At 38.6% G+C, this 288,358-nt stretch overlaps 2 protein-coding genes across 2 annotated transcripts; one reads left to right on the top strand and one right to left on the bottom strand.

Annotated features, from left to right (window-relative positions):
* The first annotated feature begins 16,661 nt into the window (after positions 1 to 16,661).
* LOC114649355 (photoreceptor cilium actin regulator-like) lies at positions 16,662 to 38,589 on the top strand. Its single transcript, XM_051924708.1, is given in 5 exon segments — positions 16,662 to 18,186; positions 18,189 to 18,970; positions 18,972 to 19,992; positions 20,139 to 20,439; positions 38,311 to 38,589. Coding segments are annotated over 5 exon segments (3,075 nt in total). The 5' UTR covers positions 16,662 to 17,345; the 3' UTR covers positions 38,441 to 38,589.
* A 21,618-nt stretch (positions 38,590 to 60,207) lies between these two features.
* On the bottom strand, positions 60,208 to 222,871 carry LOC127527241 (uncharacterized). The gene is made up of 22 exons (XM_051925326.1): positions 222,766 to 222,871; positions 175,843 to 175,953; positions 152,141 to 152,275; positions 150,366 to 150,596; positions 142,698 to 143,329; positions 139,670 to 139,830; positions 135,459 to 135,538; positions 134,418 to 134,500; positions 124,068 to 124,260; positions 117,469 to 117,581; positions 86,911 to 87,229; positions 86,670 to 86,819; positions 86,166 to 86,298; positions 78,103 to 78,208; positions 77,060 to 77,295; positions 76,633 to 76,791; positions 70,400 to 70,517; positions 70,212 to 70,315; positions 69,814 to 70,129; positions 69,244 to 69,460; positions 63,578 to 63,664; positions 60,208 to 60,563 (listed from the first exon to the last, which is right to left on the bottom strand). Exons 2-22 carry the CDS (start codon positions 175,865 to 175,867, stop codon positions 60,280 to 60,282), a joined length of 3,882 nt encoding a protein of 1,293 aa, XP_051781286.1. The 5' UTR covers positions 175,868 to 175,953; positions 222,766 to 222,871; the 3' UTR covers positions 60,208 to 60,279.
* Between the last annotated feature and the right edge of the window lie 65,487 nt (positions 222,872 to 288,358).

Raw genomic sequence — 288,358 nt, forward strand, 5'->3', positions numbered from 1 at the left:
TCTGCTAAGGGTGTAGAGCTAGTCCGCTGTTCCGCGACCAGGACGAAAACCACACTGTTCCTCCTGAATCTGAGGTTCGACTATCCAACGGACCCTCCTCTCCGGAACTCCCGAATAGACTTTTCCAGGGAGGCTGAGAAGTGTGATCCCTCTGTAGTTGGAACACACCCTCCGGTCCCCCTTCTTAAAGAGGGGGACCACCACCCCGGTCTGCCAATCCAGAGGCACTGTCCCTGATGTCCATGCGATGTTGCAGAGACGTGTCAACCAAGACAGCCCTACAACATCCAGAGCCTTGAGGAACTCCAAGCGTATCTCATCCACCCCCGGGGCCCTGCCAACAAGGAGTTTTTTGACCATCTCGGTGACCTCAGTCCCAGAGATGGGGGAGCCCACCTCCGAGTCCCCAGGCTCTGCTTCCTCATTGGAAGGCATGTTAGTGGGATTGAGGAGGTCTTCGAAGTACGCCCCCCACCAACCCACAACATCCCGATTCGAGGTCAGCAGCGCAGCATCCCCACCATATGCAGTGTTGACACTGCACTGCTTCCCCCTCCTGAGACGCCGGACGGTGGACCAGAATCTCCTCGAAGCCATCCGAAAGTCGTTCTCCATGGCCTCCCCAAACTCCTCCCAGCTGCCTCCAGAGTCCCACAGGACAAAAGGGACCGATAGGTCCACCAACGGATTTGAGGATTGCCGCCACGACAGGCACCGACCACCTTACGGCCACAGCTCCGGTCAGCCACCTCAACAATAGAGGCACGGAACATGGCCCATTCGGACTCAATGTCCCCCACCTCTCTCAGGACGTGGTCGAAGTTCTGCCGGATGTGGGAGTTGCAGCTGCTTCTGACAGGGGGCTCTGCCAGACGTTCCCAGCAGATCCTCACAACATGTTTGGGCCTACCAGGCCTGACAGGCATCCTCCCCCACCATCGAAGCCAACTCACCACCAGGTGGTGATCAGTTGACAGCTCTGCCCCTCTCTTCACCCGAGTGTCCAAGACATGTGGCTGCAAGTCCAACGACACGACCACAAAGTCGATCATCGAACTGAGGCCTAGGGTGTCCTGGTGCCAAGTGCACATATGAACACCCCTATGCTTGAACATGGTGTTTGTTATGGACAATCCGTGACGAGCACAGAAGTCCAATAACAAACCACCGCTCGGGTTCAGACTGGGGGGGCCATTCCTCCCAATCACGCCCTTCCAGGTCTCACTGTCATTGCCCACGTGAGCATTGAAGTCTCCCAGCAGTACGAGGGAGTCCCCAGAAGGTATGTCCTCTAGTAACCCCTCCAGGGACTCCAAAAAGGGTGGGTACTCCGAACTGCTGTTCGGTCCATACGTACAAACAACAGTTAGGACCTGTCCCCCCACCCGAAGGTGGAGGTAGGCTACCCTCTCATCCACTGGGGTAAACCCCAATGTACAGGCTCCAAGTCGGGGGGCAATAACTATGCCCACACCCGCTCAGCGCCTCTCACCGGGGGCAACTCTAGAGTGGTACAGAGTCCAGCCCCTCTCAAGGAGATTGGTTCCAGAGTCCAAGCTGTGCGTCGAGGTGAGCCCGACTATATCTAGCCAGAACCTCTCAACCTTGCGCACAAGCTCAGGCTCCTTCCCCTTCAGAGAGGTGACATTCCATGTCCCAAGAGCCAGCTTCTGTAGCCAAGGATCGGACCGCCAAGGTCCCCACCTTCGGCCACCACCCAACTTACACTGCACCCGACCTCCTTGGCCCCTCCCATAGGTGGTGAGCCCATGGGAAGGGGGACCCACGTTACCTCTTCGGACTGTGCCCGGCCGAGTCCCATGGGTGCAAGCCTGGCCACCAGGCTCTCGCCATCGAGCCCCACCTCCAGGCCTGGCTCCAGAGGGGAGCCCCGGTGACCCGCGTCCGGGCGAGAGAAAACGGCGTCCAAATTTTTTATTCATCATAGGAGGTTATGTTGAACTGCACTTTATCTCAACCCTCACCTAGGACCAGTTTGCCTTGGGTGGCCCTACCAGGGCATAAAGCCCCAGACAACAGAGCTCCTAGGATCATTGGGACACGCAAACCCCTCCACCACGATAAGGTGGCAGTTCGAGGAGGGTTATTGTTAAAGTTATTGTTACTATTATACAATAAGATTTGACATTGATTTGAGTCTGTAACAGCCAATTGTAAGAAAGGCGCTATATTGTGCATGACCCCACACTGATTGACATGGAGGCATGTATAAAATAGAACAAAAATATTTATTTTTCTTCACCTGTGAGGCACGTCTTCCCTGTGAACCTCACAGGCAATACACAGTCCCAAATAACAGCACACCAAGTGCAACACAAAGCACTTCTCTTTCTGGCACCGCCACTCCTCCCAGGGAACCTTGTCCTCCTCCACCCAACTCTGAATGGTGGCCACTGGCTCCTTTTATAGTCCACTCGGAAGTGCTCTAGGTGCTTGATCGCCGAGTTCCGGCTGCACTTCCTGGTGTGATAAATATGCTGCCCACACCGGCTCAGGAGTCCCAATTACAGCACCCACTGGCAGTGCCTGTGGGACCTAACATGGCTGAACCCACCTCCAATTCCCATGGAGCCCTGCGGGAAACAGAGGCACCACTCCAACCCAGGGGGGTGGCCATCTAGTGTCCAGGCGGAGGTATTGCACTGTCCAGGGCTGCTCCCCCTGAATATAGTGTGCAGGGCATCCCAGCTGGGCATGGACCCCGGCCGCCTTCCACACAGTGTAAATGTATTGTACTTGTAAAGGTTAGCGTTTTTTTTTTTTTTTGTATTCAGTTTTATTCTCTCCGTCACGTTCACTCTCCCCTTGATCTGACACTGCTATTTTCAAATAAAGACGTGCTATAACAAGGTAAACTCAGATGAGGATGAGGGTTCTACATTGGAGAAAGAGAACAAAAGCCCTCCCCTCCCCGCAAGAAATGTCCACTCACATATAAGGACACTGCAAAGTCCAGTTTGTGATTATGTTTTGTGATGGGCTTTATATAAAAACATTTATATGATACTTATATAAAAGCCAGATCGAATGTTATTTACCTTGATTATATTTACGTATCTTCCTACAGCATAAAGTCACAAGTAGACTGCAGAGCTTCCATTGTTTGATCGACACGGGCATGCTGACACAGTACATGTGTACTGAAGTGACTTTAGCTGCAAGTGGAAGCTCCTATCGCACCCTACACAACAGTATTTGATCTTATTCAGGAAAAGATCCCAGTTGCGCCATGGGAGAAAGACTTTCCGAGACTAAGGTCATAAAGCTTATGAAACCCATTTCTGGACAAAGGCAGAACTGTAACAACAGTTGCATGGAGCTTCAACCTGCAGCTGAAGTCACTTCCAAATCTTTACTTTCAAAATTATTTTTCATGGCAGTCCTTAAAAGATATTTTCTGTTTACCACTAAGCATTCAGAAACATTACATTTTGTACAATAGATTTTGAATGTGTGCTGAAATTTACCCATCTTCTCCTCCTATTGCAGTTGCCCCATAAAGGTTTATGTGTTTGTATGTTTGTTTTTTTTTTTGTGGTGTTTTAATTTTCTCTTGCTTTTGATGTCTGGAATAAATTAAGCACATACATACATTTTCATACCAGCTTCATTCAGTGCTGGGTTACAGCAGTGGGGAGAGTGCCTTTCCTGGCCACCCAGAACCTGTCACACTCACCACATTGTGAAGGACAGCCGGGTCCCATGCCCGGCAGGGACGCCCCTGCTGCATCTGTTCCGGGGGAGCCACCATGGGCAGCTCAGTACCTTCCCCGGGACGCTTGGTGGCAGCCTCCCTGGTGGACGATGATTCCCCAACCTGGCGCAAGGCTCCATGGGAGATGGAGTCCTCCACAGCCTGGTTGGGGGCTTGGATGGCCGCCAGGGGGAGCTGAATGGACTTTCCAGCCCAGCTGGTCGACTCGTCAGCCCCACCCGGAAGGTCAATTAGGGCCAGGTAATCAAGCACCTGGAACGCCTCCGGGTGGGGTATAAAAAAGGCCAGCCACCACCACTCGAGAGAGCCAGAGTCGGGAGGAGGAGGAGGACTAAGCCTGTGGAGGAGTGGTGGTGCTGAGGTGAAGAGAAGTGTGGTTTGTGAGTGTTCTGTATTTAAGTGCTTGTGGGACTGTGTTGGGCCTGTGGGACACGGGGAAGGCGTGCCCCACGGCTGAAGAGAAATAAAAAAGTATATATTTAAGTACGTGCCTCTGCCTGAGTCTGTGCCCAGTCGGGCGCTATATAGCACCTTTTACAACATACAAACATACATTCAGCTACTCTTTGGTCACAGGTGGGTCACAAGCACGAGACTTCTTCACAGGATATTATTTTATCCCATTCTATTTGCACTTGCTTCAAAATACCCCCTCCCCACCACAGACCATTCTTAGGGGGACTAGAGCCAGCACAATCAGACATGGGATAAAATATATCACATACAGCTGCCAATCCCTTCGATGAGGTGGGGATGGGAGGATTACAAAGCAAACAACTTATAAGATGAAAAGCCCTTTCTTCTCATGCGTATGTGACCCAGCAATGCGTGCAACATGATACAGTGACTTTTGATCCAGGGAGGTGGCCTCACATCAAACTTCCAAGAAACACAGGTACAACATAGCAGTACTCACTGGTACACCTAGAATCACTGCACACAGCCTACGTTGAAATTGAAAGAGCACTGCTCAGAAAACAAACATAGGGAGAACATGCAGCAGAGAGCGTCTGGATATATTAATTTAACCATTGTCACTTGAATTGTAAAACCGGGCAAATGCCACAATGCTTGATTGAAAGTTATATTACGAGCACTTCCAAATCAAGCCTAGAGTTGAATCCTTCCACAAACACATCATTCTCAATAGAAACAAAATAGTCTTCAGAATCTGACCCAAGCTTTGTTCATAAGTGTTTAAAGATGGGATGTCATACAAGCAATTTATTTCAAGTCTTTTATGCACTGCAGTGACATGAAATCCAAATGACCATTCATAGACAACTATACATTATTGGCAAGGTGTGAAACTCTGCTATCCAATGGTAATAAGCTGTATGTGGCTCGATGTAGGTGGGATCTTTGATCAAATCAGATTCATTCAGCTTTGATACACTGCTCACCTCAGCATGCACATGTGGAAATTGCATGTTTTAATAATGAAAGAGCACAGATGACATGTAAATGTATGATTGATTTGAAAGTAAACCCCCTTGGGTATGTAAAAATACCATCAATACTTGTGATTTACTTTAAACTTATGTTTATTGCAACATGCAGAAACAACTTTGAAATATGGTGTTGTACCACTGGTGGGACATGTCATGCATAAGTGACTACAGGAATACTCAACGAAAAATGATTTTTCATATGTTACTTATCCAATGTAGTTTGTAGCAGTGCTCAAGAAAAATATTTAATCTCATGATTTTGTGGAGAAGGGACATAGCAAAGTTTCTGATAGAATGGGACCTAATTCTGTGACTAATTCTGGACAACAACAAACAATATCAAAAACATTTTTAAAAATATCATATTTCTTGTGTCTAAAAATCCACATGGCAAGTCATCCAGTTAAATGTTCATAATGTGCAAAAACATGTAGATTTTACTAAAATATTGTTAAATAAATAAATGGAAAATGAAAGTAGTGCACAAACAGGAAGCCCTTCACACAGTGACATGCATTTGAATTGGCCTGTCCTCATTCCTTTGAGAATACTTATTTTTTTATCTGGAATTTTGAAAACTGTTCAGCTTCATTTCACTTTGTTTTTTTACTTTTGATTTGTTTCTTTGTGTTTTTTATTTGTTAAAAATAAATTTTCAACATAAATATTCCATTTATAATAATAATAATAATAATAACAGAATCATGTATTAGATCCAGCTGTTTTTAAGGTTTCTCTCCCTCTTTATTCAATTTAGTGTTTTTCCTGAAGATTATTAAGGATTATTTTGATGCTGATCTTTCCCATTTTTATGCATGTATAGGCCTGTGTGTTTACTTGCAATTTGGACAGGAAAGGTAATTTTTAATACTAGGCTTCAGTTAAGCCTCAGCTACATATGGGCCTAAGAGCCTTAGCTATAGGCCTCAGTTTGGTATTGTAATGTTGAAATTAACTACAATAATAAAAAAATACTAAATAATAAGTAAATACAATATGAAAGAAAATTATAACATTACACAAAGTAAAAACAAAACCAAAAATAGAATTCATAGCACGATTTACAAAATTATATTAAAAAAAATCAAATAGATGAAATACACAAAAAACAGACATTAGCCAGGGTAACAACCCTCCCAGTTATGACCTTTGCTTGTTTTCTCATTATGATCCATCTTCTAATCTTCATCTGATGTAGCCATGACATTGGTAAGTAACAGCAAACGATTTGAATCGTTCTTGTTTGCTCTTGATTTTGTTGTGGAAAATAGACAAAGAGACTTGAGCAATTATTAAATATGAACTCCAATATGGATGTGCTTTATTTGCACCAGCTGGTGGAGACCCTTACTTGCTTTACTTAATGCAACATGGTAGATTAAAGAAATCTAACAGTGCACTGTCTTTTCATTTACAGTAAGTGCATTTACACATTTTAATATATTTTCATTTTCACCAATCAGCATATAGATAAATGGTACAACCTTTATGTCATTAAACATTATGTAAAATCCCAAACTTGTTTAACATATTAAGAGTTGTGGATGGTTATTTGTTTAAAAGAAATAAGACTTTGTATGAGTTAACTGTTATCATAGAATAAAATAGAAAGTTAAATGTTATACATGATCTCATTTTCTAATTTGAATGTGCCAGTACAAATGTGAGGACGTCCTAGTTAAATAGGCAGGCAGTTTCAAGAACATGTTTCACTTACAATTCCTCCCATTTTTTCTCTCAGAACAACTAAGTTTTTACATCATCACCAGATATTTCCCAAGTCTTAGTTCAAAAACAGACATCATTAAATATAGTTCAGTCTTTTTTACATAAAGACAACCATAATAATGCCAATTGCTATTATAAGCACGTTCTGTTATCATCTAGAAATATAACTGTGATTAATGTAAAGAACTAATTTGATATCAAAGTCGTACCCTAGTCTGGAATTAGTTTTATATTTGGAGCAAGTCCCACACCACCGTTTATACAAACTTCGATAAACATTTTTTCTACAGGCAAGGCAAGTACCATTAAAGAGCAACTGGGGTTATGTGTAAAAGAAGTCCTTTTGGAGGCAGTTTTCTTGTAAAAAAGGTAACAGTGGTTTTCCATGTAGTTAAATTAATGTAGGATAACTAGTTTTTAAAGAAGTACCACTAACTGTGATACAAAGTTGACCTAATTTTCTATTTTAACCCTGTCTGCTTCAAATTATATAATCTTGAGTGTGATAATGTTATTTATTACATTTTCCCTTCTATGAATCTTAGAAATTGGTTCCATAATTTAAGTTCTAATTGTGTTGACTAAATATTGTCAACAACTACTTGACCAATGGCATGGCATATCTTGGGTATGAGTAATTGTTTCATTTCTCTCTTATCCAGTAAATGTTAGCAATGTCAGTTTTTCAAAAATATACAAACTGTTCAATAGTACCACTTGTAGTGACACAGACAACTGTAGTACTTATTTCAAAATCTTCAAATGTTACTAGTTTAGGTTGCCAATGACATATGCAAAACAATGACCAGAGATAGGGTCCTTATACAAATATCTATGCTCACATCCTTATGCTTGCATCCACAAAGTTGCCCTGATTTATATCCGGCTGCAGTTTATACTAGGTTCCCACCTTGTTTTCGACTAAAGATGGGTAGTATCCATTATGACAGTAGGTTTCAATCCTGTCTTTGGAAGATATGACCACTACTAGCCCTTTTAAGCTTCTTATCAATGTTAAAAATCTCCAGCCACTAGTCTGGGTCTTGGTTTGTATCTAGGTTTTCAATTCTGAAACTGCACACTCATAGCCGCAGTTTGCGTAAGACACTCCATCTCTACTGTGCCCAGTTTTTTTTTTTTTTGATATTTTGTATATTATTTTGTCCTAAGAATCAATAAATTTAACAATCTGTTCTGTATCGCCCCTCAACAGCTGTTCATTTAAACTATAACTCTGTCATATTAATGGAGTTACACATTTTGATATTATGTGTCCCTATTACCCAAACGTCTTATATGCCATCCCATAAACTTATTATCATTCCTCTTTGTTAACATATTTCCATTCTTATTAAAGCTTGTAATATACAATCAAACAACCAACAGTGCTTAAATTGGACTGATCTTAACTGATATATACTTCTCCTAGTGTTTTAAAATACTAATATTAAATGAAGGAGCTTCCTTCAATAATGTTTTAAGTGCTAATGTGGTGATCACTAATCTGGTGCTAAATGTAGCAGTTGTCATGTGCTGAATTTTGATTGACTATAGGAAGTGGGTAGTGGGCACAGTGCAGATTACACACATACTTTAATCCATGAGGGTAACATTATCATCCTCTCAGACCAAGTGTCAATAGGTCAACAGAATGAGGAAATTCTAAAAATATTTACTTTTACATATTAACATCTAAAACGCTTGATCTGATATGAAATAATTTTCCCTTTTTGGTCCTAGAAGGTTACCAACACCTAACACCTCAAACATTTAGTTGTCTTGCTTGCACTAGACGTCCATGATCTCTTTAACTGGAAACTGAGTGTACTGCAGGTTCATTTATCAAATAGTTGGTGGCTTGATCCAATGCTCAATCCCCTTCTGGAAATGGAACCTTTTATCAGTGAGATGCGTGGGACCAGTTTGGTCTCCCTTTGAGTTTCAGTACTCTAATAGTTAAAAGTACCTGGTATAACTTGTTTCTCTTTAGAGTCAGGCATTTCTTTGCTTATAGACCTTAACTATAGCCCATTTTCCGGATTTAAACTCCTGTGCTATTATCTCCAACGAGATAGGAACAGCAGCTTTTACCTGCAGATGTAATGACATGACAGTTTTATTCATTATTAGTCTGTATTGCAATATGTCATCTGTAATTGCTGAAAGTTACTAATGGATCCCATAAAGGAGAAGATACCTGGAGTGGTCCTCCTATTAATATCTCATGAGATGTTAGGCCTGTTTCATTGGAGTTACTCTTAATAACATTAACTCTAGCAGTATAACAGATGATTGTTTTAATCCAGTTTCTGCTTATATTTTAACCAATTTAATTTTTATTGGTCAATTTGAATTCAGCAGGTGGTAAGCACAATGTACAAGTTTCCTTTAATTTTGTATTCTTTTTGTAATCTTTAATATATATCCTTCAATAAAAACCTAACTACTAATGTTGTATCTATTTTGGCTATAGTTGTGGCCTCTACTGAATTGAAAAGCTTATCCATTACAAGAATATAATCATAGTATTACATGAAGTCAATCTGAATAAACACTAAGGGAAGAGGCATTTAGTTGGTTTTACAATATTCAAACTACTGGCACATAATCTTTACTCTTTAGAGAGTAATCTGGTAACCTAAAGTTCATTCACTTTAACAATATGTGAACCATTTCCACCTTTTTCACACCTATCTCAATTTTGCTAAATATTTACTACAGGGAGTGGGGAGCAAGGGAAAATCCCAAAACTACTCCCATTAATAAAACAACTGATAAGAGCCAAATGTTTTAACCCTTCTACAGATAACAAATGGGTCCAAGGGTGGGAAGCAAAATCAAGAATAAAAACAGAAAGCAGAAAGGTGTAAGGGTTATTTTTTTAAAGAGTCATGTTCAATGGAGGTTCCTGTAGAAATTAAGAAAACTCAAATCTATTATTCCAAAGTATAAATTTGTTTTTCTTTATATTCATTGTACACTTTAAGGATGAGGAGTCGTCAGTGTATGCAGGCAATGTAGTACCAGTGTCCTCCAGAGAACATCTCTCAGCACAGTATGCAGAAGTCAAAGAAGAAATCAAGTCTGAACTGATAAATCCTTGATTAGTTTTAGAAAAGAGAAATCAGCAAAAACAGGCTCCACATTTCTTGTTTCATGTTTCTAATTTTAGAATAGTGTTCAGGTATGTGCACATTTTTCTTTATATTTTAGTGTCAGATTTTTTAAATCGGGTGGCACGGTAGCGCAGTGGGTAGCGCTGCTGCCTCGCAGTTAGGGTCCTCCCTGTGTGGAGTTTGCATGTTCTCCCCATGTCTGCGTGGGTTTCCTCTGAGTACTCCGGTTTCCTCCCACAGTCCAAAGACATGCAGGTTAAGTGCACTGGTGATTCTAAATTGTCCCTAGTGCGTGCTTGGTGTGTGGGTGTGTGTGTGTGTGGGCGCCCTGCCCAGGGTTTGTTTCCTGCCTTGCACCCTGTGTTGGCTGGGATTGGCTCCAGGAGACCCCCGTGACCCTGTAGCTAGGATATAGCGGGTTGGATAATGGATGGATGGATGGGTGGATTTTTTAAATCATTTACAATAATGACATATAATTCACTATGTCTAAGGCTAACAGTAGTTCATACAAATTATATATCTTATCTTTTACTACATAAAGTCCTTTAACATATTTCAAAATCTATTTAGATGAGCAGAAATTATCTTGAAATATATCTGTTAAACATATCTCTTAAGGTTTTACTGTAAAGCTAAAATAGTTTCTTTATACAGTACATATTCCAGTTATGTTTCTTTAAGCTATCATTTTAACTACTATTCAAATTAACATAAACGTACATTTCTACCTTATGCTTTAGAATTTTAACAAAGTATTCAGAATATTTAATTGCAACTTCAAATTATAGGAAATAAAACTAAAACTTCAATCAGGTACAGTATGTAGTCATGCAAACATTATCATTCTATTCTATTTGACATTACAAATATACCAATTGCTTAAAACATAAGGAATGGATGGAAAAAAAATCTAAATACATAACATGCAATAAATCTATCCATGTTCTAAGATATTCATTTCAGCTCATAACTTCTTGTTAAGGCTAGTTTTTCATACATGCTTTATCATTGATATCATTGCATTTTTCAGTGTTGATTCTGTAGAATTTCATGGTCTACCCTTTATGTTGGTTAAAAATGTTCTCTTGTGTTGTTTATACGCTACTCCAATTGCTAGAGCATGTCTCCATTTGTAACAACACCTGGACAGGATGGCTGTCCATCACAGACTGACCACACAAACACACACATCAGAATCAATCTAGTACATGGAGAACCCACACAGTCACAGGAAGAGCATGCAAACTCTACACAAACAAAAAAAATTCAAACTTAAATTTTATTATTCAATTGCTGCGTACCTTGTTTCCTGGTCCAGCAGTTTCCGGCTGAGATACATGACCGGGTGTTCAACTCTGTCGACAACCTGCCTCAGTATGGCACCAAGGCCAGTGTCCACAGCATTGGTCTGGAGATGAAAGGGAAGAGAGGAATTAGCAAAAAGCAGTGTTGGACCTGACATAAGCACCGTTTTCAGGTCACCGAATGTGGTGTTCACTGTAGGGTTCCATGTCACCACTTTTGGGTGCCTTCTTCTTCACCAACTGCATGAAACATGCAGCTCTCCCAGAGAAGCAGGGAATGAACCATTGGTAGTACCTCACTAACCTGAGGAAAGCCTGTACCTTCCTATTGGTTCACTGCTGGGGCCAGCAACTTTACACCACTGGGGTTTGATATGTGCCCCGCCCACCAGTATTTAGCTTCGGTCAGCACAAAATAGCACTTCTGAGGGTTTATCCTGAGGCCAGCATTGCGAATGGCTCAGAGGACGTCCGAAATGTGGCATAAGCATTCTGTCCAGGTGCTGGAGTAGATGACAATGTTATCCAGATCGGTAGCACTATAAGCATTGTGGGGCTGGAGCAGTCCATCCACTAGATGTTGGAAGGTTGCTGGGGCCCCTTGCAGCCCAAAGATATGGCCATTGGCCACTCGGGGTGCTGAACATGATCTTTTCTTCGGCTGCATCCATCAAGGGGGTTTGCCAGTAGCCTTTCATCATATTGATGGTGGACAGGTACCGAACATTATCCAGACACTCCAGAATGTTATCCACTGGTGGCATAGGATAGGAATCAAAACGAGAGACCTAGTAACTGGCAGAAGTCATTGCAAAAGTACTAATTTTTTGTCCGGCTTTGGGACTAATACAATTGGACTGGACCACGGGCTGTGGCTGGTTTTGATCACCCCAAGCTCCAGCATCTGATGTTTCTCCAGCTCAGCTTCTGCCTTCTTTGCCTCTCGAAGGTGATAGGGTCGCTCGCAAACCACCACTCCCACATCAGTGACTATGTCATGGGCAGTCAGCTCAATGTAGCCTGGTTTAGAGTCTACTACCCCATTAACAGAGGTTATGATGACCCCCAGTTGTATTTTAGCTGTTTGGCTTCTGCTAGAAGCAACAGGGGGCATCCCATGTCACTCTGCATTGTAGTCAATGGTTTTTAGGTGGTTGATGTGGTATATGCATTCACTCTGATTCCAGTCGGGCTGGTAAACCAAGTAGTCTACCAGTCTAAACACATGGATGGATGGGACCAAGGAATTAGCCACATGCTAGATATTTCCAATGAGTAACACACACACACAGAGGAAGAATCCAAAGTGCAAGTCTTGGGGGTAAGCTACACAGGCATGAATCTCTGTGTGATGGTGCGGGTTGGCTCCATGCTCCATCTTTGTTCTTGGGAGCCTCTTGAACCCAACACTATCAATAATGTAACCGGGATGAGCAGAGCAGATGAAGACAAAGCACACCTGAAGCATGGAGAAGGTGCAAAGTGCTCAGTGCTTTTATTAAAAAAAAAAAAAAAGTGCCCCAAAGTGCAGTGCAAAGTTCTAAATAAATAATCCATAAAATGAAGGTGATCAGTGGAAGTTAAAATTAAAATAAATAAATCTATTAAAATGAGGTCTTTTTATCCAGTGTGCATTGATGTCCCTTTAAAAATCTGTCTCCTCTTCACCTTGCAGCCCAAGGAGAAGTCCCCTTGCAGGAATAAGACACATTTCTTCTCCTGGCCTGTTGTCCGCATTGCCAATCCTATGGCTTCTGCAGGGAGCCAACAAGCCCTGCTTCTGCGCCCACTGCTGCCTTTCTACTGTAGCGTGCTCTTTCTACTGACCACCCCTGATCCGTTGGCTCCTCACGCCGAGAGGATACTCCTGAGCCTTGTGGTTGCTCCTGCTTCTTGGAGTTCAGCAGGAGTAACACACTCCTTCCTTAGGCTCCGCACCCATCTGCCTGCTTCCTCTCATTACATCTGCTCACACTGTCTCGCCCTTCTGTCTCTCTTCTTCTATTCTTAATCCTCCGTCCTTTTCTCTGGTCATTCACTTCCTTTATCTCCTTCCCTTCCTACACTTGTGCTTCCCTTTTTAAAGCGGGGATGTGGCACAGCTACAGGAATCCGCAGCTCCCGCCATCAATTAGGGTCATGGGCAATTCTGTACCTATGCACTAAGTGCAGGGCTGTCCACTCCTGCATCATGCATGGGAACCATTCTTTCCCCACTACCATGCCCTGACCTGAAGACTCGAGTCTGGGGATTATTTATTTAAAAGGTGTCAATCAGCTGCGGACCACACTTTACCACACCCCGTTCATCTGTGGGCTTGACCCAGCCACTTCTTGTCTCTAAAAGCGCCAAGAGGGCCGTCTCTCTGTTTTGTTACATCCATTTCATTACATTATTTTTTATCTTTCTTTTACAACCCTGGGTTTGCTACAATCATCCCTTTTTACATCAAATTCAGTTGTGCCTTTTGGTTTAAAGTAACTTAATCCCACATCTCATGCTGTGTACTGGCCAAACCCAGGAGTTAGATTGAGGCTGTAAAGTAAGCCTTCTTTGCCTGCAGGGGCACTGAGCTAGAGTTCTCCTTGGCAACTGGGATCCCAGTATCATTGAGCCCTTAGTCACCCTTAAAATGCCAGTTCTCCAAGGCAGCTTATCTCTTAAAGTAACATCACAGTTCCATCTGCTGTCAATATGGTTAGGTTTAATGGCCTGTGTGTTTCTTATCTTCTGCCAGATTGCCATGTGCCCCACTCACCTAAAAGTAGCTACTCTGGTCTCTTTCTTGTTCCAGGATTATTATTACAAGATATATACAGAACCCTCAGTAATGTTTGGGACAAAGACATGTTTTTTCCTGATTTATCACTCTGCTCCACATTTTAAAATGACAAACAAATGTGATTAAAGTGCACATTGCAGGATATTTGCATACATTTCAGGCACACAACATTTTTTCTATAGTGGGGACTCCAGAATGTTTGAGACATAGCAATGGCACATCTAAATAGGACCACATACTCATTTTCCTTCATCCCTCAGTGGATTAGACAGTTTCTTAATATCTCTTAGTAGTAGTTAGTTTTTCTCTCAAAGTGGCCATAGTGGCAGGATTTTTGTTTTGGTGCATCCTTTGAATTTCGAGAAACAGCTCGCTGTTTTGTTCCTGGTTACCTGTTTTAGTTTGACATTACGGTTTTGACACTTGCTTGTCTCAGACATCATTTCAGTCTTCTTTTATCATTTCTTGGTATTTCAGTGCTCACAATAATTCTGAAGCATTTCAGCATGTCCTTAACACTTGTAATTTCTATATGTACTGTGTGACCAGTAGGGGAGTGTCACTGAGCTCCAAATCCCAGACACAACTACAGCACCACAACACTGAGTTGAAAAGAAAGTATCCTTTATTTACAAAAAAGTACCTTCACATGTTTTTGTCTTCCAGTATGCTCAATACCATTCAATATAACTCTTTTCCTTTCTTTCCAATCTTCCCAGTCAAGCTTTGTCCACCTCCTCCCAACTCCAATTCCTAGATCAAGGTGAGGCAGCTTCTTTCATGCTGGACTCTCTAGTACCACGAGAAAGTTCAATAAGACAGGGAGGTCTTCTCCCAGCAGTGTCATCTGGTGGCACCCAAGGATCCCAACAGGGTTGCTTGACCAAACTGCAGGTCCTCTGCAAGCCTGCAGATATTCAAACTGGAACTATGCCAGATGAGCATTGTCACTTTTAACACTGGGAGATGAACTGTTCCTTTTAGACAGCTTCCCCAGTCTGTCCATTATTTCTTCTCCCTAACTGGGAAGAAGAATTAGAACAATCCCAGCCAGGTTGTGCCTACATCCACGCTGTCCATCCTGGCCTGGTAAGGAATCGCTACATCCACTACTGCATTCACTATATATATGAATTTTTGTCTTTTTATTTTCTTTATATTTGCTTTCTTTGTTTAGAGCTTTGCATTAATTTAGTATATTGGGTTAAATGACAGCATTTTTAGATCATTGGCCTCTGATGGTGTAATTAGGCCAGGCTACAGTACCACAGGATCACAGTGTCTTTGCTGCCCGTTTAAATTGTGTTGTGCTATTTTGGAATTTTGAGTCATTTCAACAATTTAGCATTTGTTTATGGGGGTTTTTCCCAACTTTTTGCCATATGTTTTTGAATTTGAATTTTGGGGTGACTACAGTATATTGTTTTAGATTCTTGTTTGTATTTTAGTATCTTTTGGCCTTTTAAAGGAATACTCTATCCTAAAATGATACTTGTTTATATGTTACTTGCCCCATGTAACTTGTAGTGGTGTCAGAGAAAAATGTTTAATTTCATGTTTTCATGCAGAACAGAGATAAAAAAAAAAAATAACGATTTACTACAAGCCAATGATGACCAGTGTTTTACAGTGGCAAAATGATGTGAAAAATGTACATGGGGATAAACACTAAAATATTGTTAAACAGATACTTCTGGAAAAATCAGTGCACATTATGAACAGCAAGTGAAACGCAAGTCATATGGGATTGACGTTTTGAATTGATGATCTGCCTCTTCCCCTCTCATTCACTGGTCAAGAGTCTTATTCAAAACTCTTCTTCTGTGTTTTAGTTACTCGTTGAAATCTAGTAATATTTTTTGCATTTCATTGTATCGTTTCCTTTTTTGCATTACATTCAATAAAACCTTTTTGGTTTCTTTTGCTTGCAGTTATAGGATTTTATTTCTTAATTTATTTTTCATTAACCTGCACAATTTTATGAAGCATTAAAAAAAAACCAGGAACAGAAGACTAATGTAAAACCCATTTGGACAGGGGGAGAATGTGAGAGGCACAGTTGAACTGCAGAGCTGTGAGATACAAATATGGATTGTTGCACTACCTTAAGACTGTAAACATTTCTTATATGTACAAAATTATTTTTACAGTTTTAACTTCACACTCCATATATTACATCAATGTTTACCTCAGCAAGTTTTAAAATTTGTTTTGGAAGGCAATGGAAATTTTTCCCAAAATAAATAGATTCCAGCTTTACTAAATTAAAAACTTGACATACTTCAAGCTCTATTGAACTCCTGTAGGAATAATTGAGAGTTTCTATCCACGATGAAATCTTTTTTTGTACAAAATGTCATTTCATTCTGTTTGTATCAAGCTTTGGTAAACCTCAAGTACAGTACCTATAAAAAGCTACCCGATTAAGATGCAGCTGATTATCTTGACATACTTAAGATCTTAACTTCCTTGATGAATCTGTGTGCACAGTATATGTGTGTGTGTTGTATTTTCCTGGCCTTAAGTGTGACATCTGCAAATGCAGAAGAAAGAAAGTAAAGCTCTTTTAATCCTTTCTGCAGCAAGATCCAAGAAAGGTGAGACGGATTGCCGCAGGAGCTCCTGCAAGAAAACAGAGCAAACAGGGACTGATTAGATATTCTTTTGTCTTCAGTGTAGATTATCGCACCAAACAAGCAGCACCTTTAAACTGTGTGTCAAGGACTTTCTATTAAATGCATAAAAGAAATGGAACACTTGAAAATGACAAGGACAGCTGATGGCTAAGCAGTGTACTCCTATCAACTTTAATTGCCTGTTTGTTAGCTTTAGACGATTCTAACCTCTGCCTTGCTGGATATCTGTTAAACAAAGCAAACTGAAATGGGATGTACACCATCGCACAGCAGTAAACTACAAAATATTACCAAAAACAGTTTTGGATCATTTCGAAAAGGAAAAAAACATTAAACCATCAAACTGACAGGAGCGACAGCTTGACAGGAACTCAGTCTGAAGATGGAGGTGCTTCATCTAGCCACAGTGAAACAGACAGTGAAACATGGCAGAGAAAGAGTGGATGTTCACTGGTTGAAGGGGTAAGCCATCCTAGTCAGTCTAATTTATCTTTTGATGGGTCAGAATGCAAACCACTGTCTGCCGTCAGGGGTTCTTTGGAGCAGGTTTGTACAAATAAGGTTGGTGTACAAGAAATTAATATTAATATGACCCAGGAGAAGGAAGAGGATAAAATAAAATATGAAACACAAGCAGTGGAATCATGTGATGAGAAGAATGCAAAAAAAGTTTGTAGAAAACAAAAGAAAGTAAAATCTGGCAGAACTGGCAAGAAGGGCAAAGAGAGGTCATCTGTTCATGAGCAGAAAGTGGACTTCCCCGAACTCTTGGTTAAGGCTCACCAGTCTGCCTATGCCTACTTAAATCCTAGTATATCTAAATATGAGACCTTGTTGGACTTGCTGGACCAAGCAGCTCGTACCCATTTTCAGCTTCAGCAGATGGTCAGCTTCTTGGCCTTATGTTATGAACAGCTAAACCAAGTACTGGAGGAGATCACTGGTGACGGAGAGAAGCTGCTCAAAGAATATGGTGAACACTTGTCTTGGCCTATTGAAAAATGGGCCACCCAACAAAAGCATCCTCCTCCTGATCTGCTTCAGCAGCTGCTACAGTATACAATTCAACGAATGCAGTCTGTGGGCAAAGCTGTTGGGGAAGTCTCTGATTCTGCTCTAGCAGACATAACTGACTATTTTGAATCCGCATCTGACCTGATGGCTGAAAAGCTGAGAGTAAAGCGTATGCTGGAAGATCGATTGTGTAAAGTCTTGGTGTGGATTGATACATCAGCAATCCGAAAACCAGGGCCTGAAGACATGGCACTCTACTCTGAAGATAGTGGCATTGGAGTGGAGAGTGAGTCTTTGGGCGGTTCAGAGAAACCAACACAGCACAGAAACAGTTGTGAGTCTGCAAAGCTGAATTCATCTGAGACAACTCAAGAAGCAGGCAGCTTATCTTTACAAAAATCAAACCACCAAAAGGAAAGAAAATCCACAGTAGTGTTTCTTTAAACTCCTTGGACTCTAATGGCCATACTGCTAGTGTAGAAACAGAATCTCTGTTTAGTATGGCTTCAATGGATGAGGATGATGATAATTATGAAGATGATTTAGATGATGAAGATGGGCTGGATGAGAAAAATATAAAAGAATGCTCTCATTCCACACCAGCTAGTCCAAGCTTTTTATCTCGACCAGCCCAAAAATGGATAGAGAACCCTGAAAACGTAGAGATGACGCTAAAAATGAAACATGCCATCAGTGGCCGAATACGTTTCCTTCCAGAACAGAATCTTAGCAGTAGAAGTGTCATGGGAAGTAGATATACCACACAGTGGAAAGAAGAGGAGGAAGAAGAGGAAAAAACAAGAAGGCCACAAACAGCGTCAGCTTCAACAACAGGGAAAAAATCAAAGGCAACAAAACAGAGGCGCACAAGATCAGCTGAATCTCTACGTAGTCAGGAGGAGGATCCCACCCTCCTTGAACTCCAGAGAACACAGAAAGATCTGAGTCGTCGATTAGAAAAAATGTCAGAGGGTAAAACAGAACATGTAAAGTTGACTAAACCAAAGATGGGAAGAGAGCAGACTCTCTTAAATACAACTGCTAATAACCGTCTTCGATCCTCTCTAGCCAAAAACTTTAGTATACTACCTAGTCAAGACAAGCCCATCCTTCAAAAGGCAGGGTCAAAAGAAATGACTGAGCAAGAGAAGAGAAAAGAAAAGAAGCCAAGCAAGGGACCTTTTAAGGGCCACTCCACCAATTCCAGTGGCTTCTCAACATGGCAGACAGTCTGTGAAAAAACTAATTGATACTTTTAGTCAGGGAAAGGAAATGGGTAATAACTTAATTCCTTTAAAACCTCTTGCTCCTCTAAAGGGAATACGAAAATGTGGGGTTCTTGTTTTTCCTTCCGTGGGCTGCCATGAATTCTCTTCAATCAATAGAACAGAAAACAACAATAAACTAGTAACCATGAGAACAGATAGCAAGGCAGATGATGTGGACTTTGATAGCTTTCCTCCGCCTCCACCAGAAGTGTTGATGGACAATTCATTTCAAGTTTCTGAAGAGCTACAGAAGACTACAGATGGTTCTCCATCATCCTTAAGCAACTGTACCACTAGAAGAAACCTTCTCAATCAACAAAAGGCAACTTTCTCAGACAGGCTGAGGGCCTCCCTTACCTCTGTCAACGTTCTTCCAAGTAAGGGAACTCTTTGTAGAGGTTCTGTAAAAATTTCTCCACAGAAGTGTATGAACCAGGATTCAAGTTCAAGGCGCAGTTCTTTAGATTCTCAGGGTGATACTGAGCCTGAGACTGAAAATGAAGAAACGGCCTCTCTCTATAGACAAGCAAGGAAGATTATTCACTTGAGGCATTCTACTGAATCTCCTACTAATGTTCCTGACTCATCAGAACCTTCCAACAAAAAGGAAGAAGACACTCCCTTCTCTGGTAGTGAAAAACCCTTGATTTATCAAGACAACATCAGTACTGCTGCTACTGAAAAATTACCCAGACCACCTAGAGGCCCACCAGACAACATTATTCAATCTTCACTAGCCCAACAAAAGCACTCTTCTACTCCTTTGAGCCCTACAGCTGTACAACGAAAGCTTCCTAGTCCTCCAGTGATTCATCGTCAACCAGCTTCATCTTCAGCTAGTCCTCCTATGAGTCGAAAACTACCCAGCCCACCTACAACCAGAAAACTACCTAGTCCCCCACAGCAAAGGAAATTACCTCATACTCCATCCCAGTTAAGTAACCAGGGGAGCTGTGAAGACTAAATCTGCAAGCCCACCTACCATGAGAAGAGAAGTCAACCCATCTTCCTTCTGCAAAACCCCATCACCCCCTACCTCCCCAAGGGCTTCATGCAAAAAAGTTTATCAAGCTCGAAATATAAAGGATTTAGGGGGAAGACACTTCACGTGTTATTGGTAATGCTCACTCCATCTTTTGCCCTGTGACGTCGTCTATGTTTCAGGCCCAACCTCCTACCCAAGCCTCACAAGCCTGGTCCATCCCCAACACTAGTATTCTGCCCAGACCATGGGGAGATCAAGCTCGCAACAGAAATACTCTAGGAACAGTCACGCAAAGCCCCCAGCCTTTCATCCGACGCAGCTACTCTGATCGCAGGCCTGTTGTACAGCTCAAACTACCCCAGTACTCTGCTTCTTCAATCACCTCAGGTAGTGAGCCAACCATCAGCACTCAAGGGTGAGTAACAAATTCTTTTATTTTATTTTAAAGGGAACAGTACTTCTTTCTGTTTTTTTCAGAAACAGCAAAAAATGCACAATTGCTGTAGATGAGGTTCTCTTCATCTGTCAAAAGTCTTGTATTGAATTATTAAAGAAATAAATGTGAATAATGAATTTCCATTAAGATCAGCTGAGCAGCTGCATAGATGTGTTTAATGTGAAGGTAACATTTGTTTACTGAATTTAACCACTACTTCATGACAAACTTGATTGATTTTTTTTTTTAAACTTATGAGGCACAGAAGAAAAACTATATTTCACTGTCTGTAATAAAATCTATTCAAAAGGAATTGATGTTTTTGTCAGAATTACTCTGCTTCCTTCATTTCATACAAATGAATGTTATGTCTATCACATGAGTGGCAAATTTGTATGCATTTAGTTACCTTTCATTATCAGGTCTTCATTCAAAACTTAAAGCTGTTAAGTTTAATATTTAATGTGGTACTGTTGATCAGTAAATTTTGCTTGAATATTCTGAGCACTTAGTCATTGTTATGCAAAGATACAATGTTATTTTATTTTATTTTTCTACAAATAAATAACGTAATTCATTAGGTTCTGTACATTATTACTGCACACAAGTCAATATCTAAATGCAGTGCTTTACTATACAGTAGTCTAAAGTCATCACTACTCCATATATACTGTAGCATAAAGGTTAGAGTAAACATGGTTTGCCAAAATCCCAGGAAAGATGCATCTTTTTTGTAATACAAAAATATTCATTTGTGTAATCATTTGTTCCAACTTGTCTTAGGTTTACTTTTTTCCCTGATGGCTATATTTCTGAGCATACATAATTTATGGCTATGGTAAGACAGAGCCTAGCCTAACAGCATTTGGATGTTAAGACGTGGCTCACACATGCACATTTAGCCACCAATTAATCTAATTCCCATTTTTGAGCTTTGCAGGCAAAGAAAAATGCACACATACTGTGCATGGGGAAGAACATCTAATCTACATTTTGATCATTGAATGATGCAAACGCGAAAAGATTATTGTAGACTCGGATATTTTGTCTATAGTGTTTGTGGATTTCACTTTCACCAAGCAACAAATCTTTTAATTCTCGCGGATATGCCTCTTCCATTGGGAAGAAACACTACGTTTCCCTGATGGCAAACACGAATTAGACAATCTACAAGTCTCTGACTTAAACTTTAAAGCCTTACAATATCTACATACTTCTGTCATATAATAATAATCTATACTAATAAAAGGCAAAGCCCTCACTGACTCACTGACTGACTGACTGACTGACGGACTCATCACTAATTCTCCAACTTCCCGTGTAGGTGGAAGGCTGAAATTTGGCAGGCTCATTCCTTACAGCTTACTTACAAAAGTTAGGCAGGTTTCATTTTGAAATTCTACGCGTAATGGTCATAACTGGAACCTGTTTGACTGACTCACTCATCACTAATTCTCAACTTCCCGTGTAGGTAGAAGGCTGAAATTTGGCAGGCTCATTCCTTACAGCTTACTTACAAAAGTTAGGCAGGTTTCATTTCGAAATTCTACGCGTAATGGTCATAACTGGAACCTGTTTTTTGTCCATATACTCTAATGGAGGAGGCGTAGTCACGTATTGCGTCATCACGTATTACGCCTCCTACGTAATCACGTGAACTGAAAACGAGGAAGAGATTTACAGCACAAGTCAAACGCGGGAACGAAGGTAAATGACGTTAATTGTTGACTGTCTTTTAATACTGTGTAATTGTTGAGTGTCTTTTAATACTGTGTAAGCATACATATTAACACATGTGCAATTAAACGTGTGCATTTACGGGGTGATTTCTCAGGCTTAAAAGCTCGCCTTTTATTAAAAAGGTAAATGCAAACTCTTTTCATTCTGAAGGGCACAAACCACGTTAGATTTCAGCCGTTAAACGCGCAAAAATGTCAGTACCCCAGATAAATAAGCACAACATATTATGAGTTGTATTGTATGCTTACAATACATATAGAAATGTGTTAATCGTTAACTAATATTATGGGATGGTGTTTTTCGACTCGCGCCTTGATTTAAACGATTGCATGTCTTGGTGGGTTTGCGTAGCTTATTGTCAATATCTTTACACCTCTTTTTAAGACTTAATTTAAAAAGGTTTTCTTTTCTTCTTAATTAAAATTTAAAAGCAATACTTCACCGCTGCGAAGCCCCTCTAGTGCTGACATCCGAGGTTCGATTACCGTAAGCGAGTGCAGTGAGTGTGTACTCCTGATGAGCCAAGAATAAGGGGGAAAGACGTGTCACGTACTCTTTGCATTATTTGACAGTAAACTATTTTTATCCATTCTATGATCTGCTTCTCACAACTGAAGGCACCGTGGCTGATGTTACCTGACTTGCTGGCCAACCATAAGCGTTACCTGGTAGGTAACCACCCACTCACTTCATTCCCTTACGGGAATTGAACCTCGGACGTCAGCGCTAGAGGTGAAGCCCCTAAACTTATGCCACGGCGTGTGGTTCATTTATTTGACAGCATGTAGATCGGGGTAATTACATTCACGGCATTCGTAGTCTGATTCACAATCTGATTGTATGGGTGGTTACCTACCAGGTAACGCTTATGGTTAGCCAGCAAGTCAGCTCGAAGTGATCACTCGAGTGAAGGCAGCTTCACAAAAAAACAGATCCTTAACAAACTGTTATTGGTATATTTTTCCCTCAATTTTAAAAGGTTTTCTTTTCTTCTTAATAAAAATTAAAAAGCAGCACTTCGCCGGTGCGAAGCGCGGGGGATTTGAGCGACTGACGCATACAGACATATTCATGAGTGCAGGTACTTCAGAAAAAAAGCACCGTGTAAACCTAAACTTTAAATTAACTTCATAGACCTACAAAAGGTTGCCATTGATTTCAGGCAAGATTGCTTTTCTCATGTACAACTATACGTTGCATTCTTAAGAGTAAGCTTGCACAGCTTGGTCATATTACAACCTGAGTACTGAACTGACAATGTCGTATACAAACAGAACTATAACAATTGTAATAAACAAACAAAAAAAAAAAACGAAGAACCCTTGGATTTAATAAAAAGGCTTCTTCCTTGGTGAAGCAAGGAAAAAGGAAGACCTTATATGGCGTTCGTTTATAAAACAGCGGAAAAGCTGTGTTAAGGCTGCTTCACAAAAAAACAGATCCTTAACAAATGCTATTGGGATATTTTCCCTCAATTTAAAAAGCTTTTCTTCTTAATAAAAATTTTAAAGCAGTACTTCGCGGGGATTTACATATATATATAATATATATATATATATATATATATATATATATATATATATATATATATATATATATTATATAATATATATATTTATGTATATATAGATATAGATATATATTTAATATATAATATATTATATATATTATATATATATATATATATATATATAAATAATATATATATATATATATTATATATATATATATATATATATATATAGCTGTATATACAGATATAGATATATATAGATATACATATTTATAGATATAGATATATATCCTCTCGCTCTCTCTATCTGTCTGTATGTCTCTCTATCTATATATCTATCTATATATATATGTAAGCTTATAAGTACTGCTTTACTTCTCTTTAAGAAAGGAAGATGTATGATACTTGATTTAAACGATTCCATGTCTTGGTGGGTTTGCGTAGCTTATTGTCATATCTTTACACCTGTTTTTAAGACTTATTGACTGAAACGGGCTTTCACAAAAAAGTTAGTGCTTTGCGACAGGATACACCCTCCACAAGTTAAGCAAGTAAAAATAAAAGTGTATATTTCTGTTTTATTTAAACCTTTTAAGTTTGTATGCATGGCCCCATTTGGCTGTTTTAGTTTTTTTTTTTCTTTCTTCAGTAATATTTAATCTCCTTAAAGAAAAAGAACATATGCATTTTACTTTTTTTGTATCTCTTTAGTAATATTTTAGTGTAAAAGGATAACCAGTATTTAAACCTTTTATGTTACTTTATAAAGTTATTTTACACAATGTTGAAAAATTAATAAGAGAGCTACATATTTTGGCAGCTGCTGCTTTAATTTTCAATGAAATGAAAAAAGCTCTCCAAGAGAAAAACCTCAATGAAGAAGAAACAGTTTGCACTATCTAAAAGTGCAAACTTTTAATGAGAAAAAACAATGAGAAACCCTCATTTATAAAGGTTTGCTGCAGATGACTTGACTGAAAATAAATTAATACTTCCTATGTGTATAATACATATTTATCTATTTTACTTATGCCTTTATTCCAGCAACTTGCAACATCTGAGGTACAATTTGTTACATTACTTTTGTTTTTTGTAGCACAGGCAGGTGAAGTGACTTCCTCAGGGTCACACAGTGATGTCAGTACCAGGATTTGAACTGACAAGCGCGATATAGCGAGGGATTACTATATATGTATATGTAGATATGTGTATATGTAGATATGTATATATATGTATATATGTTTATGTATATATATATGTTTACATAACCTCTTTAACACACTACTTCTCCGCTGCGAAGCGCGAGTATTTTGCTAGTAATAATAATAATTCTTCACCTATGTCCATATATTCAATCACTTTTTGCTGTTGCATTATTTCACTGAGTAATAATTTCCGTTTCTTTGTGCTAATGCGATCTTTACTATCTTTTTTTGATGCTTTCGAATTTTACTACTTTCATATTTTGAACCTGTTCTGCATGTGTATCGCACCAACATTTTTGAACGTCTTTATTAGGCCTTTTATTTCTGACCCCGATGGGACCTACGATGTTTTCAATTCCAATTGGTCCGGGCTGATTATTACTTTCCTATTTTGAGAATTTGCACATAGATTATTATTGTTCTTTTTTGCCAAAAGGATTCCAACAACTGAGGGGTTAGATGTCTGTGATCTTGTTTTAAATTGGTTGTAAGTAGGGAGTGACGTGTAGGTAGTCCTGCAGGACTTAAAAGTGTCTTCCGAGAAGATCATGTCTTGACCCAAGATTTTTTTTATTATAATAGTAATGCTTGTGGTTGGTCTGCAAGTTGGCAAACAATCCGCCTGGTAGGTAACCACCCATACCATCAGATTGTGACTCAGACTACGAATGCTACATATATATATATATATATATATATAATATATATATATATATATATACTATATATATCTATATATATATATATAATCCATCCATTATCCAAACCCGCTATATCCCAACTACAGGGTCACGGGGTTCAGCTGGAGCCAGTCCCAGCCAACACAGGCGCAAGGCAGGAAACAAACCCCGGGCAGGGCACCAGCCCACCGCAGGGCGCACACACCACACACACACACCCACACACCAAGCACGCACTAGGGACAATTTACGATTGCCAATGCACCTAACCTGCATGTCTTTGGACTTTGGGAGGAAAACCAGAGTACCCAGAAGAAACTCACACAGACACAGGGAGAACATGCAAACTCCACACAGGGAGGGCCAGGGAAGCGAACCTACCCACTGCGCCACCGTGCATATATATATATATATATATATATATATACATACAGTGTATATGTATGTATATGTATGACAAGGTTTTTAAATTACATGTTTCTTGTTAGGACAGATCTTTGTTGTATCATAGTGAAAAGCAAAAAGAACCCAAATTAAGTGTGAACAGAGCTTTTCATGTATGACTCTCTGCAGCAGTGTAAATATTTGTGGTGTGCAATCTGTGGGAATGTATCAGCAGTCCATTTATTTTTTTAAAGGTAAAAATAAAAATTTTGCTTCTAGATTCCCACAGATGGCATACCACTTATGTTAGCACTGCTGCTGAGATTTCTGCATGTATACATGGCACAAAGAAAACATTAAGAAAAATTGACACTTGTCCTCAGTATATGATTAATGTATTACATTGTAAGGTAATTAATACTCTAGTTATTGTTATATATGTCAACATTCTTCCCACCTCTTGTAAAAAACAGCATAATAATTAGTATATCAGTTAAAAAAGGCACTTTTTGTAATTGTAGTTGTAATTTTAATTCCTGTAACAAAGAAATGCTTCTTGTTGTAACAATATATACACAATATATAATTTATTCACATTATTCACAAATAATTAAAACATAAGTGAGGAAAAAATGAAAACTAGTGGGATATGACAACCACAACTATGATGATAAATTATACATAAAAAAGCAATTGACTAAAATTCATGTACTGGATTTCCATTCATGTTTTAAATGACAATAGCAACGCAGCACGTCATATGTTTATCTACAATGCCATCAAAATCAAAACATCTTGTGACCAAGAGGCTCTGCTGCCTCTCATTAATGTGCTTATTCTCACAATATATCTGATCTCACATCTGAGTTCTTGCACACACATTAATATATTTGACAAGGTAAAGAGCAGTTGAACCATTCACCTTTTCATGATTTTTGATTTTTATAATAGAAGATAATAATGAAATATAAGAAATGGGGTAACATGATCATAAATAACTGCAGTAGAGTATATGCAAGAATATACAATATATGTATGAAAGATTAAAAAAAAAAGTTACCACCTTTTCACAGGTCTTTGAGCAACTGGAGCTCTAGTTAATAGGTGCATGGACTCTTATAAGAAATTAGCCTTGGCAGAGTTCCTTCTTTAGTGAGCACCTGAAAAGAACAGGCCCTACTTTCTTTGAGTGATTCTGTTTATAAGAGGATGGCTCATAAGAATGAAAATAACATGATATCCTTTAACTTCAAGCTTACTTGGCAGGATTTCCTTTCCGTTGGTTTCTGGTTCCATCCTGGAATGTCTGCTTCCTAATGTTTCCTGTGTCTGTCGTAAAAAAGAAGAAAAATATCCTGCTTTGAGACATCTAATGTCCTTTCCTCTTATCTGTGTTTTTCTCTGTGCTACCGTATTACTGTGGCAGTGCTGTCTATTTGCTGTTTTTATTTTAATTATTTTTTTAAAGCTTGGAATTATATGTACACATGTATTAAGCTAAGGCCAGCTAACAGTGGAGGAGAGAAAAGTAACCCAGTCATTGTGCTCATCGTCTTTAGAAAAATACAAATTAAACTCTGTCTTTATAAATTTTCACCTTTAGTCTAACTACAGCATATAATAAAATTGTTCAGTTGTATATCTTTGTGTTTATGATACAGTCAACATAATCATTTTTCCTAGCAGGGTTAAAGCTTCTTATTGTCTCCAGGCAAGTCCTACATGTCATTGATTTCTTCCTTACTACTTTTCAACCTCAGACATTGACCCCTTGTATTTAGATCTTTTTAAGAGTTGTTGTTTTCTTCATTAGCTCTGCTCCCTTTTTATTTCCTTTGCATCCTCCACAGAATCTGCCCTCTTTATTTGAAAATTCAGTGCTCTTGAATTGTTCAGCACTGCAATAAGTACATAATTGATTTAGTTTCCACAGTGAAGAAGGAAACATTGCAGAAAAATTGCACCTGCTCTATGTATGCATTTAGATTAAGACAGATTAAGACCATTGGCCATCTTTAAGGCAACAGCAGAGGTCATCTTCTTTAGGGTTAATTATCTTAATGCTGTCAGGCTGAAATATTATCCAGATGTTATACCAAAAAGCCAACAATTTGAATGTCCTTTAAAGAAAAGCACGTAATACACCCAATAAATGATAGAGGTTCTCCCTACAATATTTAAAATGTGATGTCATTAATTAATAAAATATTCTTGCATATTCTGTATTTTACTTGTCTGTTAAAAATAATAGCATAAAATTAATTTCCTAATCATATATAAGAATAATTACCACTTATATAAGTGATCCCAAAAATGTATGAACATTTTTGTATCCTTTTCCTTTTCTTTCCAGGAATATACAAATATGAAGGTGTACTGAGTATTAAACATAGTCTATTCCAAAAGGCTTTAAGCTAATAGCTGTGAATTGTGTTGCTGCATTCCAGCTGTTTAATCTGTTTCTCATCTAAAGTTTCTTCTCAGTCCAAAGCTAATATGACATTTTTGTCAATCTACTAAAATATTAATTTATAATTCAGATATAATATTTTTTTCCAGTGATCCTCAGGAACATGGATATTTGCTTCATCTTCATCAAAAGTAAGATTTGTATAGCCACATTTATATTTTCAGTTCAAGTGGTCTGTCAGGGCCTCACATTTCCAAGAGTAATTTGGTAAATCTAAATTGGCCCAGAATGAGTAGGTATGTGTTCTGCCAGTGAACTAGCAGATAAACATTTGAGCAAAACTGGGTGAAGCCCAATACGAGAGACAATAATAGTAGTCACGACAACTAGATTGTCAAAATCAAAAGTACACACAAGAAAAAAACAAAAAAATAAACTCTGAATATTTCATAGATTTGGTATCTGTAGATCAGATAAGGATTTGCACTCATAGCTATCCTTTTATCCCACTGAGTTGATTAAGCATGGGTCCTGACCTCAGGGGCCACACTCCTACCAATGCTGGAAGCTGGCCTAACAGCAGAAATAAACACTGTTGTCCTTTGAGGATCCAAAATCATATCACACAATGACAGTATGGGTGGAAGAGTATCTGAATTTGTACTGAGACACCGCCTGGGTTCATTTTCCTACCAATGTTATCCTTAATTGTAATACTGGTTTCAAAATATAAATGGCTTTAAATTGTTAAAATTCTGAAAGGGCTGTTTAATTGACATTGTAGGAAGATAATCCTATTAAAATGCACCCTAGAACACTAAAGACTGGAGGTCACAAATTATGTTTCAGACTAAAATAAATAAGAAATCATTAGTACATTATTTTGTAATTGTCTGAAATGAGGGAGAAAACCATGAAAAACCCTAGCAAGGAAACATTACTTAATGTATTAAATTAAAAAAATAACAAAAATGGACATTTTCAAAGAAAACGATACAAAAATACAAAATTTGACATTTAAAAGCAAAGTACACAAAATGTACAGTAGAAAATATGAGTTCAGTAAATCTATAATTAATAATTGAAACAAAAAGCAAAAACAGAAGATAATTAACTAAATTTATCAAAGCCCAAAAACCAAAATCCATACCCCTAAGTCCAAAATATGCTGTTGAAATTCAGAACCTAAAAAGTCAAATCAAAATGGTCAAAGGACTGCAAAACACTCCTATAGCCAAGTGAACAAAAGGGAGCTGTGAGCCCATCTAAAGCTAATCAAGGGCACTGAAAACATGTAGTGACTACCTAAAGCTTATTTAGTCTCTGAAACCTACTTAAAGCATCTGGTCTAGATATCTAATCAGGGGTCATGTTCCACTCCCATCAAACACCATAGAACCATAATAAACAAAACATAGACTGAGGATAATTATATTAACAGAAGGGACTAAAATTACATAATTAAAAACTACAAAACAAATGATAGAAATAAAACCTAAACAAAAAGAAACAATAAACAAAACATCATAGTGAAGCCCATGTGAAACTATTTGAGGCATCTCCCATTAAATTTTACTATAAGGCCACTGTCATTGTCATTGGGCAGGTGCTTTACAAGGTGCTCTCCACCTCTTCTTTCTCATCTTTAGTAAACACTGAACATGGAATGAAGAAAATATACATCCATATTTCTGTAAGAAACAACAGCACATTAAAATTGTTGACAAATTGTAAGACAAAACACATAAGATTCTCATAAAGGGTCTGGGGCACCCGAAGGCAAACTCCGTATATTGAAATATGCACAAAAGGCACAAAAAAAAATCGAGTCTGCCCCAAGATGGTGGTATCTTCAGCTATAATGGTTTTTGGGAGAAAGAGGCGGGTATAGTTGGTCTGCACCCAGAAGTGATGTCATGGATGTTGGCTCGTCAATGTTTCTTTCTACAGAGGGGAAAGAAGAATAGATACTGTTATAGCACTCTGCCCCCAAGTGGCCCAGGTTAATATTGTCATCAACTAAGCCTGTAAGCTGTTCCCAAAGCGCATGCGTGTGACAGTTCCAAAGCCCAGGTGGCCCAAGCTTTGAGGTCATAAACATGAGACAGAGCATTGGTGATGGCATGGAGAAGACCGCGGCCATTCAACCTAAACAGCTGGAGGTCTAGAAACCACCTGTTAACCCGCTGGTTGGAATCTCGATGCAGCGCCATCCACTGCAGAGGTGCATGGTCCGTCACCAGGGTAAACTCACGACCCAGAAGGTAGTACCTCGGTTGGTTAATAGCCCATTTGATCACCAGGGCCTCTCTTTCCACCACCACATACCTTGTCTCACGGCCCAATAATTTCTGACTCAGGTACATTACGGGGTGTTCAACACCGTTGATACTTTGGCCCTGCACAGCCTCCAGGCCTGTGTCCAAAGCATCAGTCTGTAAAATAAAAGGTAAAGAAAAATTTGAAGTTATCAAAATAGGTGTTGAAGTAAGGGCCTTTTTCAAATCATGAAATGCGTCCTCTGTTTTTTCATCTCATTCCACTGTGTTGGGAGGACACATCTTTGTTAAATCAGTTAAAGGTGCAGCCTTCTTGGAGAAACAAGGTACAAACCGGCAATAGTATCCAATAGCATCCAGTCCTAAGAAAGCTTGTACTTGCCATTTAGTTTTTGGATGGGGCCAGTTAACAATGGCAGCAACTTTGGAACACTGAGGATGTATGGTACCTCTGCCCACCAAATAGCCTAAATATTTGGGCTCAACTAACCCAAAGAAACATTTCTTTATATTAATTGTGAGGCCGGTTTCATTTAGTGTCAGAAGAACCACACACACTTGTTGTATATGATTCTCCCAGTTGTCAGAATAGATGATTATGTCATCAAGATAGGAAGCACTATAGGCCTGGTGGGGTCATAGTAATCTATCCATCAGACATTAAAAAGTTGTTGGTGCTCCGTGCAAGCTGAATTGAACTGTATGCTGCCAGTGACCACTTGGGGTACTAAACACTGTCTTTTCCTTTGTGAATGATGTTAAGGGAATTTGCAAATTCCCTTTGGTTATGTCAAGAGTGGTCAAATATTGAGCCCTCCCTAACCGCTCAAGGAGTTCATCCACGCATGCCATTGGGGAGGCATCAAACCGAGATATCTGATTGAGCTGTCAGAAGTCATTGCAAAATTGCAAACTTCAGTCTGGCTTAGAAACCAGAACAATGGGACTAGGCTAAGGACTATAACTATCCTTGATCATCTCCAAGTCCAAATATTCTTCTGATCTCTAATTCAACTTCGGCACGTTTGGCTTCTGGGAGGCAATAGGGGCGTTCTCCGATGACGACACCAGGGTTAGTAATAATGTCATGCTCAATCAAGGCAGTTGTTCCGGGCTTCTTGTTCACCACACTCGGGATGGACGAGATCACTTCTTCAAACTCTCGTCTTTGTTCGGGAGTTAAATCAGTATCAAATTTAAAGTAACTGACTGCACTGAAGGAGTGGCCTGAAGTGGAGTAAGGATCGGGGAACCCTTTCCTTCCAAGGTTTCAGGAGATTGACATGATATATCCTCTTGGCAGGTTGTCTATTAGGTTGTTTAACCAGACAGTCGACCAAGCCCTTCCTCTCTTTAATTTCATATGGTCACTGCCAATGAGCTAACAATTTGGAGTGGGATGTGGGAACAAGAACCATCACCCGGTCTCTTGGTCAGAACTCTCGTAAAGTTCTTTCTTGATCAAACATAATGAGCCTGCATTGCTTGAGCATGTTCCATGTTTTCTTTAAGTATGGGCCTGATTTTACCAAATCTATCACATAATTGGGCAATATATTCTAAAATATTTATGAAGGGATTGGCCTCCTCTTCCTGGTCCCCTTTTAATATGTCAAGGAGACCTTGAGGTTGTCATCCATATAATAACTCAAAAGGAGAGAAGCCTGTGGAGGTTTGAGGAACCTCCCGGTAAGCAAACAAGACAAGGGGAAGTAAGTGATCCCAGTTTTTCCCGTCTTCGCTGACCACCTAAGGAAACATCCGTTTGAGCATCTGATTAAACTGCTCAGTTAAGCCGTCCATCTGGGGGTGGTACACGGAGGTGTTTAAATGCTTTATAAGGAGTAGTTTGGCCACTTCCCTGAACGTTTGTGAGGTAAAAGGCGTCCCTTGATCCATAAGGATTTCTTTATGGATGGACCCCAACCAGTTCCCCTGCAGTATTTTTTATATTGGCTTCTGGGTAGTGTGTAGCATAATCCAAAATCACTGATCTATATTTGTGGCCTCATGCAGAGGGTTTTAGGGGTCAGACAATAACAACCCCTCATCACTTGAATGGAACGTCAGTGAGCGGGATAGGAACCAGAGGAGCATGGTCCTTCCAAGGAATCTCGCACAACTGGAAATGGAGGACTTGTACTACATAGCAAAAAACATTTTAATTTCGTTTTTTTTTCTTTTTTCAAAAAGCACAAACCAGGTTATGCTTTCAATAATTAGACACTTTATGAATTATTTCCATTTCACATTGCTATTTTTGTCTTCATTCAGAGTTTTTCCTTCAGCCATCATTTCAAAGTTGACTGTATGGTGTATTCATTTTACTATAAATATGTGTTGAGTTTATTTTAAGTTATCTTATGTAATGTATTGCTGATATGTACATTTTTCTTGTATGATTTACTGGCTCTTTCCTTTTATTTTGTTGTTACTATTCTGCAGTCATGTGGGGGCAAAGTGGAAGTACAGGCTGAGGATTGAACTCTAAAGCAATAAGTTGTTAATGAATCATTACTGTGTCAGTGCGCTTAGACAAAAGAGGCTGTGCCACATAGTCACCAATTTAAAGCCACCAATAAGTTAACAAAAAACAAAGAAAAAAATATTTATGGTTTTCAACCTTTATTTTGTTTGTTGGCTTTCACTGCGTAAATCACCACAAGGCTTGTTTCAAAGCAAGTATAAGCAAATAAGTGTTGATTGAGTTTATAATAACTGTTTATAGGAACTTAGACCATATAAGTATCTTGAAATTTTGAAAGCAAACTATGGTTTTTATGATTAATTCATATTCTTTATTCATTTAATATATATAAAATAAATTTAATGTGCACCATATCATGTACTTATGTTTTTATGATGAATTCATACTCTATATTCATTTAATATACATAAAATAAATGTAATGTCCACCGTATCATGTGCTTATAATATTTACTTATTGCTACTTGTAATATTACAAGATATACGATATTCCACTGGTTTTTGTTAGACAAAATTCACAGTCAAGATTCATCAGTAAGCACTAAATTTGTGTTATTTGTTGGGTTTTTTTATCCAAAGTAATAATAATTAGAATGGCAACTAAAATGTCGCAAACACAGTGAAAGCACATAGAACATATATGTGAATCGTATAGGAGCAAAATGGATTCCATCTCCAAGTATGACCAATTACTGCGGTTAAAGTCAGTCCAGTTCAATGGCTAATTCTGGATTACTACACAGGTATAAGCAATAACAAAAATATGTGAGACACCCTGAAAACAACAGGATAAAAGATGTTTTACTTAAGTTCTGAAAGAACAAATCATCTTCAGTTGAAAGGTTTTCATCAAGGTAGCCTTAACGTTTGACAAATATGAAAAAAGTCAGGAGAAATTTGGAAAATTATAGCATGTGGAGATTTTGCATTACATATTCCTCTTCATTTGGTGTTATTATCCAGATAATTAATGTATACTTCATATACTGATACAAACATCAACCTCGCAACAGCAAATGTCAGAAACCTGAAAAATGTATTTTATGATAAACCTGTTTTGAAAAAAAAGTGATTACAAAAGCAGCTTTAAATAGTATGTGCACATAAAAATATCCTGAATAATCTTCCTGTTCACAAATTTAAGTAGCACAGATATAAAATTTGAATTCTTACATTTTAGTATTTATTTGAAACACTATTCATTTTTTAGTTATACAACAGAAGGTTTAGTATGATCACATGGTAACATAAATTAAGTGGTTCATTATTGCATCATTCTTTATAAACTCTTTACTGAAACTGCCCCAAACCAGTGCCCCTCTTTTTCAACATTGTGTCATAAATGGAATTCCAGGCCTGACGTTCTGCTAGTTCTGCTGTTTGCTTTTACTGCATGAAGACTTGATTTTAAATTTTTGGAGGCGGTACCCACGTGTTGGAAACACAATCGGTCAGGCCATCCTCTTATGTAGAGGCCTGCTCCAAAATAATTTCTTGCCTTGCTCATGTTTATTACTACTTTTTGTTACTTCAGATATGGTACATAAATTGTAGGAACACAGCTTACGTGGCTCACCTTGTTTCATTTATTGTCATTGATGCATACTTAATCAAAGCATCCAGCAATTCTTGGTTTCTTCTTTAAACCTAATGAAGCTGAAATACTAAGCTTCAGCCCCTTCCACCCTAATTAGGAAATAAGGTATAGAATAGTAGAACAAATTATCCCTCAAAATAGAGCAATGTCATGACTCATAGCTATCATAATTGGTGATTCCCTTGTCTGTTATTAAATTGGGCTGCCAGAGGGAGTTTGAAGCCCTTTGGCAGGGATCATTGGGGACAGATGTATAAACGAGGATAAGTTCTTACAACACTTCAGCTTGGTTGGCTTCTAGTAAGCTGCTTCCCAGAAACAGGTAGCAACAAGCATCTGGATGAGATATTGGGACAGTTTAGCTATTAGCTAAACAAACAGGTATGATTGACTAAAGGGTCTCTTCTGATTTATCAACAATTAACAACAAAATCCACACTAGGTACAGGCAGGCACAAGACATAATGACATTAAGTGAATGTTGGAGAAGATGCTTCATTTCAGTCAGTCAGTGGCAAAATGTTGGTATTCTAAATGTTTACACACAGTAGTGTTGGGTAGCTTTAATTATTTACATATTACTGTAATTAGGATCGTGTTGTTGACTTTTACTACTTAAAGCACAATTTGGTGGCCAATAGTATTACTGACTTGGATTCTTTATTTCTAGTGTCATTTTTTTGTTCCTTTTCTGAACATGCAAGAATTCCACAAACAATTTGAAATCAATACTGTAGAAATAATCGAGCAGTACATTACAAGAAAATATAAATAAATATTGTTAAGCTATATAAATGTGTTCCTGAATGGGATGGAATATATTGTAAGAATGAACGCTGTATAGTGCCCAACCCCACACAGATTGGACACGGGAGGCACGTGTAAAATAAACAAACTTTTATTTTTCTTTGTCTGTGGGCTATGCCTTCCCCGTACCCACAGACACAACACAGTCCCAAGCACTTAAGCACACAAGCACTTATCCTTCTCTTTTCCACCACCACTCCTCCTCAGCAAGCTTTGTCCTCCTTCCACCCGACTCTGGCTGCTGAGTGGTGGTCGCTGGCTCCCTTTTATTGGGTACCCAGAAGTGCTCCAGGTGGTTGATTGCTGACATCTGGCTGCACTTCCAGGTAAGGTGAAACCAGTGCCCAAAAGGGGCCAGCAGCTCCTGTTGTAGCACCCCCTGGCGGTGCCTGCAGAACCCCACAGATCTGCACAGCACTCCAATCCCCATGATGATGCCTCCCTTCCGGATGAGCTGAACCACTTCTTCGCACAGTTTGAGGTGCAGAACAAAGAGCCTGCGAGAAAAGCAACACCTCCCTCCACTGACCAGGCACTCTGTCTTCCATAAATGACGTGAAGAGGACTCTATCCAGAGTCAATCCACGCAAGGCTGCAGGACCTGACAACATACCTGGTCGTGTGCTCAAAGAATGTGCCAGTCAACTGGCTGGTGTCTTCACAGACATCTTCAACACATCTCTGAGCCAGTCGTCAGTCCTAGCATGCTTCAAGTCGACCACGATCATACCAGTGCCGAAGAAGTCATCAGTGACATGCCTGAATGACTACCGACCAGTTGCACTCACGCCAATCATTATGAAGTGCTTCGAAAGGTTAGTCATGTCACACATAAAGACTAACCTCCCTCTCAATTTGCATACCGCTCAAACAGGTCAACTGAGGATGCCATATGCTCTGCCCTTCACCTCTCCCTGACACATCTGGATAAAAAAGACACATATGTCATGATGCTATTCATAGACTTTAGCTCTACCTTCAGCACAATCATCCCTCAAAAGCTGGTTGTAAAACTGAGCAGGTTGGGCCTGAACACCACCCTCTCCAATTGGATCCTGGACTTCTTGACAGAGAGGCCCCAGTCAGTTCAGATGGGCTGCAACACTTCCAGCATCATCACACTGAGCACTGGAGCACCGCAGGGCTGCGTGCTTAGTCCACTGCTGTTCACCCTGCTGACTCATGACTGCACAGCCACGCACAACACCAACCATATCATCAAGTTTTGCGGATGATACAACGGTGCTGGGACTGATAAGCAGGGATGATGAAACAGCATACAGAGATGAGGTGGAACAGCTGTCTGCATGGTGTGAAGACAACAATCTATCTCTCGATGTCAACAAGACAAAAGAAATAATCGTGGACTTCAGAAAATCACATCCTGCCCACATCCCACTCAGCATCAACGGTTTAGATGTGGAGACTGTTAGGAGTACCAAGTTCCTCGGTGTGCACATAAATCCTCATCACTAAACAAGAAAGCCCAGCAGAGACTACACTTCCTGAGGCGACTGAAGCGAGCAAGTCTTCCCCCTTCCATCCTCACCATGTTCTACAGAGGCACCATTGAGAGTGTTCTGACCAGCTGTATCACTGTCTGGTATGGCAACTGCAATATATCCGACTGCAAGCGCCTGCAAAGGATAGTGAAGACAGCAGAGAACATTATTGGTGTGCCTCTCCCTTCACTACAGGGCATATTTTACAAACACAGTGTACGCAAGGCCTGCAGCATTGTGCAGGACCCCTTACACCCCTCACATGGACTTTTCACACTTCTGCCATCCAAGAGAAGATACTGCAGCATCAAAACCAGATCTGCCAGGCTGCAGGAGAATTTTTACCCCCAAGCTGTTAGACTCCTTAACACCAGGCTGCCCCCTGGGACCTTCCACACGGCCTCAACCACCTCTAAAAACAGAACTTTTATGCATGTGAGCCACTGTCCTGCAAAGACAAGTGTGCATGGAGACAAGAGCTGAAAATCTCCTACTGACCTTTAAGTATTTTGACACTCTTGTTATCCTTCTGCTGTGAAACATTCTGACCTGTCATTGTTTACACATGTCTTAAACAACTATTATCATACACTGATAATTTCTGTATTATCTATATCTATTATTTATTATTTATTTATTATATTACATATCTTACACATCAATATTGCTGCTACTTCTTTGTCTTTGTCTTGTCTTTGCGCAATGTCTTGTCTTGTTTGTGTTTTAATTTTAATTTAAATTTTAATTCTATTTTTAAATTATTATTTGCACGTCATGTTGTTACACTGTGGACCCTTAGGTTCGCTGTTTCGTCTATCTGTATACTTGTATATGGTTGAGATGACAATAAAGTTCACTTTGACTTTGACTTTAACATGAAGCCCTCTGGGAGTCCGAGGCACCGCTGCAACCCAGGGAGGCTGCCATCTAGCGTCCAGGGGGAGATACTGGGCTTCCCACCCTTGTCCCACTGGCAGATGTGGTGAAGGGGTGTCCCGGCCAGGCATGGGCCCCGGCCATCCGTCACAATATATAAACTGTATTTTATATCAAATAATTGTTTATCTGTTTCCAATGTGATGCAAAATATTTGCTTACTAAATGCACTTCTTTACTTAAGGACTAATTGCAGCCATCTAATGAGTGAGTGGTTACCTGCTGCTGGCATTTCCACAGTTAACTTGCCCCAATTCCATTAATAAAGCTTCTTATCTTTAATCCGCCTTTGTGTCCTCTCCTCCTACAGGTCAATGGAGAGCTTAGCAAATGATGAGGAACCATGGGATGCTCAACACCTGTCTGAACTCCGGATGGCTAATCGGTCCGCCTCTCAACCTGAACTGTGTGTAGTGGGACAGTCTATCCAGAGGGAATGAAGCCTAAGACTCTAAATGTAAAATAACCACCAGACTCTTGGTTATGTTCTTTTTATACTTTTTGTTTAAACAGGTTTTTATGTATTTGTGCTCTTTTTATATAAGGATGATAGTTTATGGATTTTTATACTAAAGGGATTTACAGTTTTGTCATGTGTGTTTATTTATTTATTTATTTTTTCAAAGCCACTAACCTAGTCTTAAAATTCTCTGTTAAATCTCACTTCTGGTAACATTTTTCTCTAAAGTCAATCACTGAATGTGAAGGGTGTATTAATAAATACTTTGTCCAGAAAATCTCAAAGAAGGTAGCAGCATGCAATATCATTAACTGGAATAAACAAGATTGGTAAAATAAATACAGAAAATTGACTGCTTACAAAAAAATACTTTCCTTACTGTATTTGTATAACAAAAGACAGAGTACACCAAATACTTGGAATGAATTAAATTAAAATCACCATTTGAAAAATATGTAGACCCTACAAATAGATAACTGACAACAGAAATTCAATAAAGTTAACATAATGTGCTTTGAAACTTGTACTTTGATTAGTGAAAAGAGCACAATTGCAGTCAGTAGGTGTTCTGCACCTGTTTTTGTTTCCTTTCTTCTTGGCATCTATCTTGGTGGTACCTATCACCATTGGCTGCAACACCACTTCACTGTCTAATTTTCTTTATATTGGATACTATAAGTTTAAATTCTTTGGATTTCTTCTTGGCAATACCAATATGGTTATTAACATTCAGGCCTAGATTAAAAAGAAAGCCGAAAAAAGAACAGTACTTTTTTTAAAAAGCACATTATTAAGCCATCTTTATATGACTGAAGTTTCAGTTATGTGATGTGGCCAGATCTTTGACTTTATACTTAAACTACTTTCTCTGCCACCTCATGTTTTATGCGTTACAAGAGCAGAGCTATTGGACCTGAACGTCAAGTTTAGATAAAAATCATCACTGGGTAGTTGCTGTTCACTTGGAGGCTGAGGTCAGTACACAGCATTTTGAAATTAGGTAGAGTGAAGCTGTGAAAACCCTTTCCTGTTTATGATGAAGTGTCTACTGTTCATTGAGAAATGTGGCCTTATAAAAATGACAACCAGTGTTTACTCATCCTGATTTTTGCAGACCCACCACTGTAGCCTGAATTAGTACTACTGAAGGTTTGTAGTGTTATTAATTTCATTCTGTTAACCCTACATTAATTTTTAATGTTCTTCTAGGAATTAGACTCCTAGGTAAGTATAATTAATTGCACCTCCTTATGTTCGGCAGTAGTCTTTAGTAAAACTCTCATATTCATCTAACATGGTGGCTCTGAGGCTAGGGCTCTGCACCGGCAACTGGAAGGTTGCTGGTTCGAATCCTGTAAAATGCCAAAACGGGACTCTGCTCTGTTGGGCCCTTAAGCAAGGCCCTTAACCTGCAATTGCTGAGCGCTTTGAGTAGTGAGAAAAGTGCTTTATAAATGCAAAGAATTATTATGGTGACAGCTATTAATGGCAGAAAAATCAAGGATTTGTTAAAGTAAATGATAAAATAATCAAATAATACTGCAGCACTTTATTAAAAAACACATTTCCTCTTTAAAGCCTTGGGTATTTATTTCTATGTGTTAATACTGGATTCACTTGTTATCATATAATTTCATATATGCTCCAAGTAATAGGAAATTTTTATTTTTTTATTCTCATCTTGACCACTTGTAAATAATAAGAGGGCTTGATGCAATCTGATGGTTTTTGTGGGGTTAGCATGGGGAGGTCTGAAAACATGGGTCACTGACTTTCTGTTAGTTACACGATTCATTTATGTAATAATACATTTAAAAGTTGACATTTCAAAGGAACTGTGGTTAGCTTAGATGCTTCATGGTCTAGTGGATGGTTTGACACATTAATTGTCTTTTGCTTATCTGCTGTCCTTATGTCTTTTGTGGGTTTTCCATGCACATCAAGAAGGACATGTAGGTTAGGTTAATTGTAATCAGAACTGTCCCCATGTGGCTGTTAGCTGTGCATCAATGGGCCTTGTAGTGGACTTGTTCACTGTTCAACCTTGGACTTGATTGCACCTGACCCCATGACCTTGATGAGATTAAGCAGATTTGAGAATGTTATACTGTTTTATATTGTAATAAGTGACCTGGCAGGTAGACAAGTCAGGGAAGCCAAAAAGGTTTGTTACCCCCTTTTAAATATAAGCTGAAAAGTCAACAGATAACAGCTCAGACAAAAGGGATATTTCTTAACAGCAAACCTCATGCTTAGCAATAGGAGCTCTATCCTCAGGGTCAATCAGCATAGCATCTGATGTCACCTGCCAGGAACAAGCCAGCTTTATACATTGCACAAAAAAAATTAAGGAAACACTTAATCATTAAAGTTTAACATCAAGTCAACTAAGCTTCAGGGATATCAGTCTGTGCAGTTAGAAAGCAGTGCACTGGGGCCCCTACCTACACAACCAGTCACAAGAATAAAAATGTAAATGGTCGGTAAAATTAAACATATTTATTGTATTGGTACTTCCAACAAAATCAGCATTTAAACATTAAAAAACATACTGTACAGCAAAGATTATTCAACACAAATTTTGAACAATATATCATGAGCCTTGAAAACCACACAAATTTCAACATATAAATGATACTCAATTGGTAAACCATACAGCATGAGGACCCTATGCTCATGGGGCCCCTGGGCAACTGCCCAGCATCCCCATGCGTTAAGACGGCCCTGTAGCTAGCTTCAGGCAGCTAGGGATTGATGCAGTTTTATATGACTAGACTATAAAATACATAGCTAACAGTAATTACTGTGTATACTAAACAGCCTTTTTAAGTAATTTCATCTCCCATGCCCCATATTAGAATTCTTTTATCCTACAAAGCATTGTCTTACTTAGCAGCATCTACTGTCATCCATGATAAAATGTAGCAGTTCCTTTTCCCAACCACCATGGTAAGTAGTGGTTTTGTTCTAATAATTTCAGGAGGCCTAACAGCATTGCATGATTTATGAAGCCAATTCTGGCAGCACTGGTTCAAGGCAGAAACCAAGCTTAAATAAGGTGCATGTCCATGCCATGACACATCCTCTCACACACTCATACAGGACCTATGTAGGGTTCTTTATCAACCAAAAGAAAAATCAACAAAAAATAGAACAGTGCAACAGAAACCCGAAGAAACTGAATTCACCAACTAGACCACTGCATAACAATGTATCTGATTTCAGTTGTTAGAGAATCATACAACTAATTTATTGCTTGTTTTTTTTTATCAGTTGTGTTTACCACTTCATTTTCAAAATAATGACTGGAAGAGTTTATGTCAGTTAGCTTGCCTACTCCGTTGGACCCTTGATTGCCCTAACACTGTACAATGGCTAACCCTGCACTCTGACCTCCAAAGGTCATGTGATAAGACAGTTTCCCCTCAGGCTTAATAAAGTATTTCAAAATAAAAACAAATGAATATTTGAAGCATATGAAAAATTTTAAAGAACATTCTAAAAATGTTCAAATATTATGTTACACCATGTTCTCTCTTGAGGATGGCTTTGGTAGTGAAATCATAAATATAGAACATGTATCACAGAAAAATATGCAATCACTTCAGAGTAGAATGATGTATTATATTAAACATAAAAATTAGTGTAACAAAATATATATAATTAAAATTGTTATCATTTGCTATTATTGATCCACCTGTTTACTTTCCCTTCTTGTTTTAGTGTGTGATTCATAAAAATGAAGCTATACACTTTGGTACCTCTGAATGCAGTAGATAGATAGATAGATAGATAGATAGATAGATAGATAGATAGATAGATAGATAGATAGATAGATAGATAGATAGATAGATAGATAGATAGATAGATACTTTATTAATCCCAAGGGGAAATTCACATACTCCAGCAGCAGCATACTGATAAAGAAAATATTAAATTAAAGAGTGAAAACAATGCAGGTATACAGACAGTCAAAAACTTTGAATAATGTTAATGTTTACCCCCCGGGTGGAATTGAAGAGTCGCATAGTGTGGGGGAGGAACGATCTCCTCAGTCTGTCAGTGGAGCAGGACAGTGACAGCAGTCTCTCGCTGAAGCTGCTCCTCTGTCTGGAGATGATACTGTTTAGTGGATCCAGTGGATTCTCCATTATTGATAGGAGCCTGCTGAGCGCCCGTCGCTGTGCCACGGATGTCAAACTGTCCAGCTCCGTGCCTACAATAGAGCCTGCCTTCCTCAACAGTTTGTCCAGGCGTGACACGTCTCTCTTCTTTATGCTGCCTCCCCATCACACCACTGCGTAGAAGAGGGCGCTCGCCACAACCGCCTGATAGAACATCTGCAGCATCTTATTGCAGATGTTGAAGGACGCCAGCCTTCTAAGGAAGTATAGTCGGCTCTGTCCTTTCTTACACAGAGCATCAGTATTGGCAGTCCAGTCCAATTTATCATCCAGCTGCACTCCCAGGTATTTATAGGTTTACACCCTCTGCACACAGTCACCTCTGATGATCACGGGGTCCATGAGGGGCCTGGTCCTCCTAAAATCCACCACCAGCTCCTTGGTTTTGCTGGTGTTCAGTTGTAGGTGGTTTGAGTCGCACCATTTAACAAAGTCCTTGATGAGGTTCCTATACTCCTCCTCCTGCCCACTCCTGATGCAGCCCATGATAGCAGTGTCGTCAGCGAACTTTTGCATGTGGCAGGACTCCAAGTTGTATTGGAAAAATACAGAAAAAAGGTAAAAAGATAAAGTAATACATGGAGCTGCTGGAAAGGCTGCTACTCATGGCGGCGCCTGAGTCATTAATTAAATATCACTAGTGTCAACTTGAAATATCAAGACTGAAACTTCATTGTCTCCATGTCTGTTCAGCTTGGCATCAGGATGTCAGTTCAAATGTGCTGAAGTGTTAAATCTAGTAACTTTAATATTCTGAATTACAGGGATGCTAATAATGGAAACTTTACTTTCAGTATCAACATACAGTACATGTTGCTGAGTACTTATAGCGGTGTCCAAATTATTGCTCTCGATGTCAGGGAGGTCCAACTTTTAGAATGTTCTACCTCCACCTTATAGTAACGAACTTGAATTAGTGTATTAGTGCAACTTGAAATTGCAATGCATCAGTCTGTTGCATCCACATTATCTGTGGCAAGAAACTTGCCATCACAGAATGATGACAAGAAACTGGATGCATCAGTAAAAGCTGAAATGGCGGTGTTTCAGAGCAACAGCAAGCGCGGGCGTTGTTTAGAACAAGTGTATCAGTATCTGATGACTGTGCCGCCTACTTCAGTGAAGGCAGAGCATGCTTTCTCAGCAGCTGGCGTACTCTGCATGAAGGTATGCTCTCTCCTGGACGACCGCACACTGGACACGTTGTGCTTTCTACGCTCTTATTACCGCAACTAAAGATACATGTACTTATATGACAGCATGAACTGCATGTAGATAAGGTTAGTCTTTTATTTGTGTCAACATATTGCAGTAGTTTTATTAAAAATACGTGGCTGAGGTTCTAAAACCATTCACATGTGAGATGCCCATGCACTGTGTCATCCCAGGGAGCCCGGGATTCCCAGGAATGAAATGCGGGATTCCCGAATTTCTGGGAATGGATTTCCTAATTAGCACATTCAGTAATTTCTATGGCTAGATAGTAAATTTGCAACATAATGAGGCTAAGTACCTGTACTTGTATCGGGAAGGTTGCCAGTTCAAATCCTGTTACTTACCAGAAGGGATCTCCCTCTGTTGGGCCCATGAGCAAGGCCCTTAACTTGAAAATTTCTATACAATGGCTGACCCTATGCTGTGACCGCCAAAGGTTATCCAAAAAGACAGTTCCACCTTGGGGATGAATAAAATATGTTAACTCAAAAAAAAACAAAAAAAACAAATACTTGACTTTTGGTAGACTCAAACCAGGGTATCCAATATGACAGTAGGGAAGGTGAAAGTCGAAAGCTTACTAAGAAGAAAAAAGTTTCAGATTTCAAAAACACTAAATTACACATTTCCTAATTACTGAATATTCATGCAAAAAGTCTGTGCACAATGGCATTAATGACACACAGCAGGATGTATTGTTAATCCTTTAAAAACAGATAAAAACATATCTTATATAATATGCTACCGTGGCTGTTCGTTGGTCTGTCCAGGATTTTAAATCACCTGTAGCTCGCAAGCTGTTTGACTTACTGACCTGAAATTTGGTACACATATACTACGTGATGTCTACTATCTGCTTTCGGAGTGATGATTGACCTCCAAGGTTATTCCTCTTTTTATTTTTATTCTGTTTTATTGTAGAATCAACTCTCAGCAGCGGGCAGCAGGGAAGTTGTGCGGCACATGCATACAGGTGCTGTTCTCATCTCTACCACCTTCGCCGTCACTTCCCCCTACCTCTTCATGTCTTAAATCATTCTTGAGGCAGATTGAAGACTTAAGTGCCAGCTTAAGTGAAAAATTAAGGAAAACATACTAAGTAATTGCAACATAAACACTGACTTAATCAGTTTTAACGGGAAAAGATGCCGATGAAAGAAGAGAAGTGGGCTGCTAGGGTGGATAAAAGAAGAGCTGTTCAGGAAGCAGCAAGCGCATTAACCTCTGAGCAAACGAATGCTAAATGTACAGAGAAAGAGTATGAAAACTATGAATGCTCAAGTCAAGTGTGTTCACTGTACATTATTGTGCAGCGCCGTTACTGGTTAAAAATAATTAAAAGTATAATCCACTCCTAAAGTAATGTAGGTTTAAAATCTTTGTATTTTATAACGGAGTTACTCATTTATGCCTCAAGACATATTTTTGAGGAATTTAGCAGTCAGTGTTTGTTAAGTTGGCCTTTGAACATAATGTTTTTATTTATATGTTATATTGTACAGTATTGTATAAATAGATATATATATAGATCGAGTGGGAGAGTGAACAAAAGTACACATGTAGCAGGGTGCTAATGGCAGTACTTTGAATTCCTGACACACACATTTAAACCAGATTTTAATCCAGCATTATGGATTCAAATTCTGTACCAAAGCACAGTTTGTGCCTAGTTCAGCATTTCTCAACCTTTTTCCACGTCTAGCCCATTTTTTCATATTAGTTTTTGTGGCGCCCCCCTTAACATTTTTTTGCACATTTTCAGATTTTTGATTATATTGAGATCAACCCAACACCACTAAATTTGAATTTGGGATTGCACTATTGACAGAAGTGCTCAAGTCTGGATCAGACAGGGGCATCGCTAATATTTTTTTATCATCAAAATATACAGTCACACATGTGACACATTTAAAATTTTTCATTAAATTTACCTCCTTATCTTTTACCAATGGTGCAGCAATTTTAAAGATTACCATTTTAGAGATCAGTGTTTGCCTTCTGTTATTTCCTCACAATTTCTCCACACTTCTGGTATTCTACATCATTATGTCCCCTACGTGCAGAATGATTTTGCGGTCTAGTGATGGGAGGTTCAGCTCTTTTGGCTCAGCTCCCTTAGAAAAGTTTTACGGCTCCCAATGGCTCTTCATTTAGTATCACTCAGAGCCTTCTGTTTTAGCCTAATTTAGCAATTATGAATGGTGTGTGTGTTGGTAAGCAATTTTTTATTCAGTGTTTTCATAAAAGCCTTATTTTATGCATTTTTTTGTTACAAAAAATAGTTACTATTGTTTAACATTTTAATCAACTGAATACAGAGCCACAGCAACCACAGCAAACAAATCAAACAAATAAAGGCCAAAGTCTTAACATTATGACACTTTAGATAAAAGTCTTTAGTGCAGGTTGGCATTCAGAAATACCAAACGTCTCAGCTTGGATGGGCTGATGCGATTTCAGCTTCTCTGTGGCAAACTGTGCTTTTGTGGAAAAACTACAATAGCCTTCACCTTGTCCACTGTTGGTTTCACCACCCTCAGCACATCTTTAATCATCAGGTTTATTGTGTACAGAAGACATGGGTGGTGGGTCCACTGCAAAATTTTTATGGCTTTTGTTATGTTTACTGCATTATCAGTAACACAGTACACCACTTTGGCATCTATTTGCCACTCTTAGTAGCTCCTCTGCTAGGTTTTCTGCAGTATGCCGCTTGGGAACTCACAACAGTCAAGAAGGTAGTTTTCAATAAAGTGACAAGTGACGGACATTTATGAGCATGTCGTTCTAGATGTCCAGCAGTCAGTTGTCAGGCAAACTGCTGAAGCTTTTTTGACCCTATCTTGCCACAATGCACGCTCTGTGTTATATAATTGTGAAATAACTGTTTGGGACATGGTTTTTCTACTGGGGAGAACATACATGGGGTTTAAGGCCTGGACAAAAGTTTGTAATCCTTCGTCCTCCAGAATGGAAAATGGCTGAAAGTCACTGGCTATCATTTTAGCCTGCTCCTCATCAACACTTACCTGTTTGGCTCGGGTGATTTGTTTTTGAATAAATGGGCTTATTTTGGTTTGAGTTGCACAATAATGTGATATACCTACAGTTTTGGCAACACAGTGGATGTTGCAGCATAAGTACCTGGCTCAAAACAGGACACTTTTCCAGGGTCAGTGGGTGGCAGCTAGAGGAAAGAGGGTAAGCTCTCCTCCAGCTGCATGGACGGGTGAGCGGTTCTTAGATGTCTGTGCAGGTTTGTTGTTGACCCTGCTCTGATGGATATTTTCATTTTACAAATTCTGCACTCAGCTTTGCAGCCTCCAAAATATTGTAACGTGCAGGAAGTGCTTTCTAACTTTGTCTGATAGATAGATAGATAGATAGATAGATAGATAGATAGATAGATAGATAGATAGATAGATAGATAGATAGATAGATAACTTTACTAATCCCCAAGGGGAAATTCACATACTCCAGCAGCAGCATACTGATGAAAACAATATTAATTAAAGAGTGATAAAAATGCAGTGCAAGTTTTAAAATGCAAGGTGGGGATTACAAGGCCGGTGAATTGAATGGGAGGGCTGGAGGGGGAGGTTTCTAATTGTAAAGGGCGGTCACACGTCGGAGTTGATTTTTTTTTTTTTTTTAGAAGTGTGCTGGGTGAAGGATACCCAGAATTGCGGAGACAACGAGTGTGCTCCATTTTTGTTTAAGACCAAGTAAACAAAATAAAAGGCACTGGCAGGTGTGAGTGCCTCTGCTCTTATTTACCCGGATCGTCACAATATCAATGAAATGAAGCCAGATGATGCTTCTTTTGCGGTTTTCGCTCATTTCTACATTTTTTTCCTGACGCGCTTGAATTTAAATCCGGCTCCCCGTCTTTCTGTCGCTTTGTGTACCTGGCCTGTACCACTACACTCGCTGTCTTCGGAGAGTCTTCCCCTTCCTTCTTTCACATAATGGGATTATCCTAGTCCGTCTTTGCATGTGATTGGCCGCCTGGTGTGCCCATCAAAATAAAGTCCCGCCCACGCTGCACGGATTGTCTGCGGCTGTAGATTCGGCTCACCCCTACGGGAGTAAGGTCTTTTAGTTCACTACAAAGAATCCGCTGTTAGAGCCGGCTCGTTCACGAACAACACATCGCTTTTGCAATCATTTACACTAAAACCACAGAGCCGATAGTTGACATACTCTGTACATTTTTTCTACCATAAACAGTTGCAATAAACGAGTTTGTTTCAATAAATAGCCTCTACTTCGATTCCCATTTTTTTTTCGCGCCCCCCTGACAGGTTGGGAAACACTAGCCTAGTTAGGTTGTTCTCCCAGTGTCTGAATTGCTTTTTCTTGGGGGTACTCAAGTTTTAGTCCCACATTTCATTGATTTGCATATTAGGTTAAAAAGCTATTTTAAATTGGACCAATGAGGGTGTATTTATGCCCGGGATTTTTTCTAAACTTACAGCCTATTTAGGGGTTCTCCTGTCTTGTGCTTGATTCTACTAGGATAGGCTTTGGGTCCCTCTGATCCTCAGTTAATTTAGGCGGGTTTGGAAATTTTATATTATGCTATGTTTTTAAAATGTGTCTTTATGGGATTGGTTAATTCTGCGATAAAAAAAACTCCAAGAGCTATAAAAAGAGGGTGTAACTTAGGAAATAATTGGAAACTTGGCCAAAGGACAAACAACGAAACTCTACCTGATGCTCCAGTCCAATGGAAGGGAAACTGTGAAGACAATCTTCATTTTCTCTGGCTTCTTTCAGTCTTTCTTATAGAAATCAGTTAACTGTCAACATTAGAAAACAAAGAATGAAAAATCAAAAAATAGGTCTCCTAAATATCTTTTTGGTTTCTCCTAGACAATAGTTAAACCAGAAAAATAGAATTGGCATATTTTCTTTTGTCTCATACATGTTTAGATGTTTCTCCTTAGAACTGATTCCCTCACAAATGTCTCCCCTCAAGCTTAAGCAAAGATATCACCAAAGTTACACAATGGGGTGCATATTTTCTGTAGTGTCTTGACATTTTTTTTTTACATTTTGAAAGTATTTGCATTGTGTGCTCAGTAATGCTGTATATGAATACATGTATGGACAGTTGAATGTGGTAATAAAACACTTCACTATGATTACAAAACTGAAGAAAAACTAGGCAGTGTGGCATAGTGGCTAAGACTTTAGACTTCAAATCCTGAGATCGTAGGTTCAAATCCTGCGACTGACATACTGTAACTATGTGAATGTAACTTCATCTGTCTGTGTTCCAACTGGAAAAACAAAAGAAATGTAACTGATGCTATCTCAAATGTTGTAAGTCACCTTGGATAAAGGCATCAGTACAAGAATAATTAAAAAATATTAAGTCTTCACAAAATATACCATACTTTTTAAACTAAACTCTCAATTTTGATTCCTTTTATCTCAGTTGTATCTCCTTTTTTTCTAAAGCTATTTCTCCTAAGGAATTGTAGGAGAAATATCCATCCATCCATCCATTTTCCAACCCACTGAATCCGAACACAGGGTCACGGGGGTCTGCTGGAGCCAATCCCAGCCAACACAGGGCACAAGGCAGGAAACAATCCTGGGCAGGGTGCCAACCCACCACAGGACACACACAAACACACCCACACACCAAGCACACACTAGGGCCAATTTAGAATCGCCAATCTACCTAACCTGCATGTCTTTGGAATGTGGGAGGAAACCGGAGCGCCCGGAGGAAACCCACGTAGACACGGGGAGAACATGCAAACTCCATGCAGGGAGGACCCGGGAATCGAACCCAGGTCCCCAGATCTCCCAACTGCGAGGCAGCAGCGCTACCCACTGCGCCACCGTGCCGCCCAGGAGAAATATCTGTAACAAAATTGATTCTTAAAAGAAACATAAATGAGAAGCTCTTAAGTCTTAAAAGTCATCAAAAATAAACCTTTGAGCAATACAATTTTCTTATAGTGCATACAGCCGCTATCTTATCTACTGGCTTCTCCAAAGACATCATGGTTGGAACTTGAGACAGTAAGACTAGTGAATTATACAGTAAGTGTGCTGCTTTGACCTGTTTAATCTCCATTTCAGATTTATTACTTCACTCCAATTGGAGGTCAATGCCCCTGAGGTACTTGTGAAATTTCCTAAAATGCACAGGTATTATGAAGTTAGACCTTAGGAGTGTGTACAGAACAGTGAGGTTTTCAGATTGTGGCTATTTTCTTGTAACTCCCACCTTAGACAAATTGGTGGAAAAACTTTTAGGGCTTATCACATACCTTTAGAATTGAAATTGTCTTCATTTCAACTCCTCCATATTGGGGTCAAATTTGAAACTTGTCTGTCAGATGTACTCTACTCTGAACTGTACAGAAGATAGTCTTAATATTGGGAGATTACACAAGATCATCTAAGCACACAACACACAGTGTGACAGATATTGTTCAGGCTACCCTGCAACAGTTGTTCAGAGTGCTACACAATCAACATGCCATAATAACAATGTGCCACTATCCATGACCAACCAGCAAATTTCAGTTGCACCTGTCAAAAGCTACTGTAGACATCAAATGATGTGACAAAAAACGAGCGAGGATATACAATCTGGTGTTTTGTTAAATCAGATGCTGGAAGTCAATCTTTGGTTCAATCTGTGGAAGTCACATGGCTTCTCACTTTTTTTCTCACAGAAGCTCAATTAAAACTTGCCAACAAATCTATCATGCACATCATATAGAAGAAATACAGGCTAACAAATGAACCGAATGATTTTACTCTTTAGATCTTAGATGTATATTTTTGAATATAAGTAATTGAAGTGCGACCCAGTTTCCACAGAAACTGGAATGAGAATATGCAATGTCCAAATGTGACAAATTCACTTTAATATTTTTATGCATTTACATAATATTATAATAATTTCACTTGATATTGCATAAAGGTTTGTGCTTTCCCAGCTCAATCCTTTTGTGGACTAGATGCCACGGCTACTCGATTCCCATTGTGTGGTAGGAGTGCAATTTAACAAATGGATTTTGCTTAGTCAAGGTGCACCTTATTTAATTTTTATTCTGAAGTAATTCTTCATTTCACTTGATATACTTTACATATCACCATCACCCTTCAGATGATTGTGACTGTACAATTCAATTGTGAAACGGAGGAATTGCCCTTTTTTCTGCACAAGATAGCAGCATGTTGGTTCTATTACACCTAACCATTGATATGTTTGTAGTGAACATATCATTGGTTACAAATACAAATACCATGGACAGCAATAGGAAAGCCAGGGTCAGCATGTTCTGTATTGTTCATGGGAACCAATTGTTTCACAGAATAACATCAATACTTGAAGAAGTAGCAGCTAATTGAGTCTATGTTTGTCTTTGCTCCTGAAGCTGCAGTGTCCTGTGAGGTTCTGTGTGTATGATTATGTTTTACCTTATATTCTTCTTTTTCATCAATACTACTTTTTGTTGTATACCTTTCCTTGGTTTTGTTTATGTTTTGGTGTCTATAGGTTTACAAATTTATGACCTAACTGTGTGTGACACAAGTCAAATTAGTAGTTTGTAGACATCATTAGTACATGCTGGCATAATGTTATAGACACCATTTTGAGTAAAAGTAGAACTCAGCTAGAGCTGGCTTGTCAAGATTTTGAATAAGTAAGGAGAGCATTGTAGTAGTTTGTAGAAATCACAAAAAAAGCACCATAAAAGAATAAAAATGTAAACATGTATTAAACAGTCATAAATTTGTTCAAATGTTGCTCAGCATATCAGTGTTTATAGAGTATGTAGTTTTTAAAAAATTACATTAAATATTTCTTGGATATTAACATGCTTCATTTGTTTTGGGCGATGATTCCAGGTGTGGTAAAGAGAAACAACAATACATGAAATATAATGAATGACTGTTTCCCATTTTCCCAATTCATCTTTGGCTGTATTGCCCTTGTGACTCACACATTGAATAAGATCACAGTCCCACTTGCATGGGAAAGAATGTTAGTGCCTAGGAGGTCATCTGGACTCAAGAAATATTACTCCAATATCTCCTGTAATAGGAGGTACAAACCATGTATAGAGTATATAGCCTAAACTCCTTGGGGGCTCCCCATCTGATTAAGGAGGAGACTATTAGAAGTAAACTAGTTGAGAATTTGTTAGTAAGAGTGAGTGATGTTTCCCAAGTACCAGATGTGGGAAGGAATGAAGAATGCCTAGTTTAACACAATGAAAAAGTCTGTGAATCAGCTAAGGGGATTGCCAAGGATGTAAAGAGACATGCTATTGAGGAGATGCTGTAGGGAGTGACAGAATATGACAGAGAAAATTCACATGGTAATCAATAAGGAATCAAAGTGAAATAAAAAAGGCAGTTGTGAAAGAACAAGTAGTTAAGATGTGGGAGTCTGCAAGTGAGCTGCTGAAACAAAGAGATGAGATAAAGGACAGAATGAAGAACAGGGCCTATAGAAAGCATTCACCCTTTGGATATTTTCACAAATAGAACATTGAATCGCATTGGATTTAATATCGCTATTTTGACATTATCCATCCATCCATCATCCAACCCACTATATCCTAACTACAGGGTCATGGGGGTCTGCTGGAGCCAATCCCAGCCAACACAGGGCGCAAGGCAGGAAACACACCTCGGGCAGGGCGCCAGCCCACCGCAGGGCACACACACACACACACACACACACACCAAGGACAATTTAGAATTGCCAATGCATCTAACCTGCATGTTTTTGGACTGTGGGAGGAAACCAGAGCACCCAAAGGAAACCCACGCAGAAAAGTGGAGAACATGCAAACTCCACGCAGGGAGGACCCGGGAAGCAAACCCAGGTCTTCTAACTGCGAGACAGCAGCGCTACCCACTGCGCCACCGTGCCGCCCATTTTGACATTAATTAACAGAACAAGGCTCTTTAATGTCAAAGTGAAAAGAAGATAAGAATAGGTAAAGCAATGGATCCAATTGGACCGATATTGGAAATGTTAAAAAAAGAAGAAAGTCCTGGAGTTGCATGTATGACAGAACTTTATAACATTATTGTTAGTGAAGGGAGGAGTCCTTAAGACTAGAAAAAAGGTGTACTCTCTCCATTGGAATGTGGATTATTTTGAGTGACTTAAGAAAGACATCAGGTGAAAGTGAAATGTAGTTTGGTTTCATGCCTGGGAAGGGAACAACAGAAAAGAAATCTTTGTTGTTAGGTAAATGTAGGAAAGGCATCTAGAAAAGGGAAAGAAGCTTCATTATGCATATGTAGATCCAAAGAAGGCATTCGACATAGTGCCATGAGAGGTGGTGAGGTGGGCATTGAGAAAGTTAGGTGCAGGCGATGTGAATTTATGAGGAAGCATGAACAATGGTCAGTATTGCACATGGAAATACTGGAGCTGCCCTGAGGATACATTCTAAATCTGTTGCTTTTGTAATAGTAATGGAAGTGGAAATCAGAGAGGTTTTTGAAGGATTTTCATGGGAGCTCTTGTACACGAGTGATCTCGTATTAATGGAAACAAATGAAATGAGTTAGAACAATTAGGAAGATACTGAAATGGAAAGCTATTTTGGAAGTGAAATGCCTCAAGATAATGTAGGAATGACTAATGTGATGAGGATGGGAAGTGTGGAAGAAGTGGGTGCATGGCCGTGCAGGGTGTGCCACAGAGGTGTAAGGAGAAACACAATCCAAAGCATGGGCTGGCAGATAGCGCTGCATAAAAGATACTGGTATGCAGGATAGTGTGCATGTGCTGAGTGCGACAGAAGTGGCATATGCTGATAATGTAAATGTTTCTTTAGATATAATAATAATAATAATAATAATTCATTACATTTATATAGCGCTGATATCAGTAATGGAGTTATTTTTCAGACAATAGGGAACTTCCGTGCCATAGATGACTCACTGATTACAGATGGAGGAGCAGGCACCGGAGTGATAGCAAAGGAGGGAATGGGCAAGTACGAAATTCTAGGAGCTGTTCACTATTGTTGCTTGTTACGGAGTCTCTCTGGTATTGACAAGTAAAGTTTCTGAAATTTGTGTGAGGAGTAGTATGCTGCATAAGAGTGAGACATGGCCAAATAAGGCAGAACGTAAAATAAACTTGGGAAAACAGAGATAAGAATGATTATATAAATGTTTAGTTTTTCACATAGTGTGATGAACATGAATGTAATGTTGACAGAAAGTCCTGGGGCCTCATGTATAATGCCATGCGTAGAACTCACACTATAACATGGCGCAAGCACAAAAGCCGGAATGTGCGTACGCACAGAAAAATCAAGATGCAGGAATCTGTACGTACGCAAACTTCCACGTTCTTCCGCTACATAAATCCCAATCAGTGTGAAAAGTAACGCACATGCACGCGCCTTCTGTCCCGCCCCAACTCCTCCCAGAATTACGCCTCTTTGAATATGCAAATCAATATAAATAGCCTTCTGTGAAAAGACAATGGGAAAAGCATGGGGGAAAATATAAGAATTTCAGCGAATACCAAGTGGAGGCAAAGGAAAACGTACTATTTGTTGGTTTAAACAGTGGTATAATCAACAAAAGGAAGTTGATCGAGTGACAGAGTTTTGGAGAATCTCGAAAGCTCAAGTTCACAAAGTCGCACAGTGCCCAAAATAAAAAAGAAGTCACATATCAAAGTCGCCGTGAAAAGACGACTCGTAGCCCACCGTCTGAGTGTCATATGAAAGCTTATTAGGGTACAGACAAAAAAAAATAGGCACACTGGGAAAAAAGCACGAAATGTCAACTTTAATCTCGAAATTTCCACTTTAATCACGTAGTTTATTTTGCCATTAAAGTAGAACATCGTAAACTTCATCTTAAAATCGTTTAATTTACTAGTTTCTCAAATCCCATTGTAACTAAAGTAGCACGTTAAATGCTTTGTTCTGTATTTGATCTTCTATGTGTGTGAATCACTACCTGCTTCTTAAACGGGCTTTCTCTTTCTCTGACAGGACACATAATCCATTACATTCGTGATATTACAGCTCTCTGAATAATTAAAATACTGAGATGTATACGTGATATCTTTTTCATGATGATAGGAATGAAAGCATGTTATTAAACATAGGAACACGGTGGCGCAGTGATTGGTCGTGTCGTCGTGCACCATGCACGACCTTCGATGAAATAATTTATTACAGAAGTAATGTCTCTTTCAAATGTATTAACCTCCAATTCCTGTCCTTACTTTTCTTTCTCCAAATACCCAATCGCCACACAATCAGCTCTGTAATAGACGTGAAGCCATTTGTAAGCTTAGAACACCGATTCTTCAAAACTTTTAAGGAACATTGAAATATCTTTGTAGTATATGTTTAATTATTCTATCCGTCTATCCTTCCAGTGTCGCGTCAGCACCAGCAAGAATACAACGCAATGCAGAAACAATCCCTGAACTAGCTAGCGCTGCGGCACCGTGTCCTCACATGTCTAATTATTAACAATACAGATTATCTGTATTTATCTGTATAATATAATCAACATATTTTACTGCATTTCATCTTAAAAATGATATCGTCATCATATGTAAATACGCACTTTATGAAGTGGCGCAGGTTGTGCGATATTATAACTGTAGTGCAAGTTTACAGTGAGGTAATTGTACTTATAAGTACAAACAGTTCTACAAGGAGCACTTGATGGACTGATTGAGTGCGTTCTTGGGATGAAACTTTTTCTAAACCGCGAAGTCCGTACAGGAAAGTCTCTGAAGCGTTTTGCCGTGGCTGAGGCAGCGTTTGCTTCATGCTGTATACTGATAATTCTCTTTCCAATCAGCTGCTGCTGTGATTCCCCACTCAGATACAATGATATAAATACTCTGAGTGGTGCAGTGAGAGTAATATGGAAAAAGATGATCTGCTGTGGCAACCCTTAACAGGAGCAGCTGAAAGAAGAAGAAGATGCAGTGAGAGTAACAACGCTAAAGCAGTTATGGTATTTGAAATACTATGGCTATTCCGTGGACCATTATATTACTGCAGGTTAATTACAATCAGATACATTACACTAATAAACAATATGCAGTTAGTTTCAGTGTATTCATAAAGCCGCGTCAGGAATGTGGATCTAAGAAAGAAAGGGTGACCACACAGGAACAGTAGCACTGCTTTGACGCTGGGTGCCGCCAGTCTGCAAAACCGAGCAGAGAAATTGCGTACGCCAGGGTATGAGGTACCGTGGAAATGTGCGTAGCTTTTCGCCAAGTTTAGGTTTTATACATCGCGATTTGAGCGTGGAAAAATTCGTACGCAACATTTCTGTGCATACGCACCGTTTAAACATGAGGCCCCTGGTGTGGAGTTGTACTGAGAAAGAAAAAACTAAGATAGTTTGCACATGTGATGTGAAAGGCAGAGGATAAATGGGGTAAGAGATGCACCATGATGTAGAGGTAGGGCCTAAGGCCAATTGTGAAACAAAATTAAATGTAGTTGGAGTGGCGAAGGATAACACAAAAAGAATGAGTCTCACCCCAAAAGACTATAAGGAGCAGAGGAAAAAGACTGAGGATTGGGAAACTGGCTAACTTGAGTAAGCACAAAAAATGACTGTTAAACTGATGATGATGATGAAAGGTTATATCACTTCCTTCATCCATGTCAGCACTCCTAGACTATTGGAGCTTGTTGCTTCATTTTTAGATTCTAACACCACCTCTCTTTTCCTCACTGCACCCAATCCATAGCTCCATATTTATTAACCTTACTAAAAGACCTGTTTGACGGTCATGTCCATCATCCTATAAAAAGTCTCAATTAATATTATACTGCTGTCTCACAGTTCTCATAAACCTTCAAGAAGAAAGACAGTCTTAGAAGGATTTCTCACAGCTTTTGAGAGTTTTTTACAGTTTTTTTTTTGTTTGTTTCTTTTCTCAACAGAGATGCTCAAGATAATGTGAGAAGACAGTAGAGCAACACACATGACAAACTGAGTGAACCATTGCACATGAATGCAGAATTTACTGAGATGTCACTAGCCATAACACATGCACTTAAGAACACGTCATCCTCCTGAAGCTAAGCATGTTTGGGACTGTCCAGATTAGAGACCAACCAGGAAAAGCTTGTGTTACTGCTGGAAGAGGTGTTGGCGAAGCCAGCATGGGGTACTTACTCTGTGGTCTGAATGTATATCCCAATGCCCCAGTGCAGTGACAGAGACAATGTGCTGTAAAAATGGTGCCAGTCTTCTGATAAGATAAACCTGAGGTCCTGACTTAATGTGGGCATCCTTCATAAAGAGTACTGGTGTATCCCGATGTCCTAGCTAAAAAAGTTACCACGGCCTGGTTTTTCGCACCCTCTAATAATCCCCTGTGTCTGATTGGCTAACCATCTCTCACCCCTTCTCCACCTAACAGTTTATGTATGGTGAGCATACTGGTGCAAAAATGGCTTTTGTTGCATCATCCAGGTGAATGCTTCACTTTAGTGGCTCTTCAATTTTCCTCCCTCACTATGTAATGCTCTTTGACTAGTGAGAAAAGTGCTATAAAGAATTATTATTTTTAAACTCATGCTTCAGGCAGCACTGAGATGTACAGTACTTGGAATGACTGTGAAAATGATCTGGTGTTAACGCTGGAGGCCAAACCAGACTCGGTCTCTGTAACCTTGAAAATTCAGCTTCAATTTGGTTTGTAAGATGAAAAAGACTGTTAAATTGCTTTCTTCATATATGCAAATTTTCATAAAGCATTTTTTGTAATTTACTGACATCTCCATAATAGACATCTCCATAAATTGTCTTCTGAAAATGGCCAGATGCACAAACCTTCAGAGGTATTTTAATAACTAATTTATTGTACATAGCTTATACATTCCTTCCCTGTCTTTAAAGTCATATTTCCTATTTTGATTAACTTTAGTAGATTTTCGAATCATGTCAGTTTTCAGGGCTGTGGCACTGGTGGCTTAACCCCACTCAGAAAAAACATGAAAAGGAAATCATGATAACATCAAGTTACAAGTCCAGATATCATGATTGTGTAGGTGATTATGCAGGCATCTTAGTTCATGATGTATTTAAATCAAGAAGGTAACCAAAGTCCAAATGTATTTTACTGTAAGCGTACTATTTACTGTTTTATTTATTTATGATGTGAAAATATAAAATTACAAAATGTTCCATTCTTTCTTTTTTGCCAGTTTGGGTTCAAATGTCGTTCCTGGTGTAATAAGTACATAAGTTTAATATGTCACTGTGCTCTGTACAAAAATATTTTATAAATCTACTTGTTGTGACATGTACAGCTAACACAAGGCCAGATTTAGCACACAGGGGCTCATCATTTAGAACTGCTAGGCAAGCATTAGAAGACAAGAAAGGGACAACTACGAAAATGGGCATTGTACTATTTCTGTGTGACATTGGATCCTCTCTTTGCCTTGTTTGGAATGGCATGATTTACCTAAGTAAGGGCCTGCACATGGAGAAAGAGTATAAAGCCTTGGAACATTGCCCGGCATACCTTTGAAGCCAACAGAAGGATAGGAGATAACGTCATCCGATCCTGAAATGAAAATAAGACAGGTTATAGTTTTTGGTCCTGGGGGCACCAGTGGGTCTATTTCTACTTCTGCTCCTGTGGATTTGGGTCCTCTTGCACAATATGGTACGCCTGTTATTACAAATTTGGGTTTTAGGATAGATGAGGATTTTAGACTGGATGGTCAGATCAGTGCGGTGGTGAAATCTGTTTTTTTTCAGCTAAGACGTTTGGCGAAGATAAAAAACATTCTTTCCAAAGATCAATTTACAACAGTAATCCACGCCTTCATTACAACCCGGTTGGACTATTGTAATTCATTGTATGTTGGTGTTAGCCAGTCCACCCTGTCTCGGCTGCAGCTGGTGCAAAATGCTGCTGCACGCCTTTTAACTGGCACGCGAAAGAATGAGCACATTACACCTGTATTATCCTCATTGCACTGGCTGCCTGTTCAGTTTAGAGTTCATTTTAAGATTCTTTTATTTGTTTTTAAGTCCTTAAATGAGCTTGCTCCGCCCTACCTCGCTAGGCTGCTGCATATGCACTCTCCTTCCCGCTCACTCAGATCAGCTGGTCAGCTGTTTCTGGATGTGCCTAGGACTCAGCGAAAGCTCAGGGGGGATAGGGCGTTTTCCGTTGTGGCTCCAAGGTTCTGGAATTCACTGCCGATCCACATTAGACAAGCCTGCTCACTGCCCATTTTTAAGTCTGCTCTTAAGATTTACCTTTTTGGTTTGGCGTTTGATCCTGTGTGAGCAGTTGATTTTACTCTGTTTTAACTCTGTTTAGTTGTTTTTACTATGTTTTAATTAGTTTTATTTATTGTATTTTATTTACTTATTTATTATTTTGTTTTTGTTTAAAATTTATTTTAGTCTATGTTCAGCACTTTGGTCAGCGGCTGTTGTATGTAAAGTGCTTTATAAATAAAGTTGACTTGACTTGACTTGACTTGAAAATCCTTCCAGAGCAGCTACGAAAATGGCAGACTCTACACAATGGTCTTGTCATGGCTTCCCATCTGTTATGCTGCTTAAATCGTCATTAAAGAAAGCGAAGTTATTTTCTCTTATGTGATTTCTTACCACCGTATGACTAAGGGAGGGATATTGTCTCTTTATAATATATCTATTTAGGTTCGGGTTACTTAAAATGCCGCAATTACAAAAGAACTTATTCCAACCAGGGAGCTAGCGCCCCCTGCTGGATAGACCTGGTTGCTGTCAGTGTGAAGTTTTATGCCAGTTACTCTAGTTTTCTTCTCACATCCCAGAAGATGTACTGGTTAGGTTAACTGGTGATTGACTGAGTGGGATCTGTCATATAAAATAGACTTCAGCCGCCCATGACACTGAATTGGATTAGGCAGGTTATACTAAAACAAACTACTTTGTAAATTGTAAAAATGTATAGTATTGAGATTTAAAAAATAAATAGCTATTGCATTTATAAATAATGATTGCCTTTAACCCTCTACAATTATATTCAAAAAAGTTCACCATATGACTTTCCTGTGTAATCATAATATTCTCAAAGCTACTTAACCTAATGCAGGGTCACAAGGACAGGGCCCATTATGGCAGCACTGGGCACAAGGTAGGAAATAGAAGACAAAAACAAAATATTTCTAATTTCCAGAGAAACTATCAACAAACCATATACTGTATCTTGTGGAAACAAAACAAACTTAGCAATGTGCATTGTCATTTAAAGAAAATTTCAGAGGCAATGGACAAAGTAATACTGAAACAAACCAAAAGTTGTTAGAGGTTTTTATTATGAGGTGTTGCAGAAGGAGACCTTGAAAGTGAATAATCTCAAATTTCTGTCTTGGACTTCAGTTCATAGTGTTTAAAGGTCTTATGTCTCCACAGAAGAACACTGCTTCTCTGGTTTCTCAGCTTTCAGTAGTTCCTGCAGAGTAGCTTGAACATGTGCAGTCTGACTGGAAGCACTTTCTTGTAGACCTGAGCCCATCTGCTGGTGCAGACTGAGGACCATCTGTGAGACTACAGGTCGGATATTCCCACAGCCTCCTGGCAGAACACCATTTCCAGTCATGTTGGCCAATAGGTACCACAGAGCTGGCAGGACGTAGCGCTCTACTGCTTGAGGTTTACGAGCATATGAAGTGCCTGCAATGACTGAAAGTACAGATTAGGTTTTCTGTTAGAGAATGTAGAATAACAAGAGTGCTCAACATTAGTATACATTAGTCTTTTTTTCTTTGTTGTATATTATAATTTTCTTTCCCATGAAATATATTAGTGAAACAGTTTTAAAAGGCGCAGAAATATGAACCTGGGTTGCAGTGTTAAGCCGCTGATAAACCATGTTATATTAATTTTATTTGAAGCACTGTCCTCACAATTTGCAAATTATACATAAAAAACAGCATTAAGATTAAATCAACATCAAATGAAGTACATCAATTCAATACAAAAACCAAATAATACATAAACAGGACCTTCAGTTCTTATGTTCAATTTCATTGATTATAGACTCTTCTTTATTTCACTTTTTTTTAAAGTGTTATTGTAATAATTTGTGCTAGGCTTTGTAAAATATATTGAAATTGTATTAATATCATCAAAGAATTAACAACACGTAACACCAAAAAGTATCTAACTTCATAATAAATAAACCAAATAACATTTTTCAGCCATCTCGGACCAGTTACAAGGAGGAAGAGGAGATTAGGGGGATCGTAGAATCTATAAAGGCAAATCTGGGAACAACATTTATCTTCACAATGTCTAGGTGGGACTGAAAACATAAATAAAATTTTGATCACAACTGACATCTTGATATCTGCAAATGCAAAACAGAAGTTTGAAATGGCAATCCTCTGTATTGATGACGATCGGTTAATGACTGGATATTTCAGGCAGTTACTAAAATAGTTGGTTTATGTTGAAGCTAAAGGCCCCACTCCCTCGTGTTTTTTTTAAATTCTTTGTTTATGTCTTTTTTGTTCATGTTTTATCCTTTAAATATTATCATTTATGTTATTTATGTTTGTGTGGTATAATTATGTATGTATAATTATGAGAGCATGTTCTGCCTTGTTCCTTGTGTTTGTGGTGGATTACTAATAGGCATTGCCACCTATCAGTCTCTGTTGAAGGACTGCACCCAGCACTATAAAGGCTCAAGAGAACTGCATTTTCCTCTGTAGTTGTATGTGCCTGGTGGTTGGTAAGTGTTTCCTTTTTTAATAAGTATTTAGTATTTGTATTTACTGGGTTTTTAACTATTTTGCTTTTATTTATGGGATTCTGATTTCTGGATATTGTTTTGGGACTTGTTGCTTAGGATTGCTTTGTTGGTAACTTTTTTTTGCCTCTTTTTTGCTTTTTTGCTCTTTTGAGCACTTGAAATTTTTTTCTTATCTTTGTTTGCTTCTTCATCCACAAGATTATGGCCATCCTCCCTGGAGTGGGGTTTGGACTCTAATGAACTTTATTTATTTTGGAACTTTTGAAGCACAGAGTAGGCCAAAGCCCACCATTAGAGTGGAAGTCCAGACTGCCTTTGGATGCAGGCATGCAGGAATTTTGGCCTGCTTATCTGGATCTTTTTAGAGGTGTCACACCACTGCACCCATTTTGGGTGAGTAGATCACTAAAAATGGTAGCTGGGATAGTATTAGATTGAGTGGAAGGACTGAAGTAGGGAATATTTCAGACAAGTAATGCTGCTGCTCAACATGGTTTTGAAAAATATGAATACTGTATTTCTAATTGAGTGAGTAGTTTCATAGGAGCATTGTACAGTATATATAAAGAAGGATGGGATCAACATAGAGAAAGATTCTGCAGTTTGGATTATGCAGAAAAATGGAGTTGGTTAGCTTTGATTTTTGAATAGCTTCAGTCCGCAGTTCCAGTGATCAACAAACAGAGCGGAGAGAGAAACTTTGCCTAGATCCTTCCTTAATGAAGAACCAAGACAGGTCTGGATTCATCAGCATTCTTGTGTTTACAAATTCTACACTAAAACATATCGAGTTCAAACCCTGCCACAGGAATGACCAGTTCAATTGATCAAATACTTTTTCTCATGCAATTGTAACAGCACAGACACCTGTTGTGACACTTCACTGATCTTAGTATTATGTGAAAGCATATCGAGACAGGCCAATAGTAAATAGTATTCCCATGATAGACCTTTCTCCTTTCAAATCAGTTTCTTAATAAAATAATAATAGAATATAAACATATATTACAAGTAACACATTGAACCACAAATTGTTAGGATTGGGTTCTTTTGTCTGATATTTTTTATACATTTTTCTGTATAAATTTGGGTAATCTACACTTATTTTGTGTTTTTTTTTTTTGAGTCACTGATTCTGATTCTGACATCCAGTTAATAGCAATTCACCTTAATTTTGAAGGTTATTAATTTTTTGAACGATTCATCCCCCGTTTTATTTTTCTAACTCATCGTAACCCACAGATCTGCAGCTTCTTCCAAAACATGCAACAGAGTATGCCTTCTCAAGTCAACAAACCTTATGTAGATATGATAGGCAAATACCACTTAATTATCCATGGAATTACAAAGAGTGGCCGTTCATTGTCAATGTTGGAATCCACTTTATTCTTTCTAGATTTGAGGTTTAACCATTTTTGTAGTCTCTGGTTCTTTAGCTTGATCCCTCAGTAAATAAAAGTTCCTTGCATTACACTTTTCTAAAATGAAAACTGAAAAGTGTGTATTCTTCTCTCCAAGGTGCTTTCTTGAGGTTGTAAAATGCCTGAAATGTTCCATTTTATGTTAAATATTTCTTTTAAAAAATCACTTTTTCGCACTAATGGTTATGACAGGATAGTTTTGCAGGGAATAGCAAGCAAGACTCAGTAGAATGTTTTTCATAATTTGAGCTGTCATTGCAAAGTTAAAGATCATTTTTTTCTTTAAACAATGTGTATGAATGCATAATAATTTCACTATCATCAACAACTAACCACAATCTTGCTATTAGGACATCACATTCCCATTTGCTAGTTGAGTATTAATTTACCCAAAAATGTTGCCCAGATTAAAACAGAGGTTACATTTACAGTTAGATATTCACAACAGCAGATTGTTCTGAGGCCTTTGGTCATGTATTTCTGCTTATTTCTCTATATCAAAAACTTATTTCACTTACTTGCCAATCGCTGAACCACCTCCTGTATTGCTGGCCCACTGATGAACTGCACTTTGCTGGCTAGTGGCTGTAACAACAATGAATTATCTGCAGGGAAAAAGTGGCCGCTATTAGACACATGTAATTGTTTGGTTTATAAGACAACAGATTCTAAACTTCCATTTAAAGCTTAAGGGTGCATATCCTTTTTATAGCACAATATTTCTTCAGCTACTCTAGTTATACTTCTTTGTCCACTCAAAGTTTTTAGGAACTTCTAAAATGTATGAATTCAATATACTGTTATACATTTAGAGCACACTTTACAGAGGACTATTGAAAAAGATAAACCAAAACACCTTTCACTTTCTGCATGGACTCAGACAGACACATGCATAAATCTTCTCCTAGTACTTTAAAGTTGACCTCTGAAACCACAAGTGAAATGGCTTCTGTATTAATACCTAGTGTAGTAATGACAGGGACAGATGGAGTTCAATAAAGTGAGAAGTCCCTTGCCCATCTTTATTTCAGCTTAAAAATATTTCCTGTAAAACAGATAGCATCTGCTTTGATTACAGACATGTAGGTTGGAGTCCTGGGAAATTACAGGCATTAGCAGGAAAAGCTGTAGGCTGTGGGGTTAGCATTCAAGAGTCATTTTGACAGTTCAGAAAGAGCGCACAAGCTTTAAAACAGCAGCATTTCAGGTATTATTTGGCAAGAATAAAATTGCAATGTTGCCCAGGTACGGAGATTTCCATTCTCTCACAGAATGAATGCCTACTCTGTTTCATAGATCTTTATCAGAAACATATCTTAGAGGAACATTTTCTTTTACAGAACCCACAATAGTTCTAAGCCACATTTGAAATTTGAGAAGTTACTCTTGTACTTAATAAAGGAGTTCACTTTTAAAATGTACAGTAAAAGTGAAGTAGAATTTATTTTATTATAAAGGACATTTATCCCTATTCAATAATTATTTTAGTGACCTTTTTTTTCCAACCGCGGTAAGCACAGTTTATCCCTAACAGTCTCAAGTCAATAGACAAGGTGCTGGTCAAAGCAAAGGCACATTCACTCACTCACCAAAAATTCATACTAACTCAAATTAGAATAAACTAGAATCAGAAATTAACCTAGCATAGACATCTTTGGCGTGTTGGAGATTACAGGGGTACAAAGAGAAACCTCTTGCAGACACGAGAAGATTCAAAGATCCTCACAAGTACAGACACATCTCTGAATCAAACCTGATCCTTATAACCATAGGAATTAATGTGCTGATTCATGTTTAAATACTTTATAAATATGTATCTTTTAAAATACTGTATATATAGAGAGAGTATATAATATGTGATCAATGTTCAGCTTCTAATATTAGCTTTCAATCAGTACATTATTCATCTTTCATTGTCACAGGACAAACTGTGACCCAATGGCTTGAGCTTTTGGCACACAGTTCCAAAGGCTTACAATGGAAACTAGTCTGGTCACTATGTAGATAATACATAATGTGTCCAAATGGTCTTTCTTTATAAAAACCTAAGTTTCCTCTATCATCACAAATATAAATAACATAGGTAAATAGATAATTCTAAATTCCACCTTAATATGTTAGTGTGAATGTGTTTTCACATGTACTGTATGCATGCACTTGCATGGTGTTTGTTAATGGGCATAGGGGTGCACTCATTGATTCCGGTAGCAACATTTCTTTTGTTGCTTGCCAATATGTCCTTCCACAACAGTGGGAACCCAGGATGACCAGTCTAACCTGTATACACTTTGAAACTCAATGGTATAGGTCTAACTGTTGTATCACTACTTATAAGGACGACACTAAAAAGAACAGGGTAGCTCTTATGTGCAGTCTCCCTTTTCCAGTGATCCTTGGGTGGAAAGGCGAAATGACATCTAACACCTCTTCTAAAGCACTGGGCCTACTCATTGATGGTGAAACCCCATTACAAAGTGTTTTCATGCCGTGCTTGCAGTCAGTGGTTGAACAGAGTCACGTGGCAACTCAGGGAGATGAGAGTGTCGTCCCAGAGTGTCACACTGAGATTTCTACAGAGACGGAAGGCGAATCATCACAGAACGTTACTCCTACCTATGACATCACTATTGTTCCTCTCTCCACTTTGCATTTCCAATGCAGACAAGCTCCGGCTTCATTTAAAAGGGAACAGTGGAATAGCAAGTCCCTAAAGTTTGCCTTAAAACTGGTTGCTCTGAATTATGGAAACCAGAAATCCCATGCCACAGGGTCCCCACTTTGTGTTGAAAAGCAATTTATTTTATTGAGTGGCTAAAAATGAGGGTGAGGTGAGGTTGTTCTTGCTAGTTCTGTAAACATTCTGATGACAGGTTTGTGAATTAGCACATGCCAACATTTTAGGCTCCCATTTTTTTGCAGAAAACACACCCCAGAAAATTTCTATTGGCCTAGGATTAATGAGGAGGCCCATCAATTTTGTGTTTCATGTCCTAAATGCCATTTGAGACAGATTCCTTGGAAAGGCCATGCTCCTCTCATTCCTGTCCTGCTCATAGACATTCCTTTTGAGTGACTGGAGGTTGATAATGTAGGAGCCGTTGAACCCTCGGCCAGAGGACATAAATATATTCTTTTCATAGTGGATTATGCTACTCGTTATCCTGAAGCGATCTCTTTGCAAGTGGCTAATGCTACAACTATTGCACACAGACTTGTAAGGATCTTTGTGCGTGTTGGCATCCCTAAAGAAGTCCTAACGGAGCAAAGGTTGTCATTCACCACAGGTACATTTAAGGATGTTGCAAAGTTACTCCGAATTAAGCATTTTAAAACCTCAGTATACTACCATCAAACTAATGGTTTAGTGGAGCGTTTTAACTAGACCCTCAAAAAATATGTTACGTTAACGTGGTCAACGAGGATGGATGAAACTGGGATCAGGTTATCTACCTTGTGTTGTTTGCTTATCGGGAAGCACTGCAGGTCTCTACAGGCTTCTCTGCTTTTGAACCATAATATGGTCAACAACCCCGAGGACTATTGGACATTCGAAAAGAAGGTTGGGAAGAAGAGGCACTACCTTTCACCAACATTCTTAATTACACAATAGATTCACTAAAATTCAGCCCATCTTAAAAGAAATCAATGAATATGCGTAGTTAGCACAGGTTTGGTTCTATGACCGTGGCACGACACTCAGTGAATTCCATCCCTGAAACAATATTATGGTCCTTGTTACCACTTCCCATTCAAAATTATTGGCCCATTGGCAAGGCCCATATGAAATTAAGGAAAGGAAGGTTTTCTCAACTATTTGGTGAAAAAAACAGGCAGACAGCTGGTCAAGACGGAATATCATGTGAACTTGTTGAAACCCTGGAAGGATAGCAATCCTGATCCCCATTCTGCTCAAACTATCTCCTTCTTTGCTTAAAATAGCCTTAAATTCCAGAGCAGATTTGACATCTGACCAACTATGAGAACTGGAAGCAGACATCTAGTCTGTCCCAGGAGTGTTGGATGAATGGCTTGGAAGAGCCACACTAACATGACATTGTTACAGAACCCTGGGTTGTTGTCAGAGTGTGCCCTTATTGCTTCCCGGAAGCCAAACAAGCTGAAGTGGAACTTAAGATCAGACCCATGCTGGAGCTGGGTGTGATTGAGGAAAATTTTAATCCCTGGTCCAGCCCTATTGTTCTGTTCCCATAATCAGATGGAAGTTGATGCTTCTGCAATGACTTCTCTTGGTTGAATCAAGTTTCCTTAATGCCTACCCAATTATCTCGCGTGGACGAGCTCCTCAAGTGGCTTGGGAAGGTCCAGTACTTGACCACCTTGAACATGACAAAAGGGTACTGGCAAATACCTTTAACGGAATCCACAAAGAAAACACAGTGTTCAGTACCCTGAGTGGACACTGCAGTACAAGGTCCCCCCATTCTATTTGCACAGGGCCCCAGTGACAATCCAGAGTCTGGTGGATAGAGTGCTACATCCTCACCAAACCTATAGTTCCACCTACTTAGATGATGCAGTCATCTGTTCCAGGGCATGGGAGGATCACGTACGACATGTACTTCACGTACGACATGTGCTCCTGGCATTACGCGAAGCCGGGCTGAAAATAAATTGATAAAAATGTCATTTCTTATTCACTGAGGCTGAATATTTAGGTTACTTAGAGGATAGAGGTAACATACGTCCACAATGTTCTAAAGTTGAAGCCATTCCTAAATAGCTCCATCCAAAAACCAAGAGGCAGGTTTAAGCTTTCCTGGAACTAGAGGGGTATTTTTGCTGGTTCAAACCCTGTTTCTCCAAGAGGGCAGCACGTCTAACAGACTTGACAAAGAAGCAGGCCTTGACGTCAACACCTGTATTAATAACACTCTGTAATGTACTTGAGCAGGAAGCTATTGGATTGAGAGACCAGGTATCTGGCGGTGGACAGGGATGTCCTCGCGATCAAATGGGCTATGAACCAGCTGAGGTACTACTCCCTGGGATGTGAATTAACGCTGGTGAGAGACCATGCTCCTTTACAATGGATGGTGCTGCACAAGGAGTCAAATCCATGTATTACCAGATGGTTCTTGGATCATCAGCCTTTCTGGTTCAAAGTCCTATGTTGTCGAGGTGCTCGCCACACCAATGCTGATTCTTTGCCTCACTTCCATGACTTGAGTTGTCCAATCCAATGGATTTGGGTTAATTAGCATGGTTAATTAGGTTAATTAGCATGTGGATGGGTTACAGCTTGAAGGCTTGGGTGATAGTGTGGTGCTGACACATAAAAAGTTGTTTTCTGTTGTGTGTCTGGTTTGCTTGTGCTGGTTTAGGATAGGCCATAGAGCTTGCGATTGACAGCAGTGCCCCGGAAGGCAGAACATCCGGTTTCCTTTATCTGGTCGTGCAAACAAGAGGAGAACAGCCATCAAGGAAAAAACCTAAACTGATCAGCATCTGCCTGGGCTATAGGCTATGGGAAAAGGTTCTACAGCTCTCAAAGACTTGTCTATATAGGTGGAGGTCAGAGATTTGATCTAGGAATTTTGCATTTTATATATATATATATATATATATATATATCATTTAATGTTAACAAAATGTAGTAGAATTTGCTGTACAGAAATAACAATTTTGCTTTTTAGGCACCTATTGCAACATAATTGCAATGAAGGAGAATAATGTATACTGTATATATTTTATACAAGGTATGATTGATCCATTTCATATAATAAAATACCTACATTTTTATTGAGATATGTAAATCACATTACAGTATTAACAACACAGTTAAGTCATACTCAGTTAATCAGTTAATATTTGAACAATGCAGTGTTTGATGCATAATGTTATCCCATCTGGTATTATTACAAATAATGTTATTAAAGGATTGGGAGTAATTGTAAATGCAATCCAAAAATCTGACAAATTATGCAAATATTCTTTGCAAAATGATCTAGTTATAGGGTATTTTCAAAACATATGACATCCTGCAGCACTGTACTGCTAAACTCACAGTTTTATATGGAAAGAGTCATGTGCTGGATAAAATCAATCTTTAAAAACTGATAACATATCAAAATGTTATTTCAAGTCAACAATCAAAATATATAATTTTCTCTGCTACTAATGCTTACAAAATTCTTTTATTTTATACTGTAGACTTTATACCCACCAAGGTATATGATGAGGGCATCAAGAAGATTAGCCGCACCAAGGGAAATACCAGGATGCTTAGAGTTGAGATTATCAATGGTGGCAGTTGTGAAGCCCGAAAGAACAGGATTTAGACTGTCTGCAAGGAGGGGTACTAGTTCACTGGCAGTCTCCAATGCCAGCAGGTTCACTTTCTTATTTGAATCCTGTAGGCGAGGGACGAACCAGTCCAGGATCTATAAGGTACAGGGTCAGACTTTTCAGATGAGGTCATTTATTTATTTTAAAAATTGTAGTAATCATCATATTTTCTGACACAACACTTTGTACCTTTGCTGTTGGTCTTTCACACTCTTACGTCAGTGGGAAGAGTAGAACATCATTTACATTTTATTTAGAAGATATTTTCAACCAAAGTGACTTTAAATCACCAATACATGAAGACAAATATCAGGCCAACAAGTCTGCGAGTTAACTAGATGCTATCGATCACATACTACTATATATTTTGTCATAGTACAAGAATTAAATCAAGGATTTCAGTCAAATGGTACATCTGAGTCTGATCACAGTATATTAAGTTTGTTACCTTCTGGATATTGGCAGTAATGAGACCAGTATTATCAGTACTGATGCGAAGGAGAAGTGTGACCCCATGCATTCGGTCTTGGTATTCACGGGAAGTTAAAAGCCTTTGAAGCTCTTTCAGTTTCTCGGTACACTCCATGCTTCGTACCACCACCTGACGCAACAGATTTTGCTGAGGTATATCGTCCTGCTGCTTTCTAGCTGGAATCCCATTAGGACTGATAAGTGTGTCTGCATCAGTACGTCTCAAATCTGAGTTTGGTTTCAGTATAGATGAACGACGTCTCATTGATTTAATTGGAAGCTGTGGATCTTCACTGTGAAAACAAGGGTTTCAGGCTGACATCTTTTATGGGAATGAAAGTAAACAAAAAAAAAACAGAAACCATTACTACTGACCATCTTCCCAGCATGGTTGCTTCCAGTGTGCTAGCAGAGAAACTGGTTCGGAATGAATGTCGAACCTTAGCTGATGGAGGTTCAGATATACTGTCTCTTATTCCCTGGGAAAAAAGGTAGTACAACTTTCTGTTATACAGTATAAGAAAGTAACTAGTGATAAGTATGAAGATTTTTAAGTGTCTCACTTTTTGTTTGATAGAAGTCATGACAAAATGAAGGTCATGAGTGGACAGTGATCTCTGGATGATGCGGTCAAACTCAGGGTGAGCCATAAATGTAATGAGCATCCTGCGGCCATAGAACCTGTGAAGAAAATGAAGAGGTTGAGAAATTGGGAGCTGATTGGATTACAAAGTATACAATTAACTTATTAATCTAAATGATTAATTAATGAACTTATGGAAGGAGTAAATCTCTGAATCATCCAATTGGTTTTCCTCAGCTTTTAAAGCAAAAACAGACTTTATATTATATGTTAAAGCCTATAGCGATAACAGCTTTCAATGTAACATAATTGTAGTTTTAGTTTAATGTATAAGACAAAAGTACTATGGTTACTTTCATATAAGAGATACTAAAGATACACACATTAACAAATAAACAACAAGCACAAAGCAAAGATCTGAACTAAATATATACCTAAACCAATCCACAAGATAAGAATACATTTTGTTACAGTGCTTTTAATTAAATTTGTTTGTCACTGGTGTTAAACCATTGTAAGCAACTTGCTCAGAGTGACACAGTGAGTTAAAGGTGAGGATTAAACTGACATTGTGGTTTTAAGTGAAGTTATTCAACCACTTTACTGCACTGCCTGCCTAAACTTGATGTGTCAATATGGCCACACATGTAACCTAAGCAGAAACTAATTATAAATTCCTACAACAGCTTAAGCCAGTGGCACATTACACAGCTTCTAGTAAGAGAAGATGTCAAACATGTTGGCTGAGTTGCTGATATCAACACCTGAGTATGTCAAAGTAAACAATGAGAAATCTCAGGGCATGATAAATTACACAATTCTGTCACAACATTCTAGCGCAGATTCATTCTGTAGTTGCAAAGTATTGCAAGCTTATCCTGTTTCTGATAGCCAATAATGTGCTGTCTGATGGAGTGGGTGCCTGTTGCTGGGTATGTAAGACTACTCAACTAGTGTTTACGGAATTTCTCTACTCTCTAAGATTAGAACATTAGAAAGATTTATACAAGAACAGGCCATTTAACCCAATGGAGATTGCTAGTCCTATCCATTTAATTCCTCCAAAATAATATCAAGTTGAAGTTTTGAAGGTCCCTAAAGTCCTACTGTCTACCACACTACTTGGTAACTTATTCAATGTGTCTATTGTTCTCTGTGTAAGGAAAATTTTCCAAATAATTGTGCAAAATTTACCCTTAATTAATTACCAACTGTGTCACGGTCTTCTTGTTGAACTCATTTTAAAGTAACAGTCTCTATCCACTGTAGTCCATCCATCCATCCATCCATCCATTTTCCAACCCGCTGAATCCAAACAGGGTCACGGGGGTCTGCTGGAGCCAATCCCAGCCAACACAGGGCACAAGGCAGGGAACCAATCCTGGGCAGGGTGCCAACCCACCGCAGCACTGTAGTCCTTTCTTTCATATTTTTCAACACTTCAATCATGTCAATCTCCTTTTGCTTAAACTGAAAAGGCTCACCTGGTTTAATCTTTCCTCATAACTCATCCCCTGTAGCCCTGGTATCAGTCTAGTCACTCTTCTCTGGACTTTTTCCAGTGCTTGTATGTCTTTTTTGAAGCCTGGAGACCAAAACTGCACACCGTACTCCAGATGAGACCTTACCAGTATGTTATTCAGCTTGAACATAATCTAATTTGACTTGTACTCTACACATTGTACTATATACTTTATATAACCTAACATTCCGTTAGCCTTCTTAGTTGCTTCAGAACACTGTGTGGAAGTGATAGTTGATAGTGACAAGTCAATTACAACTCTTAAATCCATCTCCTAAGGTGTACTTTCAAACCTTCCATTATATTCAAATATCACATTTTTTCTTACTATGTGTAATACTTTACATTTAGTTACATTAAATTTCATCTCCCACAAATTTGCCCAACCCTGTATTCTGTCCATGTCCCTCTGCAATAATTCAATGGTTTATTTGCCAATCCTCCTAGCCTGGCATCATCTGTAAATGTAATCATCTGTATCTTGTTATTTGTATTTCTATCCAAATCATTTATATATATTAAAAATACTAGAAGGCCTAGTAGTGACCTCTGTGATACACCACTCTTAACTTCTCCCGATTCTGTTAAGGTTCCTCAGACCATCATCACCCTTGGCTTTCTGTGTTTTAGACACCTCTGCAACCATCTACACACTGCACCCTGTACTCCCTCTTCTTTTAGTTTGATGCCCAAACTTTCATGTGGTACTTTATCAAATGCTTTCTGAAAGTCAAGATAAATGGTATTGTATGCACCACTCATTTTGTTGATTCCTTATACAATTCCAGTATGCTAGCAAAACACAAACTCCCTCATTTGAACCCATGATTGCTGTTCAGCCATGTGTTGCTCAATCTTATCCTTAATAATTCCTTACATTAATTTACCTGTGATACATGTTAAGCTTACTGGCCTATAGTTGCTTTTATCTGGCTGATCACCTATTTTATATAACAGTACTGTAGATGTGGCCCCACAAGCACATTAGCGAAAATACTGACACAAAAATGACAGAATCAGTAGAAGCTGTGCAGAGAAGAACTACCAAGTGCATTCCAGGACCAAATGGCATTCCCTAATCTGAGAGGCTATGTGAATGAAGCCTCTTTAGTTTAAGCAGGATGTCTTAATCCAAATATTTAAAAAATCTCAAAGTCATTCAATAATATATTACATCAGAATTCTTTCGATTAAACACTGAACCTGGCACTCAAGAACACTGGTGAAAACAGGTAATACAGGATGTCAGGAACAGTTCTTCAGAATAAGAGTTTTCATTTTAAAGTATCTGAATAATAGATAAACAGAATAAAGAGATAATAGGAACACTATCTATTAGGTAACCAATCAAGCTTGATTGACTGAATGGTCATTGTTATGTCAGTTATTCTAGTGTAAAAATATATGTGTAAGACATAATAACATTACCCATTCATATCTTTCTGGAACACAGGTCCAGGGCCAGGCACTCTTACTGTCAGATAATTATCTCAGTTTCCATAACAAGACCAATTACAGACCAAGTAACACTCGGAGACAGATCATTGAGGCACCATCTGAACACCCACTTTTGAACAAAGAACTATAGTTCAATGACTGGCAAGATTATGGATAAAATTTTGCACCAGTTCTCAATCATAAAATGGGCTCATATGCACCAAAGAAATCAATGGAAAGATTAACCATACCTGCCTTTGAAAAACCCTTGCATACCCCAACTCATTGCTTCCTCTGTCAGCTTACTGCTGTCCACTTGGTGGTAATTTCTGCTTGATAGCAGATGCCCAGTGCTTATAGAATGTGACTAATTACAAAGACTAGAACAATTCCTTCTACTCCAAAGGGTAACTGGTGCAGGACTGGAAAAATGGAAGACCGTTTGTAAAAAGATTTAAAGATTTGAATGAGGGATGCCATAAGTCCAAACCTTGCTAAGATAACAAGTGGAACGCCGTACATGGAGTTATGTGTTCTCCTTGCTAGTTACAGGAGCTGACTGTTCACCATCTGACCCAGCAGGTGTAACTTTGATAGCAACTGAGGATACTGTGAGTTTGTATCTCAAAAAGAAAATTAAGTACTGCCTGAAACTAGATTGTGTGACCAAAGAAAAGAAGAAGACAAACTCCTGAAAAAAAAGAAAGAAAACCACGCTGAAGATCTTTCAATACTGTATGTCTGGAGAGAAATTACCAGGAAATGACCAAAGCATCACCTACACCAGATCATAAGTACACCTGCTTTAATTCTGAGAATTATTAATTATAACTTAATGTTCAAATCAATCCTGAGTCCACCAAACCGGACCCCTTCAACACCCTGGCTGCGCCTAGAAATTCTGTCCATAAAAGTTATGAACAGAATCGGTGACAAAGGACAGCCCTGGCAGAGTCCAACTCTCACTGGAAACGGGTTCGACTTACTGCCGGCAATGCGGACCAAGCTCTGACACCGGTTGTACAGGGACCGAACCGCCCTTATCAGGGGGTCCGGTACTCCATACTCCCAGAGCACCCCCCACAGGATCCCCCGAGGAACACGGTCGAACGCCTTTTCCAAGTCCACAAAACACATGTAGACTGGTTGGGCGAACTGTAGACTGGTTGGGCGCAGCCAGGGTGTTGAGGGGGTCCGGTTTGGTGGACTCAGGATTGGGTCACTGCTTTTTGCAGATGATGTTGTCCTGTTTGCTTCATCAGGCCGTGATCTTCAGCTCTCTCTGGATCGGTTCGCAGCTGAGTGTGAAGCGGCTGGGATGGGAATCAGCACCTCCAAATCCGAGACCATGGTTCTCAGCCGGAGAAGGGTGGAGTGCCCTCTCAGGGTTGGGAGCGAGATCCTGCCTCAAGTGGAGGAGTTCAAGTATCTCGGGGTCTTGTTCACGAGTGAGGGAAGAATGGAGCGTGAGATCGACAGGCGGATCGGTGCGGCGTCCGCAGTGATGCGGGCTCTGCATCGGTCTGTCGTGGTGAAAAGGAGCTGAGCCATAAAGCAAAGCTCTCAATTTACCGGTCGATCTATGTTCCTACCCTCACCTATGGTCATGAGCTATGGGTAGTGACCGAAAGAACGAGATCGCGAATACAAGCGGCTGAAATGAGTTTCCTCCGCAGGGTGTCTGGGCTCTCCCTTAAAGATAGGGTGAGAAGCTCAGTCATCCGGGAGGGGCTCAGAGTAGAGCCGCTGCTCCTCCGCATCGAGAGGAGTCAGATGAGGTGGCTCGGGCATCTGATCAGGATGCCTCCTGGACGCCTCCCTGGTGAGGTGTTCCGGGCACGTCCAACCGGGAGGAGGCCCCGGGGAAGACCCAGGACACGCTGGAGGGACTATGTCTCCCGGCTGGCCTGGGAACGCCTCGGGATTCTCCCGGAAGAGCTAGAAGAAGTGGCCGGGGAGAGGGAAGTCTGGGCATCTCTGCTCAAGCTGCTGCCCCCGCGACCCGACCTCGGATAAGCGGAAGAGAATGGATGGATGGATATTCAAATCAAAGCCAGCTAAAATATGATGTTATTGGTCTCAATGTAACTGAAAGGTAATAAACTTGTGAAGGATAAGTTCTACTTGTTACAAGTTTCTTTCTAAACCCATTAAGAAAATTCAGTGCAGCATCTCACACACAAGCACACACAGAAACTGTGTGTGGGGCGAGGTAAGAAAATGCAGACTAAATGTGAGTAAATGAGCACCATGGTACATAACAGAAGCTTAACAACTAGCTAAAGAACTTATCCAGTTTGACCACATGAGTTGAAAGATCAGAATTCATAGGATATATTCCTTTTTATATAGGAGAGAAAAATATCTGTCTAAGCCAAGAGATAGAATTCATAAGCTATGTGCAAAAAGGAGAAAAAAGTTCAACTAAGCTAGCCTAATTTTATTTTTTCTGTTGCTTGCTTTTGTCCTTTCCCACTTTTAATATATATATAAAATATATTATATACTGTATATATATATATATATATATATATATATATATATATATATATATATATATACACATATATATATATATATATATATATATATATATATATATATACACTCATTTAAATATATATGTATATGGTTGCATATATCAATTTTCTATTATCCATATGTTATATAACAAATTTCATTATTTTGTTTAGTAAACTAAACATATCTGTGTTTTTTGTGAAATATGTCAAAACACAACTGAGAAAGTGAAATTATTTATGTAGAATTTCACCCATTTATGTGTCTTCCTGGCTGGAAAGTGAAATAGAGATCTGGCACTCAACCTACATTGATTTGGCATTCCCTGGGTGGCGTCTTGTTAATTGTTTTAATTAGTTACTAGAATTGCCAAAGGCAAAACTGATAGTTAATTACTTGAGCAATCAATTCAACCCCATTCCTGCATATGTAAACAATTTTACATATCTGATATTTTACAATTCCCTAGATATAGTTGTCAGCCAAATATACAATAATAATAAAGTAATGATTTGCCTGTCATTGCCAACAAATAGCTGGTTAAAGCACTTAAATACTTAAATAGCTGTTTAAGAGTAAAAGAAGAAATTATATTTTCTGATTTGTAATAAGGAGGTGAAAATAGTAGTAACCATATTTTACTTCCAATTGAGAAACTGGCCTGAATAAAAAGCTCCACCATCAGTTTAAGACCCATAGTTTAAGTTTGTCTAGTGTGGACCTTGTGTTCTTACCTTGTGTCCTGATGTCCATCTTGAGCCAGCTTAACCATGGTCTGGAGGATAACGTCAGGGCCATCTCGGACTCCTGTCAGGAGTCGCTCGGGCCCAAGTGATTCCACAGTTGTTAGCATGTGTTCTGCAGCACAGCTTCGCACTATTGAATTGCGCTGACTTAAATTAGAGAAAACCAAAGCTAATATTAGACAATTCACAAATGCTGATATTTTTTTAATGAAAAAGACATTTTTAACAATGAAAATTCAGTTTATTTTCATAGACAGGTTTCTACTGTCTCTCTCAAATGCAAAAGGGTTTTTAAGTAAATAGAATTACACCTGATTTTGCTTACACTTAGCCATGGTCGTGTTATCTAGAAGAATTTGTTGCTAGTTTTCTTATGCATTGAAAGTTGCTTTGTCAGTTGAGCAAAATTACTTACGCAGCTCCTGTGGCAATAAGAGCAGACAGCATTCGTCCAGGACTGGCATTCTCAACCAACATGCTCATGGCTTTTTCTGCAGCATCACGTAGGAACTCACTGGTGTCTCCAGTTTTCAGAAGCAACACACGTGTCAGCTCCTCTACCTCAGGGTCAACATTACGCCCTACAGCTTTGAACACCTCTGAAAGGGTCCTCATAGCAGACCGTGCTACCTTTGATCTCAGGTTATTAACCTAATAGCAGACAGAAATATTTCTCAGCTATTAGCAACTATACAGTGCAAGATTGCTGATTTAAATTGAGATGTGCACATTACATTTAAAAATATATATAAATTAATAAATGTTTCAGTCTATTATGATTTTTATAGGTAATCTGCTGATCTGCTTATTACTCAGTGTTGAATTGATATATTTTGTACAAAGTATATAGTTTCAGCAGTTAGTCTTTACAGCTGGTGGCAAAGATACAAGATATTGTAGTGTGTCGTGAGACCTGGCTAGCGTGTTTTGGATGGTACCAAGACTAAAAGGTAGTAGGGTTCTGTTACAATAAAGAAAGCATGCCTGTTTATTATTTCAGTGTGGACTTTTGCATACTAGAACAAGAAGTCAGTTTTTATCCTTGTCATCTATGATCATGATCTCTGGGTATAACTGAAAGAATGAACTACTAATGGGTTCAGACAGCCAAACTGAAATTTCTTGGTTGCTGTGGTCATTCTCTATAAGAGATTAAAAAGCTTAGTGATATGTTAGGACCACAGGGAAAATTAACCTTCTCCAAATCAAGGGGAGTGAAATTGGGTGGTGTGAGTATGTAGTGAGGGCACCCAAAGGAGAAGATCTAGGGGGTACACTGGTAAAATTACATTGCTGGCTTGTAAATGCTTGGAAGCGGACACTAAATATAGTAGGGCCTGGTATGTGCAATTCACAGTATTGCCACAATTCTCTTAAAACAAACAAATATTTAAATGATAAAAATGTTAAGTTTTATAATCAAATCACTGTCAGCACGAATGTTTCTGTAAAACTCACCTCTTGAGTAACAGCTAGACAAATATCATGAAGTTGTGGCAATAATATGTTAGAGTGCCATGATGCCAGTTGCCTCAGTGTAAACAGACCTTTCCTCTTCAGCTCCCTGTTGAGTTAAAACCATGTTGTACTGAAACACAGTTTAAACAATTCATTTTACACTAATTAAGTCTAAATAAATGGTATTTTAAGAGTATTGGCAAAAATGAAAAATATGAAATATAAAATTCCAGAAATAGCTTAATTTGCATGTTAACATGTGCTTACTTGGTTGACACCTTTATTCAAGTTCACTTAAAACATTTATGGTACAACTGGTTACATTTCTTTTGGTTTTCCATTTGGAGCACAGGCAGGTCAGGTGACATGCTGATAGTCACACAGTGTCAGTACAGGATTTGAACCCATAGCCTCAGGGTTTGGAGTCCAAAGCTTTAACCACTACACCACACTCCCTGCTTTTTTTATTAAAGTATCCATCCATCCATCCTCTTCTGCTTATCCGAGGTCGGGTCGCTGGGGCAGCAGCTTGAGCAGAGATGCCCAGACTTCCCTCTCCCCGGCCACTTCTTCTAGCTCTTCTGGGAGAATCCCGAGGCATTCCCAGGCCAGCCGGGAGACATAGTCCCTCCAGCGTGTCCTGGGTCTTCCCGGGGCCTCCTCCCGGTTGGACGTGCCTGGAACACCTCACCAGGGAGGCGTCCAGGAGGCATCCTGATCAGACGCCCGAGCCACCTTATCTGACTCCTCTCGATGCGGACGGAGCAGCGGCTCTACTCTGAGCCCCTCCCGGATGACTGAGCTTCTCACCCTATCTTTAAGGGAGAGCCTTATTAAAGTATAGCATCATTCAAATGGAAATACAGAAATTTCAATTTCTGGAAATTGGTTCACACAATGCTTTATAGGATCACTGGACAAACTCTGAGGCAAAGAAAGCGTGCTACTTCACATCAGAGTGAAGTAAGTTTTGTTTCAAAACAGTCAAAATCATACATTTCAGAATTTTTCTACTATTATAGATGGAAAAAGTTTACCTATTTTACAATGTTAAACAATTCCTGGGCAAAGTGAACATCTAATATAGCCTTTTGTTTCCAGCCAGACTCAAAGTAATTGTGGACATTCAAGCCCAAATTTACAGCATCCCAGAGAATGCTGAAGTGCTGCATATAAAAACTTTGCGTAGATGATAAATAAGGAGCTAACAACATTTTTTAAATTACTTCATCAAAGAGTCACTTATCATATTTTAGCTGGTTATTTTTATAACAGTGAGTTACATTACAAAAGTACAGTGATAATAGAATGCAATTATATGTTTTAGTAGACTACGTTAAATACATAATTTTCATAATTTAAAATTTCATGTATTTAAAAGTGCTTCTTAAACTTGTTTGCGGTGGCTCTATGGCTTTCATAAACTGTAGATTCCAATTAAAGCAATGTAAAAACAAAATTGATTGATGTCTGTTGTTAGTTGTTGGTTATTAACGGTGTATGACTAATTGTAGTTCAGATTTTTAAAACATTAACATTTTTGAAAGACGTACCTGAAAAAGACTTAAAATCTCTTTTGAAATTTTCTGGTAAAATTGGTTGCCCCCGTGGACCATGATTGACAGCAGGTCTGGAACTTTACCAATAAATTATAATGTCAAAGAACCATTGAATCATTAGACTGTGAAGATAGTGCAGCCATGAGATTGTTTTAAGTGTAACACACTGTAAATACTGAGTAATATTGTATTTGTTTGCTCTATGCTTGCAGAGCATCATAATTACAAATTCAAAATTGCACCAGATTTGAGCTGGTGTACCTCGAGATTCTATGCATGTGTCTTGCCCAATGTTTAACTAAATTGAATTAGGGATCCATTTTGCCATTGCTAATAGAGGAAGATATCCAAAATAAACACATTAATGTGAACTCTCTCATGGTAAATTTAAGACAGTAAACTAATCCACAATTGAAGTCACACAGAATGTTTTTCTGTTCTAATATGGATGAGTTCAAAAACCTGCCAATGCCAATCTGCCAGGGGAGATTTTGAATTTCCAAAAATTTGCGCAGCATGCTGTATTTGAGATATCTCAACAAAGGTTAAACATTCTTTGCAGGATAAATGTGCCATAAAATATGACCACTGGGAGCTGAATAGTTTTATTTGGACAGAAAGACATGGTGGAGGCAGTAGGTGCTTTTCACATTGTCTGTGAATGCACCTAAAAAAAGAAGCTGCAAAGAAAAAAACAGCTAAATCAGGCATACAAGGCAAATAATTCTTATGAGGACATGTCAGCAATTAGTAAAACGGATATTAAGAAAGCTAAAAAGCAACTTGAAAGAAATTTTGTGGAAAAGGCAAAAGATGTCGAGGAGAAGGCAAATTCCATCAGGAACAATAAGAACAAACAAAATCATACAGTAAAACAGTAAATGCACTAAAACACACTGAAGATTACATTTGTGAAGAAGGCTATAACCTACCAACACTAATAGGGATTATCAATGAGGTATTTAATACAATATGCAGAGGGGGAAGTGCTGGTTTGATTAAATATGCTGAAATCTCTGAGACAAATTAACTTTTCCTAAAGTACTTAAAGGAGGTTAATGCGTACATACTGTATATAAATCAGTGATGCTTATTTTCAGAAAATTACTGCACACAGTGGAAATTCAAAAGTATTAGAAGCTAGCAAATATTATTCCTTTATATAAAAAAGTGACCAGGCTAATACAAGTAACAATAGGTCAGTAAGTTTAATATACATCATTGGTAAAGTGATGGAAGCCATTATTAAGTAAAGGATTAAGAATCATGTTACACAAACAGATGTATTGCTAAACAATCAGCATGGGTTCAGATGCTTATTTCTGTAAACCTTAGAGGAAGACACAAGATAGAGAGGGAAAATTATATAGTAATCCCTCCTCCATCGCGGGGGTTGTGTTCCAGAGCCACCCGCGAAAATAAGAAAATCCGCGAAGTAGAAACCATATGTTTATATGGTTATTTTTATATTGTCATGCTTGGGTCACAGATTTACGCAGAAACACAGGAGGTTGTAGAGAGACATGAACTTTATTCAAACACTGCAAACAAACATTTGTCTCTTTTTCAAAAGTTTAAACTGTGCTCCATGACAAGACAGAGATGACAGTTCCGTCTCACAATTAAAAGAATGCAAACATATCTTCCTCTTCAAAGGAGTGCTTGTCAGGAGCAGTGACTGTCACAGAAATAGAGAGAAAAGCAAACAGATCAATAGGGCTGTTTTTCTTTTAAGTATGTGAAGCACCGCGGCACAAAGCTGATGAAGGCGGCAGCTCACACCCCCTCCGTCAGGAGCAGACAAAGTGAGACAGAGTTTGTTTTTCAATCAAAAATCAATACGTGCCCTTCGAGCTTTTAAGTATGCGAAGCTCCGTGCAGCATGTCGTTTCAGGAAGCAGCTGCACAGAAGGTAGCCACGTGAAGATAATCTTTCAGCATTTTTAGACGAGCGTCCGTATCGTCTAGGTGTGTGAACAGCCCCCCTGCTCAATCCCCCTACGTCAGGATCAGAGAAAGTCAGCGCAAGAGAAAGAGAAATGTAAGCTGGGTAGCTTCTCAGCCATCTGCCAATAGCGTCCCTTGTATGAAATCAACTGGGCAAACCAACTGAGGAAGCATGTACCAGAAATTAAAAGACCCATTGTCCGCAGAAACCCGCGAAGCAGCGAAAAATCCGCGATATATATTTAAATATGCTTACATATAAAATCCGCGATGGAGTGAAGCTGCGAAAGGCGAAGCGCGATATAGCGAGGGATTACTGTATTACTTATTATGATTTTCAGAAACCTTTTGATAAGGTACCACATGAGAGGTTAGTCATTAAAGTCAATGAAGTGGGAATTCAAGGCACAGTGTGGAGATGGGTGCAAAACTGGCTTTAAAAAGTTATGGTAAGAGGAACTTTCTCAGTACAAGGTGATGTTAAAAGTGGTGTCCCTAAGCATGCAGTACTAGGGCAATTTCTCTTTTTATTATATATAAATTATCTGGATAGGAATATAAATAATTATAGCTGTTTAGGTTTGCCAATGATACCAAACTAGGTGGAATGACAAATAATCAAGAATCAGCTAAATCATTATAGAGGAAAAATTAAGTGAATAGGAGTGACAAGCTTTGTTAGGCTGAATAGCTAAACTGTTTGAATGTTCTAATGTTATACATGAATTTTTAAAATTTTACTTCCTTTGTTTGGAAACAAAACATTATAACAGAACATAACCCAATCAAACAAATGAAAATAACAAAGCAAGAACAATAGTATGTTTCAAAAACATGAAAGTCAGCATTAAACCCCAGGTTAACCAATTAATAAAGATACAGAACTAATGTAGGGCATATTTTAGGGCAGAGAGCTCTAATCTGCTGCCTCTATACATGATATTCACTTATTTCATCCTTTTTTAGCCTATGTAATATTCAATCTATGGAAGTCATTAGGTATTGAGACATTTGATCTCTTAATTGATAATATATTTATTCTCTGTGAACTATTAAACTCTAAATATAATCTTCCAGCAACACACCTTTTATTCTATATACGGTGCAAATTAGAATCTTTGTCAAAAGCAATCTGCCTCGCTTCCTTCATCTTTTAACTATATCTGTCCCTGTGATGATACTCAATAGTTTGGATGAAGATTGAGACAACATTTCCAGAAAATATCAATAAATTTCAAGACATTTTACCTCATGATGATCTTAAGGAAGCATGAGAAAAGGATATTTCAATCAACATTTTAGAAAAGTAATATAATCCAACGACTGAAAGCTACATTTTTGTGCAATATGCCCTATGCACACCGTAATTCAAGCAAAAAATGTTTATTGTTCATATATATGTAACATTGTCTAAAATCTATCCAAGGAAGATCCAAACTATAAGTGATACCACAACATGCCTGCATTGCTAGGTCATATGTTGAAGGAATATTTTACACACAAACAGTTATGGGCAAAAAAAGTCTATTTCTTAAATACCCTTTGATATAAAATGACTTATAGTGCTTGAACAACAATATGCTCAGTAATGCCAAATGAGATAAGACTGAATTATGAAAGATCTTTTGAGATATCCTGTGCAATACTATTTGAACAAAGTCTTATTTTACTGTGCTGGAAGAACACAGGGTTCCATATTTACTTTATGAGGATCTTTTAAAAAATCTTTTTCAAAATTTGACAAAAACTCATTAATGTAATTGTAAAGTATACATTCTGGGGATGTGCTGAACCTTTCTATTTTATTTTCCATTTTACTTTATATGAAGAACCGCTATACATATTTTGCAAATCCCTGTGAGTTAGGATGTGGTTGCATGCTGTGTTCTGTTTTATTGACTCTCTTCAATACATAATAGTATAATTCTTTAGAATTGTGGTATATACAAATTTGCCACATGAAATTGTAGTATAATCAGTTCAGTTCATATTTATTATTATTTGTACAATGTAAAATGTGTTATGCCAAGCAGGCATAAGACTTCAGTGGGTGACTGGAGGACAAGGATATTGTCATAAAACCCTAGTGAGAATCAGAAACAGGACAAAAAGTATCAATGACCTAAACCAAGAATGTCATATAATGTATTAAATTGTATTATTTCTTATCTTAATTTTGGTGTCACAAGCAACGATCAGAAATGTGCAAGTAGCATTTTCTTAATTAAAACCTTTACTTCTTCAAAGTGCATGTGTCCAGTCAGATACAAGGCTTTTTTTCTTCACATTGGGACCAAGGTACCCAGTAGCTCTATTACAGAATGCAAGAGTGGGATAGCTATTTTATTAAATTTATAAAACATGCTTCATTTTAGAATTAAATTTCATGTGGTAAATTAAATATATGCCATGATTGTGAAAAATAACTTTGACGACCTTGGCTTGTTTACACCAGTCTCTTTCTGTCTCCATATTCATATAATCAACTGCTGTGTTTTGCTGTTCAGTGCATTATTGTTCTATGGTAGTTCTGAAACCATTGATCCTCTTGTCCCAAGAAAGGTTTACTCTGACATAGATTAACATAACAACAAATTACAATAATTGTCATAAACACACAACAAAAATTGTAACAATCAGTACAAAAAAGACACAAAACTCTGTCTCAAACTAACATTCGGTATCTTTTCAGAATATTATGGAAGATGTCACCAAAAGCTGGCAACTTAATGGACAAACAAATGTTTATCTTACAACTAGAGCAATTAATTTTGACAAACCAAAATTTGATTACAGCACCTACAAAACTTTCCTAAATCCAATAAACTTAAATTAGGCCTTTCCCGCAGCTACAAAGAATAGAAATTCCTCATACACTGTATTTTAGTATAAATTTACAGTGACATTCTTTTCCGCTGGCAAGGATCATAATGCTACTATCCTTCACATCCAAATCACCTGTCTGTGCTTTCTATAGTAATTTCTGCATTCACATGTACAGTAACTATGGCTGCCTCCTGGGAAAAAGCTCTGTGCCGTGCTATTACAACAATTTTCGATTTAAATCAAAAGGCAAAAGCAACATGCAATACAATATTGACATTTAGCACATACAGTGGATTCAGAAAGTATTCAGACATTTTCACTTTTTGAACACTTTAATTATAATGGACAAATATGCCATTTTTGCCCTTCAATTATACTCAATAATCCCTAATGACAAAGTGGAAAAATGATTTTAAAAAGGTTTGAACATTTCTTAAAAATCAAAAATGGAAATCTCTCATTTATATAAGTATAAATTGCAAATTTGTAAAATTAAATTTACAACACAGAATGCGCAGAAAGTGAAGGATTCTGAACATTTTCTGAATCCACTGTACATACGGTATTCCATAGTTCTGTTAAATGCAGTTTTTGATACACACTGTTTCCGACAATATTAGAACTTTAGTATTAAGACCTTTGCTAATGTCAGCAAATACTTTTTGGTTTTTCCCAAAAATCAAGACCCCTTTGATCTCTAGTACTCTCTATTCAATCAATTCCATTCTTGTCCAACACAAAAACGTCAAACAGATGTTAAAGCATTTTGGGTCCTTCTTCTCAGCATCAATTTCCTCCTTAGATTTGGAACAGACATTTTTTAATACTGGGGAAGGGGTGAGCTATAAAACTGCGGTGTGAGGGCAGAAGGCATAAAAATGCTGATGGATGTTAATTTTCTTAAGGACAAGTATTAGAGCATATGTTAATGTTTTATTTTTGTAGAGTAAAGGTTTGCCACTGCATTTCACTGTTCTTCACCACCACAAAACATTCTTGAAGGAAGGGGAAAGAAACTATTGTGTTATGTAAGTTATATCCCTTGCTCAAGAGTCTTTTCTTTTATGTGTTATTTTTTGAACTTTAAATATAATTTTTTAAAATGTATTGTTTTTTTATTGATATATCATGTATTATCATGTATCATATCAATTATGTATTTCATAGTTATCTGTCTTATGTTTCATGTTGTCTGTATATTGAGCACAATGGAGTGGCCGGCCCCTCCAGTGCTGCATTTGGATTTAAGAGCTTGGTGTGCTGCAAGTCAGCTGCTAAGGCATTGTTTATGCTCATGTTTGTTCAGCTAATTTTAAATATTCACTTTTGGTTTGCTTTTTTTTTTTTGGATTTTGTAAGTGCTTGTGTTTTTTGATCATTCTGGTCCTTTGAGGAATAACTTTGATTTCTTACACACTAAATTTAGTTTTTTTAATATTTTTGTTATTAAAATTATTAATTATAAGAACTTTGATTCTATCATTTGATCCAGGTGCTTAAATGGTTCATCTCTATCTTTTGAATTTTTCAGCAATCTATTCAGTTTGACTTACAAGGCTGTTTGGGACCAGACTGATTTTATGTAAGTAGTGAGGCTAGCTTTTGAATTAAATTTTTTTGTTTGTTTTTTTTGAGTGTATTTCTACTGCTATTTACTCTTTGTATTTAGTATTTGAAAATACTCTAAATCAAACAGCTGCAATACAAATGTAATGAAATAAACTTGCTGACCAATCATTGTGTTTCAACAATGTGAGAGCTTCTGTTAAGCTTGACTCTGGATGAGTCAATGGTCTTGTTTCTTCACCCTCTGAATCTTCTTCTTCCTCTTCAGTGTCAGGGATCAAACTTGCTATAGGTAAAACTGCAGGCAACAAATAAAACAAGATCAACACACTCCATGGTATGCAGAGGTTCAACAAATAATGAATACATCTGGATGCATAATTAATTATACCTATTATGTCCAGAATTAGAGATCTTCACAACTAATCCAAAAATGTTAAAAAATAAAACTAACAGTGAAAAATATTTGAGGGTCTTCAATGAGAAAAATAATTGATCAGGATGTCTAGCAAATACAAAGAAAAGTCATTTCAGGAATGCCTTTACATTTTGTTAACATTACTAATAAACCTATTATCGAAAAAGCTCCTCATAATGATATTTAACTTGATAATTAGAAAATTAGATTTATTGAGTTGAGACAATACAATACTGTAGTGATACAAGTACCAGAAGAGTGTCTTCGCATGAGGTTAACAGAAGAAATGCTGGGTAGAGAAGAACGACTGACTCTCCTCCGGAGAACAGTTCCCATACTGGAACGCCGAAGTCGCAGCCCACTCGGTGGCAGAGATATGGGAATTGGGGAAATGTATTCATCTGGAAATAAATGAACATTAATTGTATTAATGCAACATAAGTTTGGAGAAGACACTGAGTAGTAAGAATCAGATAACATGATAAAAATTACTTTGATTCAACTCTGAACTCTCCTCTGTTTCTGGGTCAGGTAGTGGGTCTGACTGAAGGTTACTAGTTATTGCAGGGAGGTGCTGAGGTTGTGAGTCAACATTGGAATTTGCAGACAGTTTTCCAGATATCTGTGACTGAAGGTCAGTGGTAGGGTCTGAAGAAGACATGGATTGTGGATCATTAGGGTGGTTGGAATCCTGGTCATTAGTTAACTGCTCTGTGTTCCCTTTCTCTTTATCCTGCCATGGTTGTTCAAGTTCTCTCCTCCACCTTTGCCGAACCTTCTCCTGGGCAGACTTAGAGATGAGCATGTTAACCTAAAGAGAATTGGAAACTATTAATGTAAAAATCAATGAATCAATCATTAGTTAATTGTTCCATCAATTAATCACTTGCAATGGGCACATATAGAAATTAATTGTAAACTTTACTTTTATTTCTTTTCATCACTTACATGGATCCTTATTGAACAAAAAAGAATAAAAGTAGGATTTTATACACTACTGGAAAGTGATTTGAGGCAAAGATGAAGTCTTGACAGAATTTCTGCATTTTCTGGCCATTGTGATAATTCTGGGACTTAACCATAAATACAGCTCACACATCTGTTGCTATACAGTATTCTATCAAACAGTGAATTCAAAAAATAATTTTAAGAATAAAAATAACAAAGACAGAGTATATAGCTTGCAATGGACTAATGCATTTCTTTGAAACTGCAGAGATATGCATTGCCCTTGCAATCATAAAATCTGAATTAAACAGAATTGCAAAATGAATGACTGGAGAATAACTCTCAAGATATATACAACTTGTAAACTGATTTTACAATGCCTATCTATTCCTGTGTCAGTAGTATAAGCCAGGCACCTTCTGTCAAAATGTCAATCAAATTTGATTGATGACCTTAAGCCACACTCCTTTTCTCTGATTGGTGGATGTGGAGGTGGGTCCCGCCCCTCCACCTGATTGGTGGATTTGAAGGATGGTCCCGCCCCCTGGCGGTGGATTGGTGAAGGACCACCTGTCCCCACCTTAATCCCACCCTCCTACCTGATTGGTTCTCTTTCTGTCAAGAGCCGTTTGATGGATGTCTTGCCCCCATCCGCCCCCCGCCTTCATCCCAGCCCCCCTGCACCTGCCTGGTTCTCCTTTCTGTCAAGAGCAGACTTGATAGATGTCATTCTCACCCCCAGACCCTCAATCCAACCCCCCCCCTTCATCCCGGCCCCCCTTCACCTGCTTGGTTCTCCTTTGTGTCAAGAGCAGACTTGATGGATGTCTGTCACCCTCCTTCACCCCCAGCCCCCTCTCCCGAAGACAAGTCCAGGCCTGTTCCAGCCGGACCCTCGACATGTCTGTGCAAGTTCCTATCCAGGCCCTGCCGGCCACACCTGTTGGTGGCCCCACAACACCCTGCCTCCTTCTCCCGAAGACAAGTCCAGGCACGTTTCTATCCAGACCCTTGTCCCCAGGCATGAAGGACCTGCCTCCGTCCCCGTTCAGGCAGCCCCTGAAGACTGGCCCCTTCCACTTCCATGCCCACTTCTCCTGAGGATATACACACACATGTTCCAGCCAGGGCGATCTACCTTATAGCCGTTCCTGCCTATACTGCTTTGGGTAAGAAACCCTGTATCTATTATTTAAAATATCTATCTAACCTTTGCTTTATCACTTGTAAACCGCTTTTATTTTATCTAAGTCAAGCCGCCTTCCCCATCTCACAGAAAAAACAAATGACAGGTTTCCCCTGACAGGCTCTACGCTGAAAAAGCCTTTACCTCACACAGCTGGGTGCTCAAAGCCCACAGAAATACAAGTTGACAGGCTCTCTCTCTCTCTACACAGAGACTCTCGAAGCAGGCAGGCTCTGCGCGCCCTCAAGCCGGCCAGGGTTGAAGCTCTACGCGGACCTGAACAGTCACATGTCTACAAACTGTATGTGTCCCGGAGCGCAGATAGATCAGACAGTGCTCGCCACTGGAAACTGCTAGCCCCCCTGCTGCGTTTGTCCCTGCACGCATGCTTGTCAACAGCTGTGCGTAAGCCCCCTTCCTCCAAACCCATGAGGCTGGGGGGTGCGCAGCAACTTTTTTCCATGAGAGGTAAAAGATTTTAATGATAACGTGTAAAACACGAGATAACTAGTTCAATACAAGCCTTGTAAAAATCACACAGAGGTATGCAGCAGTTCCCTTTTAAATCACCTATAAAAAAATCTAACCTTGGATGTATAATTTATATAAAAAAGTATATCTAAAACAAGCTCTTTTTCCATCCAATACCTCCCATTTTAAATATAGTTTGATACAGTGCATCTGGAAAGTATTCACAGCGCATCACTTTTTCCACATTTTGTTATGTTACAGCCTTATTCCAAAATGGATTAAGTTTATTTTTTTCCTCAGAATTCTACACACAACACCCCATAATGACAACGTGAAAAAAGTTTACTTGAGGTTTTTGCAAATTTATTAAAAATAAAAAAATTGAGTAAGCACATGTACATAAGTATTCACAGCCTTTGCCGTGAAGCTCGAAATTGAGCTCAGGTGCACCCTGTTTCCCCTGATCATCCTCGAGATGTTTCTGCAGCTTAATTGGAATCCACCTGTGGTAAATTCAGTTGATTGGACATGATTTGGAAAGGCACACACCTGTCTATATAAGGTCCCACAGTTGACAGTTCATGTCAGAGCACAAACCAAGCATGAAGTCAAAGGAATTGTCTGTAGACCTCCGAGACAGGATTGTCTCGAGGCACATATCTGGGGAAGGTTACAGAAAAATTTCTGCTGCTTTGAAGGTCCCAATGAGCATAGTGGCCTCCATCATCCATAAATGGAAGAAGTTCGAAACCACCAGGACTCTTCCTAGAGCTGGCTGGCCATCTAAACTGAGCTATCGGCGGAGAAGGACCTTAGTCAGGGAGGTGACCAAGAACCCGATGGTCACTCTGTCAGAGCTCCAGAGGTCCTCTGTGGAGAGAGGAGAACCTTGCAGAAGGACAACCATCTCTGCAGCAATCAACCAATCCGGCCTGTATGGTAGAGTGGCCAGACGGAAGCCACTCCTTAGTAAAAGGCACATGGCAGCCCGCCTGTAGATTGCCAAAAGGCACCTGAAGGACTCTCAGACCATGAGAAAGAAAATTCTCTGGTCTGATGAGACAAAGATTGAACTCTCTGGTGTGAATGCCAGGCGTCACGTTTGGAGGAAACCTGGCACCATCCCTACAGTGAAGCATGGTGGTGGCAGTATCATGCTGTGGGGATGTTTTTCAGCGGCAGGAACTGGGAGACTAGTCAGGATAAAGGGAAAGATGACTGCAGCGATGTACAGAGACATCCTGGATAAAATCTGCTCCAGAGTGCTCTTGACCTCAGACTGGGGCGACGGTTCATCTTTCAGCAGGACATCGACCCTAAGCACACAGCCAAGATATCAAAGGAGTGGCTTCAGGACACCTCTGTGAATGTCCTTGAGTGGCCCAGCCAGAGCCCAGACTTGAATCCGATTGAACATCTCTGGAGAGATCTTAAAATGGCTGTGCACCAACGCTTCCCATCCAACCTGATGGAGCTTGAGAGGTGCTGCAAAGAGGAATGGGCGAAACTGGCCAAGGATAGGTGTGCCAAGCTTGTGGCATCATATTCAAAAAGACTTGAGGCTGTAATTGTTGCCAAAGGTGCATCGACAAAGTATTGAGCAAAGGCTGTGAATACTTATGTACATGTGAGTTCTCAGTTTTTTTATTTTTAATAAATTTGCAAAAACCTCAAGTAAACTTTTTTTCACGTTGTCATTATGGGGTGTTGTGTGCAGAATTCTGAGGAAAAAAATGAATTTAATCCATTTTGGAATAAGGCTGTAACATAACAAAATGTGGAAAAAGTGATGCGCTGTGAATACTTTCTGGATGCACTGTATAAGCCTTGTAAAAATCACATAGACGTATGCAGCAGTTCTCTTTTAAATTATGTATAAAAAGTATTTCCAATACAACCCACATTTTAAATAATCAGCTGCCCTAAGGAAACACATTGCGAAAGCATGGCGTTTAATTTTCAAAAAGTTAGACTGCCTTAAACAGATCGGACATCTGGGGATAGAGAAAAGCACTTTAAAACACTCTTTGGCAAGCCACTCTTTCCAAAGCACATCGCCACCAGCTCCAGCAGCCTGAAGCTAAGGGGGGTGGGGGTTCAGTGTCGATTCACACTTCAGCTGTTAGTCCGGCTCAATCCTTATGCTGACACAAAAGATGTTCACACATGATTACTTTAACATAAGTTCGTATCTTCCGGGGTCAGTTTAAAACGAGCTTAAAGTGAGGCCAGACATTTGCTAAAAGAAATCTACGCATGACAAAGGCTCCTTTTTAAAAAATACTGGACTTTTTGGTGTCTGACCAAAGGTTTAGATGTAAGTCACCAGTACAATGACCTATTAAAGACAAAATGGGGCGTCTTCTTTCTAATTTTAATGACATTCTATTCTCCAGCGAGTCCCAACAAACCATGATCATGGTAAGGCCTATTCATGATTATTATAAGCATTAAACGAGCATGTTTTAAAACGGAGGGATGAATCCTTGTATTTTATCCTTAATATTAATATTTCCAAGTTGATTCTCCGGTAACTCCCTTTTAAAAATGATATTTGTTTACAACGTGCAGGATTTAATTAACAGCATGATATGCATGAGCGCGCTGATGTGTGTATAAGTTTTAGCATTTTATATTTATATCTACCTATCTAGCTATCTATCTACCTATCTATCTACATGTACGACAATTAATGTACAAATTCATATGACTGAAGCAAACAATATTAGTTTTTTCTGTTACCGAAACGGCCTTTACAATCAAGTAGCTTTTGTCTCAGCGTCTGAAAATTCAAACAGAGCCTCTTCTCTGAGAATATTCAGGCCTGGTTTAAAAGCGCAGGCCGGGTGTGTAATAGCTCTGACATAAGACGTCAGTATTCTGAACTACGTGCAGAAGGGCCCGCTTGTGAAATGCGTACTCTTTCGAATCGGACTCCCGCTGTAACCGGTTGTTTTCTGTATGGAGCCGCCTGTTTTTTAAAAGTCTGAGATAACAAAACATTTTTGCTTTATAAACTCTCATTTGGACAGTTGGCTGGAGACAGCCTCCAGGGGTGAACAGGGAGCAGGAGCTTTATGGCAACTGTGTTTCCATTCATTTCGCTAAATGAAATATAATTATCGTTAATACAGACTAGTAGACTTAAAGTCCGGATGATTTTTAGACGTATCAAGTGTATTGTTGAATCACTGGGTAAATGATTATTATAAAATGTACCAGTATTTATGAGATTATATCTTAATACATAGGGGATCTGAGATCACGTTGTCTGATTTCATTTAAGTCTTTAGATTTTAAAAAGTTTGCTTGCGAGTGTATTCATATTTATACTCGCGATCCTATTAAACTAGTAATGAAAGGAATGGACGTGCTTAATAGGGCCCCGAGAAACCGTCCTTTCTGATTTAAAAGGGTTTTTTCTTTTTAATGGTAATTTTACCACTGAGTATTATAACGGCGCAACGCTGCTTCTTCAGCAGAGGTTTTTGAGTGTGTGTGTGTTTACAGGATCTGTTTTAAGCTACTTTACCAGGCATAGAGTATCCAATATATTAACACGGTTCTAGGCAGGGTCTATTGAGGATCAGGAGTTCACATTCTTTTTTCTCACCAATGCAATTGGGGTCTGCCTCTTTTTAGATTTAGTTTGTAGGGACAGCATTTCTCAACCTTTACGTATTTGCGACCCAAGTTTTCATAACAGTTTTAATCGTGCCCCCCTAGCGTTTTTTGAAAGGAGCCCCCTAATACCAATTTGTTCTTTTTTAATTAATGATATATAATAGATGCATATTTTATTATACCTACTTAACTTTTATCGACATTTATCTAACTCTATATTTTTCTAGTATCAGAATGTAGTTTGAGTTAATTCGTTTTGGTTTCAATAGATGTATTTTTCATATTTTCGATTCTTGTTTTCTTTTTTCACTTCTTCGCGCTCCCCTTTTTGTTACTTTGCGCCCCCCTAGGGGGCCAGCCCCACAGTTTGAGAACCACTGTGTAGGGGTTGATTTGTAAAACACTCTGCGTCACTTCAAGTTAAATTAGATTTGATCGGTTATTCAGCGGTCCAGCAGTGTTCCATTTTTGTTATAAATTGTATTTAGTATCTCTTTATTTACTAAACATTTTATATGTTGAATAGAAAACAGTTAATTTGTTCAGGCTTTAACTTAAAACAGTATTTTCATCAACAGGCTACGAACACTTTGGTACTTAGGGTGCTTTGTATAATTCAAAGTTTTAGAAATTCTGTTAATGCTTGGTAATAGCATTCCATTTTACCGCAGTTATAAGCCCCTGAAAAATAAGAATGATTATAGTACGTTATATAAGCCTATACACTACAGGGCTGATGATTAGGCTTATTTTGGACATGTTAGGCAAATCAGGAAGGAAAATGTTTTAGTGAATAGTTACATAATATCTATTACCAGTAACGGCGTACTGCACGATAATGTGCAGTGAATACACTTGACTCTGAATCCTCTTTCTCTGTATGTTTAGCATTCATTTGCTCAGAGGATGATGTGCTTGCTGCTTCCTGAGCAGCTCTTCTTTTCTCCACCTTAGTGGCCCGCTGCTTCTCTTTTATCTTTTCACGTTAAAACTGATTAAGTTAGTTTTTGTGTTGCAATTACTTAGTACGTTTTCTTTAATCTTTGACTTAATCTGGCACTTAAATCTTCAATCTGCTTCAAGAATGATTAGCAAAATTGGCAGGGAATGAGAACGGCGCCCTGTACGCATTCACTGCATGGCCGCCCTGCTGAGTGGTGCCGAGAGTTGATTCAACAATAAAATAAAATAAAAATAAAAAGAGTAATAAAATCATCACCCCGAAAGCGGATAGTAGACGTCACGTAGTATTGTGTACCAAATTTCAAGTTAATAGGTGAAATGGTTTGCGAGCTACAGGTGATTTAAAATCCTGGACAGACAAATGAACAGCCACAGTAGCGTATTATAGAAGAAGATATGTGTTAACACAAGGATTACAAGTTTACTAAAACTGTGAGGTTTATTCTTTCTTTTAGGTAGTTCAAGTTACATAGGACATCTATCATTGAAAACGGCTTTTCCCCTCTGTTTGTGCAAAAAAGCACCCTTTGTTTGAGTCGCATTCAGGCTGAAGGGGATGTAAGTTTGAACTGTGATTCCAAGAGTCAAGAAGTGGTTGCATTCTTCTTGATTATGAGTCAAAGGACCAGGGTTTGTGCTGTGATCATGGTCAAGGGCAGAGTTAAGCTAGACATTATTATTCCAAAATGAAACATTGACTTGCCCATATCCATATCAAGCAAGTATCACAAATATAAGACAGTAAAAAAAACCTAAATTTACAAACACTAAGTCGCAGAGGAAATTAAAAAACATATTAAGAACGGATGAACAAGGGATCACCCCAAGCTCACAGCACACTGCAACTGATCCTACGTGTTTTGCAGTATATTATTAGCTAAACGGTTATCTATTTAACCCGTTCCTCGGGATTGCAAAGAGTTGGGGAAAACATTATTTAACATCTGATAGTATTATGCTAATTAACATTAGCCTGCTATTGTTAGGACCTTATCTGGCACTAAATGTTGGGTTTGTGTTCCTCCAGATTCAGGAAGAACATGAACAAGTGGAGTTATAAAGGAGTTATTACAATTTGAAAAACTGCCATAATGTATAAAAAAACATTGACAGGGGACAAAACCAGCATGAAAATAAACCTTTTTGAAATAAATAATAAGCTTTTTTGACGTGTGCAGTCTAGAATAGTCAGAGTTAATCTTTAAATAAAGCTTGCAAAAGGCACATTAAAAATATTAAATATTAAAACTAAATAAAACATAGAAGTACCATTTAATGATATCAATTAGTGTTAAATATTATCAAGCACTGGGCTCTATTTATAAGGTTTATTTAATTTAGTTATAAGCAAAATGATTGGATGCATTTTTTTTTAAATTAACCATAGTTTGATACAGCTTTAAGAATGAGAAGGCAAGACAAACCTATGCACTTAATAACAAATGTTGCCGTTTCAATAGGGCTATCTTGGATCTCTGTTTTATTTTAACCTTTTGACAAGAAACCCCTGGTCAGCGAAATGTACCACATATATTGAAAATGAACCATGCCAACATGCTAACTAAATAGATATAAGATAAGATATTTTAGAATATGGACCTGGGCGCTGCCCAGATGATTCTGACAAACTAAGGGGTCTGCACTTAATTGTCAGACTTCCTGCGGGTACTATGGATCTTGTAATGAAGAATGCAAAAGATTCTATAATATTTATTCTTTAAAGGGCAATATGACGGAGATATAGCGCATGTGTTAACAGTGTTAAACACTCATAGTATATGATGTTCAAAATTCTCCTATGGTTTTTCAGAAGAGATAGGACAAGTGCGGCATGTGTGCTATATTCTCTTTTCTGTATTAACTATTCACAATGACCAGACTCCCAAGATCGTAGGGTTTTTTATGTAGAAGTACAATTCACAGACCTGAATAAGAGACAACCATCAAAATACTCTTGATCCAAAACAGGGCCAAGCAGGGGGGGGGGGGTGGGAGTCTAGGTGGGACCGACACCCCTCAAAATGCTCTTGACACAAAGGAGGGCCAATGAGGTGTGGAACTCTCTTTTCAAAGAGTCTTTGCCCCAGGCGGGCAGGATTTGCTGGGCTATAAAAAACTTTTTCAACAACCATCCATCCTCGACGGTGAAAGAAATTAGGGTTAGGGTTTAAACATCAAAGGGTATTTTATTGGTCATTTTTAAAAGCAATATTAAAATTCAGGGAGGTTTTACCAACCACTTCAAAATATATTACAACTGAACAGTCTGTTTAAAAGCCGACAAAAGCATGTTATATCACCGGTACATTCAGTTCAGACACTTCATCTGATTTTTCCAGGTCTTATACCCCGTAAAACCTTAAAGGTCCATCAGACCTATCCGGTACAGAAAAATGGCGTTTAGAGAAAGCATCGGCTATTTACCATAGTTTTGAGTAAGAGTCATCGTCCATGTTATGAAAGTCTTGTACAATCGACTCCTTAAGAGAATGTTCATTTTTCAGTTTGTCGGCAGCATTTTGTACAAAGGCGTGAATCTGGTGAAAAGGCCGAAAGATGTTGAAACAGTCCAGAGTCTTGATGACCAGGATCCTGAGCCACGATCTGTGGAAAACAGACAGCAGCTGCTGCTGAGCCGGTCAGTCTCGAACAGACACATAGGCTGTGTCTGGCCGGGTTGGTCTATTCAACATCCCTGACCGGTACTTTGTAGGTACCGATCCACTATTATATCCGGCAGAGCAGCTCTCCAACTCTTGAATAGCTTCAGAGCCTTTCGAAATGTCTCACTCAGGGTCCGTCAGTTTGGTCATGGGCCATGCACACATAATCCGCATCCTTGGGTAATATTTTCCAAGCGGCCGGAGCCTCTACCAGGTCGTCCACTGCCTCTTCTTGTTGCCTGGCATCTCCTCAGGCCCCTGCTAGGAACCCCGGAACATCATTAGCAGGTACAAAAATGTCAGGTACTGCGTGGTTCTCCAGGAAACTATCCGACCCAGACATATCACCAGGGGCAGGTAACGGAGGCTCAGGCTCCTAGATCTGGGCAGTTGAAGGCATAAGAAGGTCTGACCAAGAAGGCTGGTGTGGAGGCTAGCTGTTAGGCGCAGAGTCCTCGGAGTCGGGCACGATAGCCTCAGGTCAAAACAGGCCATCGTAGGGGGATGTCTGGTCCGTAGACCATCGTGCCTGATCAGAAGCATAGCCGGAGAGGTGCTGATTGTTAACCGCTCAAAACACATCGCTGAAAAAGTTTTTTATATGCCGGCAAATCCTGCCCGCTTGAGGCAAAGACTCTTTGAAAAGAGACTCCTACACCCCTCCACCTGATTGGCCCTCCTTTATGTCAAGAGTATTTTGAGGGGTGTCGGTCCCACCCAGACTCCCACCCCCACCCCCCTGCTTGGCCCTGTTTTGGATCAAGAGTATTTTGATGGTTGTCTCTTATTCAGGTATGTGAATTGTACTTCTACATAAAAAAGCCTAAGGTCTCGGGAGTCTGGTCATTGTGAATAGTTAATACAGAAAAGAGAATACAGCACACACGCCGCACTTGTCCTATCTCTTCTGAAAAACCATAGGTGAATTTTGAACATCATGCACTATGAGTATTTAACACTGTGGACACGTGCGCTATATCTCCGGTGAGCTGTGAAGCTGATCGCACCTCCAGAGAATACAGATGCTGCTGGGAAAACCCCTGAAAAATGTTAACAGACTACCTTCACATTCCTCCTTACCTTTCTGACGGCTCTGTCGCGTAATATACCTCTCGCACGGTACTCTGCTTACTTAAAAAGCTTGTACGGGCTTCTGTCAGTTTGGAATTGATTGTTTTTGCTTCTCCTTCTCTCTTGCTATCCTGTCAAGGAGGACGTTTAAAACCTTTTAAAGAGACAAATGTTTGTTTGCAGTGTTTGAATAAAGTGCCAGTCTCTTCAACTTCCTCTGTTTTCTGTGCAATTCTGTGACCCAAGCGTGACAAGTGGTACCAGGAGTGGTTGCACAGATGGATGCTGAGGATTCCGAGTACATATTTCAAATGGCTCAGAATGTTCGCTACCTTACAATCCAGAGGATGATGATCCGATCCCCCAACAGAATGTCCTGCCTCAACAGAATGTCCTGCCTCAAAATATTTGGCAAATCATTCCACTGCCTCCGCTACCAGACAATGCTAAGAATGTGCTGATGAAGATGGGTCCTTCTGATCACCCAGAGATGTTTCTTTTGGCTTTTGAGCAAGTGGCGACTTTATTGGGATGGGACAAACGACACTGGGCCATTACCGTCACCCCTTTTTTGTCTGGCAACGCTTTACTTTCCTTATGAAATGTACCTGATGATAAGCTTGGCAATTATTATTTCTTGAAGGAGCAAGTTCTTTTGCGTAAGACCACAACCTTTTTGTCTAAAGGCTTTGCACTTTTTGACTGGACACTGAATATGAACGGTCACATCCGAGTGCAAATACAAGATTTGATTCATAAAGTCCATTGCTGGTTTGAGGGTGACAAGATGGAACGAGTCGTAGAAAAGGTTGTCATGAATATAGTACTGGCCGGGATACCTGCACTTCTCCGAGATGAGTTTCTCCGTCATAATATTGAGTCACTGACGATTATATCTCAACGTTTAGAAGGTTCTCAAACCGCTTGGTGAAAAAGCGGTGGATCTGGTACCCCGTATGCTGCGTTTCAACCTCCGAGAGACTGCCCAGAGCATTCTCGTCACCTTGACCGTAGACCTGAACTTTGACAAACTTCAGGACCTGATCATCAGATGTCTTTGGGAAGACCTCCGGGGAACACGGTTGCTAATGAGATGCTCATTCCTGGAGACGCAGGAGGTGGCGTGGCCGAGGCCGTGGACGTCGCCGGGGATATTTTGGCAGTGGTGCTGAACGAAGAAGTTTCCGGTGTGATCAACCAGGTCACTTGGTAAAGGAATGTCGCCTGTCTCCAGCTCAATCGATGGAAGTTGGTTTGGCGGAGGTTTGTTGCTCGCATATTCCCGATTCATCACAAAAAAAAGATGGCTTATTGATATCAGTGAAGTTGGGGGGGCCGTGAGATATCAGCGTTGTTGGACTCGGGCAGTGACCTTTGTGTTGTCAGAAGGGACTGTCTTGACGACAGATATCTTAGTAACACTGAGACTGTAAAGATACGTTGTGTACATGGAGATGTTAAAGACTATCAGACATTACTTCTTCCTTTAACTTATAAGGGTCGTCACTTGGTCTGCTGTTTCAGACTCCTGCCCCTGGCCTTTACTGATAGGCAGAAGAAATGCCCTTTTTCCTAGACTAATTGCTGAATGTCGCGCACCGGTTATCGAGCCGCCTTTTGAACTTGGAGGGGGGGAAGAAGAAGAGGAACTAGTGGCGGTCGGAGATAATCTTGAGCCCCAATTAAACATTGTACCAGAACACCAATTAAATATCGAACCCGATTTCTCCAGCGAGACTGAGGGAGACACCCCCCACAATTTCCCAGGGTGGCAGGAAGGCCCTTCTACATCCTCCCAGATTGCAAATGCCTCAGAACTCAAACCGAGTACTAGTGAGCAGTTGGATTTTGTGCGCTTGCAGCATGCTGATAGTTCATTAGAATATGCATTTAAACAGGCTCGCACTGCTAGTGACTCCTATTACCAAGACCGTGATACTGGGGGCTTGAAAACTCCACACTTTCTAGAAAAAGACGGTTGTCTTTTCAGAGTGATTTCAGACCATTTAATGGGGGACTTTATTGAACAACTAGTTGTACCTGAAGTGCATAAGGAAATTCTTTTGCAGCTGGCCCACTCTCACATCTTGGGAGGGCACCTGGGGCTGATAAGACCAGAGATCACTTATCAAAACGATTTTATTGGCTGAATATGGGAAAAGATGTTGAACAGTTCTGTACTTCATGTCCTGACTGTCAGATCGTCTCCGCTTATAAGCCTCCTTGGCCTCCCCTGTGCCCTATGCCTATTTTAGAAATCCTGTTTCAGAGGTTGGGATTAGATATTGTAGGCCCTTTGCCTAAGACTAAAAGTGTGTATCAATATATGCTGGTGTTGGTTGACTATGCAACACGATATCCAGAGGTGGCTGCTTTGAAAAAGGCCAACTCCTCCTCTGTAGCCAAAGCTCTGTGCGGGATTTTTACTCGTGTTGGCATCCCTAGGGAAATTTTGACTGATCAAGGCACACCTTTTACTTCTCGCGGGATGAAACAATTGTGTGACAGCTTTGCTATTAAGAAATTGAGTACCACTGTTTACCATCCACAGACTAATGGTTTGACTGAACGGTTTAACAAGACTTTAAACAAATGATCAGACGAGTTGCTCATAATGATCCCACATCCTGGGACTCTGTCCTGCCTTTTGTTATGTGCGCGGTGCGGGAATCGCCGCAAGCGTCCACTGGCTTGAGTCCGTTCGAGCTGTTATTTGGCAGGCGTCCGAGAGGCATCCTGGATGTTGTACAGGAGGATTGGATAGGAAATGAGTCAACAGCTCTTGGGCTGAGCTTTGCAGATGAGGTAGTTTCATTACAAGATAGAATTTCTAAACTTTCTTCTATTGCTGTGGAGCATCAACAACGCAAACAGGAAACACAGAAGCATCTTTACGATAGGCGCAGTAAACTTCGCGAATTCAAACCTGGCAATCGTGTTTTGGTACTGGTTCCGTCTGACCCGCATAAATTCCTAGCTAAATGGCAGGGCCCTGCCATTATTGAGGAGCGTATGGGACCAGTAAATTACAAAGTTAGAATACCAGGCCGGCGCAAACCATTCCAGATTTTACACGTTAATCTCTTGAAGGAATGGTATGATCGGCAGGGTATTTACACTTCCTTAGCTGCTGTCTCTCAAACCGATGTTGCGAATTGGTAACGATTTGACTGGCTTACAAAAGACAGAATTATTAACTTTTGATTGAACGGAACACTGATGTCTTTTCAGACTTGCCAGGCGTCACTAACCTAGCAGAACATAAACTCACTACAGAACACGGTGTCCGGGTACAGATGCGGCCGTTTCGAATCCCGGAAGCACAGAGAAATATTGTGCGTGAAGAAGTCAAGAAGATGCTGGTATTAGGTGTAATTCGTGAAAGTAAAAGTGACTGGTGTAGTCCGGTCGTATCAGTCCCAAAGCAAGACGGTTCGGTTCGCTTCTGTATCGATTTTAGGCGCTTGAATAAGGTCTGTAAATTTGATGCTTATCCAATGCCCCGTGTTGACGAGCTGTTGGAAAAACTGGGTCAGGCGACCTATATCTCCACACTAGACCTCACAAAGGGCTATTGGCAGGTGCCTCTAGAGGCTGACAGTTGTGAGAAAACAGCATTTTCGACTCCTGATGGACTTTATGAATTTACGAGACTCCCGGCTGGCTTGACTGCTAACCCTAAGAAATGTAAACTGGGTATGTCTGAGACTCATTATTTAGGTTATTCAATGGGCAGAGGTTTACTTCGTCCACAGTTGAGAAAAGTGGAAGAGATGCTTGCTTACCCCCGGCCTAAAATGCAGAAAACAGGTATGCGCTTTTCTGGGGCTTGCGGGTTATTACAGAAGATTCATCCCTGACTTTGCACATAGGGCTGCCCCTTTTTCAGAGCTTACTAAAGGAGAAAAAAAAAGCACTATTTTATGGACAGAAATTTGCAAACGTTCTTTTTCAGATTTGAAAACCGCTTTGTCTTCTTATCCGGTTTTGCGGAATCCCGATTTCTCTAAGGATTTTGTACTACAGACAGACGCAAGTGCATTCGGTGTAGGTGCAGTCCTGTCCCAAGTTTTTGATGGAGATGAGCACCCTAACACTTACTTGAGTAGGAAATTGCTCCCCAGAGAATGCAATTATTCAACTATTGAGAAAGAATGTTTGGCGATTAAATGGGCTGTAGAAGCGCTATGTTATTACTTATGGGGACGAAATTTCACATTAGTAACTGATCATGCTCCACTTCAATGGTTATATCGTCAAAAAGATACAAACTCTCATCTAATGAGATGGTTCTTGGGCTTACAACCTTACAGTTTTACAGTCAGGCATCGACCTGGCTCTGAGCATGTCAATGCTGATGTCCAGTCACGTCTATTTGAACCTGGTCTGGAGAGTTGCTTGATTCGCGAAAACGTGAATAAAGCTGAGGGAGGGGGTGTGAGCTGCGGAGCTGATCGCACCTCCAGAGAATACAGACGCTGCTGGGAAAACCCCTGAAAAATGTTAACAGACTACCTTCACATTCCTCCTTACCTTTCTGATGGCTCTGTCGTGTAATATACCTCTCGCGCGGTACTCCACTTACTTAAAAAGCTTGTACGGGCTTCTGTCAGTTTGGAATTGATTGTTTTTGCTTCTCCTTCTCTCTTGCTATCCTGTCAAGAAGCACGTTTACAACCTTTTAAAGAGACAAATGTTTGTTTGCAGTGTTTGAATAAAGTGCCAGTCTCTTCAACCTCCTCTGTTTTCTGTGCAATTCTGTGACCCAAACGTGACACTCTGTCATATTGCCCTTTAAAAAATAAATATTATAGAATCTTTTGCACTCTTCATTACAAGATCCATAGTACCTGCAGGAAGTCTGACAATTAAGTGCAGACCCCTTAGTTTGTCAGAATCATTTGGGCAGCGCCCAGGTCCATATTCTAAAATATCTTATCTTATATCTATTTAGTTAGCACGGTTCATTTTCAATATATGTGGTATATTTCGCTGACCAGGGGTTTCTTGTCAAAAGGTTAAAATAAAACAGAGATCCAAGATTGCCCTATTGAAATGGCAACATTTGTTATTAAGTGCATAGGTTTGTCTTGCATTCTCATTCTTAAAGCTATATCAAACTATGGTTAATTTCAAAGAAAAATGCATTCAATCATTTTGCTTATAACTAAATTAAATAAACCTTATACTGTAAATAGAACCCAGTGCTTGATAATACTTAACACTAATTGATATCATTAAATGGAACTTCTGTGCTTTATTTAGTTTTAATATTTAATATTTTTAATATGTCTTTTGCAAGTTTTATTTAAAAATTAACTGTGACTATTCCAAACTGCACACGTCAAAAAAGCTTATTATTTATTTCAAAAAGGTTTCTTTTCATGCTGGTTTTGTCCCCTATCAATGTTTTTTTTATACATTATGGCAGTTTTTCAAATTGTAATAATTCCTTTATAACTCCACTTTTTCATGTTCTTCCTGAATCTGGAGGAACACAAACCCAACTTTTAGTGCTGGATAAGGTCCTAACAATAGCAGGCTAATGTTAATTAGCATAATGCTATCAGATGTTAAATAATGTTTTACCCAACTCTTTGCAACCCCGAGGAAAAGGTTAAATAGATCACCATTTAGCTAATAATATACTGCAAAAACACATAGGTTCAGTTGCTGTGTGCAGCGAGCTTGGGGTGATCCCTTGTTCATCCGTTCTTAATATGTTTTTTAATTTCCTCTGCGACTTAGTGTTTGTAAATTTAGTTTTTTTTACAGTCTTATATTTGTGATACTTGCTTGATATGGATATGGGCAAACTTACATCCCCTTCACCCTGAATGCGACTCAAACAAAGGGTGCTTTTTTTCACAAACAGAGGGGAAAAGCCGTTTTCAATGATAGATGTCCTATGTAACTTGAACTACCTAAAAGAAAGAATAAACCTCACAGTTTCAGTAAACTTGTAATCCTTGTGTTAACACATATCTTCTTCTATAATAGGCTACAGTGGCTGTTCGTTTGTCTGTCCAGGATTTTAAATCACCTGTAGCTCTCAAACCGTTTCACCTATTAACTTGAAATTTGGTACACAATACTACATGACGTCTACTATCCGCTTTCGGGGTGATGATTTTATTACTCTTTTTATACTTTTATTTTATTTTATTGTTGAATCAACTCTCGGCACCGCACAGCAGGGTGGCCGTGCGGTGCATGTGTACGGGGGCCGTTCTCATTCCCTACCACCTTCGATAATCATTCTTGAGGCAGATTGAAGATTTAAGTACCAGATTAAGTGAAATATTAAAGAAAACTTACTAAGTAATTGCAACACAAAAACTAACTTAATCAGTTTTAACGTGAAAAGATAAAAGAGAAGCAGCGGGCCACTAGGGTGGAGAAAAGAAGAGCTGCTCAGGAAGCAGCAAGCACATCATCCTCTGAGCAAAAGAATGCTAAATGTACAGAGAAAGAGGATGAATACTATGAATGCTCAAGTCAAGTGTATTCACTGCACGTTATTGTGCAGTACGCCGTTACTGGTAATAGATATTATGTAACTATTCACTAAAACATTTTCCTTCCTGATTTGCCTAACATGTCCAAAATAAGCCTAATCATCAGCCCTGTAGTGTATAGGCTTATATAACGTACTATAACCATTCTTATTTTTCAGGGGCGTATAACTGCGGTAAAGTGGAATGCTATTACCAAGCATTAACAGAATTTCTAAAACTTTGTATTATACAAAGCACCCTAAGTACCAAAGTGTTCATAGCCTGTTGATGAAAATGCTGTTTTAAGTTAAAGACTGAACAAGATAACTGTTTTCTATTCAACATATAAAATGTTTAGTAAATAAAGAGATAGTAAATACAATTTATAACAAAAATGGAACACCGCTGGACCGCTGAATAACCGATCAAATCTAATTTAACTTGAAGTGATGCAGAGTGTTTTACAAATCAACCCCTACACAGTGGTTCTCAAACTGTGGGGCTGGCCCCCTAGGGGGGCGCGAAGTAACAAAAAGGGGAGCGCAAAGAAGTGAAAAAAAGAAAACAAGAATCGAAAATATGAAAAATACATCTATTGAAACCAAAACAAATTAACTCAAACTACATTCTGATACTAAAAAAATAAATATAGAGTTAGATAAATGTCAATAAAGGTTAAGTAGGTATAATAAAATATGCATCTATGATATATCATTAATTAAAAAAGAACAAATTGGTATTTGGGGGCTCCTTTCAAAAAACGCTAAGGGGGCACGATTAAAACTGTTATGAAAACTTGGGTCGCAAATATGTAAAGGTTGATAAACGCTGTCCCTACAAACTAAATCTACAAAGAGGCAGATCCCAATTGCATTAGTGAGAAAAAAGAAAGTGAACTCCTGATCCTCAATAGACCCTGCCTAGTACCGTGTTAATATACAGTATTGGATACTCTGTGCCTGGTAAAGTAGCGAAATGAACGGAAACACAGTTGCCGTAAAGCTCCTGCTCCCTGTTCACCCCTGGAGGCTGTCTCAAGCCGGCTGTCCAAATGAGAGTTTATAAAGCAAAAATGTTTCGTTATCTCAGACTTTTAAAAAACGGGCAGCTCCGTACAGAAGACAACCGGTTACAGCGGGAGTCCACTTCGAAAGAGTACGCATTTCACAAGCGGGCCCTTCTGCACATAGTTCAGAATATTGACATCTTATGTCAGAGCTATTACACACCCGGCCTGCGCTTTTAAACCAGGCCTAAATATTCTCAGAGAAGAGGCTCTGTTTGAATTTTCAGACGCCGAGACAAACACTACTTGATTGTAAAGGCCGTTTCAGTAACAGAAAAAACTAATATTGTTTGCTTCAGTCATATGAATTTATACATTAATCGTCGTACACGTAGATAGATAGGTAGATAGTTAGCTAGATAGGTAGATATAAATATAAAATCCTAAAACTTATACACACACGAGCGTGCTCACGCATATCATGCTGTTAATTAAATCCTGCACATTGTAAACAAATATCATTTTTAAAAGTGAGTTACCGGAGAATCAACTTGGAAATATTAATATTAAGGATAAAATATAAGGATTCATCCCTCCATTTTAAAACATGCTCGTTTAACGCTTATAATAATCATGAATAGGCCTTACCGTGGTCCTGGTTTGTCGGGACTCGCTGGAGAAGAGAATGTATGGACAATAATTATATTTCATTTAGTTCTAGTCATTAAAATTAGAAAGAAGACGCCCCATTTTGTCTTTAATGGGTCAGTGTACTGGTGACTTACATCTAAACCTTTGGTCAGACACCGAAAAGTCCGGTATTTTTTAAAAAGGAGCCTTTGTCATGCGTAGATTTCTTTTAGCAAATGTCTGTCCTCACTTTAAGCTCGTTTTAAACTGACCCCGGAAGATACGAACTTATGTTAAAGTAATTATGTGTGAACATCTTTTGTGTCAGTGTTACCGACCTCAGGCCTAGGGGAACCTGGGCCAGGTACAAGCCACTGTTGCTACAGGGTGTAGCCACAGCAATATGGTGTAAAACATAAAAGAAACAGACAGCAGTCCCAAGTCTCAGACCATACTTCTCTGTTCTCTTCTACCTTTATTCTCCTTTTCCCAGAAATATATATATGCTTCAATTTCTGCATAGATGAACATGGTAATCAGTGAAAACAATGGTGCAAACCAATTTACTCTGTATAACAAATAGTGTAAACACATTTACTTTGAGTACTTGATTAGAAACCAATGTCCCCAGAACTCGTTAATTTTCCAAGGAAGCAGACAGTTCTGTATCTACACATTGTGTGTAGATAAGATACTACATCAAAGCAGTCTGACTATTCAAAGCAGGTGACTCTTTAGCAAGACAGGTAAATATTTGTGTCCTGTAGATAGCCATCAGCAATAACCTGTAGCAGAATTTTCCAGAAATTCTGCCTTTTCTTTAAAACACTGGTTTATAGCCCATTACACTCTCCCCTATTTTTTTTTAGATGTCTCCTGACATCTTGCTCCAAAGGCTCGGCCTTTAGTTCAGTGTCTATTGTGTTTCAACCATAATAATCAAATTCTGGGTATGCTGGATACATTATGGTGGGGCTTGGTAACAGATACCTAGGATTCTGTGTAACTGCATGGACACCAGGATTCCAAGGCTGGTATGATGGCTGCCCCAGTCTGTGGTATGTGAATACTTCTCTGGGTCTGACAGTGCGAGTCGATCTTCTTAAAGTGTCCCCTTCTCTGTCACTCTGGTGTTCTGTTGCTAGGTATTCTTGACCATTTGTGGGTTCTACGGCTTCATCAATATTCCCCACCTGGGGTTCAGCAACACTGGTCTCCATTTCCAGTCCTAATTCCCTTGATGTTCCTTGCAAAGGATTTCTGTCAGTTTCTCGTGGTTCTCGTGGTTCAGGGTAGTCCTCTTGGGCCTTGGCTCTGAGCCTGGAGCGTGACTCAGATTCTATGACCTCAGATCTGACATGTGCAGGAAAGCATGGCAAGCGACGGGGGCCATATGAGGTTTCTGCTTCCTCATCGGAGTGATCAGATGCTGAGTCTGGTGTCTCACTATTTGTTTTTGCTGGTCTTTGCATTTTCCTTTTCACTGTGTTCAATTTAGTGTCTTTTTCAAGAGGTAAGTCATTGACAGGGAGCAGGAGGTTGCGGTGCAGTATCCGGGGTGTTCTGCTACCAACTTCTGGCTGTACCTTGTACACTTGGCTGTCTTTAATTCTCTCCACAATACGACATACCTCTTTTTCCCAGTAGTCACGGAGTTTTCCTGAGCCTCCTCTCTCAGATAGGTTTCTGACTAAGACTCTGTCACCTGGTTGAAGAATAGCGCCCCTCACTGTACGGTCATAATACTGCTTACCCTTGGCCGATGCTTTCCGACTGTTATCTGCAGCAATCTGGTAAGCTTCTTTCATCTTGGTTGCCCATTTTTGCACAAAGTCCTGGCTGTCTGTTTCCTCATTGTCAGTTGTAAGATTAAACAACAAATCGATAGGTAATCTTGGAGCTCTGCCATACAAGAGGAAAAATGGTGAATAGCCAGTTGATTCGTGTCTTGTACAATTATATGCATGCACAATTTGTGGTAGGTAGTCTTTCCACTTTGACTTTTTCTCTTCTTCCAAGGTTCGGAGCATCTGAAGCAGAGTTCGATTTAATCGTTCTACTGGATTCCCCTGTGGATGATAGGGGGTGGTGCGGGAGTGAGTTATTCCAGATAGTTGTTGGAGCCTCTGAAATAAGTTATTTTCAAACTCACGCCCCTGGTCATGGTGCAGCTTTGCAGGGTAGCCAAAACGAGGGATAAAGTCTTGGAAAATCTTCTCAGCTGCGGTTTTTCCAGATTTGTTTTTGGTGGCATATGCTTGTGCAAAGCGAGTGAAGTGATCCATCAGAACCAGAACATATTCATAACCTCCTTTACTTGGCTCAAGATGCAGAAAGTCCACAGACAGCAGTTCAAAAGGTTCGCTTGTAGTAATAGAGCCCATAGGTGCTCTGTCTGGGTTACTAGGGTGCTTCTGCTTGATGCAGATGCATTGTCGAATTACATAATCTTCAATCTCTTGCTGCATGTAAGGCCAATAAAACCTTTCTCTGGCCAGATGAATCACCTTGTCAGATCCGATATGTCCCATATCATCATGGAGGCTTTTAAGGACAACTGGTTTCAGCTTATGTGGCAAGACAAGTTGCTTTCTTTTTCCTACTTGCCTGTACAGTACTCCCTTGTCAATGGTGAGTTTGTTCCATTCATGTATCAGTCTCTTTGTTTCAGTTCCCATTTGTTCCTTGTCCATCTTATTTGGACCCGATCCTCTGCTTTTGAGGTTAATCACTTCACTGATGGTAGCATCTTCTTGCTGTGCAACCCTAATATCATTTGGTGTGATTGTATCAGCACTTCCTGGCAACACATCGTTCTCCATTGAGGTGAACTGTAGAGCAGCCACCCATGGCACTTCTTTATCTTTAGCTGCTTTGTCCCCCTGCCAGACAGCTGAGACGACTTCTGGAGATATTGTTTCCTTATACTCAGTGATAGTGGCCTGTAAATCCACAGGGAAGCGGGACAGTGTATCAGCATCTGTATTTGCTTTCCCAGGGCGGTATTTGATGTCAAAGTTAAAGTCTGCTAATTCTCCAACCCAGCGATGACCCACTGCATTCAATTTTGCTGTACTCAGAACATATGTCAGAGGGTTATTGTCAGTATATACAGTGAAGGTGGGTGCATAATATAGATAGTCTCTAAATTTTTCACAGATTGCCCACTTCAGGGCCAAAAATTCTAACTTGCCAGAGTGGAGATGGTAATTTCTTTCAGCTGGGGTGAGTGTTCTCGATCCGTAGCCAATTACACGTAGTTTACCATCCTGCTGTTGGTAAAGTACTGCTCCTAGTCCTTCGTTTGATGCATCAGTGTGCAAAACAAAGGGCAATTCAAAATTTGGAAAAGCCAGTATGGGTGGAGTGGTGAGTATATCCACAAATTTAGAAATGACTGTACGATGTTCATTAGTCCATTGAACTGGTGTCCTTGAAGGTAGCTGTACATTGGATTTTATCCTCCCTCTTACTGTAGTCAACAAGCTAGATTTTCCAGTATTTCCAATAGTTCCATTTAAAAGTTCAAACAAAGGTTTTGCCAACCTGGAAAAGTCCTGTATGAAGGAGCGGTAATAACTAAGGAAGCCCAGCAATGATCTGACTTCTCCAACTGTTGTGGGTTCCTTTTCCACTAATTGTCGGACTGCTTCCAAATCCTTAGGGTCAATCTGTACCCCCTCTTCTGACACTAGACGACCTACGTACCGGATTTGTTGTCTGAATAACTCGCATTTCTCTGGTCGTAATTTTATTCCGTGCTCTCTCATTCGACACAGTACCCGTCTCAAGTCTTCCACATGGTCATGAAATGTTTTGGAAAAGCAAAGTACATCATCCAAATATGGAGTGCAACATTCATCTCTCAATTGTTCCAGTACCCCTTCCATGCATCTTTGAAATGCTGCAGGAGCGTTGCTCAAGCCAAAAGGAATGCGTACCCACTCATATAGCCCCCATGGGGTACTGAAAGCAGTGACAGATCTTGAGTCCTCATCCATGAAACCTTGATGATATGCACTTCCTTGATCCAGGATTGAAAACCATGAGTAGCCCCCAAGGTTATCCAGTAGGTCTTGAATGCGTGGCAGGGGGTGTCTGTCAGGGATGGTTTTACGGTTTAGCTCTCTAAAGTCCACACAAAGACGTAAACTTAAGTCCTTTTTCCTGACACAGACAACTGGAGAAGAGTAAGCCGAAGCGGACTTCTTTATCCAACCATTGTCCAAAAGGTTCTGGATGTATTCTTTCACCTCTTTGTATAAGGGCTTTGGAATAGCATTGTACCTTTTCTGCACAGGAGTATCATCTTTCAAGTGGATTTTTAGCTTCAAATCTGGAATGCAACCAATTTCACCATCTTCACATGAAAATACATCTGATTCTTCATATAACATGTGCTTGACTACCTCTTGTTCTTCCTCTTTTAAGTGGGACAAATCTACTGGTGGGTTCCATTTCTCCCTAGCAGTAACCTTGTATTTGTTGCTTCCCTGATTAACTCTACTGTACTCTGGGTGTGCAGCATTGACTTGGCCATCAACTAGCTGGCTGAGTATTACTGGGTCAGATGGTGGGGGAAGGACTGGCCAGATATCAATAATTTCTTCTAGAGTGCCTAATAATGTTCCACTAGGAAGGTAGAGATCATGTAAGGTGTAATTTTGGAGAGGTATGGTAATTAGTTTTGAAGTATCAGTTGGATTGTCAACAATGGCAGGGAGTAGTTCAATGCCCTCTGGGCAATGATTCTCTGCTAGTGGCTCAAAAGTCATTGTGCCTCGTCTAGGCAAAGCCCTAATTTTACATCTCACTTGACATATTTGACATGCTGGGATAACCAGCCCCTTTTTGCCCATCCTTACTGTAATACCTGGTGATATTGCTTCCCCAGGTTTTACTCCTACTGCAGAGATGATATTATCTGCTGTGTCACCTTTCAGGTTTAATGCCTCACTCAGCAGTGCGCTAAGACTGGTGGTATCGGTCTGGTCACAATTCTCTCGGATCAGTTCCTCTATAACATTGAAGCCTAACAGTGGACAGTTAACATGACTTTGACTTACTAACAAAGGAACATCAATGGCTACCTGCCCATGCCTGGAGCTCAGTATCTGAAGTGACACCTCAATCCACCCTTCAAATGGAATCTCAGTGCCATTTGCTGCAGTAATACAGAGTGCACTTCCTGTTAATAAACTCTCAAGTGACTGAATCTTAACATCAGGCAATGTCTTCCTTACCCACTCTCTCCCTACTATGCTAACCTGTGCTCCTGTGTCTAACAGCATTTGTGTTTGAATTCCATTGATTACACACGTGACCATGCAGCGACTCCCAATTAGTTGGGCAGCACGTTTTTCTTTAGGGGGCAGTAGATATGTGTTTTGCATTGTGGGAGCCTCAATCTGGGGGGATCTGTTACTCCTGTTGGTCACTGGTTGTCCCCTCTCCAGTGACCTTCCCCAGTTTCCCGATTCCCATCTCTTAGTACAGCCAACAGCTCTGTGTCCCATCAAACCACAGCGAAAGCAGTGAGTACACCATTCTTTTCCCTGCTGGGCACATTCTTGACATCTTCTTTTAGGACTATCTCTTGAGACCTGAGTGTTTAATTGTGGCAGTGCACAGACATCTGTCCGAGTACTGTTACCAGTATGCTTTGTGATCTTTTCAAAATTTTTTTTTAGCATAGACACTTGAGCTGCCAGCTGCTCAAGGGTAGTATTATGAGCTTGATGTCCACAAAGAACTTTCAAATTATCATTATCGTTATGGTTCACAATCTTGTCAAATTGTTTTGCTAGTTCGGACACTCGAGCAGTTAACTGCTTTATAGCTTCACTGTCAACTTGCATTCTATCGCTTGCTTGACTCAGTTCAGTCTGATCAGCCTGTGAACTGTCCTTTTGTTGTACTGAATTTACAGAGATTGACCTATGTTCACTCGGAGTGTGAAGACGCTTTATTCTCTCTGCTTCCTCCTTGGTAGATTTAGTTATCTTCTCTACAATTATATCATCAGTCACCTTCAAGTCAGTAAGAAATGGTTTTATGTCTTGTCTGATGTTGTTATTTTTTTCATTGAACCCTTGATAAAGGGTATGAAGAAATATGCCCTGAACTAATTTTCTGTCATAACTGAATTCAGCTCCATGCTGCTCTGATGCCTGCAGCATGCGTTGTCGAAGATCCATTATCCTATATACAAAATGTTCGGGTGTTTCCCTATCTTGTTGCTTTGTGTAGCTCAGTTCCTGAAACAGTTCTGTGCTGCTTTTATCCCTAATGTGTAACCTAAGAAATCGTTTGAGCTCATCTAATGTGAGATCATCTCTACTCATAAGAAACTTTTTGAAGATACCAGGTTTAACTACTTTTAGCACAGACTTAACAACTTCAAACTCAGTAAATCCCTCATGTAACCCTACATCTATTTGTTTGCAAAGGTTACTGTATGACATTTCAGAGCCCCCATCATAGATTTGCCCACCATGGACTTTGAACTCCCTACGAGGCAGAAAAGTAGCAATATCAGTGAGTCTTACCACTTGATCTGAAGTCATGTAAGGAAGACATCCTTTCTCCAAGTCCATAGAGTTCCTCCTAAAATTTCGGCCAAAATGTTTAGCTCGGCTCAAATGAATATCTTGATCCGGCCCTGCAGTGGTAGTACCTGTACAATCCATACTCCTAGCAGGGTTGAAATCCTTTTTGGTTAGGAGTTGTGAAATCATATCCTGGAAATGAAGTAAGTGTGACATGCCTTCGTCCTCGAAATTTCTCAACTTTTCACTCTTAATATAATCAAAAAGGAAATAATAAAGTTCTTGTTCACCTAGTTGTGAGAGTTCTACAGTTTCATCTCCTCCTTCATCTCCTATACTTGCAGCCAGAATGCTGAGTTGATTGTAATCCAGCAATATTAATTTCTTATGGATATCCCAGATCAGCATCTTGCGTGGTCCGGATGTTGCCATCTCTCTTCTGTACCTGAAGCTGGGCTCTCTGGATGACTCAATTACAGGAGTCGTCCCTGAAGTTTCACAACAGGAATTACCAGGTGTAGTGATGACTGTCTCCATGACAGGGTGCTGATCCCGGACGAGCCCCCAATTGTTACCGACCTCAGGCCTAGGGGAACCTGGGCCAGGTACAAGCCACTGTTGCTACAGGGTGTAGCCACAGCAATATGGTGTAAAACATAAAAGAAACAGACAGCAGTCCCAAGTCTCAGACCATACTTCTCTGTTCTCTTCTACCTTTATTCTCCTTTTCCCAGAAATATATATATGCTTCAATTTCTGCATAGATGAACATGGTAATCAGTGAAAACAATGGTGCAAACCAATTTACTCTGTATAACAAATAGTGTAAACACATTTACTTTGAGTACTTGATTAGAAACCAATGTCCCCAGAACTCGTTAATTTTCCAAGGAAGCAGACAGTTCTGTATCTACACATTGTGTGTAGATAAGATACTACATCAAAGCAGTCTGACTATTCAAAGCAGGTGACTCTTTAGCAAGACAGGTAAATATTTGTGTCCTGTAGATAGCCATCAGCAATAACCTGTAGCAGAATTTTCCAGAAATTCTGCCTTTTCTTTAAAACACTGGTTTATAGCCCATTACATCAGCATAAGGACTGAGCCGGACTAACAACTGAAATGTGAATCGACACTGAACCCCCACCCCCTTTAGTTTCAGGGTGCTGGAGCTGGTGGCGATGTGCTTTGGAAAGCGTGGCTTGCCAAAGAGTGTTTTAAAGCGCCTTTCTCTATCCCCAGAATGACTGCATGTTGAAGGCAATCTAACATTTAGAAAGTTGCATTTCTTCTACAATATGTTTCCTTAGGGCCAGCTGATATGTGTGTTGTATTGGATATCCTTTTTATACAAATTATACATCCAAGGTTAGATTTTTATATACGTAATTTAAAAGGGAACTGTTGCATACGTTTGTGTGATTTTTACAAGGTTTATATCGAACTAGTTATCTCGTGTTTTACACATTATCATTAAAATCTTTTACTTCTCATGGAAAAAAAAGTCGCTGCACGCCCCCAGCCTCATGGGTTTGGAGGAAGGGGGGCATATGCACAGCTGTTGACAAGAATGCACAGGGACGAACGCAGCAGGGGGTCTGTCAGTTTCCTGGCCTGTGGTGAGCCCTGGCTGATCTAGCTGCGCTCCAGGGCTTGTACAGTTTGTAGACACGTACCTGTTATTTCTAATGATATTAGGTATGCAAAGTAGAGTTCCAAATCCTTTCTTGAGTAGTTTCCATGTGTAATTAGCAATTATAGATGTTGTGGCACGCGGCTGAGGGTGGTACCCAGCCGGGACGCCCAGGAGGACCCCCTCCTCCAGACCATGAGGGGGCGACCGCCCTGGTTGCTTTGGGGACCAGGGGTAGAGATCTTTGAAGCTCAGTCTTCTAGGGGCCTGTGGTCACCGCCAGGGGGCACCCGATGCCTACAGAGCCCTGGACCTCAGCACTTCCACCACAGGGCACCCGGAGTGCCGGCGGAAGATTATCGAGAGGCACCTGGAGCACATCTGGGTGGCTATAAAAGGGGCCGCCTCCCTCCATTCGAGGGCTGGAGTCGGGTGAGGAGCAGGACAGAGCTTGGTGGAGAGGAGTGGAGGCAGTGAAGCAGGCAGAGTGAAAGAGGCCTGGACTTTGGGGAGTCTTGGGGGTTGTGTGGCACTTTAATTGTAAATATAGTTGTAAATAAATGTGTGGTGGTGCTTAAACATGTCTACCTGTCTGTGTCCGGGGCTCGTTCCACAATGTGTAGATATTTTTAGTAGGTATAATGAACCCAAATCTATTGATACAAACATTTTACCTCTGTCTTATAATGCAGTGTGGAAGCTGGCCCGGACACAGACAGGTGGACACCGATGGTTCAGGCAGCAACACACACGTTTATTATACATAATTATTTACAAAGTGCGCACACACAATTTCTCCGCTCGGTTTTGCAGACTGGCAGCACCCATCATCAAAGCAGTGCTACTGTTCCTGTGTGGTCACCCTTTCTTTCTTAGATCCACATTCCTGACGCAGCTTTATAAATACACTGAAACTAACTGCATATTGTTTATTAGTGTAATGCATCTGATTGTAATTAACCTGTAGCAATATAATGGTCCAGGGAATAGCCATAGTATTCCAAATACCATAACTACTTTAGCATTGTTACTCTCACTGCATCTTCTTCTTCTTTCAGCTGCTCCCGTTAAGGGTTGCCACAACAGATCATCTTTTTCCATATTACTCTCACTGCACCACTCAGAGTATTTATATCACTGTATCTGAGTGGGGAATCACAGCAGCAGCTGATTGGAAAGAGAATTATCGGTATACAGCATGAAGCAGACGCTGCCTCAGCCACGGCAAAATGCTTCAAAGCCTTTCCTGTATCAAGTCGCGGTTCAGAAAACGTTTCATCCCAAGAACTATAAACACACTCAATCAGTCCATCAAGCACTCCTTGTAGAACTGTTCGTACTTAAAAGTACAATTACCCCACTGTAAACTTGCACTACAGTTATAATATTGCACAACCTGAGCCACTTTATAAAACGCGTATTTACATATGATGACCATATCATGTTTAAGATGAAATGCAGCAAAATATGTTGATTATATTATACAGATAAAACTTTAACTTCATTTAAATAATTTGTATTGTTAATAATTAAACATGTGAGGACACGGTGCTGCAGCGCTAGCTAGTTCAGGGGTTGTTCCTGCATTGCGTTGTATTCTTGCTGGTGCTGACGCGACGCTGGAAGGATAGACGGATAGAATAATTAAACATGTACTATGAAGATATTTCAATGTTCCTTAAAAGTTTTGAAGAATCGGCGTTCAAAGCTTACAAATGGCTTCACGTCTATTACAGAGCTGATTGTGTGGCGATTGGGTATTTGGAGAAAGAAAAGTAAGGACAGGAATTGGAGGTTAGTACATTTGAAAGAGACAGTACTTCTGTAATAAATTATTTCATTGAAGGTCGCACATGGTGCAGCAAGCGTATTGCATGAGACATGAACAAGCACGGCGCCACCGTGTTCCCATGTTTAATAACATGCTTTCATTCCTATCATCATGTAAAAGATATCACGTATACATCTCAGTATTTTAATTATTCAGAGAGCTGTAATATCACGAATGCAATGGATTATGTGTCCTGTCGGAGAAAGAGAAAGCCCGTTTAAGAAGCAGGTAGTGATTCACACACAGTGCACAAAGAAAATCAAATACAGAACAAAGCATTTAACGTGCTACTTTAGTTACAATGGGATTTGAGAAACTAGTAAATTAAACGATTTTAAGATGAACTTTACAATGTTCTACTTTAATGGCAAAATAAACTACGTGATTAAAGTGGAAATTTCAAGATTAAAGTTGACATTTCGTGCTTTTTTTCCACTGTGTGGCTATTTTTTTTTTTGTCTGTACCCTAATAAGCTTTCATATGACACTCAGACGGTGGGCTACGACTCGCCTTTTCACGGTGATTTTGATATGTGACTTCTTTTTTTATTTCAGGCACTGTGCGACTTTGTGAACTTGAGCTTTCGAGTTTCTCCGACATTCTGTCACTTGATCAACTTCCTTTTGTTGTTTATATCACTGTTTAAACCAACAAATAGTACGTTTTTCCTTTGCCTCCACTTGGTATTTGCTGAAATTCTTATATTTTCCCCCGTGCTTTTCCCATTGTCTTTTCACAGAAGGCTGAGCTTAAGAGCTATTTATATTGATTTGCATATTCAAAGAGGCATAATTCTGGGAGGAGTTGGGGCGGGACAGAAGGCGCATGCACGTGCGTTACTTTTCACGCTGATCAGGATTTATGTAGCGGAAGAACGTGAAAGTTTGCGTACGTACAGATTCCTGCACCTGGATTTTTCTGTGTGTACACACATTCTTGCTTTTGTGCTTACGCCATGTTATAGTGTGAGTTCTACACACGGCGTTATACATGAGGCCCCAGGTGTTTCCAATGCCTCTCTCTCTTCTTGACCGCTTCCATTCCTCTCCTCCGAGCTCCATCCTCTTCCACCCGACTACAGCCATCGAATGGAGGGAGGCAGCCCCTTTTATGTTCACCCGGACGTGCTCCAGGTGGCTCCCAATGAGCATCTGCCGGCACTTCCTGATGTGGCGGAAGTGCCGGCTGTCCACCCGGTAGCACTCCGGGTGGCCCTGGTCTTCGTCCCCCCAGCACTTCTGGGGGTGGTGGAAATAGATAGATAGATAGAGAATGCTGAAGGCCAGGGCTCTTCAGGCATCTGGGCGCCCCCTGGCGGTGACCACGGGCCCCTATAGGGTTGAGCTTCCATGCTCCTATGGTCTCCATAGCCACCAGGGCGGTCACCCCCTTGTGGTCCGGAGGAGGTGTAATCCCTCCTTCGGTCCTTCCAGGCGTCCCGGCAGGGTACCACCCCCAGCCACTCGCCACAGCAGGTTGATTATATATAACAGGCTGATATTATATTCCAGGCTTAAATTACAGGTTGATGTATTGATTTTATATGTATGTTTATACAGTTTACAGTTATACAATACATACATTTGCCTATCTAGAGGAAGCAGATTTCCTGTACAGGAGACAGGGCCTTTAGCTATAGGAATGCCAAACTATGAAATTACTCACAAGCCTTTAAAGCGAGCCTGTAGACTCACTATTGTAGCACATATAAAGCAGTTTGTATATTTTGTGTTCTTATGGATTTCTTCCAGAATGTCTAGTTTCCTCCCACATTTCAAAGGTGCACATTTATCCCAGCAGTCATCTCTATTGTGGCTGACTAAATGTATAGTGTGTGTCAATGTGCTTGTGTTTACTGCATTCCCTTTATATGGACTTTAACAAGAAAAACAAAGTTAGAAATGATGATAGAATGATTGAACCTCAAATAAAATGTGTGCATTTTACTGACCATTACCTTATATATAAACACATTACCTCAGAATTATCCACTTCATTCTCATCAGAGTTGTGTTTCTGCATCTCTAGGATTTCTGGACAATCAGTTTGTTGTGCATATAATGCTGGACAGTCAAAATTCTCTTTACTTTCTGAAAGTAAATAGGTGAGTTTAGGTTACTTGTGATTTTTTTAAAAATTACCAGTATTAGAACAGAAATGGATCATAAATACAGTAAATGCATACATTTATACATCTTGCTTACTAGTCATTATGATAAAATGAGATACATATGGATTGAAATGTACTTAGGTTAAGAATTCTGGATGAGAATTTCATTTTATTTCTTGGAATACTGAGGTCTGCAGTATACTTGTGTATCTGACGTAGAATAAGGTTTAATGAAATTTATGAAAGGTGTAAATATTCATTCAGACAAAAATAAGTGGCCTTAAAAATGGGAAATGACAATTCTGAATGCTTGGAGAGAAAGAAAGAGCAAGGAATCTAACTTCATTTATGGAATCTAGCTTAACTTATTTAGGAACTTTCATGAAAGCATTTTTGGCATCTTGATATGAATGAAAATTTAAATGTGTTAATTTTGTAACAATAAACTGCTTGTTAAAAAATCAGTTCAAGTGTACCCATGCGTTCTTAAAAATGAAATTTGATTGTTCTTCAGTGCTGTGGTAAAGAACAATTTCACTTACTGTATAATGCTTACTTTCATTATTTTCCCCATTTCCTACAAAACAGTTTAGTTTCACTATGGACTCTGATTAAGATCAAATAAAAAACAGTAATTGTAGCCCATCCTCTGCAACTACCACTTAGCAGTCCTGATATAATAGCTAAAAAGGGAGGGGGTAACTGAATCATGTTGTAAAAACTGGCTTGATGTCAGGGAATTTTCCATTGGAAGGCTGAAATGTGGTACATTTCTAGATGTGTTTTAGGTGAAAAAAATGAATATGTCCGTTGCACAATTCTGTCGAGTTTGGGTGTTCTATAGCAGGGTGGCCTGGTGGAACTGTGTTAGAGCTTATGTCTTATGGCATAAAGGTCCTTTTGAGAGTCAAAGTACATTCACTGCTAATGTAAGGTCTGCATGTTTTCCATTATTCCTTGTGGGCTTAATCCAGATATACTAGGTTTTCTTTTGCATCTAAAATATGCACATGTTAAATTACTTGGTAACACTAAACCAGCCTGTCACAGTATATGCGTCAGTGTGTCCTCATATACATAGGTGTCCCATCCAGGTTACGTTCTCACTATTTATCAACTGCACTGTGGGTTAGATTAATGAGCTTTATGAATTAGGCATTGTCATTTTTATTTTGTAGCATTATACTGACTGCATTTTTAATTAGTGTTTTACATATTGAAATGTGGATTTAGTGTCAAAAACTCAGTAGATTAACCAGATTTATTTATTTATTTTTATCTATAATATGTCTCCTACCAGGAAATGTATTTACATATAAAAATGTAGTTGCTCTGATTCTTATGTATTTAACTCTGTATAGATTTGTCTGGCCTTTTTTCGGTATTTATGCCAAAAATAAAAAGTATTTGGTAACCTTTAAAGTTTGCTGCATCTGCCAGTTTAGTGTATGAATGAAGCATTAGTCTTTCCTACACATTAGCTAGATAATTTTGAATGAACCGTGCAACACTTTAGAATATCATCATTTTATTCCCGACTATGAAGTTCAACAATCACAATTTTAAAAAATATGCCACAGTCAGCCCACAAGCAGAGGTGATGATTAGACAACAAAATTTACTAAAATAAGAAGTAAACACTATGAATAGCCAAGGCTGAGTTTGGCAGCATAGGTGTAACAGAAAGTGGGATCAACTGAAGAGATTATTTTAATACATCAGTGGTTAATCATCATTTCTTGGGAGTTCATAATTTAAATATTTTAGAGTTCAATGGTAGATACCATAACAGTGAGGAAATCCTTCACAACAGCCTTCATGCTGGTATAACATGGCTGTCAGCATTAAGCTATTTATCTCTTATATCCAAAAAGAAAAAAAGAAAAAGATACCCTTGTGTCCCAGATACTATGTAATTGTCCTAACCCTGACTGTTATGTCTTAAAATCTCCATCCTATTTTCAGACATAACACCATACTAAAGTGACTTTTTTTTAATCCAGAATTATCCATTTACTGTTTTCATTACTCTGCTTCTTCCTGTATGGATTTTGACTGTCTTTTCAAACAATATATTTATTAGTATACTCTTCTTCAGCGTATGAGGTGGTATGATGGCACAGCTGCAGGTCTGCTGCCTTGCAAAAAAGGAGGCCTGGGTTCATGTTCCAGGTTCTCTCTGAGTGAAGTTTGCATGTTCACTCTATGTCTGTGTTTGTTTTCTCTGGGTACTTCAGTTTCTTCCCACAGTCCATAGAAATAAAGGTTAGGTTGATTGACAATGTTATAAGTGTGTATGTGCTTGTGTGTTCATTCTGTGATAGACTGGTGCTTGGTCCAGGGAATTTTCCAACTTTGTACCCTATGCTTCTTACTCTGGATAAAAGTGGGTTTGAGAGATGAATGGAAGAATGGATTCTTCAAGGCACAAGACAAGGAGGTGAACCTTGCATCACTTACAGATTAGGCCAAGAGGGCTAAGTGTATTTAATGAGATCAGTCCAAATATTGTTATTTTTAGTATGCCTATCAGCGCATGTGATGAACCAACCTCTTTCTCCACATTAACTTGAACTGGAGTAAGCATTTTGAGAATGATACAGAAACAAAAATACAAATAAATGAAAACAAAATCAGTGATACCACATTAATTTGTTTTTGCAATTTGTACAACAAATATATCTATTGTTCAAGAATGCCCCCTTTAATAAACACATTTAAACATAGGGCTTGGTAATCAAGAGTGTCTTTACAATTAGAGGATCATATTTAGATTGTTTAATCTAAAATCTCTTTAGTTTGAGAAATACAATATTATAAAACCAAAAACTGTGTGTGTTCTGAAGAGCTACAGTAAAATTTTCAGAAGTAAACTTTTGACATGTTCATCATAGAGCTTTCTTTTTTAGTACAGAGCCAAATCCTTGCTGGAACAGATAAAGGTAGGAGCCAATCATTTTCAAAATAAATAACCAAACAGAAAACCTTTATTTTACTATCCAAGACTTGATAATGGACTAGCAAACTAATTTAAAATTGAACATTTGCTTATTTAATCTAAAATGTATGATACCTTTATTAAAGGTATCAGTAAAAAGTATTAAATACCTCCTTTGAAACATTACAAAAAAGGCAGTGAATGTGAAAATATATGTAATTATTAAAATGAGAAAAAATAATTAACATGATTAGCTTTTATTTTTCTATACTCCAAACAGGTCTATGGCATTGCTGCAAGACATAAAATGATCACCTTGTAATGAGTCTCACACTCTGAAAACATGTCATTTATTTGGGCACGGAATGAATAGCAATTCAATTTGCACATGTTGTGGTAATTGAAATAAGAGTGCAGTCTTCTACATTTCCATAATTGCCTTATTATCCTTAAAGGTAATTTTTATCATTTGTTTAATCAATGATAATGAACTCCCTTACCCATTGGACTTAGCAGGAACCTTTTGGCACTTTTCTATGGTATCGGTAAGTGCAATGGTAACATTCATTCATTAGACAGATGACAATTAGAGGTGGTCTGCCAGATAACTTGTAGTTACCAGGGATTGATATATACAATCTGCCTTTTCTTCTGTATCATGCTAAGCAATTAGTTTGTTGTTTTTCTTTTTGTTTGTTGAGCTTGTCATCAAGAGATGTGAAATTTCCTCTGTTCAATTTCAGCAATACACATCAAAAAAAGAATATATAAAATTGAAGAAAAAAAGAACAAGGTGCTTTCAAAATAAAGATGATCCATTGTATTACTGTTTGGTGTTAGTATTTTTAGGTCAGTGTGTGTTATGAGTATTGGGGTGTTTTCATTTGGAAAAAAAACAATTGTTAGTGTTCTGGTGGAACGCGTTGGTTTGGATAACTGTTTGAGTGCTCTTAGTATGTTTAGGAGGTGAGATCAACTGGTGTGCACAACTGCATGTTGGTAAAGAGAACTGCAGAAAAAGGTTTGAAAAAATGAATTCCAAATTGAGCAATGAATGTAACAAATTGTAAAAAACTAACTACAATAGTATACTCCTCTAATGTTTGTTTGTGTGTGTGTGTTTTCATTTTTTTTTTATTGATTTTACATTGTACGCTACTCTAAAGCCTTTTGCACCGCGAGAAACTATACTAAAGTGTTCTTTTTTTTTTTTTTTTTAAGCAATATATATATATATATATATATATATATATATATATATATATATATATATATATACTGTATATATATATGTGTATATATATATATATATATATATATTTATATATCTACAAATACATATATATATATATATATATATATATATATATATATATATATATATTGTAATGGGAGGCCGGGTCCCATGTCCGGCTGGGACGCCCCTGCTGTATATGTTTCGAGGGAGCAGCCATGGGCTCCTAACGAACTCCCCCGGGACGCTTGGTGGCAGCCACCCTTGATGGTGATGATGGTTTCTCAATTTCCCGCAGGGCACCATGGGAGATGGAGTTCTCCACAACCCTGTGGGGATCTGGGGTGGCAGCCAGGGGGTGCTACATGGATCCCGGAGCCAGCCTGGACACCTCTACAGCCCCGCCCAGAAGTGCAATTACAAACAGGTGAACAAGCACCTGGAGCACTCCCGGGTGGGCTATAAAAGGGGACAGCTTCCACCACTTGACGACCAGACTCGGGAGGAAGAGGATGAGGTTGTCTGGGAGGAGTGGTGGTACCAAGGTGGAGAGAAAAAGTGTTTGTGTGTTGGCTAAGGGCTTTTGGGACTGTGTTGGGCCTGTGGGACATGGGGAAGGCGTGCCCCACAGCTGAAGAGAAAAATAAAAAGTTGTTGATTTTACACATGCCTCTGCGTCAGTCTATGCCAGGTCGGGCTATATAGTGCCTTATTACAATATATATATATATATATATATATACAGTGGAACCTTGGGTCACGACCGTAGTTCATTCCAAAACTCTGGTCGTAACCTGATTTGGTCGTGACCCGAACTAATTTCTCCCATAGCATTGTATGTAAATACAATTAATCCGTTCCAGACCATACGAACTGTATGTAAATATATATTTTTTTAAAGATTTTTAAGCACAAATATAGTTAATTACACCATAGAATACACAGCGTAATAGTAAACTAAATTTAAAAATGTTGAATAACACTGAGAAAACCTTGAACAACAGAGAAAACTAACAATGTAAGAGTTTGCGCTATAGCGCTAGGAACCGCTCGCTAAAAACACTTTTTTGAATGAGTTTTAAGCACAGGGAAAAAAAAATGAACATTTGAAAAATTCGTAATTTAATAAACAACCAAGAAAAGTAACATTGCAACAATGCACGCTACAAACCGATCGCTGTAAACAGAAGTGAAGTGAAGGTTAAAATCCAATAGAAAAAAGTCTTCATTAAATACAACGAGGTTAAAACAATGCTCGAATCAGTCTCTTTAAAAACAAGCCCGGTGCATTCTTTAACTGCCCTCTCGGCCTTATGCGGTCAGCCCTCTCTCTCGGTCGCTCTCTCTCTCGCGTGTGCGCCTGTGTGTGTCTCTCTCTCGCGGGCGCGTGTGTGTCTGTCTGTCTGTCTGTCTCTCTCGCTCGCTCTCTCACACTCTCTCTCGCTCGCTGCACAGGGAATGCACAGGGATAAACTGAACATGAGCAGAAATCATCAGCGCGCACAAACCGAAAGGGAAACTGTCTTGTTCATATACCGAGTGTGTGGTCATGAACAGATGCAAAAGTTTGGCGAACTTTTTGGTCGTAACCCGATTTGTACGTGTTCAGAGACATTCGTGAACCGAGGTTCCACTGTGCATATAATGATAAGTCACTTTACCTGCCATATAAAATTCCCTGCATAATGAATGTATAATTTTTCACATTCCCCAACTTACTCTCCAGAGACACACAGAGAGAGAGAGAAAAGCTTAGGGTCAGAGCACAGGATTGAGTATTCCTACAGCACCCCTGTCAATTGCAGCTTAAGGGCCTTGCTCAAGTGCCCAACAGAATATTATTCCTTTTGGCACGGCTGGAATTCAAATCAGCAGCCTTCTAGTTACCAGCACAGATTCTTTAGCAAGAAAGCCACCACTCCACCCACAAGTATGTACAACAAATCAGTGATGACAGCACAGGGACTGAGAATAATGATGCAGGAAATGGGGGTACAATAAGGAATGTGTTTTATACATTTGGTGTATAGTTGGTAAATGTCTTTTGAAGAATGTTATACTTTTAAACATGTTAAATCAACTTTACACATATGATTGATTGTTGGGATGTATTGTGCTTCTGCAGATGGAAACAGAAAGACCTCTTTTAGAGCTGATGGATATTTCATTGGCTTGGTTCTGAATGGACTAGTACTGTTACACTAGTACCTGGATTAGCCAGGCAGATCAAGTGTTCTAAAAAATCTGTTCTTAAACTGTCTAGTAACATGAGGAATGGTTGTGCCAACTCTCACCTGATTTGCAGTTATTGTTGCCATCTGTCAGACTGCTGCTGGGCTCGGTGTGATCTTCAGAGGCTAGGTTGGTGTGGGATTTGGAGACAATGTTTGGCTGGCAATTCTCTTCTTCCTTTTGTATTCGCTCGAGTTCTTTCTTCCATTTCTGTTGCAACTTCTCCTTAGCAGATTTGGAAATGATTTTGCTGATCTAAAGACAGCACATTACTTGGTAGCTGTACATAGTATTATTAAGCAATTATTACGATTATTGCTTCATCTGTAGTTGTTTTATAAATGTTTATTAACAATAGTACACTGATTTACATAAAATAATTTCTCAAATGAAACCCTCCACCTGCGTCCTTGACCCAATACCAAAAAATTTTTTCAAAGAAGTATCGGCGTGCTAATTGATAATGTTCTTGACATAGTAAATTCGTCATTAGATACGGGGTTCTTCCCAGACTGTCTTAAGACTGCTGTAGTTAAACCCCTACTTCAGAAAAATAATCTCAACCCCTCTGCTCTTGAAAATTTTAGACCCATCTCTAACCTGCCTTTCTTAAGTAAAATTCTAGAGAAGGCAGTCATTATGCAGTTAAATGAGCACCTCAATAAACATGCTATTCTTGATAAATTTCAGTCAGGTTTTAGAACAAATCAAAGCACAGAAACTGCACTCGTTAAAGTAGTAAATGATTTGTGGGTAAATGCAGACAGAGGCCATTTATCTGTTCTCATCCATATTACTAACCGAGAATGCTAAACCAGATGGACGCAGGGACATCCGGCCATGGGCCGTAGCCGCAAAAAGACGTACTGCGCAGGCGCAAAAAGAGTCCGCGAGAGGCGGATGAGGAGCCGCGAGAGGGGGACAAAAGAGGCCGCGAGAGGCGGATGCGGGGCCGCGAGAGGCGGACAAGACCACAGAAAAAAGGAGTGAGCACAGAAAAAAGACAAAAAAGGAGAAATGAGGCGCAACGAGCACCGAAAAAAGGAAAAGGCACATAAAAAAGTAGTCAAACGCAGGCAAAGCACGAAACACATTGCACACGAAACTAGACCCAAAAAAAAAAAAAAAGAGGCTCGCGCACAACAGCAAGGCACCCCCCCCCCCCCCCTACAGGCACCGGACGGGACACACACCAAGAGGGGGATTCAACAAGCCCATGGAACACAAAAAAAAGAACACAAAACCACCCCACAGACCCTACAAGCAAGGGACGGGACACACACAAAGAGGGGGATTCAACAAGACACAGGAACACAAAAAGAAAGAAGACGCTCGCGCAACAACAATCCTCAGACACACACACACACATCCATAAGAAGTGACACCCAAAGCCACATATTCTAAAGTGAACGTCAACACCTTCACACTAGACAGCATAGGTGTCAGCATAGGTGGATCTCCTTACAATAAAGCACTATTAACCGTTCAACTGCAGAAAAGGAAACATATTAACAGTGACTGCGATCCTCCTTATTACTTATCCATATTTCGCATGCTGAGAAAGAAACAAGTCATGAATACACGGTCACGGGTACAAAACGAAAAGGAAAGGATAACAGGAACAAACACACGAACACGAAAGAAACAACAAAATAGACGGCTATGCAGCATAGGTGGATCTCATTACAATAAGGCACTATTAACCGTTCAACCGCAGAAAAGGCTCCATATTAACAGTAAGTGCAATATTCCTTATTACTTATCCATATTTCTAAAAGAAAAAATGTCTCGACTCCAAAAACGCAAAGTTCAACTAAAGCTTCTAACTAACGATGTACCTAAAAGTAAAAACTTTATGAACTGCATTAGATCCTACAATAGTTCATTTGCTTTTGCATCTACCGGAGTAAATATCAGGCCACCAAAAGGCAATGGCCCATACTGCTTTCCCATATGTGCACAAATACTGCATCGCATTGGAACAGTGCAACCTGAAACAAATCAACAACGCAAATATGCACAAATCTACATCCTAGATCCACATGACGCAATCTATCAATCAAAGTGCTGCATCGCAACAGGCACGGATTCAAAACGAAACACCTCCCGTCTCAGACATACGTTAACGGCAAGGAAGGCTACAATGGGCTTCTCACACAGCACAGGCAAATCGAATACAGCTCCAAAACAACACGTCACAAATACTACACATGCAACAACGCGCCTCTCAAACGGCACAAGCAAAACATACACCAGGAAAATTCATTCGGATTAATGAATGTCATTTGCAATCATTGTCATTCAGTTCACTTCCCTGAAGAAACAACTGGCAATACAAGTAATACATTTACACGTTGTTGTCAAAAGGGTCAAATTAGACTGCCTTCTTTACATTCATATACTGAATATCTACAAAAGCTTCTAACTAACGATGTACCTGAAAGTGAAATCTTTATCAACTGCATTAGATCCTACAAATCGGTATCCACTATGAACATTAACGGTGGCACTGCATGTGAAATCCGTCTTGAAAAAATGTTAATTATTGATGAATGTACAATGGCATGAAGTCACTTACTCAACACCATTCATAAACTTCTACAGACGTTTATGAATAATAATATTCGATTTGGAGGAAAGGTACTTTTATGAGGAGGAGATTTTAGACAGTGCTTAGCTATTCTTCCAGATGCCATGCACTCAGCTATTGTTCAGTGCACCTTAAAATACGCAGACAATTGGCATTGCTTTCAAAAGATACAGTTAGTAAAAAAGATACGATGTCCAGAACCAGATCATAACAATTGTTTATTACAACTGAGAGATGGTACACTCACCAATACAGATGGACTTCAGCCACATATTATTACAATTCCTCAAGCCTTTATCTGCGACGACTTAGTTACAGAGAGATTTGGAACAGCAATCTCATTAGACCAAATGCCCCTTTTAACACAACGCACTATATTATGTCCAAAAAATATTAATGTGGAAAACATAAATACCCAAGTCATTCCATTACTTCCTGGAGAGACACAACTCTTTCTAAGCTCTGACAAACTTGACTCTGATCACAACAATAACCATCTTCATTGACCTTACAAGTTCTGAGCTGGAATTACCTTTTACACTTAAACGGCGTGTACAAAGAAATTTTCAAATAAACCTTTACACTGTGCCACACACTTTATTGTTTGCTTTCTATTTGCATCATCTACACCGTCACACTATTCTATATCTCATTCATACATCATGCTCTTTGTCATTCCCAACACCAGGGGTTGGCGAGCGAAGCGAGCAGGGGGCAGAGCCCCCTAGTCCTCTTAGATCTGTGTGCCGCATTTGACATCATTGATCATAATATTCTTAGAAATTGCCTTAGTCAATGGGTGGGCCTCTCTGGCAGCGTCTTAAATTGGATTGAATCCTACCTGGCAGGGAGAAAATTATTTGTTAGTTGTAATAATTACAACTCAAAGACACATGATATCCTATATGGTGTTCCACAAGGCTCTATCCTGGGTCCGCTGCTGTTCTCAATCTACATGCTTCCATTAGGTCAGATTATCTCAGGGCACAACGTGAGCTGCCACAGCTATGCCGATGACACACAGCTGTATTTATCAATTGCACCTGATGACCCCGATTCTCTTGATTCACTAACACAATGTCTAACTTGTATCTCAGAATGGATGAATAATAACTTTCTCAAGATAAATAAAGAGAAAACTGAAATCTTACTGATTGGCAATAATGGATACAATGAGGCTATTAGAAATAAACTGGATGCATTAGGATTAAAAGTCAAAACGGAGGTAAAAAGCTTAGGGGTAACTGTTGACTGTAATCTAAATTTTAAATCGCATATTAATTAGATCACTAGGACAGCATTTTTTCACTTAAGAAACATAGCAAAAGTTAGACCTCTTATATCTTTGAAAGATGCTGAGAAATTAGTTCATGCGTTTGTTTTCAGTCGACTAGATTACTGTAACGCACTCCTCTCAGGACTACCCAAAAAAGACATAAATCGTTTGCAACTAGTGCAGAATGCAGCTGCTAGAATCCTAACCAGGAAAAGAAAATCGGAGCACATCTCTCCAGTTTTGATGTCACTACATTGGTTACCTGTGTCATTCAGGATTGACTTTAAAATTCTGCTTATGGTTTATAAAGCCTTAAATAATCTCGCCCCATCTTATATATCAGAATGTCTGATGTCTTATATTCCAAATCGTAACCTCAGATCCTCAACTGAGTGTCTCCTTATAATTCCAAGAGCAAAACTTAAAAGAAGTGGTGAGGCGGCCTTCTGCTGTTATGCACCTAAAATCTGGAATAGCCTGCCAATAGGAATTCGCCAGGCTAATACAGTGGAGCACTTTAAAAAACTGCTGAAAACACATTACTTTAACATGGCCTTCTCATAACTTCACTGTAATTTAAATCCTGATACTCTGTATATCCAATTCATTATAATAACTATTCATGGTGGCTCTAAAATCTGTACTAAACCCTACTCTCTCTTCTGTTTCCTTTTCCGGTGTCATCTACTCAAAGCACCATGATGTTCCAACAATGATGGATGGATTAAAAGCCAGAAGTCTGTATGACCATCAGCATCAAGTGCCTCCATGAGAACCCTAACTACAAAGAGGACTATTTCATTTATGTTAGGTAGAATGCCCAGAGGGGACTGGGCAGTCTCGTGGCCTGGAAACCCTACAGATTTTATTTTTTTCTCCAGCCTTCTGGAGTTTTTTTTTTTTTTTTTCTGTCCACCCTGGCCATCGGACCTTACTCCTTTTCTATGTTAACTAATGTTGTCTTATTTTAATTTCTTATTTTGTCTTTTATTTTTCTTTTCTTCATTATGTAAAGCACTTTGAGGTACTTTTTGTATGAAAATGTGCTATATAAATAAATGTTGTATTGTACACTGATTTATGGAAATGAACATTATAATATAATCTGATTAACTATTGGTGTAGGACAAGGGGCTGAAAAGGCAGATGGAGTACAGCCATTATCAAGTTTTTTCAAATATTATTTGAATTGCAGTAATGCTTCATTTTCTTTTAAAATTTTATGTCTAAAAAAGTACAGTATATTAGCACATAAAAGCTCCATATAATCAATTATGCAAGGTATGAGCACATTATCAGGATGGTTATGATCATTAATTATTTTCTTGGTGCAGAAAGAACCAAAACTATCAATATGAGCTGAAATTTCTTAAAGCTAGACAAAAAGTCGCTGAATAAATAGTAAATTATATTCTACCACATAGAATGCATAGGGAGAGTGTTGAGGGGACACACAGAAGTGGGCTGGTCTCGGTGGGGGAAGCGACAGGGACTTATTATGCCCTCTCGGGGGAGAGGGCTGTCCTCCCTGCAGGGGCCAAGGCCCCAGAGAAAGGTGGGGGTTCCCCAGGCCAGCAGGTGAGGTTTTTGCAAACCTGGAAACTAGATCCAGAGAGATCTACCCAAGAGCAGGTTGATGCTCTTTGAGAAAAGGTGGCAAAGTGGTTAAAACCCTCTGAGTGCTCCACCTTTGAAATTGTAAAAAAAATAATGTGCTTTATTATAGTAAACAACATATCTGAGCATTTCACCAAGCCTGTCTGGGGGGTGTATACTAGCGTAGACGAGCTTATCAGGCTTGTAGAAACATCTAGGACGGCTTTCGAGCAGAACAGTCCTTTAGCGGATGCCATGGAGATTACGTCCCAACTAAACTGCCCTCTCGACACAAGCCGGAGTTTGTGGCAGAGTCCCCGGATCCGCGGGCGTGCCACTCACTGGGCGATGCAGCAGAATGCAAGTGGAGAGAGGAAGCTGGATTGTGTGCTCTTTCAAACCCCCTGTCCATGCCTCATACAGGAGTGATTGTTGTCAATGAATTTAAAGTAAAAGCCCTATTTGATTCTGGCAGCAACATTTCCATTCTTGACCGCCGGTATGTACTGCTGCGACAACGGATTAAAATAAAGACCAGTATAACATGTATACATGGAGATATCCAATACTACAAAATCGCCCGATGTGTCATCAGCCAGGGAGGATTTTTAAGAAAAATCCCCAAAGCAGTCCTCCCAAAATCTCCTTTCGCTGTGATTCTAGGGTGGGACTGGTCTGATATTAAAAGCAGTGAAGTACTATCTACTCCCAAATCTAATTTAGACCTAGTATCTGATGGGCATAATACGTCACAGGTTGTCTCCATGCCGTGTACTCAGCCGGAAGAGCGAGGTATGGGAGGCTAAGAGGAGGAGGAGGAGGTTCCCAGACCGTTGCGTCATCAGTCCGCGTCTCGGCGGATCGGGATGACTCCCCACCCCTTGAGGTCAGACCGGACCTTCTCTCAGATCTAAGTTTTCAGTTTAGACAAACGCCAGCCTCGTTTAAAAGGGAACAATGGAATGATGATTCCCTGAAATTTGTAAAGAATGCAGTGATACTAGTCAAAGGCCAACGTAGATTATGTGACCCGATATCCAGAAGCTGTTCCATTGCACTCAGCTACTTCCAAAGCTATCGCACAGGAACTGGTGGGGGTCTTTTTGCGAGATGGCATCCCTAAAGAAGTCTTTACAGACCAAGGGACGCCGTCTACCTCGGAGAGGTTTAGGGAAACGACCAAGTTACTTAAAATAAAGCACTTAAGGACTGCGGTGTACCATCCTCAAACCGACGGTCTAGTTGAGAGATTTAATTAGACTCTCAAACAGATGCTTCGCAAGGTGGTCAGTGGGGATGGAAGGAATTGGGATCATCTCTTCCCCTTCGTACTCTTTGCCTATAGGGAAGTCCCTCAAGCCTTGACGGGGTTCTCACCATTTGAATTATTATATGGATGACAACCCCAGGTTATATTGGACAGTTTGAAAAAAGATTGAGAAGGAAAGGCCCTTCCCTCAACTAATATTTTGGAATATATCGCGCATAGATTTGGAATATATGCGATAGATTTAGGAAAATTCGACCTATACTAAAAAGTCACATGGAGGAGGTGCAAACAGCACAGGCCTGCTATTATGACCGTGGCATGACGCTCTGGGATTTCCAACTGGGGGATCGGGTCATTATGTTGGTTCCCACCTCCCATTCTAAACTACTTGTGCATTGGCAGGGACCGTATGAAGGAGAGGAAAAGGCTCTTTGACTACTTGGTGAAACAGCCCAATCATCGGCCAAGCGAGCTGATATATCACGTGAATCTGCTGAAACCATGGAAGGAAAGGGACCCAATCCCTCCTTCAGCCAACCCCGCTCATTCCTTGCTCAGACCAACACACTTAACTTTGGGTCTAACTTAAACACTCGACAGCAGTGAGAGCTCGAAGCAGTTATCTCATCCATCCCGGAGGTGGTAGACGAAAAACCCAGATGGACCTCTCTGATCACCCATGACATTTTGACCGAACCTGGGGTTATAGTCCGAGAGTGCCCCTGTCGCCTTCCCAAGGCAAAGAAGGCTGAAGTAGAGCTTGAAATCAAGCGTATGCTGGACTTAGGAGTCATAGAAGAAAGTTGTAGTCCCTGGTCCAGCCCAATAATCTTGGTTACTAAGCCTGATGGAAGTTGAAGGTTTTGCAATGACTTCCGTCGACTTAATCAGGTCTCCCAATTTGATGCTTATCCTATGCCTCGAGTGGATGACCTCCTTGAAAGGCTGGGACAGGCAGAATTTTTGACCACACAACATGACCAAGGGGTACTGGCAGGTTCCTCTAACGGACTCCACAAAGGTCAAGACCGCATTTAGCACCCCTAGTGGACACTGGCAGTATCATGTCCTTCCATTCGGGTTACATTGGGCTCCTGCAACTTTCCAGCGTCTGGTGGACAAAGTGCTCCACCCCCATAACACATATAGTGCTTCCAACCTAGATGACATCGTCATCTTGATCTGCAGGCTTATAAGTTCTCGTTCGTTCCTTGTAAGGGCTCTCTCCACACCAACGCCGATGCTCTCTCTCGCATTCACGAGCTCTCGGTACAAGTCGCCCGACTCGATGGGTCTGATAGATAGATAGATAGATAGATAGATAGATAGATAGATAGATAGATAGATAGATAGATAGATAGATAGATAGATAGATAGATAGATAGATAGATAGATAGATAGATAGATAGATAGATAGATACTTTATTAATCCCAATGGGAAATGGGTGGGGGGCTTGCCCCGTCACACATGCATTTTTAGGGGACAACTAAAGGGCCTGAATAAATGTAATTCCACACCGGACCAGGGGGTGGCGAAGAGTACTAATTCTCTCTCTCACTTCCTTGCAGACCATTCTCTGGAAATCTCGCCTGGTTCAGGGGCAACCAACGACATCACTTCCGGTTCCAGTCCTGAGGACATCACATCCTCTGCAAGCATTTAAAAGCCGCCATCTTAAAGACAATGATCAGCTCTGTTTTGGACTCAGTCGTGTGAACATGTTTGTTCGGTTTGATCAATTTTGCAGCCAGGAACTATTATATGGGTGGTTGCCCCAAACCTTCCCAATGTCTCTGGGTCTTTCTTATTACACTAGATAATTAAAAAATAAACGGCAATGCTTCTTACTCAGATAATATCTGTTTGTTTTGCAAAAAATATCTTTGAAATATTTAAAGCTGTTATGGAATGTTCTTTTTTATGTTCTATTAAATATAAGAGGATTATTCCAAGGAACAGTCCAAAAGTGGTGGTGCCTCAGAGATCCAAAAGAATGAATTCAAAACATGGCCAAATCACCTTCTGTACAGACTTTGCATGTTCAAAACACTCTGTATAGTTACCAAACCCCCCCCCCAAGTACTCAAATTTTCCTTTTGCATACATAAATACACTTTATAACATTTCAGGTGAGTGTCTACCAAATCCAATAATTACTGGAACCCTTGGTAAAATGAGCAGTGTGTGTTGTGTGTACGGGTCTTTGTTGGAATTGTATTATTGTAAGACATGCAAGTTACATTTTACACAACTCAGAGTGTACATATGGTAATACATTTGAATATTCACTAAAAGGATAATTACAATATATAAAAAAAATGACACAAAATAAAATTTAAATATTTATTGAAAAAAACTGGCCTATGGATGCTATTGCAAGATTGGTTCATCCATTTTTCAGTTATTCTTTGTCTCAATATCTATCATGTCTTTTCCCCAGTCAGCCATCAGTTGGTGCCAAGTCCATCACTTTGCACCTGACTACAGCTGTCATGTTATGTGTGTTTGTAGTTTCATACTTCATCTACTAATACTTGGTAATTGCAATTACTAGCAAAGAACAATAAAAAGTTGTCACACAGTTGGATACAATAGAAAAAATAATCATAAACTGATTTAAAGTAGGTAAGAATCTAAATGTAATAAGTGACATATCCTAAATGGAACACCATAAACATAAAAAAAAACTGATTCAAAATAAGCCTTTGATAAGTGAATCTAAAGTAAACTGAAATAATAAAGTGGATGTGACACAATTAAGCTTGCTGTGGACAAAATCCTTACAGAATATACCCTTTTTAATTTAAAGCCTTAAGACCTACTTTCTTAACATTGGATCCTGAAGTGTAAAATGAAGTAAAGGTGCTTTTGGATCATTAGATATCAGATTAAATCCGTCAAAACAATCATATGATCAAAAATTTGGGATAAAACTTGAAATAGTAACACCTAAATTATTTTCAGTTTTTATACACCATTTTTGTCCAGAAAGGTGTTGGACAATACACACTTTTATCAATAAATGAAAAAGAATGATCAAGCTAATGTGATTACCTTGCAGTTACGTTAATCCATTTTGTATAATTACTGGTATTTTAGATGGGTCATGGCTTAAAGTTCTTATTTTTTGATTGATGACCATGCCTTTGCCAGTGAATTCTTGTTTTAATTCTGCTTTGATTCTGTCCCTATTTTGACGATGCTCTTACCTGCTCTTTTGTACTTGATTAACCCGATTGATTTAGCTACTGTTTATTTATTTTGGCAATGTCTCCTTGTACTCTAGCTGCCAGAATTGGACAAATTAATCCATATTTTAAATATGTTGCCAGCTGCTTCCACACTTGCATAGCTGTAATTGCCAAATATGGGGTGAATCTCAATTAGGGACAGGATGAATAAGCAGCAGCATGACATTTGTGAGTTTGTAGTTGGTAATGGTGGTACATGAATATCAATCTTCGGTTTCTTGCTGCACCTATGTCACGTGCAGATTTATGAATGAGAGTTAAGATTAATTATTACAATCCTTTTGAAATAAAAAGCTCTCTGCCAGCCAGTGTGCTTAACTATTCTGGGATTTGTTATAGAGCTTAAACCTTTTATGTTTGTGTGTATATAGTCCTGATGATGTATTTTAGTTTGGTATTCAGATGCCACAGCAAATGTATTTTATTACCTCCTCTTGGCTGTCTGGTTGTGATCCAGTTATGTTTTTGTCATTGGTTTCTTCAGAATGATCTTCAGTGTTCTCTAGCATTTCTGCATAAGTAAAAATGGAGAAGTCTAAAAGTGCAATAGATAAGTTATTCAACAATTTAACTCCATGTTGAACTCCAAGAAAATTCTGTAATGAATTTCAGTTGAATAACAAATTGTCTGATTTAGGACCAGGGCTGTTTTTCATTGACTCAAATTATTTGTCATAGCCACAATGTCCAAGATACATTTAGCACATAATAATTATTTATACAACTTTTGTTTAATTCAGAAAACCATAAGTAGTCTCCAAAGTCTGAAATTTTCAAAACCAACTATCCTATTAACTTGTGGAACCCCGTTGTAGGGTCTATCCTGACAGCATGGGTTGTAAAGCAAGAACCAAATGTGGACAGTGTTTAGTACATCACAAAACACCACACACTCTGTCTTCTCTCTAGACCAATGTAGAGTCTTAAGTCTTACTGCATAAAACTGTAGTACTAGGGTGTTGTACCGTGTTAGCCATTATGGATGTAGTGAAAACTGTGCAGAAAACTGAAGAAGTCATAGTGAAAAACAAACAAACAAAAGCACACAGGAAAAGGAAGAATGCTCAAGCTCTACAAAGGAAGTGCCTAAAATTTATGATGCTGGAGCTGGCTATACCCATACCTACCTCCCTGATCTACTGAACATTTTTGGTTCATTACAAAGTACAAAGTTCTTAATGCCACAAATGTGTCAACCAGTCCTCTCATTTTGTCTAAAGATCTGACTGACTGAGCTTATTGATACATCTGCAGATGTCACTCTCTTTCTTGAAAATGACCCAGCCTCATTCATTCTGTAGCTTAGGAGTATAGGCTGAAGTTGTATAATGGATCGTTAGGTGGAATTGTTTTTTTTCTGTGCAACAAAAACATGCATGACTTATGTACACTATTTTGAATGAAATCAGTGTCCCATACTTATAGGATATTAAGCATTTGTCTCAAAAAAATAGAAATAAATCATTTACCTCCTTCTGGCTTTACTTCACATTGCGATATTGCAGAATCTGAATCTGAATTGGGGACTTCTGCTTCTACCAGTGATGTCCTTAAAATAAAACATAAAATAATTGCTATCAGACTGATATTAAAATGACTATAATTCTAATTCAAGGAACAGCTCTCAGTGTTGTCTGCCATGCACAAGCAAATCACATTAGTACTATAGCAGATCTATGAGGATCACTTCAAAGCCATTGGTTTTCCAGTTGAATATTCTTATTTAGCAAGTGAAGACTTTTGAGCTGCTATGTACTGTATTATAATATTGTGATAGTACTACAAGAATGCAATCCATCAAATGTGATGTGCGTACATCATTCTCAGAGTATCTATTTATAATTTCTACAACCCATATATGCATGTTTCTTCTTGCCTTAATATGTTTTATAAATTGGTTTAAAACTTTCTGTCACTTGTCACATAAAAACAAACAATTACACAGATTCAGTTTATTCATATGTATGAGCTCAACATAAATTCTTCCTCATATTCACCTGGCATTTTATAAGGTGTAAAAATAACATCAATCATCTTGTTTTCAACTGTAGACTAAAGTTTATGTCACTTACAAAATTAAATAATGCCTAAAATATATATATAAACTATATAAATTATGGAAACATATGAGATTTATATGTTGTAAATAGGAGAGAGTTGGGATAAAAATATCAAAGTGAGTTTAGTAAAAGCAGTGAACACATTTTGGATTATATAAAAGTGAACAAATTGTGGAATTTTAAAGAAACCCTAGTAATAACGAGTTTCTAAATTATTCTAGCATCTTTGAAATTCAGAGAGCTAAGATATATAAATGATTTGGTTTGTTAACTTGACTTTGAAAATGCATGTTATTTTTCTTCAGGGGATTACAGACCAGTTATTGCCTGTGTGGACTTTTTTATATAAGCCTGGGCTTTCTGAGGCATTATGGTTTCCTCCTTCTGATACACTGGCATTCCAGTTGAATCCTGCCTTGGACTTGGCTGCCCATTGCCCTGAAGTTGAAAATTTGGAATGAGAAAATGGACAAGTGGATGGACTTTATCTAAAGCATAAAAAATGATTTATGAAGGGAAAATGATAAATTGATTTATCTGGCTTTACAAAAAAATGTGGAAAACAAATGTTTTTAATAATCAAAGAAATAAAAATTGAAGTGTGGCTCAAGGGTGCTATGAATGTCATTGTGATCTATCAGTACACGGATGCAGGTTTCATTCTTAGATGGGGTGTCTTCTGGGAGGAGTTTGCTTTGTGATACCTGGGTTGTCTGAAGTTGGCGTACTCTCTTGAGTAGAAACACAACACAAAAAGAGATGGAGCAAAAGTGTCAGTGCTTTTATTATTCAGTGTTCAAACAATAAATATATTGTAGTGCTTCTTCTTTAAATAAGTAAGTCAATAAATAATCTAATAAAACCAGTGCTCTTGTGGAGGTTAAAAGTCACAACAAATAAGTTGGGGTAAAATCGAAACTTAAAAACAAAGGATCTGTCCTTTAAAATCATTCCTGATCCTCGCTGCTGCTTTCTGAGTGCCCACTTGGAGTGTTTGGTCACTCCTGCTCCTTAAGTATTCAGCAGGAGCGACCCGGCATGTACCATTCACTCACTCCTCTTAGGGCCTTTTCCCAACTGCCTGTTTTATCTGCTTAGCAGCACCAGCCTGGCCACAATCCTGTTTCTTTATCTTTTCTGTCCTTTAATATCTGTCTTTCTTTCTTTTTGTCCTTTTTTCCTTTCTTCCACTATCCTTTTTTTTATTTCACCTTTCATTTATTTTCTTTCTCTCTTGATCTCACCCTGTCTATCCTGCTTCAGTGGGCATGGAGTCATAATTATACATCCCAGAGTGTTAATGAGAAAATTGTCTGAACCGCATGTGTCTGCACTTGAATGTGGGCTCCACCAGTTCCCCCATCAACACCCCAAGCCCGCTCATCCATTAAAATAAGGTGGGAAGTTCATTATTGTACCATGGTGTACTCTTGCTAGAGTAGCTGGTAAAAATGCCCTTATTGCATTAATGTCTATTTTTTTACAATAGCTGAGGCAGATATCATAAGAAGAGATATAGTTCATCTGCAATGCTTGATATAACTGCTGCTTTGACTGAATAAACAAAGACAATACCATCACTAGTCACAGGCCAAATATCAAATCAAAATCACGGGATTTGGACCAAAGTGCCTATGGAGATGACTAATATATAATTGCCTTGGTTAGATAAATTCAGACTTGACTGGAGACTGCAAAATCTTTATAAATTGGGATAATTTCTTCTCCTGCATTACTAATTTACCCAAACAAATCTCAATTTACTTTGCTCTATTATTATATTATGATTATTTGACATTTATGCCTGAAAGCCTAAGCAGATAACTGTTTTTTTATTTGAAATGTACATGCTTCACTGAGTTGAATTAAATGTTTATTTTAATGCTCATAATCTCAAATAAGAAAGTAAGAAAAATGTTAATAATTTAAACATGTTATTATAGTGGACAGAGCATGTGAAAATGACATGCAGTGAGGTAAGCATTCAGTCTAGTTTCAAGTTATTTTTTTTTACGCACTTACTATAATTGTAATTAGAGTGCAGCACAGACAGTTAAATTTAGAAGCACTTATAGAAACTCAAGTGCACACATAGATGCAGCAGGTTTGCTATCTCCCAGAAAAATATAGTGGTATATGTTTGTTAATTTCATATTGTTGTCTTATTCCCTCTTGTGGGTATCTTGTATTACAGTCAAATTCTGCTCAACATTGGTCTTAGTTTCCCTGCCCTAGATGCATAATACATATGCCTCTAGACATCCATGAGTAAATTTTACTTTAAACTGAGTAAGAACATTCAGACACCCTTTGGGAATAGCCTTTGCAGTGACAAAATCACTACAGATTTTTTTGTGAGTTGTCCCTGGAAATTAGTCTAGATGCGGGAATGAATGCCTGGACGATTTCAGTAAACTTATCATCTGAGCCCCAAGACCCAAGTGTGACGACCATGGTGTCTACAGGCCACTTAACCTGAAGATAAAGGTGCCACAGGCAGTGTGAGCACAAACAGATGTGTGATAAGAGTGTGGGGTTGCAGACTAGGCTAAAAGCAAAGCCATACTGACCATCTCCTCCAAATCTTTTCCTGGCCAATGCTTGTTCTTGGAAAATAAGCAAGATGTGCTTAAAATCAGACTAACTGCATGCAAGAAATCAGGGAATATTGTATCTTAATTTTTAGCATGGCAAGGTTCCATGACAACAGACTCTTGCATATCCCCTTGATACACTGTTATTGATAGGATGAACAAAACCTCTGACCCCAATAAGAATAAAGGAAGGAGTCGGTACTTTTTTTTGTTAACAGTGTGTGTTGTATATGATAATGGCAAAATATTTTTACATGATTTGTTACATCTAATGATAAAATGTTGCCCCTTTAATCTGCTCAGAGAAGTGCAAATAACTATTTTACTGCCGCATGCCAATGCCAACATGGTACTCAAAATGCTGTCTGGGGTTATTAACATACAGGAATTAGCACACCCAGAGGGATACTTTCTTATAACAGCCAGTTGTAATCATGCATAAATCAAATTGGGTATCCTCAAATACCATCTGCATGTGTGAGTTGTCCCACAAGTGGAAAAAACATTTTGAATGTTGTTTACAGCAGCATACCTGAAACCTGCAAAGCAGTTCTCCTCCATATTTACCAGTCTCTCATTTTCTGGTGCTCGTATAATGTTAACTTAAACGGGTTATATCCATTCTTCAAACTGTCAGCCGTGGTCTGAAAATGCCGAAGAAATGTTTCAAGATTATTTTGAACGTGCTTAGTAGGTGTGTTAGTCGGTGTCATGATTGTGAAAAAGATCTTGTTTACCTCAGTCGCGATTTTTTTTTTTTTTTTTGAATGTGTTAAAACTAGAACACCATAGCACCTTTAGAAAAACTCCTCAAAGAAAGTTAGTAGGCCTGGACTTGTACTCAATCATCTGGAACTGAAAAGGAGCGGTGCTAACCACCACCTCATTGGGCTGCTCCATATAATGAAAATGTCAACAGCAACAGCAGAAAAGAACGATCAGTTACACATTTCTTAATTAACTGTTTTTGAAACCCAGAATTTTCTAATGAATTCAATCAAGTTTTTACTGTAAAGATGTGTTTACCCATCTGTCCTTTGATCCATGCTGCTTTGCAGTTGGATGAGAGGCTTTGGATCATACACAGGCTTCTCTTCAGTTTTGGAAATCTGAGATAATAAAACTCCACATAGTGATTGTTTCTTTCGAAGAGCACTGGAGCGTAAAGACTGCAGGGACACCTTTAACTGAACAAAATTAAAACAGTACATGGTTAAAATGTAAGATGCCAAAACATCTATGCATTCATCCATTCACAACTTGAGCTCATTTAACCTTATTCAGAGGTGAAAGGAGTTTTTTTCTGGACAAATCAAGCATAAAGCAGGAACCAATCCTAAAATGTGACTCAATTTGTAGCTTTGAATTTAGCACTTTTATATTGTGAATTTTATGAATCTATGTGAAGAAAACATATATTAGTAAAATGAATTGGGCACTTGATTATCTTAAAATATCATTTGGACATTCATTAAAAAAATGTACATGTCATTATGTCATATACATTCATTTTGTTAAAATTTTCATTCAGCTGAGGTATTAAGAAAACATGGCAACAATTTGAGAAATGAAGGGTCTGACCCAATATGAATATTACTGTCGGCCCTAAACACACATATATTCTTCCAAGGAACAACCAAATTATAATAAATAAATAAATGAATAAATAAATAAATAACTGAACCAGCTATGCATCAGTCATTATTTTCTCATATCTGAAAACTATGCGGTTCAACATAAAATTTTCTGTATAAGGGATGAATTTTATGGGGAGACACATTCAATGTCATGAGTATATATAATAGTAGATAACAAACAATGGAGTGGAAATACAGCAGTGGAACAATCATATATGTGTACTCTATAAACAATATATAAAATATAAAGATTAGTTGTATCCTTGTGAAGTGGCTGCAAATTCAGATTACCTTGCATAGCACTGGAAAAAGCCTCTCCCATTTACATTGCTTAACCCTGACATTGCTTGTAAGCTGTAGTTAAGACAATGTGGCTTATGTTAAGTGGCATTTCATTAAATATTTGTAAACTATTTCTTGATTATTATTCATTATAACATAACAATAACATATCCACTATACTTAATCCAAGATCAAGATGCAAGAAGGCCAGAGCATGTCTCAGGAGGACTAGGTGCAGGAATCAGCCCACTAGCACACACTAACACAAATGGTTAGTTTGGCGTCTTCTGTTAATGCAACACACAAGTTATTTAATATGTGTAATATCGCTCTCCGGTACAAATACATATACACAACACACCTTTGTTTAGCAGGGCTGTTTTGGGAGACATTTCAGCTATAGACAGTTTATCCATTGAACTTACTATCTTGCTATCAGTTGAACTATGTTATGAAAATCTCCGTCTCTTCTTTATGAGGAATTGTTTACATTCGGATTCCACCTACATTTAAACCAAATTTACTCACAGTTGACTTATATGTACTGTATATTTGGCTATGTGACACTACTACACAGCAAGAGGCCAATAGTTGAAATGGAGTATGGAGTATTGTATAGGAGCTTTGGGAGAGAAAGAGAAGCTAAATTTTTTAACAAGTTTATAAATAATATGTCACATTTGTGGACTATTCTGTCGAATGTCACAGCTTTGTAGATTACTAGCAAAGTATTTGGTGATGGATAGGTGAGCTGAGTTCTGGCAATGATTCAAACAATTTATCATTATAATCAAGATGTCAGACTTACATTTTAATTATTATAATCTCTCTAGTTAATTTGAAAAATGTTTGAAGAGAAATCATTAAACATAAATGTTTCAGTACAATTCTATGTAGTCCTGCAATGGACTAGTCCCTAACCCTGCTTGCTCCATATACTGCAAGGAGAGGCAGCAGCTCCCAATGAACTTGAACTGGAGAAGTGGGTTAGAAAGAGGATGAATGGATGGAAAATGACATGTATTTTTATGTCTTTTCCTTGTTTAATTTTTGTCTGTTCTTGTTAACAGTCTGTCTGAAAAAATGTTACCTAAAGATATAATGAACTGAAAAACTTCAGCAATACTTTTGTATAGTAGACAAATATCTATAAGTAATTCAGGTTTTTTAAATGGAATTGTAATGGGCTTACAGCACTTTGACTGCTGGTGGGGCCCCTGCTGGTTTAAGCCTATCAAAATTGGTGGACCTGCCAAGTTTAAGAAAAAAGCCATTCTGAAGTAGTCTTCTAGTGCAATTTAGTGACATACATGCTCTGCTGTTGTTAGCATTTCATATCATAAAGCAATTGAAATATATTCCTAGAACTTCAGAAGTTGAAGCAGTCTATTTTATCAATAGTAGCCATAATTTCATGAGTTACTTATTGTTTAATACTCGTTTGAAGTACTAACAAAGCAAACTACTTACGGGACAAATTTTGAACAAGAAATACTATTGTTTACTATAATTGATGAATGGTAAACACCATAAATATAATTATTAGCAATGTTAGTCCAATAAAAGCATTTATCCATTGTCTGAACCTTTAGGGTTAGATGAGCTGCAGCATTTCCCAGCAGTCATAGGTACAAACTAGCAACCCTGTACACCGGAAGTATGTTTATCACAGGAAACACTAGCACTGGGAGAATTAAGAGTCACAATTAGGCAGTATTTGGACAAATTCAGGATATTTGGAGGAAACCCAGCCAGCCATGAGAATCTGAACCAAAGACTCCGTAACATGTGGATAATACTGCTCCACTTTATCATTCATACTGATTATTCAGAAGTGGCTCAGCTGCATTTGGTATAAAGCAGCAATCAACATTAGATGAGACTTAAAGACACTTTAGAATAATCTATCAACCCAACCAGCAGGTCTTTTTGGAATTTTAGGGAAAGCCATAGTACCTGATAAAAACCCATATGGTCTAAAAGAGAACATAGAAATTCAGCAGACTGGCAATCAAACCCAGACACCTGAAGCTATGTGACAGCAGCACTGTGTAATATTAGTTTGTCAGTATTATGGTCTGAATTGTGGTGTTCTAAGCAACCCAGTTACAATGCAGAGCTTCTGCCTGTCTCACCTCGTCATGCATATCCTCAGGATTGGTGTTTTTCTCTGAATCTTTGTTCTTAAGTTTGTGTCCACCTGAATAACTTACTACTTCCTCAGATGAAATTCCATCATCATGGCTGTGTCTGATTGTGGAAACAGGTCCTAAGTCATTTTTACTTGGCACACAAGGTTTGGTCCCTGAACCATTGTGATGAAAAGCTTTTGGGCCATTTTCACAAGAGTGAATTGATGGTGAGTTAAATTCTGTAGACTGGATGGGTTTTAAAATGGGCAAATTGGACTTAAATATTTTTGAGTTAGGTAAGCTGGATTTTAAGGATTTAGAGCTAATTTCCATTGGCTGGAGATATTTAGTAGTGATTTCTGTAGAAGATATGCTTTTTGAAATTATATGACTGCCATGCATTATTTTGGTACCCGTTTGTTTTGGGAAAGTGGCTTTAGAATCCTCCTTGTCCAGCTCAATTGGTTTAGAATTCAGTTGAATCTGTGGAAGGGTTCTTGACTTGTTTTCTGTTGACTCATTTATTTTTGATACTCGTTGAGCTGTGTGATTTGTCTTCAGTCTGATTTCACTAAGTTGAGCAGACTTTGTCTGATGTCCAGTAGAAGGGATATCCTTAGATTTTAGCTTTGGTTCTGTAAATGAGCAAATAAATTCAGTATCAATCCAAAAGTTAATAATAAATATGTTAAGCAACAATCACAAAAAATGTTCCACACACTCTACCCACTATTACATCTGAATTGTTCAAAAATAAAAATAGTAGTCAAATGCAGAATAACTGCTTAATCATCAAAAGAATTAAATACACCATATATTACCCAAGAAAAAATAATTAAACTTGTAATCTATATATACTGTATACAAACCAAATACCACTGACTCACTCATCACAAAATCTCCCGGACCATGAGGACTTGGGACTTGAAATTTGGAATGTAGGTTACCCTTGGCCCATAGGTGCTCGCTAAGAAACGGTTTTAAAAATTTTGTGGCCCAAGCACAAAATTTCTTATAGTTTTTTAGACCCATTTGTATGTCTGTCCGCTTTTCACGAGAGAACTACTTAACAGATTTAGATCAGGTTTTTTTCTATAATTTACTTACACATTCCGTTGATTTTGCGACTTTCTCATCACGCTAAGTATCATACAGTATCATGCAGTACCGATTTATTAGCACAAACCTAAGAGAGACTCATCAGGCTGTGGAGAGGGGGGCAGGGCCCCCCTCACTCACGCATCTGCCTCTGGGCGTAACTTTAACTCCGATTAGTTAGCAAACGAGAGAACTACTCAACAGATTTAGATCTTTTTTTTTTTATAATTTGCTTGAACATTCCAGTTGATTTTGCAACTTCTCTCATTGTGCTAAGAATCATAGTTTGCTTGCAGGAGCGATATATTTGCGCTAATCAAAGACAGAGGCTGGAGGCCAAGGGGAGGGGGAAGAGTGAAGTCAGGAGTAGAGAGCTGGGTGGGGCCCCCCTCACTGTCCTGTTTCGCTAATACACGGGCAAAGCTGCGGGGAATGGCTAGTAACATTGTATAGTGCAGATTAACTCTCAAACTCAGAAGCCAAATTTGAAAAAAAAAAAAATAATAATTCCGCTATGTACATGAATGCAGTTCAATAAAGTAGATACGAAACATCTTGAAGGAAAAAAAGATGTTTTAAACATCCATAATGAGGTCCTGCCTTGCTCCTACTACAGGTGCTGGTCATAAAATTAGAATATCATGACAAAGTTGAGTTATTTCAGTAATTCCATTCAAAAAGTTAAACTTGTATATTAGATTCATTCATTACACACAGACTGATGTATTTCAAATGTTTATTTCTTTTAAAGTTGATGATTATAACTGACAACTAATGAAATTCCCAAATTCAGTATCTTGGAAAATTAGAATATCAATTAAGACCAATGCAAAAAAAAGGATTTTTAGAAATGTTGGCCAACTGAAAGGTATGAACATGAAAAGTATGAGCATGTACAGCACTCAATATTTAGTTGGGGCTCCTTTGGCCTGGATTACTGCAGCAATGCGGCGTGGCATGGAGTCGATCAGTCTGTGGCACTGCTCAGATGTTATGAGAGCCCATGTTGCTCTGATAGTGGCCTTCAGCTCTTCTGAATTGTTGGGTCTGGCGTATTGCATGTTCCTCTTCACAATACCCCATAGATTTTCTATGGGGTTAAGGTCAGGCGAGTTTGCTGGCCAATCAAGAACAGGGATACCATGGTCCTTAAACCAGGTACTGGTAGCTTTGGCACTGTGTGCAGGTGCCAGGTCCTGTTGGAAAATGAAATCTGCATCTCCATAAAGTTCGTCAGCAGCAAGAAGCATGAAGTGCTCTAAAACTTCCTCGTAGATGGCTGCGTTGACCTTGGACCTCAGAAAATACAATGGACCAACACCAGCAGATGACATGGCACCCCAAACCATCACTGACTGTGGAAACTTTACACTGGACCTCAAGCAACGTGGATTCTGTGCCTCTCCTCTCTTCCTCCAGACTCTGGGACCTTGATTTCCAAAGGAAATGCAAATTTTACTTTCATCAGAGAACATAACTTTGGACCACTCAGAAGCAGTCCAAAGGCGAGACGCTCTGACTCTGTCTCTTGTTCAAGAGTGGCTTGACACAAGGAATGCAACAGCTGAAACCCATGTCTTGCATACGTCTGTGTGTGGTGGTGGTTCTTGAAGCACTGACTCCAGCTGCAGTCCACTCTTTGTGAATCTCCCCCACATTTTTGAATGGGTTTTGTTTCACAATCCTCTCCAGGGTGCGGTTATCCCTATTGCTTGTACACTTTTTTCTACCACATCTTTTCCTTCCCTTCGCCTCTCTATTAATGTGCTTGGACACAGAGCTCTGTGAACAGCCAGCCTCTTTAGCAATGACCTTTTGTGTCTTGCCCTCCTTGTGCAAGGTGTCAATGGTCGTCTTTTGGACAACTGTCAAGTCAGCAGTCTTCCCCATGATTGTGTAGCCTACAGAACTAGACTGAGAGACCATTTAAAGGCTTTTGCAGGTGTTTTGAGTTAATTAGCTGATTAGAGTGTGGCACCAGGTGTCTTCAATATTGAACCTTTTCACAATATTCTAATTTTCTGAGATACTGAATTTGGGACTTTCATTAGTTGTCAGTTATAATCATCAACATTAAAAGAAATAAACATTTGATTAAACATCAGTCTGTGTGTAATGAATGAATCTAATATACAAGTTTCACTTTTTGAATGGAATTACTGAAATAAATCAACTTTGTCATGATATTATAATTTTATGACCAGCACCTGTACTGTGAAGAAAATGCAACAGTCATGAAAAATGGATGGGCTTGCTGAGGCAGAGGTGGTAGGGCCTGAGAGGGGCCAAAGAAAGAACCTCACCATATAGAGAGTTAGTGAGTACTTTTCGAGTCTGTTGTTCTAGTGAAGAAAGTTCACTGAAAGAAGAACCCAATATTACTATGCCTAATTTGTCCTACAACAGTTAAATGTGTATCAGGTTAAAAAAATGACAAAAAATGCACAACAGCACAAAACTGAATGCTTAAAGTGGGTATAATATATTATTAGAAAGATACTGAGGAAATGTAAAGTTTAACAGAGCAAAGGTAAAAAATTAATAATGATAAAAATTTTGACTTTGTGGTCTTATCCCAGAAGAATCCAAGGAAGGTTTTCAAATGCACTGAAAACTGTGGGACATCCTGAACAATAGAATACAATATATACTCAGCAGTGAAACTACAATAATGATAAAGAGGAGGTGAAAATGTAGAGTGTGAGTGAAAGAAAGAAACAGATATAGAAACATGCAGTTAAATAGTGAGGAGGGAGAGATTAAAATAGAGAGCTGGTGAAAGACAGAGAAATACCTCTACTAAATTATAGGGATTATAAACCTATTACCGGTTTATTGGAATTTTTATACTGGTTACAGACTGAGGGTTAGCAAGAAGCAAGTTGTATTTCAGTCTTGAACGAATGAATGAAGAAAAAGATGGCATGTAAGAAAGAAAGTTGCAATATGGCTGGAATTAGTACCAGGAAAGGCAACTCACATCATATAATATCTTCTGATAAAGGAAATTCAGAGGTATTCATGTTGTTAAATTTAAGAGCAGCGTTTGACACAATTGGCCATTCTATATTATTACATAGGCTGGAAAATTACATTGGGCTCTCAGGCACTCTGCTCGCGTGGTTTCGTTTATATTTATGAAATCAATTATATATAGTGTCGCTCAGCACTCAACCTTTAATATTCTCACTTTTCATGCTTCCATTCGGAAATATAATTAGAAAACATTACATTATTTTTCATTTGTGTGCTATACCTTTCTTTTAGACCAAACAAAGTTTCTCTGATGGTGTTCTTAAATGTGTCAGTGAATTAAAACAGTGGATCAATGAGAACTACTTGGGGGTATTTTTCGTACGTCGCTTAAATCATCCGAGATCAGGTGCCTCATCTTGGATAAGTTAATGCCGGTGACACTCATTCGGGATAGGTCGGTATTAGATTAGTCTAGATGGATCTAATCAAATGAGATGAATGTGCGCGCCCGCGCTGAGTGAAAAACCCATATATATTGAGTCTAGAAAACATGATCAGCAAGTCTTTGATAGGCTGTAACAAAATGACAAAAGAACGGCGCATTTTTTTTCACACACGCGGCACAAGACCTTTTATTCGAAGGACATGAAGAATTTCAAGATTTAATATGCACAAGGGGTAACACTGCAAAAGCAGCCCAAACCAGAAAAGACGGCTGGCAAAAAGTGACGGACAAATTAAACGCTAAGTAGTGTGCATTGTACTTACTGAATGCAGTGTTTCATTTCCTATGTGTCAGATTAATTATTCTTTAATATGTCACAATGCCAGATCAAACATGAGCACAAGGAGAACATGGGAACAGGTTAAAGTGAAGTACAAGAATATACTTCAAACTGGTAAATATTGATATATAACTAAAGAATTGTTGACATAAATAATCATATATAATATAAAAAACATTAATTTTAAAGCTAATAAGAAGGCAGACAAGCAAAAAACAGGTGGAGGTCCACACAGTCCAGACCTAACCCCTGCAGAAGAGTTGGCTTTCCAGCAAAATGCCCATCGCCCTGTTTTTGAGGTCATTCCAGGGGGAAGCTCCTTCTCAGAACCAGTGGCAGGATGCAGTGGTCACTTCATTTCAGGTAAAGGATGGTCATTGCATATATTTGTCCTCCATGTGTGCCATAGGTATGTTCCATATAGCCCTCTTTTTTGTTGGGTCAGTTGCAGGGAATGTCATATCCCTTGAACCTGTGTCTGACCAACGAGATATTGACGAAGGTCAAACATTTGATGAAGACACTGTGTCTGATTATTCATCAGGAGGGGAGGTACATTTTCCAAATAATGTTTGATCAAACTCCACTCCGATCAGTCCCATGTGCCCCAATCACATTTGGAAATCCTGGTAATGAGAATGTTAGGCTGGTTGACATTCTTCATGGAACTGTGGGTTTTTTAGCCTGTGTATTACCTACCTGCAATGGCATGAAACGCCTCTTTTATTGTCTGCACACGCAAGTGTCCAGGAAACACTATGAAAACCCGAATGAAATATTTCAGAGCCAAACAGACTTTATGAATTGCCTGGCAAACTGCACTTTTAGTTAGATTTTCCATATCACCTACAGTATATAAAAAGTGCCGCTTGCAAAAAACACTCAAAGCAATGCATACTGTCTGTGTGGTTGTGAGAGCCCGACTTCACCTAGTATGACTTCGAATATAAGGTGCTAATAAATATTTGAGATACAATATTCCCCCTCGGCTAAAGCGGTATCTTTCGAAAAGAATTTCCTCCGGGAGCAATAATGGATCTTGCAGATCACGCAAAACCCTCTCTATATGACATTCTCTTCGTATAATTTGCGCACTGATATCAATTGGTCACTCATTCATGAACAGCGAAGCCATGACTGGATGACTTCCACACACCGTCACTGATTATGTGTGTAAACTAATCCTTGTTTACGTAGAACAAACCTGCTCCGAGCAGGTTTGAGTATTAGGATGTGTTGCTATGACAACACTTCCAGAAAGAGTTTCGAAAAACCGACAGATCCAGGATCAGGCCAAATCGTCGACAATTACATCCGGCTAAACGACTAATCCATGTACGAAAAATACCCCCCTTGTCTCTGAGTGTGGAAAAACAGTTATTGGGAGGGAATGATGCAGACCGCAGCAACATTCTGCCACTTTTTTATTCATAATGACTAACCATTAGTTGTACTGAAACAACACATAACTTAGATATTCTCCTTGAAATGAGACAGAGAAAGAGAGGTTGACAGCATGCGCTGATAACGCGTTGCCACACACCCACCACACAATGAACCACCTGGATTGGGACCTAGGTGCAGTGGGTGACACTTCAGCACCACAATGGAACTGTGTGAGGTTTTTTTTACGGTGGCTGGAATGCCAGTTCTGCCACCAACCCTTAAGTTTTCCCTGTAAATTGGAGGAACTGCTTCATCCTGGGTATGATATTAATCTGCATCCAGCCCTGCAAAGCAATTGCAGGTTAAGGGCCTTGCTCAAGGGCCCAATGGAGCTTTTGAAACTAGCATGTCTTTTAAAACACACATTACAAAACTATTTAAAACATGTATTTTACATCTTAAAAATGTAAGAAAATTAAGACATTTTCTAAATATGAAGAATACTGAAAATTAATTAATGTACTTATTTCTAGTAGGATTGACTATTGCAATGTGTTACTGTTCAAATCATTCTTTATTTAGCTTTCAGTAATTTCAAAATGCTGCTGCAAAAGTCATTACAAGAACTAGAAAGCACAATCACATAACTCCTTTTCTAAAGTCCTAACACTGGCTCCCAGTTAAGCTTAAAGCTGGTTTCAGAATCATCTTTCTTATATATAAAACCTTAAATGAATGTTAAGACTTTAGCTCTGGGGCCCCAAAGCTGTGGAATGATTTGTCCGCTTATATAAGACATGTTCTGTCAGTCTCTGCTTTTAAATCCAGGCTGAAGACTAATTAATTTAGTCTAGCATACCCTGACTAGAACAGCTCTGCATATTGCATCTCTGTTCGTTAGTCATTTGTACAAAAATATGGTCATTACAATAATTATGAACCATTACTAACCCATCTCAGTTCTGTTTCTCTTCTTGGTATACTGCTGTGCCAAGCTGTTTTCTTGCCCATGGAAAAGACACCTCAGATACTGTGAGCCCAGGAATCAATGGTTGGAAAGGCCCTGTTTTAGAATAAACAGCCCAGCATTGACTGAGTTGTAGAATGCCCAGGAGGCTATGTGCAGCCAGTTGGTCGAGGTTTCCAGGACTAGGATTGTGTCTGACTTTCTCTTTAACTTTCTTTGGTATAGCTGACCATGGAACCTCCAGAGTTTTATTTTCTCTAGGGATGTTGTTGTCTGGAATTTTTGTTTCCTGCTAAATGAATGTATCTGCCTGCGCAAATTAGGTATAACTATTGCTACCCTACGCATGCAGTACAGAACTGCAACTGAACAAATTATTTATTTATACAATGTAAAAAAAAATACAAAAAAACAAAAGCCAAAAGAAAAGTTAAAGATAAGTGTACAGCTCAAAAGTACCCTTTTTCTTGACCATGGTTCTTAAATCCCTGTTCTCTGACTCCAGCCTCTCAATTTCCTTTTGAACATCTCTTGAATCAGGCTGAGACAATGGCCTTCTGAGCCGGGGGTCCACAGGAATTGGAATTAGAGACAATCGTCTTTTATTGGATTTCTTGTCAATACAAAGGTTCTCTGAATGTCCATTGCACACACCAGATACAGAAAATTGCATTTGGGGGAGAAACGATTCTGTAAGAAGGTCAGACAAAACAGTTACACACATACAGATATATATATGTATAATTTTTTTTATGTAATGAATCATGTTATATAAACCACACGGATTGCACCACCCACTCATTAGTGGTTACCACTAATGCCTAACATTTCCAGAGTTATGGGTTAAAACTGCCTTGTGGAATTTGCCTGCTCTCCCAGTGACAACAATGGCTTTTCTGTGGCTACTTCGGTACATCCCAAATATGTGAAGTAATGACTCTTCACTCTTTGTAATGGAATGTAATGTATCTGCATATGAGTCCTCTTGGTTCTGGGGTAGGATGTGGCCTTCAGGGACTCTGAATTAGAATTAACTTGTTCAAAATATGATTCAAAAATTTAAAGAAATGCTGAGGTGATCTTCTTGTTTAACAATATGAATGACATAAATGCAGAGGCCACAATAATTCATGTCATATGCTTTACTCTATCAGCTTTGCTTCCTTTCACTCAGTGGTCTTAATCTACTTTTACTAGTTGAAAGTCTGGTATGCACATATAATATAGGTATTGATATTGACAATGCAGGAAAGCTTAAATAATCTGTCATTTCTTTCTGATCCATTTTCATTATTTAAGTACTGGCATCACAATACTTAAGTTGAAAAAGTTTTGCAAATGTGCATTAGAACATTAAAACATTAGAAAACTGGTAATGAGAACAGGCCATTCAGCCCAACAAGTTCATCTATCATATTCACCATGATTGTGTAAAATAACATTAACTTGAGATTTGAAGGTCCCTAAAGTCCTTATCAGTTCCACACAACTAAGTCATTTTTTTCCATGCGTCAATGGTTCTTTGCACAAAGAAAAACTTTCTAACATTTGTGCAGAATTTGCTCTTTTCAAGGTGCCAACCATGTTCCTATTTTCTTGTTGCAGAATTTATTTTAAAGTAACAAATGGGAATCACTTTACTAATCCATCCATCCATTTTCTAACCCGCTGAATCTGAACACAGGGTCACGGGGGTCTGCTGGAGCCAATCCCAGCCAACACAGGGCACAAGGCAGGAAACAATCCTGGGCAGGGTGCCAACCCACCGCAGGACACACACAAACACACCCACACACCAAGCACACACTAGGGCCAATTTAGAATCGCCAATCCACCTAACCTGCATGTCTTTGGACTGTGGGAGGAAACCGGAGCGCCCGGAGGAAACCCATGCAGACACGGGGAGAACATGCAAACTCCACGCAGGGAGGACCCAGGAAGCGAACCCAGGTCCCCAGATCACCCAACTGCGAGGCAGCAGCGCTACCCACTGCGCCACCGTGCCGCCACTTTACTAATTCTATACATAATTATTAATATGTCAATCATGCCTCAGTCCAGCAGATGTAAGAATCCTGAAAGCAGATATTGACAAAGACAGCTTCCAGAAAGTCCAACATCATACAGGACTTGCACTGTACTGGCCTAATAATTTAAATTTTTTTGGGCAACAGCATGAAATACCATTTGTAAGAAATGTTCCAACTGGTTTTTCAGATATCATCATATTTTACCTTTGTCCTTTTCACTCCAGCCATTGGCGTAGAGATTAAGGTTTGAGTCAATGCTTCCATTCCGTTGTGTCCGGTACACAGACCTGACATGAGGTACACTTCCACAGTACACTGCTACAGGAGCTTTAAATGCACCTGAGACCAGAAACAAAAGATATACATTACAAATACAATTAAATGTGTTTGCTTCAGGTCACATAAGAATGTGAAGATTTTTAGGTATTAACATACTATAAATATGATAGTATAGTCAGAGTATTATCTAAATTTTATCAAGTTCAACAAGTGTAGTTATGATCAACACCCTTCATTCACTTTATAGACTGTCTATATTTAAATCTGAAAGTTACTCTGTATATTTTGTTTCATTTAAACAACTATTGAACAAATTTAACAGTATCACAACTGGCTATAGGTAATGGATGATAAATGTTCTTCCTTAAACTTTTTTTCTATACTTCTTTAACTGTTGAGTATAAGAGACTATCAAGAATAAAAAAACAAAAAATAAACACAATATCATTAAATCTATGGAGTAAGCTTCTCAGATATCTTCTTGAATTTGATATATGCATGGGAGATAGTTCTGTTGGTAGATTTCATGTGATAGGCCATAAGCCTGAAAGTGTTGTCAAGCTGAACAAGAGTGTTGTGTGTTCTAGGAAAGGTAAAAGGGCAAAACAGGATTCAGAGCATTTTGCTTAGTTAGAAAGTGTAGTTTTTCTCTCTTGTGGGAAAATAACCTTAAGCTTGTGATAATGATTTAGTAACATTTTCTGCGGGTTTTGAGAAAGCCGAGGGGGAAAAGCAGCTGACATTTATTAGACTTTTTAAAGAGTTCTCTCATCTGTTGATTGTTGCAAAAATGAAGCTTTATGTCAGTTCAGTTGCTGTTTTTTTTTTTTTTTTACATTTCTGTAAACAGCTCATCTGAGTTGCAAAAATTGACATTTGTGAGGAGCCTTTGCCTCTGCTGCTTTGTAAAACTAAAAAGGTCACTTAAATATAGCTCTGTTTTTATGTGATGGACATTTGAAAAAGAACTCAGTCTCCAGCCAATACAGTATCTGATTTGTAACTAAGGAAAAGGACTACCTGTCTTGCTGATATAAGGAATTAACCCAGGTTGTATAATTACTTGCATTGCTTAGATTTGCTGGTATTTGTTTTGATGTAATTAAGTATTTGCTTTAAATGAAATCTTAAAAGCCAGTGTCTCTTTGTCTGATTTCTATTAGCATAACCAGGAAGCTGGATTGTTTATACCGCAGCTACTATCATAGAGGACAATGAGTATCTTTATAAATAAAAGATGTATTTAAAAAAAGTCTCTGCTAAACAGTGAAACTCAATGGAGCACAAAAAAGCAAAAACAAAGGCAATCCAAAGTGAACAAAGGCCCAATATGAAATCCAGAGCACAGAGGTCAAAAATCCAGTAATTCACAAAACCAAGAAACTTACCACTCCCAAGCACATTAAAACTAGCCATACCTTTATAGGGCTGAGGGCAGTTCCTTGTGGTGATGGGCCCAGCCACTCAGGGAACGTCCCATAAAACACAAGGCACTGTGACGGATAGCCGGGGCCCATGCCTGGCCGGGACGCCCCTTCACCACATATACCGGGGGGCAAGGGTGGGAAACCCAGTATCTCCCCCTGGATGCTAGATGGCAGCCTCCCTGGGTTGCAGCGGTGCCTCAGACTCCTCCAGGGCTTCATGGGGGTTGGAGTTCTGTGCACCCCTGTTGGGTTCCGCAGGCACCGCCAGGAGGTGCTGCAGCAGGAGCTAGTGACCACCACTCAGGGGCCAGAATCAGGAGAAGGAGGACGAGGTTGCAAGGGAGGAGTGGTGGAGGAAGAGAAAGTGTTTTGCTTATGGTACTTTGAGTGCTGTACTTGGGACTGTGTTGTGGCTGGGTGGATTACGGGGAAGACATGCCCTCCAGCTGAAGAAAATAAAAAGATTCTTTATTTTATATGTGCCTCCTGTGTCAAATCTGTGTCAGGTTGGATGCAATATAGCACCTTTCTTACAGCACATAGACTGAAACATAACCAGGGGTTCCCAACTCTGATCCTGGAGAGCTACAGTGGCTGCAGGTTTTCCTTTCTGTCACTTTCTTAATCAGGGACTAGTTTGTGCTGTTAATTGACTTGTTTTCCCTTTGTTTTAATCCTCTTGTTTTTTTAACACTCAGTCCTCTCAATTTCTTTTTTTCACCTTAAATGGCAGCCACACAAAAATGAGATGTGAATGGAGTCAAAAGAGGACTGTCTAATTCAGGACCTCAAACTCCAACCAATTTCACTCCAACCAGTTTCTTAATTAGAAGTCAATTCTTGTTGTTAATGTCTTGTTGGTGCTCTCATTCTGCTATAGCAGACATTTCCAAAATTCTGATATTCTTTTTCTAACAGCACCATCAAAATATTATGTGGACCTGAGCAGATAAACATTAATTAGACTCTTACCTTCCTTTATTTTCAAATATTGTATGATGGGCACAGATTAGCTGGTCATGTGTTAGTTTGTTTTGTATCTCATTATTCTTTGGCTGCTTGCCTTAAGTAGCTAGTCAATTACAATTAAGGCAAAAGAAGTTAATTATCAGCAAAAACTGGTCACTAATTTATGGCTAGAATAAAAGGTTAAATGTGAGAATGAGAACCTGCAGCCCACTGCAGCCCTCCAGAATCAGAGTTGGACACCCCTGTCATAGGTGATTTGATAAAATGATACAACAAAATATTTTTCAGGTCTGAAAAAAGAAAAATCAAGAACTACGCCCAAGAGGTCATTAAAGGCCTGGATCTTGGTTTTTATCCAGGACACTCACAAGCCCACACATTCAGACTCCTCGCTCAGTCTCTCGAGTGCCCCGATCAGAGCCTCCATTGACTCCGTGAAGATCACAGCATCGTCAGAAAAGTCAAGATCCATGAATCTTTCTTCACCAACAGATGCCACACAGCCGCTGGACCCCACGACCTTGCCCAACACCCAGTCCATACAAGCATTGAACAGAGTCAGAGCAAGAACACACCCCTGATGAACCCCAGAATCAACTAGGAAAAACACAGAGGTTCTGCCTCCACACTGCACAGCACTCACAGTACCAGTGTATGATATGATATAGCCATGATATCCAGCAACCTCAAAGGGATCCCGCAAACCCTCAGGATGTCCCACAGGGCAGCTCGATCAACTGAGTCAAACGCTTTACGAAAATTGACAAAGGCTGCAAAGAAACTCTGCCAATATTCGCGTTTGTGCTCCATGAGAACCCTCAGTGCCAGAATGCGGTCGACGGTAGACTTCTTAGGCGTAAAACCAGACTGTTCCGGTCGCTGGTAGGTGAGCAAGTGATCATGGATCCTATTGAGGACGATCCTAGCAAGGACCTTACACGGCAGTGACAGCAGTGTTATCCCCCTGTAGTTGCTGCAATCCAGGTGATCACCCTTCTCTTTCCAGATAGGGACAACAAGTCACATTTTCCAGTCAGTTTGGATGATGCCGGTCTCCCAAATGGAAGCAAAGATTGCTTGCAATGCCAGGAAGAAAGCCTTACCACCAGCCTGGAGAAGTTCACCCCGGATACCACAGATCCCTGCAGCCTTTCCTCTGCTCAGCTGCTTCACCACCTGTGCAATCTCAGTGAGACTGGGTGGTTCACAGCTAATGGGAGGATCAGCCTCAAGAACTGTGGACTCAGAGATATCCAATGTCCTAGCGGGAGGATCAGCTTTGAACAACTGCTCAAAGTAGCCAGCCCAGCAGGTCACAACTGCAGTGTCATCCGTAAGGACTGTTCCATCAGCCGCCCTGACTGCGACTCTCCGAGGAACAGATTCGGATGTGCGTAATACTTCGATTCCTCTGTAAGCAGGATGTGAGTCACTAGACCACAGTTGGTGTGTCACTTGCTCACAGATTCCTCTAACTAATGCCTCTTTATCTGCCCTCAGAGTCTACTGTAGACAAAACCTTACACTGGCACAAATTCAGCAAAATAGAAATTTTTATATCAGCATCTTTAAACTGGGTAAGTTAGATTAAATGGAGCCAGCAAAGTGGCAAAATGGTGGCAAGGTGTCAGATATTTAAGGAAGACATATCCTCTGAATTTAAGGGCATACAAATCACTTGAATTAACTACATGTTTTGTAGGCAAATACCTAAAGCAAGTTAACAAAGTTACATTTCAGAGGGTAGAAAATAAAAAGAATGAAACAATAATAAAATAATAAGCTGAAACTTTTTCAGAAATAAGAGAGGGCCATAATGTTCACACCTAGCTCCTTAATAAGATAATATTGCATGGTGAAAAGGTATAACAGGATTAAAATATATTCATGTTTCATCATTTTTATGTTTTAGTTTATTCTTAGTTTCATCTTCATTACTGATGATACCTGAAATTATGAAAATAATCAGTTGACAGAATGCTTTTAAATATTTTTCCCTCCATCTGTTCTTTTCTCTCTTTCTCTGTCTCAAACTAGAAAGTTGAAGGTTCACACTCTCTTTGTCTCTAATATTTGACAAGGCATAATACCTATCAAGCTCTGATATTAGTGAACCCAAACCTGTACCATATGCAGATCTGTTAATGGGCCGGATAAGCTGAACACATTTAGAAGGGCAAACGTTTCATATTTGGCAAACCACTTCAGGAGCGCTCTCATCCTCTGTCATCCACCCATTTCATCTATTTATCACATTACTTATTACTCTTTATTTGAACAGCTCATTGTTGCCAGACTAGTGTGATCATGTTGTTTTTTTTGTATGGGTTAATATTTACTGTTAACACAATGCTAAAAGCTAACGTATTCAATATTATATAATGTTTGTAGACATTTTTAACTTGAGTAAAATTTCAGTGCACCTTTCTTTTCTTCATTTGTGGCAATATTACAAATTACTCTTTAGCACTTTGCACTACATTATCATTCTTAATTTGGTCTTTTTATTCATTTGGCTGGTTTTGTTTGACACATTTTTATCTACTTTAGTTTATATATGTCCCCCTCCCTATACAATTAATGTTTTGAAAATGCAATCTCCCTAAGAAAAAAGAAAAGTGAATAATTAATTTAAGGTGTTTGAGTATCATTTTAATGACTGACTAATTCGTCTGATCAATATTTTGATTGGCTGTTTTGTGAATATATTTTAGGAAATGTATTTCTCTGAAGAATAAATATTTTTTCATTTGTTTTTACATATTCAGTAAATCAGCTCATGCCAACAGTTAAGACACTGTGATTATGTTAATTCTGGAATTATGTTTCATGTAAAGTTTGCATATTTTTGCTTCCTTACAAATTAATCTCACTTGTTCCTGATGTGATGCTTAAATGTTTTGTTTTGATTATTAATTTTTGTAGGGTATCATTACATTTGAATTGCTTAGATTATGCAACCTCTTATATAATGAAATTCAGATTTCTCCTCATAAAGTGCATTCCTGATTTAGAATTTCATATTATCAACTTTAATTATATTTTTTTCTTTCTAGAATGCAAAAAAATTCAAAATGGCACAAATAAAAATAGGCATAAGTTCTCATACTTAATTTCTGCTTCTATATTTTTTCTGCAATTCTGATCAAAAAAACATTTCTAATCTTGCAGAATGACTAAGTAACTTGTCCATTCATCCGTGTAATTCCAAATCTGTTTATTTTTCCATTGTAAATTTGCAAGGATATGGAACCTATTCAGGCACAGAGCAGGAGCCAGCTGTCAACTAGAGATGTTAATATCCAAGAAATTGAGTAAACATTTTATATAAAGGATCAGAAGTGTGTAAATGTTTGTAGGAAAATCTGAATTTATTAAATGTCAAATTACTGCACCTCAAAATAAGCATATTTAATGTCATTTCATTTTCTAACCAACTTAATCCAGTAAGGGCCAGAGCCTACCCCAACTATTAATGTGTGCAAGGCAGGAACAAACCCTGGATGGGCACATACATTACACACACACACACATACACACGCACAGGCCAATTTAGTCTCAGCAATTCACCTAACCTGCATGTCTTTGGACAGTGAGAGACAACCAGAAACCCAACTAGTCAAAGGGAGAACATGCAAACATCATGCAGGGAGGACCTGGGAAACAAGCCCTGGTTATTGTGAGGAAACAGATCTACCACTGCGCCACTCATTTTTTATGTTTATCTTATTTTTGGTGAGTTCTGCTAAGCACTGGAAGGTCACATGGACCACAATGCACTTCTAGAATGTCTGCTAGCATGACACAAAGGCTCCACAGCAGCAAGCTCACATTCTCTATCAATTGTCTCACATACACACATAGTGTTTTAGAAACACCAGAAAAGAACAGCCGATAAACTAATCAAATCTGTCAATAAAATTTAACTGGAGTAAAAGCCGACTTCTCAGAGAGAAGTAACCGATAGCTTAGCAATAACCAAAAGTTACCAATAGTAACATAATTCAAATTAAAACAAAAAAATATATCATCAGTTCAGAAACATCTATACAGTTTTAAATGCTGCTTATTAAACATTCGAACTCTTGGCAGTAAAGCTGTTTTAGTAAATTATGTTATGTTAAGTACAAAATCTGATCTGTGTCTTCTCACAGAAACCTGGCTGAGTAAATCTGACACTGTTCCCCTAGCTGAGGCATCATCAGATGAATACACATTCCTTCATAAATCTAGAGATTCTGGTCGAGGAGGAACCCTTGGAATAATTCATTGTGACAAAATGCAAATCACTTCTAAAAATTTTGGTGACCTCACATCCTTTGAGGCATTCACTTTAAATATTAAAACAGATTCCAGCACAATTGTAGTGCTAGTCTACAGACCACCAGGGCCATATTCATTGTTCATGACTGAACCTGAGAGCCTTTTATCAGATTTGGCTATAAATTATGATCTTGTAGTGAAGATGGGGGATTTTAATGTACACATTGAAGTGGGAACTGACACTTTTAGTAAACATTTTACTTATTTATTAAAATTGTCAACAGTCCAACTCATAATCATAACCACACATTGGATTTAATTCTAACTTACACAGTTGAAATTCAATATTTAAATATTACTCCATAAAATTTTTATTTCTGATCACTACCTAATTACAGTAATCCCTCGCTATATCGCGCTTCGCCTTTCGCGGCTTCACTCCATCGCGGATTTTATATGTAAGCATATTTAAATATATATCGCGGATTTTTCGCTGCTTCGCGGGTTTTTGCGGACAATGGGTCTTTTAATTTCTGGTACATGCTTCCTCAGTTGGTTTGCCCAGTTGATTTCATACAAGGGACGCTATTGGCAGATGGCGGAGAAGCTACCCAACTTACTTTCTCTCTCTCTCTCTCTTGCGCTGACGTAGGGGGGTGTGAGCAGGGGGGCTGTTCGCACACCTAGATGATACGGACGCTCGTCTAAAAATGCTGAAAGATTATCTTCACGTTGGCTAACTTTTGTGCAGCTGCAGCTGCTTCCTGAAACGACATGCTGAACGGTGCTTTGCATACTTAAAAGCACGAAGGGCACGTATTGATTTTTTTATCTGTCTCTCTCTATCTCTCTTTCTCTCTCTCTCTGCTCCTGACGGAGGGGGTGTGAGCTGCCGCCTTCAACAGCTTTGTGCCGTGGTGCTTCGCATACTTAAAAGCCAAACAGCACTATTGATTTGTTTGCTCCTTTGAAGAGGAAGATATGTTTGCATTCTTTTAATTGTGAGACTGAACTGTCATCTCTGTCTTGTCATGGAGCACAGTTTAAACTTTTGAAAAAGAGACAAATGTTTGTTTGCAGTGTTTGAATAACGTTCCTGTCTCTCTACAACCTCCTGTGTTTCTGCGCAAATCTGTGACCCAAGCATGACAATATAAAAATAACCATATAAACATATGGTTTCTACTTTGCGGATTTTCTTATTTCGCGGGTGGCTCTGGAACGCAACCCCCACGATGGAGGAGGGATTACTGTATATTTGATTTAGTTCTGCTCTTACCAGTACATTCACAGATTAAAACAAAGACAGTGCAACATCTAGATTGTAACTATGCTTTAAAATTTGTAGATATTTTGAGTAAATCAAATGTAATCATGGACAATAATTTTGATCAGCTAACAAATTATAATAAGACCTTGAGAGAAGCTTTGGTGCAATGGCTCCCCTTAAAATAAAAATGGCCCTGGTTTAATAAGAGCATCTAAATTAGAGTGTTGAAAACTGGAGCACAGATGGAGAACAATAAAGCTGCAGGTCTTTCGAATTGCATGAACAGAGTGTTAAAAAATATAAAAAAAGCTCTTTTTAATGTCCTCTCAGACTACTATTCCAAAATAATACATAACAACAATATTAACCCTCATGTACTATTAAGAACAATGGCTAAACTAACAAATAGGAACTCAGAACTACAGTGCAAAACAGTCATTAGCAGTGCAGACTTCATGAACCTCTTTAATGAGAAAATTAGAAATATAAGATCCCAGATCTCAGCATCACAATGCAAACCTCATGTTAGCTTGGCAAACCCGGTCTTGCATTGCATTCACCACTTTAGAAATTTTAATCTTGTAACAGAACAGGAAGTATTAACTTTAATTTCTAAAATGAACCTACTACTCGTTCCTTAGATCCAACGCCCACAAAACTAGTAGAAGGCGCAATGGATGTTCTTGAAGAACCCATTAATAGCATTATCAGTATCTCATTATTACATGTCGCAGTACCTGTTGTACTATAAGTTTCAGTTATCAAACATTACTGAAAAATTCAGACCTAGACCCAAATATAGTATATTTAAAAATTATAGACCAGTTTCAAATTTACCCTTTCCCTGTAAAAATACTTAAAAAAGTAGTCACCAATCAGCTTCAGTCTAATATGAACTTATCATCACATACAAATGAGAGCGCACATTAAGATCTCAAGATGCCGGTCTGCTTATGATTCCAAGGATTAATAAAATAACAGTGGGAGTTTGACCTTTTAGTTACAGGGCCCCTAAACTGTGGAATGGTCTGCTTTCTACTTTTAGAGGTGCCTCTTCAGTCTCTGTTTTTGTATTTTGGCTGAAGACTCACTACTTCAGTTTAGCATACCCTGAGTAGAGCTGTTGATTAGCTGTGTTTAATGCATTTCTGTTGTTGGTCATTAGTACTAAAATATAAGTAATATGATATTCATAAACTGTTATTATCACTCACCTATTCTGTTTCTCTTCTCGGTATTCTCATGTGGCACTTGATGCCACTCTTCTACTGCCAAGTTATTTGCCTGCTTATAGAAAAGTCACCTCAAATAAAGGAGCACAGGAGTCATTGGGGAGAATTTTGTTTAATCAGATTGGCTTGTCCAGCACCGACTCAGCTGTGGAATGGTCATTAGGGGGTGCGGCTTTCTGGCCGAGATCTCCAGGACTCTGACTGTGTCTGGCTTGTCTGACTACTTTTCTACAATCTGGCTGTGGTTCTACAATTGACTGATGGACAGATGTTGTTGTTTTTTATTTATTTTAATTAGTTTCTACTTTGTTTTTGATGCATTTGAACATATCTGTATACTCATATGTGATAGTTTTGTATTTAGTGAGTGGTATAGTCTATTCTTTCATTTCACCTTGTTTGCACTATTGTATTCTATTTCTGAGGTGGCAATGTTAGATTGGCCATTTAGCTCTATAAAGAAGATTGCTTGTGTTCTGTTTTGTATGTTGTATTTACCTAATTTTTCCACATCCTTTGCACTCCCAACCTACTTGGAAGGGTCTCTCTGTCTCTTTGAATTGTCTTTCCCAAGACTTTTTCCTTTCTTTTTCCCTACAAGGGTCTTTTTTGAGATTTTTTTTTCTTGTCTTCTTAGGGAGTGAAGGTAGGGGATCTTTCAAAAAATGGAGCCTGTTAAAGCCCATTGTGGCACTCCTTGTGTGATCTTGGGCTATACAATAAATAAATTGTTGTTGTCGTCGTATTAATTATTCAAATGTCATTACTGATAGAAGGAATGCTACTCCATTGGGCCCTTAAATAAGGCCTTTAACCTGCAATTGCTCCAGGGGCACTGTGCAATAGCTGACCCTGTGCTCTGACCCCAAGGGGTATGTAATAACTACTTTTCATTGTACCTGTACAATGGCAATGAAATTAATTCATCATCATCATGTACAATAAGTGGTTGGTGGTTAAACATTGGCATCTGGGGTTTCATATGTCCAGTATGTTTTTTCGTGTTGACTATTAGGATTTGTTTCTCTCGATCTGTGCTATAGAAGAAACAATTTGGGTTATAAAGCAGCTTGTCACACACAGTTGATTCTATGTTTCTTTTATGTTTTTAGCAATTTAAATTGAACATGTGAAAAGGTGAATAAAGAAAAAAGTGTCTGAATGGTGTGCAGGGTGAACTTTGTTCAGATTGATAAGATCTATATATGTAATACACAGAGTATGATAGTTTTTTAGTTAATTCACCTACAGTAAATGCCAGGAAGTAAGTGACATGTGTAAGGAAGGACTTTGCTGGCAAATGCTAATCATTCTTTGCTGAGTGATTTTGTATACTCTGAAATGGAGGTACACCCCTATGCGTCACTACAATGCATTTAAAACAGCAGTGACTGCAGTCACATTAGATCACTTGAACATGAAAGTGGAGATTCAAAGAATCACTTACACTCACAGTCGAAGTTGTAACCACGTGATGCTGCAGTAGGAAAAAGGATAAAATTTATTTTCAAACACAGTATCTTCAAAATTCACATAATTTTCTTTTCTGAAAGCTTAAATATTGAACATTTTGCTCTGTACACCACCAGTTTACAAAGTCTCCTATAAGCAGAATATGCCGTCCATCAGCTATCACCATTAATACATAAGAAGTCAAAGCAGCAAGAGCTAACTGACATTGACAACTGTTATGAATACTGATAGGTGCTGCTTATTTTATTCACCATATCATGTCCTGAAAGTTCTGACACATATTTTCTTCATGTGAATACCCCCACTGCACTCAATCATTTTTACTTAAGCATGCTTTCTCTCTACTTTGATTGTTCACTGCTTGACTTGGTCTGTCAGAGGTTGCTTTGTTATTACACTTGAGGCTAAACATTTAAAACACTTTTTTATTGACATAAATACTTTCAACAGAATGCCAGTCTAAATTCACACATACAGCACCAGTTTAGTCTCCTAATTACCCTAACCTGAACATTGTGAGATGTGGCTGAATGAGTGTATTGACTGGGGGTGGAAAACCAAAACATTCACAGACAGAGAGAATGTTCAAAATCCACAGAGACAGTGGGTAAGCCAGGAATCAACAAGACAAATGAAGGCAATGCAACAATTATTTATATAGACTGAAAATGTTCATTATAAAATTCCACTTTCCAGCTTGATCACTGTGTGGAATTTATATTTCTGCTAGAGACCACAAGTATTTTAAATGATTTCTTTTGTTTCCTCCTTATCCCAAAGATGTAGGGGAAAAAGTGTATCTGGAATATGGATACAACATTACTTATCTGTAATGGCTCGTTTATACTTCACGCTCAGAACGTGTATGCGCATGCATCATGGCTGCCACGCGTTCCCAGCGTTCAAATCAATGTGACGCGTGTGTGAGTTGCAGTACAAGCAAAAAGACGGGGGGGTCGCAATGTGATAAACGTTGGAATGTGGCGTCAGAGTTTCTGTTTACTATCTACATGTGACAGAAAGCCTCTATGCGGATCGTATGGGATCGATGTGTGCGCTTCGATGTTTGATGAATGGTTTGATGTGGTGAAGCCAAAATGCCGACATACAGATACATTCGTGGTGCTTTTATATTCAAGTGTCGCATATTCCCGATCGTAATGGCACGATACATTTTCAAAGTTTCACATACCATCTTTTGTGCTGTCTTTTTTGTTTTGCAACTTCACAACAGCAACATAATGTACAGTGCTGTATTTGAGCCACAGAGAAAAAAATTTAAGGACATGGTGAACACGTGTATTTTGTGATTAAAGTGTAAATTTCGGCTTTAATCTCGAAATGTTCACTTTAACCTCATAATAGTTTACTTTATCATTAAAGCAGACCGTCATAAACGTCATTACAGTTTTTAATCACTACGAGCTTCTTGGACTTCCTCCTGACTTGACAGCAGCAGCAAGCAGCAATAGATCACCATACAGAACACATTAAATGTATGATATTCCAACTCTCTGCAAATTTAGATTTATACTTGATATCACTTTCATGATGAAATGCATTAAAGTATGTATGTTACATTTTACAGATAAATCGTTAATTTCATTTAAATAATGAATACTGTTAATAATTACACACATGGGGTGACACGGTAGTGGAGCGGTAGCACTGCTGTCTCATAGGGAGTCACGTCGCTGGTATTCCCTGCTTGGAGTTTACATGTTTTTCTGCTGGGTTTCCACACTGTGCTCCGGTTTCCTTCCGAAGATATGCAGATTTGGGGATTTGGTGCCAGTAAAATGACTCCAGTGTATGTGTGTGCTTGTATTCACCTTGCGATGAGCTGAGGCCATGTCCAGGGATTGTTTCTGCCTCGTGCCCAGCGCTTGCTAGAATGGACACATCCCTGGATTGATGGATTTAATCATTAAACATCCTTGTCAGAGATATTGTGGTAAGGTGTCATCGGAATTTAATGGGTGTTCCACACAATTCACAACACAAAGAAGCTGAACATGTTCTCACCGTGATAATATCTCGCACTGCCACCTGCTGGATTCTTTCAGATTTATGTAAAGTACATGCGAAAGTATAAACAGTAAATCCACTTCAGTATGTGTCGCGTTACGTGAAGTATAAACCCGGCCTTTGACAGCTTTCCTCACTTTAGCAGCTATGATCAGATAGAACTAAATATTTTAGACTTGTCTATAACTTTTAATAGACACTTTCTAACTGGTGTGTTTTTCTGAGTGCTAGATCAAATTAGACTTAGAGATTCTTTGTGATTGGCTCTCCATCACTTTGTGGCTTCTGAAGATTACATTCTTGAATGCTTGGTCCGTAACTGATATCTCTCTTAAAGCCATCCATGTGAGTAAAGGGTTGTTTCATTTGTATTTTTTGCTCTGCCCTGGTTTTCATATTACAGATTCTTTTAAAGGTTTAGGCTTTGGCCTGTTGGTGTGTCAGTTTTTTATACTTTGCATATAAGTATGAGTATGGGATATCTTTATATATAATACGTTAGCGTGGCTTTTCGTTTGTCTGTCCAGGATTTTAAATCACTTGTAGCTCGCAAACTGTTTGACCTACTGTACTGACCTGAAATTTTGTACACATATAAAGTATTACATGATGTTTACTATCTGCTTTTGAGGTGATGATTGACCTCCAAGGTTATTACTCTTTTTATTTTTATTTTATTGTATTGTAGAATCAACTCTCAGCAGCGGCCAGCAAGGCGGCCTTGCGGCGCATGCGCCATCACTTCCCCTACCTATTCATATCTTAAATCATTCTTGAGACAGATTGAAAACTTAAGTGCCAGCTTAAATGAAAAATTAAGGAAAATCCATCCATCCATCCATCCATTTTCTAACCCGCTGAATCCGAACACAGGGTCACGGGGATCTGCTGGAGCCAATCCCAGCCAACACAGGAAACAATCCTGGGCAGGGTGCCAACCCACCGCAGGACACACACAAACACACCCACACACCAAGCACACACTAAGGCCAAGAATCGCCAATCCACCTAACCTGCATGTTTTTTGGACTGTGAGAGGAAACCGGAGCGCCCGGAGGAAACCCACGCAGACACGGGGAGAACATGCAAACTCCACACAGGGAGGACCCGGGAAGTGAACCCAGGTCCCCAGATCTCCCAACTGCGAGGCAGCAGCGCTACCCACTGCGCCACCGTGCCGCCCAATTAAGGAAAATGCACTAAGTAATTGCAACACAAAAACTGACTTAATCAGTTTTAACGCAAAAAGATGCAGACGAAAGAAAAGAAGAAGCGGGCTGCTAGTGCATCAACCTCTGAGCAAACAAATGCTAAACGTGCAGAGAGAGAGGATGAAAACTATGAATGCTCAAGTCAAGTGTATCCGTGCAGTGCACAGTTACTGGTTTAATAATAACCACAAACAATTGCACTTCAGATTTGGTCAACTGAAACTTGTCTTCCTAATGAGAATTCTCTCGGTTACACTAGGGAAGCCTTTCGATAACACTAGAGGGATCTGGTAAGTAAATGCTCTAAAGGTAGGGGCTTATAACCAGAAACATCCAACTATTATACTTTATAATGTTTTAGGCAGCTGGAGCCTATCACTGGGTGCAAGAAAGGAACCACGCAGAGAGTGCATGGATTTATCACAAGGCATAGTCATGCATACAGCCACACTCACTCACTTACAGCCAACTTACAATCACCAGATCTGCATGGTATTGGTGGTGTGGTCTACTTGTTTTTTTTTTTTTAAATTGGTGAACAATGTACAGACAGACCAGGCCAGAATATAAAGTTTGGACTCTGGAAATGATGGGAAAAAATACTAACCACTGTGCTACAATATTACAAAGTATGCTGTAGTTCATTATAAATAACAATTAAATAAAAATCTAAGGTACTTAAATATTGTCATTTAGTTTAGTCCTTAAGACTATGATGATGTTTGCAACATACTTATCATTGCACATACTGCTACTGTCATCATACCTTTAAGAAAAGATAATCCTGAAGTCATTTTATGTAAGGTTGTATGATGACAAACCGAGTAACTTACAATTAAGCACTCAAAATAAAGAACATGGAATGAACAATAGACTAGAATGTCTGCCTGCGAAGGTTTGTGCCAATTTACATTTCATTTTCATACAGTACATATGCAGGCAAATTATTTCATAATGATGGTTAGGTAGCTTAGGAGTGGCTCAATTTGACTGCAGCATGGATAGATCACCAATTACATTAGCATAGCATACTTGGCAGGCTTATAGTTTGCATTTGGAAACTATTATCTAAACTGTAAGGGAAGCAACAAAATTAAACTAACCTTAAAATACAGCACAATCCGTGACATCATATAAACATCAGGAAACTATGCAGAATTCAGAGTGAGACATAGAGAGCAGAGAGTACTGAGTGACAGTTCCATGTGTAATAAAGGATGACTGATTACTGACAAGCAAAGTTGTAACAGCATTCAAATAAAACCAACTAGCAGTGAGAGACTATGCATATTTACCACACAGCAATGAGTGTCATAATTGGTGTGATGGCACGCTGTGTTTCAATTCCTCAGTGTTCAGCACAACCAATAGAAGCCACTTATTTTTTGCTTACAGCAAAGTCAAACATGGTAGAATTGTTTTGCAGAAAAAAAATACATAGAGCCACAGAAGGCATGCGCAAACTGACAATTTCTGGGCATGAGATTCAAACCTAGGGTGGGGGTCTAATAAGCAGCAGAATTACCTCTATTCCACTGTCCTTGACTTGCTAGAATTATATGCAAGTGTCAACTCAATATCATCAACTAAATTTAAATTTAAGTGGAAGAACTCATAATCAACATTGTGGATTGTTAGTCTGGAGTTAAAGAACTGATTGCATAATCCAGTTTAATAAAATTTATACAAATACTGATTTTTCAGTGCCAATTAGGCTATTACTATATCTGCAGAGGATAATGTAACAGTCTATCTGCCTTTGTCTGAATAAGGAATCATGCTCATATTTAATTATGCATTCCATACCCAGTCGAACAACAAAACACTAAAATCTAAAGGAGTAACCTTTATTCCACATATGACTGTTCTTTGTCAACAATACAATTGCTGTGTTGACAAGAACATGGTTTGATCACAAGGCACATTTTCTTCTTGAGTGAGTTTTAATTAAACTATGATGTGAATTCCAGACTAATCTCAGGTGAAATAAAAAGTACTGATATGAGATGATAATGGTGTGTGTGCCATTATACAATACATAAAGTGTATCAGTTAAACTAATTTATGGGCTTGGCCAGCAAGTTAAGTGTTTATTGTGAGATTGGGGAGGAAGCATGCTGGTGCAGTGGTTAGGGCTGCTCCTTCCTAAGTTCAGGAAGGAAGTGGCGATTTCAGATCAAGTACTGTCTCTGTGGTGTGTGCACCTTATCCCTGTATCTGCAAGAACATTCTTAGTTGACTGGCTATTCAGCCAGCCACACCAAATCTTGCAGTGGACCAAGCCCTGCTTCCTGACTTATGTCATGATTTAAACTGAAAACTGATGTTTTGTAGCCTTTTCCTTTAAGAAAAGCCATTTGTGTACCGTTGTCAGGGTAACTTCCCGCATTTTCTAGGGGCATTTTGTCCAGGGTCGTCCACCTTTCACTGTGAACTTTATGCGATCTGTGGATAAAATCCTTACTTTCATTTTGACTTCAAGTGTGATTACTTTTCATGTCTTCCCTGGTTTTCGACTTATTGCATGTTATTTGACAATGAAGTTTACTTTGGTTTATTCTTATTGTCTTTTGTTTCGCCTTTTGCTAGCATCTGGTGGTTTTCTCAAGAAATTAGTTATCCATTTTCCTGCCAGTCAGGACAAGTTAGAATTGATGTTGCTTTATGGCGTCTGTGAGAGGTTCAGAACATGTGTGGATGGATATTAGATTTAGAAACACGATCAGGGTTACTGTTAACATTCAAATAGTGAGACCCTAATGGATATAAGTGTTTAACATGATTACATTACATTAAGAAAATAAGTACCTTATATAGTAATAATGAGATATACTGTACATATAAATGATTGTTGCTGAAAATGTTCATTTAATAAAAGAGTAGTCATGAGTCACCATTGAAAATGATATCCAAAATGGATGTTCCTTATTTACACCAAGTGGTGTAGACTTGCAATGTGAGCAGCTGGGTTCTCCATTGCAAGACTGAATGGATTAACAGAATAGCTTCCTTTAATTAGCTTGGTTCATTTATATATAATAGCTAGAAAGCATTTCAGTTACCCCAGTCAGCACACAGATAAATGGCACATTCCCATGCTATTGCAGTATCATCCCACAATTGTTAATCATTAAACGTCTTGTGTAAATAACTGGTTCATAGAATATGACTTTTTTATGAGAACACAATAAAAAGTTTACATGTTATATGATCTCATCTCTAATTTATATATTCTGGTACAAATTAAGTCAGGATGTCCTAGTTTATTAGGTATGCAGTTTCAAACAGCTTTTACCTTACAATGTTCCCTTGGTACCTGGAACACACATCTTGTTCCGTGTTTTTAAAGGGAAACCAACTGTTAGCCACCCAGAGATGCCTCTAAAAATGGAATATCCACTGGGTTCAGAATTTCCTTAAAAGGCTATTTCTGCCTCTGAAAATGATATATCTTAAATCAAAGTCACTGTTCTTTCTCCCTTCTTGAACAACACTAACAACATCCTACTTATTGTTCCTGAGTTATTGACTTCCCAGAATGTCTGATACCAATGGAAAACTTATTCTCCATCAGTACTCCTAACTCATCTAACACTAAGATCTTTGCTTTGACAATTTTTATTAACCACTCAAACAAATCTTGAGACCTTCTTGTCAACATTGTATTAGGCTAAGACAAATTCTCTACAATCCTTTGTGGAATAATTAAGTATAAGAATATGAATCAGCAGGTATTTAATAATTACACTTACCAGTGTTGTCGTTTTTCACTCCTCATTCCTCAAGGGTTAATTTGGTTCGAGCCCATAATTTAGAAGAATAGCTTATAAAGTTAGCTATCTAGAAATAGTGTCTTTGAATGATATATTAAAGTAAATTTGCACAGTTCACTGTTTTTAGTTTGTGCAATATAATACACTATATGGCCAAAAGTTTATGGCCACCTGGCTATCACTCCTATATGAGCTGATTTAACATCCCATTCCAAAACTATAATTATTAAAATGGAGTTTTGTGGCTAATACAGTTTCCTCTCTTCATGGAACACTTTCCGCAAAACTTTGGTGTGTGTTTGTGGGAATTTGTATCTATTCAGCCAAAACAACATTTGTGAGGTTATGAATTGATGTTGGATGAGAAAACCTGGCTCATGATCAGATTTTCTATTCATTCAGTGTTAAATATGGCTGAGGTTAGGACTCTGTGCAGGCCACCTAAGTTCATCCATGCCAAAGTCATTAAACCATGTCTTTATGGACCTGACTTTGTGCACAAGGGCACAGTGATACCAGAACAGAAAAAGGCCTTCCCCAAACTTTTGCTACAAAGTTGGAAGTACACAATTGCCTGAAATGTCTTTTTGTGTTGTAGTATTCGCAGTACTCTTCAATGAAATTAAGGGGCTTAGCCAAAACAAACCCTGAAGTACCGCTCCAGTCCTTTATTCCTCCTTCATCAAACTTTACAGTCCAGAAGGTAGAATTCTTCTGGCATCTGCCAAACTCAGATTCGTCCATCAGACCGCCAGATGGTGAAGTATGATTCATCACACTGGAGAACATGTTTCCAGTTCCCCTGAGTCCAATGGTGGTGTGCTTTACAACACTCCAGCCACCATTGAGCATAATGATCTTAGGCTTGTGTCCCGCTACTCAGCCATGGAAGCCCCTTTTAATGATGTTGATGTTGTGTAACGATGTGCTGATGTTTCATCAAGAGGCAATTTGGAACTCTGTTTTGAGTAATGAAAGAGAGCATAAGCAATTTTTATGTGCTATGTGCTTCAGCACCTGCCGGCCTCACTGTCTGATATATAACTTTGTGGCTGGGGCCCATATTTTGGCCATATAAAACACTGTCAAATTTTGGCCCATGCAACACACATGCATTTAAATGAATGTATTAATTTAATTCTTAATTTAAATTAAGAACAATATAAAATGACACCATTTTGTGAAATACTATAACTTTTTATTTTAATATAATAACAGAAAATGCTAGGCGCCTTGGATGTGATTGGCTTCAAAATAAAAGCTTTCATGCTTTGTTTTTATTTTCATCATTGTAATAAATGGTTTGGATCAGTTTATCTTTTCAACAAACTATGTTTGTAAGATAAAGAGAGAGGGAACAAGTTTTGTGAGTGTGAGATTCAAATGTAATATTAACATTTAAACTTTGACGTCTATCTTTAACATAACAATGAGCTATTTGTTTGACATAAGACAGTTAGTTAGTCAGTCAGTCATTCTCCAACCCGCTATATCCTAACACAGGGTCACGGGGGTCTGCTGGAGCCATTCCCAGCCTACACTGCGCGCAAGGCAGGAAACAAATCCCCAGGCAGGGCGTCAGCCCACCGAAGTGTTTGACATAACTTTATCAAAATTGTGTATGCATCTTCAACTTAACATTATTTTTAATGCTTTCACTTTAACAAACTTTATAGCTCAAAATGTTAACAAAAATGTGTGGTGTGTTTGTGTGCACATTGGTGACAGATGAGAATAAACTACAAGGAAAAGGAGAGAAAGTGTACACTTTTGTGATCATGTTCCAGGCTTTGAAAGTTGAAGCTTACTCCACATTTCACTTTTCAAGATTCCATTGAAAGAATAAACATTTTTTTCTAATATTTCTTTAAATGTGACGGATCGCTTGCCAAGCACAGGACACACTGTGCCTCCGTCTATGAATTTTGCTTCAAGTTTATTTTCTTAACTTGTCTCCAGTACACCAATATAGTGACAGCAGCTGGATATCCCAGCAAAGTCATCCACTACAGGCATTGTCAAATAGTCTTCAGCACTTGTTTCTTTTTGAGTACAGTAATCCCCTGCCTATCGCGGAAGTTACGTTCCAGACCCACCCGCGATTGGTGAAAATCCGCGATATAGAAAGACCACATTTTTTTTTTATAGTTTAAGCCTTAAAATACCCATCCCACACGCTTTAAACACATGTAAACTTATTAAAACACACTTTGTAAACACTTATGATATGTGGATGTCAGGCTAAGGATATGAGTAACATCTCTCTATTATAAAACATTTTAACTTCATGCAAGACAAGGCAGTGAGACAGGATAAGAGCTGCTGTAGAGGCTTTTAAATGATTGACACGCAGTATGACAAGCTGAAAAACAAGCATCACAGAGCCAGCACAAAGTCCACTTCTCCTTAGCATACATTCAGCTCCCCCCTTCCCAAGACAAAGTGGCAGGAGCATAGCCCACCTCCCAGGGAGGGGGAGGGGGGGGGGTTTGAGCGATTGAGCACTTCTCCTAAGCGTGCATTCAACCGTCACACACACACACTCACGCACACACACACACCATTCCCCCTTGTCCTACTACTCCTTCAGAATGCGCAGAGCAAACAGAACAGGCATGCATCTTGGCAGAAGCAGCACAAAGCCAGTAGCTGATCTGTCCACATCTGCTTAACGTTCATTCAGCTCCTCCCCCAATCACAAAGCGAACGGCAGAGACGCGAAGTGGCAAAAGGACAGCTGCTGTACAGGCTTTTAAGTGATTGACGCAGAGCGCGACAAGCACAACACACAGCTGGCCAGCAGCAGCAGCAAGACACAAGCTGAACCGAACGCATCTCTTTAGTGTGCGTTCAGACCCCCCCTTCACAACACGACCAGCATTATAAGTGCCGCGAGAAAGATATTTAACCATGCCCGGGGCAAGAAATAAAGGACAAATATTGTATTTACAAAGGTTTTATAGTAAGAATGAAAATAATGCATATGTAACAATTCCCATGAAAATAACAATCTCTTTAAATTGTTTATCTGGTAAACCAAACGAGGGGGGTGGGCGAGCGAAGCGAGCAGGGGACGGAGCACCCTAGTAATAATAATAGTATTAATAAATCCGTGATGTAGAGGGGGTGCGATAGCTGAACCACAATAGAGCAGAGGATTATTGTATTTTCTTCATTGTCATTTAGCACAACATCCATATAGAGTCTTCTAAAATAGTTTGGTTGCTGCCCCCTTTGATTTTTCCTTGGACAAAATTATTCTCAATTTGTCATTTTTTAATGCTGTTTTGTTCACTTTCTTTGTGTTTTTCCTCCAGTTGCATTTTTCAGGATTGCCTGCTAACATTTTTTTGTTCACTTTCATTTATATTTACTTATTTGACAGATACCTTTATCTGATGCATTTTAAAATACTTGAGTGATACAATTGGTTACATTTCTTTTTTTTTCCAAACTGAAGTGACTTGCTCATGGTCACATAATGACAGTAGTAGGCTTGGAACCCACAACCTCAGCCTTAACCATTACACCACACTGCCATTCGTGTTTTATGGAGTTGTCTCATGATACATACCATAAACTGTTATCAAAAAATAACACTTAAATGTACATTAATATTTAATTTAATCACATTTGAATACAATATAAATGTGCTTTTGATTGGGGTACATCAAGGCACGAACAATCTGCCCAAAAACTTGTGGCACATTTTACCCTACAACCAGCATTTCCAGAAAGCAGCGTTATACAACATATCACATCCACAGTCATTCCACATTTATGACTTCATATTATAGCCTATGAAACTTAAAACTAAGATGTAACAGTGTGCCGAATTTATCTCATGTTATTTATATACAAGACTGATGACATCTTAAACACAATGAATTCACTTGATATGACAGAAATTACTTGGTCAGTCTGGTTTGCTTTCCATTTTTTCCGTGTGCCCTTATTTATCACAGGATCGCCGAATTGAACTATTTATCTTTGATCACATTGTTAATTTTGTTTATGGTTCCCTAGGTAGTTGAGGTGGCTCGCCTTAGCCTGTTCTCTCCATATGTGCATGATTGTGTCCTGTGATGTGTTGGCTATAGACGGTGACATGGGGCTCCTGGTGCTGCTGCTATTGCAGAGGTGGTGAGGGAGTTTAAGCAGAGGTGGGTAGAGTAGCCAAAAATTGTACTCAAGTAAGAGTAGCGTTACTTCAAAATAATTTTACTCAAGTAGAAGTAAAAAGTAGTCATCCAAAAAATTACTCAAATAAGAGTAAAAAAGTATTTGGTGAAAAGACTACTCAAGTACTGAGTAACTGTTTGATCATAATAAATTGTTTATTTTTTAGAAATGTTGTAATAAGACAGACAAAATCATAAAATAATGTGCAAATAATAAAACAAAAAAAATGAGTACAAATAAATAACATCTTTACAAAATAAAGATGCACAAATAACACAAAGTTCCAAATCTCAGTTTTTCACAACAATGCTTTTGAAGCCAATACGTACAGTAAGTAACATATATATTTGAACAGTGCAAACTACTTACAGTGGCAAGATACACTGTACACTGACAGTATAATACTGCATATTCACTTGCCCTCCAAATAGCACAGCTGATAGAAAATAACATTAGAACAAGGCAGCTTGTGCACGTACAAGAAGTCTCACTTTACCTTGACTGGCCAGTCGCGGATAGTTGACACAGTTGACACAGTCACTATATAATAGATGTAGGATGCTCTTTTCAAAAAAATTAAAAATTGAGACTGCAATTAACATGAACAAATGTCCTTATAACTGTTCTTATGATTAAGTTCTGTAAGACATACACTGTAGGACAGATCACTGATTAATGCACAATCAGAGAAGTTACTAGATAGATAAACTGGGAAGGTACTGTATAATAGAAGATATAAAACTGTCAGGAGAAAAAAAATACAGCTAGAGAGATAGATAGATAGATAGATAGATAGATAGATAGATAGATAGATAGATAGATAGATAGATAGATAGATAGATAGATAGATAGATAGATAGATAGATAGATAGATAGATAGATAGATGTGAAAGGCACTATATGACAGGTGCAGCAGAAAGGCAAGCAGGCAGTGAGAGTACATTCACATGTGAAAGGCACAGATAAACGGATAGATAGGGAAGGCACTTATATAATAGGCAGACAGAGAAGGCACTAGACAGATGCATAACAGTATTAGCTATATAGTAGTTTCATTTTATATACTGTATTATGTATATGCATTTTACAACTCAGAGAATTATGTCAAAAAGAAATACATTAAATCATATATCAATTGAGCGTATATAATGGAAAAAAAGTAACGATTCGAGTGTTGCCCAATGTAGCGGAGTAAGAGTAGCGTTTCTTCTTAACAAATGTACTCAAGTAAAAGTAAAAAAGTATGGTGCAGTAAAACTACTCTTAGAAGTACAATTTTTTTAAAAAGTTACTCAAGTAAATGTAACGGAGTAAATGTAACTCATTACTACCCACCTCTGAGTTTAAGGAGGGCTTTGAGGAAGTGTAAATCAGTTGGAGGAAAGTTTCCTAAACCTTATAAATTTAATCTTAATTCAAGCATTCAAGCTTTGTACCCTACAACGATTAGTGAGATGGCATACATTTAGAAAACCACCAACCCCATCCCACCCCCAATATAGTAATATAAATTTACACTGAAAATTTTTGCCTGCCTGCCTACTTATGTGCCACAAAAGTCACATGTGACATGCTCATGGAGTGTGGGTGTCAAGCAGCACCACTAGTTGTACACAAATGTATGGCAGATTACATTTTCTACACCTTAACTTAATTCAGGTTGTTACATTTTAAACCCCAGCAACCTTTTGTCTGACAATGTGCTGGAGGTTAAATTGTTTGCTTGAGGATTCTCGTTCATATTGGGCCACACTTCATATTGGCATCACATAAACACGCTCTTTCAACCATAATCATACCTGCTGGCAAATCACTGTGATCCATTATTTCTTCTTGCTGTTGTTCTCACATTTTCCTGCTTTCCAGTTCTGCCTTTTTTAGTTTCTGAGGAACTGAATCAAGAGCACTGTCTGGGATAAAAAGAAACAAATAAATGTTTTAATATACAGATAAAAATAAATGGTTGCTGTTAGCAGTTTGTAAAATGCAATTATCTATGCATGCATCCATTATTATGCTTAGCTGTCAGTGAACATCTCATCTCATAAGCAGTAGACTTTGTCATATGTGCACATTTTGCTCAAAAACATCAAAATGTGGTAAGGATCTTCACAGTAGCAGACAGCAATGCGACATCTAAAAGTTATTTTATAAAAAGTTAGTATAATGAACAGAAGTCCTGATGTGAAAAATGAGGAGCTGTGTAATGTCACCCCTTCCAAATGTGTTAGTTCTGTAATCATTCGCTTCAGAGTTGACCACTTTTTAATCAGAAGTCCATTACTCCATTCACTTCAGTTACACTCGAAATGGCTCCACAGATGAAAATGTGGAGCACACAGGGAGTGTAAATATCTTACAGATGTCTGGAAATGGAGCTTTACTTACCCATCCCTTATTTTAAGAATTTCCCAGATCCAGTTGGTAAATACCACTGTCCATCTGATTTTTTATTTTTTTGATTTGTTTCCACCACCTTATTAACTGCTGCCTATTGGATTTCAATGTTAATTTATTTTTTTGTTATGTCTATATTTAATGTGGCTGTATGTTTTTTTTTTATTTGAATCTGTTTTACTTTTTTTTACTTTTGTTTTACTAACAGGGTCGGTCGAGCCCAGGGTTAACAACGACCACCACCAGTACTGTTAGCCAACAGGGTGCTGGCGGAAATTGAGCTACTGTTGGCCAAAGAAGAAGGAGGAGAAGAGGGGGGAGACGTGTCCAGAGGCAGGAGGAGAGGAGGAAAATAAAGAGAGTGGAAGTGAGGGTAGGAACTTTGAATGTTGGCAGTATATCTGGTAAGGGTAGAGAGTTAGCATATATGATGGAGAAAAAGAAGGTTGATATATTGTGCGTGCAAGAGACTAAATGGAAGGGGAGTAAGGCCAGGTGGATCGGAGGTGGATTCAAATTGTTCTATCATGGTATGGATGGGATGAGAAATGGGGTAGGAGTTATTCTGAAGGAACAGTATGTCAAGAGTGTTTTGGAGGTGAAAATAGTGTCAGGCAGAGTAATGATTATGAAGCTGGAAATTGGAGGTGTGATGATGATTGTTATTAGTGCATACACTGCAAGTTAGGTGTGCAATGGATGAGAAAGAAGATTTTTGGAGTGAGTTGGATGAAGTGATGAACAGTGTACCCAAAGGACAGAAAGTGGTGATTGGAGCGGATTTCAATGGGCATATTGGTGAAGGGAACAGAGGAGAGGAGGAGGTGATGGGTAGGTATGGTGTCAAGGACAGGGATGAAAAAGGTCAGAGGATAGTGAATTTTGCCAAAAGGATGGACATGGCTGTGGTGAATACGTATTTTAAGAAGAGGGAGGAACATAGGGTTACGTACAAGAGTGGAGGAAGATGCACACAGGTAGATTACATCCTATGCAGAAGAGTTGATCTGAAGGAGATTGAAGACTGCAAAATGGTGGCAGGGGAAATCGTAGTTAAGCAGCATAGGATGGTGGTCTGTAGGATGACATTGGAGATCAAGAAGAGGAAGAGAGTGAGGGCAGAGCCAAGGATCAAATGGTGGAAGTTGAAAAAGGAAGACTGCAAGGTTGAGTTTAGGGAGAAGTTGAGACAGGCACTGGGTGGTAGTGAAGAGTTACCAGACAGCTGGGAAACTACGGCAAATGTAGTAAGGGTGACAGCAAGAAGGGTGCTTGGCGTGACATCTGGAAAGAGGAGGAAGGAAAAGGAAACCTGGTAGTGGAATGAGGAAATACAGAAGAGTATACAGAGGAAGAGGATGGCAAAGAAGAAGTGTGATAGTCAGAGAGATGCAGAAAGTAGACAAGAGTACAAGGAGATAAGGTGCAAGGTGAAGAGAGAGTTGGCGAAGGCTTAAGTAAAGGTGTATGATGAGAGGTTGGACACTAAGGAGGGAGAAAAGGACCTGTACCGATTGGCTAGACAGAGGAAGCGAGTTGGGAAAGATGTGCAGCAGGTTAGGGTTATAAAGGATAAAGATGGAAATGTACTCACAAGCAAGGAGAGTGTGTTCAGCAGATGGAAAGAGTACTTTGAGAGGCTGATGAATAAAGAGAACGAGAGAGAAGAGGTTGGATGATGTGGAAGTGCAACAGATTAGCAAGGAGGAAGTAAGGACAGCTATGAAGAGGATGAAAAATGGAAAGGCTGTTGGTCCAGATGACATACCTATGGAAGCATGGAGGTGTTTAGGAGAGATGGCAGTGGAATTTTTAACAGGATTGTTTAACGGAATCTTGGAAAGTGAGAGGATGCCTGAGAAGTGGAGAAGAAGTGTACTGGTGCTGATATTTAAGAATAAGGGGGATGTGCAGGACTGCAGAAACTACAGAGGAATAAAATTGATGAGCCACAGCATGACGTTATGGGAAAGCGTAGTGGAAGCTAGGTTAAGAAGTGAGGTGATGATTAATGAGCAGCAGTATGGTTTCATGCCAAGAAAGAGCATCACAGATGCAATGTTTGCTCTGAGGATGTTGATGGAGAAGTTTAGAGAAGGCCAGAAGGAGTTGCATTGCATCTTTGTGGACCTGGAGAAAGCATATGACAGGGTGCCTCAAGAGGAGCTGTGATATTGTATGAGGAAGTCGGGAGTAGCAGAGAAGTATGTAGGAGTTGTACAGAATATGTATGAGGGAAGTGTGACTGTGGTGAGGTCTGTGGTAGGAGTGACGGATGCATTCAAGTTGGAGGTGGGATTACATCAGGGATCAGCTCTGAGCCCTTTCTTATTTGCAATGGTGATGGACAGGTTGACAGACGAGATTAGACAGGAGTACCCATGGACTATGATGTTTGCTGATGACATTGTGATCTGTAGCGATAGTAGGGAGCAGGTTGAGGAGACCCTGGAGAGGTGGAGATATGGTCTAGAGAGGAGAGGAATGAAGGTCAGTAGGAACAAGACAGAATACATGTGTGTAAATGAGAAGGAGGTCAGTGGAATGGTGAGGATGCAGGGAGTAGAGTTGGTGAAGGTGGATGAGTTTAAATATTTGGGATCAACAGTACAGAGTGATGGGGATTGTGGAAGAGAGGTGAAAAAGAGAGTGCAGGCAGGGTGGAATGGGTAGAGAAGAGTGTCAGGAGTAATTTGTGACAGACAGGTTTTCAGCAAGAGAGAAAGGGAAGGTCTACAGGGCGGTAGTGAGACCAGCTATTTTATATGGGTTGGAGACAGTGGCACTGACCAGAAAGCAGGAGACAGAGCTGGAGGTAGCAGAGTTAAAGATGCTAAGATTTGCACTGGGTGTGACGAGGATGGACAGGACTATAAAATGAGTACATTAGAGGGTCAGCTCAAGTTGGACTGTTGGGAGACAAAGTCAGAGAGGCGAGATTGCGTTGGTTTGGACATGTGCAGAGGAGAGATGCTGAGTATATTGGGAAAAGGATGCTAAGGATAGATCTGCCAGGGAAGAGGAAAAGAGGAAGGCCTAAGAGAAGGTTTATGGATGTGGTGAGAGAGGACACGCAGGTGATGGGTGTAACAGAACAAGATGCAGAGGACAGAAAGATATGGAAGAAGATAATCCGCTGTGGCAACCCCTAACGGGAGCAGCCGAAAGAAGTAGATGTTTTGCTAACAGGGACTGTACAGTTTTTATTACCATTTTTCTTTCTTGTTTCTTCATAGTGTCTGTTGTTAAATTATTCTCTTAATGAGCACATGAATGACAAATGCATGCTGCTATTTAAGACACACTGTTATTTACACCAGGGTCTAAACTCACATTTGTACAGGAAATGTTTTAAGACAATTAAAGGAATACATTTCAAGTGGAATAAATACATACTTAAAAGAAGATTAATAAGTATAAAAGGAACTGCGTCACTCAGTGTGAAAATGCTTTTAAGGTGGGATGGAACTGTGAAAGCCATAGGTTAGTGGGATTTTTTAAACATTTCAATAGACAAAAAAATTGAAAAGATTACATAGAGCATGAAGGACACTGCAAGCCTTGAAGTTACTATTTCAGTTATGTCTTTAAGTGTTGGATTTTTTTGTAGTTAATTGTTGGCACGGTGGTCAAAGAGGTAGTCTCACTGCTCCTGGGTTCAAATCTGATCACATTTTTCTTGATATAACTTATATAAATTTAGCTCATATACTGTATATGTCATAATCTATACTGTATGACAACATCTGATACTCCAAAAGTCAAATGCACCAGTCCTTGCATTCCTGTGTAATTTGTGAAATACATCTAATAAATAAATTTAATAAAGAAGACATGGAGTTAATTTGCATTTACAAGAAAGGCTAGATAAAGCCTGTCTCCTAGGTGGACATCATGTCAAACTGAATGAATAACAAATGAAGACTATTGTTCACCTTTCATTTAGCCAGTCTGTAGTAGCATGTCTCAACCACTGCCTTCTGATAAGATTCCCCTTTATCTCAGTGAGATAACACCACCAGACAGAAGTAAAAGTAGATAACTCTGTTAGTACAAGATAATACTGGCATAGATACTGTCTGAATAACAGTACCAACATTTCCTACAAAGTGCTGCAGAAGAGCATGAAATATAAAACTAAAGGAGTCATTATGAAATTACGTTTGTTAAGGCTTGTACAATTTAAAGTACCTAATTTTAAGGTCAGTTTGAATCTTTATAATTATTTGCAGTAAAGATATATCCGAGATGACAAAATTAGCATATGGCCTGAATACAGTAAAGAGAGCATGAGGGGGAAAATATAATTAATCAGTCAATCAGTCAGTATCCTAACACAGGGTCACGGGGTCTGCTGGAGCCAATCCTAGCCAGCACAGGGCACAAGGCAGGAACAAATCCCGGGCAGGGCGCCAGCCCATCGCAGGAAAATATAATTAGCTTAGATATTATATATTATATAGATTATATATTTGGTTGGTGCTATTTTGCAGAGCAATTAAAAAGGTCGGGAGATATTACTGGTGCTGACAGTTATTTTTTTTAAGATTAAGTGCTTTTCTCAGAGTCACACTGTAAAGCTGGAAATGAAACTACAGTGCCAAAGTCTCTACAATACCTTGTCTTTCAATGTCTGACATTTCACTTATATCACAAATGTATGTTATTCTCTGGGCAGGTTTTCTTTTCATGAAATGACACCTTTACACCTTAGATTATCTTGAGCTTTTTCTGGAAATTTGCCTCCAACATGAGTACATTTAAACAAATATGAATACAAAAATTGCTCTAAATTTCATTAGAACTCCATCCATCCCAATCTCATGAAAATGTGGAAAGTATGTATTATACTGGCAAGTATTTATTTATTCTTATCAGCACAACTATAATAGAGTATAAAAACTAATCCACTCCATTTTTAGTGAGTCAAAGGTCAATAAGAGAGGATGTGCCTTCTTCTGCTTCTTCTTCTTCTTTTGGCTACTGTCTTCTACCCAAACTAAATCTGATTTGGAGAGAAACTTGATTTGAATTGAAGAGTTACTCTTTGGCTAGCTATAACCTCGAGGTCCCTTATAAGGCTTACAACTACATCTTTGTTCTAATAGTCAGGACTAGGATAACTTTAAGACATTTGCACATTTACCTTTTATTTTCTAACAAGGAAAGTATGAACTTGTTTGGCCAAATAAGGCAGTTAGAAATCCTTAGTGCATTTAAGAGAACCAACACCTAGACAAACTAAGCAAATATTGATAAAGCCTACATCGAAACTGTTGTTAACTCTGCAAATACTTGAAGGTTGTTCATAAAAACAATGTACTGTTTAATAACCAATTTGACTTAGCTGAGTGGCACAAAGCCACAACTGGGACTTCAGAAGAATTTTGCTGATACAACTACAGTATGCTTGGTGAAAGTGGCAGAACCAGCTTAATAACAATGAATTTCTTTGAACACACATCCTTTTAATAGTGCAAAATGAAAGACTGTTTTGAAAGTAAAAGACACTGAAGAATAGAGAAATTCAATACAGCTCTTTGGAGTAATGAGCCAGTAGTGATAACAAATGTGCCAAACTAATAAATCCTCTTAAATATTTAATTACACATTTTATCTGATGTAAGCCATACCAAAAATGTATTTACTATAATTCTGTATTAACATACAGCAAAACTACTGCCTCTAGTGTACAATTCACATTTTTTTCAAGCAAATAATATTTCCAGCCTAGCTTACTTTAGAAATTAAAACCATGCCAACAGTCAAATTGCAATCTGGATTTAACTTCTTTGTACCAAGCTGTAATTTTTGGCTATTTGTGAACTCTGTGATTAAATATAGAGAAGAGGACAAACTAGGCATTGAAAATTTCCACAGTATGCAGTATGTTGCTCATTAAATAGATAGTCTTAAAACAACTAATTTATTTATAGTAAAATGGTAGGAAAAAGGAATAAAGGTCAAAACAAAAATGAAGAGGGTGGCACGGTGGCGCAGTGGTAGTGCTGCTGTCTCGCAGTAAGGAGACCTGGGTTCGCTTCCTGGGTCCTCCCTGCGTGGAGTTTGCATGTTCTCCCCATGTCTGCATGGGTTTCCTCCCATAGTCCAAAGACATGCAGGTTAAGTGCATTGATGATCCTAACTTGTCCCTAGTGTGTGTTTGGTGTGTGTGTGTGTGCCCTGCGGTGAGCTGGTGCCCTGTCTGGAGTTTGTTCCTGCCTTGCGCCCTGTGTTGGCTGGGGTTGGCTCCAGCAGACCTCCATGACCCTGCAGTTAGGATATAGCGGGTTGGATAATGACTGACTGACTAAAATGAAGAAACAGATTTTTAAATGTTATTAGCAATGTTCTAGTGAACTTTTATTCAGCCCAGTAAGCCAGTGCACAATTTGAGTGAGTGTATTTTTTTATTCCTTCTATCCATTCATTATTAAACTGTGACCACAGGTCACCTAATTTGTTGTAAATAACATACTACATCTATAGCATATTTATTATTTTTATTACTCCTCTTTATGCTGAAAGGTGCATGAGGTGTTGATGATTTGCTTCCATCTGGTCCTGTCTTGAGCTACATGTTCTGCTTCACCCCATTTTAGGTCCATCTCCTTCAGCTCATTTATCATAGTTCGCAGCCAGGTTGTTTTAGGTTAGCCTTGTTTGCGCTTCCCAGGTGGTGTCCATCTCAGAACAACCTTAGGTATACGGTTCTGGTCCATTCTGAGGACGTAGCCAAGCCATCTTAAGCGTCAAAGCTTGATCTCCAGCACCTCACTCTGGCTCTTAGTTTTCTTGTTAATGTTTTCATTAGATATCTTCTCAGGCTAGAAGATACGACAGATCTTCCTGAGACATTGATTGTGGAAGGCATTGATCTTATTTATGTCCCCCTTTTCAACAAGTCAATATTCAGAGCCATACAAAAGAACAGGCTTGGCATTGCACTTATAAAGTCTGACCTTTGTACTCAGGCTGTACTGTTTGGACTTCAAGAGGGGTTGAAGTATTGTGAATGCACTGTATGCTTTCCCAAGTCTTGTTTTGATGTTTTATTGTAGTGTTGTCTTTATAGCATATGCAGTTACAAACATAAGGAATTGCCTTAATACTTTGCTTGCGGTATGCAAAAACTGCTTACATTTAAGTGATTTCTAAACACACAACGCTTATCTAAACTGAACAGATTTTCAAAGACCCAAACCTGTAGGCTGACAAGATTGTCATGATTCCAAAAATGTGATAAAACTCATTAATTCAGTGAGTGTGCTAGATGCAAATAAAATTAAAGACCCGGGGAATGCCTCATGCAGTATCATATTGTGTGGCGTTCTGTAAAAGTTCCTATTCAGCGAAGCGTAGGAGGCATTCTTCTTACAAACAGCTTCAGACTTCAAGATGTTTCCTGACCATCACAAATACCCATTTCACATATTCAGTGAGCTATTTGAGAAAATTACCAGGTATGGGTAACTACCAACTGAGCTATCTGAATATGTTATATGTGGACTGTGCTCTTCTTAGATCAATATAGCACTTCTTTCCAGATCTGCACACAGTACGCCTGTTCTGATCACTCATGGCCTGTGCCTGAAAGTGATGGGTCAGGCCTGCTTTAATCATGTAACCTCCCTGCCCGAAACAGCTGCCCTTACTTCAGCAGCATGTGCAGTTAGGTCCATAAATATTTGGACAGAGACAACTTTTTTCTAATTTTGGTTCTGTACATTACCACAATGAATTTTAAATGAAACAACTCAGATGCAGTTGAAGTGCAGACTTTCAGCTTTAATTCAGTGGGGTGAACAAAACGATTGCATAAAAATATGAGGCAACTAAAGCATTTTTTTTAACACAATCCCTTATTTTACACTGTTGTAAAATACAGGGTGCAGCAGTAGCTGATTTATTTTATTTTTGATCTGCCAAGTTCAGTTTCTGTGCTCACCTGCTCAACAGAACCTTAGCAATTCTGTTTCACTAACATATGGTGCACCTATTGGCCATTGTCCTTCTTAATACACTTTTACACTATTGTCACTTGTTTTTTTTTTTTTTTGAAAGAAAGGATGTCATGCTAGAAAATTAGGTTTTCAAACTACCTGTTCTTGTGGATGCATACTGACCCAGCAATGTTTGTTAAGCATCTTTGAACAGCTTTAAATAAGTACAACAGTTGGCCTTAAAATTAACCTAACCAGAAACACATTTTGCTTTAAGAAATAAAATGTATAATACCAACACATTTGCACCTCCCAGCCAGGGCAGAACAATCCCCCAAAAACACAAGTAAACCTGACGTTAAATTACACAACTTCTAGTCATAGGGTAAGTCAGATTTGAGGACTGCTGATTTTGTTGCTGGACCATGTCAGATTATTCAAATGTAAAATCACATTTACCAACTGTGTACTGACCTTCCACCACAGTTGTGCTTGACCCTTTTTGTAACTGCCAATAATGTGCTGTACAGAGGGTTAACAGGTTTGAAGGTACAATGAGTTCATCCATGGCCATTTTTTTCTTTTTCCATTTTGTTCCGGTTTGTAAAACACAAAACATCAAAAAGGCAAGCCTCTCTTCTGTTTGCGTTGTTTCTTATTTCAAGCTGCTACATTCTATTCATTGTATTTCTGGATTAGCATTCATTGTCAGCTTGCACACGCACTGCGAAAGACAAAATCAAGCCTGTTTGATTTTATTGGGTAGAGTTGTTGGCTAGTTGGAGTCAGTCACTGCATGTCACATTAGGTGGTCAGTATCATGGGAGCATGCTTCCGACTGCCTCTGACTGCTAAGATTATGTAAATGATTGGGTAAGACTTAAAATTGCTGGAAATTTTGACTAATGTGACATAGCCTTAACTCTCAATCAAACAGCTAAAGGGACAGAAAACTGAAAGAAATCCACAGAGACAACTGGAAATGAGCATCTTGCTGATAAACAACAACTTAATTCCTTTAAAAAGAAGAGTTTTTATTTATGCAGATGATCAACTGCTTGCATTGCATTTCTCCCAGAAGGGTCGGGTTAAGAGTAACTGTAGCAGAGATGCCTGAGAGACCAAAGCTTGATGATGAAGTATTGATTAAGTTCCAGTAATGCCAAAAGCTTCCTTGAGATTAATTTGTTTTCATGGTCTGCTAAGTGAAAGCTTTCAAAAATGCTGAAATATTGTAAAATGTATTTTAAAAAATAAGCTTTAAATGAATTGAAACAATTCAGCAATCCACACTATATGTGATAAATAATTTCTAGCCTATTGATCATGCTACAACTGTAAAGACTCATGTTATGCATTTTTTCTGAAGATTGAGGGATTTTGTTTCATTTTTTGGTCTGAGAAGTATCATTTTAAATCCCTAAATATACTTATTTCTGTCCACAAATAAAGGTGATGGAGCTTATCCATGCACCATTATTTGCAAAGTAGGAATCAACCCTGGTCAGTAGACCAGCCACCGATACCCAAGCTTGCTCATGCTGGGCCAATGTAAAGTACAATCTAAAAGTTTGGAAATTTAAAGGGTACTGGAAACCCAGGAGAAAACCAAACATATAAAATCCAGGAGACATTTTATATTCCACACTGATATTGTTAGAAAATAAAATCCCATATCCCAGGCAGCAGTGCTAACCTCCACACCACCAATCCCCTAATTGCGAAATTTCATATAAAGTTTTTAAAGAGATTCAAGAACCTGCCTTAGCCATCTTTAGATATTCTTAGTCACACTGTCTGGTGGTTTATCTACATTTAATATCAGTTTATTTAAATGTTAATATGGCAGATGCTTAAAGTTGATTGCATTATTTTATGCAATGATAACACATCACTGGCACTACAACACCATACACCCTCCAAATTATACATTTTCCTGAGCTGGGACTATCTGCAACATTATTTTATGAAGAAATGTTTATTAAAAATGACTTTTACACTTTCCTCTGCACCTCTACTATTTTCATTGTGATGTTTCTAAACTGAAAATGTGGTTTCAGTTGGTCAGCATGAGACAATCCTCTCACCTAAACAAAGTGACTTTTAAATTGCTTTGATATGTTATCCATTATGTACGTGCATATGCATTTTTATTGTAATCATGTTGCTATTACAGGTGGAATCCTGTTGTAATGAAACTCATAGGACCATAAAAATATTTTATCATCATTATAATGAACATGGGGATAATATGTATAATATCTCGACCAGGGTCACCAGCAATTCGCCATGTCAATTGGCAGCAGAGCAAAGACAGCTTTGTAGCTGCTGTGCTGTATCTAGTAAACAGTAAACCAAGGGCAAAACAATTATTTGTCCTCTGCAGGATCAAGCTTACCATGTTACGTACTTGTTACACAATGTTTAGAACATTTAATACCGGACTCTGATATACTCTTCCTCATACTCTACCTATCTCTCTTCTCCAGACCGCATCTGTTACAGCGGTGATTCTAAGATGCTGGTGTTCTTCTGATCTGAAGATGGGAGCTAAAGCAGGATGTTTGGCCATGTTGTGGTTCCTAACTCGTGTGCTTGAGTGCTCTTATTTTGAATGATGTCTTGAGACTGTGTCTGCCTCCTCTATACAGGAATAAAGTACCTGCATTTTCCTTGAAAACCTGGACTCACCTTCCTATCTGTTATGCAACTGTGTGACCCAAGCTTGACAATACTTGTATAAAAAAACAGCACTTTTTAAACTGCAAAAACTGTTCTATTTGAAAATGAGACATAACATTTTTTTTTATATAGAAATACAGTTATGAATACAGAATGAAAACGAAATGTTGGATGTAACTTTTTTTTATAGAATTAATAGTATAGTATTACAGCATTATTAGAATTATTAATATAGTATTATTAGCATAGAATTACAGGTATGAAAATGCAGAAAGAAAACGAGACATTAGATTTACTTTTTTTATACAGTGATCCTATATCGCAGTTCAGCTATCACACCCCTGCTACATACATATTACTAGGGGGTTCCATCCCCTGCTTGCTTTGCTCACCCACCCCCGGGTTTGGTTTGCCGGATAAACAATTTAAAGAGATTGTTATTTTATATGCATTATTTTCATTTTTTCTTTAAAACTTGTGTAAAAACAATATTTGTCCTTTATTTCCTGCCCCGGGCGTGGTTAAATCTCTTTCTCATGGACTTATAACACTGCTCACATTGTGAAGGGGGGGTCTGAATGCACGCTAAAGAGATGCGATCGGTTCAGCTGGTGTCTTGCTGCCGCTGCTGGCCAGCTGTGTGTTGTGCTTGTCATGCTTTGCATCAATCACATAAAAGCCTGTACAGCAGCTGTCCTTTTGCCACAAGCGTCTCTGCCACAAGCGTTCTGAAGGGGGGGGGGGGGGGGATGTGAGGGCTGAACGCACGCTAAGGAGTGCTCGGATCATCTGCTGGCTTGCTGCAGCTGCTGCTGGCAAGCTGCGTGTTCTGCTTGTCGTTGTTTTAAGAGCTGGGAGAACCTGAAGTTTGTCTGCCAAAAGCATTCCAACAACTGCTAGGTTAGATGTTAGTGAACTTGTTTTAAATTGTTTGTAAGTAGTCTCACAGGTTTTGCTTCCTAAGGTTGTAATGTCTAGTTTTGCGTGACGTCAAAGTGTCACTCTGAGATGATCTGGTCTCGATCGCTTTGCTCAACCCCCCCAGATGCGCGCCAAGCTCCTGCAACTTCACGTCTCTCCCACTCGCGTTGTGAAGGGGGGAAGCTGAACTCATGCTAAGCAGAAGTGGACGGATCAGCTACTGGCTTTGTGCTGCTTCTGCCAAGACCAAGATGCCTGTTCTGCTTGTCGCTCTGCGCGTCGATCATTTAATAGCCTGTACAGCAGCTGTCCTTCTGTCTCACTGCCTTGTCTTGCGTGATGTTAAAATGTCTCTAGCAGGATGTCAAATTGTCTTCTGAGAAGGTCACGCCTCAACTCATCTTTTTTTTTATAATAGAGAGATGTTACTCATATCCTTAGCCCGACATCCACATATCATATGTGTTTACAAAGTGTGTTTTAATAAGTTTACATGTGTTTAAAGAACGTGGGAGGGGTATTTTAAGGCTTAAACTATAAAAAAAAATGTTTATTTATATGGTCTTTCTATATCGCGGATTTTCACCTATCGCTGATGGGTCTGGAACGTAACTTCCATGATAGGCGGGGAATCACTGTATAGAAATACAGATATGAAAATACAAAATGAAAACCAGACATTAAATGTAACTTTTTTAATAGAAATACAGGTATGAATGCAGAATGAAAACAAGACGTCAGATTTAACTTTTTAAAAATAGAAATGCAGGTATGAACTCAGAATGAAACGAGAAGCTAGATATAACTTTTTTAATAGAAATACAGGTATGAAAATAAGAGTGAAAATGAGACGTTAAATGGAAATGAAGGTGTGATTCTGAATGCTTTCGCCATGCTGTTTTCCTTCCTTTTGGAATCAACTGTTTCCAGGATTGTTAATTATACTTTCAATGTAAATTGATGCCATTTCTCACTTTTTTTGTTCATTTCAAAAAAAACTTTGGAAACCGATATGAAACTGTAACAGTACAGTATCCACACACAACACAACTACCTACGCGGATGCTATATGGAGCACTGACTCAGAATTCAGCAGTGTGTATGATGTTATGTCTACACTCTTGCCGAGATTGCCTGAGACCAGAAAGTTCACAAGAGACTGTCACTTTCTTTTGGTCGAATAAGAAAAAGACAGCCTGTTGCAGGTTTCTCAAGGCTTGTTGAAAAGTGTAGGTTTGGCAATAAGTATTTTTTGTATCACATTATTATCTTCAGTGGCCATTTTTGGTAGAAAAAACTTATTATACTAAAATTTCAGTAAAGGGAAATTTGTTTAACATAATGTTGCATGAAGTTTTTTTTAGGCTAACAAAGAGTATTCACTATTGTGAAAATTTTGTTAGTTTGGTATTCGCAATAATGAGATTTGTCCTGTTCAAATTACTAAATAAGTGTCTTTGTTTCTAGGGCCACAGTGAATGACTTCAAAACAACCAGTCCTTCCAACTTTCTTGATGACAATAACAATTTTTGCCTTTATTAAACTGCTTCTTGGTCTGCTCCTGGTTGTTTGTAGCCATCTCCTCCCTCCTCCTCTCTTTCCCTTTCTCCCTCTCTCTCACTCAATGCTACTTGAAATTTGCATTGTCTGTATCTGTCACTGCTGGTGGCTCTTTTTTGAATTCACTTTGATGTTCACCTGTAGAGCTTACCACCGGTAAAGTCAAACTCTTCTGCTGTATTAGTATTACTTGACTGATTGGCTTTCCTCCATCTTAGGTTAAGGGATTTTGTGGATCACTAGCTGAAATATATTGTCTTTAAAATATAAATTAAGGAACTTTGGATTTAAATGTTAGTATTTCACATCAATAAATAAAATAAATGTGACAACTGTAATGCAGAATTTACATCAAAATGAGATTGTTGACTATATGTGATTCATCCATTCATCCATCCATTAAATCTTTAACATTTTCAAAAAGGTCAACTGTTCCAAAAAATTCAATAAGCACTGCTTTAACATAATGGCTCAGTTCAACCTAATGTGCTTAACATTATTATTTATCTATCAGCACTGATTTTGAATCACTGTGAGTTAATCAGTTGAAAAGAATCTAGCTTAATTATTAGTTGTTAAGTCCTTTTTTGTAAACATGAACTCTGAAGTGTATTTGCCTTCAGTGTTTACTTATTGTAGGTATAGATGCACTGCATCATTTTCATGGTCATTATTGAATGCGCCTGGGCTGCACTTATTTCCACCAGCATTACATTTATATTTGCTTTTTCTGTTTTATTTCTTAAACATCTTCCCTCACTGATACAATCCTTTACTTTTCAGAATGCATTTTTGCCTGACTCTTTTGTTTTTTATTGTGTATAAACTTCAGCCAATTTATGATCACATCCAAGCCTGTGTTTAAGTTGTCTTTCTGCTTATATTTAATCACCATTGGACAACACTGAAAGTGGCATGGTAGTAAAATGTGAAAATTGGAAATACCATGCAAAAAGTATTTAGTGAAATTTCATGGTTAACGTGACAAACTATGTCTCAGTCTCATGGACTTAAGTTACAGACAACTTAGATTTAGCTCTGGAAACACACAATGAGAACATAAAGAGCTGAGACCATCATGACTAATGGACATCCTTGCCTTATATAGGCTGTTTATTTAGTGGTATATTTAAACAAATTCCTTTCCAAATTGTAGTTTTTGGTCATTACCTCTTTCTATGTGTGTCCTAGTTTGTGGTGTTTCTTCTCCTTTTTTTTTTTTTTTTTTTTTTTTTTTTTAATAATTTCCGCTTTTGTAGCGTACTTAGGGTAGTCAGATTGACAATATTTACATTGTTTTATTTATTATATTTAATGGAAGCCAAGAACACACCCAGCTTGCCTTGGCACACACCTACCCACAGAGATAAACCAAACCCATTATATAAAATTCCAAAAGTTTGTAGTAAATAAACTATAACCAAAACAAATACAGTGATCCCTCGCTATATCGCGCTTCGCCTTTCGCGGCTTCACTCCATTGCAGATTTTATATGTAAGCATATTTAAATATATATCGCGTATTTTTTGCTGGTTCGCGGATTTCTGCGGACAATGGGTCTTTTAATTTCTGGTACATGCTTCCTCAGTTGCCCAGTTGATTTCATACAAGGGACGCTATTGGCAGATGGCTGAGAAGCTAGATTGCTTACTCTTCTCTCTCTCTTGCGCTGACTTTCTCTGACCCTGACGTATGGGGATTGAGCAGGGGGGCTGTTCGCACACCTAGACGATACGGACGCTCGTCTAAAAATGCTGAAAAATTATCTTCACGTTGCTATCTTTTGTGCAGCTGCTTCCTGAAACGACATGCTGCACAGTGCTTCGCATACTTAAAAGCTCGAAGGGCACATATTGATTTTTGACTGAAAAACAAACTCTGTCTCTCTCTCTCTCTCTCTCTCTCTCTCTCCCTGCTCCTGACGGAGGGGGTGTGAGCTGCCGCCTTCAACAGCTTTGTGCCGCGGTGCTTCGCATACACTCCTTTGAAGAGGAAGATATGTTTGCATTCTTTTAATTGTGAGACAGAACTGTCATCTCTGTCTTGTCATGGAGCACAGTTTAAACTTTTGAAAAAGAGACAAATGTTTGTTTGCAGTGTTTGAATAACGTTCCTGTCTCTCTACAACCTCCTGTGTTTCTGCGCAAATCTGTGACCCAAGCATGACAATATAAAAATAACCATATAAACATATGGTTTCTACTTCGCGGATTTTCTTATTTCGCGGGTGGCTCTGGAACGCAACCCCCGCGATGGAGGAGGGATTACTGTATACATATAACCTGAATGCAAAATCAACCGCCTGAATAATTCCCGACAGTGACAACACCAATGACCATAAACAAACAAAAACGAACACCAACAATAACACAGTCCAACTACCAGATGTAGATGATGGTGATGAGTAAATGCCCAAGTGAACAGCCTTTCTCAATAGATGTGTCTTTTGTCCTACCATGTAGGGTCTGTCTATTGAAATCCTGTGATAAAAGGAGCAATCGTTGTTCAGCGATGATCCCACACACACTGAAGTCACACAAATCACGGCAACACTTATAATCCTTGGGATGTAATTGTATCCGTGAACCAGCAATCAAATAAACTGCAGCAGTTTAAATCTAGTGCTTTTCTTGTCATCCTCCAAGCAGCCCTTCCATGAAAAACATGTCTGCTGGCCTAGTGATCCCTGTTGCATCTGGGATTTGGAGTCCTTTAATTAGCTCTGCTACAATTTTAACCTTTAACTTTTTTTTTTGGACTGTTTACTTTTGTGTAGAGATTTTGTCAGATTCTCCTCATTTAGTTTAAGAAATTTTTTGGTCTGTCTTTTTGAATGAATGAAAACTTATTACTCTTTCCAGTTTATTTACTCAGGTAGTTTACTGGTACTGTTTCTTTTCTGATTATGTCTCATTTTCTTTTTAGTTGTCTGTGTTCCTTATAAAACTTTTCATTCTTTTATAGTGTTGGGGGCTAATTGAGTTCTTCCACATTTACCTGCAGCCCAGCATGCTCATGATCAGCCTTCTTCACCTTGGAAATTTGCCATGAGTGCAGACGATTGCAGGAATCATTTGCTTTTCCTATTGTTAGCCTTGGGACTCACGGTCATGCAGATTAAACATCTCTCTTGACTCTATATGGTTTCATTGCATCATGTACATTGACATTTTAACTAGAAATCTACATGTTTGAGAGTAGAGTAGAGTAACACATTCAAATTATAAAATGATCATTAAGTTAGGAAATTGTGTGCATAAGCAACTCTGAACCTTTCAAGGTGTGCACTACAACAAAAGACTACTAGTTCTACAAGCTCCAAAGACTAATAACTAATACAGAACACACATTATTGGGCCATCTGTAGCAGCAGAGGACTCCCAATATATGTGTTATTTTTCTTTATTTGACAGATTTATGCTCCAGCCTTAAATGGTTTCATGGCTAGGCAGAACTTGCAGTTTATTTTTTATCCAAATAAGAATGCTGTTTTGAGATGAGGCACAGAGGAGCAGGCAAAAACTCCCATTGACATATTGCTTTATGCAGTAAGGCAGGTATAGCTTCCTTAATATTCAAATAGAAAATTCCAAATCATAATCACTTTATTCATTTTGTCCTTGAGTAACTGTAGCTGTTTGGTGCTTAATAGTGAGCCTCACACTCTTCCATATTTTGCAAGAGCAGTGAACTTTTGACCGACCACTAGAAAGTAGCAGCCATCCCAACCTGGCAAACACCACACTCTCGTAATCAACACTGATTCACAAATTCTAACTTCATTTACACATATTTCTCTTAACTGAGAAGATTGCTTCTAATTATCTGATGTGAGTGTTTCATATCTTTCACAATGGTAATGCAGAGGACCCAAAGGAACACTTTTTTTTGTTAAGCTGAAGATCTTAATATTTTTGAACAAATACACATTCGAAAGTCTGAAGTTTAAAATAGTTTTGGGATGGTTAATATTTATTTTTTAAAATTATAATAATTCCATATGTTGGAATCTTAGTAAGTCTATAAAGATCAGTTTAATCATAAGTTCACATTGAAATTTATTTTTACAAGGGAATTACAAAGTATAATAAAATTCTTCCTTGCAAGTCTCCCATAGTCTAGTGGCAGTAGGGCAATACCTAAAATAGATGAGGAACACAATTTTAGCAGTCAGTATAACACCATACATGAAATATAATATCAGACAGAATATTTAAGTAACACATATTTGGTAAGTGCAGTGGGTAGCACTGCTGCCTCACAGTTAGGAGACCTAGGTTCACTTCCCGGGTCCTCCCAACGTGGAGTTTGCATGTTCTCCCCGTGTCTGTGTGGGTTTCCTCCGGGTACTCCGGTTTCCTTCCATAGTCCAAAGACATGCAGGTTAGGTGCATTGGCGATTCTAAATTGTCCCTAGTGTTTGCTTGGTGTGTGGGTGTGTGTGTGTGTGCCCTGTGGTGGGCTGGTGCCCTGCCTGGGGTTTGTTTCCTGCCTTGCACCCTGTGTTGACTGGGATTGGCTCCAGCAGACCCCCGTAACTCTGTAGTTAGGATATAACGGGTTGGATAATGGATGGATGGAATTTGTATAGTGTTCTATACAAAATAAACTGATGGGAATTTGGATAAGCAGATATCGAGCAGCCTCATGACTTATACATATACATTTTTTCTAAAACTACTGGTGCAATTGCTAATGGTACTGTTTGACAGACTATAAGACAGACAAAAACATCTGTACAGGATTCTTTAGGTCTTTAATAACATTTTTGGTTTTTCTAAGACAGGTCATGTTATACAGTTATATGCCCTGAACAGAAGGCGGCTCCTTGCTACTAATATTCTGTGCTGAATTCACAACCCTATACTGCTTTTCTGTCCTGAGCCAAAGTATTGTACCAGGATATGTGTCATCTAATGAGGATGGATATCATTGTGCACTTAGAGAGGTTGCTGAGCGCAGGCGGAGATATATGGGACTGCTGGGAGCTGAAGTTTTCACTCCCCAGTAGCGCCAGCACATGGTTTACTGCGATGAAAGTGGAAGTAAAAGCACTGGTGAGTTTTCTTAAACTCACCACAGTAATAGTGAAATTAAAAGCTGCTGATCCTCTCTACCTAACATACCCTGACAGCCCGCTACTGGTAGATAGTAACCAGAGACTCTGACTCTCCACATACCAACTTTTAGCACACTGTACCCCCTGACTTTTTGCTGGGACTGCAACACGCGCACTCGTCGCGTCAATTTCTGAGGACCTGCTCAGAGGACGCATCAAATGAACTCTGCGCGTACACGTTCTGAGCATGAAGTATAAACGAGCCCTTAGACTGTTCAAATTATTCTGCTTCCAATCTGCAATATATTCACATTGCTGATATGAGGATCTTTATTAAAACTAGTAATACAATATACAGAAACTGAAACTGCATGAAACAATGATTTAAAAATTAGAATATCCTTTCCTGCAGTATAAAGCTGTGAAAGATTTTACTCCTGTTCACCCTACAGAACTTGGCGGCTCAGTGAAACGTATGGCCTCACATATTGTACATACTGTATGTATGAGTGTTTTGCATTGCATTGCATTTCTCAGTTACTAAATAAGATTTGTAAACATGCAAAGTTACATTGAAATGAATTTCCACCAAAGATGATAAACAATGAAAACAAAGATTACGAAAATCTATAACACTTCACTTTTACAGCTTCAGCAGTACTCCAATTTGCAATATTGTACAATACAATAAAGACTTGAATATACTGTACATAGAAGCTGAGAGCCTTTTTATATTGCATGAGATTAATTCAGTCTTATTTGATTTTCTTCTATGCTGATATGTTCTCTTTTGAGTGATTCATATTTCCTCATAACAGCTTATTTTGAGCTACTTTTGTTTTTATTAAAAATTCTTAATCTAATAATTTGTGGACCAAAATTTACTAAAGAAATTACATCTCACTCATGACTAGAAAGATTGTCTTATTTATTGATTCATGGATTTGCCAACCTATACAAAGATATTGTTGGAAATATCCAGCTGTTTTCTGGACCATGCAGAGCTGGACAGTGACTCTGAAAACCTTGAGAGACATGGGTGAGGAGCCTGAACAGGCCACTCAATCATTAGAGAGACTGAGACTCAGGTTTGCTGCAGAATGGTGTGTTGACCTCCTTGGACAAATAGCCTCTTGACTAGAGTGGGGGTGGTTTGAGTAGTGATTGTCCATGTTGAAACATTGTCATATGTAAGGGCAGACTATCAGTTCTGCAATCCAGATTTAAATAGTTAGGTGCCAAGCTGAGGCACAGAACTGACAAGGTGGTCTTCTCTGAAGTTCTACTTGTGCCACACACAAATCCAGAAAAGACTGGAAAGACTGGAAGGTTTAATGAGTGGCTCAATCTTTGTGTAGGATAGAGTGGCACTCCGTTTGAAACAGATAGGATCTCTTCTGTAGTGAAAGGCTACATTTCAACTGAAGGGGCACCAATGTACAGGGGAGGCATATGAGTAGTTTGGTTGAGGATTTCTTAACCTTCTTAATATTTTGTTTACTCCCACAAAAATTAGCCAAACATTTTGAATTTTTTTCACAAGAAAAAAATGTTATTATGTGTAACAGAAATAGTTAAAACCAAACTGCTAATATAAATACAGTAGCAAAGGTATGTCTAGTGTCCAAATACAGATATAGTACACATTCTACAAGTTAAGTGTTTTGAAGCAGTCATCAATGCACAGTCAGATGTCGCAATCAGGAAAGTGGAAGAGTGTTTCTTTGCTGACCTTTCTTATAATATTATTATTCTTATAATATCACCAGTATTATGCCTTTTTGAAGCTTAATGTAACTGAATTCACCAGGTATATCATGATGGTTCGGTTATACAGTGACGTAGGCATCATTTGCACTGTCCAGTTAATGTCTGATGAAAAATTCGCATTGTCATTACTATCACTTGATTCAACTAATGGTTTGGTTTCACCTTGTTCTAAAACTGTCTTTACTGCTTCTCGTTTACATGCCATTGTGTACTTTGGTTGAAGGTGTCATGATCTAAAGAGTTCCCAAGCACAAAGAGTTCCAAAAATGGCCAAATTGCCCACTAGAGGGGAGAAAAACAATAACCCTGGTTAGTCAAAAGAAGGGCAAACACAGGAAGCTCTGCAGTCTACTTGTGACTTTACACTTTAGGAAGATAAGTAGATAAATATAGGTAATAGGTAAATAGGTATATGGCGTTTATATAAATAACAAATAAATGTTTTTCCACTGTTAATAAATATAAGATTTGTTTTTCAAAAGGCTCTGTTTAAAAAAATAAGCTACATGTAGCACAAAGGTACAGAAGGTAATGGATTCAAAATTGACAATTTCAAATGCAGACAAAGTCCCAACACACAAGAAAAAGAATGGTCATAAAAATCACAAATATTAATAAACACAGGAGAGCTCACCAGCCACCTAGTGCACTCACAATGAACTGCAAGGGAAAGTGGGTTTTCTACAGCCTTTCTTCAGTTAACCATTTTTACATAGAATTTCCAGACCAAGAGATGCTCTATTAACAGCGAGAGGTTAAACTAGACAATAGTGCTGACAGAACCCTGCCAAGTTTGCTTTGCAAAATGTCTGTAAAGTTTGCCAGACTGTATGAAATGCATTGAAGTCAGTGGGGAAGGAGGAACTGAACTAGTTTTGAGTGTTTTGAGTAGATTATGTTGGTGCAATGGTTTTTTTATAGTGGTGCAATGTTTTTTTTAAGTGTTATTGAGGGCTAGGGAAAAGTCTGCCAAGTATGCTGGACCGATTATGGTGACCAAATATGTACATGGTCGTTGGTTTTCTATCTGCAACAGTGTGCCGCTGTTTCTCTGTTTGCCCTGAGAAGGACCTGAAGCTGAATTTTGTTGTCAATGTACCCCATACAACTACTTCAAAGGTTATGCTAGGCATGTCATGCTATAAGCTCTTGATTGAGACCAAGATGAAGCTACAAGGCCCAGGGGTGAGCAAATATTTGTGTGAAAAACAAATAACCCTTAGTATTACAAAACAAAAAGATGTATAAATAATGGGAGGTTTGAAACTTGAAAGTAAGTTTTATGAGAAGGGTCTCAAAGTAATTTTGGACTTTTCATTCTCTACATCAGAAAAGTACACAGTTGCGATCAAAATGGCTAACAGAATTTTAGATTATGTATCATGACACGTGTAGTTCAACAACAACATTTATATAGAACAAATACAAGTCAAGGGAGGTCATGATTAAGCTATATAACACACTACTGAGACCTCACCTGGAGTACTGTGTACAGTTTTGGTCTCCATATTACAAAACAGACATAGCAGTGATGCAGAGAGTCTAGAGAAGAGGAACTAGGATGACTCCAGGATTATTTGATATGTGCTATGAGGAAAGGCTAAAGAAGTTAAACCTTTTCAGTTTAAGCAAATAGAGATTAAGAGTTGTCATGAATTAAGCTTTTAAACATTGATGTTGTTCATTCAACATAAATTTTCTCTTTCAAGCAACTTAATATTAGTCATTTAGTGTTGCAGCTTGAAATATTTGGTTTCAGATCTCAATCAAAATAAAAAAAATGTTTTGAATCAAAGTAAGTTATGGTGGAGGAAATAAATATAAAAATCCTATTTTAGTTAACCTAATATTTTAGGTTGTTCGTGTGCTGTGTGGGAGGGGTCATTTTTATATTCTTCTAGTAGAACTTTCCAGCGTGCTGGCTTTCCAACTACCAAAAAAGAAGAACACTTTCCCGAGTGGAGTGGACCTGGCTATACAGGTATGGTCATTTTCAGCAGCAGACTTTTATAACAGAGAATTTCTGATAAGTAACCCTGTTTCTCAACTGTTAATTTTGAATAAGAACTGGTAATAAAACATACTTTCAAGAAAGCTGTAGAAACGTTTAATAATTTTTTGTTGTATATTTAAGATTTATACTGCAAAATGCTTGTGTATTTGTACTATATTTTTAAATAAATGTAAAAAGTACAGCATTGGAATGTGTCATGTTCATAATATTTCTAATAGCATAAAAACAGGTTATGACCAATAAAACATTTTAAATTGTAACAACTTAAAAAATAGATTTGCTTCAGTATAAAACAAGTGAATTGCACCCAATCACTCCAAATGATTAAAAATTGTGGGTTCAATAAGATAAAAAAATTACATTGGTTCAGATTGAAAATATTAAGTGTGAATCATTACCTTAATTATTTTAAGTTGAATGGAGGTTATACTTTTTTCAGTGATAAAGGAAATTAGTACAGATGACCACTGGTGTTACTTTAACATGAAGTAACATATTTCAACATAGTTGAAAATTTGGTTTAGGGAAGATTTCACAAAAATGTTAGAAAATTTGTCTTCACTCAGTGAACCATAAAAACACTGAATACATTACCAAGCAATGTGGTGGAGACTAGTACTTGACTTGACTTGACCTGAGATTTCAGGTGAATAGGCATCGTAAATGTTTTGGACTGAATGGCTTATACTAATCAACATTGCCTTAATATATGCAGTATATACAGTATGTTTAGTGTGTCTGTGCGGGTCAGTGCATGTGTACAGTATAGTGTAAGAAATGTGAGTTGGTTCCTGCCTTGCATCTGATTTTGTTTTGATAAGCTCCCACTTGCAAGTTCATTAATATAAATGTAAAGAATTATTATTAAAATATACAGATGGAGATAAATGGGAAATGGATTGATGGTAGGGTTATGCAATATGCTGAGCTATCTGTGTTTGTCTTGGATCTGTGGTGGTGGAAGGATAGAATTGAAGTTGCACATACCTTCGAGATCACATATGACATCATGTACAAATTTACTTTGCCTTCACTTGACATCAGTTGAAGTGGTTCTGAGTAGTATTAAATAAAATCAACATAAGCTGGGGCTTTCTGAAGGTTCTCAGCTGCATAGTGTAGTGACAACCATTGTCTGCATGGCGCTAGCAAAATATTTACTGCTTCCTATTTTTGAAAGGTTCAAGGGATATTCAAAAATTCCACATATAACTGAACCCAGTGAACACCACCATTGACAAATGTATTAAATATGTTACCACCAGGACATTACCAAAAAAAAAAGTTTTCAAAATGGTAATGACCACCTTAATGGAGTTTCAGGAATATATGGCAGTAACTGACCACTGCCTGCATATTGCACATATTTTTGCCATTTTGCCACCATTCCTAGTTACAGGTTAGCATTGTAATGCTGAAGCCATTACTTACAAGAAAGAAAATTCAAGCCAGGATTGACTATACGTTGTTCTCCTCTCCTGCGGAATCTTAGGCTGGATAGGTCTGTTATTTTTTACATTGGAGTTGACCCACTTAAAGGATTTAAAATGCAGTCTCTGTCCTAGTGTCTATATAGACATAGGGAATTCTAGTTTCTGTATTACATCTTGCCTGAAGAAGGGGCCTTAGCTGACTCGAAAGCTTGCATATTGTAATCTGTTCAGTTAGCCAATAAACGGTATTTGCTTGACTTCTCATTGCAGGCCAGGAAGGGAAGCACTTTTAACCTACCATGTCTGTTGAGATCAAAGTAGAGTTTTTACTCTCAATTCCAGCTAACCATGCAAATTACACACTATCTACTGTGAAGTATGGTGGTGACTACAATGAAACAACGGAACAATGAAAACTTCCAAAAATGAGGGTATTTTAGCAGAAAACCTGCTATACTCTGCTAGAATGCAGATGAACATGTTGACCATTTAATCACTTAAAGCATATAGTCAACTCAGCTAGGAAGTTGTTAAAAAAGAAATATCATTGTGTTGAATGGCTGTCAGAATTTCAACCTCAAAATTGGAGAAAACGGAGGTCTGAGGGGATGGTAGACCAATTACAATGAGAACATGACTCAGTCAATGACAACAATAGTTATTCTGTAAAGACAAAAGTGAATGTATCATTAAGCCTTTTATGTATAATCAATAAGCCTTTAAATCCTCTTCTTCTTCCTCTTCTTCTTTCGGCAGCTCAGCAGCTCCTGTTAGGGGTTGCCAATGCAGATAATTTTTTTTCCATATCTTCCTGCATCTTGTTCTGTTACACCTGCCACCTGCATGTCTTCTCACACCACAACCATAAACCATCTCTTAGGCCTTCCTCTTTTTCTCTTGGCTGGTAGCTCTATCCTTAGGATCCTTCTCCCAATATACTCAGCATCTCTCCCCTGCATATGTCCAAACCAATGCAATCACGCCTCTTTGACTTTGTCTCCCAACTGTCCAACTTGAGCTGACCCTCTAATGTACTCATTTCTAAAGTGAAATCAGACACATATTGTGTATAAAGGCAGATGAGAGACAGAGAGAGAACTAAGGAGGGTTTTGTTTGGGCTGGTTGTGGAACATAGGCAAAAAGGAAAGCAACCATTGCTAGCAGATAGGGATAATCTATGTAGCAATTTATTTCTATTATTCTTCTGTTTATCTATTACTTTTGTGTTTCTCCGTTTGTTCGTCCATTTCTTGATTTTTTCTCTGTCTCTGTGCTCTTTCCTTGGTCATTGGGTACAGGCACCCCAAGTGTTCAGTAGCATATGTGGATTTATTTTAAATATAAAAAATTACTACATGATCTTCCAGCAATTATCAGTTACAGATTTCATTTATATAATGTAAGAGAGGCATGTCTGTTTGATGTTGTGTGTGTGTCAGACCAGCACTTATTAGAATATGGCAAAAAGAGGCTTACAGTCATATGAAAAAGTTTGGGAACCCTTCTCAGCCTGCATAATAATTTACTGTACTTTCAACAACAAAAAAAAAATAACAGTAGTATGTCTTTCATTTCCTAGGAATATCTGAGTACTGGGGTGTTTTCCGAATGTTTAGATTAGAGATTAGAGATTTTTAGTGAAGCAGTATTTAGTTGTATGAAATTAAATCAAATGTGGAGAACTGGCTGTGCAAAAATGTGGGTCCCCTTGTAATTTTTCTGATTTGAATGCATGTAACTGCTCAATACTGATTACTTGCAACACCAAATTGGTTGGATTAGCTTGTTAAGCCTTGAACTTCATAGACAGGTGTGTCCAGTCATGAGAAAAGGTATTTAAGGTGGTCAATTGCAAGTTGTGCTTCCCTTTGACTCTCCTCTGAAGACTGACAGCATGGGATCCTCAAAGCAACTCTCAAAATATCTGAAAACAAAGATTGTTCAGTATCATGGTTTAGGGGAAGGCTACAAAAAGCTATCTCAGAGGTTTAAACTGTCCGGGGTTTGTTTCCTGCCTTGCACCCTGTGTTGGCTGGGATTGGCAAGTCTGTAATACTTTGGATATTTGAAAATGTGCTGGAAAGTCTTCATAAAGCCCTGTGAGTTTTTGTTATATAATCTGATATCCTTAAGGCAACAACATTAACAATTGTAGTCCTCAAGTTTGACATCACCTCTGTCTAGAAGATGTGCAATGTACCACCAGCTCACCTAACAATGTTTTTGTACAGTATAGCAGGCCACTAAATTTAACTGTAATTTACATCTGACAATATTTAATAAGGACTGCTGCCTCACAGTTCCAGAAACCACATTTCTGTTATGCCTGTGTGTATGCTTTTATTGGGTACTCTGATTTCTTCTCCTACTCCATTGATGTGTGACAGGTTAATTGGCATCTCCATATTCATCTTGTGAAACTAACTGTTGGCTTGAGAGTGCCCTGTAATGCACTGGTTTCTCATGAAAGACTGAGTCTTGCCAGGGGTTTCCAATCCCCTTGTCTTGTATTTAACATGGCAAGTTATGAAAATGGATGGATAAATCTGTTTAACAACTTACCATAATTACATGACTTTATCCATTTTTTAATATATTTTGTGTGTCAGTTTGAACTGTTCTTTTCTTTAAATTTGGCCAGGAATATCTAATAAATATCAGAATAGCTTTGTGTTAGGAACACTTTGCAATTAAAACTGTTCTTTTTGCTGAAGAGGCTACAACATCAAGTGTCTGGGACAGGTGTACAGATCCATTGTTTAAGTAAGAGGTTTGCCTCCAAACAACTGTCAAAGTTCAGGACAGGCATGCAAACCATAAACTTAACAAGTTTGTGTAACTAAACATAGGTAGTTCAGAAGTCATACAGCAACCTGCCTGCTGTAAAAGTGAAGCCTGGAAAACATTCTCAGCCTTAAAGTAATACTCCACCCAAAATTATATAATTAGTTATAATATATGTAATATTATATTTTTTATACATTACTTACCCTATGAGGTTAGTCGTGAAAAAAATGTATCTCATGTTTTAATGGATAAAAAATTTTCTGATAAAATGGAAGCCTATGGTGACCAACACTGGACAACAGCAAACAATATCAAAAACCTCAAAAAAAAAATCTCACGTTACACACATTGTATAATCCACATGTCAAATCATCCAGTGAAATGTTCACAACTGTTCTCAATGGACAAAACACACGCAGTTATTGCTAAAATAAAAATAAATGAATACTTCCAGAAAATGAAAATTGTTCACAAACAGAGAACCTTTTGAATTTAAAAGAAGCCTCTTGAAAAGTAAATAAAGGGCAGACACGGATCTTCAATTCAAAAGCACAATTATGTTACATGAGAAATGTTAGATTTTTTTCCTGGATGTTTTTAGATATTGTTTGCTGTTGTTCCGCATTGGTCGCCATAGTCTCCCAATCTCTCAGAAACATTGTTATCTCAGTTCTCCATGAAAACATGTGATAAACGTTGTATTCAGTCCTTACTATGAAAGGAAAGAGAAAGTAGACTACACTGCCATTAGATAGGGTGTTGTGGACAATGCAGGAAGCTTAAATTTTTTTTGAGAAACCATCACTGATGAACTGTATGGGCACAACACATTTTGTCTACTATCAGTATGGCTCACCAGCACCCATACTTGCTCAGATATTTAAGGGCAGCTCACATTCCTCTATTTGTTCTGAAAAATATCAACAGGTGCACAGTGGAGTTCAACTTCACTGACTGGATCACATCCTGGTACAACAGCTGCTTGGCTCAAAAACGTAAAACACTGCAGAAGGTGTTGAAGGTGGCAAAGAATATTGCTGGCACTGAGAAGTCTTCTGTTCAGGAAACAGTAAAATTAAAGACCTCATCTATCCTGCGTTGTCACTGTTCCTTCACTCCTTCCTTCTGGAAAATGATACAGGGCCATTGGCACTCACACCAGTAGATTCAGGGACATTTTCTATCCACAGGTCATAAAGTTACTGAACAGCTAGTCACAGTAACAAACACTGTAACGTAATTCATGTGTAGATATCCAATTACAGTGTATACTGTACAGTATATACATTATATTCTGTATACTTTTTAGCATGTCTTTTTTTTTGCTACTGTGTTACTGTCACTGTTCTGAGGAGACATGCAAGTAAGAATTTCATTATGCTGTGTGCACTATATACACATGACAATAAACTTGAACTTGATTATAACCTTATGCAACTTTGAACACATTACTTCATGAGGAGTACCTTATATCAGTATACATCTATACTACTTTTTTGCAGTTAATGAAAAAGTGTTTATAATGAAAACTAAAATAAAGAATGATTATTTTGTTTATGTCAATCACTTTGAAACAGACTTTGCTAAATTGTTTCATTGTTTTTATTGCAGTGACTTAATTTGCTACAGTTTGTGGGTGAATTTAAAATGACCATAAACATTTGGTAAATGATAAGCTAACAGCAGATCCACACTTTAACCACACTGCTGCTCAATTTCATTTTAAGTTATATGATTACTGTATTATATTTGTTAATTTGTACAGTGGGTGGCACGGTAGCGCAGCGGTAGCACTGCTGCCTCTCAGTAAGGACACCTGGGTTCACTTCCTGGGTCCTCCCTGTATGGAGTTTCCATGTTCTCCCCGTGTCTGCGTGGGTTTCCTCCGGGCGCTCCGGTTTCCTCCCACATTCCAAAGACATGCAGGTTAGGTGGATTGGCGATTCTAAATTGGCCCTAGTGTGTGCTTGGTGTGTGGGTGTGTTTGTGTGTGTCCTGAGGTGGGTTGGCACCCTGCCCAGGATTGTTTCCTGCCTTGTGCCCTGTGTTGGCTGGGATTGGCTCCAGCAGACCCCCGTGACCCTGTGTTCGGATTCAGCGGGTTGGGAAATGGATGGATGAATGATTACTGTATTATATTTGTTAATTTGTACAGTGGGTGGCACGGTAGCGCAGCGGTAGCACTGCTGCCTCTCAGTAAGGACACCTGGGTTCGCTTCCCGGGTCCTCCCTGTATGGAGTTTCCATGTTCTCCCTGTGTCTGCGTGGATTTCCTCCAGGTGCTCTGGTTTCCTCCCACAGTCCAAAGACATGCAGGTTAGGTGGATTGGCGATCCTAAATTGTCCCTAGTGTGTGCTTGGTGTGTGTGTGTGTGTGCCCTGTGGTGGGATGGCACCCTGCCCGGGGTTTGTTTCCTGCCTTGCACCCTGTGTTGGCTGGGATTGGCTCCAGCAGACCCCCGTGACCCTGTAGTTAGGATATAATGGGTTGGATAATGGATGGATGGAATTTGTATAGTGTTCTATACAAAATAAACTAATGGGAATTTGGATTCCCAACCAGTTATGTGCTAGAAGCTCCTAGCTGCAGGAAATCAAAAACTGACTGAACTAATTAGTACTTACAAAAGCATAATTATGGTGGGCAAAAAGGTTAAAAAAGAAGACATTTCAATATATTTGAATTTGCAGCTCTTTTGTTGAAACTACAAGATGTAAAAGCACAGGAAATCAAACATATGTGTTCTCCAGGCACACATATGAATTTCCCTGACAAAACAAGCTGTTATTGAGAAAACAAGCAGACACAACTTCTTAAAGAAGCAGAAAGCCATCTTGTCTTTTGTTGTCATGTTTAGACTTGATGTTCCAGTAACACTTTTCACTTCTAAGTTTTAATTGGTAGATAAACTCTGTTTTGAAATGCAACATTATAATACGAGGACATATAGTGCCTATAAAAATATTGTTTTCACATTTTATTGTTATACAGCATTGAATCATGGTGGATTTAATTTGTATGAAAAAGACTACTTAATATCAAAGCGAAAACAGATCTCTGCAAAGTGATTTAAAACGTAGAATAACTGATCAGACAAGTGTTCACCCCCTTTAATATATGCTATATCACTACTGCTGCAGCCAATTGGTTTAAGTCACATAATTAGCTAAGTGGAGATCGTCTGTCTGTAGTCAAGGAGTTTCCACTGTTTGTATTCTAAATCCACCATATCTGGACAGTCCAGCTTGTGGCAAGTCAGTATGGTGGCCTAATCTACACAATGAACACTGTAAGCAATTCTGTGAAAAGGTGATTGAAAAACACAAGCCAAGAAATGGATACAAGAAATTATCCAGTCACTGATTATCGATTGGAATCCAGTCAAATCAATCATTATGAAATGGAATAAGTTTAGCATAGCTGTACAGTACTGTGCAAAAGTTTTAGGCAGGTGTAAAAAAAATGCTGTAAACAAAGAATGCTTTCAAAAATGGAAGTGTTAATCATTTATTTTAATCAATCAACAAAATGCAGTGAATGAACAAAAGAGAAATCTAAATCAAATCAATATTTGGTGTGACCACCCTTTGCCTTCAAAACAGCATCAATTCTTCTAGGTGCACTTGCACACAGTTTTTGAAGGAACTCGGCTGGTAGGTTGTTCCAAACATCTTGGAGAACTAACCACAGATCTTTTGTGGATGTAGGCTTCCTCACTTCCTTCTGTCTCTTCATGTAATCCCAGACACACTCGATGATGTTGAGATCAGGGCTCTGTGTGGGCCATACCATCACTTCCAGGACTTCTTGTTCTTCTTTACGCTGAAGATAGTTCTTAATGACTTTGGCTGTATGTTTGAGGTCGTTGTCCTGCTGCAGAATAAATTTGGGGCCAATCATACGCCTCCCTGATGGTATTGCATGATGGATAAGTATCTGCCTGTATTTCTCAGCATTGAGAACACCATTAATCCTGACCAAATCTCCAACTCCATTTGCAGAAATGCAGCCCCAAACGTTTAAGGAACCTCCACCATGCTTCACTGTTGCCTGCAGACACTCATTATTGTACCGCTCTCCAGCCCTTCGACAAACAAACTGCCTTCTGCTACAGCCAAATATTTCAAATTTTGACTCATCAGTCCAGAGCACCTGCTGCCATTTTTCTGCACCCCAGTTCCTATGTTTTCGTGCATACTTGAGTCACTTGGCCTTGTTTCCACGTCGGAGGTATGGCTTTTTGGCTGCAACTCTTCCATGAAGACCACTTCTGGCTAGACTTCTCCGGACAGTAGATGGGTATACATTGGTCCCACTGGTTTCTGCCAGTTCTGAGCTGATGGCACTGCTGGACATCTTCCTATTTCGAAGGGTAATAAGCTTGATGTGTCTTTCATCTGCTGCACTAAGTTTCCTTGGCCGACCACTGCATCTACGATCCTCAACGTTGCCCGTTTCTTTGTGCTTCTTCAAAAGACCTTGAACAGCACATCTTTAAACCCCAGTCTGCTTTGAAATCTTTGTCTGGGAGAGACCTTGCTGATGCAGTATAATTACCTTGTGTCTTGTTCCTGTGCTCAATCTTGCCATGACATGAAACTGTCTTCCACAACCTCACCTTGGTAGCAGAGTTTGGCTGTTCCTCACCCAGTTTTAAGCCTCCTATACAGCTGTTTCTGTTTCAGTTAATGACTGTGTTTCAACCTACGTGTGACATTGATGATCATTTGCACCTCTTTGGTATAATTGGTTGATCATACACCTGACTATAATCCTACAAAATCCCTGACTTTGTGCAAGTGTACCTATAAGAATTGATGCTGGTTTGAAGGCAAAAGGTAGTAACACAAAATATTGATTTGATTTAGATTTTTCTTTTGTTCGCTCACTTTGCAATTTATTAAATGTTAACAATAAACAATTATTATATATATTTCTGAAAGCATTCTTTGTTTACAGAATTTTTTCACACCTGCCTAAAACTTTTGCAGAGTACTGTAATTCTGCTTAGAGCAAACAGTTCACAGAAACTGAGTGGTCTTGTAAGAAGAAGACTAGTGAGGGAGGCAACTAAGAACCTTATGAGAACTCTGCAGGTGCTGCAAGCTGCAGTGGCTGAGATTGGATAGACTGAGAATACAACAACTGTTGCCCAGGTGCTTTACCAAGTTGTAGGTTTATAGGAGTGGCAAAGAGAAAGCCACTTTAAAAAAATGCACATGACATCTTGACTCGTTTCCATGAAAGCTCTGTAGTCAGATGGAAGAAGGTTCTATGATCTGATAAAATCAAAGCTGAGCTTTTAGGACATAAGAGTAAATGTCATGTTTGGCATAAGTCAAATACTGCACAATGTCAAAAACACACCATTCTCTAGAGCCCCTGGAAGGTGTGTGAGGGTGTAGGCAAAATGAATGGAGCAAAATACAGGGAAAACCTGGAGGAAAACCTGATGAAATCCACAAGAAATGTACACCTTAGGAGAACTTTTATTTTCCAGCAAGACAATGACCCCAAATAAAAACAAAAGTAACACAGGAATGGTGCAAAAACAACAATGTTAATGCCCTGGAGTCCAAATTTGAGACCAGATCCCAATTCAATTGAAAATTTGTGACTGGACTTTTCACAAATTTGCTAAGAATGTTCTTTTGTCTTCATTGTGTAGATTAGGACACAATGCTGAGTCACCAGATGGACGGCTCAATACAATCAATAGAAATCCCCTAACCACAGACAGGTGATTTCCATTTTACTAATTAGGTGACCTCTAAACCTAACTGGCTGCACAAGTCATGAGTAGGAGTGTCATATTAACGGGGTTGGGGAAACTTATGTGATGATCAATTATTCTGTATTTTATATTTGTAATTAATTTGAATCATTTTTCAGAGATAAGTTTTCATTTTGACTTTAAGGCGACTTTTACTTTCGACCAGTGTCAAAAAAGTCAAATTAAATCCAATGTGATTCAATATTGTAATAACGATAAAATGTAAAAACTTCCAAGGGATAAACACTTTTCACAGGCACTGCACAGCTTAATTTCAGAATGAAGAAGTAGTACTTGTACAATTAATCTTTGATTGAATTAAATGCATATTCCTATAAATGTGCTTTAAATGGCTATGAAGTGTAACTTTTATTTCATTTTTGATGTTGCCTTAAGATTATGGATACTTTAAAAAATTGGATGGGTAGGAGTCAAATTACCACACATATCCATATCTGATTAGGGCTTTGGGCCATAAAACAAAGTAAATAATCAGATATGAAATATGTAGTTAATGGCATATTATACTGATATACTTAATCCGCTGTACTCTTATACATGATGAATCTCCAAAACAGTGTCATTGTATTATTGACAAGCTACTTTATGAAGTCTGCCTGATAGTGTACTTTTAACAGCACTCAAAAGAGAATGGTTTCTACCCTCCAGCTCGCTGATTACAATTTCAGTTTCTATGTCTTTATAATTATTGTATAAACATTATTGCATTGTCATTGTAAAGTTAACTTAACCAAGATATGTATCACTACTTTTACTAAAATTAATTATTTTACTCCTTTTAAGGCTCATATTTACACCAGTGTCAGAGGGGGACACTTTTACATTTTTTTTTGTGCACTGGGTGGTTCCATTAGGCACCCACTGTTCGGACTGGGGGGTGAGAAGTTAAAAGGCTGTCTGTACTTATTAATGGTATTTGCTGTCTTGCAAGGGAGTCACTAGTTTGAAGTCTGGCCTTAGAGAATGTTTGTATTTATCTGGCTTGGAAACATTGGTTTCTAATCAGCATATCTGTACTTATTAAGGAGGATGTCTGTATTTACCTGGCTTGGAAATATTGGTTTCTAATCAGCATATCTGTACTTATTAATGGTATTTGCTGTCCTGCAAGGGAGTCACTGCTTTGAAGTTTGGCCTTAAAGAATGTCTGTATTTACCTGGCTTGGAAATATTGGTTTCTACTCAGCATGTCTGTACTTATTAATGGTATTTGCTGTCTTGCAAGGGAGTCACTGCTTTGAAGTCTGGCCTTGGAAGATGCCTGTATTTACCTGGCTTGGAAATATTGGTTCCTAATCAGCATATCTGAACTTATTAATGTTTGGTAACCATACATTTTGTTAACTTGTGTTTTTATTAATTGTTAAACCCAGGCAGTTTAGATGTGTGATTAAACTGTTTGTCCAGGACTGACAACAGCAGGGGCTGAAGTAAATATAAACTCCTGGCCAGCAGAAGGCAGGAGGGAGAGTCCACAGGAAACGCTGCCAAGACACTCGGACAGGGCACAGGGGCTCGCAGGCAGACAAGGGTACCTGGCTGGCACGACGTGAGGCACAAGGACGGCAACACTTCCAGGGAGGAAGAGACAGCTCCACAAAGAGACGCCGGATGTGGGTTCAGCGAGAGAGGGAATCTGTATGAAAGGACCCAGCAAAGCTGACAGACGAGAAATGAGGCGTGCCTAGGTCCCAGCAACACAAGGAGCCCAGAGTGGAAGAAAAAGGAACAACAAAGAGACGCTGACAGGGAGTCAACAATTTGACACAACTTCTGTAGGGGAACGAGTGTCCGGGGAACAGAGTGCATCCATGGACAGTTGAACGATTAAGTGTTGGGATAACACAGTGAGCAACTTGGACTCTGCACCACTAAAGGTTGTATCCTCCAATTCTTGTTTTAGAGTGTGGACTGTGTATTTTCCTTTTAAAAAAAGGAAATTAATTCCTGATATGTTTAGGTTCTGTTATGTTCGTTTATCTTTTTAATGTACCTTATATTGTCTTGTACAATAAAACTTACTGTTGCTTTTTTCTGAAATTACTGTTGTGTCTTTCATTGTGTGTTTACTCACCGCCCAATTTAAAGAAACCTGTGTGCTATTATTGGTAAATTTCAGGAGTTCCCAGTCTCTTAACAAACTGGGTGGCGTAGTCGGATATTTTAATGGTGTCTAAGTTAGATTACCTATAAGTGTGACCAGACACCTGTGACACCAGCATGCATTATTATTTGGTAAATAAAGACTAGTTCAACCTGCACATGAACAACTAATTAGTTTATTGTCCGTCCTATGCGTGTTCATGGGAAATGGAATTTTTGATGAAAAAATGTCATTAATGTCTACATTTCTAAATTGTACATACTCAATATATTTGCGTCTAGTCAGTTTATGTGAACAGTTCAGTTCAGACAAAGAAATAACATTTCATTTAGAGAATTATTACTGTGAAAGGCTACATCCACTACAAGGAATTGAAACTAGCAACCCTGGGCTATAACATTCAGTAATTTCTTCACAAACATTGTTTTTTAAAATTGCAGAAGCAAAAATACTGTTTTGGAGCATTACAATCAATTACTGTAAAGTGTATTACTGTAAAAATGTTGCATCATGAGCATCACGAGTTGGTTCCAAGCTCTTGCTTTTAAAACAATGTCTGTAATGCATTTTCTTGGTCCCCTGACACACAGAACTATTATTTATGCTGCATACCTCCAAAGTTATATCTAATGTAAATCTGAAGTATTCAAAATTTTTTCAATTCATTGAAATGGCTCTAAAACGATCACAGACATTCATCATGTTAAAAAAAAACTGTGAATTTCCCCATTAAATAAAAAAAACTACTATCAAAAGACTATACTGGAGTGTAAGACATAGTGAGCAATGTCTGTTTTGCTGTACTATAGTGGCACAGAAGACCTCTTATTACAACAGATTTAACAGGAATGCAGAAAATGAGTGCAATGAGAAGCCATCTACTCTCTACCAAGCAAAGAGCTCACAAACTTTGTTCAGCCTGGAAGCTACTCTCCATAGAACCATGGAGCTGAACTAGCACTAAGATCCACTCTGCCAAGCGAAGCTGTGTGCCAGTGCCTGAATCCAGACTGAGAAGACTAAAAGACAGTATACTTCAAAAAGGGAACTTCAGTGCCTACACTGTTCTGACAGGAAGAGAAAGCTCTTCCCAGCAAAGTTGCAGACGACATAGCAAAGAGCCTAACAGCAAGCTGCCTTCCAGCATCAAAGCACACCACAGACAAAGGACTAGGTAACAAAAACCATATTGCTTTTACAAAAACTCCAGGGCAAGAAGAGTCCTCCACTTGAATCTGGAGCAACACCGGCAACAATTCCACACAGAACTGGACATCATACTTAAAACTGTTTATGTGTACCAAGATAAATTAGAACTCTGCATAGCCAGTAAACAGCCATTCTCTTCTGTGTTATATGTTTGTCTAGTCTGTCTTGTGTCCTGTCTTTTATGTTGATATACAATATATGCAGTTATCATATTTTTATAGTCCTTGAGGTTGTCAATAAATTGTATTATTCTGTTTCTTAAAATGAGTGTAGTTCAATTACATCAATAAAAGTCTAACAGTTGGAAAGCCTTTCTATAGAGAAAGGTAAGGAAAATAAAGTGGAAGCCGTAACAAATTATTTAATTAATTAATGGTATTTCCAAAGGCAAAGCTGATAATTAGTTAACTGATTGATAAACATCAATTAATTCTTTTTCTAACATCCTTACACACTTTCCTACATTTATTTGGTGTTCTTGGTTGGGTAAAACTGAAATCCCTTACTTTTTCCTACAATAATTTGGCATTCCTAGGTGTATACCATCCGCACTACATTATTGTGGCATCCCTGGATGGATATGAGTTAAAATCCTCAAATACACTTCACTAATTTGGTGCCCTTGGGTGGGCCTGAATTAAAATTCTCTTATTTTCCTACATTAATTTGGCATCCCTGGATGGATCCAAGTTAAAATCTTAATTTTCCTACAAGACTCACTTTGTTTACTTTTTCTTTGAAACTACTTAACAGAACTTGGACAGTATTGTGGATAGGAAGCACAGCTTCTGCACTCGGATCTCACAAGTAAAAGTAACTTCTGCTATTTGATTGTTGAAGGCTTGACTGTCCAAACTCCTTGAAATGCCTACCAACTTCAGTCTTATTCCCTTGTTGTTATTTTGCTTTTTTTCTTTTCTTGTTTTATGGTTTCTATAATGAAATGTCTAACAGGAGACCATTCTGCTCCTTTTACTTAGAATGATGGAGACAAGGTGCCATTGTCTGAGGTATTTTAGTGATTGACGCAGAAGGTTGCATGTTTCTTTATTTTCTGCATTGAGGAAGACCCATCCCACAAGTAGCACTGGCTAAGCTCTCCACATTGACCTGACTCTTTTTCCCACAAAGCTATGTGACAACCTTGGACCATCATTTTGCTGTCTGATGCATTTATGGAGGGAACTACAACAGTATTTTATGCTGACAACTGCACCGGTATTGTGTCTGATCTTAAAATTGTCTCTGAAATCTAACCTATCATTAAATGGCGTTTTCCCAGTCGAGGCCCCAACTCATCTTTGTCTTTGGAGAAAGCTGACCATTAGCACTTGCTTTCCCAGTCAGCCATAGGCTCAGTAGCAGAAACTAAGCATTATATCTTAAATGTTCGAAAGAAGCCATTACAGAAGACACATTAAATTTAGAATTTATTCAATGCCTGAACTCATTGCATTGGATTGTTAATGTTTGTTTGGCAGGTGATATTAGCATGAAAGTCAAAGGGTGTCACAAATCTTTGATTTCTTAGAAGGAAGTTTCATTAATAGAGTGCCAAGAATTTCACACATTGTTTATTATTTAAGTGGTAATAAAAACAGAAGCAGTGATCTACTGATCAGCAGAAAATGTCATCTGGTCATTAGAGCAATCTTTGCCTTGATCTACAGGCCCAAAACAAAGATTCTGGAGACACCTTTTTGGCATGAGGTGCATTTTCTAGGGATTAAATATCAGAACATCTTGTTGTGAAATGTGAAAACATAAGAAATTACCTATAATTCTAATGCATTGGAGACAAGCTCTTGTGAACCCTTTGAATCTCTTGCAGATAAAGTAAAATTTATAGCTCGGTTAGAGGAAGCAACATGGGAAAAAGAAAGAGAAAGCAGAAAAAATAACCTCTAATCCTGTTCAAAAACAGACAAAGATGAAGCTCAGCAAATGTCTTATGTCAAACAAATATAAGAAAACCTTATAAAAATCTTTTAAAAATTTAAAAATGATATTGAAGCAGGAAAAGATGAGCACAAACAATAAAGCTGTAGAAAATAGCATTAGCTGAATTATAACAGAATGTTGAGGTAAGTAACAACTTAAAACAATTATCTGGTAAAAACCTAAAATCCTAGAATTTATATGAACACAATTAGTCAGGAACGTAGTGGTTAAAGATATGAAAAAAAATATGAAATATCCTTAAAAATCTAATTAGAAAAGAATCAATGCCATATGGTGACTTTCGCCATCAATACCCAAGACTACAAATATAAACAAAATTAAGAAAGTAATGTAAATGAGTGTAACAACAAATGTGCAACTCTGAAAGCTAAATGGTATTCTATTCAGAATAACACATCCCTGGTCAACCAGCTACTACAGATTAGGAAGACTAGAACATCCAACACGAGACTGTAGCAAAAATACAGAGGCAGAAATAACCTAACGGGTTAGAAACTCCAAACTGAAGACACATAATACAGTAATGTAGAAAGTCGCCAGGTTAGGAGCACACACTGATACAGAGCATTGCTGCACCCACCACATGACAAACCAACTCAGGATCCCAGATTAGGACCCGAGTGCAGCCATGCGACGGGCGACACCTCGGCACCAAACTAGTTCAGATGGAATGAAACCAGTGTGAGGTTTTTTTATGGTGGCTGAAGTGCCATTTCTGCCACCAACCCCCAGGTTTTTCCCTGCAAGTTGGAGGGCCTACATGCAGGGCTGGATGCAGCTTAACGTCATACCCAGGATGGAGCAATTGCAGGTTAAGGGCCTTGCTCAATGGCCCCACGAAGTAGAGTCACTTTTGACGTTTACAAAATTTGAACCAACAACCTTCCAATTGGGCGGCACGGTGGCACAGTGGGTAGTGCTGCTGCCTCGCAGTTGGGAGATCTGGGGACCTGGGTTCGATTCCCGGGTCCTCCCTGCGTGGAGTTTGCATGTTCTCCCCGTGTCTGCGTGGGTTTCCTCCGGGCGCTCCGGTTTCCTCCCACGATCCAAAAACATGCAGGTTAGGTGGATTGGCGATTCTAAATTGGCCCTAGTGTGTGCTTGGTGTGTGGGTGTGTTTGTGTGTGTCCTGCGGTGGGTTGGCACCCTGCCCGGGATTGGTTCCCTGCCTTGTGCCCTGTGTTGGCTGGGATTGGCTCCAGCAGACCCCCGTGACCCTGTTTGGATTCAGCGGGTTGGAAAATGGATGGATGGATGGAACCTTCCAATTGCCAGTGCACATCCCTAGCCTCAGAGCCACCACTCCGCCCCACTCTCATGGGAAATAACACATAAATGCAGAATGAATGTACAGTATACTAAAAGAAAAATGTTAGTTTTAAAATTAACTTGGTAAATGATGACAAATCACAACAAAAGATAAGGCTTTGGATCACATTTCATAATTATATAATAAAATTCATCTTGAGTGCAAACTCAACAATTTAATTGAAATAACTGAGTTTTCATATTAATGAAAACAATATTTTACTTTCATTCTATTTTATATTTAATACTTTTCCTTTTGGTATTATAGTTTTCTTTTTTATCTTGAACCTTTCTCTAGTTAACACTACCCCAAGGAACTTTAGAAATAAATAAGTAAATATTAAACATCTGTTTACCTCTGGAACCCCTATTAAGTTTATATTATACAAATAAATTGTGGTGGTGTAAAGAGAACTAATTTTTGAAAATTGTGTTACTGTCCACTTATGGACCTGACTGTATATATAAACTATACAGCTACTGATATTGTATTGGTACGGGGAACCCAAGCCTATCCAGGCAACAAGAGATCAATTAATTAATAGATGAACCATCATTTGGTTTATATAATCACACACATTAAAGACTGAGTATTAACAAATTTAAAAAAATAAATGTATGAATGTCCTGGATTGGCTGAGTTAGTTAGTGTCCTGTATTAATCTAGTGTCTCAGAATTGCACTAAAATTCACTCTAAGATAAGAATTTGTCCTACCTCAGAGTAGAACATATTTAAAAAAGCATCCTACACACACTCGCAGCCAGTAGTGAGAGTTTACATTTGAGAATGAATGATGTCACAACTTCACAACACCCCAAACCACAAGTTGGAACTTATGATAGTGTTTTGTAGTTTTCTGATACTAACTTAGAACCACGAAGTTGATAATAATAATAATAATAATAATAATAATAATAATAATAATAATAATAATAATAATAATAATAATAGTAGTAGTAGTAGTAGTAGAAGAATTTGGAAAACATGGAAAATTAGGCAGGATACTGAGCTAAGCTGTGCATTTCTGGTGCCACTTTGCAATAACATAAAGAATAAAACTGAAATAAACAATAAGATGGAAAGATGGAGACACACACTGAATAAGAATAAAGCCCAATAATGGGTACATTTATTCAATGATGAATGCTCTATGGATTGTTTCTGCCTTGCACCCAATGCTTGCTGGAATAGGCTTCAGCTTCCCTACAACCCTACTCAGGAAAAAGTGGGTATAGAAAATGGCTGGATGGATGGATGAATGATCCACAACCATACTTTGAAGTACATAAACTTATGACCACAGGAAAAACTTCATAAAATAACAGTTTCTGAAACTCAGTATACCTCACACATTGTAAGGGTGTTTAAAGTTTGGTGCAAAATTTGAGAAATACTTGGCTGTGATATACAAGGATCGTCACTATTGCAAAGGAGCATTTTACCTGTAGCTAAGAAAGTAACTATACCAACATTTCAATTTCAGCTGACAGCACATGGCTTCTCTGCGTAGAAGGATTAATCACATAATGTATAATATTTGTCAAATTGATATCTTTTTATGAATTCTTTGTTGTCTAGTATTTCCAAAAAATTATTCCTTTCCTGGAATGTACTTGCCGGTCTCTGCCTAAACGTCATCTTTTGGAAACTTCTAGTGAGTTATGAAAGCTTATGATCTCTCCTGAATCCTTGTGAAGTTAGGAATAACTTCCTAAATTAGGAAAACTGGTAAAATGCATTTACTCCTGCCCCTAAGAGTAGTACCAAGTTTGCAGCACACTTTCAACTTTGAGCCAGTTAGGTTTTTGAGATTAACCAGGTTCCCAATGGTTCTCCAGAATGCACAGGTGGACCAATGAGTTGCTAGAAGATGCTGTCCTTCCAACAACAATTCTACCATCCATTTATTGCACTTTTAGCAAGTCAGGACCATTTCCCTACTCTGAGATGTTATAAATATAGGCACAGATCTCAATCCAGCAGAGAGTACCAATATAGTCTTGCTCTTTACTCTCTCTTTTAGGTAGCTTGCTGTCCTTAAAGGGACTGCTCACTGTTGTGACACAAGCTGGAATTAATTTGTGTTTTTGGCATATGGTTATGGTTTTATGGCCAGCACCCATACCACATGCACTTCAGAACAAGTCATCTGCCTGAAGCTAAGCAGATTCTGGCCTGGCTAGTATTTGGATGGGAGACCATCTAGCAAAAGCTTGAATTGGTGCTGGAAGAGATGTTGGTGAGATTAGCTGTTTTTATAGGCCTCCCTGCAAATGGCTCTGAAGCTTCTCATTTGCGTAATGGAATGCCATTTCATACTGTTATTGACTTACCCCCGATACAACTAGGGATGCATTAATTTAATTTTCCTCCCTTTGAAGTCACTGTCCACAGTAACCACTTCCAGCTCCTTGTAATGGTGCACAAACTCTTTAAAATAATGAGGTGGTCTTCTTTTTCATTGCAGCCATGTGACTCTTTACAAAGACACATCAGCAGGGTTCTAGATTTGCTTCATTGACAGGGGATGCTGAGGAAATGCTAAGTGTTAAGCTGTCATTTGGTGCAGCAGAGGTGTTAATGTGGAGCGATCTGTCCATCATAAGTGGGCAGATGAATTTCTTTATGTAGGGCTGCAGATGTAATGGTCTCTTGGCTCTTATTCTTTGTTGAATTGATGCTGCAAATGTTATTCAAGGTCCAGATCTTAGCTGTTTGACTTTCTAGCAACTCCTCAGAATAGCCTAGCAAGTCTATTTTGGGTCCCTACAGCACTCAGTACTTTGCAAAGTCAGAATGTAGGTCTTTTCATCATCCTGCGTTTGATGCCAATGTAGTGCCAGTACCAATTCAATTAAATCTTATTCTTCACATCACCCTTTTAGATAACTAACTATCCTTAAAATAGCTGCTTACTGTTGCCTCATTAGTTGGAATTCATATGTGACTTTGGCAGATTTACCGTTTTTATATGCTACCCTGAAGCTGGCACTAAAGCTACTCATATGTATGATGAAATGTCAGTTCATCCCCAAGCTGATGTCACTAGTCAGTGCTGTTACATTATTAAGTGTGCAACACTTTGCTCTAAATACAATTTGACAACAAAAATGCCATTTCTGGCTGACCAGGTTACATTTTATTCAATGAAATGTCAGCATTATATCATGACTCAGAGACTTTTGTTTTCTCCTCATTGTCCTACTAAGAGCCTCAAGTTCGTAGGGCGTTTATGTTGAATTTTCAACTCAGAAGCTCACATTTAAAATCTGTCCAATAGCATTTGAATGCAACATTATTACCCTACTTGCTGAAATTCATGATTAAGGAAAAGTTTCTGACTTCAAGTAACAAGCTTCAGTATCAGCAGTGTGCTGGAAGTGAGAAAATATGATAAAAAAGCCTTATGTTACAAATCTGAATTTTGCATTTCAATCTATGTGTCAATATACAAAAATGATAAAGAGAACTTAATGAAAAAGTTTTGAGAATCTTACATAGCCTATTTCAACATCTTACATGTTAAAATTGTGTGAATTTCCCCTTGGGGATTAATAAAGTATCTATCTATCTATCTATCTATCTATCTATCTATCTATCTATCTATCTATCTATCTATCTATCTATCTATCTATCTATCTATCTATCTATCTATCTATCTATCTATCTATCTAAAAATTAACTCAGACACCTCAAAGACTTAGCAAGGAGTGTTCCTGAATAGAAGTTAAAGTTGGACAAAATCAGTTCATAATCAAACATAGCACAACTTCTTCAACCTTGAGCACAAACGGGTCTGCATACTAATAGGGGCGACTTGCAAAACTTATTGTAACTGTACTTTCATTTGAATTTATATTGTGTGCAAAGAATTTTTGCTCATTCTATACAACACAAAGAAGCCATGATTTCTTCCAGAAGGGAGTTGCCCAGAAAATCTACTGTAAACAAAGCTAATCCCAAAGAACAGTCTTTCTTGTAAGCTGTTTGCTTTGGGCTTCTTTTTTCTTACAGTGGAAATTCTGCATTGCTAGAGTTTTTCGGCCAAACTATTTTGAATCTTAACATTGCAAATATTTAAATTATAAATAAATTACAAATGTTCATAATGTTCTGAATATGAGTATTCTATGACTTTAGAGTGCATTTTCACTAGAACGTATCTGGGTTAAGTACAATAAACTTACATACTGTAATAAGGGCTTGCTGAAGGATGGGGTGCTGTAAAAGGGGGATCACAGGTTTTATAAGAGCTGCTGCCAGGCCTAAAGTGTAAGAATGAGAGAGGGAAGAGTGTAGACATCGTTGACTAGTAATAATAGAATCCAAAATGTCAGAAGATGTTGTTTTACTAAGAATTTGAGTTTAAGTGTTAAAAAAAATACTGAGGATTGGTTCATCCATTTGGAACTGTACTTATGTGAACTACAACATCAGTGTAAAATGTGATAAATGTAATATTGCTAATACATTATGATGAGTAAAAATATAAGAGGGTACCGTATTCTCCAAAAGAGAGTTAGACTGTTTACAATACATACATACATACTGTACATGGAGTGTATTCATTCTCTGTTGCATGCAAAGATAGATAAGTTAACTTGAGCTATCTATAACAGAATCTTGCAATTGTGGAACAGTTGTTATCACTTCAGACTCATTAATCCAAACTCCTGTTTTTAAATATTCTGCATGCATGTTATTTTAATTGAGTTTAGACATTCATCTGGTGTCTGCATGGGTTCACCTTTAGGTAGTTTGGTTGTCCTGCCAAATTCATTGAGAAGTTGAATGTTAGCTTAACTGGCGATTCCAAATTGGCTCAACAGAAAATTTTATTTGTGGAGTTGTAAAAATTTTTTGGGATATATAACAAGGAATATTTTTCCATATCACTTTGTGTGCATTTCTGTCTTTATCTACACTGAAAAACTGTAAAAATGACTAGTGATTAACAAAATGGCCAAGTTAAATTTCTCATAAAGTGTCATGAAATTGACACTAAAATTAGTTTACATGAAGTTATGAAATGAAAGCAGAAAATTATGAATATAAGCCAAGTAAAAAGTTTTTTGAGGAGTTTTTATTTTTTTTTGGATGTATAATAAGAAGTATTGCTCCCTAACACTTTGTGCATACTTCTATGTCTACTTGCATTGTTGTGTAATAAATGGAAAGCACAGCACACCAGTAAAACAGAGAAGTGCAGGGCATTTTGCAAATAATGTATGTGACATGTGCATATTTTCCACACAGAAAAATGCCAAAATGCACCACTGTGCACATTACTGCATTTTCTTCACAAGAAAACATGCTACATGGAAAGCCAAGCCATTACACAGCAGCCATCCTTTTTGTTTCTTACATTTTGCAGATGAGGTTTGAGAATATCCACCCTCCAAGTGCTGTAGAGCTTTAAGTATTGACAAAGACTGTGATTGTCACGAGTGCCTTCATAATTGGCAAAGTGGGCATTGTACTCCCAGCATAACCGCAACACACACCAGATGACCTTACCACTACACATGACAGGAAGTGACTCCAATAATTAAAGAAATAGGTAGAAACATACTGAATTAATGTAGAAAAACAGGAACTGAAACCCTCCTTTCCAGTGTCAATAGCATGAACTTCACTGGTCACCAAATACCATTTCTTTTGCAATTTTTTGCAAAGCAAAATTTATCACCAACATGACTAAAAATGTTCTAAATTTGACTAAATTTGTTAATTGAAATAAAACATAAAATCCAGGAAATCTTACTGAAATTAATGCCATATGCTCTAACTGAAATAAAATTAAAATAGGTGTAAACAAAAATGGGTTGTTCCTGTTTTTAAATAAACCCATTGCTGATACACTATTGTTGACTGTCTCTCCTTCTTCAGGACATGGCTATGCACTGCAGGGTTATATAAACTATTGAGCATAACATTATTAGTTGGCCAACATGAACATTTTTTTTCAAACATGGGTAACAGACCTAGGGAAAAAGGAAAACTAGATAGTCCTGCCTGGGTCCACTGCGAACACGGCACTGGCATCAACTTGGCCAAGTGCATAATTGATGTAGGTGCTTGGATTTGGGGGAGAAGTCAATAATTTAAAACACACTTAAACTGCTTTTACAGTCATAATGCCACAATAAAACCAGAAACCTACCAAAAAGGTAAAATGACAGGCTGTACAGATCAATAGACTTTATGTCTCCAGAAACCTTTTGTCTGTTCACCTCAGTCAATTTCACAAATTACTGATTTTACCGATGATTATTGACCATATTTACCTTGCAAATTACATTTACATTTTATCTCAACCTTAAGCACTGCAGGTAGAGGGAGAACATATAATGAGACAGATTTCAATACCTTTTCAGATCTCAAGAGATATTTATGTTTTTTCAGATTGCATGTATATATTTTCAGAAAATCTCAAAACGTACTTATATGATCATAAAGACGATATGCAAATAGAATGAGAAGAATGTTCTATTTAGCTTAATTTATTGACATTACATATTACAATGAAGAACACGTTTTGCTAGCAAAATAAACATAATAAAAATATGAATAAACATGCAATGAAAATATTGTACAGCATTGAACAGTACAGCAGACACTAATTTCTTAACATAGCAGTGGCAACTGAAAATAATTAAATATGTAATTATTTCAAATTAAAACTGTATAAATATCAAATATAAATATAAAACATGTATTAGACCGAACAAAATAACAATAAGAAAATAGAACTGAATAAATGGAATGTTGCAAGCAACACTGAAAAGAGGCTACAAGGGTTCAGAAAGCAAACAGTCTATAATAAGTGTACAGACCACTTTACTTCACAAGAAAATAAAGTGGGAAGAAATTGCATAGCATCAAAAAATAAACATGATTTTGTGTTGCATCCATTACAACAAACAGTGAATTTGGGCTATTCTATCTTTTCCTGGTAGCAAAGAGTTGATTGAACTCAAAACCAGAGAGACAGAATGTGTGCTGGTCCAGCCCAGTAGTGCCTGTGTGAATTATTTGCCTATTTGTGAAATTCATGACTGGCAGTTTGAAAGTAAACAGCCAGCTCCTTCACCAGATGGACACTACCACAGTGTTTCTGAGACACATTTGACAAAACATCTGGAAGTGAACTCTGAATAGATAGTTGGATCAGAATACGCTCATCACATTACTTATGGGCATATCTACATATTTACATAGTTTTACAATCCTTGCATTTTGGAGCCCCAGTATGTATTTTTTAATCTTCATCAAATGGCTTCTTTTTAGGCTACAATGAAAAATAAACTAAAATGATTCCCTGAAAATAAATACTAATGGAAGTAAGTCACCAATAATAAAAATTAAAAAAGAAATGGTCAAAATCTCAGAAAATTAAACTGAAACTAATGAAAATAATGACAGGTGAAAATAATATCGAAATAAAAACTTATAAAAATGAAACTAAAATGTGCTCAGTATTAAGTGCAGATTACATAACGTTAGAATTGTTTGCAATGTGATGCCTTCTTCGAATTTGCTGCAAAAACAGTTTTCTGTTCTAAATTCATTAATAATTTAATAATCACTCACAGCTCTGGAACACACAAACGTCCGCAGCAGTTTTTCACAATGACCACAAGTTCAATTACTGTCCCCAGAGAAACCTTTAAGAATCACTGAAGTCTCAAAGCTGTTATTCATGCAATGCTCAATAGCAACTTTTTTTGAAGGATAAGGCTTTAGCCAGTTCAGAATTGTACTCATACTGACCTGACTCCTGGCTCTTCTTGAGTTGGACCATTACTGTGTGGTGCAGATAGCAGTGATACAACCCTGTGTAAAATCTGTGCTGGCCAATAATACAGCAAGGCAACATCCACACCTCAGAGAATAAATAGCTCAAAGAACAAACAAATACTCAAGTGAGGTCAGAAGAAGGAAGGGTGATCAAACAAGGCAGCATAGCAACAGTGCAGGGTGTGGGACAGAGGGCATCTCTGCAGCAACAACCGGCCAGCTGGATGTGATTCTAAGGACACTTATCAATAATGTGAGCAAATAAAAGCCTCTAAACCAAAATGATTGGTATGAGAATAAAGCACTGACCTCAGCCAGAAATGTAAAAATACATTTAACGTGTAACAACAGCAATATTTACTTGTTATGTTTCTTCGTTCTAATCAGTAATCAGGAGATCAGTTGCTTTTCCTACAGAACAGCACCTTAGAGCTCAAGTCCTCAGTATTAGAGGAATCATCTAGCATGTGAAGAACAAAGAAGTACAGTTAGGGCTGCATGCAGGAAATTAGATGGAAGGGAACAGGTGTTTGTAAGTGACAAAAGTAAACTTTTTATCGTTTTAATGATAAGTCTGATGTGCTTCTGGCAAAGTAGAGCTAGAGTAGAGGTAGAGAATTTTAAAAATGACTGTTAGTAATTAATTTGGCCTTACTGGTTGGTAGAAGGAATATGGAATAAATAAGAGTTTTGGGAAATTTTGTCACACTTTGTCTGTAACTTGTGCAGGAAAGGTGGTTAAGGCTTTAACTCCTTTCATAATTAATGACCACTGTATTTGAATCAATTTTATCTTTGAAAAAGAAAGTTTACAAAGAAAGAGGAATGATTGTATTGACTCCTCTCCCAGAATAACACTAAGGAGGACAAAATGGAAGCAACAAAACACACTGCATCTCAAGTCCTTCCTATACTGGTTGCCGTTTTTCCCAGAATTCACCTCTCAATATTCCCCATGTCACTTTCTGCCTCTCTTTTCTTGCACGCTTCCTTCTGTTAGTCAGAGTTTTGATTAGGCCCTAAAACTCCAGTCTATAGAACCTGTTGGGTCGATATTACATACAGGGTGAAGGGCAACCCTACTTTTTCAACAACGACATGAGGTGTTACTGTGGTATTATGGTGTTCCTTCAATCACCTTAAGAGGGGGGCCCTTTTCCTATCAGTCCTTTTAAAAGTGCAATGTAATTCTTGCTTAGCCATCTTGGACAGTATGCTGACCTTTGTTAACCAGGAGTTCTTTCAGCCTTGACCTAGTCCTCCACAACTCTGTCACTTTACTTCTGTTCATCCACTAAGATCCAATAATTGTGGCAATCTTGTTATGCCCAACGCTAACCTGCACTCTGTGGGTGACAGGGCTTTCACCTGTATTGCACACAGAATTTAGAATGGCCTCACAAAATTAATTAGTTCAGATGACTCAAATCATTCTATAAAAAAACAACTTAAAACTCATTTGTTCAGGAATTCATTTAACTTAACCTAACATTCTGCCCCTTCTTTCAGTTTATCTCTCTGTCCAGATGCCCAGGAGAATAAGTATGTGTGTTATATCAAAGACTGTTATTTGTTCAGTCTTCTATTCTACTATTGAATTTTCTCATTTTACCCTCTTTTATTGTTTTTTATTCTGTTTAATTCTTTGCATATTCTGCATTTACCTGTTTTTAGTGTTTTTGTATCCAATGCCACATATACAATGCTGTTCTGAGACTCTCTGAAGTGTCTTGAGTATGGGAAAAGTGCTATATAATAAAATGTATTATTATTATTATTATTGTTAACTTTGTCGGAAGGTCCACTTCTTTACTGTAAACCGTCTCATCTGTGATCTGGCGTCATTGGCGGTGTTGGATAGGTATATTCATTCAATAAATGAAATAAAAAAAGTATTGTCTGTTCACTCAGGTGTGCTTTATATAATATTAGATTTTGGTTAAAAGGAAATCAGGGAGGGGACAAACATGCAACACTTTCCATATGTGCCCATATGACAGCTTCATATTTTGGATCATTACGTCACATTCTAAGCCTTTTTCTTTCCTAGATGTATTGTCCATTTATAGCCTCTAGTGTTGTGTGGCCTACTAACAGTAAATCTGTACAATTTCATACACACACTACTTACTGTGTTTTCTCTTGAGCAGTAATGTCAATTATGAAATGCTCATACAGATATGTTTAAATATATCATAATAAAAGTGACAGTTTTACCAGTTTAATGGTCAAAAAATTTCAAAGCAAGTGTGTATACAATATGGGTCCTTTCAATAAAAGACAAGAATGTAACTTTATATAATTTAGGCACCGTTGCACGTCTTGCTTATTATCATTTAAAAGATAACTGAACTGACTCTCTTTCCCACACTTGACTTTTTATTATATCTGTACCAATCACCAGGTGTTAGCTTTTTTTGCAATTCTGTCAGCATTAATGTATTTTTCAAATACTATTGTTTTTGCTTTACTCTTTGCTACACATCAAGCCCAGGAAAATTTAGTGTTTTATATTTTCTTCCTCCCTTGAAGCAGCATAGATGGAGACACCCTACTTGTTTCATATGGAGCAAACAAATGCACTTTTTATTAAATCTTTCCACTTTTCTTTTGGAATAAGGATAGTAGACAGAAGATTTAGAATATGTTATTTCCCTGCATTTTAGGTACATAATGAACACATGTAACACAAACTGCAGTCCATTACCAGAAATAAGTTCACATGGATTCTTGTATCACCTACAGGCAAACGTAAGTATGCTAATGACAGTCCCCTAAAGCAAAAAGCACATTTTGGGCCACTTTCTAAAGTAGTCCACCACCATGAAGAAGTATCTGTAATTAGCTGGTGCAAATTTGACGAGTCCCACCATATGGACTGAAACAATTCCCCAAGAAGTATCTTGGAGGTAGTGGGTGTAGAAGCTTTTAAGTTGTATACAGTTAGAATGTTTTTTGGTCATTGATTTTGTTTGCAAGACCATTTTGGGTGTCAGGCACAATTCTTCTAAAGTTCCTACAGCACATGAAAGAGGTGAGTGCCTCTGGTAGTGCCAACAAATGTAGAAATAAAACTTTGGCCCTGTGTTTTTGCTTAAGGCCAGAGTACTGAAAGTGAGTGGTAAACATTTCTGAATCCATATTTTGACACTTCAATCAGGCCAGCCAGCAGAGAAGACATTGATTCCAATGTTTCTTCGCTGGCATTTCCTGGCTGTCTAACAGGTACAGTGGGTACAGTAGCCTCATGACATGTTCTCCACAGAAGATACCTGTACTTCTTCATCAGTCCACTGTTCAACAGAAGTAACAAATTAAAAAAGTATAACAAAATATTAGGCACACGATGACACCATAAGGAACGAAAATGTAGAATAATCCATTGGCTGGAAAAAATAGTTTCTAAAGAATCGTCAGGCTTCAGGGTTGCAGATCCATCTGGAGGGTTGTTCATCCCTTAAATAAGATGCCTCCTTCCGGGAATGCCTGCTCTTATAGCTCATGGACTGGAAAGGGCTTGGTCAGTTGCCCTCAATGACCATCTTCTCTGAGCTGTCAGTGGAAAAGACAAGAAAGCCAGCGATCACACTCCCAGGTGTCCTAGGAATGTTAGTGCTTACCTCTGACAAACTCAGATGATGACCCTTCAATGAGCATGCAGATACAAGAGACAACTATTTTCTTTCCAATTTCCAGGCCTTGGATGAGAATTATTCTCAGTTTACAGATGGATGCATTGGTGTAGAGAACCTTTGATAAATGAGTGTTAAACAGAGCTAAAGCTGTAAGTCTTTTTATAACTGCATTTTTGACTTTGTAGTGGTGAGAGGTTAGCACTGCCTCATGGATTTGGGATGGTTTTGGTTAGAATCACAGGCCTTGCCCCTGCCTGTGTGGAGTTTCCACATTCTCCTAACACTATTGCAGTTTCCCGCATATATCCCAAAGATATGTTGCAGAGAAGTTGTCTAAATAGAGAGAGTCTAAATTCGCCTCCTGTTCAGTGGTGTTTTTAGCAAAAAAAGGCAGGTGGAGCCATACAAGCATATCTCTAAATGTAAGACTTCTCTAATGAAAACAATAAGTTACTAAATCAAATCTGTCCCTTTTTTACTATAAATATGCACAAGTTCAATCACCTTTCATATCACAAACCATTCAATCAAAAAATGGGCTACTTGTGCCTGTCTGACAAAATACAGCCAAATTGAGTAAAAGCCTTGCAACCACACATTGCTCAGGAATATCTCCTGGCTGTGAACAGCGTAAATTATCATGGCAGCACATTTTGTATAGAATTGAATGGCTTTAAGATGAAAAAAACATGCCACAAGGACATGGACAGAATTCATAGAATATGCAAGCTTCATGAATCAAATTGTACACTACACATCTGGTAGCAGTGCTAACTACCGGTGGTCAGGTGTTTGATGGTTAATGCAAGGCCAGCAAATAGCTAAACAAATTTCTACATACAGTACATTCCTGTTCTTTCCACAGCAGTATTCTTCTTTGAAACAGGAGCATTCAACTGCTGGCTTCTTTTCCACTAAGAGGAAAGAGCTTTTTCAAATTTAGAGTGGTACTTCTCAATGGTGGATGAAAATCAATATACAACATAGTGTCTTGTGTACAATGCTTCCAGATAGTGATCTATTCTACAACTCTGTGATGGCCTGTGTGAATTTCTACACTGTAGTTTGCTGAACTGGCAAAATGACTTCAAGAAAGGCCCACCGATTCAACAAGCTAATTAAAAGGACAAGCTGTGGACTATGACAGACTGTGGATCCCCTGGAGGTAGTAGTGAAGGAGAGAATTAAAATAAAACTGAGTGCCATTATGAACAATGCTGTACATTCTCTCTCTGACACACTAACACTGGCTTTAAGCCAATGAATCATTCAGCAGAAGTGTGTCAAAAAACACCACTGGGGCTCCTTTATACCAACAGCAGATTTAAGTTGCTCAATTAGTTATCAGTTTTGCTTTATTATCAGGCAATGCTTAACCAAATAACTTGGTAAGGGTCCTAGTTTATTTTCTTTACCTTTCAATTTCAGAGGTGGTCTCCTACCATTAGTCTTATATCAAGTTCGCTGAAGCAAATTCATTTTAAGAAACAGAAGAATAAATTAACAAATTAATAAATAGAATGATTTTAGAAATATAGTAACTACATATATATATTGGCATATAAGACATGAATCAAAACAAACATGTAACGCAGAAGAGGCTGGCTGCTTGCTGGCTATTTATAGTTTTTTTTTTTTTTTTATATTTTTATTTTATTAATTTTCATTGTAATCATTCCATACAAACAGATCCATTTATAACCCAACAAATTTGAAAACAAATCAAACCCCACCCCTGAGAAGGAGAGCTTAGCTAAAGGAAAATTTCTTTAAGCTTTTTAATAAGGCAACATTAGACAAAAGAAGGGGAGAAGTAAATATCTATATAAATAAGAGATGGAGAAGGGAGTTAAATACAATAATAGTTAATTCTCTTATTCTAAAATAATATTGATTAAATCCTGCCAAGTTTTGAAAAAATTTTGTACAGATCCTCTAACTGAAAATTTGATTTTTTCCAATTTCAAATAATATAAAACATCAGTTTCCCACTGACTTATAAGAGGAGAATTAGGATTCTTCCAATTTAACAAAATAAGTCTGCGTGCCAAGAGTGTAGTGAATGCAATCACCGTTTGTTTGTCCTTCTCCAATTCAAGTCCATCTGGAAGGACACCAAACACAGCTGTTAGTGGGTTAGGAGGGATTGTGACCCCAAGGCTGTCTGAGAGGCACTTAAAAATTTTTGTCCAAAATGATGTTAGTTTGGTGCAGGCCCAGAACATGTGACCCAGTGAGGCAGGAGCTTGGTTGCAGCGCTCGCAGGTTGGATCCTGGCCTGGAAACATTTTGGACAGTTTTAAGCGAGACAGATGAGCTCGATATATAATTTTTAGTTGAATAATTCTATGCTTTGCGCATATAGAACTCGAGTGAATTCTCTGCTTTGCTACCTTCCACTCCTTTTCTGATATATTGATTAAGAGATCTTCTTCCCAATGTCCTCTTGGATCTTTGAAAGGTAGGGACTCTAATAAGATTTTATATATTGCGGAAATAGTGTTTGTTTCCTCGGAATTGAGCAGTATTTTTTCCAGCATCGTGGAGGGTGCAAGGTGGGGGAAATCGAGCAATTTCTGTTTAACAAAATTTCTAATTTGAAGATAGTAAAAGAAATGTGTAGCTGGGAGGTTAAATTTTGAACGTAATTGTTCAAAAGATGTAAATATGTTGTCTATATAAAGATCTCTGAGCATTTTAATCCCAAAACTTTTCCAGGTATTAAAAACTGGATATACTTGCGAAGGTTGAAAGAGGTGGTTCCCTTGCAAAGGTGCCACTGATAAAAGATTTTCCATCTTAAAATGCTTCCTAATTTGGTTCCATATTCTGAGTGAGTAAAGCACAATTGGGTTATTAGTATATTTGCGATAACTTTCATTTATTGGAGAGCAGAGCAGGGAATATAAAGAAGTACTACAGGATTTTACTTCTATTGCAGACCAAGCCTGTGTATGTGCATTTATTTGTGTCCAGGTTTTTATGGCTTGTATGTTTGCTGCCCAGTAATAAAACTGAAAATTAGGTAAAGCCATGCCACCTTCTGCCTGAGGTCTTTGTAGGGTCGCTCTTCGGATACGTGGGTGTTTTGAGTTCCAAATGAATGAGGTTATTATTGAATCTAACTGTTTAAAAAACGATTTATTGATATATATTGAAATGTTTTGAAATAAAAAGAGAAGTTTAGGAAGGATATTCATCTTAACAATGTTAATTCTTCCGGCTAGAGTGAGATGAAGGGTTGACCATCTATGCAAGTCTTGCTTAATTTTTTCCATACAGACGCCAAAATTTTGTTGATAAAGAGCTTTATGTTTACTTGTGATATTTACCCCTAGGTATTTAAACTGATCTGCTATGGTAAAAGGTAGGGTGTCTAATTTAATATTATATGCTTGTGAGTTCACTGGAAAGAGTATACTTTTATTCAGATTAATTCTAAGACCAGATATCTTTTGAAATTCTGTTAGTGCTGTTAAAACAGCAGGGACAGTGTTTTCTGGGTCCGATATATATAAGACCATATCATCTGCATATAGAGAAATTTTCTGTTCCAGTCCTTCTCTGACAATCCCCTTTATCTGATGAGAATTTCGGCAGTGAACCGCCAGTGGTTCAATAGCGATTGCAAACAACAGTGGCGACAAGGGACATCCTTGTCTGGTACCACGTTCTAGTTTAAAGTAGTCTGAGCAAATTTTATTAATACAAACTGAAGCTTCTGGACTGGTATACAGTAGTTTAATCCAAGCACAAATATTCGGGCCAAACCCAAATTTCTCCAATGCAGTGAAAAGGTAATTCCATTCGATCATGTCAAATGCCTTTTCTGCGTCTAATGATAGTAATATCTCTGGGGTGTTTGATTTTGCTGGTGAATATATAACATTAAACAAGCGTCGGAGATTTGAAGATAGATGTCGGCCTTTAATAAATCCAGTTTGATCTTGTGATATTACCGAGGGCAGCACTTTCTCCATCCTTCTAGCTAGGATTTTTGAGAGTATCTTAACATCATTATTCAGGAGTGAAATTGGTCTATATGATGCACATTGTAACAAGTCCTTATTTTGTTTAGGAAAGACGGTGATTAATGCTTGTCGAAATGTTTGAGGTAGTATTTGGTGGTCTTTAGCTTCTGTAAATGTTACCAATAAGAGTGGAGCTAGCTGAGTGGAGAATTTCTTATAAAACTCTACGGGGTAACCATCAGGGCCTGATGATTTCCCGCTTTGTAGTGACTTTATAGCATCTAGTAATTCTGTTAGCGTTAGAGGTTTATGTAGTTCCTCAGCACTTAAAGCATCTATTTGTGGTATTTGTGAATTATCCAGAAATGTATTAGATTGCGTGTTGTCTTCTTTGGGCTCAGTGGAATATAAAGACTTATAGTAATCTCTAAATGTGTGCATTATTTTATTATGGTCGATGATTTCTTCTCCATTCTTGTTGGTGATTACTGGTATTGCATTGTGAACTTCTTGTTTATGAATTTGTTGAGCTAAAAGCTTATTAGCTTTTTCTCCGTGTTCATAGTAATGCTGTCTAGACTTATAAATAAGTTGTTCAGTTTCTTTAGTTGTTAAGATGTTAAGTTCTGTATGCAGGGCCTGCCTTTTCCTGTGAAGAGCTTCACTTGGACGCCTGGCTTGTTCTTCATCTATTCTAGTAATTTCATTTCTTAGCTCTGACACTTTCTTGGTTTCTAATTTATTTCTATGGGAAAGATATGAAATAATCTGGCCTCTTAGGAAGGCCTTTAGAGTTTCCCAGAGTGTTCCTGCAGAAACCTCTGTAGACGTGTTTGTCTCTAGGAAGAAGCTGATTTGTTTGGATATAAATTCTGTGCAGTTCTCGTCTGCCAATAAAAGAGGGTTAAGACGCCATCTGCGAGGTGAGTACGAGGGGCTTATTGATTTTAGCTCCAAGACTAGAGGGGCATGGTCAGAGATAACAATTGTGTCATATTTGCATGATTTAATTGTAGGCAGGAAATTATTATCTATAAAAAAATAATCAATTCTTGAGTAGCTATAATACACTGGTGAGTAGAACGAATATGTTCTTGAGTTTGGGTTAAGAAACCTCCAGGGGTCTGATAAGTTGTGATCATTTAAAAACTGTGTAATTATCTTTGCAGTATTAGATGTCGTCCCCCCTGTCACAGGAGTCCTATCTAAGAGTGGATTTAAAACACAATTAAAGTCCCCAGCCATTATAATTTTATGAGTGTTCACATTGGGAATGGATGCAAATAGATTTTGCATGAATTCCTTATCATCAACATTGGGTGCATAAACATTTATCAAAATCATTTTACTGTTATATAAGTTGCCCATGACCATCACATATCTCCCTTCAGGGTCCGACACTACCTCTGATGCTACAAATGGAACTGTTCTATGTATGAGAATTCCCACCCCTCTAGTTTTCTTTATAAAGCTAGAATGGAACATTTGGCCAGTCCAGTCTTTTTGTAATCTGAACTGATCCTTGGTTAGTAAGTGGGTCTCCTGTAAAAATACTATTTTAGCGTTTAAGCCTGTTAGGTGAGAGCATACTTTCTTTCTCTTTAATTCGTGATTCAGGCCTTTAACATTCCAGCTCACAAAGTTAACTGTCCCATCATGGAGACATTGATTCTGAGTTTTTAATGTCATTTTATAGTTTTAATTGGTAATATGGCAGTTTTAATCTTAGTTTCAAGATTCCCCAGGAGTTGTTGCATGTTAGCCTGTTGCTGCATTGATATTTATAATTATAAGGATTATAAGAATAGATTAGATATAACCTGCTCTCCTTCTCTCCCCCCTTTCTCCCCCCCCCCCCCCATTTTGCCTCCCCACATGAGGCTAGACCCCACTTCGCGATGTTCCAGTCCTCTGACATACGAAGAGACAGAGCACGTCCAAAACAAAACAAACCCCACCCTGCAGCGGCGTTACAGAATTAAAACAGAGATATCTTTTACAGTTAAATCCTTAATACTATCTGCCGAAAATGTTCTCATTAACAATATTTAATCTTGAAATAATCTTCAGCGCTTTTAAGTTAAGATATTAAGATTAAAAAAAAAAAAAAAGAAAATAAGAGATGTATAATTATAATACCAGTCTCTTTAAACATGGATCCAGCGATCAGATCATAGGTCTTTCCCGTGCCTTGATAGAATACGGCTCTTTAATTTTAATTAACTTTCAAAAAAAGTGTCGGAAACAGCTTCTTTAATTCTTTTTCAGCTTCTTCTTTGCTGAAGAAAATATAATGTCCATCTTGAACTTCCACTTTCAGTTTGGCAGGATACAAGAGGCTGTATTTGATATCGGCTTCCCGTAGCATCCTTTTAATGTCGTTGTAGGATCTGCGTTTTGCAGCTGTTGATGGTGAGAAGTCGGGAAAAATACGAATAAGATTATTTTCGAATATAATCTCTTGCTTGTGTCTGAGAAGTGCCATCACATCAAGCTTACATCTTAGTCGTTCGAAGCGGACAATAAAAGACCTAGATTTAAAGGCGCTTGGTATCTTTGTGCGATAAGCCGTGGCTATCTCATTGTCTAGTTTAAAGTCATCTCCAATTATTTTAGACAGTAATTCTACTGCAAATTTCACTGGGCTTGAGCTTTCTCGTTTCTCAGGTATACCCTCAATTCTTATATTATTTCTTCTGCACCCATCCTCCAGGGCTGCAAGTCTGTCTCCAAGTTTTTTGTATTCCGAGTTCGCAGCTGTGGCTTTTTCATCGGCGTTAGATGCCATTTGTTCCGCTGTTTCCACTCGAGCCGTGAGTCCCTGCTTAACGTCTTCCAGCTGGTCTGAAACGTCATTAATATGATCCTCAAGCCTTTTCAGTTTGGAGTTAGTTTCTTCAATGTGTTCCACTAATTTCTCCAACATGCCTTTAAAGTTCACGTCGAAACGTTCAAATAGACGCGTTTCCTTATCTTTGTTATCCTTCTTGAGCTTGGCTATTTATAGTTTTAATTTGTCTTGGCACAGATAAACAGTTTTATGATACCAAGTCTTTAAGGATGTTATATGGAGTTGTTGCTGTTGTTGGTATGGTTTCAAATGGTGGATTCTTCTTGCGTTTCAGTGTCTCTTTGTGACGGGGGCCTTTGTTTGTGATTTTTGTTGTGTCCCTTGCAACTGCATAGGGAAAAGCATCACTCTTCCTGGCACAAGAGTAGATGCTGAAATTCCCTTCATGATGCAATAACTGCTTCTCAGCCCATTGGCTGAGGGGCTGCCTTGGCAGAGTGAATGTCAGCTTTCAGGTCCACAAAGCAAAGGAATTGCTTGCCTTCAGCTCTCCAAAGCGACATTGGCTTATCAGCTTTTAGATTTCAGAGAGAGATTGTTTCAGAGAGTGCAGAAGGTCATTTTGGAGAGTGCACAAAAGAGTTCTCCCAGAAAGATGAGTGCAGATAGTTTTAAGGAAGCTATAAACTCTCTTGATTAAAGTCATTTCAAGTTGAAAAAGTAGTGCCTTCTCATAGGCATGTTATTTTGTCCACTGCAGTTGTCATTCATTGAATTATAGCTATGTTTTAGCACTGGTGTCTATTTGGCCTCAACTCTGATTTACATCTTTGCTATGAGATGAAGTACAGGGCTGAGACCCTGAAGTGGATAAAGTGGGTTTGAGATTACATTTCCAAAATGTTTTGAGCTGCCTTCCATTCAAATATACTTTGTGGTTTTCCAAAACTGCAACTAAGCTGTCTGCTAAAATGTTGTATTCCAAAAAAATAAAATAAATAAAACTTACATTCATTTATATGGCAGATGCTTTTATCCAAAGTGACTTAAAACATCTGCAATACAATTGATTACAATTTTTTTCCAATTGACGCACAGGCAGGTGAAGTCACTTGCTCAGGGTCATATAGCAGGATAGCAGGATATAGCAGGATTGGAACCCACAACCTCAGGGCTTGAGGTCTAAAGCCTTAACCACTGTGCCACCCTGACCAAAAAAGTAGTGATTTTTGTATGCCAGAGGACAGCTGAACAGTATGTCTATTCTGCGGTGTGACTATGTAGCAGGGCCACATAGGTATTGTTGTTTATTGTGTTGCACCCAGTCGCATCTCGTCTCAGCACCCCGTTTAAACTAATGTGTGTCTGTTTAAATGTCCTCCCCGAAATAAGAAGGGTGTTGCAGGGAGGCAGCGAGCCCCTGGACACGTCAGGACCAGGATTTTAACAGTTACATTATAATCCACCATTCGCAGAGGAAGCAGGGTGAGGTCGTTCTGTTTTATTCAGGAGATTCAAACACATCCATTTTGATCAGTCATCCGTATTCTGGACAGTGATTTACCCAGACTCAATTTCACGTTCATTGTCATTCAGTACTCATACATTGCTATTATTTGTGTTTTGTGTTTCTTATACGTTTGCAGGGGCAAGGGAGGTTTTGTTATTGTACAGGTGTTGTTTTCACTTAGCTGCCTTGGTGGAGGGATTTATATATATATAAATATTGGGGAGGGGGGAAAACTATTATTTGTTAGAGGTACAGCTTGGTATTGATAGGTTTTCTCAGTAATTCATCCAGGCCACAGGTCCTGGTAGTGTGACTGCCGGCTGGGTAAGGGGTTGGCCGTTACAACTTAGCTGGAAAGACATTTTCCATTGTGCCAATACCTTGTACTCGCTTCTGTATCCAGATTTATGCAAATCTCTGAATAGGAAGTGGTTTTGTTTTAAAACTAAAGCTGAAAGTTTAAAAAAAGTTTGACATAGTTTTGTAGGGCCTTGTTATGTTAAGTAAAATGCCTTCTTGGGATTTTCCAGTGCCTTGTTACTGATTTGCCCACTTTTCAGGTTACTTCTGTTTTAATTTTTTGTTTTTGCATTTTTCACTTTCTGTTTGAATTTTCATGTTTCTTTTCTGCGACTTTACTTGTTCTTGAATTATTATTTTTTTATTTGTATTTTGCTCGTTTTTGTTGTCACTGTATAGACATTCAGAAAAAAACTTTTTTATTTAATGATCTTAATTTTCTATGTGATTAAGCACAGAATTGTTTTACTTTTTCTGGAGATAGCATTATTTTTTAAATACCCTTTTTTCTAAATCAAAACTAAAGTCATTCCGTATTTTTTGCGGTAGGCTGAATCAAGTAAAACTTAAATGATGGTGACTTCTAGACATTTGCAGATAGAGTATGGTGCATGCTTAGCAACTGTGTTGTCACCAGCAAAGAATCAGTTAGATTCTCATCAATCACATGGACAGAAATGTTGAACATCGCACCGTCTCTCTGACTTAGATGTGTATAGCTCGAAGCAGGGTGCCACCATTGAGAGAGACGTGGAGAGAACAAACCAGATGAACAACTTCTTTAACAGGTTTGACCACCCTAACCCACTCTCACCTCGGAGTACTGCACCCTCTACCCATCCTTCTGCTGATACCAGCATAGGAGAGAGTTCCCCCCCACCCACAATTACAGCAGCCCAGGTAAGCAGAGAGCTGAGGAGACTTCGTGCCAGCAAAGCACTGGGTCCAGGTGGAGTATCGCCACGACTGCTGAAGGCCTGTGCATTGGAACTGGGGAGTCCTCTACAGCGCATCTTCAACCTGAGCCTGGAACAGGATAGAGTCCGGAGGCTTTGGAAAACATCTTGAATCACTCCAGTCCCAAAGGTATCACGTCCTAGTGAGCTGAATGACTTCCAGCCTGTCACTCTGATGCCACATGTGATAAAGACCATGGAGCAGCTGCTGCTTCACCACCTGAGGCCACAGGTCCACCACACCCTCGACCCTCTGCAGTTCGCATACCAGGAGAAGGTGGGAGCGGAGGATGCCATCATCTATATGCTACACCAATCCCTCTCCCACTTGGACAGAGGCAGTGGTGCTGTAAGAATTATGTTTCTGGACTTCTCTAGCGCCTTCAACACCATCCAGCCTCTGCTCCTTAGGGACAAGCTGACAGAAATAGGAGTCATACCTGATGGCATGAATCGTGGACTATCTTACATATAGACCTCAGTATGTGCATCTCTGGAACTGCAGTTCTGACATTGTGGTCAGCAACACAGGAGTGCCGCAGGGGACTGTACTTTCTCCGGTCCTGTTCAGCCTATATACATCGGACTTCCAATACAACTTGGAGTCTTGCCACGTGCAAAAGTTCACTGATGACACTGCTATCGTGGGCTGCATCAGAAGTGGGCAGGAGGAGGAGTATAGGAACCTCATCAAGGACTTTGTTAAATGGTGCGACTCAGACCACCTACAACTGAACACCAGCAAAACCAAGGAGCTGGTGGTGGATTTTAGGAGGACCAGGCCCCTCATGGACCCCGTAATCATCAGAGGCGACTGTTTGCAGAGGGTGCAGACCTATAAATATCTGGGAGTGCAGCTGGATGATAAATTGGACTGGACTGCCAATACTGATGCTCTGTGCAAGAGAGGACAGAGCTGACTATACTTCCTTAGAAGGCTGGCGTCTTTCAACATCTGCAATAAGATGCTGCAGATGTTCTATCAGACGGTTGTGGCGAGCGCCCTCTTCTACATGGTGGTGTGCTGGGGAGGCAGCATAAAGAATAGGGACGCCTCATGCCTGGACAAACTGGTGAGGGAGGCAGGCTCTATTGTAGGCACGAAGCTGGACAGTTTGACATCCATGGCAGAGCGATGGGTGCTGAGCAGGCGCCTGTCAATCATGGAGAATCCACTGCATCCACTGAATAGTATCATCTTCAGACAGAGGAGCAGCTTCAGTGACAGACTGCTGTCACTGTCCTGCTCCACTGACAGACTGAGGAGATCGTTCCTCCCCTACACTATGCGACTCTTCAATTCCACCCGGGGAGTAAACGTTAACATTATACAAAGTTACTGTCTGTTACACCTGCATTTTTATCATTCTTTAATTTAGTACTGTTTTTTATCAGTATGCTGCTGCTGGAGTATGTGAATTTCCCCTTGGGATTAATAAAGTATCTATCTATCTATCTATCTATCTATCTATCTATCTATCTATCTATCTATCTATCTATCTATCTATCTATCTATCTATCTATCTATCTATCTATCTATCTATCTATCTATCTACCATGGACATTATTATTAGACTTCTATGACCCCTTCCTCCTCAATGTCTGGAGTGCAAGTCAATTAATTTCCATAAATGCTGCCCTGGAGTATGTGAATTTCCCCTTGGGATTAATAAAGTATCTATCTATCTATCTATCTATCTATCTATCTATCTATCTATCTATCTATCTATCTATCTATCTATCTATCTATCTATCTATCTATCTATCTATCTATCTATCTATCTATCTATCTATCTATCTATCTATCTATCTATCTATCTATCATGGACATTATTATTAGACTTCTATGACCCCTTCCTCCTCAGTGTCTGGAGTGCAAGTCAATTAATTTTCATAAATGCTGCCCTAGATGATAGCGCCCTAGGCAGCCACCTATGTCATCTAATGGATTGACTGTCTTTGCACACACACCCTCTACACAGCTTCTTGGGTAGGTGTCACCGCTTTGGACATCTCTCTCCCAATGTCCAGGTCATGCCACCAGAATTTACATTCCAAAATGCCTCTGACACTGAGGTTGTTTTGATTTGACATGTAATAGCAGAAGCTAAGCATCCAGGAAAAGTACTTTTTTAAAATACTGTAAACCACCAGCTGTTTTTCTGGTAAAGTCAATTTGAATTTGAAAGACATGCAAGTATAACAGAAGAATAAAAATACAGAATTTCTGTTTACCAGGACAGATAAAGAGTATGGGTTTGATTGAGCGAATACAAAACTCAACCACAATGATTATACATTTATTTAATTTGAAGCATGATTCTGAACACTGTGGACTATAATTTCAGATACAGTTTTTTCTTTGTGTTTGATGGAGACTGGCACACATTCTGCATTTTTAGCAGAACAAGACAGGTTGTTTTACAATATGACTAACAAAGGCACAATGAAAGCAGCATTAAGTGTTGGAACCTTTGTCATCAATTTGCTTTAGTCTGTTTCCTCACAGACTTGTGTATTTTACAGAAGCATTGACAATGCAGCATTCACATATTTTGCTTTGTCCTGGTAATCAGTTTTGACTGCAATAGAAAATTACATTTGCAGGAGCTAAGTTTAAAGTTACTATTGATAAATTGGTCTACACCTGCTAAATGAACTAGATGACGCAAATCTCAACCTACTTCACCCACCCACTTCAACCTACAAACAATAAAATTTACTTTAATGGTGTATAGCATACTTCAATGAGGGCATGTTCAGAGTTCTTTACCAATTTCACAGTTCAAATGCAATTAAACTTTATAAATTACTAATTTCACAATATATATTTATAAAGATACAAATTGGTTTAACACACAGTTTAACAAAGTAGGATAAACTGATTAACATAAATGGAGCCCAGCAAAATCTGTCCATTTAAGTAAATGTTGAACTTTAGGCAGTTGACAACAAAAGAGAGGAATACAAAAAAAATCAATCAGCAGCATCCATGGAGAAAAGAAACCTTTTAAGCAGTCCAAAGTCAGTTATAATACAAAATCAGACAAGCAACAGTCTTAGGCATAAGCATAGGCCAACTGGTTGCACAAACTGTTCTGGGCATTTTACAGTAGAGGCCTAGAGTGTGCCATCTAATATGATAACAGAATGTGTCCATTAATTCCAAGGCTCCAGGTATCGCAGATGGCTTTCCATTGACAGGAAGCAGCTTGTAAGTAGAACACACAGCATGACACAAGATTAGAGAAACCGAATAGAGGAGAATTAGTCATGGTTCTTAATTACTGTGTTACTTATATTTTTATACAAAAATATAAATGTCTAAATGTTGCACTGTTTTTGCTTCAATCTGTTGGTTGTACTCATAAGGGCTAGAATATGTAATTAAGTAGTGATCAGAGATAACTATTTAGTGGAGTAATATTTTAAGTTTTGCATCTGAATTCTCTAAGTAATAATTAGATCTAATGTGTGATTATCATAATGAGATGGGCTATTAACAATATGACAAGATGGGAATGTGCTTATCAGATGAGTAAATCATTACAGTTTCTACTTCTGTGTGTCCTCATCATCATTACATGGTCATAAGTTGTAGCAGTACTACATGAAGGGGATACGTCTTAATGTGTTTTGTGCCGAGTCTCGTCTTTCATACCATTGTCCCGTTTATGTAGTCTATGGTGCGTCTGTGTAAATGTGTAAATATTGTCCCCCCATCAAGTCTGTCCAGGGTTATTTCCTATTTAAATGTGAGGAGGGAGGGAAGAAAAGGGAGATATAGGGGAAAAGGAGGAAACCCAGAACACAACACATCACAAGAGACAGAGAAATGCCAATCTGGGTCATCACGTACCTTTCCACAGCTTTCTGCTCTCAATACCTGTAACAATATCACCATTCTCACAAAAACCCAGGGTTCAGAAATATCAGGACACGCCGAGGACCATATGGTGAGACGTTTCTTTTTTAATTTTGGGAAAGGAGCAAACGATTAAGTGCTTCCATATGACAATTACCACTGGACAGTTTCTAAATGAATCAAAGTCATTTCCTTTAATTATTCTCTGGACATTTCCTGGACTTATGTGTGTTAGGTGTTTCTCGTGCGTCATATCTGTTTTATGTTCAGTGTAGGGACAAGGAAGGGTTTGTATTGTATATTTATTGCTGCACCTTTTTATTATTATCATTTTTGGGGTTGTGTGTTATGTCGGGGATGGCTAGGGTGTGATATATATACATTGTTTGGAGTTTGTTTCATTTCTTTTTTTTAAATTGTGAACATGGTGAATGCATCTGCAAGGAGACGTGGCCACTTCTGTGAAACCCCCTCTTTCTCATTGATACACTGTTTAAGAGGGGGTTTTGGAGGAACGGCTACGTCTCCTTGGGGCCACATTCAATGTGTTCACAAAATATATTTATTGTTTTACATACTGTTTGTCTTTTTACTTATTTTTGATCGTCAATTGGGGAAGTGTTTTGGATCGGCCGTTATAAAGTTAAAGATGTCAGATAAAATGCTTCCAAATTCAGCCAATGAAAATGGTGTCTGTAGATTAGTACTATAATTGTACTAGAATCTGTTTTAATATCTAATATAAGTGCCCTCAAAGTATGTAAATTTTCAAAGATTTTTAGAAGTGGTTTGCAGCTCATCATACAGAATCATCTCAAGCGCACCTCTCAACCAGTATGTCTTCATTTATGAAAGAATGCATCACCATTTGGTGATGCCTCAGCTAAAGGAATAGCGTCATGTTTATTAAGCCAAGTTTCAGTAAGAAAACACAAACCAGATTTTTGTACCTAACATAGTATCATTTACCAAAGGAAATATATTTACAAGAGAATATTTAGCAAATAGCATTTTAAACTGCAAAGATACTGTTGAGGTTGTATTATACTTTTTATACTTTTATTTTAATTTCATATAGGTTACTAATACAGACACTCCTAGTGAAAGATCTGTTTTTTATCACCTGGCTTAATTATCCTCTGTATCATCTGGTTATTAATTGATTAAGATATTGTTACATTACTAATTTTATAAGATGCCCCACACCAGGGATTCTGGGTTGAAGCTGCAGGACAGTATTTGCAATAAAAAACAACTTATGATTTAAGATCACTGGGCAGCAGCTTGCATGGTGCTCTGACTAGGCAGCTAGGAATTTTGCTGTCAAATATTGAGATAAAATTAAAGATCCCTTCCATTTTGGATGAATACTCTCTGTTGATGAATCCAGGGCTTTCCCAAAAAATCATCTTATTCATTAACAAATGCTTTATTTTTATTTGCACACCAAGTCTCCAGGTAGTGAAAAGAGCACAATCTGCTATGCACCCCATCCCCGCTTTATAATCTTGGTAAGGGCCATACAGAGTTAGATTCTGATATTTTCTTTTTGTTTGGGTGCACAAAAAGGTGAAGTTCCTCCTTAATCCCTCAGTTTGCTGCAAAGCAATACAGTGATTCACTACTTCGCGGCTCACTTTTCGCAGATTCACGGCTTCGCGGGTTTTTAAATTCAAGTGATTGCCCGCCTATCGCGGAAGTTATGTTCCAGACCCATCAGCAACAGGAGAAAATCCGCGATATAGAAAGACCATATAAATAAACATTTTTATAGTTTAAGCCTTAAAATACCCATCCCACATGCTTTAAACACATGTAAACTTATAAAACACACTTTGTTAACACATATGATATGTGGATGTCGGGCTAAGGATATGAGTAACATCTCACTATTATAAAACATTTTAACTTCACGCAAGACAAGACAGTGAGACAGGTAAATTGGTGATGTACAGGCTTTTAAATTATTGACAGGCAGAGCGACAAGCAGCACAAAGTCAGCACAAAGTCCACTTCTCCTTAGCGTTCATTCAGCTCCCCACCCCCTTGACAATGCGAACTGCGCCTCCGGGGAGGGGGGTTTGAGCTAACGTGCGTTCAGCCCTCACATACCCACACACACACTCCTCCTCCTTCTGAACGCGCAGAGCGACAAGCAGGCATTTTGGCAGAAGCAGCACAAAGTCCATTTCTGCTCAGCGTGAGTTCAGCTGCCCCCCTTCACAAAGCGAGTGCAGACACATTGACGTCTGATCGCTGCGTGCAGTGTGCAGTGTTGGTCTGCGGTGTTTAAGAATGTAGAAAGTGTTTAAGAGCATAGGAAGTGTTTATAATAAAGTATCTATTTATCTATCTATCTATAAGAGTGTGGGAAAGGTTAACAAGAGAGTGAGAAAGGTTTATAAGAGTGTGGGAAGGGTTTATAAAGCCTTAAAATATGTATAAATAATAAAATAAATATAGGTCGCTACTTCGCAGATTTTCACCTATCGCGGGGGGCTCTGGAACATAACCCCCGCGATAGGTGAGGGATTACTGTATTGTAAATGCCGACATGCAGCAATAATTTGGATATTTCATCTTCGGCCATGAAGTCCAATTTAACCTTTACCTTTGCCCTGTGGAGACATTTTACAGGAACTGGTGGGTTAAGATAGTTAGGAATTTTAATATTCTGAACTATGTAATCACCAACTATGGGCCAGATATGTTGCTGAATGCTGAGTACAGACTCTGGGTCCATATTGGTGACTTGAGGCATCAAATGACTAAATTCTGATTTTGTAAAATACTGTCTAACTGTTACTGAATTGGTAGAACTGGTGCTACCATGTACTGACTACAGTGGGGCCTGGAAAGATTAAAGCCAAATCAGAAATGGCCAAATTGTTTAAACAAACCTAATAAATCCAATTTTCAGTTTGCCTAATTTTCCTCAGTTTCCTAACGTGGTCATCCAGAGCATTTAATTATCCCATCAACCTTAAGTTAACTGAACATTTTTGGCAGGTGGAGTTGTCTTTTCTGTCAACAGAAAAACCTAAGCTTTACATACAGCAGGGCACACAATATATAAATGTGCTCTTGATAGGCAGCGAACAGATTGAACTTTAATTGTGTATTTCGGCATTATTTGTTTGTATTCCCAGTAACTCCAAAAATGTAACTTCAGTTGGTTGTAAGCGAGACACTTGCATTCAGGCTTTCACCATTGGCTGGGTGAGTGACGTTGTCCAAATGACTTCTTGCCTAGTCAGGTGTTGACTTTTTACCCTAACTGGATTAGTTTTCCATTCCTGGTACAGGAGATCATCTCCTCTGCTGATGCCAAACACTAGGTCTCTTCATGCCAGCATGAGATGCTCCAATGATACACTGTCCAAGACTGTCAAACAAATAGCATCCAAAAACCCTGTTCTTATGCCAAACATGTTTATTTATCCCTTCCTTTTGTGTAACAATAAGATATGAAGTCTGTGTCATGTTTACAAGTAATGATGCATTTACTTCACTGTTCACTTTTTCACACAGATGAAGACAATAACAAAATTGTATATACTCTGTAGTAATAATAACTAATATTGTGTATTTAGTCTTTACTACTTTTACACATACCTTCATTATAGATAATTCTAGCTACAGTATGTACAGCTTTGAAGATTCTTCAGGCAGATGTCCAGCAACAGTGATATAAGGCCACTTTAATAAGAAGCGTCAACCTTAATGGCAAAATACGAGGGACGTTCAAAAAGTTTCCGCACTTTTATATTTTCATTAGAAATGGCGAAGTCGGAAGGAGTAGTAATTGGGCATTAAAAACCATGACAAACCATATTACACAGATTGATAGTGTAAGAACCTCAAAAGTTCAGTCTGCAATTACAACATGATATAAAATTCTCAATCCTTCTTAATTCAAATAAGATTTTAGGGATGGAAATGCCTAATCCATCATGGCTCCACCAAGCAAACCTGCATATTTTGGGGATGTAGGAGGAAAGCCAGAGGTTACATGAGGAAAACATACAAACACTAAATGGATGATAATGTGGATTCCATGGGGCAGTAGTGCCTTCTAAAGAGCCACTAGGTTGCTCTATGTAGTGTATATTATTATTATTATTACATATGTTGGTAAATTAAATAATATTAAATAACAACATCTAAACTACTTGTATTTAACCTTTTGCTCAAACTAATTGGTCACATTTCAGTGTGCCGATACTGGCTGCCACAGTTTTCAGGTACACTCGTTCTGTATGTATATTGAGTGGTTAATAAGTGTTTTTTTGTAAATGAAGAATTACTTTTACTCATGAAGAGCTTTTCAACATATGGGTTTGGATTTATGTTTTTTAGCAATTAAGGAGATTTACCACAGAAGTTTCCCCGTCTCCCTTCAGGAATGCCACCTGTCAATCATACTTCACAAGGAGGTACTGAGTTAGTGTAAGTGGGCTGGCACTGTGGTATGCTGGAGACGCAGAGACTTTCAAGCTTTACTCCTGGTGATCTGCCTTTCAAATTTTCACTCGCTTGTCAACGAAATGAATGAGTTGGTGTTACTGATTAGGACTAATGAAGATTTTGTGCATATTTGTGCCTTCTGTTTTATTGAAACATCACTTAATTCAGATCTACCAGACAATGTTGTGCAAATGGCAGAATACCAATTATTCAGAGCAGAATGTAACAGTGGACTTTGTGGCAAATCATGAGGCATGTTTATAAATAACAACTGGTGCAGGAATGTGTCTGAAATTCTTTATTTTTCCTCTGCTGATTTAGAAGCTCTTGTCATTCATTGCAAGCCACTCTATCTACCCAGGGAATTTCATTCTGTTATACTGGTTGGCATTTACATTCCTCCTTATGGGAATGCTCAATTGACACAAAAGTTGCTAGCTGATAACATTCATCATTTGGAAAATAAATTCCCTAGTACTGTAATTTTTGTAATGGGGATTTTAACCATAGTAGCTTGAAAAATGATCTCCCACATACCACTAACTGATCAACTGCCCCACACATGAGGGAAGAACATTGGATCACTTGTATACCAACATTAAAGGGGCATTTCACCATTTCTCCTGTGCACCTCTTGGCAACTCTGATGATGCTATGATTATGGTTGATCCCTGCTGTAAACGGAAACTGGAACAGTCAAAGTCCACCAGGACTCCTATCCGCAGATGGACTGAGATACAACAATGACAAACCATGGTTCACCGAGGAGCTGAGGGTTCTCAGAGCTGCTAAGGACCAGGCATATTGGTCTGAGAACAGGGATGAATATCGATCTGCAAGGAGGTAATTTTATAAAGCTCTGAGAGCTGCAAAAGCCACTTATAAAGTGGAAAAAGCTCCAAACTTATAAGCTGGAGAAATACATTAGCAGGAATGGCCAGGTAGTGTGGAATTCTTTGAAAAAACTTACAAATTACAGTCAGAAGGGCTCCCAAGCCTGGCTAATCAGCTAATTGAGTTTTATTGCCAATTTGATAAGAACATGAACTCCTGCTTGGACACTGACCCTTTGCCTTCAATATCAACAGTCACCCTCTTTCCCTGTCACAACTATTTCATTGTCACCATTTCCCCTTTATTGAAGTCCGATTCACCTTCTTCAATTTCCCTTACTCCAGTCATTCCTCTCTACTCCACCCTATACTTTCTGTGAAGCAAGAAGAGGTAAAGAAACTTTTCAGGAAACACAATATTAGGAAAGCAGCCGTCTCTGACAGAGTCTCATTTGGTACTCATAGGCCGGGGATATACTTCATAATGCGTTACACATGCTCTTGAGGACACTGCTGCTATGCAAGCAGTGTACTGTCTATATTTGCATACTTTAAGTAAATCTGGAGGATTCCACCAGGTGTCAGAAATCATCACAGCAAGAAAAGAGTTCTTTGTATTCTAATGCCGTGGCAAAGCTGCAAAAAAAAAAAGTGACCTTTAAAAGTATTGCATCATTACAATGTGAAATATGTGACGCTTGTATTGCCTCTCCTAGAAATGGATGGAAAAGCACAATACATTCACATGTCAGCATTTAAGTTTGATGATTTGCTTCACCGCATTGAACCATTCATCAAACATCAAAGCATGCAAATTTATGCTGTTGGAGCTGCATTGCGCCCCCCGTTACATGTTGATAATAAACAATGATGCCGATGTCACGTACCAAAACTTGAACACACACACACCACCTATATTTTTGCTGGTACTTCAACTCATGTACATGTTGTTTTAATTTCTGATGACATGATCAGAACACACATCAAAACAACTCTGGGAACATGTGGTAGCCATGATGTGTGTGCATACGCGTTCTGAGCGTGAAATATAAACCAGCCCTTAGACATTGTGCAGACCAGTTAACATCTGTCTTCACTGACATATTCAACACCTTCAGCCAGTATCATTCCAGTTCCCAAGAAGGAAAACAATCTCTTAACTTAATGACTATAGGCCAGTCGCATGGCACGGAACCATGACGCTCGGATTTAAGGTACGAGATTTATCTGAAATTTCATTAATTACTGTATATTATGTGTTACAGCCCTGCAGTGAAGCAGTGTGGCTACATGACAAAGAAATGGGAAAAATGACAGATAGAACTTTATAATCTAAATGACAGATAGAACTTTATAGTCTTAAGGGAACATATTAATATTTTGTGATACATTATGTCTGCAGTAATCACACAAAAACACAATTTTATGTTAAGATGGTGTGAGTTGGTGTTGTGAATCACGTACATGAACATGCATTGTAAAGGACATTATACTGGATGCGATCAGTCAGACTAACATTAGGTTAGCTGTAAAAAAAAGTTATGTCACAGAAAAAGACATTTCATTCTGGAGCAGAGAAAAGAAACAAGAAGAAAATAGAAGATGAGAAATAACAGCACGATAAAGGTAAGTTACATGACGAATTTCAGCATTTCACCATAATCACTTGCTAAATAGCGTCATTCAATTCAGTCAAGGTATGTTTGGCTAACGTTAGCTAGTTGGGGGGTGAGGGGGAGGAATTCTTAACAAGGATGTAAATGCATGTGTGTTGTTGTAAAATCAATGTATGCTATAGACCCATTTTCTAAAAACAAAAAGTAAGTTTATATATATTATTTAGGCAGCTGATGAGCCACAAGCTGATGCAAAGAAGAAACTGGAAGTATCCTTTTTTAATGCTGTGGTAGACTGCAGCATCCAGTCTTTGAGGGACCGCTTTCAGTTTTGGGGGGAAGTTAGAGACAACCTTGGAGTATTTCTTAACTTTAGTCAGCTTGATGCACAGACACTGAGGGACCAGCGCAAGCTTCTTGGAGACAAATGTACCACTGGAGGAGAGGCTGATGATGATGGGAGTGCACTGGCTACAGAGATGCAGAGCCTTCCAGAAATCCCTCAAGCAAATATGACGACATTTGAGCTTCTCACTTACCTCTCTCAAAATGAGATCTGTGAGTTGTACCCAAATCTGGATAGCTCTCAGGATAGCCTGCACTCTCCCGGTTGTTGTTACGTCTGCAGTGCAGAGCTTTTCTAAGCACAGGTTAATTAAAAATTACTTGAGATCTTCCATGGCACAAGAAAAACTGTGTGGGCTTGCACTGAGTAGCATCAACAACAAGGTTGGCCGCCAGATCTCTTATAATGATGTCATAAATGACTTTGCCTCCAGAAAGCCAGGAAAGAGAGATTTTAAGGTGAAAGTGTAATACTGAGGTAGATTGTAAGAGGAAGAAATAAGAATATCTGAAAAAACAGAAAAAAGAATGCCATAAATTTTACTTTGGAATTTCTTTGCACAGCTGTACATAGTTTCCATAATTATTCAGCTTTATATTTAATTCTTGAACAGTTATTGTAATATTGTCACAGGCTCATCTTTTAATTTTATGTCATTATTTAAGTCAGTCAGTCATTTTCCAACCCACTATATCCTAACAAGTATTTTTTTAATTTATTTGATGTTGTCTTTGTTTTGGGTTGCATTTTTTATTTTTAAAATAAGTTATTTTATTTCATTTGAAGTTGATAGTTGTTCTGCACTTTTACATGTTGAAAGGTTTTTAACAAAAAGTGTTTAACATATTTACATTAAATGCATGACCTACTGGTTTATTTGGTAACTGTTTAACACACCACGTTCAGTATACAACTTATCTGAGACTCAAAGTACTGTATCTCTTTAAATAGGGATTTTCATCCTAGCCCTCAAGTCAGTCAGTCCAACTTTTCGCTCTATTCTAACTCCCCTCTACAACAGAGCCAAGTGATCAGTAATACTGAACAGCTGGTTCAGGTGTGCTGAGGGTTAGGATAAAAAAAAAGTTGAACTGTCTAGGGGAGCCTAAAGACTGGGTTAGGAAACATTCACTTTGAATATTAAAGTGCACATTAACATGAGACCACTTTGGTGAATTTAATACCTTTTAAGATTAAAAACCACAAAAGGGTGAAACATGCCAGGCTGACATTGGTATAATGTAAGCAACAGCTAATAAAAGTGATAATGGGTGTGTTAAATTTATAGTAGGTGTGCGAATGTTCAAGCATATACAAGTAACAAGCTATATTCTAATTTGAAATCTAGAACAGTATCATAACAGTGCAACAACTCTGTCCACCAAACAATAAAACAATATAAAAAGCAAGTAACAAAATAAGTAATTCACACATAGTAATAATGGCGGAATGCTATATAAAACACAGCATGCACTGCACATGTTGCATTGAACCAGCACATTCATTCAGAGACCAAGGCAAGTACAAAAGAACTAGGTCATTCCTTCATTGCACATCACTAGTGTTTAGTCAGTGGCAATACTCATGGAGAGAAGACACACAAGGAAAACCTTCAAGCTCATACACAGTGGAGGGTGATGACTAGAAAAGAAAGACAAAGAACCTGGGGAGTTTGTACTGGTGAACTTTACAAGGAACTTTGTAAATATTTTTTGTGGAAGGTTTTCTTGCAGCAAAACTAAGGAAGAAACCCTTTTTATTTGTTTTTGCATTTTTTTCCAATCCTGCACACTTCTGGAGTGCAGAATGTGTAAATAGTGCAAATAGTATCACAATTTTTACCGCCTTGAGTATTTTTTGGGTTTTTTTTTTCAACTAAGGAGGTGTGGGCACTAGTTTTGGTTGGATTTTGCATGTCACCCAATTTTTAATGTATCTGTAGCTCTGCACTTGCACAATAAACATTTTTTAATAAAGCATATTATTTTTGATGTTTGCAAGAGTCTATGTTGCCTTTGTCTCAAATACCTCTGGCTTCATTTCAGTTATGAACTACCAAGAGTTCCTGTAGCCACCGAAGTATAAGGTGTGTTCAAGCACGAGTAAATGCGTGCTAAAAGAAATCTCTCAGTCCAAAAGCTCATTTTAAAAATATTTAGTGAAAACTAAAAGCAAATAATCCACACAAGAATAAAGAAAAAAGTTGTTACACACGTAGAATAAAAGGCAAAAAAAGGAAAAATATATCTTCTCTAAACTTAGCTTTTCTTGAGAAACTTTAGTTATTTCTGTACTTAAAAGTTCTTTACTTCTTCTATATTTAAAGATTCTTAACTTCTATACTTAAATATTCTTAACTTCTTCTTCTTCTGTACGCTTTAAGCATACGGCACAGCACTTAAATTAAATGCTTTTGTCTTACATGTTACTTATCACCCACAAAAGGCACGAAAGGCACACAGGCATAGTTTAAAACCATGTGTCCTCTACACCTTACACATGCACGGCTGATCACTAACTGAGAATAATGTTTAGTCAGAGCTGTTAGAAATGGCTAGAATATACCAATTCAATTCTACTTATTGGGGTTATAGGAACCTCCCATAGATTATGCATTGTCATTTAGTAAAGCACTTATGAATCTTATGTAACTAGGAAATGGCTCTTACATCCCCATTACTAAGAATGTGCCATAGAGACAGAAAGAGGGGCCACTCTTTTTCTTTTTACAATTCTGTAGACACACATTCTCTTCATTTTCTAGAGAAAACTTCATTTGAACGTTTTTATTTTTACATGTGAGATATAAGGAACCAGGTGGCATGGTGGTGCATTGGTAGAGCTGTCGCCTCATAATAAGGAGACTGAGTTCAGGTTATGGGTGCTCATTGTGTGAAGTTTTCATGTTTTCCCTGTGTCAGTGTGTGTTTACCTCTCACAATCCAAAGAGATACAGGTTAAGGGGATTGCTAATGCTAAATCTGCCCCTGATGCAGGTGTGAGTGTGTGTGTTCACTCTGCAGTAGGCTGTTCAGGTGTTGTTTCTTGTGCCCACTGCTTACTAAGAAAGGCTGCAGCTTCCCTTTTGATCTACTCTGAATATGCAGGCTTAGAAGATGGATGGTACAAGGTACCTTCTAAATTCTTTATGTTTATGGTGTACATCAGGGGTCCCCAACCCCCGGTCCACAGCCCACTACCGGGCCGCAGCCGTTTGACAGCCGGGCCGTGAGAGAACTGCTGGCAACGGAGACTCACTCAGACTTTTCAGAACGTTTAGCGGGCGGGGCTTTGCAGCGGCGCAGAGAGAGGAGAGAGACCGAGGTGAGAGAGTATTACAACAAAGAATTTTTATGGTCCCGACAGTTTCCCCATATGACACGAGTCTATACAGTAGAAATCTCATTACTACGAAGTACATTCAGCAGATACTTTCATTTCAATGAAGCGACCTTGAAATGCTTGAATGAATCATCCACAGAGCAGTTAGTTCTGTGGTCGCAGCTCAGTTGTGCACATTTGCACAACGATCCCCAAACAGAAACATTGTAAAAAAAAATTCTTTCTTCGAACTTTCCTCATACTGTTTTTTTTTTTGCTGTTTTCGTTTTCTGTGGTTTTCAGTGATACCTTTTGCTTATTGCTTGTCAACATTTGAAAAACATCCATTGGAATTTAACTCATTGTCACCCTCCTATAGAAACGGCAGACACGAAAACACGATAACAGTGTTAATGTTTGTGATGTGCAATCTGTTGGAATGACAAATTCAATGCATATGTCTTTGTTATATGCAAAAAAAGAAGAAAAATCTTTTTTGCAAACATATGCGAACTGCTGCATTTGAAGACAGTTTTTATGTGGTTCAGTGATGCTCGTTCAAGAAACATTCCTATTAATGCGCCACTCATTCAAGAAAATGTGAGGTTTCTAAACTCTCTTGAGACCTCCGTCAAATGGGACAACACCCCGAAGAGCATCCAGAGTGCGATCACCAGGTCTGTTTAAGACTGTTTATCTGTTGCCAGGGCAACAACAGACTCACAGCTCTACTGTGAAGCAATCGCGCTTCGGGACGCACTTCATCGTGATGTTCCCGTTGGGTGGGGGGGATCACAAAAGAGTTCAGAAACCTCACTATATGAACTGGCATCCAGGCACTAGGGCACCCCACCTTTACCCACTCTGCAGACTCAGTATCCAGCCAGGCTGGAGGAGTGCTGGAGGAGCCTGAGGCAGTGGTGGAGCATCAGCACGTGGGGCAGAGGCAGAAGATACCCGTTGTTCAAGTCGGCAGATAAAGTGACTGCATTCAAAGCCAAACTTGATTTATGGAGCCGACAAGTGAACATTGGGATTTTTGATATGTTTCAAACGTTAGCAGAGTTTGTTAAATTTACCAAGCCAGGGCCTTCTTTCTCCCAGCTGGCGTATGATCACCTATCTCAGCTTTCAATAGAGTTTGAGCATTATTCCCAACCACAAAAGACCCCCGAAATGGGAAGGAACGGATCTGTGACTCATTTGTGAATAAGCCAGGTGAATCAACTTTGTCTGTGCTTGAAGAGGATCAACTGCTTGAGGTTGCAAATGATGGTGGCCTTAAAAGTATGTTTGAGACAACTTCAAATCTCTACACGTTTTGGATTAAAGTCAAGGCGGAATATCCTGAGGTTGCCACAAAAGCACTGAAAAGTCTGCTTCCATTTCCAACATCCTATCTTTGTAAGGCAGTGTTTTCTGCAGTGACAGCAACCAAAACGAGATTACAGAGTAGACTGAACATAAGCAACACACTTCGTGTGTCACTGTCTTCCATCGTCCCCAAATGGGATCGTCTGGTTGCAGGAACACAAGCTCAGGGCTCCCACTGATTCTGCATTATGGTAAGTTGTATAATTTCTATTACGATATTATAACTTAATAATAATAGAAATGTAATTTAAATTATGTATAAAACTTCCCTACGACCCCACCCTGAATCCTCTTCACCTGGAATTACACTCTACAATTATACCTATTAATAAAATTTCAAATTTTTTGTAATTAGAATAATGCCCTTTTCTTTTCTATTTCCAGTTTTTGTCATTTTCAAGGACTAGCCAGCAATCATTCATGCTTCATTTACTTACTCACCTGTGTTGACCTTACCAGACGTTTGTGTATCATTTGTATAAATAATGTAGTAAATAATCAGAAAAGGGAAGAACATGGATTGATGTGTGTTTTCTGCCGGCACGTTTATCACTGTATACCATGTATTTGGATTTACTTTGGCATCAGGAAGTTTTGACTATATTCAGTACTTTATCTTTTAAGGTAAGTATGGTTTGATGTGGCTGAATCCAAAGCTTGAATGTGCAACTTGCTGACCTCTGAGCATGAGCATAATTGTTGTAATATGGTTTGTCTGTGCATGCATGATGTAAAATCAAGGTTACCTTTCACAAATGAATTGAACAAACAGTATCAATTACCTTAACAAATATGCTCATATAGCAAATATTTAATTCTAATATGTACTCATTGATCTCTTCTACTGGATAATTAGAAGATTAGGCTGTAAATGCAGATAACATAATGCATGATGTGCGGTCTTGCATTATTTAGTCATTCATTATAAACCTAGTGAAGTATTAATTCCTCTTATAAATTCCCTGCTTCCTATCTAGTCTTGCCTGAGGATATTGGTTTGTATTTTTAATTCTCTACTCCGCTTCTGTACTTTTCATTGTCTGCTTTGATTTATTCTATTTGTGAATCAAGTTCAAGACCTCAGCATTCAGTATTCATACTTTTTAAAAAGGATCATAAACAGTATGTGCACTTAGTCTTCAAAGTAAAATCTGGCCAGAATTACCAAAGTTATTTTTGCTTGAATTCGCAAAAGTGACATATAGTCGGGGTCAGCTGATCCAGCTAACTGGAGTTAGGCAGCATTAGTTGTGTTAGAATAAATGAAACTTGCATTGCAAAATACCTTCCTATTTTCATAATAACCTTTAGAACAACAGTATTTTTTCTTTTGCCACCAGATGGCAACATTGCTTTAGAAATGCAATATCTAGCAGGAAATAATTCTGTACCACACAGAAGACAGTCTAATTATTTTGAAGAAAGTCTGCTCTCTTACTCACAAAGCTGAGACCTTTACACATTTACAGTTCATTAAATAAAATAAATGAATTCAAATAATTCACATTGTGGTCTCTCTTAAGCTACAATCTGATTTCAGATCTACAGGGATGCATCCTGTTTGCATTAATAAGATTTCTGTATTGTGTAAAGTGTCAGGAGTTCATTAAGTCAAAGTATCTGCTTCTATTATTTTTAGTTGGTAAAATTCTCAGCTGGCTTTTGTTGCTATAGTATTCTATTTTCTACAGATTTTAGGAGCGAAAGATTCTTGATTTAGGAATCTCTGTTACTGATATGTTTTCCCATTTTTTTACAGAGTTTAAACTCAGAGCTATGCAGGTGATGAGCCAATGGTGTCCTGGATAATGGATAATCCTGGACAATCTGTCACACAGACTACAGTTTGCAAGATTCAGGGACAGTGTCTCTGGTATGTATGTTTACAACACTGGAGCACCACAAGGAACAATCCTGTCTCCTTTTCTGTTTACTGTGTACACCTCAGGCAATAAATATAACAGCAGGTCACGTCACATGCCGATATACTCAGATTATTCTGCACCTTTACAGTGTATTGATAATTGAAACAGAGTATAGGAGTCAAGTGGAGAAAATGGTTTCTTGGTGCAAAGGGAAATATCTGCAGCTTAACATCAGCAAAACCAAGGAACTGGTTACTGACTTTCGCTGCACCAAAGAGCCTCTATGTCCAGTCACTATTCAAGCAGTGGATGTAGAGGTGGTGCACTCCAACAAGTACTTGGGGGTGCAAATCAATGACAGGCTGGACTGGTCATGTAACACAAAAGAGTTATAGAAGAAAGGGCGGAGCAGACTCTTTTTTCTTCGACAACTGTGCTTCTTTAATGTGGGTAGTAACATCCTTTACATCTTCTATAACTCTGTGATGGCCATTGAAATTTTCTTCAGTTTGGTGTGTTGGGCTGGTAACATCACTTCAACAGAGGCCCAACAAATTAACTATCTAGTTAAAAAGGACAGGCTCATTTAGGGGACTCACTGTGGACCTCTGGAGGTAGCATCAAAGGAGAGAATTAGAACAAACTGAGTGCATCCTGTCTCTGAAACATTAACACTAAGAATGTTCAGCCAACAAATAATTCACCATAAGTTATTCTGGTGTGTTCAGACCATAGTTTATTGAATTACCTACATATTTATTTATTTATTTAATATTTTATGAGCTTCTGTAAAAAGCCAAATTTCCCCCTGGGGGAAAATAAAGTTCTTTCTAAATAAACACAAAATAGCATTCAATAAAAACACAAAATAACCATGGGGCAAGTATAGTACATGGATATGTTTTTGTTATTGTAATAACTTTAAATAGTAACACAATTACGCTAATGTCAGTTGGCAATGGTGAGGAGGAAGACAAAAAGGAAATTTACTCCGATGCTAGAGAAACAATAAACAACTGGCACTGAAGGCCATTACATTTATATCATTTAGCAGACGCTCTTATCCAGAGCGACTTACAACAGTGTTTGTTAGTTTTTTTCACATGGTCAGCCATTGTACAGCGCCCCCTGGAGCAATTACAGGTTAAGGGCCTTGCTCAAGGGCCCAGCAGAGTAGGATCTCTTTTTGGCACTGACGGGGATTCGAACCGGCAACCTTCGGGATACCAGCACAGATCCTTAGCCTCAGAGCCACCACTCCGCCCCTACCAAAAGTCTAGGCAAAATCTAGGACAACAAGCTGCACAGCTTCTCCACTGACAGATTTAATGTAATACAATGTGGGATAGTGTGCCTGATTTTAGTGAAATATGATTAAGGTATATCACTGAATCCATAACTGGTGATGCCAATGCCTTCTGTTCACTCTATCAACAGCACAAGGTTAATTTGATGAAAGTGGTAATGATGTTAAAACAAAACTAATAGGTGATGAGAAAAATACATGATTGTAATAGTTAATTACAATTATTGATAATAATTGTAATGAAAATAAATGAAATGATTATCATATAACAATTAACTTATCTCTCTATTATAAAAAAAAAAACTTGGGAGGAAATGTGATCTTTTGAAGAGAGACAGAGAGACACTTTCACGTCCTGCGAGACAAGCAAGTCACGTCATACTTACAACCTTTGGAATGCAGAGCAGGTTAGAGATCATGGAAGTAGGAAAATTCGAAAGTCTCAGAAAATGAGAGTAAAGATCACATTAGCACAAACAAACGAAAAATATTACTTGGAAATAACAGAACAGCGGAAAGAGATCGAATAGTGTTTGAGGATGTCTGTGGGAGAAGAAAGAGACAAGGCAGTCAGTTTAAAATGTTCAAAGTGCCGTGTGAAATGCAGATCACGCAGCACAAGAGCAGCAGCAACCAGGCAGCTGACTGAGCAAAGAGGAGGTAAAAAAAACAACTGTTATTTGATTTCCATTGTATCACCGTTAAAGAGGGGTTTCAAAGGAGTGACCGCGTCCCCTTTGGGGTGCATTCAGCCCCCCTCTTCACAGCAGCGCGTAGCGCTGGCATTAAAGGGGTAGGTGAGCGAAGTGCAGATCATGCAGCATAGCAGCAGCAGCAATCCAGCAGCTGATCGAGCAAAGAGGAGGTTAAAAAAAAGGAATTTTTTTCCCATTGAGGCGGCACGGTAGTGCAGTGGTAGCGCTGCTGCCTCGCAGTAAGGAGACCTATGTTCGCTTCCTGGGTCCTCCCTGCATGGAGTTTGCATGTTCTCCCCATGTCTGCGTGGGTTTCCTCTGGGTGCTCCGGTTTCCTCTCACAGTCCAAAGACATGCAGATTAGGTGCATTGGTGATCCTAAATTGTCCCTAGTGTGTGGTTGGGGTGTGCCTGGGATTTGTTCCTGCCTTGCACGCTGGGATTGGCTCCAGCAGACCCCCGTGACCCTGTGTTGGGATATAGTGGGTTGGATAATGGCTGACTGATTGATGACTGACTGTTTTCCATTGTATCATCATTTAAGAGGGGTTGCGGAGGAGCAGCCGCGTCTCCTAGGTGTGTGTTCAGCCCCCCTCTTCACAACAGCACATAGAGCTTGGATTTATTGGTGAGCGAGGTGAGCAGGGGGCAAAGCCCCCTATATATCATAATTATTAAATTTTGTTTGAATACCTGTTTTAGCACGAGTATGCTCTGCTAAAATGATGAATTTTCAGCCTTAATCTAAATGCTGAAATTCATGAATCACCTCTGATATTAACAGGTAGATACTACCAGAGTTCAGAGGCCCTGAACCTAAATGCTCACCATCTACGAGTATTATTTATCCTTGGGATTTTAAGCAGCTTGCATCTTTTGATCAAAATGTATTCTCTACTGTATAGACAATTGAAACATCAGTAAAAAATGGTTGGGCAAGACCATCTAAACCATATATACCGGAGTGAATTTTAAAATCCATCCTCTTAAATTAATTACATAGATATATTTAAATAGTTTTACATGACTCGGGCTAGACTCTAAGTGTAACTGTAATGCTTAGTTTTAAATTTTTTAGGTATTTTCATCGCGATAGGTATTTTTTTAGGTATTTTCATAAAGCAAACATCCTTTGACAGTAACAACATATCAGGTTTTCATCACATTTACAAAATATCATCTCTGCAGTGTTACGTACTAACAAATCTTCACTTTGGAGCAGTCTAAGGTTGCTTGACTGAGACACTTTTCCCTTACCACATATGTAGCATAAGACCTGTGAATCCTCAACAAGTTATTTTACCATTAGGTCAATAAGCCACACTGCACAGAGATGAATAACCTGTCTACTGATGCTTTAAAAGTGTGATGAAGACCTAAAGAAGCCTTTGTTAATGTCTTGTTACATAAGAGTAAATGAGTAATGGATTCATTTTTGCTGTATCCAAAATAAAGTGTTAACAAGAATCCTATTCCAGATGACATCAAGCTGCTCTCTTTCATCTTCATGTCCATTAAGCATTAATCTTCCTCCTACAGCACATTTTTTACAGTTGCCATTAGTTTTGCTTGCTCTCTAACCTCCAACAGTTTAAGGGTCATAAACTTTATAGTCAGAGCTGTTCACTTTAATTGAAACAGTTTCTAAATAAAAATGGCATCATGGTCCATTTTAATTTTGAATTGAGACACATAATTTAGGTCCACTGTTTTCGCCATGCACATTAGTTTGAATGTCAGAAAGAACCATGCATAGAAGTTTAATGATCAGAAGGAATAAAAATTACTGACAAGAATGAATTGTTTTAACCCCTGTTATAAATTAGTGTTATCCAACAGTAGGTTTAATCATGATTCTATTTCCCATGTTTTGAATTTACTGTACAATAGTAATCAAATAACATAAATAGCCTGATAATAAAGATTACAAGTTTTATTTGGCAGAAGTGAATAAACTAGCTTTTCTGTAGGCACTGTTTGGATGAAATTTTTTTTTGTGTTTGTACCTTTTTTACCATTCAGCAATGAATTATCCTTTATAAACTAATCCAATTTACATTTTTTAGATTAGTTATTTACTGGAAACTGTACCATTTGCTATTTGGTTGTCTTCTAATATTCTGAATTCAGTATCCTATTTTTTTTTCCAAATGATTAACTGACACAAATAGTGTATCAAATATTTTAAGTAGAAGTTAATTGTTCTAAATTTAATGTATCTAAGAATATGGATATATGTAATAATAGTCACTGAAGGTGGAAAGTAAAATATAATTCATATATTTTACTGTTTAAAAGACGGTGCCTTACTAATGAGGTGACAAATTAATCAAGACAGATCAACTACCTTTCCTTCTTTAATAGGACAAATGAGCATTTAATTAATTAAGTGATAATAAATGTTTTATCCTCATTTACTTTAACTAGGAAATGTGCTGTTGTGAAGGAGACTGCTGCAGTAACACAGTGTCACACAAAAGCAGTTAAGCAATAAATTACTGACATGGCTGCACTTCAGAAATATTGCTGTAGATGGCACTGTCAATCCAGCTGGATGGCTCCTATACATCAGGCAAGTGCTCTTGTTGAGTAGACTGTTAAATGAGAATCCTACCGCCATATTTGAAATCTCACCATAGACCCTGGCTTAAGCATGTCTATGTTCAACTCCATTTCCGGACTTTTATTTAATATTCTGTTAGTTTATTATCAAGTAGCAATCATTGTTTTCACATTTTTAATTTTTTTTCATGTATGGTGTGGCACACTAACAGATAAATAAAGCAATTAAGAGGGCATTTTCCCCCAGTTATTAAAAAAGAGATGAAAATTCAGAAGGGAAACATTATAATCACACTATTGCATCCAAAAAGGTGGCAACAGTAGAGGCCAAAAGTCTTCATACAGTATGTGGTGTAGAGGCATTAAGGTAAATATTCAAACCCTCAGTCCAAAAGAATACAACAAGTACTAAAAAGGTCTGGATCCAACTACAGGAAATATACACTAAACTGGACTCAAAACATATAGTACTGTGCAAAAGTTTTAGGCAGGTGTGAAAAAATGCCATAAAACAAAGAATGCTTTCAGAAATATAAATAATGATTGTTTATTGTTGTCAATTTACAAAATGCAAAGTGAACGAACAAAAGAAAAATCTAAATCAAATCAATATTTGGTGTTACTACCTTTTGCCTTCAAACCAGCATCAATTCTTATAGGTACACTTGCACAAAGTCAGGGATTTTGTAGGATTATAGTCAGGTGTTTGATCAACCAATTCTACCAAACAGGTGCTAATGATCATCAATGTCACACGTAGGTTGAAACACAGTCATTAACTGAAACAGAAACAGCTGTGTAGGAGGCTTAAAACTGGGTGAGGAACAGCCAAACTGTGCTACCAAGGTGAGGTTGTGGAAGACAGTTTCATGTCATGGCAAGATTGAGCACAGCAACAAGACACAAGGTAGTTATACTGCATCAGCAAGGTCTCTCCCAGACAAAGATTTCAAAGCAGACTGGGGTTTCAAGATGTGCTGTTCAAGCTCTTTTGAAGAAGCACAAAGAAACGGGCAACGTTGAGGATCGTAGATGCAGTGGTCGGCCAAGGAAACTTAGTGCAGCAGATGAAAGACACATCAAGCTTATTACCCTTCAAAATCGGAAGATGTCCAGCAGTGCCATCAGCTCAGAACTGGCAGAAACCAGTGGGACCCAGGTACACCCATCTACTGTCCGGAGAAATCTGGCCAGAAGTGGTCTTCATGGAAGAGTTGCAGCCAAAAAGCCATACCTCTGACGTGGAAACAAGGCCAAGCGATTCAAGTATGCACGAAAACATAGGATCTGGCGTGCAGAAAAATGGCAGCAGGTGCTCTGGACTGATGAGTCAAAATCTGAAATATTTGGCTATAGCAGAAGGCAGTTTGTTCGTTGAAGGGCTGGAGAGCGGTACAATAATGAGTGTCTGCAGGCAACAGTGAAGCATGGTGGAGGTTCCTTGAACGTTTGGGGCTGCATTTCTGCAAATGGAGTTGGAGATTTGGTCAGGATTAATGGTGTTCTCAATGCTGAGAAATATAGGCAGATACTTATCCATCATGCAATACCATCAGGGAGGCATATGATTGGCCCCAAATTTATTCTGCAGTAGGACAATGACCCCAAACATACAGCCAAAGTCATTAAGAACTATCTTCAGCGTAAAGAAGAACAAGAAGTCCTGGAAGTGATGGTATGGCCCCCACAGAGCCCTGATCTCAACATCATCGAGTGTGTCTGGGATTACATGAAGAGACAGAAGGATGTGACGAAGCCTACATCCACAGATGATCTGTGGTTAGTTCTCCAAGATGTTTGGAACAACCTACCAGCCGAGTTCCTTCAAAAACTGTGTGCAAGTGTACCTAGAAGAATTGATGCTGTTATGAAGGCAAAGGGTGGTCACACCAAATATTGATTTGATTTAGATTTCTCTTTTGTTCATTCACTGCATTTTGTTGATTGATGAAAATAAATGATTAACACTTCTTTGTTTACAGCATTTTTTCACACCTGCCTAAAACTTTTGCACAGTAATGTATACTGTATGCCCACATTATTTTTAAAATGAACGTTGTTTTCAAAACTAGTATGACTTCAGTAATAAATATGTAGAGGACAATATTTGTCAAAGTATAAATGAAAAGACAGCAAAATCACCAATATTGGACAAATACAATAGCTCTACACACATCTTCCCATTGATACACTTCATCCAGTCATTTTTCTGTCCTGTGAGTGGTCACTATGCTTCTCCTGATAGTTTACTTCTCAACTTCCTAACATTAGTACTAAAATTTTTGTAAAATAACAAAATAAATGTCTAATTCAATTAACGGTGGAGGATGTTGAAGCAAGCACCATTGAATGCAACACAAAAAAAACACTCACACATACCCATAGTGACACTGGTCCAATTTATTTATTTGTTTTATTTTAGCAATTAACTAAATATAAATATTGGTAACACTTTAGTTTAGGTACTGCAAACCTTTCCTCTTATGTAACAAAACCTTAAAGAAGTCTTATTTTGGTTTTTGTAACACTAATGAAACATCAGTAAATCAGTTATTCATCTCTGGGCACTGTGGCATATTGACATGATTTTAAAATTACTTTTTACTATGAAGGAGTCTTATACTAAATATGTAATATCAAGAGTAATGTGTCTCAATTAAGCAACTTTAGACCACTCCAAAGTGATGTTTTTGTTAGTAGGTCACATTGCAGAGATGAATAAACACTTCATTGATGCTTTGTAAGTGTTATGAAGACCCAAAGCCATATTTCTTAAGGTCTTGTTACATAAGAGTAAATGAGTAGTTTGCAGTACCTAAATGAAGGTGTTACCTTAATATCTTTGGGGATGAGAGAGAAAACCACACACAGACTTAATAAGAATATGCAGGTTCATCTATACAAAAAACATGGAAGAGGTTCAAACCCAGGACACTGGGCCGCACCCCTGTGCCACCCCACACATTTTATTCTTTCAGGTTTTGATATTTTTCAATGACTATTCCTTTTCCAGTCTTGCCAATTATCTAAATACAGTATATGCATCTTAATCTTTTGAAGTTACATGAGAAAACATATTTAGAATATAAGGAAGTGTACTCTGAATAGCCAGTTTATTAGGTGCTGCTGCCATTTCTTACATAATTGATTGCTCAGTTACTGACAACAGCATATGACAAAAAAATGCATTATACGTAGGTGGGTTTGTGTGCGTTTGTGTGTGTGTGCATGCGTATGTACAGTATGTGTGTGTGTGCAATAAAAAGGGAGGATGTGTAAGACCAAGTATGTAAATTTCAGAAAAAGTAACTCTGTGTGGGCTACCAGAGCTCTCCATCAGAAGTAGGCTACCAACCAAAACACATCCATCTAACAGTGGTCCTGTGATCAGAAGATAGACTGTTGTAGGAGTCTATGAATGTCAACATGATTTGTACAAGGTAAAGAATGACCTACAGTCAATCAATAAATGGTTGTTGTTTTAAAACTGCATTAATGTATGTTACAAATGAGGCATCAGTCTTTGATTGATCAACTATCGATCAAAAACACTGAACAATTGTAAAAATATTCCCTGGTCTGGCAAATCCTGGTTTCCGTTGACTGAGGTGGATACCACAACCAGAATATGGAAAAATTTGCATGACTCTGTTCCATTTAGGTGTCAAAACTATTAATTTAATGGCATACACTTAAACCGTTGAAACAAGTAGAGCAATTTTTGAATATTATGGGATATTGGAAAATTATTTGTTGTTCATCAATTGTATCTCTGCAAGTAACCAGTTGGCATGATTATAATGCATCATTTTAAAAAGCAAGAAAAGTCACAGTAATCTTCATTTATATGACTCCAGTCACCAGATACCATTTAAGTATCCAGTGGATGACAAGAACAGGGGTGTTTACATACGAGACCCTCCACCAGCTATCCTGCGTCATGTATGACAGTCATTGCAGTGTATATGGGTCTGTATACCTGAGCTTCCCTTTTCACACTTTTCTGAGTCCATGATCTGAAAAACCATTGTTCAGAGCACAAGTGGAGAACCAACTATATATAGGTGTACTCAACAATAATACAAATGTGTTCAGCACTAAGCTACAATTAAACATTCTGGGATTTCGTGGCCTATATATAGGCCATTTTCTGCCTCATGTTCATTTAAAAATGACCCTGCAGTGCGTGCTTTGCCTTTCAAAGAAACCTTCTCAACCTGAATTACCATTGAGAATTGTGCTTCACAGGACTGCATTGTGTCTTTTTGACCTTTTTGCTAATGGCTCACCCTGGTCTAAGAGTAATAATTCAGATGAACAGACACAGGTGCAATTAAGCATATGTTATGCAGAGCACTGATGCTTAATTCTCATTCACACATGAATTTGTTAGATGCAAATTTCCTGTGTTTTTTTATATTATAGTAAGGGAGAAATGCAATGTTATATTAAACAGCATCGTGCTTTTTTAGCGTTGTATGCCTAATTTTGAATCTACAGTATGTGCTGAAAGCTAAAAGATGCTCACTGCTGATTAAAAAATGCATTTAGCTAGAAGCATGAATTTGTACCTAAACTTAAAAATTCATAGCAATGACTGTGTTATCTTGGGCCAGGCTTGCCTACCTTAGTTCTTGTCCTAAATGAACACTTACTATGTGCAGTACAATTTTGGACTGTAGTCTTTCTGCTACAGTTTTTTAAAGTGAGGAGAAGAATCACAGTCTTCTTCTTTCACTTCTTATTCTTTCTCCTATTCTTTCTACTTATAAAGAAGAATGATTTCAAGTTAATAGATTTTCCCTTAAAATGAAATAAATTATATCAGAATTTCCAATATATTCCATTTTTTCTTAGCCATTCCCTTTTGTATATTTAGACAAAGAGACTAACACACTCTTTAAGAAGTCGGGAGTGGTCTCCTCTAGACTTTCTCATATACTAAGATATGGAGATGGATATTTGAGTAATAAACCGCATGACAATGATTATATTTTTATATTATGTACATTAAAGAACCATCAACAACAAATCAAATCAAATTAGTAATGTTTTGAACAATTATTATAAAAGTAAAGTTGACTACTGTTGAATAAAGTTGGACTCTGCAGAGTTAACGGTTAATGGAAATAGCCCAAAGATTGATAGAAATCTACATTTTGTACCTAATACTTGTATGCAAAATTTGGTTGACCCAAGTGAAAGCGTACTCAAGTTATGATGTTTACACACTGTGGCACCACCAGGGGGTGTACTACCACACTAACCTGGACACAGACAGGCAGGACACAGGTTCAACACACAACATTCAGTTTATTTATAATAAAAGTGCCCAAACCACCAACACCGCAATACACAGTCCATTCCCTTCCTTCCTCAGGCTTTGTCCACTTATTTCTCCTGACTCTATCCTCTGAATGGCACGACTGGCCCCTAGCGAGCTTCTTCCAGCCACACTTCCTGGTGTGGTGGAAGTGTGACTAAATAAGGCCCTGGAAAGGTCCATGCGCTCCATGGTGGTAGCCACGGGTTCCAACAGGGTTGAGCTCCCATGCTCATAACCCATGGCCCCAATACAAACCAAGGGGCTGCCCTCTATCGGCCTGGGTAAGAAACTGTCCTGATAATACTTTCTGCCCTGGTCCTTCCACACTCTGAGCGTCCTGGCCGCATAAGGATTCTGGCCACCCGTCACAATACACACAAACACGCACAGACAGCCATACAGACATAATTCCAAAAATGGTATTTTCAGACTCAGGGAGGTCATTGAGATTCATCAAAATCTCAACATCGAATCTTTGGAGGATTCGAATACTTTCCCTATATTTTGCATACGAGAAAGTAAAAAGACAAAAGCGAGCATATAAAGGTTTGGGACTCTTATTGTTGAGGAAAACTCCATTTAAATTGCCCAAAAGAAGAAAACTAATCCTGTATTGCCTAAAAGATTTGAAAAAGACTTGTGATGACAGAACCAGTGATTCCTCCAAGAAGCTATTCTTCCAAATGATAGCAACTTCTTTTTGTATTGGCCTAGCATTGGGGTAGAAACAAGAGTGACATCACCAGTCATCTTCATGAAGTGAAAGCCAGGACAGAAATTGTGTTGCAACTCACATAGTTATGAGGGTAGAAACAAGTCATTATTTTCATCAATAATAATCAATGAAAAAAATAGTTGCCAATTTATTTTGTTATTGATCAGTTGGAAGGCTAGAAGTAATGTTAAAATTAATTACATTTTGCGATAATGGCAGATATTGAGGATGAAAATTTGGTGGAGGGTCAAAGAGCAAAGAATGCAAAAGTGTTGAATCATTTCAACTTTTCATCTGCAAAAAAATTGATGTCTTATGAGCTTGCTCATTGAGTACAGGAGTATCATCATGAGATGGGAGCTCCTGAAAAAATAAAATAGGTTGGAGTAATGACGAGTAATGCCCTACATCACTTACAGGCACTTCGGGATAATCTTGCCGCATGTTTCTTTTTCATCTGACAACTGAAAATCCTTACTTGAGTGCAGAATCTGAGTGACTTCTTTTGCAGAGTACTTCTTTTGATAATAGTAGCAGCTGGTATTTGATGCCATGCTCTAAAAAAAAGAAGCATTGAAATACACAACAATCTGTTCATCTTGTGGCCACTGCTGTCATGTGGCAGACAAAATCAAACAGTACTCTCTAGAAAATGTTGTCAACACTACATGGTTTCATAACCCTTCCTCTTGACATTGACAACAACCTTAAAAGTGTTATGCTTGACCTTAAAGATAGTAACAACACTTGTTGCAGTCATGTCATACATAGAGCATACTGTCACTATATATATGAACTAGATTATTGTAAAAGGAATTAAGCTCTTCATTGTTTTGAATTAAATGATTTTACTTTTGCACAAACACTATATTTTTTTAAAACCACCTATTAACTAATTAATCAAAATAAAAATCAAGAAAATGATTAGAAAATTTTCTTAGTTGCAGCCCTAATAGTTCATTATAACACAAACTATTGTTACATATAGATGATTAATGTTTGGGCAATAATATACTTTAACTAGACAGGGTAACAAGCCAACAACTTTAATGTTAGGTCTCTGGGCCATACATCTGTAAAACAATGATGCATGACACCAAACACTTAGTGTATTTTTGCTGTTTTTATTTATTTATAGCAATGTTTAACCCTTAGGCAATAAGATTAGTTTAGTGTACTGTTTATTGCAAAGACTGACAATACTAAAAAATGAAAAAGTTTGTTTTTATAAAAATGAGCCTAAGGATCATAAAGTTATGGGTTTTACTAAGTGTTCATACTGTATTTGTTCTATCCAAGTGTGCATTTTTCAAAAACCTGCTATTTTTTTATTTAAATAATGTAGATGTATGACAGTGTGCATATAATACAGATAATACACTATGACCACTAGGGTGCATTGTAGCACCCCAAACCCAAGGCACAAGTCCCAATATAAACAAAAGGTTTATTAATAAAAATACTTTATAGAAAGGCTTAAAAGTGTCATAAAGCAAAATACAATTCTTCTTCTCGCGCTCTTTCTTCACCTCTACACATCCAATGCAAGCATTTTCCTTCCTCTACACCTGACTCCAACTTGCCTGGATGAGGAAGAGTGGCTCCTTTATCTTGGACCCGGGAATACTTCTGGTGTCAGGCCATAGCCAGACTGAGGTACTTCTAGGTCAATTGGAAGTCCCATAAAGTAGGGAGCATCCTACTACCCCAGCAGGGCTGTCCCTTTGCAATACAGTTCCCAACATTCCCTTCAAGTATCAGAATGGGTCCTGAAACCTAGGAATGCTGCCATCTAGTGGGTAGGGGAGCATACAGCTTTGAAATGGAGAATCCCCTGACCTCTCTCCTGGCAAATTAAGGGAATAGGACCAATCCCAGATGGGACACCAGCCCATCAAGCTTTCCTTTATAACATAATAAGCATTAGTTCATAAGTTTGCTATTTATACATATTCTAAGTTTGTTTTGATAATAGCAGATTGCAGATTTTTAGTAAAATTAGAATTATGTATAGGTACATAACATTCGTAGGAGGTAGATGTGGTGTGATGATGACATAATGGTGACAGAGAATGAATGAGCTAGTTTTCCTTGTTTCATTGTTCACACTATTGTTTCACTTTGAAATTAATAAGTTAAGAATTAAAATTGGGTTGTGTTTGCTTTATTGCAGGTGTTAGGTAGCCCAGACTGGCTTTGAATTACTCTTCTTGTAAGCATTGTTTAGCTAATAACTGATGGAAGAAGACTCTGCCTATTTAATATCAGACTTTCGCTGACAAATCCAAAAGAGTAAAATAAGCACAAAATCAGAATTTGAGGGCATTCTCTGAAAACTGTCTTCACTAAGACTTTCAACAAGCATGTTAAATTCTGGGCAACATAGTGCAGTGCTTCCCAACCTCAGTCCTGGGGGCCCACTGTGGCTGCAGGTTTTTGTTCCAACCAGATTCCTAATCAGTGACAACACCTGATAGCACAGATCTCATTTAATTAGCTGGTATTATTTTTCTTTTATTCAACATTCAGAAAAGCACAACAGGATGATTTTTACATTTATAAGACATTTAGAAATATATCTGCTTTTGCTATAGATTTAAATGCTTAACTCTCTTTTGTTGATTTTATTATATTTTACCCTTTCTCTGCGCAGTTTTTCCCCTTTGTTGTATCTTATTAATGAATAATCAAAGGCTGCAAGCACTTTAGCATCAGACACTCTAATTAGTAAATAATGGATTAATTAAACAGTTAGAACACCTAAAAAAGCAGAATGAAAATGAAGATGAAAATATTCTTAAAAAGAAAAAAACACATTATTCCCATATAACTGCTTGGTACATTTTAATACATTTTAATATATATATAAAAAAAGGGGGCACCGTGGCGGATGTTAGCCGACTTGCTGACCAACCACAAGCATTACCTGGTAGGTAACCACCCATACAATCAGATTGTGATTCAGACTACGAATGCCGTGAATGTAATTACCCCGATCTACATGCTATCAAATGAACAAACCACACGCCATGGCGCAACGTTAGGGGCTTCGCCTCTAGCACTGACGTCCAAGGTTCGATTCCCGAGAGTGAGTGTGTACACCTGATGAGCCCAGAATTAGGGTGAAACACGTGTCGCGTACTCTTTGCATTATTTGACAGTAAACTATTTCAACCATATATATATATATATATATTGAAAAAATGCTGTAAACAAAGAATGCTTTCAGAAATATAAATAATGATTGTTTATTGTTATCAATTTACAAAATGAAAAGTGAGCGAACAAAAGAAAAATCTAAATCAAATCCATATTTGGTGTTACTACCTTTTGCCTTCAAACCCAGCATCAATTCTTATAGGTACACTTGCACAAAGTCAGGAATTTTGTAGGATTCTAGTCAGGTGTATGATCAACCAATTATACCAAACAGGTGCTAATGATCATCAATGTCACACGTAGGTTGAAACACAGTCATTAACTGAAACAGAAACAGCTGTGTAGGAGGCTTAAAACTGGGTGAGGAACAGCCAAACTCTACTACCAAGGTGAGGTTGTGGAAGACAGATGTCCAGCAATGCCATCAGCTCAGAACTGGCAGAAACCAGTGGGACCCAGGTACACCCATCTACTGTCCGGAGAAGTCTGGCCAGAAGTGGTCTTCATGGAAGAGTTGCAGCCAAAAAGCCATACTTCCGACGTGGAAACAAGGCCAAGCGACTCAAGTATGCATGAAAACATAGGAACTGAGGTGCAGAAAAATGGCAGCAGGTGCTCTGGACTAATAAGTCAAAATTTGAAATATTTGGCTGTAGCAGAAGGCAGTTTGTTCGTTGAAGGGCTGGAGAGCAGTACAATAATGAGTGTCTGCAGGCAACAGTGAAGCATGGTGGAGGTTTCTTGAACGTTTGGGGCTGCATTTCTGCAAATGGAGTTGGAGATTTGGTCAGGATTAATGGTGTTCTCAATGCTGAGAAATACAGGCAGATACTTATCCATCATGCAATACCATCAAGGAGGCGTATAATTGGTCCTAAATTTATTCTGCAGCAGGACAATGACCCCAAACATACAGCCAAAGTCATTAAGAACTATCTTCAGCGTAAAGAAGAACAAGAAATCCTGGAAGTGATGGTATGGCCCCCACAGAGCCCTGATCTCAACATCATCGAGTGTGTCTGGGATTACATGAAGAGACAGAAGGATGTGAGGAAGCCTACATCCACAGAAGATCTGTGGTTAGTTCTCCAAGATGTTTGGAACAACCTACCAGCCAAGTTCCTTCAAAAACTGTGTGCAAGTGTACCTAGAAGAATTGATGCTGTTTTGAAGGCAAAGGGTGGTCATACCAAATATTGATTTGATTTAGATTTTTGTTCATTCACTGCATTTTGTTGATTGATGAAAATAAATGATTAACACTTCCATTTTTGAAAGCATTCTTTGTTTACAGCATTTTTTCACACCTGCCTAAAACTTTTGCACAGTACTGTGTGTGTATACATATATTTGACCAAACATAGTTTTCTAATTTCTATATTGTGCCCAAAACATAGAACTTGGGAAATAACACATTGCTTAATTAGCCCAGGAGTCCAATTAAAAACAGAAGCTGGTTGCAACAAAAACCTGCAGCTACAGTGTGCCCCCAGGACCAAGGTTGGGAAACACTGGCATAGTGGTACAGTGTTAGTGCTACCGCCTCATGGATACAATGTCCAGGATTCAAATCCTGCATTCCTATATGGCTTTTGCACATTCTCCCTATGTCTGCATTGATTTCTCTCCAGACACTCTGGATTTTCTGCTGTAACCCAACGATGTGTGAGTTAGAATAATTTCTGCATATAAAATGGCCTTGTGTGAATGTGACCATGAAAAGGTCTTGTCATTCACTAGAAGGCTGGCCAGGTTTGGTTTCTGCCATGCACTTAATTGCTGCTGGTTTATTCTCTGGCTCCCCCACCACAATAAATTGGATTTAGTGAGTTGGAGAATGTTATATACTGCTCAAAAAAATTAAAGGAACACTTTGTAATCAGAGTATTGCATCAAGTCAATGAAACCTCTGGGATATTGATCTGGTCAGTTAAGTAGCAGAGGGTGTTGTTAATCAGTTTCAGTTGCTTTGGTGTTAATGAAATTAATGATAGGTGCACTAGAGGGGCAACAATGAAACGACCCCCCAAAACAGAAATGGTTTAACAGGTGGAGGCCACTGACATTTTTCCCTCCTCATCTTTTCTGACTATTATTTCACTAGTTTTGCATTTGGCTACGGTCAGCGTCACTACTGGTAGCATGAGGTGATACCTGATACCTGGACACTACAGAGGTTGCACAGGTAGTCCAACTTCTCCAGGATGGCACATCAATACGTACCATTGCCAGAAGGTTTGCTGTGTCTCCCAGCACAGTCTCAAGGGCATGAAGAACAATCCAGGAGACAGGCAGTTACTCTAGGAGAGCTGGACAGGGCCGTAGAATGTCTTTAACCCATCAGTAGGCCTGGTATCCACTCATTTGGGCAAGGAGGAACAGAATGAGCACTGCCAGAGACATACAAAATGACCCCCAGCAGGCCATTGGCATGAATGTCTTTGACCAACCAACCAGAAACAGACTTCATGAGGGTAGCCTGAGGGCCCAATGTCCTGTAGTGGGCCCTGTGCTCACTTCCGGCACCGTGAAGCTCAATTGGCATTTGCCATAGAATAATAGAATTGGCAGGTCCACCACTGGCACCATGTGTTTTTCACAGATGACAGCAGGTTCACCCTAAGCACATGTGACAGATGTAAAAGGGTCTGAAGAAGCCATGGAGAACGTTATGCTGCCTGTAACATAGTTTAGCATGACAGGTTTGATGGTGGGTTAGTGATGGTCTGGGGAGGCATATCCATGGAGGGACGCACAGACTTCTACAGGTTAGATAACGGCACCTTGACTGCCATTAGGTATCGGGATGAAATCCTTGAACCTATTATCAGACCCTATTCTGGTGCAGTGGGTCCTGGGTTCCTCCTTGTGCACGACAATGCCCAGCCTCATGTGGTGTGAGTATGCAGGCGGTTCCTGGAGGATGAAGGAATTTATACCATTGACTGGCCCCCATGCTCAACTGACCTAAATCCCATAGAACACCTCTGGGACATTATGTTTCAGTCCATCCCAGTTCATTCAAACAGTTGCACCTCAGACTGTCCAGGAGCTCAGTGACGCTCTGTTCCAGATCTGGGAGGAGATACCCTGGACAGCATCTGTCATCTCATTAGGAGCATACCCTGATGTTGTCAGGCATGCATACAAGCACGTGGGGGCCATACACACTACAGAGTATAATTTGGAATTGCTGCAATTAAATTTCAGTAAAATGGAGTATCCTGCCACATAATTTTTTCACTTTGATTTTCGGGGGGTGTGTTTGAATTCAGCCCTCTGTAGGTTGATAATTTTAATTTCCATCAAATGATGTGGCATGCTTTCGTTCCTAACACATTACCCAGTCCATATCAGTATAGAAAATCGCATGCAACAATATCAACATAATCTGAAACAGAGATTTAGAAATAGTTATTCAGTAATACGAGAAAACATTCATCCATCCATTTTCCAAACCTGCTTATCCAGAGCAGGATCACGGGAGCATATCCCAGGAAGCATTGGGCACAAGGCAGGAACAAAACCTGGATGGGCCTCCAGCCCATTGCAAGGTGAGCACACACACCAGGAACAATGTAAATTCACTAATCCACCTAACTTGCATGTATTTGGACTGTGGGAGGAAACTGAAGCACCTGAAGGAAACCAGTGCGTACACTGGAAGAGCATCCAAAATCAATGCAGGTAGTACCAGCTCCATGAATGATGGTCTTCTTGTTGCAAAGAAGCAGCATTACCACTGTGTCACCATGCTGCCCATGAGTAAATATTAAATTAATTTATTTTTTAGAAAGTCACATGCAGGAATGAATAGCAGCACATCAAAGACTATGACTTTGCTGCTTCTTTGTTCCTGGCCCCAACAAAATGTGTCACATGTTCTCCATGTGCACATATGATTTTCCTAACACACTCCAAAAGCATCATGTTAACCTTAAAAGGCAGTTTAATCTGGCTTGTTATTGTGGAATGCATCCTAGAAACAACTGGGATTTCAACAAAAGAATAGTTCCTACTTTTCACTTTTTGCTGCTCTAAATATACTGCAACCCTGGTATGAGAAAAGTACCCAGCAAAAACAGGGACAATGTACATTCATCCTTAAAAAATAAGCCAAATCCAACAGAAAACTACTTGTTATATACAGTACTATACTGTATAATGTGAATGGATTAGAAAAAGTATGCATATTTTTTCCAGTTTTCTTATCATTTAAAATGGTTTCATACATTATGTCTTATTTTAGCTGCTAGATATTACTTTTGTTAGCTTTGATCTTTTCTGCCTGTAGATTACAAAACTAATTTTCAGTGTGGATGTCTCTTCTGCCTGTGAATTTGTCCACTTATTACATGTGCAGTCATTTGATTGGAATCCTTTTGATATTTTTTTCGCCTACTGCTCTGTTGCACTAATTTTCTTTCCTACTCTGCCTGTTATATAATGGCTATGCTTTCATTTATATTATGTGAACTTATCTTATGAAAATGACTCATCCAAAAAGAGATGTAGAGGAACGGAGAATTGATTTTCAGTCTACAATTCAGAAGAAAAAATATAAATATACATGCACTCTGTTATGACTTGTCTGTTAATGTTAAATATTATGTACTATACTTTATATTTTGTACTAAAATCCAGATGGTACCAAGGCAGGATACTGCAGGGAACCTCCACATGAGAAATATTCACTGGTAAGCTTAGGGCACCTCTACAAACCAAAGTACAGAAGAGCATTTATCGCAAAGTGCTTGAGAGCTAGGAGAGCTGGTTATGTCTGACCATGTACTTGATGAGAGAAAATGGTGGCCTGAGTAGTTTGTGTCGATGTTGTTAATTTAAATATCAGAACAAGAAGGACAAATAAGAGGCCAGTAGTTTCTTGCCTGGCTGCTGGGACTTACTGGAATAAGGCAGTATGGAAGCTCCTGTGCTGATCTGGCTCTTTAAGAAGTAAAAGACTTTGTGTTTAACCTTATTCTTCTGTACGTTGTTTTCTTTTTTCTTTTCTTATAATTGTATTGATTTTATTGAAATCACACAACATTCCATACAAATAGATCAATTTTACAAAAATAGGATTGAAAACTAATCAACCCCCACCCCTGAGAAAGAGAGCATGGGCAGCAGAATAAAACTTAAGGTTAGTAAAAATAAGTAAATAGATCAATTAATAAGTGAATAAAGATAAATGGAAAAGAAAAAGAAATGGGTAGAGAATTGCTACCTTCCACTCCTTTTCTGAGATGTTGAGTGAGAGATCCTTTTCCCACTGTCCTCTTGGATCTTTGAAAGGGAGGGACTGTAAAATGGTTTTATATATTGCAGAAATGCTGTCTAAGTCCTTGAAACTGAGCAATATTTTTTCCAGAATAGAGGGAGGTGGGAGGTGAGGAAATTGGGCAGTTTCTGTTTAACAAAGTTTCTAATTTGAAGGTAGTGAAAGAAATGTGTTGCTGGAAAGTTAAATGTGGAGTGTAATTGTTTGTAGGATGTAAAGATGTTGTCTATGTACAGATCTCTAAGTGATTTAATCCCAAACGTTTTCCCGACATTAAAAACTTCATATGTTTGTGAGGGTTGAAAAAGGTGGTTCTCATGCAGAGGTGCCACTGATAAAATATTCTCTATCTTAAAATGCTTCCTACATTGGTTCCATATTCTGAGTGAGTGAAGCACAATTAGGTTGTTAGTATATTGGTGAAAATTTGCATTTATTGGGGCACAAAGCAAGGAATGTAAAGAGGTACTGCAGGATTTTATTTCTATTGCAGACCAAGCCTGTATATGTTCATCTATTTGTGTCCAGGTTTTTATAGTTTGTATGTTTGCTGCCCAGTAATAAAATTGAAAGTTAGGTAGAGCCATGCCACCTTCTTCCTTTGGCCTTTGTAGGGTTGCACTTTGGATACGTGGACAGTGAACTACCAGTGGCTCAATGGCGATTGCAAAAAGTAGTGGTGACAAGGGGCATCCTTGTCTGGTACCACGTTCTAGTTTAAAGTAGTCTGAATTAATGTTGTTAATACAAACTGAAGCTTCTGGATTGGCATACAGTAGTTTGATCCATGCACAAATGTTTGGGCCAAACCAAAATTTCTCCAATGTAATGTAAAGGTAGTTCTATTCAATCATATAAAATGCTTTTTCTGCATCCAAAGATAATAATATCTCTGGGATGTTTGACTTTGCGGGTGAATATATTACATTAAACAGGCGTCAAAGATTGGACGCTAAGTGTTGGCCTTTAATAAATCTAGTTTGATCTTGCGATATTACCAAATGCAGCACTTTCTCCATCCTTCTAGCTAGGACTTTGGAGAGTATCTTAACATCATTACTCGGAAGTGAAATTGGTCTGTATGATGCACATTGTAATACGTCCTTATTTTGTTTAGGAAAGACAGTGATTAAAGCTTGGCAAAAAGTTTGAGGTAGAATTTTATTGTCTCTAGCTTCTGAGAATGTTGCTAATGAAAGGGGAGCTAGCTGAGTGGAGAACTTCTTATAAAATTCATCAGGATAGCCATCGGGGCCTGCTGCTTTCCCACTCTGAAGTGACTTTATAGCATCTAGTAATTCTGATAGTGCCAACAATTTATCCAATTCCTCTGCACTAAGAGTATCTATTTGTGGTATCTGTAATGCATCCAGAAATTAATTAGAATGTGTGTTGTCTTCTTTGAACTCAGTAGAATATAAGGATTTATAGTAGTCTCTAAATGTGTGCATTATATTTTTATGGTCAATGATTTTGTCTCCGTTTGTTTTAGTGATTGCTGAGATTGCATTGTGAACTTCTTGCTTGTGGATTTGTTGAGCTAAGAGCTTATTAGCTTTCTCTCCATGTTCATAGTAATGATGTCTTGATTTAAAAATGAGTTGTTAATAATAATAATTCTTTGCATTTATATAGCACTTTTCTCACTACTCAAAGCGCTCAGCAATTGCAGGTTAAGGACCTTGCTGAAGGGCCCAACAGAGCAGAGTCCCTATTGGCATTTACGGGATTCGAACCGGCAACCTTCCGATTGCTAGTGCAGATCCCTAGCCTCAATTCAGTTTCTTTAGTTGTCAAGAGGTTGAGTTCTGAATGCAGAACCTGCCTTTTCCTATGAAGAGCCTCACTTGGACATCTGGCATGTTCTTGATCTATTCTAGTAATTTTGCTGGTTAGCTTTGATACCTTCTTGGTTTCCAATTTATTTCTGTGGGAAAGATATGAGATAATCTGTCCTCTTAAGAAGGCCTTCAGGGTTTCCCAGAGTATTCCTGCAGATACCTCTGAGGATGTATTAGTCTCTAGACAAAAACTGATTTCTTTTGATATAAATTCTGTACAGTTCTCATCTGCTAATAGAATTGGGTTAAGACGCCATCTGTGAGATGAGTATGTGGGGCATAATGGGGCATAATGATTTTAGCTCCAAGATCAGAGGGGCATGTTCGGAAATAACAATAGCGTCGTATTTGCAGGATTTAATCATAAGCAAGAAATTGTTATCTACAAAGAAATAATCAATTCTTGAGTAGCAATGATGCACTGGTGAGTAGAAGGAATATGCTCTTGAGTTTGGATTTAGAAATCTCCAGGGGTCTGATAAGTTGTAATCAGTTACAAACTGTGTAATTGTCTTTACAGTGTTAGATGTCATCACCCCTGTCGCAGGAGATCTATCTAGGTCTTGATTTAAAACACAATTAAAGTCCCCAGCCATTATAATTTTATGAGTGTTTACATTGGGAATGGATGCAAATACATTTGGATGAAGTCCCTATTATCCACATTGGGTGCATAAACATTTATCAAAATCACTTTACAATCAAATAAATTACCCATGACAATCATGTATCTCTCTTCAGGATCAGATACAACATCTGATACTACAAATGAGACTGTTCTATGGATAAGAATTCCCACACCTCTAGTTTTTTTGTAAAGCTGGAATGGAACATTCAGCCTGTCCAGTCTTTTTGCAGCCAGAACTGATCCTTGCTTAATAAGTGGGTCTCCTGTAAAAATACTATTTTAGCATTTAGACCTGTTAGGTGAGAGAATACTTTGTTTTTAATTCGTGATTTAGGCATTTAACATTCCAACTCACAAAGTTAACTGTCCCATCTTGGAGACATTGATTCTGAATTTTTGATGTAATTTTGTAGTCTTAACCAAAAGTGAGGCAGCTTTGACCTTAATTTCCAATTTTCCCAGGGGTTATTGAAATGCAGTCTATTGTTACGTTGGTATTTATAATTATTAGGATTAAAAGGATAGATTAGAGATAGGTTGCTCTCTTTCTCGACCCCCCTAGTCCGTCCCCCCACCCCCGTTTTGCCTCCTCACGTGAGGCTGGACCCCACTTCACAAAGTCCCAGTCCTCTGACATACCTAGCACAGAGCACATCCAAAACAAAACAAGCCCCCCAGCAGCGGGGGGGAGATATCTATTGCCAATGCAGTCTAAATACTATAAGCATAAAATATAATCTTCAACAGTCTTGAAATATTAAGATAGTAGACCCAGGGAATGGTGTTAAAAAGTGGCCCTGGATAAGCATAGTAAATCCTAATACAATAATAACAACAACAATAAACCAAGGGTATGATGTTTAAAAGTCTCCTTTAGAATAGTAAAAAGAGAAAAAAATGGTTACTAATTTAATTTCTTCCACACATACATACATAAACGTGTATAATTGTAATTAAAACATAAACAGAAAATGACCAACAAGGGAAAATGATGTATAATTACAGTACCAGTATCATTGAAAGCAGATCAGACATCCGGTGATATCTTCTTTGCGATGCCATGACAGGGTGCGACTCATGATTGTATTTCAGGAAAGTGTCAGGATCAGCTTTCTTAACTCTTTATCTCCTTCCTCCGCAGTGGTAAAGATGTAATGTTTGCCTTGAATATCCACTTTCAGTTTGGCAGGATACAAGAGGCTGTATCTGACATCAGTTTTCCATAAGCACTGTTTAATATTATAAAAAGAGGTACGTTTGGCAGCTGTTGAGGGTGAGAAATCAGGGAAAATACGAATGAGGTTATTTTCAAATATAATCTCTTGTTTCTGTCTGAGAAGTGACATTCCATTTAATTTAGACTGTAATTTCTCGAAGCACACAACAAAAGTCCTTTGTTTAGAGGTGTTCGATCCCAGTATACGGTAAGCTGCTGATATCTCGGTGTCTGATTTAATGTTCTCTCCAATTATTTTGGAGAATAATTCAGCTACGAATTTCACTGGGTTTGGACTTTCACGATTCTCAGGTAGACCTTCGATTCTAATATTATTCCTTCTGCATCCATCTTCCAGAGCAGCATGTCTGTCCGAGTTTTTTGCATTCGGAATTCGGAGCTGTTGCTTTTCCATCAGTGTTTGATGCTAAATGTTTGGCTGTATCAATTTGAGTCGTGAATGTCTGCTTAACATCTTCCAGCTGATCTGCAAGTGCTCTCAGTTTAGATGCATTTTCCTGAATATGCTCCTCAATTTTTTACAGCATACCTTTAAAGTTTCTCAGAGGCTTTATTATCCTGCCGCAGCTCCTGCAGCTCCCGCCGCAGCTTCTCGCTTGTCTTGAGCATACCATTTATTTCTTTCTTTATCTCTTGCTTGAGCTCAGCGATCATTACCTTTCAGTTCGAACATATCATTTCTGCTTTCGTGCACCGTAGATGAAGCGGCGAGCCCTATTACAGCCGATGCTCCAGGCTCGCGAGGAGTAGATGAAAGTGCGGACTGCAAGGCCTTTTCCAGTTTCAAGTGATTTTCTGGAATTGGTGAGCTATCGTGACCTGCATCACTTGCACATTCGCTCCTATTTTCACTCTCAACTGGAGACGATGCTGCGGACCATGGTCCCGAGAAGTCTGGGCTTTCGCCTGTCTCTTCAAGGTCAGTCTCTGAAAGGCTGTACCTTGAACTTGGACTTGCCTGTCTAGGCTTGGATGTAGCTTTAGGTTTCTTTTCTGTTTTTTTCTGAGCCCCTTTCTTACTGGTCATGTTTATATATGCGTGCATATACTGTAATAGAACCTACGCGGGTTGGGTAAATACAGGATACCTCGGGATAATAAAAAATAATAGAAAAAATAACACTGCTGCTAATGGAGCTCCGTTTCAGACGTCCATCTCCCACAACGGACGAGACCAAATGACGTTGTTTTCTTGCCATGTAGCAATGGCATATAAAGCTGTGTTCCTCTCTTGTATATTGTAAGTTTCTACTGTGGGCTGGAGTGGTGGTAAAAATACTCCCAAGAACAATTTAAAAGTTTCCTTTTTGGTCCAAATTTCTTGTGTTTCTGGTTCTCTCATTACATTTTTGACAGAAATATCTATAAACCTTGTAAATTTACATGTACATTAACTTTTGACTATTTTGATCATACCTCTGTTTTTTCCAGAGTTGGATTCACCAAAAAAAAAAATCTAAAGAATATGTCTGTTGGCCATTGGACGATTCACAATTAAGATTTTGCATCCTGAATTCCTTTGGATGAATCTGATGAATTTTGGCCTGCTATCACAAAACTCCCCTTTAACTTTTTCCATCACAAACTGTTTTTTTTTATTTGCTTACTCATATAAGTACACATTGTGGTAACTGGCCCAGACACAGATAGGGGACACCGATGGTTCACCCAACACAGGTTTATTATACATTATTATTATTTACAAGTGCCACACAACCCCCAAAACTCCCCCAAAGTCCAGGACTTCGCAATGCCTCTCTTTCCCTGGTCCGCCTCCACTCCTCTCCTCCCAGGCTTCGTCTCTTGTCCTCCTGACTCCAGCCATCGAATGGAGGGAGGCGGCCCCTTTTATAATCACCCGGATGTGCTCCAGGTGCCTCCCAACAATCTTCCACTGTCACTCCCCAGTGTGGCAAAAGTACCGGCTGCGCACCTGGAAGCACTCCGGGTGTCCCTGGTCGTCTTCCCCACAGCACTTCCGGGTGTGGCGGAAGTGCTGAGGACCAACCCTGAGAGGGCACTCTCCCAACCCTCTCGCTCCCAACCCTGAGAGGGCACTCCACCCTTTTCCAGCTGAGGACCATGGTCTCGGATTTGGAGGTGCTGATTCCCATCCCAGCTGCTTCACACTCAGCTGCGAACTGATCCAGAGAGAGCTGAAGATCACGGCCTGATGAAGCAAACAGGACAACATCATCTGCAAAAAGCAGTGACACAATCCTGAGTCCACCAAACCGGACCCCCTCAACACCCTGGCTGCGCCTAGAAATTCTGTTCATAAAAGTTATGAACAGAATCGGTGACAAAGGGCAGCCCTGGCAGAGTCCAACTCTCACTGGAAACGGGTTCGACTTACTGCCGGCAATGCAGACCAAGCTCTGACACCAGTTGTACAGGGACCGAACAGCCCTTATCAGGGGGTCCGGTACCCCATACTCCCGGAGCACCCCCCACAGGATTCCCCTGAGGGACATGGTCGAAAGTATTAGATATATTTTTTGGGAAAATATTTCCTTCTTCATTCAGTTTGCATGTTTAACCCTTGTATATCTGTGACTGATTTTCCTTCATGAATGGGATCCTTATTTGAGAGTTAAAATATTTTATGTACTGTGTAATGCAAATTCTTACACAAGGCAAAAAATGAAAATATATAAAGTGTCATAGACGACTGGGGTCCTTGCCTGGCCGGGATGCCTCTTCTCTAGGAGGACCAGGGAAGCAAACCTGGTCAGGACAGTACCTCCACCGGAATGCTAGATGGCAGCCTCCTTGGGCCCCACAGGGCTTCATGGGAGTTGGAGTTTGGTGGTCCCCCGTTGAGATCCATGGGCGCCACCTGGGGATGCTGCTGATGCTGCTGAGCTCAGGAATGAGCTCTTCCACCACAGTGGAAATGCTGCCAGAAATAGGTCATCAAAGCACTTCCGGGTGGGCTATAAAAGTAGAGTTGGGAGGAGGGAGACAAAGCTTCCCGGGAGGAGTCGAGGAGAAAGAGAGAAAGAAGGACTGGGAGAAAACAAAGAGTGAGAGACCAAGAAAGAAGATAAGAGGAAAGAAAGTGTGTATTTGGGCAGTTGGGGACATTGAACTGTAAATAAATGACGTGTGCTGTTTTATACCTGTCCCTTCTGTGTCTGTCTGTGTCGGGGTCAGAGTTTACAAAAGTTACTTGAAAAAGACATGCAAAAATTGAAAGCACATGATTGTAAAAAAACATACTTGGTTTACAAACACTTAACAAGACAATATCAGAACTTCAAAGTTACTGTTAACAATGGAAAATCAAAATACTTGTATAAACAAATAGAGAAAATGAAAATAACGCAATTGTCCAATTTATGTAGTATTTTGCAGTCTGACCACTCAGATTCCACCTGGTCCTCTTGATGTCACTTCCGGGTCCAAGCCTATGGAAGAAGACCTTGCCGGCTCCAGCCCTTGTGATGTCACGTCCGGGCTTGAGTCTATGGTTGAAGACACTTATGAGCCTGACCCCTTTGACCTCACTTCCTGTTTTCCACTTTAAAAGCCTCCACCTTTTTCCTATTCCCTCAGTTCTGTTTTGGACTCGGTTTTCTGCACATCAGTGCTGTGTAACATTTTTATGATTTTGCAGCCAGGATACCAATTATCTGGTGGCTGCCCCAAACCTTGCTATGTCTTATTGTCAAGTTTGTGACACCTGGTAAAGGTAAACATTTCCATTTTGGTAATATTAATGGCTCTTTAAATAACTACTAATAACAAGAAGCCTACTTTTTAAAGAAGGCTGGGAAAACTTGGTATGAAAACAGAAGAAGCAGCCATCTTGTGAAAAAATGGGATCAGGTAAAGTTTTTTTTTCCAGTACTTATGAATCCCATTGGACCTAAGTGATTGCAGAACCTCAAATCATTGATGTGACAAGTTCCTTATCTACCTTTGTGGATAGCCTGACAAAACAATCTTTCTTGCACGTGTTTAAGTACTTTAGATTTTCCAGATCCTGACTTTTGTTTCAGTTTTCCTTATTACGATTGTGTGATTAGCTATTTGGTGGTAACAAACAAAAAGACAGATCTCCGGATCTAGCTTGTTTCCTTTTCCAATCATTTCTTCTACTCAGTTGGCCTTTTCCTTGTGTTTTTCCTTTTCCTTGTGAAGAGCTTCACTCATTTTGTTTGGATCCTCCTTTGTGTGAATTTCGGATAAGATCCATCCAATGTCTTTGATTCAGACTCCTGATTAAATAATTAATTCCTTTATATGTTACCAACTTAACTAATAAGAATTTCCTATGAGAGGTAATCCTTTCACAAAATATAAACCAATTGCTTGAATATGTAATTAACACTTCAATATACCTAACAGAATAAATTACAAAGAATAAGTTTAAAGAAGGAAAAATGAAAAGAAAGAACATCAATTCTAAAATCTCATTATCAGCGGTGAAACTAAATTTGCCTAAGAAGGAAAAAATGGTTAATAACAAATTAAGAACTGAATCACTAGAGAGATCCTAAACCAAATACTTCATACTACATTAAACCATAAACCTTGGATTGCAAATCTCACAATCTCACAAAACTCCTCAGGCTGTGATAAATTCAGACTCATAAGAGAACTAAGAACAACATAGGTTAAAGCTAAACCTTAAGGGAAAGGCTATAGAAGAGCTGATCTGACACAAATGATGCCTCTGCAAAGCATTGAGGCAAAGATCAGTCATTTCATTGAAGGGTTTTAGATGTCAGGAATCTAGGTTTTTTGACATAAAGATGGCTTTGTCCAAGTTTTACAAATGTTCCTTTTGTTTTTTTGTTGCTATCAGCTTCTACATCTCCTCTCATCCTGCTAGATCTCTAATCTACCATTGATCTTTGATCCTTTAGAACCTCCTTGCCACCATATCTGACCTAGACATCACTCAGACAGCCCATAGGTGTCTGAGTCCTACCTCTTAGACTGATCTTACTGCATGTCCTGGCATGGAGAGATGTCAAGAATGCATCAGGCAAGCGTGGTAGTGCCCCAGGGATCGGTGCTGGGTCCTCTCCTGTTGTCTTTGTACACCATCTCTCTAGGCCCTATCATCTAATCCCATGGTTTTTCATATCAGTGTACAGCTGTACATGTCATTCCCTCCAGATGATCACACAGTATCAGCTGAAAGTTTTGCATGCATCACAGATATTGAAACCTGTATAAAGGAGAACTATCTCCAGGTCAGACTGGCAAAGATGGACCACAACCTCGGACCACTACTGCTAACACCCACCACATCAATACAAAACCTTAGGGTGGTAATGATGTCCTGCTGTCCTTCACTGACCATGTTGCAAATGTCTCTCAGTCTTGCAGATTCACTCTGTAGAACATCTACAAGATCAGACTGTATCTGATCAAGCATGCAGCAGAACTCCTGATCCAGGCTGTTGTATTGTTATGTCTGGACTTCTGCAGTTCTCTGCAGGCAGGGCTACCAGCATATGTTACAAAGCTGCTGCAAATGATTCTGTTGAACCAGCTGAGGTGGGCACATGTCACTCATCTTTTCATATCACCATGTTGGGTCCCTGTAGCAGCTTGTATAAAGTTCAAATCCTTGATGCTTGTCTACGGAGTAGTTAATGGGTCAGCAACACTGGATACACTTGTGAGGCTCCTTCTCACCCACTCAGATCTGCTGATGAATTGTGTCTGCTAGTGCCATCTCTGCATGGCATCCAATCTACATCCAGACTCTGGTCAGGTGTAGCTCCTAGCTCGTGGACAAGCTACCCATCACTATTCCAACTGCTGCTTCCCTCACTGTATTTAAGAAGTTTTTAAAGACCCTCTTGTTTGGGGAATTTCTGTCTAATTGATAATAGCTTTCGTGCATTTTGTTTTGGGCTCTCAATTTGTGATTTTATAGCATTACTACATCTATATTTGTCCTGTAGCATTTGAACATCTTTTGAACATCACTTTGAATAGAATCATCTGCAAAGTGAATAAATTGTAAATGTGAATGACTGTACCCTCTATACATTAAGAGGGGTTCCCATACCTTCCTCAGACAGAGAGGCTTTCAAAAGATTTAAAGAAGAAACCATCTGTAACAGTGCACCTACACCTGTTAAAATCACTTTTCTTTAGAAATTATGAAAATTTAAAAGGGTTATCTCCACTCTTAATTCAATCTTATGTTTTTACATTACTTAAATTATGTATGTCAGTGTTTGTTAATTGCTTGAATTGTTTTATTTTTCTTTGTATTTAAAATGAATTGTTTATATTCATACAATAATTTTTTAAAGGATTGTCATGTTTCCCATAACATTTTAAAACAATGGCTTTTTTGTCTTATCAAAAACTCTCAGTCTTATCTCTTTTTGATTGAGAATTTATCTTAATGAATTTTCCACAACCCTGAACTTCAGGTTTAATGATGGACAGATCTTAATGAATTAATTAAAACTTTTTAGGGATGTAAAACTAAGCCTTTGGGAACAGTTATTACAATATTTCAAAAATCCACTTTTCTGAAACACTTCACTTCTTTTATATTACATGTCTATGAGTTTCTATGCTTTTATAGATGTGGAATATGAATTGTGAACTGAACCCTAATAATATTTAGTTTTTTTATTAAGATAAAATATAAGCCTGGATTGAGGAAAATTGCTTGATTTACTCATCTGTGACAGGTTCTTCTTTAATACAAATGAAACTGCAAACCCAACTGCCACACTGGCTATTTACATATTTATTAAAAAATAACATGGCAACACACACTTTGCTTCCACATGCACTGCATAACAGCTGTACTTTCTTATTAACATCTTCACTGGGCTGCCCTCAGATATCAATCTGTATTTAAAGAGCAAACCCATATCCAATTTCACAAATCAACATACTCCTTATACCTTCTCGTGCTGCTCATTACAAATTCTGCAGTAGTGCGTGAAGGTAGCCATTCTGTCATCGAGCACTTTTAGTAATAAGTAGATTAAAAATGATAGTGACTAAGAAAAGGTCACTGCACCCATCAGGGACACTATTTCTCACAGGGCAATTAGGAAAACTTATATAATTTACAGAATGAATAATTTATTATACTGCACAAAAATATTCATTTTTGGTTTTGCATTTTATATCAATAAGAAAAACAAATGTGATCTGTGTTTATTTCAGTCCAGTTTGTATATATTTTGTCTTTTGCTGTTTTGCCATGTTACTCTTATTATGCATTGATTCCTTTTGGTTTCACAATGTAAAATGCTGTCAAAATACAATTATGGAAAACTATACACACACAGAGAAATGTACTGCCATGCAACACTTTTATAACCATTGTACCCATTTTCATTAAAAAATCAGTAAAATTTAAATTGCATTTAAGTTTGATAAATTCAATATTTGGAAAATTTGATAACTGACTAAAAGGAACCATAGATGTTATAAATTGTATTAAAACAGTAGTATAATAAAGTATATTTCTCCACAGACTGAGCCTTAAATGTAGTTGTCAGATGTCCAGCAAAAACAGGACCTCTACTCCTTTTTGGACTCAAGTCCTCTTTCCAGCAGGCAAAGCTAATAATCTGGAAAACGTCAGACTTTTGCATGGAGTACCAGCACTATTCTTTTTAATGGGCCTTGAGTTGTGGCAGTAAATATTTGCTTATCAACACCTCACGGTCTTAACTTGAAGTCTATCAGTGCACTCGAAACTGAAAGGGGAATACCCCTCCCCTGACTTAATACAATGCAGGTATATACTGTATGAGTGGTTGAAACTCCAAAGTGGAAAAAATTATTTGGTTCCGCTTCAAGCACTGCTAAAGATACCTCCCAAGTTAAACTTTCAATGCGCCCTCCTTTGTCCTTATTTTCTGCCTTCTGTGTCCTTCTTTGGCTACTCAGGTATCTGCCAATTCTAGCCTTAAAGAAATACAGTTGATTCTATGCAGTTCCTAAAGGTAACTACACACTACATATTCATTTCTACATACATAAATTCTCAGACACACTTATTGTAGAGTCCTTTAGCCTACCCTGGCAGCACTAGGTGGATGACAGGAAAACAACCTTCGACAGGGCGTTAATACATCACAAGGCACACATCCATACTTACTCACTTTGGAGCAAATTTAGATTATTTAGATTACCATTTAACATAAACAGTCAGTCTTTAAAGATGAAGGAGGGAAAGCCCTACAAGCACAGAGAGCACATGCAAAATCTACACAGACAATAACAAGGTGCATTATTCAAACCTAGGACATGATAGGTTTATTTTTATTCAAAAGCCATTATTCTTTTTAATATTCTTTTTAATTCTTTGAAATACATCACTGAAATGCTAATGCTATTAAAAAACAATAATTTTACAAACTGCTTATATTTTGTAAAATTTTTTGTAAAATTTTATACTATGACTCCTTTCCTACAAAATGAACAAGGCAGGTCATAAGTGGATTGTGTAAAGTTTCAAGTAAAAACCAAAAAAAAATGCAATTCACAATAAAATACATGTACTGTACTTTGGTGGACACAAGCTTTATATTTGAGTACTAAATATACATTTTCATATTGATTGTAGGGGGCGGCATGGTGGCACAGCGGTAGCACTGCTGCCTCGCAGTAAGGAGACCTGAGTTCGCTTCCCTGGTCCTCCCTGTGTGGAGTTTACATGTTCTCCAGGTGTCTGCTCCGGTTTCCTCCCATAGTCCAAAGACATGCAGGTTAGGTGCATTGGTGATGCTAAATTGTCGCTAGTGTGTGTGTGCCCTGCGGTGGACTGGCGCTCTGTCCGGGGTTTTGTTTCCTGCCTTGCATCCTGTGTTGGCTGGGATTGGCTCCAGCAGACCCCCATGACCCTGTAGATAGGATATAGCGGGTTGGATAATGGATGGATGGATGGATATTGATTGTATTACACTGTTCTGTTCCAACTAGTGTGGTGCTGAGGTGTCACCCATTGCACAGCTGCACTCAGGTCCTAGGATCCTGATGTGGTTTGTCGTGTGGTGGGTGCGGCAACATGTTGTATCAATGCATGCTCCCAAACTCTCTCTCTTATTTAAAATAAGCACTAATAATATAAATTCTACTTAAACTCATACTTTTTATACAAGCTTATCCTGGCTGCACTGGGTCAATGGCAAGCAAACAACACTGGACAGGGCTCCATTACAACACAGACCAACTTTTATTGGGATGCCAAGCTATCACAGGGAATGCTCTTTAATACCACCCTGCTTACTGACACAGGATTAGTTATAGGTCATCAACCTGCCATACATATATAAGTGTTGGGATATCGGAAGAAACAAAATTATATTTCTATATGCTCACCCAAGCATATAGAAATGAGTGAGAGCCTCTAATGACTTAAACATCTTTATAGACCATTTTACTACCTAATGTCTACTAATTCCCTTATGTCTACTGATTCCTTAAGTCAAATCCCAAGCCGATGAGAGATTGTATAGAGTGTGCATGATGATTTACCAATCTCTCTCTCTCATTCTTCCTAGGGCACAAAGCAGAAGCGGAAGCGGAAGCAGAAGCAGACAATGGCCGACGGTGAGATGAATCACGTTGCAGTCGTAGTAGAGGAACTCCAGGCACTCGACGAACAGATTCAGAAACTCCTGTCCAGACGAAGATACCTTAGAGATCTGAAGGCTCGGCTGCTGGATAAACCATCCTTGCCATCTGTAATCGGCGTAACATCAACCCTGCGTTGTGCCGCTCAAGTGAACTTCACCCCCGCGCCTCGTAGGAGGGACACCGTTGATGACCTCGGCGGATTTCAGCTATGCAGGCGGGGGTTCAAGGCCAGAACACCTCCATCGGCACAGGCAAGCATCTTAACTCAGAACCAGTTCGACCCTCTCTGCGTCTCCAGTTCGCCTTCAGCCCCTAGTGATGTAATAGTGGTAGGTGATTCTGTTGTTAGAAACCTCAATATCGCATGCCCTAATAGAAAATCATTTGTTTCTTGTTTTCCCCATGCTCGTGTCCGAGATGTGATGAGACGTGCGCCGGCAATCTACGAGAAGCACAAGAACAGGGCAGTTGGAGCAATTGTTTTGCATGCAGGCGTAAACGATATAAGGCACCGACAATCGGAAATCCTCAAGGCTGACTTCACAGCATTAATTAAAGACACGAAGGAGAGGACCCCATCGGCAACGATCATCATTTCGGGTCCACTACCTCTCGTCAGACGATCAAACGAGTACTACAGTCATCTGCTAGGATTAAACAACTGGCTGCAGGGCTTCTGCAAGAATCAAGACATCAGGTTCATCAACAACTGGGACCTCTTTTGGGAAAGACCGCGTTTCTTCAAGCGAGATGGCCTGCATCTGAACAGTTTCGGCGTCCGGGTCCTCTCCGAAAACATATCTAAGGTAATTCGTTTATCTTGACTATCTATCTCTGCTCTTAACCCCTTCCAAAATGCTACTGCTGTGCTAGGACATGATAATTGTTTAACAAAATCTTCCATAAAAGTGCACAACATAAATACTGTAATAACCAATCTTAATGCACGTAGAAAATCTAGGCAATACGGCATAAACACCAATAATTTAATTAAAATTACTACTTTAGATGAACAATGTATTAAAACTATAAAAACAGATTATAGATTAAACAAAAAATACACACAGAGCGGCGCTAATAAAAATAACTTAGTTCCTGTTCCAATTATCAATAACGCACATAGTATTCTTCTCTGCCCCTCCGAAACATTAAATATGGCTCTATTAAATGTTAGAGCTTTAACTAACAAGACGTTTTTTATCAACGATCTTATTAGTGATAAAAAAATAGACTCAACGTGTCTTTTTTTGAGGAATTCTCTGACTTAATGTCAATTTTAATTACGAACTATGACACACTCTTAATAGTTGGCGACTTTAATTTTCATATAGATAATCAGGGTGACCAAAAAATAAAAGAATTTATGAACTTCCTGGACTCTTTCGATTTGAGACAGCTCGTTAATCAGCCTACACATAAAGCAGGTCATACGTTAGACTTAGTAATTACTAAAGGACTAAAGGTTGATATAAAGCAGGTCATTGATACGGGTCTATCAGACCATTTTCTTCAACTTTTTAATATAGAAATAATGACAGAAAACACTCATGAGAAGCATATTGTTAAAAAACGCTTCTTTGACTCATCAGCAGCTTTAAAAGTTGCAAACATTCTAAGCAATCAGTCTGTTTATAGTGCCAACTATAATAGCGAGGATAATGTAAATAGTAAGGTGGAAAGATTTGATATTAAAGTGACATAGTTGACATAGTTGCACCTGAAAAGACAGTTAAAAAATTTTCTAGCATTGTTATACCATGGAAGACCCAAAGAGTGTCTGATTTAAAGAGAACATGCCGTAGAGCTGAGCGTAAATGGAGGAAGAATAAACTAACTATCCACTATGAAATATTAAAAGTTAAAATAACAGAATACAATAACACAGTCCGTCTTGAGAGGCGCTGCTATTTCTCTAAGATTATAAATAACAATGCTAGTAATCCCAGAGTCTTATTCTCGACGATTAATCATCTGTTAAACCCAAGTAACTCAAAGGAATGCCTCCTAAGTACTTCCAGTAAAACCTGTGAGGCTATTGCTGTATTTTTCAATCAAAAAATTAATGATATTAGAAATAACATAGTATATCTCCCCAAAACTAAGGATCCTCCTAAACCCCAGTATTCCGTTATAAACAAATTAAACTCTTTCACTAGGATAGATTTACCTGATTTACATAAAATAATTTCTCAAATGAAACCCTCCATCTGCGTCCCTGACCCAATACCAACAAATTTTTTCAAAGAAGTATCGGGCGTGCTAATTGATAATGTTCTTGACATAGTAAATTCGTCATTAGATACGGGGGTCTTCCCAGACTGTCTTAAGACTGCTGTAGTTAAACCCCTACTTAAGAAAAATAATCTTGACCCATCTGC

The sequence above is a fragment of the Erpetoichthys calabaricus genome, chromosome 3 (genome assembly GCF_900747795.2).
Source record: "Erpetoichthys calabaricus chromosome 3, fErpCal1.3, whole genome shotgun sequence".
Lineage (NCBI taxonomy): Eukaryota > Metazoa > Chordata > Cladistia > Polypteriformes > Polypteridae > Erpetoichthys > Erpetoichthys calabaricus.

Bases quoted from the DNA above. Each gene is read 5' to 3' on its own strand.
- LOC127527241 (XM_051925326.1), bottom strand. From the start codon at position 175,867: ATGGATCACAGTGATTTGCCAGCAG. The intron at 150,597-152,140 runs GTAAAATATGAT...ACCTTCTTACAG, and splicing joins CTGGAGTGAAAAGGACAAAG to AATCGTTTCTCCCCCAAATG. The intron at 124,261-134,417 runs GTAATAAAATAC...TGCTGTCTTTAG, and splicing joins AACCAGACAGCCAAGAGGAG to ATCAGCAAAATCATTTCCAA.